General features: G+C 38.5%; 8 protein-coding genes across 12 annotated transcripts in view; 5 read left to right on the forward strand and 3 right to left on the reverse strand.

Annotated features, from left to right (window-relative positions):
• Nucleotides 1–520: 520 nt before the first annotated feature.
• Nucleotides 521–28,377, forward strand: castor1 (cytosolic arginine sensor for mTORC1 subunit 1). Of its 2 annotated transcripts, XM_053481642.1 has the most exons (9): nucleotides 521–814; nucleotides 11,571–11,641; nucleotides 16,744–16,937; nucleotides 18,805–18,940; nucleotides 19,071–19,194; nucleotides 21,427–21,534; nucleotides 22,009–22,091; nucleotides 22,433–22,527; nucleotides 26,322–28,377. In XM_053481642.1, the coding sequence occupies exons 1-9, from the start codon at nucleotides 702–704 to the stop codon at nucleotides 26,388–26,390; spliced, it is 993 nt and encodes a 330-aa protein (XP_053337617.1). In that variant the 5' UTR covers nucleotides 521–701; the 3' UTR covers nucleotides 26,391–28,377. The 2 variants fall into 2 exon arrangements, with proteins under 2 accessions (XP_053337617.1, XP_053337616.1); XM_053481641.1 differs by lacking the exon at nucleotides 521–814 and having other exon boundaries at nucleotides 11,099–11,641.
• Nucleotides 28,378–39,354: 10,977 nt separating this feature from the next.
• Nucleotides 39,355–45,726, reverse strand: spring1 (SREBF pathway regulator in golgi 1). Of its 3 annotated transcripts, none has more exons than XM_053480521.1 (7): nucleotides 45,171–45,726; nucleotides 44,964–45,036; nucleotides 44,638–44,827; nucleotides 42,498–42,654; nucleotides 42,164–42,315; nucleotides 40,759–40,872; nucleotides 39,355–39,972 (listed from the first exon to the last, which is right to left on the reverse strand). In XM_053480521.1, the coding sequence occupies exons 3-7, from the start codon at nucleotides 44,728–44,730 to the stop codon at nucleotides 39,889–39,891; spliced, it is 600 nt and encodes a 199-aa protein (XP_053336496.1). In that variant the 5' UTR covers nucleotides 44,731–44,827; nucleotides 44,964–45,036; nucleotides 45,171–45,726; the 3' UTR covers nucleotides 39,355–39,888. The 3 variants fall into 3 exon arrangements, with proteins under 3 accessions (XP_053336496.1, XP_053336495.1, XP_053336494.1); XM_053480520.1 differs by having other exon boundaries at nucleotides 44,964–45,067; XM_053480519.1 differs by lacking the exon at nucleotides 44,964–45,036.
• A 233-nt stretch (nucleotides 45,727–45,959) lies between these two features.
• On the forward strand, nucleotides 45,960–63,739 carry rnft2 (ring finger protein, transmembrane 2). Of its 2 annotated transcripts, none has more exons than XM_053481262.1 (11): nucleotides 45,960–46,305; nucleotides 49,011–49,088; nucleotides 49,244–49,647; nucleotides 49,735–49,857; nucleotides 49,952–50,028; nucleotides 50,124–50,224; nucleotides 53,070–53,223; nucleotides 60,085–60,234; nucleotides 60,479–60,544; nucleotides 62,576–62,677; nucleotides 62,903–63,739. In XM_053481262.1, exons 2-11 carry the CDS (start codon nucleotides 49,042–49,044, stop codon nucleotides 63,035–63,037), a joined length of 1,359 nt encoding a protein of 452 aa, XP_053337237.1. In that variant the 5' UTR covers nucleotides 45,960–46,305; nucleotides 49,011–49,041; the 3' UTR covers nucleotides 63,038–63,739. The 2 variants fall into 2 exon arrangements, with proteins under 2 accessions (XP_053337237.1, XP_053337238.1); XM_053481263.1 differs by having other exon boundaries at nucleotides 49,244–49,623.
• A 9,340-nt stretch (nucleotides 63,740–73,079) lies between these two features.
• On the forward strand, nucleotides 73,080–98,287 carry fbxw8 (F-box and WD repeat domain containing 8). Its single transcript, XM_053481316.1, has 11 exons — nucleotides 73,080–73,515; nucleotides 74,829–74,933; nucleotides 75,064–75,228; nucleotides 75,340–75,428; nucleotides 76,926–77,083; nucleotides 77,167–77,363; nucleotides 77,587–77,826; nucleotides 88,423–88,550; nucleotides 94,705–94,878; nucleotides 96,071–96,187; nucleotides 97,541–98,287. Exons 1-11 carry the CDS (start codon nucleotides 73,189–73,191, stop codon nucleotides 97,707–97,709), a joined length of 1,869 nt encoding a protein of 622 aa, XP_053337291.1. The 5' UTR covers nucleotides 73,080–73,188; the 3' UTR covers nucleotides 97,710–98,287.
• A 1,216-nt stretch (nucleotides 98,288–99,503) lies between these two features.
• On the reverse strand, nucleotides 99,504–109,079 carry tesca (tescalcin a). Its single transcript, XM_053481317.1, has 8 exons — nucleotides 108,920–109,079; nucleotides 106,348–106,417; nucleotides 106,169–106,249; nucleotides 103,412–103,542; nucleotides 103,199–103,260; nucleotides 102,278–102,385; nucleotides 100,065–100,112; nucleotides 99,504–99,976 (listed from the first exon to the last, which is right to left on the reverse strand). The coding sequence occupies exons 1-8, from the start codon at nucleotides 108,981–108,983 to the stop codon at nucleotides 99,893–99,895; spliced, it is 648 nt and encodes a 215-aa protein (XP_053337292.1). The 5' UTR covers nucleotides 108,984–109,079; the 3' UTR covers nucleotides 99,504–99,892.
• Nucleotides 109,080–111,517: 2,438 nt separating this feature from the next.
• Nucleotides 111,518–121,716, reverse strand: fbxo21 (F-box protein 21). Its single transcript, XM_053480387.1, has 12 exons — nucleotides 121,471–121,716; nucleotides 118,916–119,051; nucleotides 118,414–118,523; nucleotides 118,200–118,321; nucleotides 117,553–117,699; nucleotides 117,283–117,419; nucleotides 116,862–116,998; nucleotides 116,520–116,699; nucleotides 115,428–115,560; nucleotides 113,606–113,796; nucleotides 113,268–113,425; nucleotides 111,518–112,244 (listed from the first exon to the last, which is right to left on the reverse strand). Exons 1-12 carry the CDS (start codon nucleotides 121,692–121,694, stop codon nucleotides 112,024–112,026), a joined length of 1,896 nt encoding a protein of 631 aa, XP_053336362.1. The 5' UTR covers nucleotides 121,695–121,716; the 3' UTR covers nucleotides 111,518–112,023.
• Nucleotides 121,717–123,765: 2,049 nt separating this feature from the next.
• On the forward strand, nucleotides 123,766–173,151 carry nf2a (NF2, moesin-ezrin-radixin like (MERLIN) tumor suppressor a). Its single transcript, XM_053481077.1, has 17 exons — nucleotides 123,766–124,500; nucleotides 134,821–134,946; nucleotides 135,062–135,184; nucleotides 140,127–140,210; nucleotides 143,510–143,578; nucleotides 145,031–145,113; nucleotides 146,975–147,050; nucleotides 147,478–147,612; nucleotides 149,513–149,587; nucleotides 150,358–150,471; nucleotides 152,041–152,163; nucleotides 153,282–153,398; nucleotides 154,703–154,803; nucleotides 156,755–156,866; nucleotides 159,262–159,380; nucleotides 160,631–160,790; nucleotides 171,091–173,151. Exons 1-17 carry the CDS (start codon nucleotides 124,387–124,389, stop codon nucleotides 171,139–171,141), a joined length of 1,782 nt encoding a protein of 593 aa, XP_053337052.1. The 5' UTR covers nucleotides 123,766–124,386; the 3' UTR covers nucleotides 171,142–173,151.
• Nucleotides 173,152–252,836: 79,685 nt separating this feature from the next.
• The window catches only part of LOC128509569 (calcium-binding protein 7), a 39,984-nt gene continuing 35,390 nt past the window's right edge, over nucleotides 252,837–257,430 (forward strand). Inside the window, exon 1 of the mRNA XM_053481346.1 lies at nucleotides 252,837–253,157. Within this exon, the coding sequence (XP_053337321.1) occupies nucleotides 253,049–253,157 (109 nt within the window). The 5' untranslated portion in view covers nucleotides 252,837–253,048. The remainder of the gene's footprint in view (nucleotides 253,158–257,430) is intronic.

Here is a 257,430-nt window from a genome sequence, read left to right on the forward strand (position 1 = left end):
TGTATGTGTGTGTGTGTGTGTGTGTGTTTCTATTTGTGTGTGTGTGTGTGTGTGTATGTTTCTATTTATGTGTGTGTGTGTGTGTGTGTGTGTGTGTGTGTGGAGCTTCTTATCTTCTCACTGTGGCCTAATAAGGAAATAAAGACTTGTGGATTATAAACACACACGATGAATGAGTTAATGTTTTTTTTCAGTGAAACTGGAATCATTTTTTTGTTGTTGTTGTTGTTGTTGTGAAAAAAGTTGAAGTACAACTATAAAGTTTCTTGTTGTTTAAGGTACATTTACGAAAACGTGTTTTAAGAAATATATCGCGTAATTTTGACAAGTTGAATGGTTTTCCCAGGCCACCACACGTGTGTGTGTGTGTGTGTGTGTGAGTGTGTTTGGGAGAGAAGATCTTATCTCTTTATGATAAGAGAAGTCGAATAAGGATGCGGTCCCTTTAAGAAAGAAAAAAAGGGGGCGGGGTTTTTGTTTTCACTACCGCTTGAATTGCAGGGGGCGTGGTTTGGGCCGTCCTGAGCAGTTCCTGGGTCTCAGCGTGGAGTCGGGCGGAATGTGTGATTAAAACGGGATCCTGTGTATATTTTGCGGGAATACTGAGCTCCACAGGCGGATGCATGCTTTAGGGTGATTTATCTGCTTGTGGGACTCGAACACGTGGTGTGTTTTTGTTCTTTTTATTTAGAGAAGAAGCGATGGATCTGCACATTCTGGATCACAGGCTGAGAGTGACGAGCATCAGCAGAGCCGGGCTGCAGCACTACACACACCCGCTCATCAAACTCATCTTCCTGCGGAACAGAACCAGGTCAGCGCGAGCGCGCGCGCGTGTGTGTGTGTGTGTGTGTGTGAGTGATTATGCATTATGAATGGGACGTTTGTGTTTGTTCCTTTCTTTATGTAAAACATGACTTTTATTTGTAGAGGAGACATTTTTGCATTCTTAGTGAGTAGCGCTGTGTTAGAGTTCTGGATGTGTGTGTGTGTGTGTGTGTTTATAGGTACGGGTGGGATGTTTGTGAGGGACAGGTACTGTGGAATATAAGTGAGACATTGGAGGGGAATATAGGTGGAACATTGGTATAGAATATAGGTGGAACATGGGTGTGGAATAGAGGAGGGACATGGGTGTGGAATATACGGTAGGTGGGACATGGGCGTGGAATATACGGTAGGTGGGACATGGGCGTGGAATATATGGTAAGTGGGACATTGGTGTGGAATATACGGTAAGTGGGACATTGGTGTGGAATAGAGGAGGGACATGGGTGTGGAATATACAGTAGGTGGGACATTGGCGTGGAATATACGGTAGGTGGGACATGGGCGTGGAATATACGGTAGGTGGGACATTGGTGTGGAATAGAGGAGGGACATGGGTGTGGAATATACGGTAGGTGGGACATGGGCGTAGAATATACGGTAGGTGGGACATTAGCGCAGAATATACGGTAGGTGGGACATGGGCGCGGAATATACGGTAGGTGGGACATGGGCGCGGAATATACGGTAGGTGGGACATGGGTGCGGAATATACGGTAGGTGGGACATGGGCGCGGAATATACGGTAGGTGGGACATGGGCGCGGAATATACGGTAGGTGGGACATGGGCGCGGAATATACGGTAGGTGGGACATGGGCGCGGAATATACGGTAGGTGGGACATGGGCGCGGAATATACGGTAGGTGGGACATTGGCGCGGAATATACGGTAGGTGGGACATGGGCGTGGAATATACGGTAGGTGGGACATTGGCGTGGAATATACGGTAAGTGGGACATTGGTGTGGAATAGAGGAGGGACATGGGTGTGGAATATACGGTAGGTGGGACATGGGCGTGGAATATATGGTAAGTGGGACATTGGTGTGGAATATACGGTAAGTGGGACATTGGTGTGGAATAGAGGAGGGACATGGGTGTGGAATATACAGTAGGTGGGACATGGGCGTGGAATATACGGTAGGTGGGACATTGGCGTGGAATATACGGTAAGTGGGACATTGGTGTGGAATAGAGGAGGGACATGGGTGTGGAATATACAGTAGGTGGGACATGGGCGTGGAATATACGGTAGGTGGGACATTAGCGCAGAATATACGGTAGGTGGGACATGGGCGCGGAATATACGGTAGGTGGGACATGGGCGCGGAATATACGGTAGGTGGGACATGGGTGCGGAATATACGGTAGGTGGGACATGGGCGCGGAATATACGGTAGGTGGGACATGGGCGCGGAATATACGGTAGGTGGGACATGGGCGCGGAATATACGGTAGGTGGGACATGGGCGCGGAATATACGGTAGGTGGGACATGGGCGTGGAATATACGGTAGGTGGGACATTGGCGTGGAATATACGGTAAGTGGGACATGGGCGTGGAATATACGGTAGGTGGGACATTGGCGTGGAATATACGGTAAGTGGGACATTGGTGTGGAATAGAGGAGGGACATGAGTGTGGAATATACGGTAGGTGGGACATGGGCGTGGAATATACGGTAGGTGGGACATGGGCGTGGAATATACGGTAGGTGGGACATTAGCGCAGAATATACGGTAGGTGGGACATGGGCGCGGAATATACGGTAGGTGGGACATGGGCGCGGAATATACGGTAGGTGGGACATGGGCGCGGAATATACGGTAGGTGGGACATTGGCGCGGAATATACGGTGGGTGGGACATGGGCGCGGAATATACGGTAGGTGGGACATGGGTGTGGAATGGAGGTGGGACATGGGTGTGGAATATAGGTGGGACATTAATGTAGGACACTGGTGTGCTATCGGTGGGACACTGGTGTGCTATCGGTGGGACACTGGTGTGCTATCGGTGGGACACTGGTGTGCTATCCGTGGGACACTGGTGTGCTATCCGTGGGACACTGGTGTGCTATCGGTGGGACACTGGTGTGCTATTGGTGGGACATGTGCTATAGTTTCAGCGTGGCACAGGCGGAACGTAAAGTCAGTGCACTGTAGGTGGAGGGCGCTGTACAGTAGGTGGGGGACACCGGTGCGCCTTATGTGGTATAGATGGGACATCTGTAGTAGCTTACAAACGTAATGCACGTATGACAGACTGAATGTGGAAAAGTTAGGAATGCAGAAATCGATGACCATTCCTCAAATGCGTTCATGCCTCATGCAAACTCATGAGAAGTGTTTTCAGTCTGATGCTTAAAATTGCACTTGATATCTAACTGAACATGTCTTGGCATCTGTTAGGCTGTCCTGTTGCGTAACGCCAGCACATATCGTCAAGGTATTGCTCAAAAGACAGGTGACTCAGTAGTGTGTGAAGTTGAGTAGACGGTAAATAGAACGGTTGAATTCAGGCGAACGGGCCGAAAGAGCTAGAATAAACGCGGTTACATTAAAGACTGGTCTGTTACAATTTGGGGTGTGGCTTTGTGGTAGTGTGTATTCATATTCAGAGTGTTTTCAGCTGATGGTTGTGTTTTGTCACACTGCAGTCACTGTGGTTGTGTGTCTGAGTCTCCCAGATGTCGTGTAAGAGCATTATTAAGCTTCAAATTCACATGCAAGTTCAAACTGTTGGACATTAAATCAAACGTAGAGAGCTGTCTGTATCCACTAATTATTTGCAGATTTTTTTCTCTGTGTGTGTGTGTGTGTGTGTGTGTGTGTGCAGTGTGTCACTGTAGCTTCCTCACAGAGCTGTATAAGTACAGGGTTGGTGTTTAGCTTCTTCCCATGGGCTGAAAAACACCATTTGTGTGTGTTTGTGTCCGTGTGTGTGTGTGTGGTCAGATGAATCAATTTCAATGTTATTGACGTAACAATTGAACTTTGTGTGTTTATTTGCCTGAAGACATTCAGCAGTTTGCATATCTTTTGATTAATCATGAAGCTATTCCAGGAAACTCCAGAAGCTGGACGTTTGCTTTCTGTCCCTGTTATGGACCTGTAGCGGCTGATTGTTATAACTGCGAGTGTTTTATGGGGCGGCAGTTTCACTTCTTTTGTGTTCGAGGTGGGATGTTATTGTGTTACACATGAGATATTCATGTCTTATAGATGAGGTGGTTTTGTGGACACCAGATGTGACATTTTGGTGCCATGTTTGGTTTAGTTTTGTACAAAGAGAGGGAGAGAGAGATAGTCTTTGTTGAGATAAACGAGTGTCTCAAAGCAGCTTCACAAAAAATAAAAAAATAAAATTTATGGAAGTGTGTATGTGTGAGAAAAATGTGTCTAGATAATGAGATTGTCCCTGATGAGCAAGCCAAGGGTTAAGGCGCCAGTGGCAAGGAACAACTCCCTGAGATGGCAATAGGAAGAAACCTTGAGAGGAACCAGACTCAACAGGGAACCCATCCTAATTTGGGTGATAATGGATAGAAATTCTATAACATCAGTGTGTTATGCAGGTGAAAGTTCAATTTAACAAAAGTTATTTAAATTAGCATGAAGTCCTGTTCTGCATTGGGATGAGTCAGCAGGTGCATAGGGCAGATGGGGTCTGGATCACTGGGAGCACTGGAGCAGGATGTGTAGCTCCAGCCATCATAAAGCAGAATCTAGCTGGAGCTGGTCCTTCTCTAGATGCCTCAGGATCCTCGCAGGGTTGGCCTTTGTCTACTGAAGCTGGCAAAATCTCCAGATGCCCTGGGATTAGCGTAGTTGCCATTCAGGATAGATGTATACATGAACTGGGAAACTCTGTCTCAGCCCCGAACATTGTCTGGAAGGCTATTCCAAAGCTTTGAAGCTAAATATGAAAATGCCCTACCCCCTTTTGTAGATTTTAATATTCCTAGAAATAGCAGAAGTCCGGAATTCTGTGATTTTAAGGAACATGGTGGATTATAGCGTATCAGAAGACTGGCTATATATGTGGGAGCTAAACCATTTAAAGCCTTGTATGTAAGTAATACTATTTTGTAATTAATTTTAAACTGAACAGGTAGCCAGTGCAGGAATGATAATATTGGTTAAATGATCGTATTTTCTTGATCTAGTAAGAACCCTGGCGAACCCTAACTTCGGTTTTGTTGATGTATAATTGGGGATCATCAACATAACAATGGAAACTAATTCCATGTCTTCTAATGATGTTACCCAAGGGAAGAATGTACAGTATATTGAGAACAGCAGAGGTCCTAAAACTGACCCTAGTGGGACCCCATATTCCACTGGCATTACACTAGGCAATCTACAAAATGGTATCGATCAGACAGGTATGGTCTAAACCATTTTAATGCCTGTCCCTGAATACCTATATGATTTTGTATTGAGATGCAGCCTTGGTCCGAAGCGAAAAACAAGTCATTTGCAATTTTAACTAGTGCAGTTTCTGTACTATGATGGGGCCTGAAACCTGACTGAAATTTTTCGAAGATATTGGTTTCCTGCAAGAATGTGCATATTTGAGCTAATACTACCTTTTCTAATATTTTTTTATATAAACGAAAGGTAAACGAGGGGTGGGGGGAAGGGCATCTTACTTAAGAACGAGGGGGTGGGGGGTCTTTGTTGAGGTAAACGAGGGGGGACCCGTCTTTGTTGAGGTAAACGAGGGGGGACCCGTCTTTGTTGAGGTAAATGAAGGGGGGGACCCGTCTTTGTTGAGGTAAATGAAGGGGGGGACCCGTCTTTGTTGAGGTAAACGGGTTGGGAGGGGTTTTTTGTTGAGGTAAACTAGGGGAACGTGGCCCGTCCTTGTTGAGGTAAATAGGGGGGCGTGTTTGTTGAGGTAAACAAAGGGGGGACGGCCCGTCTTTGTTGAGGTAAACGATGGAGGAGGCGTGTTTGTTGAGGTAAGGGGGGGCGTGTTTGTTGAGGTAAGGGGGGGGCGTGTTTGTTGAGGTAAGGGGGGGGCGTGTTTGTTGAGGTAAGGGGGGGCGTGTTTGTTGAGGTAAACGGGGGGGGCCATCTTTGTTAAGGTAAATGAAGGGGGGCCCGTCTTTGTTGAGGTAAACGGGTTGGGAGGGGGTCTTTGTTGAGGTAAACTAAGGGGGTGTGGCCCGTCTTTGTTGAGGTAAACGAGGGAGAAGGCGTGTTTGTTGAGGTAAACGAGGGAGAAGGCGTGTTTGTTGAGGTAAACGAGGGAGAAGGCGTGTTTGTTGAGGTAAGGGGTGGGGGCTTGTTTGTTGAGGTAAGGGGTGGGGGCTTGTTTGTTAAGGTAAGGGGTGGGGGTGTGTTTGTTGAGGTAAACAAGGGGTGTGTGGCCTTGTCTTTGTTAAGGTAAACACGGTGGGTGGGGGGGGGCGGCCTGTCTTTTTTGAGGTAAAGGGGGGGGGGGTGTGTTTGTTGAGGTAAAGGGGGGGGGGTGTGTTTGTTGAGGTAAAGGGGGGTGTGTGTGTTTGTTGAGGTAAACGGGGGGGGCGTGTTTGTTGAGGTAAACGGGGGGGGGCGTGTTTGTTGAGGTAAACGAGGGGGGGCGTGTTTGTTGAGGTAAACGGGGGGGGCGTGTTTGTTGAGGTAAACGAGGGAGGGGCATCTTTGTTGAGGTAAACGCGGGGGGGCATCTTTGTTGAGCGGGGGCGTGCGTGTGTGCTTGTGCCCTGTGTTGGATTGCCACCCTGTTATTATTAACCCTGCAAGTTATTACAGGTAATATTCACGTTTCGCTGCAGATGCGAGCCACTCTCCAGTAATAGGTGGCACTTTTTGAGTGACATTTGGGACTTTTTTGTGTTATTGAGGGACATTTCTGTTTAAGGGTTGGAACATTTTTGGTGCTTTTTTTGTATGTTGTACATTATATATCTGAGCAGTTGAAGGTTCAGGGCCTTGCTCAAGGGTCCAACAGTGGCAACCTGGTGGTCATGTGGTTTAAACATGGGCCCTTCTAAACCTTCTAAGCCCCCGTGTGTGTGTGTGTGTGTGTGTGTGTGTGTGTGTGTGTGTGTGTGTGTGTGTGTGTCTGTCTGTCTGTCTGTCTGTCTGTGTGTGTGTGTGTCTGTCTGTCTGTGTGTGTGTGTCTGTGTGTGTGTGTCTGTCTGTCTGTCTGTGTGTGTGTGTGTCTGTCTGTGTGTGTGTCTGTCTGTGTGTGTGTGTGTGTGTGTGTGTGTATATATATAAAGGAGTGTCCTGTATTTACTTTTTTTCTTGTGTATGGATTATAAAACACCCCCTGATGTACATCTTAAACATGAAACTGCAGTTAGACGTTCTGCAACACTTTGCACTGGTTTCCCTAGCTTGCTCATTAAGTATTACTATTAGCATTATGCAGAAGGACGCAATACACACCTCATTTTGCATAGAATTGCCCACAGAAACGTCAGATTTATTCGGTAGATATTTAGCTTAAAGGTCGTTGAAGCTTAAATAAAGGATGTTTTTCATATGGCACGGGTATGCATTGCTGCCAGGTGTGATACCAGTAGATTTGCATTGAAATAAGTGCTAAACAGTCCAAGAATGAAAGAGCTCGAATCATGTAGTGAGGCGAAAAAAACAACAACAACAACCAGTCTGTCGTTTCACCCTGGCCCTTTGTCTGCTTTCTTGTCATCTTCACGTGTTAAAAGAATGTTTTTTCTCGAGACTCTGATCGTGCAAAGGGCTTCGAGCACCCGCAGGAAGTGTAGCGCTAGGGGCTCTCAGGGGTGAACAGGAAGTGTGAGGGTAGTTAACACAATGCTGTTGCTGCTGCTGCTGCGAGTCAGCTCTGCGGGTGGAACTGCACTCTTTCCCCTTTCGCTCGAACGCCGGCTCCTGAACAGGATTCAGATGCTCAGCGGGGCGCAGGTTCAAGGCAGAGACCCAAAGATAGATTGAATGATTGGTGTAAATGGTGCATTAGAAAAACGTTTGAGAAAGGGATGAGTTATACCGTATGTTATGCACAACAATGCAATAGTTATGCAAGTCAGTTAATAAACAGGATAGTTTATTGCACTTGTTTTTCTCTAGAAAACAGCACGGTGATGCATGCAGTTCATTATGCATCTACTGTACTGTATATTAGGGATGCACCGAAATTTCGGCCGCTGAAAATTTTCGGCCGAAATAGCATTATCGGTTTCGGCCGAAGCGTAAGAAAGCGCCGAAAATAAAAGCCGAAATTGTTGCCACGCCTCTCCCATCCTCCCGTCTCGTTCGCGCTGTCATTACGCATCAAACACGGGGTATGTCGGCGGTTTGGAAGCACTTCAAAGTTTCAGATGAGGACAGCAAAGTTGCAATATGCAACATTTTTTTAATACAAAAAAAAATAAAAATATTTTAAACATGTTTTTTAATGAAGCCATTTTCGGTTTCGGTATCGGTTTTCGGCCAAGTGCATCCAAAAATTTCGGTTTCGTTTTCGGCCCAGAATTTTCATTTCGGTGCATCCCTACTGTATATCCCAATTGATTAATATATCCTTTTGGTTACATTAAAAACAAGTCATTGAAAACAAGTCCAAAAGTGTCTCTTTTGGTCCGTTTGGTAACACTTTTGACTTCAAACTGTGATAAAATGTTTTTATTCCCCAGGAAAGTTTTATTTGCATTTTGTGAATTTGGAACTTTATTTGAGGTAAGTTGTTGTTGCTTTCCATCGTCTAGCCTCAAACTAATAGCCAAATTATATATATATATATATAAAAAAAAAACATTAAACTATTGTGAAATTCTGATTATCAGCCCATAGCAATAGCATTGTTATTAGCACTCTATTCTTGCTCCTCCAGGGTTGAAGGTTCGAGTCCCTCCTTCAGGTCTGTGTGTATGGAGATGAATGTTCTCCAGGTGTTTCCTCCTACAGTCTGATGACGTGCCGGATTGCCCGGAGTGTTTAAGTGTGTGTATGTTTGTGCCCTGCAATGGATTGACACTGCAATTTATTATAGGTAATATTCACACAGTCAGGAGTTATAAGCATAAGTATTTTTCTGAAGTATCCCGAACATTAGGGCTAAAATGATTCCCCGAGCAACTCGAGTAAGTCGATTACAAAAAGCTTTTTTTAATAAATTGTAAAAGCTTGCGTTATGTTTTTGCGCAATTATTTGTTTGGCGTGACAAAGCGCGCTTCCGGATGCAAGCCGCCAGTAAACACAGATGAAGAAGCACCCTTACGTCCCCCACAAACAGTTATCTGTGTATTGATTTGATGGAGCGCTCTGTTGCGGGCTGCAATGAAAGGGAGCGATAAAATATAAATTTTTGTTTTTGATAAAATGCTGTATGCATTAAAACAAAAATCTCTTATATATTTTACATTGCTGTTTAATTAAGCAAAAGTACATTTTATCTGATTACTCGATTAGGTTTTTTGTCGTATACTCGATTACTTAAATATTCGATAGCTAGAGCCCTACTAAACATTATTATTTGGTATTTTGGTCCATCCACATCGGGCGACATATACTTTGTTTCCATGACAGTTACTTAAGGGGTCGTGTTACCAGCTTGACGCCAATCATTCACACACTACAGGCAATTTGGTAACACCAATTAAAGCCTAACCTGCATGTCTGTGGACTGTGGGAGGAAACCGGAGTTCCTGGAGGGAACCCATTCAGAACATTAGAGTTGTGAATCGCTCAACAGCTATGATTCCTGCAGGTTTTTAAAAAATTCTTACAAACTTATAAAAGTGTCTTTTAAGCGTTGAAATGCTTGCGTGTTACACGAAGGTATATCTAGTGTGAATTGATTTCGATTCGAAAGACCTTTCTGCAAACAAGAGACTGTTTAAAATCGCACAGCTCTACTGAACATGTCTCACTCATGACTGCTTTGTGTGTTTTGTATTAGTGGTGTGTGTGTGAGCGGTTTTGGAGACCACAAATAGCCAATCTTCTGCTTTTTTTTTTTTTTTTATACTAATCTAAAACGAGCAGAGAAAAAGGAAGATAGTCAGTTGGTGCTGAAAAAAAAAGAGCTGATGCTTTTCTGCAATTTGGAAGTAGTTTAGATTGAAACGCAGTGGTACTGCTCAGATGGAGGAGTTGCATAAGACGTGCAAGATGGAAGTGTGTGTGTTGCTTAGAGAGAACTCATTTATAGCAGGATCTAAGAAAGGATTTGACATTATTCTGCAATAGTAGGAGAATGCAAATGAAAATGGCGCCTCTAAAAGTGTGGCTGGCCCATTAGAATAATAATAATAATTAAAAAAAAAAAGCAATTTGCGATACATTTATCATGAGCGCTTCACACTGTATAATTACTGTTGGTTAGTACATAGCGAAGTCACTAGTGCTCGTGTAGCTTTTAGCAGAAAGGACTATCAGAAACTAAGAAAGTAGCGTTGTTCCTCTCTCCCTGGTTGAATTTAAACGAGGTCAGCTGACTCGTTAGGCATGTTTAAAAAGGCTTACGTGCGGTTATGGTTTTTGGCCACATGGCGGCAGTGTGGGGAAATGAGACAGATGCACCGCTCAGAATTAGGCAAGTTGATTGGTATGCTTTACGTTCTTTATTTGTGTCAAAGGCGTATAAGATCGACTTTGTCGGACTGAAGAGCAAATGCAACGTGCTCCCGGAACGGGACTCCGTCGTAAGTCAGGTTGCATGTCGCAGTTTAATAATAATAATAATAATAATCACAATGTGAAATATTTATCAAATCATTCAGTCTTTATCTACTGTATGATATCTGCATTATTATGTTGTAAGTTTATCACTTAGTTACAATGTAAAAATCTATTTAGTAATTTTTTTTATATAAATATATAATTTAATATAAATTATAAATCATTTTGTATACTTATATTTTCTTGTGTGGTTCTATTAATTAATCGCCGCATTGACTAGAAAATCGATCTGTGTTAGGAACAAAATAGCCTATTTTCTAAGTTTGTTTGGAATGATCACAAAATCAAAAAAAATTTTAATAAAATACCGAATCTGAAGGTTTATGAAATCATGATACTTAAAGAATTGCAATACAAATTGAATCAGCACCTCGGTATTGTGATAATGTCGTATCGAGTCGTCCCTGGCGATTCCCATCCTTTAGTTAATGGGTTATACTGAAATCACAATTTTATCTTGTATTGTTTTTTTTTTTCCTTAAAAAAGGAAATGTTAAACAATTTAGCATTGTTCTTCGCTCCTTTTTTCTTTTTTTAAAGTAAGACCTTAGCTAAAAGCCAAAGTACCACCCCCCCCCCCCACCCGCCTTTACCCATGGTTCAGCCCAAATGGTTCTAAGACAATGGATCTGATTAAATTAGACCATGTTTTTCTCAGTTTCAGTGCCTTCCTGTGAAGAATTTGGGTCTAGGCCTGAGATGATGCAATCACACTCTCACACTCTCACATACCCTAAAACAACCCAAGGAACAACCAACACACACACCCCCCCAAACACCTTGTGGTCACCGAGTGTTGTGTGTTGTATTAATCAGATCCTGCTGCTTTTCAGATGGGCCTCTTGCCCATTCTGTGGAAAAACACTCAGTTGGAGCGTCTTCATCTCCAGAAAGACAGCGCATGAATTCAGAACAGTGTTTATCCATGTGTCTGGCTCATATCCCTTACCGTGGCACTATGAACAGCTCCTAGTGGCAATCTGTTATCGTTTTTGTTTCGTCACACCATGTCTGATCTCATCTGACTCTCCTAATCCGTCTGTCTTTCTCCTTTTTAGATGCAAATTCTTCAGTCTAACAGAAACGCCGGAAAATTACACAGTCGTCCTCGATGAGGAAGGATTTAAAGGTAACACGCATAAATGATGTCCCATGTGGTATGTAATGTGTGTTTTATAGTTTGATAATGTGTTCCACATCGGTTTAATAATAAATAATAATGATTAACTAGTATCACGTAACCGGGAGTGCTGTTGTGCTGAATATCAGCACAGCGGTGACGCGGTTGAAGATATCGCCGCCGTGCTGATATTTGGTGCAACAGCACCACCTCAGGTGGGATATTGTTTTTATACAACCGTTTCACAAGCAGCATTAATTATTAACAATATGATTTGTTTGTTTATTTAGATAGTTATTTTTTGTATCCTTTCGCAACTGGCAGAACTGCCTAACCGCGACTGGTGGAGCTGGCGACCGACCGCTAGTGTAAATTCGTACTTATATGAGTATGTGGTCAAAAGGTGAGGATTTAGGTTTCCATTTATATTTGCATTTAATGCAGAATAAGTGGAAATATATAGAGAAACTTATGGCACCCATAGTGCCCTTGATCTGGGGTAAGAGGATGAATTCGGATTTAGCCTTGATTTGGAAGCTAGTTAGCTTTGTAGCTTGCGTTAGCGGTGTACAAAACAGCACAGACAGTTTAATTCAGACCGACCGTTTCCAGTAATACAGACTGTACTGACCCACTTTCACTTATAGTGATGACCGGCAGTTAGTGTAATTATATTTTTTTGGAAAATTGATGCATATAGTTAAGTCAATATGTGTGTGTGTATATGTGTGTGTATATATATATATATATACACACACACACACCATGTAACATAGTGTACTAAATCAGCATCATGGTTCGTCAAAAATACCCTGGTACTATAAACCTTGGTACAGTACCATCAGACTACCATGGTAACATTTCTTATAAGTTCTAATTCATCACAAACTTAACTTTTAGAGTCATAAAAATGCAAAAACTTTTAAAGTGGGTCAATATCACAAGAGTGGGCAGTAAATGTGATATGCAGCATTAGCCTCATGTTGGATAACTTACTAGTGCTTGTGTTAAATAAGCTGATATGACAATAGCTAGCCTGTTTTTTCAGCTTGGTTATAAAGACAGATAATTACAGATGGAGTGACAGCATTAACTGAGGTAACTACTCCTGTGTGAGGGGTACTAAGGAGTTAAAATTGAAGTAACAGTTTTGTTTTATCTTTTCCTCAAATTCACTAGGCAAGCTTTCAGAACAGTGTTTATCCATGTGTCTGACTCACATCCCTTACCAAGGCACCATGAAAAAAGATGCTGTTTCCAGTATGATGGTTAGCCTAGTGGTGGTTAATTTGCTTGTGTTTGGTTTTACGTAATATAATAGTTAGCCTAGTGTTTGTTAGCTTGCTAGTGTTTAGTTTTAAAATTCTAATAGTTAGCATAGTGTTGGCTAGTTTGCTAGTGCTTGGTTTTACAATTATAATAGCCTAATATTGGCTAGTTTGCTAGTGTTTAGTTTTAGAATTCTAATAGTTAGCCTAGTGTTGGCTATTCTGCTAGTGCTAGGTTTAACGCAATGCAATAGTTAGCCTATTGTTGGCTAGTTTTTTAGGGCTTGGTTTGTGCAATTTAATAGTTAGCCTAGTGCTTGGTTTTACACAATATTATAGTTAGTTTAGAGGTGGCTAATTTGCTAGTGTTTGTTTTATTTTTTTTTATGAATATAATATCGATCGTAGTGTTGTTTAGTTTGCTAGTGCTTGTTTTTATGCGATATAATAGTTAGCCTAGTGCTGGCTTGTTTGTTTGATCCTGGTTTTGCACAATATAATTTTAACCTAATGTTGGCTAATTTGGTTTTACGCGATATAATAATCTAGCGTTGATTAGTTTTCTAGTTCTGTTTTTTTTTCCCCTGATTGGTTTAGTTTTCTTTTTATATTTATAATAGCGACCTAATGTTAGCTGGCAATTTTTTAAACAGTGTAATAGTTGGCCAAATGTTAGCTGGTTTGCTAGTATTTTTTTTAACCTCTATATAATAGTTAGCCTAGTGCTAAATGTTTCTGCTGTTAGCTACTTTGTATGCTAAATATTTTCTGAATCCTGTAAAAGTAATCCAGATGTACTATCCTGGAGAGTAGGCTACACATTGGTAGCTGGCAATGAATATCCTCACAGCTTGGATCTGCAGGAATTAAAATAGCATCCGGTTAAACTGCCGTAACTGTAGCTGTGTCTGGTTAAAGGTTTATGGTCGAAGCTGCTGCAACTGATAGTGTTGTCATGCAACCGGTGTACAGGTTCAGTCAGAGATGAAAGCAGGTGCTGTTAACATGTTCTGAAGCATCGTCAAGTTTACTTACACATGCTTGATTTTATAAAATATGTACACTGGCACTCTTATCCAAAGCCTTACACTATGGGATGTAGATACAAGTCACAAGACTTTGGCATAGCATGGTTGCTGGTGTAAAATTGATCATCTGGTTTGTATATTTCATGTGTAGTCACTAAAATCTAGAAAGCAAGAAGCAAATTAGAAGACAATGGGCAAATATATATAATATATTACCCACTCTTTGCAAGTGTGGTGAACAGAAAAGCATCCCAGACCTCAGAACCGTGTCACACCCTGAAGCGGATGAGCTACAACAACAGCAGAAAACCGCCTCGCCTTGGGTTTCACTTCTTAACTAAAATCTTAGAGTGAGCCCACTGCTGTGACATTCATATAAAGTCCACCAATAGACGAAATCATATTTATTATGATGTAAAATTAACATGGCTATTACAAATACAAAAGCTTAAGTTTTGTAAAAGACATAAAAACCATGTTTATCCTTATTACCCCATGCTTACTTTTTTAATTATTATTAAAAACTGATTGATTACATAAACAGATCATAGTCTAGGATCCTGTTCTAGGATCTTCTAATAATATAAATAATAATACAATAATAAAAAAAATGATATGAATAACTGTATATAAAATGCACAATCCGGTGCCCTCTAGTGGTACAGTTTTTAACCGTACTTGACTACATATTAGTCATTTGAGCTACGATCAAATTCCGTCCAATAAATATGTACAGTAGGTTATTGCATGATATTTATCATGGCATCTCATATATATGCACTTTGTGTTCCTGGACAGATGAAGCATCTCAAACATTTGACTTCTGATCCATCCGAAGCATTAAATTTATCCTCCTTATTTTATTTTTTTTAAAGAATGAGTTGAATCAGCTCACAAGTCACTCATCCCTAAGTTATAATTCTTAACATTTTCTAGCTCTGCCTGAACAAAATCAAGTGGCGTACTGCTTTGGCTTCAAGTTGATCTGCTCAGTGCAGTCAGTGCAGGAGACGTGACTTCTGATATTGCAACGAGCCAAACTAACATGATGATGCATACAGGATGCATCGCAGAAATGAGAAAATCAACTCATCTGGTGAGGTGGATGTCACTGTTTTTTGACTCAAAGAAATGAAAAACTCTTACCCATTGCATCAGATTGCAATAATCTCACTGAGTCAAAGCGCAACACCTTCACCCAGTTCAGAAGATTCAGATATGAATTTCAAAAGAATCTGTTTTATTTACATGAAAAATCCACCAAAAAAAAAATAATCAAAATTAAGCTGATCTGATAAACACTTATCTGTTTGAACGGTTGATGTTTGTAACCTGTTAGACCATTTCACGCCAGATATAATCAATTAATAAGTTTAATATTAAATGACATTGGTAAACAGACTCATACTACATTTATATGTTAAACATGTGGGTGCTTGTGTTGTATAATTTGGGTCACTGCCTTCACATGCATGTGAAATTGAGTAACGTCCGGTTTTTAATACATTGAGTTCAATATGATGTTGCTATAACAGCTTCAACTCTTCTGGGAAGGCTTTCCACAAAGTTTAGGAGTGTGTTCATGGGAATTTTTGACCATTCTTCCAGAAGTGCATTTGTGAGGTCAGACACTGATATTGGACCAGGAGGTCTGGCACACAGTCTCTGCTCTAATTCATCCCAAAGGTGTTCTACAAGGTCAGGACAGTCAATTTCTTCCACACCAAACTTGCTTATCCATGTCTTTATGGACCTTGCTTTGTGCTCTGGTGAGCTGTCATGTCGGAGCAGGAAGGGGCCGTCCCCAAACTGAAAATTGTCCAAAATGTCTTGTATGCTGAATTGTGTGCATTAGGAGTTCCTTTCACTGAACTAAGTAAGGGGCCTTTTACGGAAGTAAGGGGCCGAGCCCAAACCCTGAAAAAACAACTCCACAGCAGTTCCAACATGACAGCGCACCAGTGCACAAAGTGCATAAAGACATGGATGAGTGAATTTGATGTGGAAGAAATTGACTGTCCTGACCTTAACCTGATAAAAGACCTTTAAGATGAATTAGAGTGGAGACTGTGAACCAGGCCTTTTCGTCCAACATCCGTATCTGATTTTACAAATGTTTCTCAGGAGGAACGGTCAAAAATTCCCATAAACACACTCCTAAACCTTGTGGAAAGCCTTCTCAGGAGAGTTGTAGCTGTTATAGCTGCAAAGAGGGCAGGGACAACAAAATATTAAACCCCATGGATTAAGAATTGGATCTTACTCAAGTTCATATGCATTCGAAGTCATGCAAGCAAATACTTTTGGCAATATTGGATATTTATCACCAGGCACAAAGCTGGGCTTCATAAGTAGTTTTAAATTTGGTATACGTGATGAATACATCTGTTTATTTCTCTGTACAGAAAGAACCAGCCATGCGGTGGCGTCTTGCGCCTTGTTATCGGTTCAAATTAATGCCACAGGTGTTTTTTTTTTTTTTTTTTATTTTTTTAGGGAAAGTTATAGATTTTTATTTGTACTACTTGCAGTCTGATTTTACTTCCTGTGGTTGATTAGCAGTCGCACCCTACTCATTTCAAGAGAGATTTCAACATCTGAATTTTGATCAAAAGATACGAGGAAGGCTGCGACCCTCCTTACCACCTGATGAGATCTGGCCTACGATTGACACACACACACTTGTGGTTTTTACTTGTAATTTTGTTAAAAAATTGTCAGCTTTTTTCTTTCTTTTTTTTTGCATGTTGTTTTTTTGCAACCATGCACCCCTGGTATCCTCTTGCCTCACTTTCCTTGAACTTGTGTCCTCCAGATCTTCCACCGTCCGAGCACCTAAAGGTGGAAAGCTCCACATGGCTGCCCCTCAACGTTGTCTCCAACGGCAACGCCTCCAGCAGCTCTCAGGCCGTGGGCGTGACCAAGATCGCCAAGTCCGTCATCGCCCCGTTGGCCGAGCAGCACGTCTCCGTCTTCATGCTGTCCACCTATCAGACAGACTTCATCCTGGTGAGGATTCAGGGTTGTTCGGAAGTCTCCTTGAATCGACAATCAGATGTGATATACCTGCAGCCGTTAGTGGTTGTTGTTTCAATCAGTACCATCTTGATATCAATGCACTGCCTCCTACTACACCATCTTGCACCTCACATATTTAGATATCGCAGTAGTAACACCTTCAAAATGTGCTGACTGCCAACCAGTTCAGAGGAAATGTTTTCCGTTAGAGTGACAAAGTTGTGCCTGTGAATGTAAATGTTTTCCTGCTGCAGGTTAAGCTGGAGATGCCGACTGAGTCATCATACTGTAACTTTTATACATGTGTTTATTAACAAAGTGCTTCAGGTGATCATCCTGGGACATTTTTACTTTAACTTGACAAAATATATTCCAAATATATTGTTTTTATCTCAGACCTTAATATTTTCAGTAGTATGATCTAGACCTTCACCTTCAAATGTTACATGTTTAGTGTAGGATTTCCGTTTTATCACATTATTAGTGGGTTGAATGGAAGGATGAATGGAGAGATGGGTGGGAAGACGGGTAGATGGTTGCATAGTTTGATATGTGTAAGGTGAATGGGTGTGCGTGCAAAATACAATACGATGGATATGTAGACACAAGGGCAGGCACATGGTGGATGGGAGGGCAGATGGATGGTCATATAGATTGGTTAATGGTCAGTTGGCAGGATAATGGATAGATGGACAAACATTTCAATGGTTACATAGTAGATAGTTAGACTAGATAGTTAGTTGGATAGTTAGATGAATGGATAGATGGGAGGGCAGACAGATTATTGAGTGTATAGATTGATTGGTGGGCGGATGGATGGATAGATAGATGGAGAGACAAATAGATGATTGCATAGATTGATGGATGGATGGATGGACAAACAAATATATGGTTGCAGAAGATAAATGGATAGATGGATTTATGGATGGGAGGGCAAGCAGTTAGATTGTTGCATAGATTAATTGGTGAGCAGATGGATAGATGGATGGACAGACAAATTGATGGTCGTGTAGATTGGTGGAAAGATGGTGAGATGGACGGCTGAGAGGGCAGACATAGATGGTCACATAGATTGGTGGATAGATAGTAAGATGAATGAATAGATTAATTGATGGATGGGAGGGCAAGCAGTTAGATGGTTGCATAGATTGATTGGTAAGTGGATGTATAGAAGGATAGATGGGCGAGCAGACAGATGGATGGTTCCATAGAATGATTTGTGGGCAGATAATAAGGTGGGTGGACAATAAGACGGTATGGTTGTGTAGATGGTTGACCAGTAAGGATGGATGGATGGCTGATGGATGGGAAGAGACAAAATGCTGGATGCGTAGAAGGATACTTAGATCGATGGATGGGCCATCTATCCATTCAACAGCCCACTGATCATTTCATCCGTACAGCCATCTGTACATTCACCCCTCTGTCTGCCCTCTTACCCATCTATGCATCCATCTTTACATCTGCCTACCTATCCATTCTTCTATCTGTCCGCTTTGCCATCTTTCAATCTATAGACGTTTGTTTCTATCAAATCTTTGCATAGATGCTGAAAGATGAATAAGTGGATAGATAAAACAATGGGTATGGGAAGATAGTTAGATATTTGATTGGATGGCTATAGAATAGATCAATAGGACCAGTAGATGGTTGGATGAAAGGATAGATAGACATGCAGATATATCCATTTACATAGAATGGTAGACAGAATGCTTATACGAGCTCGTTCATGACCTTAAAAATAAAAAACTCTTAATAGGAAATAAATATGAATAAAAAAGTATTACAATAGAAAATAAATTTTGCCAGGATTATTCAACTTTACAGTAACTCTTTGTTTGTGCGTGTGGTTGCTCAGGTGCGAGAGAAAGACCTTCCGGTGGTGATCCACACGCTGGCTGAGGAGTTTACCATCTTCCGGGAGGTGGATGGGGAGTCGGTGCTGGTGCACGGCCAGGATGTCAACAACGGCCTGCAGGGAAACGGCAGAGAGGGTGAATCTGAACTAACACATCCTTTTATGTTTATACACAGGACTTGAACAAAATGTGCAAAATGAATTTATGGATCCATATAGGTATATAGGTATAGATATATATATATAATGTGTGTGTTTGCTTTCAGTCCCTCATTCTACGTTGCACCCAGTGCTGATCCCAAAGAACCAGTTCTGTGTGATGAGTCTAGATCCTGACATGCTGCCAAGGATCGCCACCACGCTCATAGACGTTCTGTTCTACTCCAACAGGTTTGCTGCTTTTAAAGTTCTGGTCCATATGAGATCCATATGCCTTTCTTAGGAGTTTTCTTTCCAAAATTTTGTAAGAAATAAGCATTCATTCATACGAATCAAGTTCGTATATACTTTTTTGTTTTGTTTTGTTTTTCACACTACACTTACCGGCCACTTCTTTAGCTACACCTGTTCAACTGCCCTTTAACGCAAATGTCCAATCACCAATCACACGGTCAAGACAATCTGCTGAAGTCCAAACTGAGCATCGGAGTGGAGGAGTAATGTGATTGATGCCTTGTTGATGATAGAAAGGCAACGATAACTCAAATAACGTAATCTCGTTACAACTGAGGTATACAGAACGTACAACACGTCTAACCTTGAAGCAGATGGGCTCCAGCAGCAGAAGACCACACCGGGTGCCGCTTTTTTAAAAAAAAAAAAAGGAAACTTGAGTTCAATAAAAAAAAAAAAAACCTTGCCTGGATTGATGAGGCTTAATTTTTGCTGCCAGATTTGAATCCAGATGTTCGGGTCAAAATTTGACATAAAGAACATGAGAGCATGGATCCATCCTGTCTTGCATCAGTGGTTCAGGATGGTGGTGGTGCTGTAATGCTGTGGGGAAGATGTTCTTGACAGTCTTTGTGCCTGTTAGTCCCATCTGTGAGGGGAGGTTATCTGGACGTTGAGTCATGTCAACTGGACGACTTTCCCAGTTCAGTAGAAACGTTTCGCTTCTCATCCAAGTAGCTGAAGAAGTTATTTGGATAAGTAGTAAAACATTTCTGCTGAACTAGGAAGAAGTTCAGTTGACGTGCGTTCAAACCAGTACTTGCAAGTGAAGTGCACAGGAAATGCACGTACAGTACCAACCTGGTGGTTTTTATGATGTGTACCCACTACTGGTCTGTGTACTACAGCAATTAAATAGCAATCCATGCCAAGCATTTTGAAACTTTTAAGAATGAGGCAATTGATAAAATCTTTCAGATGATGATTGATGGAAGGAAAAGATTACATGGCAGCTGTCACATGTGTGCGTGTGTGTAAGACCGACACGTCCACCGTGTTTTTTTTATTATTTTTTTTTTTTTTTTTTTTAAACTATTTACAGGATGATAACGGCATAATTTTTATATATACATATATATATTTTTTTAAGAACAGATGTCTAAATACATGTTAAATATGATTCATCTTTCCTAACTAGCGTTTAGCTGACCATACAGGAACCCACACGCTCCAACCAGCATTACATCACTCAAAGGAACTGGTGGTCTAAAAATGTCCTGGTTCTCTGAAAAAAAAAACTGTAATAAAATACGGTAAATGTTTTGAATCATTATAAAGAATTAGTTTCCCTTTTAGCATTTAGTTAGTGTGAATGTGTGTGTGTGTGTGTGTGTGTATATATATATATACATACACATACTCACTCACTCATCTTCTATGCCGCTTTATCCTGTATTCATGGTCGCGGAGACCTGGAGCCTATCCCAGAAGGCTTAGGGCACGAGGCAGGGAACATCGTGGACAGGGTGCCAATCCATCGCAGGGCACACATACATACACACCCATTCACACACTACGGGCAATTTGGGAACGTCAATTAACCTTACCTACATGTCTTTGGAATGTGGGAGGAAACCGGAGTACACGGAGGAAACCCACCAAACAAGGGAGAACATGCAAACTCCATGCACACAGAGACGGGAATCGAACCCGGACCCTGCAGGTGCAGGGCGACAGTGCTAACCACTACACCACCCTGCCGCCTAGGTTCAAGACTAATTTGCAAAAAAGTTTGGAGAAAAATGGCAGATCGGAGACTTTTTAACAAAATGTTTTTCTGTTAAGCCACTGAGACGCTCATGCACTCGGCACAGAGTCGCTTATGTCCATGGCTGATCGATCGTGTCTGATCATGCTAAAAATCAGCTCGCTAACTGATCGACCTGCATCTTTATTATAAATGTAATAAATCATGGTAAAATCGTTTATTTTTTTCTTTCATCTCTACAAATTTGCATTGCTAATTAAGCACGAGTGGCATAAATGCCATGATCTTTTTTTATTACCATATTCCTAAGGATTTAGTCATTTTAGCATCATTGCTAATGGGTTAGACATTTTTTTGGATAAACCCTTAATCTCTGTTTTTACATATTCAAGTAAAAAAGAAAATAAAGATTGTATTTATGTTTGTTTGTGTTTTTCCCCCCTTTTTTTGTGTGTGTGCAGTCCTAAAGAAGATGCGAGCGTCACTGCTGATCTGGAGTGCAAGTTCTTCTCCTTCTCTCTGATCGATGGCTACATCTCTCTGGTGATGGATACGGAGGCGCAGCGACAGTAAGGCCCACACCTTTGGCTACACGTTATATTTCACACACAGGAAGGGTTGAGAAGGAACAAAATCTTCGCAAGGAGTTCTGATGAAGAGGGGTTGCAGGGTTTGGCTGAATACAGAATACTCTTTCCTTTTAACATCCTCACAACGAAGACATTCAACATTCAATCAACATTTATTTTTAATAGTTAAAAAAGGTGATAGTTAAAGCCCTCTTCCAAATGGTTGAGATGACCATTCATGGTAAAAGTATCAGAATATTTACAAATACCACAAAACAAAAAAACGACCCTGTTAAAACATTTGGTGTGGTGGTGCATGTCCATTAGCAAATGTTTTTTTCCTACTCGGCAAATCATTATTTCGTGGTAATTAGGAAAGTTCGATTTATTTTTGGATCCTGTATACGCATTAACGTCATTTGTATTGCATTACAATCCAACCCGGTTGTCATCTGCGTCTGTGTGTGTTTGCAGATTCCCGGCGGATCTGCTCTTCACCAGCTCGTCCGGCGAGCTCTGGAGGATGGTGCGGATCGGAGGCCAGCCGCTCGGTTTCGGTGAGACGGATTTTAAGGCGTCACTTGGAAACGTTTTTTTTTTTTTCTCTCCCTTAAAGACATTAACGAGGCCATTTCAGCTGTGATGGAACACAATAAAACCCAACAAGTGTAATAATGCTTCACACACCGACCGGATAGAGTAAACAGTCGTGCTTGGCGAGAAAGGGATGCTGCTGAGTTTTGTTAAACTCCAGACACTGACTGTGTGTGTATGTAATTTAGTTTATATGACTGTAATAGAGTAACTATACAGTATAACTGTATCACAGTGTACGGTTAATGATTAACTGCTGTCTGTCTCTCTCCCTGCGTCTCACTCTTGTTTTCTCTCGTATCAGATGAGTGCGGCATTGTAGCGCAGATCTCTCAGCCCCTGGCAGACTGTGATATCTCAGCTTATTATATCAGTACGTTCAGTTTCGACCATGCTCTGGTGAGTCAGCCTTTTTTTTTTTTTCTTTCTTGTTTTTGTTTATAAGGAGTTTATCTTACATTCTCACACCTACTGTATAAAGACACAGTTTCCAACTGATAGACATTACAGTTCATCAGAATGTTATACATGGGAAATTATCTTGTTTATGGCCGTTGCCTTAAAGAGCAGTTGCAAAAAGGGTTGTTTGCAAAAGTTTGTACACCCATAGTATAAAATAAATACAACAATGCAGAATTTACCACTAAGGAAAAACATAAATTCAGAATTAATATTAAAATGATTGCTAGATTATTATTTAATATATAAATTAACATTTAGCATTTAGATTTTTTTGCCAAAAATATTTAAAAAAATTTAAAAATAAATAACGGACCCCCTTGTATTAATATGTGAATATTTAATATAAAATATTCATATATCAATTTAAGGTGTCCGTTTTTTTTGTTTGTTTGTTTTACATTTCTTGCTGCATAACTTTTTTCCGCAAAATAAAATACAAATTAAAAGGATGGTTCGGATTTCTGTTTTAAGTCGAATTCAGACACGGTAAGGTCCATAAATTTTGGAACAAATAACAGAATGTATATGATCGTATTTATGGTGAAGTAAAACAAGGAGATCCATTTTCTGACTCGGAGTTGTTGTAAAATCCCCTTGCAGTCGGCAGGAAAGACTTGAGTTAATGCCAGACTCTTTTAAACACCCCTTTGAGTTAAAGCTCAAAATCTAGACTTTTCTCATATCTTGGGTGTTCCGGTTCAAATTCAAAAACATTTCGTTCCAAAATTTTTGGACCTGCATATAAGTACATAACCGTAGGTCTCGGTCATTATAAATTGTCTTGCTTTGCACACTTATTGTCAAGATTGTCACACAGAAATCAAGTAGTGAATGGGGCCAGATTCAATCACCCTCAAAAATGTATTCTTAAAAAACTTGAGCTGAGACTCGTATGAAGCTTCTGCAGGGAAAGAACAGAGTTAAATTTGTACTAAATATGCCAAATATTAAAAAAGATACCAACTTCACATGAGTCTCAGCTGAACTTGGGAATGCATTTTTGCACGGAACGAGGGTTGTTGAATTTGGCCCTCATTACTTTGCGTTGTACTCGCAATCCGGGAGACGAACTACACGATCGGTGTGCAGAACAGGAAAATTTATGGTGATGTACTAACACCAACCTCAATTCTGCTTTTACGACAGCCCTGAGGAAAAATCCGAACTATCCTTTTTAAGCATGTTTATTTTTTACATCTGTCAGTTAATAATTGATGACTAAGTAATGATTAATTCCACCCTTGCTGAAAAAAGGTACATGGATACAGACATCTTGATAAACTTGTCCTAACCTTGCATGAACAGCTCTTTAGCTTTGCATAATTCGCCAGCGAAGATGAATAATGCTGACGGTTTGCTAAAAACCGCTTCCGGATTTCTGAGTAACGGCATTAGATGACAGGGAGAGATACGAGACTCGTGTTTAAGTGGTTATGATTTCGAGATAGTAGCTTGTAAAGCAAGGTGTCTTTTTTTTTTTTTGATTAAATAAATAAAATAATACTTGGAAAGCGAGAATATATTTCTGCAACTTAGTCGTGAATGCAGTGGTGTTGCTCACTGTAACGTGCAGATAAATTTATTACATTTTGCCAATAAACAAGTTAGCACGCTTTAGAACCGTGAACACACTTTGACACCCTTACAGTGAAGGTGTTAGGATGAGACAAACATGAGAAAACCTCAAAGCTACTCTAAAATAAGTAACATACATAATCTTTATGGACGTCTCCACAGGTAACACGTAACAATGAAAAAGACGAACGCGACGGATTTAAATTTACCAACGAATTCCCAAAAAAAAGTTGTTTTACAGGCATTTTTCCCATGAAGGTGTCTTCACTGCTTTGTTCTTTTTTGGAGAAACGTTCTGAAATTTCAAATCGATCTAAGTATCCCTCGTACAGCCCTGTTCATTTTGCACTCGTACAGGTTTATTTCAAAATTTATTCCAGTAACGGAAAATGTGTTTGGTCTATTGAATTTCTTAACTTTTAAGATTTTTACGCGCACATGAAATAAGATGCGCAAAATGCTTTTTTTTGGGGGGGGGGTGGACTGTGAAGGCAGGTTATGAATAGTTTGCGACCCACAAACGTCAAGGTTTGTTTCCAAATCTGCACCTATGATGTAAAACCCACAAATATTTCCGAAGCTTAATTTATGTGCCATGACTAAAAAAAAAATAAAAGGGAGAAAAAAAACTGATGATAATCTTGCAAACTGCTGTCGTTTGTAAAATCTACTTTGATTTGATTAAAAAGTTGTTGGTGCCACATTACAAGGCTCGTTGCCCGGTTCTGATTTTTATTAAAAAAAAATTTAGGGGCAGATCGGATATGGAAGTCATGACGGTTCATGTTCGTGATTTTTATTTGTCTTCGGAAACGGCACGCATGCACACAATGATACGTCTTTGTTCGCGCCACCTGAGTTAAAACAAGGCACAAGTTTGTGCAACTGCTTATTCATTTCAAACAATGGATGTGATTTTAGAAACAAATATATATATTGATACTACTGCTCAAAAGATTGGGATCACTTGCAAATTTCTTCTTTTTTTTCCCCCTAAAGAAAAACACATTTTCATGCAAGTCACAATTAATGTTATCCATTTCACGAACAATTTAAGTTAGCCGGAATTCTGACTGTAATATTAGAGCGGCCAGCACAGTCTCTCGGGATCTGAACCCTGTTGAGCTGTTGTGGGAGCAGCCTGACTGTATAGTATAGTATGGAGGAAGAACTCCATCAAGCCCAGCCATCTGGTGGGAGATGCTCCAGGAAGCACGGGGTGAAATCTCATCAGATTATCTTGAAAATGTGACAGCTAGAATGTCTGCCAGGCTGCAAAAAGTGTTTTGTTTTTTTTGTTAGTTTGAAGAACACATTCATCATTTCCATCAAAATCATCATTTCCAACCCTGACAACATCGGCTTATTTCGTTTGTGGATCATTTAGAAATTTTTAAGTGATCCCAAACTTTCAGCAGTTGTTCCTGAGGCAGAATTTTGTGCCCCAAATTGAGCGACTCCTTTGCATTGTTTCCCTTCAAACACAAGAAATAATTAACAGCACACGCTAATTTTTTTTTACAAATTCTAATTTTATTTGTCTCATACACAGTCATACACAGTACAATATGCAGTGAAATGCTTAATGGACCGCCTGTGACCTTAAAAATTTTAAAACAATTAACAAGAAATAAGAAATAAATAGCTGAAACTATAAGAAAATAGAACAAAATATAAGCATTTAAAAATATATATATATCAAAAAATATATATAAGAAATATAAAAACCTGTACAAAAGATAAAATAGCACGTTTAAATGGAAAAAAGTTGAAATAAATGGAAATGTCCAGAAAGTGTGCAAATGTGCAATGTCCAGAAATGGGTGCACCATTTTGGTGTTGACCCTCCAGCAGCATCGTGCAGAATTGTACAGCGGGTTTTTTAAAAAAAGAAGAAATGTTCATGAATGCACTAATTTCCAGAGATATTATTTGAGTAAAAATTGTATTATTATAATTTTTCTATTTACAATAATCCTAATTTTATGACCGGTCCTTGTAGGTGACTTGTTTTTAAGCTAGCTGTAAAAACATGGTGATAAATATAATAACTTTCACAATCTAGCGTTTATAATGCCATGTTGTAATATCCAGACGCTGTTTCGCTGTTAGGTTGGTGAAAAAATACAACCACTGACGTTTTTTTTCCCCTTTAGGTGCCTGAAGAGGACATCGCGAGGGTGACAGACATGCTTCAGAATAAGAGGAAAAGCGTCGGATGCTGATGCGATCCTGATCTACTTACACTACATCTGGAACAGCATTAACACACACAGTGTTGACCACTGAAAGTCTTTAGAGGTTTATAAGCTAGGATTGGCTCACAACAGCGCACCCTGCTGGTCCAATCACAAAGCAGCGAAGTGCTTATTTTGGATCGTGAAGCTGCCAAGCTAATCGCACCTAGAGTTAGCTTTACTTTTACGTTGTAAAATAGTCAATTGACCGGACGACCACAAAAATAGAAATATTGATTCTTCAGGTCTTATAATATTTTCTAAGTCTGAGGCGATTAAGATCTTCGGGCTTCAGGCCATTTTTTGGTTGCAGATTATCAGATCTTTTATAGGAGCCCATTTCTGCCAAGTAGCAAAAACATCCTCCCTCGGGGGGCAACAGTAACCAGGGTAACTTTTTTTGTTTGTTTTTTTTTTTTATCTTAAGTTTCTTGAACTTTTGATGATCATAAAATTATGATTCATCATAAAAATTATTAGTTAATTCTTATACAGCTCAAAGATTTCATTTACATTAAAATTCTGACAAAAAATTTAAAAAGTTTGTCGACTTATTTCAAAAATTCTGAAATTTTCCCTGAAGTTCTGTTATCTCGTAATTTCAAGACTCTTTTTTTTTTTTTTTTTAATATTCTTAATTAGCTCAAGATTCTAACCCTAATTTCAAAATTTCTATAATAAATCATTATTTAGGTATACCGAATCATAAATTTGATGTAATTCGACATAACCTTACTAAAAGCTTGAAAATACATTAGCGGTAAACTTATGTACTTTAGTATTATTACATGTACATTATTTTGACATAAGGTTAATTGAGATATAAAGCCAAATTTGTATTATAATAAACACGAGCTAGAAAATATTACGTTTATAAATCTGAATTTTTGAGACGCGTGTAATAACTCAAAGTTTACCCAAAATAATGTCTTCTTTTTTTTTTTACCTGGCATAAGTGGACTTTTACTGATTTGATGTAATCTACTGATCAGCTTAAGCTTTTTATTTCTTTATTTTTCTGTCATGTGTAACACTATCAGTGTTGGATCTTTTTCAGTATTGTTACAATGTATTTAGGACATCAGATTAACGTTAGAAGTAAAATGTAGCATCGTTACTGAACACCTTTCCGAGGTAGAAGTACAGTATACTAAAAAAAAAAAAAACTCAGTTACTGAAAATGTACTTTATCAAAGAGTTTTTTTTCTCTCTCACGAACATGCCTTTTGTAAATATAATGAAAATTTGTCTGAAAAAGTGTGTTATTTCCTTTTTTCCTAATACCAGCTGTCATTTTGTTAACTGTATGATTTGGGAAAGGAACAAAGTATCTCAAACAAGTTTTATGTTAAAAAAAAAAAAAAAAAAAAAGTGAGAAAAAAAAAAAAAGTGAGAAAAGCAAGAATTTGCCCTTGTGGTTACCTGATACAAACTTTTGACCTTCCTGAACCGGGGGTTTTTGGATTGAGATAACGGTGATAGAGTTGCTAAATAACAAGTGACTTGTCAACAGCTGTTTGTGTGACAAGTTTTATGATCATATGAGTGTTTAGTCACATCACATGGGCTCGATATAAAAATATTAATTCCCTTATTTAATAATTCAGCCCATTAATCGTATGAAAGCACACTAGCCGAAACCCCATTACCTTTATGTACAAGATTTATATCTGCACAACACAACAGAATACTGCAATTACTGTAGGTTCTTAAATTTCAAAAGTAAGAGAAGAAAAAGACTAATACGCACTGATAAAGCAGAAATGTTTATAATCTCCACTGATCAATCATAATATTGAGTAGATTCCTCTTTTGCAACAAAAACTGATGCACTATACTGAGTAATAGGCAGGTGGTCATAATGTTATGGCTGATCAGTGTGTATGTTGGACATTAAAAAAAGCAGAATTCTTGTTCAAGTGCATATGATGCATCATTCTGGATGTGTATTATAATAAACCTTTGATTAACTTAACCATGAATCTCAAAATTTGTCTTTTTGTGCACTTGCGGTATATACTATACTGTACTTCTACACAATAAGGGAATACTTGTACACCTGCTTACATCACCTGATGTTTGTCCAATCTTCAACTATCCAGTTTCTGTACACCTGTGTCCACATAGCCTTAGATTCCTGTTTTTTTATTTTACAGGGTTCTACGTGTTTCATGTCCTGCAATCTTATTATTATTATTATTTTATTTTAAACTACAGTTCTACAGACTGGTTATTTAAATTCCAGTTGCCTTGCTGTCAGCGGCAAACCAGTATGGACGTCCTCCTTCAACCTCTCTCACTCTGCCTCGGGTGTTCTTATTAAAGTGGACCCTGAGTCTATAAAATATAGGACACAAATTTCTGACTTTTGAAAAAGATTATTCAAATGTACACGTATGCGAGCATTTTCAAAAGGTTAAAAAGCTAGGGTAAAATATGCAGAACCAAAAATACAGTCTTCTCCAGAATTATTGGCACCCCTTAAGAGGTTGGGTTAAAATAACTACAAGAAATCTGACACCTTATTATTTAGCATTTGACATCTCTTGAATTCTCATCAACTAAAATGACTTTTTTTCTTCTAAAAATATAATATATTCTGCCCTACGTACATGAATATTCACCTTTTAAACTTTTATATATACTTTAAAAGTTATATATTTTGTAAAATTAAATCCGGGAACTGAAATGAAATTTATTGTAAATTATATGTCATGAATGTATTTTAAACGTTCAACAGAATATTGGAAAATATTGGAATTATAAAAGTATTCACACCTGTTGCTTTAAAACCCCTAAACGAGTTCAGTCACCATCATCCCACTTCAAATAATTAATCGAATTGCATTCAGTTGTGAGCAATTAAAGTGTCTCCATATAAGTACAACTGTTGTTAGAAGAACTTGGTTTGTTAAAGAACATACCGAAGCAAACAGATCATCAAAAGTTCAGACAGGAAGTCTTGAATAATTCTTAGACAAAGTTCAAGAAAACTATTATTTATATTGTCATAAGGAGAACAGTTTACATCATCACTTATATGATTCGAGATTGTTTTGTAATAAGAGATGTAGAAATGATGATGAAATGCCTACATAAAACTGAAACAGTAGACAGAGTTCCACCAAGCAAAATCATTTGTGCACATTTACGTTTAGACGTACTGTAGCTGTGTTTTAATGTTGTAAAAATATACAAATTACATAAAATGTTTAATATAATTTTTAAATTACAATTACATAAAAATGTAAAAATGACATTTTTAACCTAATATCAATGTACTGTATTTTAAACTATTTTTAAACCAGACTGGTTGAGTAAATGTATCAGCAGATTAAGTTAATGTAGATTACTCTGTATTTTTCAGATTAAATGTAGATTATTCTTTCTAGGGAAAAAAAGATGAAAAAAAAACTAACCCACTTGGCAGTGTGATCAAGGTGGAGTTACTTTTTCTGCAAGGCTTTTATCAGCACTAAATATCTTTAGTGGAGAAACTACAAGTGAAAACGTGGTTGAAAAAGGAAACAGAGTGCACGCACATAAAACAAAAAATTCCGTATTCAGTATTAATATGGTAGAAATATGTTTGAAACCCATAAATTGATTTATTTTTGTAATATAATGCATTGGTAATCCAAAGTGTAAAATGGATGTTAGAGTTAATAAGGCACTTACTGAGAAACTCATATATATCATGTGTGTGTGTGTGTGTGTGTGTGTGTGTGTGTGTATATATATTGTGTGTATACACATTTTGCTATGTTACATTTAAAATTGATTCAATTCATTATTTTACTCATTATTCTCAAAATATTACAAACAATACCCTATAATGACAACATGAAAAAAGTTTGTTTGGAATCTTTAAAAAATTTATTACAAATAAAAAGCAAATTAAATGATGTATGTATGTTTGTAATGTCCATAAGTATTCGCCGCCTTTGCCATGACATTTAGAATTGAGCTCAGGCGCATCCCGTCTCCACTGATCATCCCTGATCAGTCCTTTCAGAAAAAGAACCATTTTGTAGCATCATACTTAAAAAGACTTGAGGCTTCAATTATTGTCAAAGGTGCTTAAAGAACAACAACAAAATTATTTCAACTCCAAGCGGGCTGCCATGTGCCTTTTATTGAGAAGTGGCTTCCATCTGGCCACTCTACCATGCAGGCCTGATTGGTGGAGTGCAGCAGAGATGGTTGTTCTTCTGGAAGGGTCACCTTTCTCCACAGAGAACAACTGGAGCTCTTACACACTGACCATTGGGTACCTGGTCACCTCCCTGACTAGGGCCCTTCTCCCCAAATCGCTCACTTTGGCCAGGCTCTAGAAAGAGTCCTGGTGGTTTCAAACTTGTGGAATCAGCGGAAAGAGGATGCACCTGAGCTCAATTTTGAGTGTCATGGCAAAGGTTGTGAATACATGAACAGGTTTACATTTAATTTACAAAGATTTTAACCAAACTTCTTTCAAGTTCTCATTATGGGGTATTGTTTGTAGATTTTTAAGAAAATAATAATGAATGTAATCTATTTTGGAATAAGGCTGTAACATGTGGAAAATGTGGAACCACTGTGAATACGAATATAAGATCTATATTATATTAATATAAAATAAATGTTATTATCATAATATTATCACATATAACAATATAGCAAAACATTTCGTATTAAAACATTTATATAAGTTTTTCTTTTCCTGAAGTGGGTATAAATTTTTTTGGCTGACTGCATTTGAAATAGAAGTTAAAAGTAAAAACATGGTCTGATAAAACCAGTAAAAAAAAGTTTTTAAAAATCTGCAGAATTAATATGATAGAAATATGGCCGAAACTCTTTTTGCTTTTTAATTGCCGATCTTATAATATAATGCATTGCTTTATCCTAAAGTTATTGATATTATATCTAAGGCTACAGATATAATTAGATTAAAGCCTTGAACCTAATCTCACCACCATCCTTCATGATCCGTTCAAAAATTTTTATCATTTTTATTAGGTGCCCCATCACTGATTGAACTCTAATGAGCGTTTCAGAGGTGACTGCGTTCACGTTACACTTACGATAAAGCATTTAAGTTAAGCTGATTGCCATAGCCATAGGAAAGCGTCTTACTGCGAGGTAATGCTGTAATGGAGTGAGGAGGGGCGTTACTGATGATTCAGCTGTTATTTCCTATTCTTCAAAGACGTTGCAGAGGTTTTGTTCTCTCTCACAGATCAGCATCCTTTATGATTAATACTAAAATATCGGTATTACATCGCACAGATGAAAGTCAATTTATCGAAAAAATCCCTTATTCTAAATTGAACTGAAGATTTTACACGATACCCGGTGCAACAGGATCCCAACAAGGTGTCCAGTAAACGTGTTTGTCACAAATCATACTGTTAAAATAGCCCTTCGGTGCATGCAATTTTGTATTATGACTATCACACTTAAGAAAATGTGTTGCAAATGAGTTTTTTTGTTGTGTAAATATAATTCACCCAACACCCTCGAATAGAAAGTGTCCAAGCGTAACTCCCAACGTGCAACACCGCACACGCGTTGCACCACAGCGTCCCTTGACATAGTGACCGGATGACGCCTCTGTGTCTTATTTCAATCTTGAACGTTTGACTTCATTCATAAATCTGGAGACTCATGTCTAGGTTATTTTTTTTTCGAAGAAAAATCCTGCGCACTTTAAAACTTCTCCCGTTGATTAACGCTGGAAAGTCCCCAGGCCATGACTTCTTCAACTTCTGCAGTGAAAGCTCTGTATGCGTCATACATGTTGCGTTGGATTGTGTGCAAAGCATAGCAGACGTGCTGAGCCACTGGTACAGCCGTGTTCAACGATTCAAGCACTCAAGCACTCAAACACAAGGTTATGAGGTTAAATCTCAGCTCCATCAAGCTGAGCCGGATCTATCGACTGATGCGGCCGGTGACATCACGTGGTTCGGAGGAAACTTGTGATAGTCTCCTGACTTAAGTAGCCTTAATGTGGAGCCCCCTAGTGGTGAGGAGAAATTGGACATGACTAAATTAGGGAGAGAAAAAATCCTCGAAATATATAAATAAAAAAAACATGAGGTAAATGTTCTCATTTATGCCATTCTCTGGTTACGCTTACAAATAAGTACAGTACTGTGCAAAAGTCTTGACTCCCCCCCCCTTTTTCCAAAGACTTTCTTGTATTTTTAGTGCAGTGCTGGGGAGTAATTATCCAAGGACATTTTTGTCTCTCATTTACTCCCGTCCCTGTACCTGCAGAGTTTCAGAGGAACGTTTTTTTTTTTTTTGTTTGTGGTTGTGATCTATGGATCATTCAAGAATAAATTTAAGGCATGAATCAGGACTGATTCATTGCTACCATTGAGGCGACTTATTTCTCCCATACACCCCCACCCCCCCCCACCCCCCCACACACACCCCCCCCCACACCACCACCCCCTCCCCCCACACACATACAATATACCTGACTTCAGAAATTTTATACATTCACTTAGACACTTAACATATTGTATATAATTGTAAATATGGTGCACTGCAGTGTCTATTTCTTGTACAATATACATAAGCGACTTTCGTGATTGGTCGTATCTACGAATGTTCGTATTTGCAGAAATTCGTAACTCGAATGTAAAAAAAAAAAAGGAGAAGATTAAACCAATAAAATGTAATTAGTATTTTTTTTCACTTCATTTAATAAATGTATATCAATATATCAATTTCATCAAATATATTATATATATATATGTGTGTGTGTGTGTGTGTGTCTTTGTGTCTGTTTTTGTATTTTCCAATATTTAGCAAAAAAAAATATAAAAATAAAAAATATTTAAAAAATGCAAAATGCTAACTTTTTTTAATAGTTCACACAAAAATTTAAAGCAGCATTTTTTGTGAAAATAAAAAAAACAAAAACAAACAAAAAGAAAGTGTTACAAAGGCTAAAATCACTCACATGAGTAACTAAATCTGATTCCAAATCATAGTCATATGTTCATAAAAAAAAGCTAAACGTGTTTAAACCGATGTTGTCAAATTTCACCCGATGCCCTGGAGCTGCACGAGTTTCAGGAAGCTGAAGTTTCTGTTGCAAGCAAAAATAACCATTTCCTTCTTTCCAGATATACGCCTTATGTGTGTCTTGCTTTGGAGCTTCATTAAAAAATAATAATAATTAAACATCTTATTGTGCAAATGTTGAATTTGTAAACTCCTCCGATGAGTGTTTCTGAGCTCTGCGGTCGGTTTTTTTTACGTCATCTCGTTGTGAGATAAGCATGCATCACTTTTACTCCTGTGACTAAAACCTTTATAAGGCACTTAATCCTGTCATGCAAGACATACACTTACGACACGCTGAAGGCGCTGCGTCTAATCTTAAACCTCATCAGACGTTCACCGGAATCTAATCCTCATGAGGTCCACGGCAGGTAACGTCTGGATTTCAGATCTTTTTTTGCATATTTGAGTCATTATCAATCATAACTGTGGTGATTATTGCTTCCAGGTTTATTTATTTATTTTTTATTGTAAGCTGCATATCTCATACGTTGCTCATCTCTTTTTCAGGAATTCTGACATTATGTTTGGTCTTGGATGTGCTCATGGCCTCTCCAGTTCATAACTGCAAAATATCTCAAGTTCTGAGTCTCGCAAAACAGGAATTCGTGAATTTCGAGCAATACTATGTAAGTACTGCAACATGAGTAACTCTACAACAAACAAGCGAGCACAAAGATATCTATAAACAGAAAAAATATATAAATAATTATTCAACACTTTTTGTTTAAATTTCAATTCAGATTATATTAAATAATGGTTTTACACTTTACAAGGCTATAAACTAAAATGTGTTTTTTAAACTGAAATAGTAGAACAATAACCGTATTTCTATCCTGCAAATGTTTGCAACAATTAACTGTAAATTCTCACAAAAATGTTTTATACATCTGAGTGAAAAAAAAAAACAAGCTTAATAATCTTTCGAATTTGTGCACTATGCAACAATTTTTCATCATGTCTAAATTAATTACATCGCTATTACTTTGTGAATTTCTCTTCATAAAGTGTAAGAAATAAAACACGACTTGGTGTGCGGTTATAGATAACGGCAGGGTTGATGTGCGACGCAATGTGGTCTGAGTCAAAACCCTCAAAAGCCCAAGTTACTGCTTTACGTCTGACTGGTATTGGAGACTCCTTCCCTAAATGGAAGAAAGCTTCACCATAAATACGATCACACTTTTTTTTTGCATGTTTTAAAATACACGTTTAAAATTGTACTGTTTAGTATTATTTTAATTATTTAGATCATCATGCAATAAATGCGTCTGGATCTTCCCATGAGAGAGTCGATGTAATCTTTGCAGCCGGATGTAGAATCGCAGTCAAAGCTAATGTTACAGAAATAAGTCAGCACTTTCTGAGTGCTTTGGTTTGAAGTCTTATATTAAATAATGTGGTTTTTGTGGCGGGAAGAGTTTGAGAAAGCAAAACAGGCTGTGCTTATAAGGTGGGAGAGCTGATGTTAGTTTCTTTCCGTCAATCACTGTAACACTAGTCAAGTCTGGGCTTTTCTAAGCTCACGCATGTGGAAGAGGGTGGATAGCGCTTTCCAACAAGATTCTTGTGAATTTGCTAAAACTAGACTAGATTAGGGAGAAAATCGAGGGAAAAAAATCCCCTGAACGTTGGTTAAGTTAATGTTCCATTCTAATATTACAGAGTTGGAAACTCTGTGAGCTGCTTATTTACCCGCTGTGTTTCTGTCCCTACAGGTGAAACACACAAATATCAAGCACAACAACAATCACCACCACCGCCCCCTCAAGATTGACGAGTCGGAACCAATCGACAAGAAGATGAAGGCCGCTGCGTGTGGTCTCGACTACATGAATCTTTCGCTGATAGTGATTGATGAGCACTGGAAAAGTCTGCATGTCTCTGTAGACCTGCATTATAAACTTGAAAAGCTTACTGCAAGACTGAACAGTACTATCAGGTCATGCACAAGTCTAATTTTGAAACAATGCCCCAATCCTCCAAAGCCTGATTTCCCAAAACGTCACTTTGAGGCCAAGCAGTGGATCGGGAGCTTCCTGCACTCTTCGGTGAAATTCCTTGAGCAGCTTATCCATGACCAGCCGAGCTGGCATCAACACAAGCAATAAGGAGAAGTTTAAATTATTTGTGTATTATTATTTTTAAATCCTGTTTTCTTTTTTATTTAAACAAGATTTTTATATTTACTATTATTTATCAGAAAAATCTATTTATTTGTTTCTAATATTTATTTACAGTGTTATTTAAGCATTTGTGTTTTTTTGCAACAGTGTTGTTTGTATATTTTGGGAAAATATTGGTCTTAGACGGTCAGGTATGTGATGTGGTAGTAAGATGTAGTCAGCTGAAATTTGACGGTACAGGTAAACAATACTCCAGGACTTCAATTGTGAAAGTGTGTTGCTGTCAGGATGAGAAATCACTTTCACACATGAACTGCCCACCACATTGCAAATCTTAATCAAAAGTTAATGGCGGTCAAATTACGTTAAAAGTGTGTGAATTTTGTTTTGTAGTGTATTTTTATTGTAAAAGTATTTATTAAAAAATAAAGTTTTTATAAAAAGGATTTTGTAAAATTGTCATGATTTCGAATGATGCGATGTTATGTGTTTAGCAGTTTAACATTGTAACTTAACTCCATGAACCCAATTTTAATAATGACTTTTTTTTTTTTTTTAGTTTTACTTAAGAGGCCAACTTATAGTAGCAACGTTCATTAAATTGGTAAAATGTTAAAAGATATTTAAAGTTGGGTTTTTTAAAAATTGACCAGAAAAGTATTATTATTATTATAATTATAAGCTTACATATATTTTAATGCATATCAAAAAAACAAATATTTTAATATAAATATTGATGATGTATTGTATACAACTGACTGATATTTAAAATTATTTAAAAGGTTTAAAACTTTGAGTAAAACCCGTATTTGTGTGTAAGTAGACTTTCTTTTATTTCTTAAAATGTTGATAAAATTTTTTTTTTTCAAATTATTGTAAGTTTCAGGTTTTTTCTTTTTTTTTGTAATGCCTCAGGTCCTCGTACAGATAAATATGTACTACAGTGCCATGAAAAAGTGTTAGCCCCCTTCCTGTTTAACCTTTGCGTAATAGTCACACTTAAATTATTCGGATATGAAAAAAAAAATATGAGTAAATACAAAAAGCAATTTTTTAAATGATGCTTTTATTCGCTAGGCGTCCAAACTCACCTGACCCTGTGTAAAAAAGTAATCCCCCCTTGCTAAATCTTAAATTAACCTGTGATATTTGGAAAGCTGAGTTAAATTTTACTTGCCACACCCAGACCTGATAACTGCCAGATCTGTTGAATCGAAAAATCTCATATAATAAAACCTGTCTGACAAAATGAAGGACGCTTAAAGATCTAAAGAAATGTGCAATATCTATTTTGTATGTAGTTTGGTTATCTTCGTGTAATATTAGCATTTGTTTGGTGATCTGAATGATTTAAATATGACAAATATGAAAAAAGGAAAAAAAAAACAGGAGGGGGCGAATACGTTTTCGCAGCACTGCATATATAATGAAACTAAATAAAAGATCATGACTAAACTCGGGTTAAACTTTAAGCAGTCATTAGCAGAAGCAGGTGCGCAGTTTGCGCTTTAAACACTTCAGAAATCCCCCTGAGATGCCGGTAATTAATCAACATGTCGTATGTGGAAATGAAACGCCTTGCCTCTTGTTAATTTACTAATTTGGTTTCAGGATTTGTTGTACAGATAATCACGATGATTAATTGTTCTTGTATCAAGAGATCGCGAGAGAAGATCAAAAGAGAATGGGCTCATTTTAATTTCGTTTCATGTATCAGGTTTTTAAATAAATAAATAAGATGAAATGATAATAAAAACATGGCAGAAAAAAACATTACGAGACGAACTTGGTGCAACTTGGTCTGGTGCAATGTTAGGTTCTTTTAGGAGATTACTATTGAGAAGTGATTTATGCTTCATTATAGTAAGTCTATTTAGTATTAATAACAATAAACAACAACAATCAATAAAGTATCTATCTATCTATCTATCTATCTATCTATCTATCTAATTGCAGACGTTTTCTGTAAGCAGACGTCTTTTAGATTTAGAATGAAGAAGTCTCCAATTTCAGAGTTTTGCAACACTTTGAAACAGTTTTCCATCATGAGAGAGCCTTTAGAACGGAAGACTCAAGGGATTTCCAAATTCTTGGTAACATGACAAAACTTTTTTTGTCTCAATGACCTTGAGAGGAAGGACAACATGTGCCTACTGCTTTATAGCTACACTAGATTGCCAAAGATATTCGCTCACCCATCCAAATAATTAAACTGTTGTTCCAGTCACTTCCATGGTTACAGTTGTATAAAATCAAGCACAGAGGCATGCAGACCGCTTCTACAAACACTTGTGAAAGAATGTGTCGCTCTAAGAAGCTCAGTGAATTCCAGCGTGGTACCGTGATAGGACGCCACCTGTGCAATAAGTCCAGTCGTGACATTTTCTCGCTACTAAATATTCCACAGTCAACTGTTATAACAAAGTGGAAGCGATTCAGCACAAAAATCACAGAGCCGGGGCAGCAGGTGCTTGGACTCATGGTGCACAAAGTGGTAGCCGATTTTCTGCAGAATAACAGCTACAGTACAGACCTCTGACAGTGTGTACAGAGCTTAATGGAATGGGTTTCCATGGCAGAGCAGCTGCACCCAAGCCGACTGGGTCTGACTGCATTTTGCCAAGTGTAAAGGTGGGATTATGATGTGGTTGCGGTGGTTTTGCAGGAGTTACAGTAAGCTCTGCCCCTTCATTTCAATAGAAGGAATTCTTAATGCTTCAGCATACCAAGACACTTTGGACAATTTCATGTTTCCAACCTTCTGGAAACAGTTTTAAAGACGGCCCCTTCCGGTTCCAACATGACTGCGCACCAGCGGACCACAAAGCAACGTCTATAAAGACATGTGGATGATGTGGAAAAACCTGACAGGCCTGCAGAAAGTCCTGACCTCAACCTGATAGAACATCTTAGGGACGAATTAAAACGGAGACTGCGAGCCACGACATCAGTATCTGACCTCACAAATGTGCTTCTGGAAGAACGGTCAAAACATTCCCATAAACACACTCCTTAACCTTGTGGAAAGCCTTATCAGGAGAGTTGAAGCTGTTATAGCTGCGAAGGGGGTGGGGCCAACATGATATTAAATTCTTATGGATTAAAAATTGGATGTTACTCAAGTTTATTATTATTAACATAAGTGCAATATAAAGTGTATGCGGCAGCGGGAGGATGATAAGTTTCACCTAAGGGATTGGCATGGCGGAGAACAAACTTGTAACGATCGAGTGTCTACACTCCTATGTGATTAGGAGAATCTAAGCTAAATGCTGTAGGTGCAGAAGAAAAGGGGTGTATGCAGCGCTCTGGTGCTTCTAATACAATAGTCATTCCTATCTAACGCCTACAGTGACCTCAGTGCCATTTCATCAGTGCCATTTCATCCACCTATGGTGTCTATGCGGTCATATAGCGTGAATAATAAGAGGAACTACTTTGTTCCACAGATCTTACACAACTGGAAATGTAACAGTAATAAGTATGTGCCATACAGTATATCCTCTGTTGTAAAAACCGCTGCGGTATATAATGAATAAGCAGTATAACCGAGTTAGTTAAATGGTAGCCTATTCATATAGTGTGTGTTTTAAGGCAAGTGCTGAAATCTGACCGAGATAGTGTGTGTGTGTGTGAGTCACTGTTTGACCAGGCTAGATAAATGGATGAATAAAAAAATTTAATAGATAAGTAAGGTTTAATTTAAAAACATAAAAAAGAAAGAAAGAACGTAGCATTTCTTCTTTCACAATTTAGACGAGACATGAAGTTAAAAATTGTGTTTATTAAATTAACATATAGCTTTAATACGCAGCACTTCACATGCAAGGTTTTTAACAAGCGATCGGCATCTTGACGGATGCTCACCGTCCGATCTGGTCCTTCCGCTGACGCTTAGCGAGTGCGTTCACTATTACGCTCACATGCTATTCCAGACAAGATTGCGCACTCGCGCATCTAATACTGAGCTCAACTTGTGACATCAGTCCGGTGACACATTTCCTGTTAAAGAGTAATTTATGTAAGGAACTGCCAACCATAGGTTTCTGTGGCATGAACCCAAAATATCGTGTAGATTACAGTAACAGCTGAGGTCGAGAGGCTTCTTGGACACGATTACGATTCGTCCTTCTTCTTCTTTTTTTTTTTTTTTTTTATATTTCCTTTCCAACCCCCCACCAAGTACAGCTTTAGGTTTTAATGTCTTCATGCTGATGGGGGACGGGGGGGTTGGGGCGAGACCGTCGAGCAGAGGAGGCGAGAGGTAGAGAATATTTTTATGGGAATACTTTCCTCCGTCAGATGGGCAGGAGCTCGGGGGGGCTCTCGCCGTAACAGTACTTCGCCTGGGGGTTTCTGTACGTGTTCTCGTGCTGGACGCTCTGAAGAAAGAAAAAAATCACATGACATACACTATTTTGTTGTTCTATACACACACATACACACTTTTTGATCAAGAAGTAAATCCTATTATTCTCGTTTGTTCTCTAATTATTTCTATTTGCTTTTTTTTCCTCCTCCATACACCAGCACAATAAATTTTAAATTAAGCTATCAAGATGGTATTGAAGTGCAGACTTTCATCCTAAATTGAAGCGGATTTAAAACAAACATGTGGCATTAAGCATTTAGAAATTACAGACATTTATAAATAAATAAAAAAAAAAAAAAAAAAGTTAATCTTTCAGAATTAACAGAGTAATCAGAAGGCCCTGAGCTTTAGTTTTGTATGCATTTTTTAATTTTCTTGTATATTTTCAAGTAGGACCTGATAAGTATAAAACCTAAGCATTGTCTTTGACCAGAAAACTGAGTTTGACACCCCTGTGTTTCTACTAATAAGTGTATGGAGCTTTTGCTACCAAGTTTCACAGAATGAATAAGCGAACCCAAAAGGTCTCCATATGAGGACGCAGGGACACAAGAGGATAAGATGAAAGACAAATGTCCAGATATCCTAAATTAGGCACCTTTTTAAAATGTGCATTATATTATTATGTAAATAAATAAATAAATAATCATAAAAATGAATAGTAAAATATTTGGAATTAATTGCCCGTGTAAATGCGGCCTTGGTGTAACAGGACCTTTCTCTAAAAGTGCAACATTTATTAGAGTTTTCTTTTAGGTTCTTTTAGTTCAGACGAGATGAGAGTTTTGACGGTTACCTGCGAGGAGGTTCGACATTTCGCCAAACACAGCTCAAAGTGATCCTCTACTGCGGTGAAGAGATTCCGAAATCCTTCAGCGGCTCGGTTCAAAAAGCGCTCCAGGAGAGGTTGCTGATGGAGAAAATGAATTTCAAAAAATTAAGAAAAAAAAAGAGAGAGAGAGATGGGATCAATATTTAAGTATTAATATGGCACGTTAATTTCCAAAATGCATATAATCTCATCTATAATTAAATCATTTGCGGTGAAACACATTGGTACCACCTGTAACTGTCTAGCGCTCCCAACATTCAGAACCAAATATGTATTACGGTTAATAATAATAGTTTTTTCGCCACCTACTTTGCCTCATTTGCTTGTGATGCATCAAAGTGAAAATGGCTCTTTCATGTGATATTTCTGTGCCTCTTGTGGTATCCTGTCTACGTGAGTACATCTCGAGTCTTTCCGTCAAGTTTTCTGTCATTATTATCGTTATTTGTATCTGATTAGGATGTATTGCACCACTTTAAATACAGCTTGTCACCCTTTCTGTTAATTGAACCCTTTCGTGCATAAATTATTTTTAAACAAATCTAAACATACTTGTTTATAATGATATGATTATAAATGCTGCATTATTTCTGTTACATTTATTGTAGATTTATAAGTACAATACCCAAAACTGCTCAAGAGTAAAAAAAAAAAAAAAAACATGTACTGCTATTATTATTATTATTATTATAAAATACTACTACTAATAATAATAATAAAACAAAAAGGGCAAAAGTAAATCATAGTTGATAAGCAGTGTCTGGTAAAAAAAAAAAAAAAATTTTTTACATCAGTTTTTCCTTTTTTTGTTATTAATATATACATTTTTTATCGTAAGTAAAAAGTTAATCAAGGATAAGTGAATATGATTAATATGTAAATCCCATGGCTTTGTTTTACGTTCTGATGATTTTTTTAATTAAAATATTTTATCATAAATAATTTATGGTCATTTCGCACTTTACTACAAAAATATTTATTTTGTCTTTTTTTCATTATTTTATTTCTTTATTTTAATTATTACTGTAAATGGTCTTTTCTGGCTCACCTGCAGTACCTTTAAAGCCCACTGGGGGCAGACACTTTAAAAAACGTTATCCTAATGTGACTGATAGATAGATATTTTGAAAAATGTCCAGTATTCCCCATTAAAGTGAAAAATAAGCATGAAAGAGTTACCCGAGTGTTTATACTGTAATAAAACAATACAAAAAAAAAATATATAAGACTGAATACGCTTTCTCTAGCTGACTATATCAGATTATTGGTGAAACCATGGCGACAGTCAGGGACCATAATACAAGAACACCCACTAGAGAGCAGCAGAGAGAGATCTGAGTGCAGGGTGTGTCCTCTGCCTGTCACGCACCTTGTCAGGCTGGAGACAGCAGGATACGCAGTACTCGTAGACGCTGCAGCAGCCGTTGGGCAGACAGCTCTTACACATGTACTGCCCTGAGCGCGGCGCGTTCACGTTACAGCACCCGTTCACCAGCAGGTCCTTCCTCTCGCACACGTAACCTGAGCGGATGATCATCGACACGACATACATGATCAGACAAGAACATAGAGTTTTAAAATGATTATTTAATGTAATTTAAGGGCTATGTCATTTAAAACACTGAAGTAGCGCCGCCGCTATTGTGGATTAGGGCGGATTAGGATTTTTCCTTTAATCAGACGGTAACCCTGACATGATTTACCTAGTTCGTCAGTGAGAAGGTTCTTCCCCTGGATGGAGTTCCTGCACTGCGTGATCTGCCTGCTGCTGTTTCCCAGGTTGAACTTGACTTTCCACGCGATGGGGTGATCGGATTCCTTCGCCTCCAGCAGCGTCCGATCCCGCATGCTCCGCTCCTCCTGTACGCATCGCATTATGATCAGTTTTAAACTCACTGAGAAACAACAGAAGGCAATGCGAGAAAGTGCAAAAACTGTGCTCCAAAAATGTGAGTCAATACCCCATTTTCAGTGAGTAATTGAATGTATAAAATGTCCAAAGTCTGGTATATTGTTTGTGTTTGTGTGTGTGTGTGCGTGTGGGAGTTCACAGTCCAATACAGTGGAAAACAGCTCCAAGACAAAATGGCGTCCAGAATTTCCTTCATAATTAAAGGCGCAAAGACAACACTGTCACACTTGACGTGTGAGCTTCATTTCCTTAGGCGCAGTTATGGTTTTTGGTGTGGGTAAAGGGGACAGAGATTTAGTCATGAGCAAAGTGGATTGCTATGATATACATTGTATATTTGTGTCTAAGGCGTATAAGACTCACTTTGTTGGACTTGAGAACAAATCCAACTTACAAACGTGCTTCCCGGACGGAACTTGTTTGTAAGTCAGTTTAACTTTACCTCAAATAAATTTAGGTGTTGACACGGCCTTTAAATGCGTTAGCCAATATAGTTTTTTGGCTAAGCTAAAGCTAAGCTTGTGGTAACTGAGATAAGTCGGCATGTTACAAGTCACACCCAGGCTCCGTTCGTTCCGCCCATTTGCTCATTTATGGATTAACCAGGCTGTAGGTGGAGTCAGCTCCTGCCAAGGTGGTGATGACCAGAGCTCCCACAGCTGAGCTTGAAAACTACTGCTTCGAAAACCTATAGGTGATGTCATAGAGGATTTTTCTCATTCTTTTTGTACACTCTATGGGTTTGACGTGATTAGATTCAACAAAAAAAAAAATATATATATATATTTATGGTCATTTAACGTTTTACTACAATAAATATTTATTCATTCATTCATTTATTTATTTCACGGTCTCACTTTGATTTGGAGAAAATGTTTCAGCAGTTTTTTACATTGCTTATAAACACTGTTCATGCAGGCTGGTGAGGACGACACAAGCCTTCTTTAGTTGTTATAAATTAAAACTAAGAACTGAAGGAGGGTGTACTTTCTTTTCTCCCTGACTGTATAATGTCTAATGAACCAAAAACACGTCCATAACATCGTATCATGGGTCAGATTTTATATTCAGCGCTGTACTACTGAAAACAGCATGGTATGACCTTGAATGAAATGTTGATTTTATACAACAGTTCCATGAACAGATTATGGTTTGTTTATTTTGCTCCGCCTACAGATATCCTTGCACCATGGAGAGCATCCTGACAGGGAACATCTCGACCTGGTTTGGATATCAGCACCGTGCAGGACAGACGGGTTCTACACGCCCTAAAGACCAACACAGACAGACTGAGGAGGAGAAGGAGCTTCTTCCTCATGCTAGCTATTCGGACGCTCTGAGCTGTTTTTTTTCTTCTTTCACACAATATACACACACACCCTGTATTCCTGCTTACACATCAGATTCAGGATGTAGCACATTACTTACTACGTTAAATATTTGCTCATATGTTGCACATTTCTTGTTCTTGTTTACACACTGCTCATTTTTCACATAAATGAGGACGAACTGCAATTTGGAACAAAGACAACCACACCGCTGCTGACACACACATATCATACGGTTTCGTTTCATACTGTTTCAATCGTACTTCAATCACAACATGAGATATTTTTACACTTATCTTATCGTCTGTAAATTCTGCTTAACTTGTCGCCTTCTATTTTATTTTGGTAACTTCTTAGCAAATCTTTATCATCTTTATTATTATATTACTTTTATTACTGGAAAACTCTATTTTACTTTAAATGCTCTCTCACATTTATAGAAATATTTCTTCTTTTTAGTTCACGGGCGGTTGTATAAGCGTCTTATTGTTCGCTTATTGTATTAACACATCATAATACATTAGTCATTGCATCTTCATTCTAAAAAAAAACATGTGTTATATGTGTTATAAACATCACCTTCATAAATTTGCGATCACTCACCTGTTTGAGTGTGCTGGTGAGGAAGTAAATTAGGGAGAAGCCGAAGACGACCCCCAGGACCCAGCGCCTCCGCAGCAGCCTGCGCAGAACCATGGAGCCGGCTGGGTCTCGACGTGCACCAGATCAGATTAGATGGGATCGGATATGACCAAGAAATCTCGATCGAATTGCTTCTCAGCTACAGGAACATCTGATACAAATAGATTAGATCAGATATGACTGGGAAATCCTCTACGGTGTATCTCATTCAGATAACTGCTCATTTAAATAAACATCAGATCAGATACAACCAAAAAAATAATGATGTAATGAAATTACATAGACACCTGATCAGATTGGATTCGATCAGATACGACAAAGAAATCCAATGAGATGTAGCTCAATCAGGGCGCTCCTCGCCTACATGAACACTGTCTATTATCACCTTATCCTCTCGTCCAATCAGATTAGATTGAGTTGTCAGAACTGATTGACTGTTGTATAATTATTTATTGGATATGTTTATAAATCTTTATGAATTAATAAACACTCACCTGCAAATGAATGTAGCTCAATCAGATTGCTCCTCAGCTACATGAACACTAGATCAGATCAAATCGGACCAAGAAACACTCTGTGGTGGATCTCAATTTAGCTGAAATCGTGCTTTTAATACACACTTTAAATGAAAAACAAAAAATGTGACAGGCCATGCAGCCACGCGCATGCGCACTCATCAACACCTAACCCATTTTAGTTTACATGCCTAGATTACATTTAAAAACGTATGCTAAGCAATTCCAATATCCTACATTAACCTTAAATTTGGTTTAATACTAAAGTGACAAATAAAACCAACTCAAAACAAACTCCAAAACACACACAGCCGGTTAAATCAGCTGGCTACTCAACATTAGCTAGCTAGCTAGCATTAACCATTCTCAAATAAATTCGCTAATAATAAGAGGTGTGTTCCAGTAAATTAAAAAGTAATAAAACAAATATCACGAATAATACAGAAATCGTATTAATAGCTCAGCGAGATTCGGAACAGTAATGTAAATCGAGTAGGCATTAAAACTGACAGCCATTATCATAATAGAAGTTGTTTTTTTCCCGAATGCGGAAGTGTTTTGGCAGACTGCATTCTGATTGGTCACTTGCTAATCATCCCCGCCCCGGAAACAGGAAGTCCCGCCTTACGGTCGTTAGGAAATGGATAAATTATTTAAAAACATCTTTTTATATTAAATATATGAAATAGTAACGCGAAATGCATATATATCCCTATACAAAATAATTTATATTTATTCATGCTACTAGAGATTTATGGATAGCTCACATTTTTAGCAATGACAGTTCAAAACCTTGACTCGATTCCGATTAGGAACCGATTCTGATTTCTGTCAATGATCTATTGTTGTTTTAAACCTAAATACATGAATTATTTCTTTGTAAATATCTCGCGTTAAATGTATATTTTTTAAATCTAGTCAAATACATGTTTGATAGGTGTTTACGTGAGTTTTAGCCTAGAGTCTCTGTAACGAGTCGATTTTTATGATTCAGAACCGACTCCGTTTAATATAGTGCATGAATTCAGAGAGTCGACTCTTTTCGAGCTCCGTTTTAGGAAATAATAATAACAATAGTAGTACAGGGGCATCTGTAACAAGCAACATGATAAAGGTAAGATTTATCTGTTTGTGGTGAAATACATTGCTGTGTTATGTTTTTTGGAAGTCTGTGTGGTTATAAAAAACAAGCATGTTTTTTGGGAGACCTGAAATAGCATTGTATTTAGTTTATTAGCTACACTTGCTATGTGCTAGCCCAGGGTTTGATTGACAGGGGCTTGTCTGGGAGATGATGCTGATGCTGGATGCTGATGCTGATTTTTTCCTGGTTTAACACATCCATTGTAGCCCTTAAAACCCAGAGCATTTCAGCTGTTGTTTTTGTTTTACTGTTTTTACAGTTGTTTAACATATATAGGGCTCAGGATTGTGCAGGATAGAGTGACACATCCTTTTTTTCAACACGATGAACTGAATTTTATTTAATTTTAACTAACTGTACAAACATGACTAAGCAAAAAAAAGGGTAACACGGGCAAATAACTAGCACAGATACACAAGATCAAGTGTTTTTCTTCTTTATGGGCATGACAAATATTTATATTCATATTGCCAAAGTGCAAAAATGAGTCACAAGAAAATAACAGAACTTTTAATGATTATAATAATAATAATAATAATAATAATATGCTTGTTTTGTTTTAAGTTTAAAATTTTTGGAACATCATTTCCCATATTCCAGTAGAGGTATTGTATATACGTTATAAAAGTAATGATAACTTTGGTTCTACCTGACAGAGAAAAAGGTAAAAAGGACCATCAGCTAAAAAATTGATTAATGCTTACAGTTTTCTGTAATTCTCAAGGGCCAGAAGTATTGGAACATCGTCAGGAAAAAGGTCAAACAATCAACAGTTCTCGAACAGCGAAGGATTCTGTTGTTCAAGGGCCTTTACAACCTATGCAAAGTGAATAAAATTTTTACCACTACTGGAATATTGGAATGAAATTGCACATATGCAAAACCTTAAATTGGAAAGATTGCATATATATATATATATATATATATATATATACTGTATATATATATATATATATATATATATATATATATACAACCAAAAAACAATTATGGAAACATGTATCTGTGTTTTTTTTTGCCTATGTGACCCATACAAAAAAAAAAAATTATTTGGGTAGATGGTTAAAATGAAATTAAATTCAGTTTGTCTAGATTGTGCTGGAAAAAAAAGAATAGGTCTTTCACACATGCATAGTCCTGAGCCCTACATATACTGTATGTTTATACAGTGGAACCTTGGATTATGAGCATAATTCGTGCCGGAAGCTGGCTTGTATTTTTGTGTTTAATGATGCAGTTCAACAGTGTTTAATGATGCGCGCGCTAGTGATGCGCGGGTCGTCTGGTTACCCGCGGGTAACTCGCGAGTCGGGTTGGGTGGTTAAAGAAATTGTCACTTTATTTGCAGGGCGGGTTGGGGTGGGTCATTAAAAACAAAATTAAATAAAAAATCCATATATGTTGCGTGCAATTCCCTATATAGCCAATATTAAATATTTGGGAATATCTATTTTCATATTTTATTAAGTTCTTTGATAAGGTTACGTCACGTGACAAGTCACAAAAGCGCCAAGCAGCTACCTCCGCCAGTCACAACAAAAACAAAGAAATAAAAGTGAAGATGGAAGTCGAAGTGCAGGAGAAATTGAGGTCGGGAATTTACATCATTAAAAGAAAAAAAGGTCAGACTGCCAAATCTAATGTTTTAGCATTCTTTTTTTTTGCACAGCGACCATAAAAACGCTAAATTAACATTTCCGTGTGATAAATGAAAAAAAAAATGTCAGCGGTTATTTAGCATAGGCTGTAAACTGTAGGCCTGCCCTATACAAATCTAGAATGAAAAATTGTTTAGCCTAGATTACAAGCGGTGCTTTGTAAATGTTTAAAATGTGTATCATTATCTTCTTATAAATATGACCTGATTTATCGTTTATATTCATAATCATATGTTGTTGGGCGATGTTTCCAAACACTTTCAGGCTGAAATAAAGGCTGTTTTCATTTGAATTACAATGCCTAGTATGTCTATTTAATGGTCGCGGGTGAGGGGCGGAGCGGGTTGTAAAAATAGATACAGTGGTGCGGGCCGGGGCGGGCCAAATCATTTCATAAAAGCGGGACCCGCGGGTTGGAAAAATACCCGACCCGCGCATCACTAGCGCGCGCACAGACACAAAGAGCAGACTGAGCCTTGAGCAGAGAGAGAAAATAGATCTTTAACCTCTCCAATGAGACTTGCTTTTGCGCTGTACACACACGCATACAGACACAAAATAGAATATGTTTTACACACACACGTGGTCACAGTGTTATAGTAAACAGTACACCCGTGCACAGATGTTGATTATACCAGTAAGAGACCAGCACTAAGACCCAGCAGGGGAGAAGATTTAACCAGCGCAAGAGAGAGAAAAAGCGTTGGCTTGGTTGTGATCACGGGAAGCTCGACGTCAAAACAAGAAGCACATGCGTGATACGTGACACTCGGTACTCGTGAACCTCGTTTTCCAATTTAAAATGTAATAAATGTTTTTTAAAAATTGCTAATCTTGCGAAACACTCGCAAACTGTGTTACTCGCAATCCAAGGTTTCACTATATATATAAAATAAAATGCAAAACAAATAACGGCTAAAATGCGCTGGGTTTTTAAGGTTACTACCACCTCAAAATGTAAGTTTTTGTTCCAGCTGTGTATCCTGAAAATGCTAATAATATTTTGTTCATCTCCAGCTCCTGAGCTTCTGGTGACTCAGTGGGCGCCATGCAGAGACGCCACAGTAGTAACACAGATGGCATGCCAGCTGAAAGGTTTGATTTACACAGCAACTTCGATTAAACTCTTTTAACTATTATACAGACTATTATAACTATTAAAAACAAAAATATTGAATGTGATTTAGAGTTTACTTTAAAGCACATTAAGATCTCCAGCAAACGTTGAACCTTTTCTTAAACCTACGTAGGAACAGGAGTCAAACTCTGGGATCTGAGAGCAGCCTGGACGAAGGAGGTGTGTTCGACTGTTTAAAGCCTGAGTCTCCGACCTCACCCCAGCAGCTCTTCTCAGGCCTGGTGGGCGTGTCCGCCAGTGCCGTGACCTCCGCCCCTTTCCAGGCTGCCGGACTCGTCCTCGGGTCTCCTCCCGAAGTCTTCATCCAGATGACGACCTCGTCGCGCGATGATGCCTGTCACCGGGCTGAGAATGCGGCGTTTCTTCCACGCCCTGCCCAGCACCACCACCATCACCACCACCATCACTTCCACCAGTCGGGGCAGCACCGCTCCGCCCTGCTTCATTCGGCATCCTCGAGAGACGAGAGACAGGGCAGCAGGGACGACGGAGGTGAGAAGGGGATCCGCATTACAGGCATGTGAAAAGACTTTTTTTGGGTTTTGCCACTCAGATGATGAACAAGGATTATTGAGTCATGCTTTTTGTTTTTTTTCATGCTAGGAGATGAAGCGTCTGCACCGGCTCCCGCTCTGTCCGAGCTAAAAGCTGTGGTCACGTGGCTGCAGAGGGGATTTCCTTTCATCCTCATTCTCCTTATTAAAGTCTGTTTCCAGCACAAGCTCGGTGAGAACTTATCTGAGCAAGCAACTTTCAGCAGGAGAGATTGATCTCTTTCTTTAAAGTCATGTAACTTAGTTTATTATTATGTCTTTGTCAGGTATCGCTGTGTGTATTGGCATGGCTAGCACGTTCGCCTTTGCTAATTCGACCCTAAAGCACCAGGTCTCGCTGCGGGTAAGCGCGATTCTCAGGACACCGTCTCCTCCTCTTCAATTAAAAATCTGAATATTCAGTTTGGCTCGAATTCTAGCTTTTTCTTGGTTCTGCAGGAGGAGAGGTCCATCTTTGTGGCTCTTTGGATTCTGGTGTTCCTGGCGGGCAACATAGTGTATGTGTATTACACTTTCAGTGCTGAGGAGCTGCACAACAGGTCGGTGTGATCAGGTGTCTACTGGAACCTCCCGGTGATGTGTTTTACACACACACACACGCGCACGCATGCATATATATTTTTTTATTTATTTATGTTATGTTCTACTTGCATTTCCTTTTTCTTTTAGGATCATTTATGTCCACAGATCTTGTGAGTATTTTTTTTCTCCATCACATTTTTCATATTTATTTCTACAGAAGAGAATTTGGGCCACCATAATTTTTGCTCATAATTTTGTTTTAAGTTCCGACTTTAATCTCAGAGTTCCGACTTTAATCTCAGAGTTCCGATTTCACTTTTGAAGAGATCTGACTTCACTTTCTTTTTTTAATTTAATTTAATTTTTATTTTTATTTTTTCCAATTTTCTCACTAATTTTGTCGTGGCCAATTCCTCCTCGTCACCAGGGGGCTCCCACATTAAGGCTACTACTACCACTCAGTCGGGAGGGCGCAGACTATCCCGTGTTTCCTCTGAACCACGTGACGTCAGCCGACCGCATCTTTTCAAACTGCTTGCTCACGCACCGTTAGGGGCGGAGTAACACACTCGGAAGAAAGGGCTAGCCGCTCCTTCCGCTTGCCCGAGTTCACAGACGCCCCTGATTGCCTGTAGAGCCATGATTAATGTGGGAGCGCAAGTACCTCTCATCCCTCCCCCCTGAGAGAGCTCGGCCAATCAGCTCTCCCTGTGCCTCCAGCTGTGAGAGGAAAACAGCATCACCCGGGGTTCGAACCAGCAATCTCCGGATGGTAGGGCGAGCACTTTACCACTGCGCCACTCGGAGGCCCCGACTTCACTTTCTCGCAGAGCTCCGGCTTTAGTTTCGCAGAGCTGCAGCTTTACTTTTGCAGACTTTAAACTAAAGACTTTAATTGAAGTCGGGATTCTGAGAAGTCCGGCCCTAATCCTCTTCAATACATTTATCTTTCTTTAATTTCACACTTTTATTTGTCTTCATCTTGTTTAAATGCCATAGAATGTAGTTAAAAAAATCTGAGAAATCTTTTTCTTTTATTGCAAATATTTAACTCTAATAAAAAAATTAAAAAAATCTTAAGGTGCACAAATCTACAAATCTATTACGTTTAATGCAAGCAGTACTACCGAACACTAATAATACCTCTTTGGCTCTTTGGGGTATAATTAATATCTATATTTTTGTAATGTAAATATAATCGATATTGAATATATTGAATATTGAAAATATTGAATATAATACTTATTTATCCAGATTTTAAATATGTACTGTAATATATGATGTATTTTTTTTCAGCATATATGTATGTTATGGGATACAAACTATATATATACTCAGCAAAAAAGAAACGTCCTCTGACTTTCAACTGTTTTTACTTTCAGTAAACTTAATGTGTAAATATTTGTATGAACATTAAAAGAGTCAACACCATAAGACATAAACTAAAAATGTTTCCCAATGTGTCCCTGAATGAAGGGAGGCTCAAAATCAAAAGTACCAGTCAGTATCTGGTGTGGCCACCAGCTGCTTGAAGTACTGCAGTGCATCTCCTCCTCATGGACTGCCTATTGCGGACAGTCTGAGCTCTGATGGAGGGATTGTGTGTTCCTGGTGTGACTCGGGCAGTTGTTGTGGCCATCCTGTACCTGTCACGCAGGTGTGATATTCGGATGTACCGATCCTGTGCAGGTGTTGTTACATGTGGTCTTCCACCGCGAGGATGATCAGCTGTCCTTCCTGTCTCCCTGTAGCGCCGTCTTAGGCGTCTCACAGTGTGGACATGACGATTTATCACCCTAGCCACATCAGCAGTCCTCATGCCTCCCTGCAGCATGCCTAATGCACGTTCACGCAGATGAGCAGGGACCCTGGGCATCTTTCTTTGGGTGTTTTTCACAGTCGGTAGACAAGTCTCTTTAGTGTCCTGCGTTTTTAGAACTGTGACCTTAAATGCCTACTTTCTGTAAGCTGTTAAGGTCTTAACGACCATTCCACAGGTGCATGTTAATTAATTGATTATGGTTAATTGAACATGCATGGAAAACATTGTTTAAACCCTTTACAATGAAGTTATTTGGATTTTTACAACATTATTGTTGAAATACACAGTCCTGAAAAAGCCCGCTTCTTTTTTTGCTGAGTATATATATAAATAAAAATTATGAGAACCTGCTTTTAAAGGCAATGTATAAATACCGCTGTGAATTTACTCTAATCACGAACAATGCCCCCCCTACTAGAAAGAAGAAAAAAGATGGGATAAGATCTCCCATAGTTGTATGCAAAAGTTTTGGCACCTAAGTAGATGTTGTGTATATAATTTCATGTTGTTGTTTTTCACTTTTTGAAAGACAACCTTTGCATCAAACTATAATAATAATAACAATAATAATAATAATAATTATAATAATGAATATAATGCTTATTTTACATTTCAATAGGATTTTTTAAAGATGATAATCATGCTTTTTATTTAGACAAATGCAATTATATAATATTTACGACAATGTTTTTTTTGGTATTAACTATTTTGTATTTTTATATATAATTTTTTTTTTCCTTTGGCGTATTTCATCTTTTTTTTAATGTCAGTTTTTCTAAATCCATGCTACGACTTCATTATCATTCCTGTCAGCATTTCCTGCTTCTTGGATAAAATATTATTTTTTTTCATTTCTATTGATATTTTTTTATTTTTAAGGTCACGAGCAGTCATATAATATATATTTTTACTGCATATCGTGCTGTGTATGACTGTGTATGTGACAAATAAAATTTTAATCATAAACTGATCCATAATCGCTGGATTTGGCAACCTGAGTTGTGGTGCTGAATGTATTTTCATGTCTTTCTCACTTACAGTTTGATATTTGCAAAGCCAAACATCAACAGTTACGATTTCTTCAACCTGATCTGGGTGGTCGGAATCACCGACTTTGTGCTCAAGTACTTCACCATGGCTGTCAAGTGCCTCGTTCTCTTCTTACCCAAAATCCTTCTGGCTTTCAAATCCAGAGTAAGAGCAATTTTACTTCAGAATTCTACTTTATTTACATTATTTTTTATCTGTTTCTGGCATTGGTAAAAAAATGCCTGCGTCTTTCCTTGATAAACAAAACAGTCAAGGTGTTGCGTGCACGTGTGTGTATGTGTGTGTGTGTGTGTGTGTGTGTGTATATGTGTGTGAGCGCGCAAGCGTTTGTGTTTCTCTGGCTTCTTGGCACGCAGTATCTGAGCTCATGGTCCTCAGGGACAGGAGTGAGGTCACCTCTCTTTGGAACACATGTACACACACACACACACACATACACACACACACACACACACACACACGACACAAGACACACACACATACACACTGGATCTCAGTCATGATTGCAGCATTTACCTGCTGTGTTGAAGCCTGAATAAATTTTCCCCTCCCATAACCACCACACGCCAATCTCCCTCTTTGATCTCACACACACATACACACACACACGTTCACGCACCGACACACACTTTCCATCTCCGGTGCCATGCCCAGGTGGCCAATGAGGTCATGGTCACACAGTCAGCCCTTCTTCTTTCTCATTACTGGGCCGTGATCATCATTAACATGGTTATAAATACACACACACACACACACACACACACACACTCAAGCCCATACATGTCAGGGCTTCACCTTTAGCGTGAGCCTCGTCTATCCTGACCTTTGTGAATGGAGCGGAGAAATCAATGACCAGTGTGGTTAATCTCACCAGCCTGAAGTTGATGGATTTCCTACAACAGCAGAATTGTTTTATTAAATCTGACACTGGAGACTCCTTCCGTTGATAATTAATAAACATCTCCTTCCTGAAAACATCCTCATTAACGATGATGTATGTTTTTCTTTCTTGAAATTTTTTAGACAGGTTTATTTGCTCATTTAGAGCATATACAGCATGATACAAGTCCATGTGAGCAATCTGTTGCTATAGAAACGTAATCGAAAGTATTACACGAGCACGTTGTTGTGCACGAACCTGTGATTAGCTTTGCAGTGGGAGCCGCTGCTATAGAAAACTAATCAACAATCCCAATCGAGAATGCTGCTTTTTAACACATTTCACAAGGATGCAGAAGTACAACGAATTCATTTAATGGTAAAGCACCATCGCCTTGCAATTCCAGGGTCAAGGGTTTGATTCCCACCTCGGGGTCTGTATGCATGGAGTTTGCATGTTCTCCCCGTGCTTGGTGGGTTTCCTTCGGGTTCACCGGTTTCCTCCCACAGTCAAAAGATATGCAGGTTAGACTAATTGGCAATAGGTTCCCAAATTGCCCTGCAGTGTGTAAGTGAGTGCATGAGTGTGTGCCCAAATTAGGCTCAAAGTCTCCTGGGATAGGCTCCAGGCCCCGCGCAACCCTGTATACAGGATAAAGCGGTATAGATGACGAACAGACATCAGTTACAGTGAATTAAGTTGTGGAGTCTGAGTCTTGTCCACATGTACAGTACAAGGGTTTAAAAAAAACAGGATTATATCCAGATGCAAAAGATAAGCTCACTGGAAAAAAGGGACTTGTTGGAAAAAGGCCTTCCAGGGAAAAGATATTTAGAAACTTTGATGTTTAGAAATATTCTTAGTGTTGACGTGTGGACAGGAAAAGTGTGAGGGGCGTGTAAGACTCATGTGCGCTATATAGTGTACAGCTAGGGTTATGTCACCTCCTGTTGGGTTGGCTGTTTGGACAGCTTTTTTTTTGTGTGTGTGTGTGTGCGTGTGTTTTTAGGCATACGAAATTTTTTTAAGAACCAAAGAGAAACGAAAAGTTTTAAAAAATGCGGACTGGGACTCGGAGTCTGTTAGTTCTTTTTAAATAGATTTTGGTCATTTCAGATTGTTATGGGATACCAATTTATTTAATTATTTAATTTATGTTTAATATTTATTTTAATTGATTTTTGATTATATGAGAAATTTGACAATTTAATAGGATTTTTATACCCAACTTTTTTTCTTTCTTTTTAGTTGGGGGAGAAGAAAGTTTTAGACATTATTTATAATAAGAGTTAATTTACAGCCGTATGTATTGTATAGATTTATATATAGTTTACATGAGTTTATATATATTTTTTAAACATAATTAATATCTTTATTTTTGTAATAAAAATAGATTCTTTAAGCAATTATGAATATCATGCTTCTTTATTTTGTTATTAAATGTATATTATAATTTAAAAATCAACATTTTATAGTTTTCAAAAAAGTTTCTTAATGTTTGAGAAAGTGTGCACTAATAGTTTTTTCTTCTCACATTTTTCTCATTGCTCAGGAAGATGACGCATTTCTTACAGTGATGAATCATATGGTGCCAGTGTTTTGTGTGTGTATCAGTTTACAATAATACATTCATTAGTATTTCCATTAATGGAAACTTTAAAGAAAATTTCAAAATTAATTTTCCAGCCATAACCAATTTTCTTCCTCATCCAAAGTTTGTGATTCATCTAATAACTCCTAATTCAGGGTGTTTGATTTTTAATTGATGAGAAAAAAAATATTAATGGAACGCCAGGCGTTCCTGCTCAGGGGACCCGGCCTATCTTGCCCTACCGTCCTTCCATAATAAAGTTTTCCTTTACAGTTATTATTAGATGAGATCCCTGGTGATTTTTGTTTTCCCCCTCCCCTGGCAGAAGTCCAGTTTCAATTCGTCTGAGCGTAGAGGAAACAGTTTGCGTGAAACTCTGGCTAAGATAAATTGCCTGCATGGGCAGGTCGCAGGACCCCGGCGGGCGTCTAGCACGCGTCCAACGAGGGTGATTAATTGCTGTCAGAGAAAATCCAAGCAGTCATTATGCATACGGAGTTGGAGCCGGTGCCGGAGCTGCTTGTTCGGTGGCAGAGTGATGATTTATTTATTTATTTATTTATTTTATTTATTTATTTATTTTTATTATTTTTTACATTTTGGGGGGGTTCTCAGTAGGTATCTGTCATCAGAACAGATTCCCTTCCATCCGTCTCAGCAAAGTTGTTAACTAGAAGCTGAGCACCCGAAGCTATTATTCATTTAACCACGTATGTGTTTTCCCACTGGCCTGTGATTACAGTAAATATCTTTGGAATGAGTGTGTCAATCAGAAACTTTGCACATTGTAAAAGAAATTGTGAATTCCATCAAAAAAACTCACGTTAAACAAAGGACCATTCAGAATACTTTAATATAAAATAATAATAATAATAATAATAATCTTAAATTACCAATAAGGTACTTAAAGTTGATCTGTTATTATAGTACTAATAATTCACAGTAGAACTGAAAAAAAAAATTGTTGCGTATCAGTTTTTTACACACAAAATTTTATTTACTTTTTTTTTTATTATTTGTTTTATTTGCTTGCATTTGAGGTGGTAAAACCTTGAAGTTCCTCTATGATCCTGCAGGTTTTTACACACTGGTAGTCAGCTCAGGATCCTGGGGATGCGAATTTTTTTTATAGAATTTTTAACAAGATATGAATTAAATATTATCTATATTTATAAATTCAGCTGGGAGTTATTGACACATCCTCCATACAGCCCTGACCTCGTTCCAAGCCATTTCCACGTTCCAAGCCATTTGGGCCATTAAAGGACTTCCTGGGAGGCCAGTGTTTCAGATGGGAAGCAAGCAGTCTGATCACCGGCGTACTGAGAACCTTGTCAGCCTTGATGGTGTCCACGCACGAGTGAAACACTGGGATAAGTGCTTTAGTGTAGCAGGAGATGATATAAAGAAATAAAGGGGAGTGTGACTTTAATGCCCCTGATAATATTTTAAAAAAATCAAATAAGATTGCTTCTTTTGGCTCATGTTCGGGTTGTTCTGTTTCAGTTCAGTGATTCTAAACCTTATGTTTTAAAAGCTAAATGTGTGTTTAGCTAAGTGGGTTAACACATGCTGTTTTAGTGTATATTTTACTATATAAGCTTTTTACCATTTAAGCTTTGCTTTCATTGATGTTTTTGAACAAGTATACTTATTCTAGGCGTACTGTATACATAGAACATTTAAATCATAGTAAGGGTTTGTCAAGCAGACACTTAAAACCATTAGATAAAAATAAATAGTTGATATATAGATTAGCTTTGATGTATACTGAAGCTTTGATGTATTAGTCTCTCCTGGACATTTCCTAGTTTGGAATTTAATTATTAGTATTTAGTAAACCCAAATGAATCCAATGTGCCATATGGTTCTAATGTGTGTTTTTATTTCTATGAATCAGTAGAAGATTTCCGTTTATCAGGATTGTTCATACTTTAAAGTTTTGGGGTTTTAGGATAAAATTGTCCTAAATTGGCTAAAGGGTTGATCTACTAGCCTTATTCTTAATTGGGTAGCAGCTGTAGAGTGTTCCTGCCAGTTTTCTTTGCAGTGTGGCTAAATTACCCACTATGCCAGAAGACCACCGAGTGCTGGTGACTTGCCAGCTTTTAGGCTTAGGTTAAGCTTTTTTTCACCCTCAGGCTCTTTTGAAGCACCCAGGAGTTGGTGCCTGCAGGAAACGGATTGGCAAATACAATTCAATGGAACTGTTTCACTCGCTCGCTCACTCTCGCTGTCTCTCTCGCTCTCCCTCTCTCTTTTCCCCTTTCTCTCTCTGGTTTTTGGACAGGGACAGCTTGCAGTCTGACAGTGCTGGCACTGACTGCTGCGTTTGGACACAGGTGCCTGCAGTTATTCCTGCTTATGATAATGTTTACAAAGAGGCGAGAATATCAAGATGGCAGTTTCACACTAACGACAATACTGTTATTGCTTTTCACTGTGGGGGGGAAGAAAGAAAGCCTTGGATCTGCTGTTGTGGCATGGCTGGAATCAAGCCGGGCTCTATGTTTTTTTGGCTCTTAAGTGGAAGTCTTTGAAACCTGTGTTTTTGGAAACATGCTTGAAACATCTGTTTCCTTTCTTGTTTTTTTTTGTTTGTTTCTTTTAATGGAATTAAGTGTGAAAATGGTATTTGAAATGCCAGTGGGCTTCCTTGCAGTGATTTCGGACTTGTTAGATCCAAACGTGGATCTCCTATGGTCATTCATTCCTGAGGTTTAGATGAAACAGTTGAGGTTTGGTCTATAAGGCTCTTTTTATAAAAAACAAAAATGAAACAAACAAAAAACATGACAACATAAAGGCCAGCAGGTCTCCCACACTGTTTTTGTTCTATTACAATTTTTTATCATCTTTATCTATGATAGTTAGAGACTAGACATAACAAATACTACTTAAAGTTGACGAACTTTACCTAGTCAGAGACTAGACATAACAAATACTACTTAAAGAAGACCAGGTTTACTTGGTCATACTAAAGCTAGGTTGGTTACCGTTGATCAAACACTTCTGGACATTCATGGACACGGCTAAACCAATTTTGCAGCAAGTGCAACGGAAATAATCTCCAGACTGGCTTGAACCCCTTGGACATCGCTGGCAAATCCCATCAGACCGAGCGACCCCAGAAGCAGTCCAGAAGCTTTCCAAGAAAAAGAAACAAGCTGGCATTAAAAGTAAACTAACTCAACAGTAATTTCCGACCTGAACCTCTTTCTGATTATTGACTCGGATTAGTCATGGGGTATGGAGCTATTAAATTTTAAATTCCAATAATGGAAAGAGAAATGTCTTAGGGGATGAGAGCAAGCTGTGAACGGGAGAAGGAGTAGCGCAGAGACCGAGTGGGTAATGAATGAACATGTACACCTGTTTACTCAGCTAGGGTTTATTCATATGCTGCATGTCTTGCAGTAAGTGCTGAGCTGAGAGTTTCTCACGCAGTGTCCTTCTGAGGCTGGGTGAGATTTTTTTTTGCTTTTAGTTTGTTTTTAATGCCTGTAAAACACGGTGGCACCAAGACATGATGTTCTCAGGTTGTTTGTTTGCACCTCTGATATTCCTATTAGCGAGATATTTTATTATCAAGAAAACTATTCTAGTAAAAAGAAGCTTCAGGAAAAAAATCTGATTTGATTTTTTGATTTCATACAAATAAGGTCAAGGTCACATCAAGGTCAAATGTCCAGAATAGTTTTTGTTTAATACAGTAGCTTTCTTTTTTGTTTGTCATGCAAAGATGTTACTTACTGTACATGTTCAGCTCCAGGAACATCACTTTACTTTCTTGTTTTTATTAGCATCGGCCTGTCTGAGAATCAGGACGCAATATCCTTAACGCAATATATCTCAAAAACATGTGGTTGAATGTTTGTCAGATTTATAAGGAATTATCATTATAACCGGGCCTCCGAATGGCGCAGTGGTAAACTGCTCACCATATCATCTGGAGATCGCTGGTTCGGTTCCCGGGCTGTAACTTCTCGCTGCCGGAGGTCTAGAGCTCCACCGTAGATGTGCTGGTAAAACTTAGAAATTTGATCCAGACATGTTTAATGTCAAATTTCTCTAATCTTTTTCATTAGCATCCTACCTAAGTATTTTTTTAAGAGTATGTCTGGCATACAAATTAATAACAAGCAGAACTAGATGTGTTGGTTCGGAAGGCGTCCATGTGACTGTCTAATATTGATTGGCATGGCAAGGCCATACATATTCCAATACCCTACTGCACACGGGTAAGGTTGTGGAATATGAATGGCCTTGCCTTGCTCTGTCTCACATCTGCCTAAAGCTAACATTTTTTATTACATTTTTTTTACTTTTAAGGATTTTTACAGACAGTTGGTGTAATGCTTTAATGGCCACAGATTATATAGTAGCCATCAAGAAGCTACTGTATGTTAGTTGCATTAACATGCACTCATTTAACTCAAATAAAACATCAGAACCATTTGCTTGTTGCCGGCAATAAAAGCCTACAATATTTTTCAGACTATAATTTGTATAACTTGTGTGTGTGTGCTGACAGGGAAAGCTCTATCTGCTTATCGAGGAGTTTAGTCAGCTCTTTCGCGCTCTGGTGCCCATCCAGATGTGGTACAAGTACATCATGGGCGAGGAACCATCCAGCAGCTACTTCCTGGGTGCAGCGTTGATTATTATATACAGCCTGTGCAAGGTAAGGAGTCTCCGGTGTTGCTATTTCATTCCTTAAATGATTGTTGATTCGTATTTCACACATGGTGAGGCTTTTTCAGAGAAGGCTACACATTTCATAGCAACTGGCGCACCCCATAACACAAACTTTGAGTAGGTTTATACCGGCTCAGAAGTTTATACAGGAATCAGTTGAGCAAATAATAAAAAATTCTGCTATCCAACTGTGTCTTTACTGTCATCTTTGTTTTTTCCTTCCGTTCCAGTCATTTGACCTGTGTGGAAGAATATCAGGGATTCGAAAAGCCTTCGCCGTGTTCTGTAGCTCGCAGGTCGGTCCTTTATTTATCTCTCGCAGAAGTTGTCCCAATGTGTATCAGTACCTAAAGCATTCTATAATTCGGAATATATTTTACATACGTGAAACAGTTTTCTATACTGAAAATGTTTTCTATGAGTGGTGAAAACAGACCCTAATAGCACTTGGATGTTTAACTACCACGTCCCAGGTTTTCTAATACAGTGGAACCGTGAATTACGAGCATAATTCGTTATGGAAGTGGGCTCGTATTCCCACAAAGAATTCCACTAAGAATTCAAAAGAAAAGTATGAAATAAGAGAATTTTACAAATTAGAAATGTAGAAAAATATGGGGGAAAAAACTTGCAAAAAACAGTTGTCTTATGGGAAAATCCGAATTTTCCCATAAGACATAATAGAAACTCAAATTATTTGTTCCACAGTCCCTAAAAAATAAATGCATAAAAATAATGAACACAAAATATAAAGTAAAAATAAAACAAACTAACCTGCACTTGACCTTTAAAAAAAGTAAAAATAAATCCAGACAGATAAGTGTTTCCTTTTGTGCGCGCAGACGCTGTGTGTGTATGTATGTGTATGTATGTGTGTGTGTGTATATGTGTGTGAAGCTAAAGTAAGGAGCCCCTCCCCCTCTCCCCCTTCTCGTCTTACACAGTTACCCTTCCTCCACTCTTTTCACACACAACCAAAACACTGTTTTATAGGAAAATTAAACAAGAAATCTCTCTTATGACACTCAATTGAGCGACACACCAATGGAATTACTGCTGTAAAGTAAAAATAAAACAAATTAACCTGCACTTCACCTTTGAAAAGAATCGCGACAGAGCAGTGTTTCTGTGTAGAGCAGAGAGAAAGAGTGTGTGTGACACAGACACAAAGAGCAGGCTGACACAGAGAGAGAAAATGGCTCTTTAACCTCTCTAATGAGACTTGCTTTTGCTTTACACGTGCGCTGTACACACACGCATACAAACACAAAATAAAATGTTTTATGCACACAAGTGGTCAGGTGTTATAGTAAACAGTACACGTGTGCACTGTGTTGATTATACAAGTAATTGGAAAAAACCTTGAGAGGAACCAGACACCTGAACCTGAATTCCCTCTAAACTGGCTGAGTTCTTTTATTTATGGCTACAGAGCTATCTAGTGTCTAACACAAGGCTGAATCCAAAATCCCTCTCTAACCCCTGATCAATAGCATTACTTGGTGTGTGGAACAAGGGATTATTCGCCCTACATAGCACACTAGATTTCCATTTAATGCTATTTGGGAGTTAACCCTAAAACCCAGCGGTTAACAGAGCTGATATTCTAAAGCGGAATAAGTGGAAATGTAAAAATAGAAACTTATGAGATTTATAGGATAGTCCACCACATTCATGGTTTATTCATGTCTCCTCACCGTTTGACTGCATGCTGTAGTACCGGAAAGAATTTAAAACAACTTTCAAAATTCTAATTTAATTTGTCACATACACAGAATAATATGAAGTGACATGCTTATACGGCTGCTGATGGCCTAAGAATTCAAAAGAAGAATAAAAAATGTAGAAAAATATGGGGAAAAAAACTTCAGTTGTAAAAAGAGTTTTAAATGTACATTATATACAAATAATAAAAACAAAATAGTAGAATAAAAATAGAAATATAGAAATATAATTAAAATATTGAAGAGTTGAAGTGGAATGTAGGGACCATGTTAATTAGAAGACCACCCTGTTAATTACGCTAACTGACGGTCGCCAGCTCCGATAGTCTGGGTTAGTTAGTTTGTTCGACCAGTTGCAAAAGGATGTGTGTTGGTGGAACAAAATAACTAAATAAAGAAACAAATCATATTGTAATCTGTTGATTAAAAAAGATGTTTGTTGTATAAAATCAATATCATACTCGAGGTCATGCTGATATTCATGACAACAGCACTCCCTCTCCTGTGATATTGGTTAATTATAACATGCTCTCTCTTAAAATAATTTTTTTTTTTTGGTATTAATTATGGCTTTAACAGTTTGTGTGTGTGTGTTTAACACAGAGTTACGGTATGAGAGCCAGCACACAGCAGTGCAATGAGGCGGGAGATGTGTGTGCAATCTGCCAAGCTGAGTTTAGAGAGCCAATCGCTCTGCTCTGTCAGGTAAGAACCCTGCAAGGCATGCTGGGAAACAATTGCCAGAAGCTGACACATAAGTATAAACCCTTTGCAGCTTCTGCTCATTAATTTTAGCTTTTTTTTTTACTCCCTCTTTCCCTTATCTGCATAGCATGTATGTAATTTATAGTGCAAATATGTTTGCGTGTCTATAAATATATGCAGGTCTTTGTGTGTTTAATTTGAATACTTTTTGTCTTCGTCCTTCAGCATGTGTTCTGTGAAGACTGTCTGTGTCTGTGGTTCGACCGGGAACGGACGTGTCCGCTGTGCCGTGCCGTCGTCGTGGAAACACCGCGCAGCTGGAAGGATGGCACCACGTCTGCCCATTTTCAGATCTACTGACGTTAGACTCCCATTAAAACACTACATAGGGGGAGTGATCACTTCCTAGATATTGACCATTACACCACTACTTACTGTAGATCTAGGCGAGATTAAAACAAATAAGATGTATGTTCAAATTGCAAAGAAAAATAAAATTTTAAAAGAGAGATGCATAAGAAATGAAAAAGATGCATCAAGCTGCATAAAGGCTGGATTTATAATCACTTCCTGATTCCCAGAGATTCCTGTCCTAACTCGTAGCACAGACTTAACATCTTTTTCCATACTGTAGAGGGAACGTTGCTTTGTTCCGCTGCATCAGCACTTTTTAAGCGTATAAAACTTGTAACGCCGATTATAGAATTTCAAGAAAGAGAAAGGCTTGTTTATTTATGCAGTGTTGCCCCCTACTGTTCCCCACAGCAGCATACTTTATTCATCTTACAGCTTTTAAAAAATACCTGTTCGATAATCCTCTAATGCATGATAATCTCTGACTGTACTTTTGTTTTTACTTCCTCGATTAAAAGCCTCTTTTAGTAACAAAGAAGAAATTTACAAATCATTTCCTTTTTTCCCAGTTCAAAAGAATTTTATTGGCAGAAATCACAGAAAAATCACAATATCAAAATAGCAGGGCTAAATCACGTAGAGTAAAAACACGAGTAAGGCGAGCTAGGTTTATAATCCAGTGTGTAGAAAAGACTGTAGATTATGTAAACATTGGATTCACATTACGCTGTTGAAGAGTTTGTATGGATGTCGTTCTGCGTTAACACTGCCAGCAACCATCAAGTCAAAGCCCTTTATTAAAAGCTCTAGAAAAGATTGGTCTTGATTGAGAAATACCTACAGTAGGTCAGAATACAGCTCAGACTGGTCTAGCGTACACGGACACGTCGTAATAAAGAGCCTCGGAGCGGAAAGGAATATCACAAAGGAAACTGTAAGTTAAGTGAAAGAAAATGGCTGATATAAATAAATACATACATAAATAAATAAATACATGTATGAATATAATATATATCGTATTTATAGTGTAAATAAATATGCATAAAATATGAATACATTAATTTATAAAGAATTAATTTCAAAGCGAATGAAAGAAAGAGATGAGATTAGAGAAAGAAACTGCTTCAACTGACCAAAAGAAATTGTTTAAAAAAAAGATGTCAGAAATAAAACAAAAAAGGTGGAAAAAAAGAAGTAAATATAAAAATAAATACAGAATTTTCCTAAATTGATAAAAAGAAGGAAGGAAGGAGAGGAAAAACTGATTTTAAAAACAATTGTTTAAACTGAAGCAGAGAAGGAGGAAACAAAAGAAGAAACACATTACTTAAAGACAGAAAGGAAGAAAATATGAAATGAAAAATGAAATTCTCAAAAAAAGAAAAAATTTCTTCATTGAAGAAACAAAGACAGAATAGAAAAAAAAACGAAGCAGAGAAGAAATAGAAACGCTCAAATTGAAGCAAGAAAGAAAAATAAGAAAATAGGAAACATTTAAAGAAGGATGTGAAAAAACAATTAAAATTATGAGAAAAAATATAAAAGAAAACAGCAAAAAATAAATAAGGAGAAACGATAAGAGAATATAAATAAGAATGATAGGAGAATAAATAAACTGAATAAATTCAGGGTGAAAAAATTAAGAAATAGAAAGCATGGAAAAGGGACAAGGAGAAAGAAAGAAAGCAGTAAGAAGGAAAGGGAGAAAAAAAGTAAGAGAAAAAAAAAAGACGGTATAGGAGTAGACAGAAAGAAAAATCGGGGGGAAAATAATCTAATAAAAAAAGAAAATCCTTATTTGAGGAAACAAAAGAAAAAAAGGAAACTGCTTAAATTGTTGAAATAAAGAAAAGAAGAATAAAACAAGAAAGAAAAAAGAAAAAATCAAGAAAGAAGAAGAAAGAAAGGAAGAATATCGAAAGAAAGAAAGAAAAAATACAATGTAAAGAAAAAAGAAAAAAAATGTTTAAATTAAGAAAAATTTAAATGAAATAAAGAAAATAGAAATAAGAAAAAAGATGTAAAGAAAGAAAGGAAAGCAAGTCCTGACTTGTTCGTAGCTTATTAGGAAAGTTCGAGTGCAATATGCAGAGAGTTAGGTCGAGAGCTCGTCCTCTGCAGACTCGTCATGTAGACGTTTAAAAATTTTCATTCTTAAATTTTTTTTTTCTTTCATTTTTCTTTTTTGTTTAGATGTAAATAGAAGTCAGTTTAGTAGTCACTGGGTTTCACACTCCGATTGCACCAAGGGAAAAAAACGTTCCCCTCCAGCACCAGGGGACGGTGAGCTCATGACAGCGCTCTCGGCATCCCCGGAGACCCCGCGGTTGGTTTGACTACGTTTGACCTGAACGCCTCGTACCAAAACAATCGCGCACCAAATGACATCATTTCACAGCTGGTGCAAGCCAAAGGCTTCGCCAATCACGTGATGCGACGGAGCAGAGATCGTCCGAGAGGGGGAGACTGGGGTGAGGTGAACATGTGGATGTTGTTATGGTATGACCAAAAACACTTCAGCAAACACCAGCAAGTACGCATGAGGACAAAAAAGAACAGATCCAGGGACGAGGACTGCTTGCGTTCCCTCCTCACGTCACTCTCCTCACGTCTGAATCCCACCTGCGGCACAGGGAATGAGATTTATTATATTCCAGAAACAGACCAAGAACACAGAGTATAAACAAAGTCAATGTTTTTTACTTTTATTCAAATTTCTCATCCAAAATAAAAGCTCAGACCTGCTCCTAAAAATCTGCTCAGACAATACAAAACAACTATTAATGATAAAAAGCAAAAATCTAATCAAAACAATTATAGTTTTTAAACAATAGTTGAAGAACATTTTCATTTTTTATTTTGTTTTATTTTCACTTTTTTCACTATGCTTTTTTTCATCCCCCTGTACTTTTTCTAATATTATTTTTTATTTTATTTACACTTATATTTTTACACTTCTATCTCTATTTAATTTTATTTGCACCTTATTTGTACTGTTACCTTTTTTTCTTTTTTCTTTTTACAAATGCATTTTTTTTAAATAAATTTTTATTTTATTCACAGCAATACTTCCACACTTTCATATTTTTTTTTATTTTATATTCACTTTGTTTACACTCTTCCCTTTTTTCTTTAATTTACCTTTTTTAAGATTTTCTTCCATTTCTTTAATTCTACACATGTACATTATATTTTCTTTACGCTTTATTGCCACCATTCTGTAATTTTTTTGTTTGTAATTTATAGAATAAAAAAATCCAAATATATTTCTATACTTTTTGTTTTTAATTTACTTGCACTGCTACAATTTATTTTTTACATGTAGAGTTTCTAGGATTTTTTGAAATCCTTTTTTTTTTTTTTTTTACACATTTCTACACATACATTTTATTTTTACACTTTTTTATTGTTATTTAAACAAACAACCGAACAGAGTAACTGAAAGATTTTTTGGAAAATTTTATTTACACAACTGTTATTTATATCTTTGTTTTATTTCATTTGCACCTTCTTTACATTGTACAGAAACATTGTACCCAGTTTTAAATATATTATAGACATTTATATTTTGAATTTTTTTACATTTAGTTTTACACTTCTTTCATTTACTTTTATTTACTTTTTTATTCTATTTACACTTTTATTTTATTGTTTTTTGCGCACATACAGTTTTAAATATCTTTAAAACCTTTTTTATTTTTTACACTTCATTTTTCACTTCTTTTTATACTTTTAATTTTTTACACTTTTATTTAAAAATAATTATTATTTAAGTTTTATTTACACTTACTGTATGCTTATAAGATGTTTTTGCATAATGTTGAAATTCTAGATCTTAATCAATTTTCTTTTTATTTTACGTTTATGCACTTCATTTTCAATTTTTTTTACACATCAATTACACCTTTACAGAAAAGTCACTCAAATTCACTGACATGAATTCTACTCATGTTTTTTTATGCAATCCATGTTTTTTTTCTGGACACGTGATTTTATTGTTCCATTTCATTTCTCCCTCACATAGATAATTTCTTTCTTTCTTTTTTTCTTTTGTTGTTTTCTTCTTTCTTACTTTCTATTTTTTTCACATGATTAAACAATTTGCAAAAAAAAGTGTGACTTTTACACGTGTTATATTCCTAACGTTGTTCACGTGACTTATGTAAAAAAATTTTTTATATTTTTATCACAAAAATAACAATCTGAAAACAAGCTTTATGTAATAATGGAGTGCGTGATCATATTTCCTTTTTGTCCCCTGATAAACACAATCCTGTTAGCATTGTGCTGCTGGAGGCTCACCTGTGTCGCGCGCTCACCTGTTGCAGCCCGGGTCGCGCGCTCTGCCTACAGATGTCGCTTTCCCGTGAGCAGCAGCACGAGCCCCGTCACATGAACCGCGGCACAGATCAGGTGCACGCCGCAGAGCCAGACGTCGCCGCTCCTCCCGCCGGTGTGCGTGTGAGGGTTAGAATGAGGGGGAGTCGTGGTAGGAGTAGCAGTAGGAGTAGGAGTGTGACGCGCGGCTCTTTTGTTATGATTATCCGCAGCCCATGCGGTTTCCAGCTCATCGCCGATTGTGCGCAGCCGGAGCGCTAGCCACCGTGTCGAGCATGTCTGTGCGCACACAGTGAGACCGGGCAAGCGCGCAGCAGAAGTCATTTCCACCCATATGAGACGGCACATCCTCCCGGGTAAGTAAGCACGAGCACTTAGCCTGCTAAACACTGTGTGATTGTGGAGCGGGATCGTCTGTCTCTCTCTCTCTCTTTCTCTCTCTCTCTCTCTCTCCCTCTGTGTCCTTGTGTTTGTGTGTGTCTGTGTGTTTGTTTCGCATGTGTGGTATTATTTATTAAAAGTGTCACATGGTTTAAGGTTTACATCATCTACTCCCAAAAGAGAGCGGTAATAGTTAACTCTTAAAGTCCCCTCACTCACTCCATCCTCGTGTGTGTGTGTGTGTGTGTGTGTCTTTGTGTGTGTCTCCGTTCTCATCATCACTGACAGAGCTGTGGGTGGAGAGTGCTGTACATTTACAGTAAATGAAAACTTCAAAAAACATGTTTACAGTAAACTACTGGACATTTACATTAAATAGCTGACAAATAAAAATATTTACAGTAAAGTAATGTGTATTTGTAAATAATTGAACAAAACATAAAAACAGTAAAGGATTGTACATTTGCAACAAAAATATGGTAAATATTTACAGTAAAGTGTTGTACATTTGTTGCACACCAAATGTTGCTGCTCTTTCTGAAGCTCTCCAGTAGGGGGCGTCACAACAGATCTTTTTTTTTTTTGCACAGGTTTTTATGCTCTTTTTTTTTGGTTTTTGGTTTAAATAAATAAATAAACTAATAAATTATTAAAATTTTGTACATTTACAGTAAATTACTTAAATACAGTTGCTCTAGATTTTATAAAAAAATTACTTAAGATGTATTTGAAAATTTTGAAAAAGTCTATACATTTGCAATAAAACATATGTTTAAAAACTTAAATATTTCTCCAAATATAAGCCTTTAAACATGTTTACAGTTAACCAGAATGCAGTTGCTGTAACTGTTGTATTAAAAATGATTAAATATTAAAAGTTAAGAAAAATCTTAATCGAAATGAAAACTAAAAAAAATAGAAATTAACACAATTTACAGTAATTTACTCTATATAATTTTAAAATTACTTAAGACGTATTTTAAGTACTATTTCTTTACAGTAAATCTATAAACATTTATACATTTGCAGGAAAATGTTTACAACAAACTTAAATATTTTTCCACATCATCTCTCAAACATGTTTACAGTTAATAACATGAATGCAGTTACAATAAATTGCTCTACAATTATTAACATTTTATGTACTTAAGACGTATTTAAGTAAAACCAGTATGTTTACTAAAACTAACTTAACAAAATATACTTACAATAAAGTAAGCAACTTTAAGAACATGTACATTTACAGTAAATAAGTTACATGTTAACAGTAAAATGTGAAAAATTTTTTTTACATAAAACCCCTTAAACACATTTACAGTAAGTCATTGTGCATTCACCACTAATAAGAAAAATAAAATATATTTAAGAACTTTAACTAAGTAGCTAATAACCTACCAAAACATATTTAAAATACAGTATTTGGTGTTGATAAGTTAACAAAATATTTAGATTTAAACATATTTAAAGTACTGTTCATTAAATATTTATAACATACAGATGTTAAGTAAAATTCTGTAAACTCATTGTTACCATAAAAAAACATATTAAGGGTAAAGCTCTGTAACAATTACAGTAATTAACTTCAATAATATATTTACAGTAAAGTGATGCAAATCTACTGTTCATTTTTTAAACAAGTACTGTACGTACGGTATACAGTACATCAAGTGATTTGGCAAAAATGATAAAAAATTTCTGTGAATAACTCCACAGTAAATCAGTGTAAATTTACAGTCATTAATCTAAACACACAAGAGTAATTAATTATAAAATTATAGTTTAAAATTTATTTTTTAAATAATGACCATAAATAACTTTACAAAATACTAAAGCACTATACAGTAGTACAATACAGTAAAGCTTTGTTAATAAACAGAAAAAAACCTTAACTAAGTAACAGCAAAACAGAAATTTAGGAAGTGTTTAGGGAATTGTAACTATTCGTGTTTACAAATTTTTTTTTTCTTGTTTCTATTATATATAACAGCTGTTGATATTCATGTTTCCATTTGAGGTGGTAAATTGTTGCAGTTCCTCTATTCTCCTACAGGTGGTGCATTTTTAAATATTCATACATTGGCAGGCAGCACTGCATCCTTTGTGGTAAATTTATTTAGAATTGTAACAAAATCTAAATAATAATAATAATAATAATAATAATAATAATAATAAATCAGTAGTTATAATATTGTAATACTTATATAATCCCAATACAAATAAAATTAGCACCTACTGTAGGTATCGTATAATATTGTATAGAGAGGTTCCTGGTGATTTCCAATCCCTACTAATTATATTTTAAAGCGGTGACATGAGGGTTTAGTGGTTGGAACTGTTGCCTCACACCTCCAGTGTTAAGGGTTCAGATCTCACCTCCAATCTGTGTGTCCGGAGTTTGTTTGTCATTCCTACCCTTCCGAGCACGTACTGTAGCTGGAAGTGGTATTCTTTTCACTTTGGCCTACTGCAGTGCTTGAATATAATGAATTTTCTCTATAATCTGTATACAAGGGGTGTTCAAGTCAAACTGGGTCTTGTGATAAATTTTCTGGTAAATTAAGATGTCAAACTGATTGATATTTACAGAAGATTTCATGCACAGTACAGTGATGAGATTCTTAGCTGCAGTAAAACTTGCAAAGGTGCAAAAGGTTTTAAAATCATACCTCTGTCTGTGAATGACGAACCTGACCGAGCTGGCTCAGTTCCCACTGCAGTCGTTCCTGTGAACATCGAGCAGTTGGAACACCTGATCCTAATGGAAAAACGAGGGATAACTTGTTGCCAACTTGTGGGAACTGTACACACAATCATTCAGTAACACCTGCGTTTCCAGAGAGTGCTCTCTGCTTTTGTGGTGTCTAACGCTCTACCTTGATTGTGTCCAAGCACTAGTATAAGGGGTAAGTGCATTAGTGTCGCAGGGGATTATACAGAGAAATAAATGGAGTTTTCACTTTTATAACTGTGTCCTGTTATTCTGCACAGTCAAAAGTCCTGGTTTGATTTGAACGCTCCTCATAGATGCAAACCCACAGTGCTTTTCTTGCATGCCGAAAATGGTGAAAAGAACAAATATGCATATTGAAAAGAAGATGTAGTCATATCAAAAAGATGGAAGATGCTAACCAAGGAAAATAACCAAGATGGGTTTTTATGAACACAATCATACAGTGGTGATTTTAACAAGAATTAATACAAGAAAGAATTCAAATATGCAAGGACGACAGCATCCCATGTACAAACTGCACAAATGAAATAAGTCTTGGTTTAAATTTTTAGGGTAAAAATCAGTTACAAAAAAAGTTACATTTGTGCTGAGCAAGACATCAGGCCTGTCATGTTGTCACTCCAAACTCAAATTGCATGCTTTTTAAATTAATAATCATTTTTCACATAGTTTCACTCCTCTGCATGCTCCCTGCCATTTACAATATGGTATAACTTTTTTATGTCTTTTAAACAAATGCTATTTCTGTTGTAACATAAATATTCGTCATCCACTCGCATGTATTCGCATGTACGTTAATATGTCACCCACTATTAAATATAAGTAAATAAATACTGCCTATGTATAAGCATATATGGGCGTCAAACCAGGACTTTTGACTGTGCAGAATAACAGAACACAGTAATGAGAGTAAAAACTCTCAACCTTTAATTCTCTATATAATCCCGTGCTACATTAATGCACTTATCCCAGTGTATCACTAGTCCAGGAACTCCATTAATAGTCGTCTAGCCATCACAATTTGGCCCTTATCACAATAGCTACAGTTACAATATCTCGTTACAGTGGCAGCTGGAAGTGGGTGGGATATATTAGGCAGCAAGTGAACCTTTTTTCCTGAAGTTGATGCTGTGTTGAAAGCAGAAATAATGTTCAAGCGTGCCGCTCAAAAGTTTGGGATCACTTTCTATTGTAACTTCATGGTCGTTCCTGATTTTTATTTCTTTTTACACCGTAAAACAAGGCTGAAGGCGTTCATCCAAAATATGCAATAATCTCTTTGAACAGTTGATATTAAGATGTTTCTGCTACTTCTGCTCTGTAAACTCAAGTAAAAAAAAAAGTAACTTAGTAACTTTTACTCTGAGTAAATTTTTATGGAGTTACTTTTTACTTTTACTTGAGTAGATTTTTATAAGGGTAACTTTACTTGTACTTCAGTAAAATTTCACTTAAGTAAGAGTAGTTTTACTTGAGTACAAAATGTTATTACTTTTTTCACCTCGGTATACCGCTTTATCCTGTATTCAGGGTCGCGGGGACCTGGAGCCTATCCTAGGAGGCTTGGGAAACGAGGCAGGATACACCCTGGACAGGGTGCCAATCCATCGCAGGGCACACATACATACACACACTACGGGGAATTTGGGAATTAGCCTAACTTGCATATCTTTGGACTGTGGGAGAAAACCAGAGAACACGGAGGAAACCAACCAAGCACAGAGAGAACATGCAAACTCCACGCACACAGAGACGGGAATCAAACCCGGACCCTGGAGGTCACTTGACAGTGTTAACCACTATACCACCGTGCCGCCTGTTGTTGTTATATAATTATCTTATTTCATATGTGTTATTTTATAGATTTGAAATCCCCGCTATTGTTGAAGAATGTAGAAAATAAATCACTAAACAAAAACATAGAAATTTTCAAGTGATCCCAAGTTTTTGAGCGGTAGTGTAAGGATTTGAACGACTTTGATAAGCTCCTGTGGGATGTTCCCAGTGGTCAGGACATATTGTACCAAAAGTGATCCAAAGAGGGAAAACCAGTGAACATGGGTGGCCAAGGCTCCATGGGGAGCGAAAACTGGCCCGTTTAGTCCAATCCAGTAAAAGTGCTAGTCATGAAAAGGCTCATGCTGGTCGTGACAGAAATGAGTGTTTTCGTTGGAGAAGGGAGGACATACTCAATATTGTCATAATGTTATGGCTGATTAATGTATTTAATAGTAATTTCCAACCAATTTTGTTTATTTAGCTGGTCAGCATTTAGTAAGATAATGCAATATACCTGATTATATTTAGTAAAATGTGCTAAGCTGATTAATCAGTAGTGCAATGCTAAGACCTGTATTGCACCAGCCAAATTTTTCACCTACTGCAAACTGAGAAAATTCACACAAATTACCTCAGAAAATATTCTTTATTATGTTTTTTTGGTAATGACTATAATAATAATAATAATAATAATAATAAACAAAAAAGATAACGAACAGATTGATTTCAGACTTTTTTTTGCACTTGTTTAGAGACCCGGAACCATTTATGCACGAACGCGGGATCCGGTCGGAACTATTTCGCGGTCGGACCGCGGCGTTTGTTTTGCCCCAGCAATAGTTAAAAAAAAAAAACGAACAAACAAAAAAAGAGAAAAAAACAAGTTCAAGCGATTAAAATTATTTATCGGATAGTGATCGGATATGAGATGGAGGGAGAAGATGAGCTTTCGGACTTTCGAAAGCGGTGGAGACATGAGCTGGAGAAAAAGACTCGGGTGAAACATGACAGTGCAGGTCAGTCTGAGAGCAGACACAGAGATGTGGGAGAAGCACAGAGGTGTGAGGACCAGCCTGGGTATGTGTCTATCGCAGAGGGTCTGCTGGATGGAAGGAGCAGCCCTCTACTGGCCAGGATGGAGGAGGAGAGAGTGAGGAGGAAGAGACATCATCATCATCATCATCAGCTCCTTTCTGCTCCACACACTCAGAAGAAAGCTCATCTCACACTCATAGACCAGTTCATTCAGGATCTGGTAGGTTCAGGATGTAAGAAAGTCTTCTCCTTAATGCTTTCAGTCTCCTGCACGCTAAAACTCATTACCGGGGGTGTTAGAAGATAGAAACACTAATTAAAAACTAATTTTAATTCTTTTCAATCTTCACTGCATGAATAAAAGAGAGGTTTTGTCTGTACATCGGTCAGAACTCGCTCTTTTACGATATCTTTCAGAAAAATATCAGAAAGCCTCAGAAAATGTCTCAGTCTTTATGTCTGTGTGTCTCTTCAGACAGACTTTGTCACTGATTTTGCCAGTCCTTAGGTAGAAGTTAAATCTGCGCCATAAATAAAATCAAGTAATGAGAAATTACGTGTCAGATTATAAAAAGGAAGTCTTAAATCGACATCTAGACAGAATTTAATAAGACTTTTTGCAGTACGTTGATATCTGCCTAAGTTTATCCTGCAGCATGAGTGAAATCAAAATGTTAAGTAACAGCGACGCTGTGTGCCGGATTTAATAATCTACTTAAAAATAAGCTACTAATGCGCTACTCGCTCAATGTAAACAAACACCTGCACCAATAGATATTAATTAGAAAAGCTAAGCTGAATATCTTTACTGGGATAAGTTTATATTGTCCGCTGCTAAAATAACAGCGCTGAAGTGATATAAGTAAGTTTTAACGCACCTAAGTCATTTTAAGACAAAACCTTTTCTTTCTTGGTGTAAACATGGCGTGTACATAAACTTTTCTGTAAAAAAAAAAATTATCTTTGTTGTAGGTAGACATGTACTGTACGTGGGCTTCAACCTAAAAAACTAATATCACTGATTACATTAAAGCTGATCAGATTATTTTTAGCTTTAAACCTTTAACTATTTCTAAAACCTTTTTTTCTCGTAAAGAATAAATGAATGAATGAATGAATAAATAAATAATAAAATATGGAAATGAGTTTGAAAAATGTGTGGAAATATGTATAAATTGTAATTATTGTCCCTGATGAACAAGCCGACGGCGACGGTGGCAAGGAAAAACTTCCTGACTCCCAGACTCAACCGGTAGCCCATCCTTTTTGCAATACTGTGTGTTAAGCAGCTGGAAGTTCAGTATAACAGCAAATGTGTTTATGTTAATATGACTTGTTGAACGCTGAGGAACAAAAGGTGTTTTTGGGAATGAGGAATTTTTTCTATAGAGAATCCATGAATCTTTATCCTAAATCTATATCATGGACCAAAAGTGAATGATGATGCTGTTGTTTAGTGTTGATAAGACACCAAATCACCAGCTGCCCACATTACTAACCCTTCTTCATCTTTCCTCCATCTGACCTGTTTAGAACGAGGTGAACGAAATCCCCTTCTTCGACATCGAGCTGCCATACGAACTCGCTCTGAAGATTTTTCAGTTCCTGGACAAAGCTGATCTGGGACGATGCGCTCAGGTAACCTGTTCCATCACTAGTGATTTTATTTTATTTCATACTCTAACTGACATCAAGTGTCAAGGAGTTTCACAGAGTTTGACTGTTTTTAATGTCTTACTAATGAGATTTTTTCTTTCCTGTGCGTCAGGTGAGTAAATCATGGAGGGTTTTAGCTGAGGACGAGGTCCTGTGGTACAGATTGTTCCTTGAGGAGGGGTATAACCGAGGGGCAAGTGTCTCTGACTCCCCCTGCTGGAAAAGCACACTGAGAGACTGCTCAAACACTGAAAAAACTGTTAAATACAACTGGAAGGTGAGACGCTGGAACAGTTATCAAATGCTTTTTGAATTTTCTTTAATATCATAATAAAATTTTTAATTAAATATGGAAGCTTTTATCTTAGTTCTTTTCTGCATCCTATAGAATCGGGTCGGGTCCATCAGCCAGCTGCAGTATGAACTAGGAAAAGTGTTGTGTGACGTCTGGTCCTGTGACAGACTCGTCATTGCTGGGTGAGTGTCTCTTTATTCATCAGTGAAGCTTAATTTATTTAAACACGTGTAGTGGTATCCATACTCACAACGCAGATTCACAGAAATCCAGATGTGAAAAAAAAGTCTTTGTGGCAGCATGAGAAAGAAACAAAGACTTGAAAGGGAACAGTGTAGATAAAGAATAAAGAAGTCTTAGTGGAGGAAGTGTTATGGCTAAGAGGCCGGAAATAAACAGAAAACAGTACAGGGCTTAAAACAGGACCTTGTGGGACACCACATTGTACGAGGCGCATTTAAGTCAAACTGGGACTGAGATTTCAAGCACAGCACAGTAATGAGTCTCTTAGCCAAAAACATTTGAATGGTGCGAATGTTTTAAAGAAGGTTGTACTTACATGAATGACGATCCCAGCCAAGGTGGCTCAGAGCCCACTTCAGTTGTTCCTGTGAACGAGTCGACCACCTGATTCTTAAAAAAATCGATAAAGTGTTAACAACTTGCAGAAGAGACGAATCGGTCTGTGGGAACTGTACACACAATCATTCATCAACACCATTTGCATGTTACAGGAACTCGGCTGGGAGTTATTGCCACGTCTACCGTATAGTTCTGATCTCATTCCAAGCCATTTCCACATGTTTGGGGCAATAAATGAGTTCCTGGGAGGCTGGTGTTTGAGACGTGAAGCAGGCAGTCTGATTATGGCTCCGGGGTACCGAGAACCTTGTCAACCTTGATGGTATCCAAGCACTAGTTCAATTCAATTAGGTTTTATTTGTGTAGCACTTTTAACAATTGACATTGTCGCAATGCAGCTTTACACACTCAAAAGAATTATTTAAGTTTGTATGAAATGTGAATGTGTATGACGACAGTTGCAAGGAAAAACTCTCTGAGATGGTAATAGGAAGAAACCTTGAGAGGAACTAGACTCAACAGGGAACCCATCCTCATTTGGGTGATAATAGATAGCCAGGATTGATCTGTCATACCGTGTGAGACTGGAAGTTCAGTTTAACAGAAGGGTGGGGCACTAGTGAAACACTGGGATAGTGCATTAGTGTAGCAGGAGATTATATTATGTTTTTATTTGCACTGATCTTTGTGTACTACTCTATGTGGATTAAATTGCCCCATGAGGATAAGTAAAGTGTTTTGAATTGAATGTACAGAGAAACAAAGGGAGTTTTAACTCATAACTGTGTTCGGTTACGCCGGACGATCAAAAGTCCCAGTTTGACTTGAACACATCTCATATACTGTATAAGAGTTTTTTTTCCAGGATATAGACAAATACTTTTGAAGTAGTCTGGGTGTTTTAAGTAAGTTGTTGGTATGTTGGTACATTGTTGTTGTTTTTTGGATAAATATAATATAATAATGATAGTCGTAATGATTAAAGGGTTTAAATCAGTTTAGCTATTTATTTTTTATATTCCTTTACACCTCTTCTTAAAAAAAAAACCTGTTGTGGTTTTTGACTCAGCGTTTCTAACATTAGGCATTTCCCCCAGGTATACCTCAGGTGATGTGCGACTATGGGACACTCTCCACTGGGACTCGGGCGCTTTGAATCTCCAGCCTGCTCATATCATGAGAGACGAGATGCCGCTGCCATACGTTAGTCTAGTACAAGTCACCGATACCGTAGCCTGCGCTGCTTATGAGAATGGTGAGAGGTTCGAGGGTTTTATGTTTAGTCCGTGCGTTCGTTTATTACCGCCATGTGTGTCTAAAATCTGTCCGGATTTTCAGGGTGTGTCGCTGTTTGGAGCACCGAATCTGGTGTCGAACCTATCCATCATTATCAGCACCTGCAGCGGGTGTGTGCCCTCGATCTGAGCTCCGACGCTCCAGTCCTGACCTCTGCATCAGGGTCGGAGGTGCGAGTGGACGCTCCAGACGATCGGGGCTACTGGAGGACTGTGTGTCTCACCCAGTTGAATAAACCTGTAAGTCTTGTATGTAGAATGAAATCTATCACAATCAAGACCCCCTTTTGGTTTTTATTTCTTCTTAGTTGCATCTGACACTGGAGACTCCTTCCAAAAATGTTAACTAGACATCTCCTATATCTGTTATTATTACACACTAATGCTGCTACAACAGTATTGGAAGAAATAAAGTGTGTAATGTATCAAAGGTCTTTAAATGTGTGTAATTCTGGATGTTTAGGTGGAAGGGGTGTTGGTAGTCCCAGGAAAGCGGGAGAGCCCGCTGGTTTCAGCTTGGGCCGGTGAGAGTGTGTATCTTCTGGAACCAAGTAAGAGGAAGGAAGAGGATGAACAGGAGGAAGGACCCAGAGTGCTCCACTCTGTGTATGGTCACCCTGTTACCTGCATGGATGTGAGCGCGTACAGAGCCGCCGTGGGTGTGAAGAGCTGCGGGTGGGGCATGAACGATGGAGGGAACAAGGTTAGAGAAACAGATACTTATTGTATATTATAATGTTTAATGCTAATGGATGATTTACTTATTGATTTAAAATAAAAAAATAAAAAATCCAGACCTGCATAGTGTCGTAAAATAGTTATTATTGAAATACCCCAAAAAGTTTTAGATACAAAAGAAATACAGTTTGTCTTAGGTTTATGTAATAACAATAATAATAATTCAACTATTGGATGGATTGGTATGCTTTACTTTGTATATTCGTGTCAAAGGCGTATAAGACTCACTTTGTTGGACTTAAAAACAAATCCGACTTGTGAACACGCTCCCAGAACAGAACTTGTTTGTAAGTTGGGGACTATCTGTATTGAAATCCTATTGCATCTAATTTTGGGAGCGGCACTAAGGATTGCCCTCCATCCAGTGCCTGGGTTCAGGTATTAGGTAGAACTTGAACCTGCATGGCAAGCAAGAAGCCAATTCCATGATCCAGCAATGCCCAGAGGTCTGTTTATACAAGTGTTCTGAAATTTTATGGTGCCCCTTTAGAAGTATTTGTGGAGTCCAGACCTTGAAGTGTCGGCTGTTCTGGTGGCAAAAGTCATCAGACCTACAGAATATATACACAGCCAAAACGTGGTATTTTAGGATAGGATCATATAACACCATTTTCCATAATAGTTGATGCTTCTTATCTCACGATACATGAAACTTTTAGATTTCACATGAAAAAGCATAAACCTGAAAAAGTGTCTTATTCTAATAAGCAAAATTGTTAAGATATTCCAACCTGAATTTGACATGGTTACGGACACTACAGATTTTTTTGCTTTTTAAGCTTTTACCAACAAACAATTTAAGCAACAGTTTTTACAGGTCGTATGCTACTAGAAGCTTACAGCAATTTTGGTATCATAAAAAATATGAAAATTTTAAATGATTATTGTTTGAAGTGAGACAGTACAACACTGAAAAATGTCGATTTTTGGGGCACATATAAAATCATCTCTCTAAAATGGCTGAAGTTAGCAACCAGAAATCTTTAGGAAAGCATGATTGGTCACTTCCAAGTGGCATAAACTTCAGAAGTAACTTCTTTGGCGAACACATTTTCTGTTAAAAAAAAAGTTAAATCACCACCAATTCTGTGTTTTGTTCTAGATTTATTAAATTATATATCTGGTTTGTTTCCCCGAGCGAGACATTCTCTTTTAGGAGTGACAGGAGACAATGAAACCTGAAGAGTATTACCGATGTGTAATTACGTTTTCGTTGCTGTGCCTGCAGACAAACTCATTTCACAAAGATAGGTTGTTAAAAATCGAATCAGGATTTTCAGTGCTTTTGTGGCGATCTCAGGATGTTTCGCTTTGATTTTAATTCAGAACGTCTGCAGAGTTGATGTCGTCCCAAACATCGTGTTAAGGCCACATCTATTATACAGAGCGGGCCTGGAGCATGTGAATCACCTTTTGCGATAAACCCGTAATTATTTAGGTACAGTAGGACTTTTGGCCTTTTCTTTTTAATGTGGCTTTTTTTTTTTGGTGAGTTAGCTGGTGAGTTAGCTTAACTTATTGTAACATTAGCATCATTTTATCTGGCAACAAAACTAATATAAGTGTGGGAAAGAAATAAATACTTTTTATACAGTATGTCCAGTAAAACTGAAATCAAAGAATATTTCAAAAATAATAGTCCAAATTTATTATATTTTTTTATTATACACCAAATGCCACAATTTTATTTATGGCCATGAAATAATCTTTGTTTTGTGCATTTCAGTAATTAATCTTTAAAATCCATGCTTAAAATCTGTTGATTTTATACAGCATGTCCAGTAATTGGGAAAAAAAAAAAACTTCTTTTATTTACGATGACATAATAATCTTTGTCATAATAATCGCTGTGCATTTCAGTCGTTAATCTTTAAAATTCATTCCTGTAATGCATCCAGTAAACTAAAATATAAAAACTTCTAAATTGAAATTTTTTTTTTTCCCAACAATTAAACATCACCCACTTTTATTTATGATGATATAATAATCTTTGTTCTGTGCATTTCAGTAATTCATCTTTAAAATTCATTCTAGTTCAAATAAAAAATATATTCTGTATATCCTATGCATTTCAGTAATTACTTTTTAAAATTCATACCTATATCTGTTGATTTTATTCAGTGTCAGGTAAACTAAAATTTTAGAACTTTTATTAGAACTTATATAAAAAATTATTTACTTTTCTAAACATTTAACATTAATCCCCTTTTATTTATGATGATGTCATAATCTTCGTCTGATGCATTTCAGTTATTAACCTCTCTTGTTACGTGACATTTCTTGATATAATGTGTGTGCGTGTGTACGCATTCCCAGAGCATCTGTGTTATAAACAGGTGTTATACATTTGGGGTCCTTTCAGAAATAGGCCCTCTCCCTTTAGAGCCACTTACCTAATTAGTACAAGCCCCGGGTCCCAAAGTTTCACCTGTGAGACATCTTTTTGTTTTTAGTCTTGACATTACAGAGAGAGACAGAGCTTTATTAGTCTCGTCTATGACTCAGACATATTACACTCTGATATTTTACATTACCACTAAAGTCCCCTCTCAGAGGACTTGTTAGAGTTTAAGCAGTATTGGTCACCATGGTCATCATGTGAAAAAGACTAACAATACTTTGCTCCGGTGTGTATACTATTTTAAAATACACTATTTATGTCGCAGGAGACTTGACCAAGAAAGCTAGTCTGTTGAGATGCTCACCTGAGCTCAGGTCCAGCTCTCAGAGGAACGCATGGTTAGACGGAGTAAAGTGTAAAGCAGGGTGACTGTTGATAGTAATTAGATGAGTGCATGATGGATGTGTGCAGATGGTGTCTCTGTCTGTATTAGACAATAGCTTGGCTCTGCTTCCCCGCTGACATCACCACCATTTAAACACTCTCATTAGCGAGACGAGCTTCAAAACCACCGAGAAGCAAACGCCGAATCTTTGAGTGACAGAACAATTTCTCAAAGCCCTGTTCCAGCTAAATGATGTCAGGGGAGGAATATGTCACCCTCTAAACAGCCTTTTTGCTCAGAAAAGCAGAACGATGAATAATTTTTAGCTGGGATTTACATTTTGTCCTCTCTCGTGAAGTATCTTTGTGGATTCTGTTTCAGTCCTAGTATATAAGCTGCTTTTTATTTTTCAAAATCAAAATCACTTTGACTTTTTAATTAATTTAAAGATGAATAAAAGTTAAGTTAAAATTTAATACATAATTCTATTATTAAATACTCATGTAAATGAAGGAAGGGCAGTGGTGGCTCAGAAAGTTAAGGCTCTGGGTTACTGATCAGATCGTCAGGAGTTTGAGCGCCATCACTGCCGGGTCACCACTTTTGGGTTCATGGGCAAAACCCTCAGCCGGTGCATGCAGTATCGGTCCCAAGCCTGGTTAGAAAACGGGAGGGTTGCAGTAGAACGTGCATCCGGTGTGAAACCAGTGACAAATCCTGCAGATTAAATTATCCAATGTGACGATACCTATAATAAAGGGGACACACCCGAGAAAAAGGAAACTCTTGGAGTTGATGTAGAAGTAAAGTGGAACTAAATTCCATTTGATTAAACAACAGAAGTGGGAAAATGCCACTTTTCTACCACCTCAACATTTGCTGAGTAAAAACTTGACCTAACGCGAAGAATGCGAGATAAGTCTTGCTACTAAGCAACAAGACGACAGAGCCAGTTTGGAAAGATAACTAGAAAGGAACGATAACTAACCAATAAGGGCTAGTTATCAAAGTCTAAAATATTGTTAAAAAGTTATTGTAATGTACAAAATTTCACTCACCAAAGTATAAGGGATGATAAGAATTAATGGTAGTTTAGGGCGATAGGGGGATAGAGCGATGGAGGATAGGGCATGTGTAGTCACAAGCTGCTAAATCAGTAGGGTCTTGTGTATGCACGAGGCAGTAGAGAGAAATTTCACTACATGATAACAGTAGTCATTGCAAATCCGCTTTTGGATACGCTTTTGTTCAAGCCCATGGCATACATGTACACATAAAATGATCCAGGTGATTCTAACAGTCCATGCCGGTTACGAGGTGTAAAATTGAACCATTTGTCTTTGCCATTGAAGTGTCTTCAGAGCAGGATGGACTCTAAAGTGAACAAAATCATCCTAACAACTGGCTGAGAGCTCTGGCCGAACCTGTTAAAATACAGTGGCGAGCACTTTACACTGCAAAAATTACACATTGTGCTCAAAACAAAAAAAGGATGACCTTTGAGGTGAGTGTGCAAGTCCATCAGCTAGCCTCAATCACACTGAAACAAGCAGCATGGACAGTGACTGCATTACAGTTTTGCCATGTTTCCAATGAAACTCAGGCTCCTTATAGCAGGCAACCACCTTCTACTTGTTCCAGAGTCTCTCAATAATAAGCAGTATGGACTGGTTTGCTTCTTCTAGGTTCTCAAATTGATCTCATAGAGATCTGGTATTTCCTATTATTTTTTAGAAATTAACTGATATGGCTAGACTGCACTAGTAGTTTAATTTGCTTACCCATGATCTCCTGAAATGGGGACATTGTAATACAGACTTTAAGTTAAATTGTCCTCTGTCCTTTGACAGAGAGATCGCCTATGGTGCATCATGGGTTCTGGTGAATGAGAAACCCTGCCATGTCCCTTTGGTAGGCCCTTTGTTTGGGTTTGCTTGGAACATTACTTGGCTCTTTTATCTGGCCCCATCACCTGGCCCTTCACCTGGCACAGCCCTTGGCTCATGACCTGGTTCCTTTCCTGGGCCATGGCCTGGCCCATTCCCTAGCAAATCTCCTGGCCTGTTGCCTGACCCTTTCAACTGGCCCTTCTGCTTGGCCTTCCACCTAGCCTGAACTCTGGCTGGTCACTTGGCCCATTCATTGAACCATCACCTGGACCTTTGCCTGGTTGATCGCCTGGCCAAATCCCTGACTGAGCACCTAGCACATCACCTGGTCCATTGCATGGCCCAGTGGTCTTTGATCTTGTCTTGTCATAAGGGCTGGTGTAATTCCAGCAAGTCAGGGTAAGCCACATTGCAGATCAAATTAAAGACCCTTTTGTTAAGTAATAGATTCCCCTCAAAACAGCATTAGAGTCCATGGAAAATTCATGGAAAGATAAAAGGGGGACTGTTTCTGAATTAAAAGTATGTAAGGTCAAACTTCAAGCTCTTCATTACTTCATCTGGTCTGAGAAGATTTGTTTCATTTGAGTTCATTCAATTTTGATTTTTTTTGTCAGGCTTTGTATGCTAGGACGCATTAACCCTGTCTACATCTCTCACACAACTGCTAATAATGCCTTGCGGTATGTGAGAATTCAGTATCCCTTCACTATTGCCTTGGTAAAAACCATATAAAGACATGATTATAACCCCCTGAAAAGGGATAAAAAATATCTAGGGTGTCTGGAATAAAACAGTTTTAGATCGCACAGTATAAACCCTATAACCTTTGTGCAGCGAAAGTTCCTAGTCTTGTTTTTGTTCTACACCCACTCTCGACATACCTCCATTTTGCCAATTCATGATTAACACCTTTTCTGCCTGCATGTCATTGTCATGTCTGCCATCGCCGTCACGTGTTGACGGGGTTTTCATACTGTGTGAGGGGAAGTTAGAGTTGCCAGCACACACACTGGCAAATCTGAGGTGTTTCTGTGTTTCTTAACGAGCAGGCATATGACTCATTAAAACTTGTTAATGAAAGGAAGGAGGCATCCAGAGTTCACTCGGTTGTCGGTGAAAAAATTCACACATTTAAAGCGATGCCTTGACGACAAAACTTGTGCCTTGATAACGATACTCGTGCTTAATTGTTAGCATGGTATTAGGACTAAAAGGACAGGGCGTACTGTTGTAGAAAAATAAGAATAAAGATAAGGCGATGGGGAACAACAGCGTATCCCGAAGTGTTTATTCCTAGTATACAATAAAGACGCGTTTTCACGGGCAAGTTCATCTCCATGTTAGGCTTGGAGAGACGACTTGCAACTAAGGTCTCACCTGCCATCCAAATCTTTGGGTAATACCGCCATCCAATGGCAATGGTTAGAAGGCAAGAATAGGATGATTGCATTTTGAACACAACCTCACAAGCCTACTGGATATTGTTTGGTTGTTACAACTGGAGAACTTGTGTGAAAGCACCTTAACACTGCTATTCTGTCAACACAATAGTGCCAACAATGGTCCAGCGGGATAATTTATGATTTTTGACCATTGCTTTGAGAATACAGATGTTAAACCAGCAGGTAGACCTAAAAGACGATTGACCTGATGGAAAATCCAATTTACTGAAAGGGAAATGACTCATTTGCTTGCTCTATTGATTACTGTTTCATTTTTGTTGAATCTATCTTGATGAGCATTGACCTGTGAATTCACAAACCTCGGTTATGTAAGCCAACATAAAACAGCACCGTGGTCTTGTTCTTTAAAAAATGGTTGATTAATTAAATAGTGCTTGCATTTTTTCAAACCTTTGCTGCTTTCTTCCTGTTGTTTAGCGAATGACTGACTAGTGTCAGCCTAATACCAACATTTTCAATATGTTTTTCAATACTTTTCTGTAAAAAAAACAAAAAAAAACAGACAAAGCAGACAAAAAGTTCAAGGTTGTTGATCCGGCCTCTAAATTCCCCAGATCTCAATACAAATGAGCATCCGTGGAATGCTCGGGACAAACAAGTCTGGGGCATGGTTGGCCAACCCACAGCACCCAAAGGATCCGCTGAGATCATCCTGGTGCGAGACATCACAGGACAATCCCAGCGGCCCTGCAGAGCCACGGCCCGAGGGGCCAGATCTGCCACTGTGGTACAAAGGGAACTTACACAATATTGTACACAATGTATCCTGACAATGTAATGTAATACATTAGAAAACTCGCAGTAACTTTAATGGTGAAATCGTACACAGTCGCCGCAACCTAACTTTATCTGTGTTTCTGAGTGATTAAAATTTATACATAAGTCCCCTACATATAAACAAGTTCTGTTCCGAGAGCTCGTTTCGTAAGACCAACAATTAAATTAAATTAAATTAAATTTGTATAGCGCTTTTAGCAATTGTCATTGCCGCAAATCAGCTTTACACATTTAAAAAAAAAAAATTAAGTTTGTTTGAAATGTGAATGTGTATGAATCAAAATGGTCAGTTTGTCCCTGGTGAGCAAGCCGAGGGCGACAGTGGCAAGGAAAAACTCCCTGAGATGGTAATAGGAAGAAACCTTGAGAGGAACCAGACTCAACAGGGAACCCATCCTCATTTGGGTGAAACAGAAAGCAGTAAATGATCTGCATTTATACAGTGTGTAGGGTGGGAGGCAGTTCAGCTATAATAGCTGATGTTAATTGATGTTCATATGGAGTCCAGGTAGTTATTGAAGACTCCGGTAGACTTGTAAGAAGTTCCAGTCCTGATCTATCGAACTGTCAAGTCCCCAGAGAAACAATTGCCAACACCAGTCGAGGCCAGAACCATCTTCTAGGTAGAGAGAATCATCCCTAGACACCAGACGCAACAAACATTGTCTAGGTACTAGGATACTAAGACAATTGGCTATACACAGTACATGACGAGCAACGTCTGCCATCTTTTCACCTTGCTTCATTCTCTCAATTTTTTTCACTTTTGTCTACATCATTATTGCTTGGCGGTTCTTAGCAGTACCATCTTTATCGTGCTGGATAGTAATGTAACCATTATTTTAAAAATCCTGGTATAGTACCGTTTTCATACCTCTAGCTCTGTGGTACTTGTGTAAATGTTGACTGGAGGTCCTACCACGGTTACACAAATAGTCCCAAATATAATGATTACCATTGGCGTCCATTGTTCCTAGTTCCTGAATGGATTGATGGACGGATGGATTCTCTGTCTTTAGGCTTTCCTACGGCATTTGTTTTGTTGTTGGACAACAACAGTATCCTAAGACTGATGATTCCTTAAAGGAAAGCAATCACCAACCATGTTCACTAGACTCTGCGGTATGTGTTTAGTACCGGTATAGCATGCAGCACTACAGCTGATGTTGGGTTTTTGTCATAAATGTCTGTTTGTCTTGTTTTGTTTTTTCTTTCTGCCTTCGAGGTTTTCTTTGATAGTAACGCTGACACGTCTTCGCCTTTATGATGCAATAGTAATCTTATGTAAAGCACACTCTCATGGGATGGTCCATAGGGTGACTTCAACACCAGCTAATTTGTCCCTCGGTACTTATTTATTAGACGCTAGTTTACATCTTGTTTGTTGTCCTTCACTGCACTGTACTTATTTGTTTTTTCAGCCGGACTACAGATTCTGAGTGGCTTTCATGTTTCCGCGAGTGTGTGCGAACCATGTTGTGTGCCTGGAACACTTACACACTTACAAACAGGAAGCCAGCCACACAAAAAAACACACACACACACACACACACGCCATGCGCCCAGCTCACGCTGGCATACCCAGAGGCGCCACTTTCACATTTAGCAGACAGTCTGTCTGGCGAAAACGCAGCACGGTGTTGCACCATTAGGTGCTGAAATTGAGAGATGTAGAGGAGTTTATTTACGAAAAATCCCTGCTAGACTTGAAAAATATATATAATAATAATAAGGCGACGTGAGTGCAATCAAAAAATTTGGTATCCATTTAGGCTGAATAAGGAGAAAATGAATTAATTGGCGCATTTCTCGCCGCATCTTCGGAAAATTAACTTCATGTGCATGATAATAGCGTCTTTGTCCCCGTGCCTCTTTAGTGCTCAGCTATAATTAAGTACTTCAGTAAGGATGTACAAGTAGCACATGACACACAAGCCTAATCCGCATTCAAGCAGTTTTTTTTTCTAAACACTCGTGCACTGATTAGATTTTTCATGTTTCTTATTAGTGCTCGTATGAAATGAAGTAGTACTCGTCTAGTCTCGCTCTGTTTTTTTTTTTTTTTTTTTTTTTTTTTTTAATCAAGGACACGTTGCTTACGCTGTTTTTTCCGCGGTAGCAAAAAGGATCCGCTACTCTTCTAGAGAACAAAGAGTCAGGTTTTTTTTCTCCTCCTTTCCTCAAATCCATCCGCTTGTCATGTTGCGCATCTTGCCGAGGTTTTGGCTCGCTGGAGGGCAGAGCTCAATTAAGAGTGTCTGGCCCGTTCTGGTGCCACTAAACATCTGGCACCTTCACAAAACTTACATCATGCAGCTCTCTCTCTCTTTCTCTCTCTGTCTCCGCTCGCCTTGCTTTTGTTTGATTTCTTTATCTGTCGGTTCAATTATTCATGTCCAATTTGGCTTTTCTCCTTCCTTTTTTTTTTTTTTTTTTTGCAGTGTAGCAGTAACCACCAATTTGCCAATTTTGGAGTAGCCATGTTGCCAGCTAGCTGGAGCCCTTTTCATCCAGCTGTCGGCATCGGATTCGTTTTATTCAACATTTTCCTTTTTTTCTTTTTCTTTTTTTAATATGACGTTTTTGTATAGCGAGTCATTTCTGAGCGATGGCTGAAGCCAGTTCTCATTTGCGCGACGGTCATAAGTGTGAGGCGATAATAACTGCTTGTAGACTTGCCGCTTAATTATTTTAATCTCTTACCTCAATTGCAGTGGATTAAATAGAGAGTTAAAGCTATAATCACCGTCCCTGCTCTCAGAGATCCGCTTCATTACCCAGCGTTGGACTGTAGACTGGATTGTGGAATGAACATGGTTGGTGATTGCTTTCTTGTAAGAAGTCTACAGTGGTAGCGTACTGTTGTTGTCCAACAACAAAACAAATGCCGCAGGAAAGTCTAGGGACTGAGAATCCATCCATCCATCCATCCATCCATCCATCCATCCATTTATCCATCTAGGAACCTCTGTAATCCAACCTGGGACCATGGAGGCCAATGGTGACCATTGTATTCATTCCCATATGTATGATCGTGGTAGGACCTCTGGTCAACATTCATACACTACGGGCAATTTAGGAACATCAATCTGCAGTCTTTGGGCTGTAGGAGGAATCCAGAGTACCTGGAGGAAACCCACCAAGCACAGGAGAACATGCAAACTCCGGGAATCGAATCCAGGACCCTGGACAGTGCTAAGCCACTGTGCCTCCAGGCCCTGAGGGTTCTGCTTCTTTTTGCAGGTTGTTTGTAACAGCTGCATTTTTAAAGACTGAGGACATATTAGTGGAAAATCTAATCAGCTTGATTTAAGCCCTGGCCATATGAAAATGTAAAAGGACAATAAGCAGGGAATGTTTTTTTTATCCTCTGGTTTATTGTTTGTACACACACACTAGAGAGTCACTTCAATGAGTTTTGAATAAACTAAACTTAAGTGCTTTTTGTATTAAGTTTTTTTTTTCTACTTGTACAAACTGCGAAATTGAGAGGTGTGGTGACTCATGTCGAGTCGAACCCAGTCAGTCGTCTGCGATGAGCGTAAGTGTAACGTCTCTGGAGCTCGAACAGGTGCCTGTGTTGGAGTTGGAAACCTGCCATCCTCACAGACTCTCCATCTCGGATCACACCATCCTCTCATCTGTTTTTTTGTCTTGCTTCATCACTTACCTTACAGTCCTCAGCATCTTGCTCTGTCCTCAGGTTCAGGTGTACAGCCTGGAGACCGGCCAAGCCGAGCTGGTGTTGGGGAACTCGGCTGGAGACTTCACCTGCATCAGCCTGAGAGATGCCCCGCTACATCTGCTGGTGTGTGGGAACAAAGACAGGCGGTACGTCACGTGTGCACATGCACGCACACATGCACAAAAAATCTCTCACCTACTTCTTTCATCTTTCTGGCAGCCGGAAAGCCTCAAGTGACTGTAAGTGTCTTAAACAAGCTGGGATTAATAACCTAGCAGCAGCGTTCTCATTTACATACAGCGCTGTTGTGACTCGTTTTATCTGATGTAATGGATAAGACTATTATAGCGTAGATATTAGCATAAATCAAGTCTGGTAGTGCATAATGGATTCTTTTGTGTTCCTAGCACCTGAGTCTTAGCAAAGCAGAACAAAACATAAAAGCACTCGCACGTGTAATAGGGCGTCTATATTTCTGTTAAAGTTGCACTCAAATTTACATTAGATTACATACCGTATATAGCTCTCATTTCTTAATTAGTTCTTCCAAAGACCCAGACTTTCCTTTGTGTTTCATGTGTCCTTGAGGAATAGTTCTCCAAAGTTCCTGAAGGACATTTTTGTCTCTCATTTTTAGTCCAGTCCCTGTATTTAGGCAGTAATAGCAGAAATGTATTTGTTTGTTTGTTTAAGCCCACAGTGACCTATGGATCATTCAAGCATAAACTTGAAACATAACTTAAGGCAAGAACCAGTGAGAAACTGGTGCGGATGATGACAGATGATCAGGCCGGTGATTAGTTACTGCTGATGCTAAATTTAATGCTGAAACAGACGAGAGGGGAAATGAGGCTGCTGCCGAGGTTGTTGTATAAACAACTGATTTTTAAATGATATCATTAGACAATTTGCAGCCTGTCACAGTAAAACATTTCTGCATGTTTCTTTAATTTGATATTCATAATTTATAATGTTGTTATTTTACAATCAAGACCCTTCGGGAGTGACAAGGATGGATAGGATCAAGAATGAGTTCATCAGAGGGACAACCCACGTTAGATGTTTTGGAGATAAAGTCAGAGAGGCCAGATTGAGGTGGTTTGGACATGTTCAGAGGAGAGATGGTGAATATATCGGTAGAAGGATGCTGAGGTTGGAACTGCAGTAAGAAAGTTATTTGGTGTGAGAGAAGAGGATGCAGAGGATAGAGTTAGATGGAGGCAGATGATTCGCTGTGGTGACCCCAGAAAGCATCATTTGCTTCTGCCGTATTTTTGTATGTGCCAAAGACTTTTGCACAGAACTATAAGTTAAACAGTTGTTAAATTTTACTGAGCTTGCTGGAGAATATGAGTTCTTCTGGTAACTCTGTCACACTCGCTCCTTTATATTTTTATACAAGCCCAGGAGCGTACATTAGATTTTTTGTTTTCATCTGAAAACTGGTCTGTCTTGTACTATTTTTTTTCTTTACACCCATGCATATATTCTCTTGCAAAGTTATTTATTTGTTAATTTTTAATTTCTATAAGGAAATACTGAAAATTTTGTACATAATTATGCAGACATAATAATCATATATAACAATATATATATATATATATATATATATATATATATATATATATATATATATATATATATATATAATGTTTGTTGAATTATCCGGCAGATCATTTTGCTACTTTCTAGAACTAAATCTATCTTTCATTATATTCATTGATTGATTTATTATATTCTTATATTACAAAATTCTAGTCATAACCGATTGACTTAAGATGTGTGTAGTTGATTTTGTAGTTTCTTATATAATTTTGCATTTTTATTTTCTACTTCTCTTCTGCAAGCGATGTGTAAAAGTTCTGTATGAGTTTAGATGGTAAAACCTGGGCTGGTCTGAGTGTTTCAGAAACCGCTGATCTCCTGGGATTTACCTGGTGTTTATCTACTCTGGTGTTTATACAGAATGGTGTACAGAGTACAGCGTGGGAGGCGGTTCTGTAAGTGAAAATACCTTGTTCATAAAGGAGGTTGGAGAAAAATGCCCAGGTAGGTTGGAGCTGGAGGAAGAAGGTAGTGTAGTACCTCAAATAGTAACTTAACCTTGGCTTGGTGGACAGAAAATCATCTCAGCATGCACAAAGCGTGAGGTGGATGGGCTACAGCAGCAGAAAACCAAGTCAGAAGTCCTTTTGCTGTTGCTCCGCAACGTTATGTGTTCTATGGTCAGATAATGATTCGAATATACGGTTGAAGGTTTTTTCATCAATGGGTTGTTTTCTTTCCCGACGGCACGGACACATTGCATAAACAATGCCGTGGCGAATGTGTGCCGTAAGAAAAGCGGAAGTATTTTAAAGAATTGGTGAAATGATTGGCAAAATGAAAAGTTGTATGTGGAATTAAACAAAACAAAACAAAAAAACACACACAATATTCGACTAACCTGAACATTCCTAAAATATTTTCTGCCTAATTCTTTTTTTTTTTATTTGCACATTATTAAAATATCGATTACATTTTTTTAAATTTTACAACAGACCTTCTATATTAATATGTATAAGTCTATATACTTGTGTATATCTTTTATCCGATTCTTTATTTCATTCTATTCAATTTAAAGATATTCCACTTTTCCTGAAGTTTATTTCCTCTCACAGTCTTCAAGAAGCCCAAGCCTCCATCTTGTCATTATCTGTTCCTTTTTTCTTTTTTTCTTCCTTTTTTTTCGCTAACCTTTGAAAACTACTGCAAAAGGATTTGAAAGGCTCAGACACTTATCGTTAAAGAGGTAGAGCAGCTGAAAAACTCTGCCGATAAAAGGATGGCGTTATTATCTGAGTCTCATCACCCCGAGGAGATTGATTAAGTGGACAAAGAACTGCTTCTGCAGGAGAGAGACAGTGTATCTGTCTTGAATTCTCCACAATGAAACAAGCCCCCTAAACACATCTGGAACCTGCTTCTCCGAGCACGAGTTGCTGTGCCAAGTAAAGAGGCTTTCAGTCGCACTCGTGCCTGGACAGCGGGAGCACTATTTGGCAAGTAAAGAAAAGCTTGGCAGGCCTTTGTAGATAAACTCCTGCTGCGTTTTCACTCGGGCGATAAGTACACAGCCAAGGGTTGAGGGCCTCATGTTGCGGGGTCCAGCTGTGGCCCCTTTTAATCGTCGCCGCATCCTTGGAGTGCTGAGAGAGACAGAGAGGGAAAAAGAGAGAGAGAGAGGAAGAGGCTCTTACCTTTTGTCTGTCTCTGTGATGGAGCCGCTCAACAAAATGATCTGTGTGAGTGCCAGAGATAGACTCTCCGTCCAAACCCCCAGAGCGGAAAGGAGGAAATTGAGGTCTGGGTGGCCATTAGAGTGGCCAAAGGCCAGGCCCTGATGCATGCATTCATCCCTCTTTCCAATTAATGAGAGAGAAAGAGACAGAGACGGAGAGAATGGACCGATTATATGTAAATAAAATGAGCTGTAACGAGCGGGTGGATATGTAGGTTTGTAACGGTGCGCGTGTTCGTTCCGTAGCCTTCGGTACGGGAGTTTCGGTGCGTGTTGTGATCTTCTCCATTGACAACCACTTTCTTGTGTACAGGATTTGAAAAGATTACGTTTAATAATATTTATATAAAAAAAAAACTTTTGTTCATGTTTCTTTTGCAAATGCCTGGTAGCAAATTAGTTTCTCAATTAGCGAACTGTACAGTCAATGTTTTAGATTTAACGAACAGATAGGATGTTAAATATCAGTATGATTATAAATCTATTTAAAATTTAAAATTTTAAATTTGGTGGTGTGAGCAGCTATGTTGATTCATTGTCACTTCATAAACAGCGGGTAATTAAAAATAAATAAATATATAAAAAAATATATTGTTGCAAGCAACGATGAGCGGGCCCAAGCACCTTGCACTATCGACACCATCCATGGGGGGCGCACCAGAAATTTCAAGAGGACATACCAAATACCAATATGACATAATTTTAGAAAAGGGGGAATTTTATGTTTAACCCTCCAACAAGCCCCAAATGCTGGGAAAAAAACATCAGATTATTATGTCACTTATTCAGTAGAGCCTATGACACGCAATGTGAAAATTGTTCAGCTCAATAAGCTGTAAATGTGTGCTGGATTTTTGCATGCATACGTGCAAGTGTGTATAAGTTATGCAGCAAAATCTCGTGTAAGGACCCCATGCCACATCCAGGGCCCAGACTTTCCAGGGCAGGCAATTTAGTGACAATGTTAAGACCTGGATTCAGAAAAAAAAAAAATCTTTAGAAAAACATAAGAGCCCTTCGCACACAATGACATCAACAGTTTCAGAAACCAGAATAATATTTCAGCACTAGCATAGCAATGACGATGATGTCATAGCTATCATAGTGTTTGGGCCCGAAATAATAGTGTCACCAGTAGCAAATAGTACTTATAATATATATATATATATACTTATGGCCAGTTTATGACTGTTTCCAAGTTCATACACGTACACCTTTCCTGTTATATTGAGCTTCCAGCCACGAGCCACACAGTATGACTGCAGATCAATCCTGGCTATCCATTATCACCCAAATGAGGATGGGTTCCCTGTTGAGTCTGGTTCCTCTCAAGGTTTCTTCCTATTGTGATCTAAGAGAGTTTTTTTTTTTTTTTTTGCCACCGTCGCCCTTAGCTTGCTCATTAGGGACAAACTGATAATTACAGTTTATACATATTTATACAAACTCATTTCCATAATTTTTTGATTCTCTAAAGCTGCTTTGTGACAATAATCATTATACAGTATAAGTAAAACTGATTTGACAATATGGTATTTTTCTACACTGTCTCGCTTAAAAAAAAAAAAAAGTTAGCATTTGAGAAGGGTCAAATTATAGGGCTGCATTAAGCAAAGCAAACAACTAGGGAGATCTGAAAATACTGGAACTGGGTTTAGAACTCAACACATTCTTGTTGAACCGTCGGCTTTGTGGAAAAAAAAAATCATGGATGAGATCATTTTAAACACTTTTTTAGGTTGCATGGTAAAAACAATTAAAACAACAGCTACAGTATGTTTAATAGTGAAAGTAAAAGCATCTATTTCCATACGCACACAATGTGATAAGAACTCATAGGATTGGGACTAAACAGCTGTGTGTCCATAAGAAAACCACTTGTAAGTCAGACTCATCAGGAAAAAAGGCTTGAATTTGGTAGAGAGCATTAATATTGGAAAAGATCATGTGATCTGATGAGTCCAGATCGAGCCTATCTCAGAGTGAAGGTGGGAAGGGAAAATGCATATTTTATTATAATATTAAAACATATGTTTAAATGCTGCTACAAAGGTAAGAAAAAAACAAGTTTATGAATAAGCGCAGAAAATAGAGAAAATAAAAATGTTATCAGTGCTCCAGAATAAATTAGTAATTTGGATTAAATAGTAATAATGAATATTAAAAGTTGAATAATATTAAAATTAGTAACTACTCCTAAAGCGCCCCAAATCTGACCAAAATTAAAATTTTGAGCTAAAAAAAAAAAAAAGAACGTAACTGATGATTTGTCGTCTCTCCAAAAACACCAGTATAACATGGTGTGAGTGAATATTTATAACAAACTGTCCACGGTGTTTCAACTCGTCTCGTCCCCCTCCAGAGGCGCTGGCACAGGACCTGTTGGAAACCCCTACTTCTGATTTATCGAAGGAAACGTGTTCCTCGACAGCTCACTGAAATCATCTCGCCTTCCAGCGTGAGATTAATGGAAGTTAGGAAGTGCCAGGGACAGCATCTCACTCGCTCCGCTTCCGCTCCCGAGAGCGAGCGAGCGAGACAAAGGGCCGTCTCGGTGAAATTAAACTCCACAAAGACATGTCCACACAACGTCCACTTTAAAGCAGTGACTCTTGCGTTAAATCGTGCTCAGAAGGCGGAGTAGCTCTAAAAACCGGACCGTGGCGTTTTTTTCCCCCCCGCTCGTCTAGGCGTAATTAGATTTCGGTGATTAGGAGCGCGTCCATGTGCGGTTATCTCTTGGCTGCTTTCGGTACCATTAAGCGACAGCGGCACAGATGGTTTCTAAATCCTTTGTGCCTTTTTCTTGGTCACTTATTATGTTTGCTTTGGCCGGCAGCCAACCGCTCAATCTTCACAAAGACTCTCTGAAGGTTTGGAAATGAAGAGTGGAGTGACCTGGTGAACTGTTTTCCGAAATTAATTTCTACAGTTACTGATGAACACAAAGAACCAGCATCCATCCATCCATCTTTTTTTCTTTTCTTTTTTTGTTCATGGTTGCTGTTACTCTTGCGCAGGGTGCGAGTGTTTGACCTGCGTTCCGGTGCCTCGGTGGTGTCGCTGTACGCCCATCACATGGGCGTGACCACGGTGCAGGCGGATGATTGGAAGATCGTGAGCGGCGGAAACGAGGGACTGGTGTGCGTGTGGGAGACGAGGATGAGCGCGAAACTCTGGGAGATGCACAACAGGTGAGAGGAAGCAAGAATATGATTTACTGCCAATTTTATCAGTTAAACATAATGGCCTTGCTTTTTCTACTTTAAATGATGTTTTTAGATTAAATCAATTAAGTACAAACTTTACTTATATGCCAATGGAAATGGTGGAGAATCATCTGGGATTGACTTGTATTGGGTGGCTCAATCGGTTATGGCTGTGGGTTACTGGGTTACTGACCAGAAGTTCAGGGGTTCAAGTCCCAGCACTGCCAAGTTGCCACTGTTGAGCCCTTCAGCAAGACCCTTAACCCCATCTGCTCCAGGGGGCGCTGTAACCTGTCCGATTCTGCGCTTTGACTCCTAACTGGGATAGACGGAAAAAATAATTTCACTGTGATGCATGTACAAATAATTCAATTACTTTATTATAATAATTGGGCAGGCTGTCAAAGTATGAATAGTTGCACCATGTAATGCACCATCTGCAGGATTGTAGAGGAATTGCAACATTTCATCACCTAAAACTCAAACACACAATAATAATAATAATAATATTAATAAAGCAAAAATAATTGCAATAATGTCCCTCCACCTCTATAATCAGTCTTAAATGGAGATCTGCTCTGAACTCTTCTTTAATAGCAAAAAAACCCCCACTAAAATTATCCGTCTCTATAGTGGGATTAAACTCAATCTGCATTTTAGTATGATGTAATAAAGTGCAGCATTTAACATTACCCATCCATCCATCCATCCATCCATCCAGAAACCTCTGCACTCCAACTTGGGATTGTGGCGCCAATGGTGGTGGTTATCATTGTATTTATTACCATTTTTATGACTGTTGCATCAACATACACACACTACGGGCAATTTGGAAACACCACTTAGCCTAATCTGCATGTCTTTGGACCTGGGGGTGGAAACCGGAGTACCTGGAGGAAACCCCACCAAGGACGGAGAGAACATGCAGACCCCGAGGTCCTGGAGGTGCAACGCGATAGTGCTAACCACTACAACACAGTTTGTCAACCATCTTAATTTGACATCAAATAACTGATCGATCTGTTCATGTGACACAGCATGGAAGAGAAAGCTTCACACTATAACTTAAGACCAATTTAAAACTATGAATAAACGATTTTTTTAACTCTTCACTCGATTGTTGTCTAGTTGTTTAATTAAATAAGGAGTGTGTGTGTGTGTGTGTGTGTTCGTATAGGCACCCAGTCCGTCACATACGGTTCAACAGCAGCTCCCTGGTGACGGCCAACGTCCCCGATGAAAAGAACCCACGTGGAGCGTGCATCACTGACGATGACCTCACCGCTCACCGCAGGTACCAGAGTTAGAGTAACACGTTACACTGTACACAGCAGCACACATCACTTTCATACTGCAAGTTACTGCCATTGTTTCTACTGTATACAGATTTGTTTTTTGACCACTAGCGCTAACTCTCCCTGTATTGCTAGGATAATGTTGCTAATGGAGCTCTGTCTGACCCGAATAGTATAGGTTTTTATTAATCTCATGTCATAAAGCTACTTGTACCGCAAATAATTCTTACATTTAGGTAAAATTGGACTTGCATTTGTCGATACTAGAACGAACGTGCAGAAGGATCACCCACTTTATTGATATATTTATTTATTTGCTTGCTTACTTGTTAACCTACCTATTTATTTACACACTTACTGTACTTGCTAAACTACTTAAATAATTACTTATTTATTTACGCATTTACTTATTTGCTTGCTTATTTACTCACTGGTTTAAAAGTTTGGACACACCTTCAGCCTCCATGGTGTTTTTTGATTTTTTTGGCTTTTCTACATTAACATAAAACGATGCCGAAGGCGTTTATCCAAAATATGAAACAATCTCTTTTGAAAGTTGTAATTTAGACTGGTTCTTAATGCTTACTTACTTACTCGCTTATTTGATTAGTTATTTACTTTAGATTTAAGAGATTTTATTTGCCATTTGTTCACATACCAACAGTATAAGTGAGTTGGATTTTTTTTTTTTGCACAGAAGCGCTCTGAGTCAGTGATAAAAAAAGGGATAAAGTATATTAACGTATATAATTAATACTTACGTTAATATTTACGTATTAATTTCCATAATTATTTCCCTACCTTTCTTCTTACTTATTTATTTACTTTTTATTTTCTCATTTACCTGCATATTTCACTTATTTCTTCATTATTAGTTTACCTATTATATTCATTATTTATTTCCCTACTTGTTTATTCATTACATTAGTTATACATTTATTACATTGATTAATTATATACTTTTTCCTTACTTTTGTAAAAAATGTTTTTTGCTTATTTACTTCCTTATTTATTACATCATATATTTATTTGCTTACTTATTTAATTACTTACTTATTACATTACATATTTTTTGCTTTCTCATTTAATTTCTTGCTTACCTACTTATTTATTACATTGCTTATTTCTGCATACTTACCTTATGTATTTATTTGCTTGTACACATATTTGCTCACATGTTTGCTTGTTAGCTAATTACTTTATTTAATAGCTTAAAACATTTCTAATTGTCCTATGAAAACCTTCTGTATGTTTGTGAAAGCTTTAAGTCACATAGACTTCCTTTTCACGTTGCTCCATGAATCAGTGTCACATCTCAACCCTGCTCCTGTCCATGTAACTCTCTCATGCAGACACCGGGGGGCGATCTGCTACTACGATTTCTCAGTGGATTCCTCCTCCCAGGAGCACGTGCTGCCCATCTGCAGGTCCGACTACACCGAGACGACCGGCTACAACTACAACATCGGCCTGGTCACGCCTTACGACATACTCGCCGAGCCTCATGGCTCGGGGCTCTGACCCACAATGCACCAGGGCAAGGTCAATAAGAGACTGCAGGATTCTTCACGAAAACTTTCGGACTGTATATGATGAAATACTAGATCTATAAATTTCTTACTTGGTTTTATTTTAATATTTAATTCATTGTATTTTCACAGACGTGATATTTCCGTGATTCCTGTACTGTGTAACAGTGATTTATTATTTTTTTTTAAATAATGTCATTTTCTTTTACATGATTGCAGTGATTATTTAAAATTCAAATCCTTATTGGTTTATGTGGAAATGTACCCTTTTTTTTAAGCCTCGTGTTGCACAAAACTCTACAGTTGATAAACAATATTTCTCCTCTAGTGCTTCTGTTCGTTCAATGTCTCGTCTGTATAAACAGGTGGAACTTGAAAATAGTAGCCGGAAGAACCGGACGGAGTGGGTGTTGGGGTAAACTGTACCACCCTGACTCTTTTTTCTTTCTTTTCCTTTCCTGAGCTTGTTAACCCCATGTGACCGCTCAATTTCTTCCCACACAATGAGAACACTGACAGTAATAATGCTCATTGGAGTGCTTTTTAATCAGTTAAAGCGATGACTTGTGGGGAAAAAATGGCTTGTTATTTCATTTATCATAGAGATGAAACTAATGTATTTACTGAGTAATGAATGTCTGTTTCATGCAAAACATTTTATTATAAATACAGTTTATAATGTCACAGACATCGTTATATTCTTGCTTTAAATTAGTATTGTAATTTTATATAATTTTATATAAAAAATATTATTTTACATTACCTAACCCTATGTAATGTAAAATAATATTATTATATACAACTGTTTTTCAGAATGTTCAGTTTTCTTATATTTCCATATTAGCCAAGATTTATGGTACCACTTATACTATACTAAACTATACTATACTATACTATACTATACTATACTAAAGTTCCCTCCTGCTATAACAAGGTTGAATCACTCAAGCATGTACAATTAAAGGGATAAATGATCAAATAATCTTAAATGTTTCAAAAAAAACTTTAATAATATTTAACATTGACCAAAAACCTAGTGACCAATCAGAATTAAGAATTCAGCAGCCTGTGGTTTTTAAGAGGAAGGAAACACCTTGGCACATGCTCTGCTGATTTTGATAATATCTTTCCTTCTGCTTATGAATGCATTCTTTATTTGTTAATGGTTATAAAAAGAAAGATAAAAAAAATGTTGTGTTTGTACATTTGAATAGGACGTTTTATTTAAATAAGGGGGGGGAGAGAGTATGTACTTATTTCCTTTACTGTACATAACATTTTATTAGTTCATCATTGTTTATACAGCTTTATCCTGTTTACCGGGGGGGCCTGCAGCCTATCGGCGGGGTACGCGCTGGACAGGGCACACACACACACACACACACTCAGACGCTCATTCACACACTACGGGTAATATGAAAACGGCAATTAGTTTAATCTGCATGTCTTTGGACTGTGGGAGGAAACCGGAAAATCTGGAGGAAACCAGATTATATGCACACAGACCCCGAGGAGGGAATCGAACCCGGACCCTGGAGGTGCGAGGCTACTACGGCGCCACATTATAGTTTAGTAGTTTTCTAAGAGGAATGTTTGGGCACTATTTAGAGATGTCCATGTGGTTTGGATGTGTCAGATATTTATAGCTTCATTTCCATTGCGTATTATCTTATAGTGTATGTTTTTTTTCCCAAATGCTTTGAGGCATGAGCATCAAACACCAAACCGCGAAAGTTAATAATCATGAACCTTTTTTAGTTTTAGTTTTTTTTTTAATCAAACCAATCTGGTGTATAAAGATTTCCATAGTAAATTTATATACATAAATTAGTGTGTGCCCTGCGAATGCACTCCATTCCAAATGCTAACTGGGTGCAGAATGTAACCTCTACTCAAAGGCACCCGAAATAGACCAAGGCCCGAAAGGGATTAATAAATTATCCCCGAGCGATCTCCCCTTTCAGCCTCGCGCCGTCTCCTCCCTCGACGCTTACATCAGATAAAAGATATGTCCGCAGGAATGCCGTACGTCTCGTCCAACCTATCAAGGTGTCACTCGCGCGGCAGTACTGGAATGTTTCAATAGAAAGGTCGAACTACTGTAGTTAGTGCAGAGTGCCATGGAGGCGTGGCAGCCATAACGCCGAGCTTTTGTGGCCTCGGGCTTGAAGAGGTTTATTTCCTGCAGCCCATCGTCGTCGTGTCCACGTACAGAAAGCGGATGTGCATCCTGGAATCGATCTCCACACCTTTTAAAATCTGAACGAAGAAAAAGAAGGAGTGAAAAAGGATGATAAAAATAAGTGAATAAATGGACAAGTAGGTACGAGAAGAATGACTCACTAACCTGAAGGAAATGCTCGAACGTGATTCCCTCATAAATCTGATCTGGAGCCTGGACAGGTTAAAGATATGGATGGACAAACTTAATGACGATCAAGAACAACTTTCCAAATGTTATCGATATTTGTAATGCTACTTAAATTTTCAGATGCACTAAAACACTTGAGTGTTGTGCTGTTACAGAAAAATAAGCAATAACCAGGTGATGAAATGTTGCTCTAAATCTTACAGCGTTACTGTTACTGCCATGAGGTCCATTTTTTTCCAGTAACGACACATCCTGGAGTTTTATTCCTTTTATTCCAAAGGAATTAGCCAGATATGACCAATTTTCATTTATTCATAAATTATTCTCCAATACTGTCTATCCTGTTCAGGGTCACAAGGGGACTGGAGCCCAACCCAGGAGACATAGGGCATGAGGCGGGGTACGACCTGGAAAGAGTTCCAATCCATCACAGGACACACCTGCACACGCACTCAAAACCATTCGCACACTGCGGGAAATTCGAGAATGCCAAGTAGCCTAATCTGCATGTCTTTGGACTGTGGATGGAAACCCACTAAGCAAATGGAGAATATGTAAACACACACACACAGTCCCTGAGGGTGTGAGGCCACAGTGCTAACCACTACGCCACCGTACCGCCATTATCATGTTCTTAACCTTTTAATTAAAATGTCCTTTTATACTTATATGTATTGTTATTGTTATTAAGCCTATCCCAGGAGATATGGGACACGATGTGGGGTACACCCTGGATAGTGTGCCAATTCAATTTTGGGAATGCCAATCAGCCTAATCTGCATGCCTTTGGACTGTGGGAGGAAACCGGAGTACCCGGAGGAAACCCACCAAGCACTGGGGGAACATGCAAACTTGAGATGGGAATTGAACCATTTTAAAAAGCTTGTAATTCCTAACAGCCCCCAAGACAACACCTTCCAAAAAAGTATGTCAAAGCGGTAAGTGATAAACTCTGATCCACCATAACCCTTAACCACCTTCCTAATACTAGTTAGTGCCGCCAAAACAGCTCTGATCCCCCGAGGCATGGACTCCACTACACCTCTAAAGATATTAGCAGCAAGTCCTTTAAACCCTATATTCTGTTCGGAGGATCATCAATGAATCAAGCTCATTTATCCAGCACATCTAATAGACACTTAATCAGATCTTGGAGGCCGAAGTCAACACCTTGATTTCTTTTGGTTGTCTTTGTCTTAGGTGAGATCGGGTCAGATAGATTAGTCCCTGCTTCATGCACGCATCAGTCAACCTTGGGTTGTCATTCTGTGGAGGATTTATGTTAGGTACTAACCGCTGCATACCCGGAACAAACCACACCATAAGACCTGCTGCTTTGAAGATGCTTTGACTTAGTGGTCTGGTCATCACAATTAAATTTACATTACATTTACATTAACAGAATTTTGCAGAGACGCTTATCCAGAGCAACTTACATTTTAGGGTTAAGGGTCTTGCTCAAGGGCTTAACATTGGCAAACTGAATCATTGCTAGGGTTCAAACCTGGGGTTCGGACCTAGTGTCTTTCATTCAGTTGCCCAATGCCTTAACCACAGAGCTATTCATGAACCCAATTTGATAATTACACCATTGTCAAAGTTGCTTCCCCATCTTTTTCCTACTTCCAACACATCAACTTCTTGATTGGTGTAGTTCCGAGAGTTTACTGACAAGATTTTAGTTCCAGTTGTCATGGACATCCTTGTGTGCTTAGGATGAATAATCTGCCCAGCCTCTGAACGTCTGTAGACCAACTAGGCCCAGTGAAGGCCAATGGTGACCATTGTATTTATTCCCATTTTACAACTGTTGTAGGACCTTTGGTCAACATTCACACACTACGGACAATTTGGGAGCGCCAATTAGCCTATTCTTCATCAAGATCTAGTTAAAATCAAGAGCAAGTAAAAACAGAGACAAAAAAAAAAAAAAAAAACGTTTATCGCTGCTTTAACGTAAGTGATAGCATGAACAAACTTTTTAATTTTATGTAGCTATATAATAATATTATAATACAGACATATCTTTGTAATAATTGAACAATCTGCAATTTGCTGTGGTTTAAGAGGAATAAAACATTTCAGGACACCCCAACACTTCTTCGTTAATTATTTTCCTATAGCAGCAAATCCCTGAGTGTTTAAGTTTTTAACTGATGAGGTGTAATGTAGTGAGGGAGATACTATACCATCTGGCCCATGGTGACACTCGCGACCTCGAGCATAGCAGCATCTGCGATAGACTTGGATGTTTCTTCTTCTATATTCCCGGAGTTGGACAGCAGCTCTTCTACCAGCTGCAGAACATCAGCACAGAGGTTTAGAACCAGCGGAAATTACAATGTTTCAAGCAGATTAAACTAAGCGAAAAAATCTGTAGCATAGCTGATCAACATTAAACTCATTTTCTAAACAGGTTCTAGATCAGATCTTCTGTTGCGGTTTATTTGATCACACGTACTTATGTAAATTACTCCACTGAAGGCAGCTCCTCAGATCAGAGACTTGCTACAGGGATAAATATGTTAGAGCATTCATAAATTAATTTTATTAGAATCATGGGAGGAAAGTCAACAATGAAAAGCACATTTTTAAAGATGATCGGATTAGAGGAGTGTGTTTCTTCCCTGCAAATCACGTTAGAAATAAAACAGCCGTATTTATAAATGTCAGGAGCAATTAGGCGGAACGGTGGCTTAATGGTAAGCAATGTTGTCTTGCAGCTTCAGAGTCCGGGTTCGATTCCTGTCTTGGGGTCTGTTTGCATGGAGTTTGCATGTTGGTGGGTTTCGCCCAGGTACTCTGGTTTCCTCCCACAGTCAATTCCCAGAGGAATTGGTGTTCCCAAATTGCCCATACAGTTTAGTTTCAATGTTGACCAGAGGTCCTACCATGGTCATAAAACTGAATAAATACAATGGTCACCAGTGGCCTCCATGGTCCCTAGTTAGACTACAGATGTTACTAGATGGATCGATGGATGGATGGATGGATTAATCTAACGCCTCTCATGTTTATAAATGAAGAGGTTTGTAAGCCATAGATTTTTTGCGTAAACGGACCTTGAGAAATTTTTGATGAACAACAAAATGTGGAAAAACGTTTCTTACCTTTCTGTATTCGTCCAAAGTGATGATCCCGTCGTTGTCTTTGTCATGCATGTTAAACAGAACTAAAGGAAGGGAACAAAAAAAAAATATTTCATCTCCATCACTGGAAATTTACAGTCCATATAATGTGTTGTGTATTCAAACTGGACAATGTAGGCGTGTTTGTGTGTGTGTGGTGATGGTGGTGGTGGTGGTTGGGGTGCGCGTACTCACAGCGGAGTTTCTCTTTTGTAAGCCTCTCTTTATCCTCCTCTTGTTTTATTGGCCTGAAGTGTGCCACGACGGTGAGGAACTCCTCGAAGCTGATCTCCTCTACTCTGCCCACCTCACCCCGACCGAAGTTCCTGCCAAATGATCAGGTCGGTTTACAGCAATAACACTACGGATAATGTTTAAAAAGTGTGTGTGTGTGTGTGTTTTTGTGTCTGTGTGTGTTCACCAACCACTTATTTTGGTAGATTTTAGATACTATTCAAATCTTACTCAATGTTTCTGCTGTGAGGAACAGGAGGGTGAAAATCCAGCTCACTCTTAAGAACCTGTTTGTTTAATGCCAAACCCAGACTAGTGTAACTGGTTTCCTCTTTAGTCTTTATATCATCTCTAGCTTCCAGCCTAGTTTCACTGCCCCTAACTCCCAAGTGTTCATTAGCTTTCTGGCACTCTGTAGTTTCCAGTGTAATTTACAGATGTTCGCTTGTTTCCAGCATGTTGCTTTATTTCTAGCTGTTCTCTAGTTTTCACTTTTCTTAGTTTTCTGGCTGTTCCCTTGTAAGTCGTTCTGGATAAGAGCGTCTGCCAAATGCCTAAAAGGTAAATGTAGACGTCTCAATGTGTTGTCTTTTTTGTTTCAAACTGTTTCCTTCAGTTTCAGCTCTTTCCTCTTCTTTCATTGTATTTAGTTTCTGTTGCTTGTTTTCAGTGTCTTTACACTGACAATTGTCATGGAATTTTAAGCAGTTTCCAGCTGTTCCCTAGTTTACAGTAACTTTACACTCCAGCTGTTGCCTACACTGTGTTTAGACTCCAGCTGTTCCCTAGTTTACACTAACTTTAGACTCCAGCTGTTTCCTAGTTTACACTGACTTTAGACTCCAGCTGTTTCCTAGTTTACAGTAATTTTAGACTCCACTGTTCTCTAGTTTACACTGACTTTAAGACTTCATCTGTTCTCTAGTTTATAGTAACTTTAGAACCCATCTGTTCTCTAATTTACAGTGACTAGATTTCAGCTGTTCCTTAGTTTACAGTGACTTAAGACTCCAGTGGTTCCCTAGTTTATAGTAACTTTAGTCTCCAGTTGTTAACTAGTTTACACTTGCTTTAAACTCCAGCTTTTTCCTAGTTTACACTGACTTTGAGACTCCAACTTTTCTCTAGTTTACACTGACTTGAGACTCCAGCTGTTCCCTAGTTTACACTGACTTTAGGCTCCAGCTGTTCTCTAGTTTACACTGACTTGAGACTCCAGCTGTTCCCTGGTGTATACTGGGTTTAGGCTTCAGCTGTTCCCTAGTTTACTTTTACTTTAGACTTCAGCCATTCCGTAGTTTGACCCCAGATGGTCCCTAGTTTACTCTGGCTTTAGACTCCAGATGTTTCCTAGTTTACACTGTGTTTAGACTTCAGCTGTTCCCTAGTTTACACTAACTTTAGACCACAGCTGTTCTCCAGTTTACACTGACTTTGAGACTTCAGCTGTTCCCTAGTTTATCGTAACTTTGGAACCCATCTGTTCTTTAATTTACAATGACTAGATTTCAGCTGTTCCTTAGTTTACAGTGACTTAAGACTCCAATGGTTTCCTAGTTTATAGTAACTTAAGGCTTCATCTGTTCCGTAGTTTATAGCAACTTTAGACACCAACTGGAGACTTTAGACTCCAGCTGTTTCCTACTTTACACTGACTTTAGACTCCACTGTTCTCCAGTTTACACTGACTTTAAGACTTCAGCTGTTCCCTAGTTTATAGTAACTTTAGAAGCTGCTCTATAATTTACAGTGACTAGACTTAGGCTGTTCCTTAGGTTACAGTGACTTAAGATTCCAGTGGTTCCCTAGTTTATAATAATTTTAGACTCCAGCTGTTCCCTGGTGTACACTGGGTTTAGGCTTCAGCTGTTCCGTAGTTTACTTTAACTTTAGACTTCAGCCATTCCATAGTTTATAGCAAATTTAGACCCCAGATGGTCCTCCTTAGTTTACAGTGACTTAAGACTCCAGTGGTTCCCTAGTTTATAATAATTTTAGTCTCCAGCTGTTCACTAGTTTACACTTGTTTTAAACTCCAGCTTTTCCCTAGTTTACACTGACTTCAGACTCCAGCTGGTCCCTAGTTTACACTGGCATTAGACTCCAGCTGTTTCCTAATTTACAGTCTATTTAGTTTTTAGCTGTTCTCCAGTTTACATTGACTTTGAGACCCCAGCCCTTGTTTCCCTTCGCTATCTATTTATTTTTAATGTTCCGTATTTCCTGGGCTTCTCTTTCTATTATAAGCTTCCAGCATCCCTAGTATTCTGGTGTTACCTGGACTCTTTAGTGTCCAGGCCGATTTCCCTCCTTGCTACTGTAGTTTCCAGTAACCTTAGCTTCTAGGAATTCCTAAAGCGTTCAGGTTTTAGCGGTTCCTTAGTTTCCAGTAATTATGGTTTCTCAATTTGTTCTCTATCTCATTTTTTTTCGTTGCCTTTGTTGTCTCAAAACTTTCACCAAAAATGTTTTCCTGTGTCCTTCATCCGACTTTGCAGTTTTCATTGTTTAATTTTTGTGACTCATAACTGCCCATAATGTCCAGCTGTTCTTTGGATTACGGTTTCTCTACATAGCTTCCTGGATTTCCACCATGGTTCTGATTTCCTACCTTTCAGTGCTCCTGTTCTATCTGGTTTTCATATTCCCCACAACATGCATGTGTAAAATAATGGATTTTTGTATAACAGGAGTATACAGTAAATGTACAGTAGGTACCTTTTATCAAAAAAGGCGTCGATGATTTGAGTTCTAATCGGGTTGAAGGTCAAATCGCTGATGGTCTCCAGGTCAATTCGGCTAAAATTCGGGGAAAAAACAAGAAAAAAAGGACACGTTCGAATCACGTTTCTTTAGAGCAATGAGGTGTACTTTATATGCTGGCACACATGAAGTACCTCAAGCTGTCGCTGTTGTGGGCCAGGATCTTAAATCTCTTGTGCAGGTTTTTGATCTGTTCTGAAGAAACTGGAAGAACAAGAAAAGCCAAAGGATTTGCATTACGTTTTGTACTTATCAAAAGATCTGGATCACACTTATAGGTAAATTGGGACACCTATTTGTATTCCTTTAAACAAAAATGCAAACATTTGTTTTAATAATTTTGATATTTAAGTTCATAAAATAAAATAAAACAGATGGTTTCTAGATGGTTAATAAGGTAAACATCTACAAGGAAACCTTTGCGAAGATGTGTTTGCTTGGACTGTGTGTTTTAATGCAACACAGAGTGCTTACAGTGTAATTATTAACACATCACCGAAGCCTGTGTTTGTACACTACACAACCTGCAATCTGTCGTCTCACAGGTGAGCTCGGGCTTCACCTTCTGTTCTGCTGCTACGGTGCACACACACCTACTGTAACAACCAACAATAAGTAATGCTAACCTCTTAATGTGTTGTTTCAGCAAGCAGAATGAGACGAGGCGGGACTAGTGGTGATACCTGAGCTTAAATCGGGTGATGCATGTCTAGATGTAGCGATAGAAACTGGACTGATTCATGTCTAAACTTACAAACAAACTTGTTTGTGTCTATGAGCCAAAACAGTCCTGATCTGTCGAGTTGAGACATGGACCAAAGCAGACGTTTGGAGTGTGAGTGTGGTATCTGGCACCAAGCAATCAGTAGCAGATCGTTTAAATCTTATACAGTAAGTTACGGCGAGGTGTGGCCTCCATGGATCGGACTTGTTTTTCCAGTACATCCAAGAGACACTCGTTTGGATTGAGGTCTAAAGAACATGGAGACCAAGACAACACCTCAAACTCGTCCCTAAATCCATGCACTAACAGATCCAGCATTCGCATTTTCACAATTTGAGTTACACTAGTGCATCAGTGAGCCTTGGTTTCTCATCACCCAGTCGCCAGGTCACTGGTTTTCCTTCCATGGATTACTTTTGGTACATCCTGATCACTGAAGACTGGGAACATCCCACAAGATTTCCTCTTACCAAGCCGTCTAGACATTACAACTTGTGAGGCCCTTGTTGAAGTCCATCAATGTCTTACACTTGCCCATTTTTTTCTGCATCCAACACATCAATCTCAGGGACAAAACGTTTACTTTATCGCCTTCCTGATGAATCCAAACCACTTTCAGATTAGACATATTGTAGCTCGTACATTTTTATCGTTAAACTGTACATTGTTAAAAAAAAAAATCAAAACCAGTGGTTAAGGCTTTGGACTATGGTTTGGAAGGTCCCAGGTTCAAATCCCACGACCACCACGTTGGCCCTGTTGGGCCCTTGAGCAAGGCCCTTAACCCTCAACTGGACTACATTAGACTATACTCCTGAAGGTCCCAGGTTCAAATCCCACCACCACCACCACGTTGGCCCTGTTGAGTCGTTGAGCCAGCCCCGAAACTGCTCAGATGTTTGATGAAATACAAATGTAAGTCACTTTGGATAACAGTGTCTGCCAAATGCAGTAAATGTTAAGACATTTTTGATTTAGGATTTTCAAGTGATGACAGGTTTATCGGAATGTAACCTCACCGTAAGGTACCAATGCCAATCAAATGTTTGGACACAAGTTTGGATTTAATTTCTACATCCTAGAACAATATTGGAGATTTCAAAACTATGAAATAACACACATGGCTTCAGGTTTTAAAGCAACAACAATAACAGTCAGTAGACATAAAGGGCAGCTGTTCTGGAACAGTTCTTACAACAACAGTATTGTCCAAAAGCCATCAAGCACCATGATGAACCTGGCTCTCATGAAGACCTTACCAGGTAAGCAAGACCAGAAGGAGAAGTTCATTTAGAGTCACCAGCCTCGGAAATCACCAATTAACAACCAGCACCTCAGATTGGAGCCGTTATGAAGGATTTACAGATCATAAATAGCAGATACATCTCCAAGTCAAAGGAGATTTTTTGTATATTTCGGACACCTTCAGCATTGTTCCACAGAAATAGAAATCAGGAAAGACGACAGAATTAGACTTGGTGTCCAAACTTTTGACTGTTAGTGTATGTCTAGGAGCATCTAGGATATCGGTTTGTACAAGATGCTTTAAGAATCAAGATCATATCGTACTGAACATGTAGAAGGTTTGGGCTTATGACCTGAAATCGGATCAAGTTCAGCCGTAGAGTATACTGTATTTCTTTTTTGTCTTTACATTAAATGTCATTGGTGTTAATGTTCGATGTGTTCCGTCATCACAAGTACATGATCATGCTGATGTATGAGAAGTGGAATAATGTAAAAAGATAAACTCTAATGCATGATAATTCTTTAACATCAAACCACAAATCTGTCGCCTGACGCCTCGGGGTGTCATGAAATCAAGAAAATGAGGATTATATGAACACTAAGCCTAAAAGTGGCCACAAGAGTGTAACCAAACTTCCTCCTAAGTTAGATTAGGATGTTTGTCTCACGATTAAGACTGACACGCACACTGACTAAGAGAGAGAGAGAGAGAGAGAGAGAGATGGTCTACTCACAGCCAGTTTTCTCAGACAGCTGATTGAGCTCTTCTTCTTGCAGGTCAGAATGAGAGGAGCCCATGTTCAACCTGTCTCAGGACTGAGCACTGAGAGACAGAGACAGAGAGAGATGGAGAGAGAGAGAGCAGTGAGAAAGCCAGAGCACTGAGTGAGTGTGTGTGAGAGAGACAGTGAGAGAGAGAAGGCGAGTGTGTTCCAGGTCCACACCTCCACATGTACGCACCGCCTCTCTCCACTGACAGAAAGAGGAAAGATTAAAGAGGAACCTGTCTCACTGCCTGCACCTTGTTTCTCTTCCTCATTTATATTGTTTTCATGTATTGTAACCAACTACCCCCCCCCCCACGTTTGAATGTATAACCCTCAACTTTTTTTTTTTGTACAAGTTTGTAAATATGGCAAAACACTATAATAAAAAAAATTATTATTATAATAATAATAATAATAATAATAAATATAGTTTTTTATAGAAACGATGAGTGGGCCCAAGCACCCTGTGTGCCACGGTGGGTGCATGCACTTAAAGGGGACATATCAATACCATTATAAAAAAAAAATATTAAAAAGAGGGAATTTTATGTTTAGACCTCCAAAAAGCCCCAGATGCACCTTCGGGGTCGAGTCCGAGTCCGATTCCCGCCTCCATGTGCGTGAAGTTTACATGTTGTTAGTGGGTTTCCTCCAGGTACTCCGGTTTTCTCCCACAGTCCAAAGACATGCAGATTAGGATAAATCGCCCGTAGTGTATGTATATGCCCTGTGATTGATTGTACCATGCCTCGTGCCCTAAGTCTCCTGGGATAGGGTCCAGGCCCCCCGCGACCCTGTATGCAGGATTAGCTGGTATAGACAATAAGGATATTCATTATATTATTATTATTATTATTACTAAAAGTTAGCTGTGGCTCTGCCCACATACAGTTCCTGACACCTGTTACCTGCGAATAGATCGTGTGGTCAACTCGCTGCCGCTTTGCACGCCGCTCCGACGTTTCATCACTCCTGCCTGTCATATGCATGCTGTCTATTGTTACATTTAGTAAGGAACGCTTGTAACACGCTCAGACATAATAGTTGATGATGCTGCTGTGAGAAACGCCTGTTACATGAATGGTCAGGTCTGCATCTCTCTAATTACAAACCAACCACTGCTATGGGACTGTGTTTAACACTCCTAAAACCAAGTGTTGTTTAGTATCAAACAAGACGTAACTACGACCTTCGCTTGAATCCATTAGTTGCTGTCAAATAGCAAACAAGACAACATGCACACACACGCTCTAGTTCTAATATCATGTGAAAGTAGGACTTGCCAACTTTGTGCAATGTGCCAACACTTACGGGCATTTTCTGTCTGACTGTCTGTCTATCTACAGCAATAATAACCTGATTTATTTAATTTTTTTGCATACTTGTCACACTCAAATGATTTAGATCATAAAACAAATTTTAATATTTCACAAAACTAATCTTTTCAGACTGATACAGGTAGTCCCCGACTTATGAACATCCAAGTTACGAATTTCCGCAGATACAAACGGGCCACAGTTCTACTCCAGGTTCAATCACGGAAGAAGCTACAACGTGTGTTGTACAAAAAATAGACACTGCAGTGCACCAGATACCAATATTTACAATTATTTTATTTATATTATTTTCAGTGGCTATAAATGTATAAAGGGTCTAAAGATTTAAGAACGGATTTAAGAACAAATCAGACTTACGGACATGCTCTCGAAACAGAACTCGTTTGTAAGTCAGGGACTAAACCTGTAAATGTCAATTGCTTTGCTTTTTATCAGTTCTTAAATGTCTTTAGATTATGATCCTTTATGATCCGTGATCCTATGGTCCGTCTATAGTGCATGTTCAACATAAACATTTATACATATTTATTCATTTGTCTATGTCGTGAGAAGATGATGATTTAACATTATTGTGTTTGGAATGAGTCTGCAGAGTCAGTGTTGTGTCACTTTCCGTTCAGGATGGATGAATTTGCACTTTAGAATTTTGTTGTATTATAGGATGAGAAAGGGTGAAGCGTGTTCAAGTCAAACCGGGACTTAAGAGGTAAAAACTCTCTTTATTCCTCTATATAATCCCCTGCTACACTAATGCACTTATCCCAGTGTTTTCCCTAGTGCTTGGACACCATCAAGGTAGAACGTTTTCTCAGGACTGCTTGCTTCATGTCTAAAAACGCCGGCCTCCCAGGAACTCCCACATGTGTTGAAACGGCTTGGAGCGAGGTCACGACTGTACGGGGGATGTGGTGCTCAGATGTTCAACATCATAACGTCATAACATATAAACGTCTGCACCTTTCAAATGTTGTTCTGCGCCTGAGAGTCTCATTAGCGTACTGGGCTTGAAGTTAAATGTCAATCAGGTTTTACACCTTCATTCACAGGAAATTCCATAGCGAGTCCCGGATTGACTCGAACGCCCCTTATAGCTTTTGCAAGAGAGCTTTGAAAAAAAAAAACACAATGTTGTTGATGATAAATATTTTTTCTCGCACAAAAAAACAGTTTTTAATGTAAAAAAAAAATTCATTCTAGGAAAAAAGAACAAAACTGAAAGTTTGAGCTTCACTTTTTTATTTTTGGCATCAGTTCTCGTTTCTCTACAGCCATTTTGAAGCAATCATCATCATCATCATTTTTTATTTGATTATTTTTTTAACATCACAACTTTCACAAGCTCTCTAATTAACTGTAAATATATTAGAAAAAAATATGGGGGTATATATTTATTTTAATTCTCTGATAAGTGCATGAGCCTTGGTTGGGATGGTGGTGATCAGTCACAAGCTCTACATGGACGACCCTAGGGATGGATTACAGTGATACTACAGGCAGGACTGATCCAGGATCAGGGTTTCAATTAGAAAAAAAAACAAAAAATAAAATAAAATAAAATAAACCTAGTGTTGAAGTGCTGACCTGGGATTATTAAGAAGAACGAGACCCAGAAAGTGCGATCAGAAAAATCTGAGGGACCATCGTGTCCATGAAGTGTTAAAGGTGAGTGTGTGTGAACCTACAGCTCTGTCACTCTAATGAGAGATGTGTGTGTGTGTGTGTGTGTGTGTGTGTTTAAGGTGCGGTGGCGCCGTGGTCACGGTCTGACCCCGCAGCGTGTCCTGAGTCTGAGCGGTACAGCTCCTGTACGGCTCTCAGCGTCTCCGCCGTGTCCTCTGGGTAATGGCTCTGGAGCTCCTCGTTGGCCACGTAGTGCGTGTCGGAGAAGTCGCTGAAGTAGCGCCCGACTTCCGGGTGACTGATTTCCAACGGTGCCGAGTGAGGCTCCAGGTTCTCTACAGACAGAGAGAGAGAGAGAGAGAGAAAGAGAGAGATAAGTACAGACACCCAGACGAAGACAGAAAGGTAGACATGGAGAGAGCAAGACGGAGAAGAAAGACAGAGAAAGCGAGAGCAATAGAAAGAGAGACTCAAACTGAAGAGAAAGAGAGGGATGCATCTGAAGTTTCATTTGGGATCTATAAAGTATCTATCTATCTATCTATCTATCTATCTATCTATCTATGGAGAGATAGAGTTGGACACAGAAAGTTGGACAGCATGAAATACAGAGACATGAAAGAGACACAGGGACAGAAAGGAAGGCGAAAAAAGTGACCGATAAAAAGACAGATAAAGACAGGGAGAGACACAGACACAGAAAGAAAGACAGAGAGAGAAAGAAGTAGAAGGACGCATATAGAGGGAGATAGAGAGACAGACATCCAGACAAAAACAGAAAGGTAGACATGGAAAGAGCAAGACAGAGAAAGTGAGATTGAGAAAGAGACAGCAAAAGAGACAGAAAGACAGAGAGAGACAGAGAGGAAGAGAAGGAGTGTAGAAGATGGGGAGTCAAAGCATGAGAGAGTGATACAGGGCGGTTGAGAAGGAGAGACGGAGAAAGACAGCAAGAGAGAGACAAACATATGGAAAAAAGGGAAGCTCGAGAGACAGAAAAGATGGAGAGAGATCAAAGAGCCATGCAGAGGGGAAAGACAGAAAGACAGGGAGAAATAAAAGGAGATGGAGAGAGATAGAGAGAGAAAGAGTGATCCAGGTAGTGTGAGGAGGAGAGATACAGAGAGAGAGAGAGAGAGACAGCTAGAAAGACACAAACACATGCAGAAAGAAAGCCAGAGAGACAAAGGAAGAAAGAATGAAAGGAAAGACAAAGAGAGAGAGAGAAGGATGAGAGTGTGAGACAGAAGTGAGAGAAGGAGAGACACAAAGAGTATGAGAGACACTTTAGTAGATGGACGGATGGACAGGAGAGGTGGGAGTTCTGTCCTCAGACCCCTGGAGGAACCCGCTCTCACCCTGGGCGGCGTATCTGCAGGTTCCGTCCTGCACCAGGACGTTGTAGAACGGCTGATCGGCGCCGTGGCTCAGCTGATGCACCCGCATGGTGGCGATCCACTCGGGACTCATGGAGCATTTAGGGTCCCAGCCGTACACCACGCAGTTATACCCCGACCTGCACACAGGGACAGGAAGTGAAACAAGCAGGCCGTACTGCACAAGACCAGACCCACCTCATCTCAGCGCTGCAGGGGGACACGATGGGACACGACTCCAAAACCTTCACAGAGATATTCAAACAACACCGCCGTTTCTCACACAGTTGTGTGTGTGTGTGTGTGTTATTGACACACACCTCTTGTGTTTCATGATGAGGCCGACCGAGTACTGCACTTGGGCGTGTTCGGGAGCGCTGCGTCTCTTCACCTCGGGCTCCACCGCGTGTCTCTTGTGCTGGATGTGTTCCAGCGTGTGCTGCACCAGGTAACCCACGGCGCCGTGTTGAGACGGGTCCAACGCCTGGATGTGCTGCAGGATGTCCAGGACCTGGCACGGACAGAGGTACGGAGAGACAGAGACACAGAGAGAGAAAAATGACACACTCATTTTTTTATCTTTTTTTTTTTTTTTTATGTCCAGATGACAGGCTATGACTATGATTTTTTGTTTTTGTTTTAAACATTCAAACTAATAAATCATGTGGGAACTGAATTTGTGAAAGGGGAACTAAAAAAAAACTTTCCGACCCACACCTGCCTTAGAAATAACTGAGGTTCAAAATGTATATAGAATAAAAAGATATCAGTCAACATGAGGTGTGTGAAGCATTTTGGATAGGATGGCCCAGGATCACGCATGGACACACACACACACACACACAGGCCTATATATACAGTACACACATATACAGTCCACCATAGCCGACCTCCCCATATATTTTTTTAAGCATCTGTACTGTTTTCAATGTAATAAGCAGAAACTCGTTAGCAATTCATAAGATAAATTTTTCTTTACATATTTTATAAACGGTGCAGGTGTTAAACAGATTTTGTGTTTTTAGATTTATTTTGATAGAGACAATATGTGGCTTTTTAAAATGTATTTACAACTGCAGTTCATGTTTCAGGCAGCAGAGGGCTCCAAATCTAAAAAAAAAAAAAAACCACTTCTCCCTTAGCCAAAACAAAAATATTTATATTATGAATATATTATAACATGAAATATATAAATAAATATCAAAATAATAATATTTATATTCCTGCATATAAAAATCATACTTAATACTTTAATTTTTTCTTACTTAATTCATTTTTCATATGTAACACTGAACTATAATAAACATTGTACAGATCGCAAATCAGCGCTGGATTGTTTTTCTTTCTTTATCTTTTCATATATTGTATATTTTGTTTGTATAAATATTTTATTCTTTCTTAGTTAAATTTACTTCTATTTTCTTTTTCATATTTATTTCCTAATAATAGTCTTTTATTTTTAAGGTCACTGGCGGTCGTGTAATCATTTCACTGCATATCGTACTGTGTATGACTGTGTATATGACAAATAAAATTTGACTTTGAATTTCCAACACTCTGATCATTTTTTTGCATAAATTAAGTAAAATATGAAATAAATAGACATTAAACCTCACTTATTCTTAATTTCAAAACCAAACTTAAAGCAGCTCCCTTTGCTTCTTGCTAACATTCTTGAGACCCGCGGTGCTACGACTTTACTAAATCTTGCCCAAAATGCAAAAAAAAAAAAAAAAAAAAACAAAAAAACAATGTAACACGCTTCACTTGGCTTTCCATTGACGCAAACAAGTTTTAAACGCATAATTTAGCTACCATCCGGTTTGGCTTGGTTTCTTCGCTGTTACGCCGAAAATGTAGCGTGCCTTCTTACGTCTTATTGATTTTTTTTTTTTTTTATGTACATTTTCATTGTAAAATTTCAGTTCTTCAGGTGAAAATTCGAGGCCTTCATGTACCGAGGTGCCGCTGTGCTGTACGCGGTGCGTGTACTCGGTCGCCTCCCACCGCTGTGTATCAGAGAGTATACAGTAAATATGCCAGTGTGGTACGATATCACTGATGTGAGAGCAGACCAGCAGGGAGGGAAGCCATGGTACCCGCGTGCGCTACAGAGTGATGGTGCCTAAGGAAAGTGCTGACCTTTTCAGGCCAGATGCCCAGGTGGAAGTAGAGTCGAGCCTGCAGCATCAGATACTGCACGTTATCAGGGTCGATGGTGAGGTAGAGATCCAGAGAGTCCCTCAGGAGCTGGTACGACTTCTCGCTGCCTTCTCTGTACGGAGCGGGGGAAAAAAAAAACGAGACGGATCAGAACCGGGTCACGTGAGATACCGTAAGCTTAGCTGAAGGGCTTTAGGGCACATCAAAGGATGAATCGGAAGTACATTTTTGAAAGTACTAATGTTATATTATAACAGAAGTTCTGAAAATAACAGCCAGAGCAAATTTTTGGAAGATTTTAGCAAAAAATAAATAAATAAATAAAAATAAAATAAAATAAAATGTAAAAAAAAAAAAAAAAAGGGTATCTTCAGGACGTATGTAATATTATAACATTAGTTTTCATAGAACAACTACAAACCAATAAAAAAAGAAGAAAAAAAAATCCCTGATTCTAAGAACTTTAAAACTACATTTGGATTTACTCGTTTAAAAACCTTTTTAAAAGTGTCAACAGAATAAAACTAATTCCTGAAAAGAGTTACAGTCAAATAAAATATGTTTGATGGACAGCTCTGAGTTCTGCATGATAAACATTGCGGTGGATTTTCTCTTGAAAGATAAAATAAAAATGTGTGTGTAGCTTTTGAGTGTCGAGTGTATCCTGCATCTTGTACAAGTCACTTGATCCAAATGAATATTAAAAGGAAATGTATGTTTTGATCCAACATCTGGATGTTTATTATTGAAGCATTGTTCCCATTCTGATTGCCGTTTATTTTTTGATGTATAAATTTATAATTGGTTTTAAATCTGTAAAGTGTATAAAGCATTTAATTGTTTGTTCTTTTTTTTTTTCCAAAAGAAAATAATATTCAAATTATTGGCTTCTGAGAATGATAACTTGGTTACTATATTCCCAGATTTTTTTTTTTTTTTTTTTTTAACTAAAGGATTCTGCACAAATTATCAGAGGCTGGAATCACGACATAACTATTACACACAGGGTCCTTTATATGAGATCACTTATAACGCTGATCTCGGTCGTACTGCCGGGTCGTCCTCGCTCACCCCCTCTTGCCGATGTTCAGCAGGTTGCCCACCATGCGCAGCAGCAGTTCGGTGGTGCTGATGGAGCTGTAGTAATCGGCCGTCACCTGCTGGCGGATCAGGTACTCGCACTCTTTAGCCGTCAGCTGCTTGCCCTTCCCGAAGGCGTCGATGTAAACGTAGTCGTAGATATCGTCACTGCTGCGGGGAACAAACGAGCGAGGATTCAGATTTTGGTGCCTTCTGCACCAGGTTGCCAGTGTTGTAAGAAAAACGGAGCTTGGAAGGAAACCGAGTACCTTATGATGGTATACAGAATTTAAATCATACATTCTACCAGGAGGGATAAACTCCCTCTTTTACCTGGTCCGGCGCTGACACCAGCGGAGCAGGAAGTGATTAGGGAAGTTAACCGGCTCCAGTGGGACCCCCAGCTTCCGGGCGAGCGTCATATAGAGCACAGAGAGACTGATGGGAATGCCGGTTCGACGCAGAAGCACCTAAACAAAAGACAAACTGAAACTCAAGGCACAACTTGGTGGTCGTGGGATTTGAACCTGGGACCTTCCGAACCAGAGTCCAATCAATACTAAACTTAATAGCTCATTAGAAACAACCCTATTCCATTAGAGCCCAATTACAGACCATGACATGTCCAATAAACCCGGCCATATTCCGCATAACGGCACGGACATATTCCAGGACTCAAATAGTGAAAGAGAGGATCTGGGAGCACGAGGAATCTTTTTCACTTGTAAAGGCGTAGTGCGAGGGAACGTCCTACCTGGTGTATGTAGGAATTCATGGGGTTGTAGTAGTCACATTCGTTCCCTTTAAACTGCAGCTGTTCGTACAGGACCGCGTTGAGGGCGCAGAGGACCTGGCGCTGGAGCTCGAAGTCTTGCACGACCACACAGTCGCCTGCGAATACGGAGCACACGTGAACACGCGTACTAATACTAATACATCATCGATATCGTTTACTCTCACCCCACAAGACATGCCTTTATTTATTAGATTTTCATTCCGGAAGGATTCACGCGATCTGGCTCACCTTGACCCGATCTCAGGCTGGGATGAGACGCGTTTTTCGCCCGTAGACATTTCTTCATCTTCTCCGTGATGTCGTCCAGCTGAGTAGAAACACTCTCGAGTGTGACCTCAGTCAGGGGGTTACAGTACTGATCCACTAATACGGCGCCTTCGGGAACAAGCATTGCGTAAGAGGTTGGTGTGCCAAATAAGGCGCAACCTGAAGGACTTGAAATACAGCACTGTGCAAAAGTATTGACGCCTCCCCCCAACATTTCTTCCTATTTTGCTTCCGAAAAGTCAGACTTTCTTGTAGTGTCTTGAGACATCTAACTTAAACAGGTTCAGATGATGATACCGGTGATGCTGAATAATGCTGAGTGGTTGGAACGGACGAGAGGGGAAATGAGGTTGCTGCTGAGGATGTGACGTAAACAACCCGTTTTTAAACCACTTTGGGCAGTTTGCACCCAGTTGCAGTAAAACATTAGTTTATTATGTCTTTCATTTTATCTACATTATTTAATTTGGGGAAATGAAGCAGGCTCAAGCCTTTTGTACAGAACTACATCCTAACCCGCATTGTTCTTTTGATTTCTGCGTGTCGAAAACCAAGTACACGCCTCCCTGCCACCTGTATTCACTAAAACGATTCGCTCCGATTCTGACCTTCCAGAGCCGACTGCTGATCCGCGGGCCGCTCCAGGAAGCTCTTCAGGCTCCTCAGGATGTTCTGCTGGCGAAGAAAGTAGAGGATTTTCTTTGCATAGTACTTCAAGGTCAAGCTCCTCCTGAAAGAAAGAAAAACAAACACAGACTGTCGAAAAAAAAAAAAAAGAAATTAAAAGGGAAAGCATGAGGATGATCACATGGCGGTTCTGACCTACTGTCCGAGTTGAGAATGGAGAGGAGCTCGTCTTCGCAGAAGTGCTCCGGCGCCCCGAGAGACTCGATTTCTGTAAAGCTGTCACCCAACACCTGACCGACGCAAGGCTGGGACACACACCTCTGAGTTACAACATCGATATCATTTCATGCGTATATTAATTCACCTATTAAATGAACTGTGTTGGTCATTATTGATTTAAAGGGCATCTATTATGCAAAATTCACTTTTTTAAAAAAACTGTTTTTTAGATCTTCAGATTAGTCTTAAAAATATCTCTGCAGTCTGTCCTTTATTTCGTTTTTGCATTGTCCAGTAGGGGAACAAACTATTCCCCCTATTGTGACCTCATTTAAGAAGAACCCCTCCTACACCCCCAATAAAATATTAATGATTGAGCTTTTAAATTTCTGGAACAAACAAATTGTATCGGTCATAAACTGTTTGTCATAATATATCCACTCCATCTAGAGTAACATATGCTTTTAACATGGCTTACAACTTCAGCGAAGAATCGCTTGGAAATAGACACGACTGTCCGGTGGATCTGCAGACAGACCCTGAGCCTGGTCCTGAATTCCTTCTGCCAATCGTACGATTCATTCTGCCGATAAAGCTTCTGTAGCCGCGGCCACCTGCGAACCAAGACGATGAAGGTTAGAGTACAAGCCCACTGTAGAAACAGTCCCGACCTTAACTCCATGGACCGTATTTAGGATGTGCTGGAGAAGAATTTCTGGACTAATTAGATCCTCACATCATCAGTACATGTTTTTGACCATAAATTATTGCAAATGGATGGGAGTACTTGTTGTAAGGTTGCATAGGGTGGTTGAAAAAAGGGCTAAAAACCAACAATAACCTTTTCCTCAATTCGATCGACACTACGGCGCTTCTATTGGATCAGACTACACGGGCCAGCCTTGTGCATCAGCGAGTCTTGGCTGCCCATCACCCTGTCGCCAGATCAGTGGTTTTCCTTCCTTGGATGACTTTTGGTACGTCCTGACCACCGGAGACCAGGAACATCCCTGTGTTTTTGATGTTACCCTGACCCAGTTGCCTAACCATTACAATCTCATTAGAATGGTGGTTTTAAGTAGGTGGGATACATTAAGCAGCAAGTGAACATTTTTTTTTTCCTGAAGTTGAGTGTTGAAAGCAGAAAAAAATTAGCAAGTGTAAGTATTTGAGTGACTTTGACAAACCCTGGCCAAACTGTGGGACGTGCTGGAGAAGAAGTAGTTTGAATCTCCACATCAGCACAGGATCTTTGGCAATTGATAATGCAACTCAGGAAAGAATAAATGTTGTGATGTTGCAGTCAAAGGGTGTATACAGTACAGTGGTACACCACTGGCCTCCATGGACCCTAGTTGGACTAAAGAGGTTCCTAGATAAATATATAAAACTTTTTATTTTACATATCTAGAATATATTTATCATTATTATCACATCCAGAAGTGGATTAATGTGCTATTAATCTAGTTATGAAAAGGTAGGGAAAAAATGGTGAGCTAGTAGATTTGAGAGAAAAGTGGTTGATAACTAGTGTTGGGTTGTTTATGAACGATTAACTATTTTTGAACGAATCTTTAACGTGACTCAGAAGAATGAGTCGTCTCGGAGAGTGATGCGTTAATTTTCTACTGGGTGCACATGCGCAAATCATCGCAAAACCTCCGTACAGAATTGAGCGATTCTTTCTCAATGACTCTTCTACTGCGAGTCGTTCCCTCTTTTGTCACGTGACTCCCATAGACGCTATGCAGTGCAATAGATTCAAAAGAACGAACGACTCAGACTGGAAGATATGAGAGGTGAGCTGCTCATTCTGTTTATTATAATATGTCCTTAACTGCATTGTAATATTTTAATTACTGGAACTAGAGCAAAAATTAGTGTATGTAGACATATTGGGTGTATTTTTACTGAAAATGCAACATTTTAGTTTATTTATTTTTTTTAGGGAGGGGGGGGGGTTTAATTTTCTCCCCAATATTAGTCGTGGCCAATTCCTCCCCGTCACTAGGGGGCTCCCACATTAAGGCTACCACTACCACTCAGTCAGGAGGGCGAAGACTATCCATCCCGTGTTTCCTCCGAATCGCGTGACGTCAGCCGACCGCATCTTTTCGAACTGCTTCCTCACGCACCATTAGGGGCGGAGTAACACACTCTGAGGAAAGCGCTAGCCGCTCCTTCCGCGAGCGCGAGCTCACAGGCGCCCCTGATTGGCTGTAGAGCCGTGATTAATGTGGGAGCGCCCTCCCCCCTAAGAGAGCTCCGGCTGTGAGAGGTAACAGCATCACCCGGGATTCGAACCAGCGATCCCCGGATGATAGGGCGAGCGCTTTACCACTCGGAGGCCATTTTACTTTATTTCTGATCAAAAGAATGAAATAAAAAAAAAAGATTCGCTCATTTCATTTTGATAAACAAGATTCAAAGAACCGAGTCACTAAAATGATTCAAACCCCCCATCACTATTGATAACCACTTCCTGAGTAAAGATGTTCCAAAGATCCAAAATTGGCTTTTTTAAATTATTTGTTCATGTTGCATTTAAGGTAAAATGTTGGGATATTAAGGTAAAATGTTGGGACTTATCAGGTAGCGTGAGAATATCGAATCGAGTGCTCCCTGGTGGTTCCCGTCCCTAATGTTAATGATTAATCCTTAATTGATTAATTGATTTGACAGATTATTATAAACCGATACTGTTTGTTTTGCATAATAATCCTCTGTAGCTCATGTACAGTGTGTCCTGCGATGGACTGGCACCCCGTCCAGGGTGTCACCCCGTCCAGGGTGTCCCCCCGTCCAGGGTGTCCCCCCGTCCAGGGTGTCCCCCCGTCCAGGGTGTCCCCCCGGCTCGTGCCCTGGAACACAGGACCATGTGTAGAGGAGAAAGCAGGTTAGATTGTTACTGTAGACAGGTCTCTTGATTATCTCTGGACATTTTCTACAGCCTGCACCATGCAGAAAGCACATCAGGGGATCTACACGCCTGTACACACACACACACACTTTATAAAGACGTGCTGATCTCACCTGAGTCTGAACTGATGTCCCCAGACCTTCCCGTTGCTATGACACACTTCATGAAGCCGCTTGCAGCAGCACGACACGTTGGAGATGTCGATGTGGTTCAGCACCGGGAAACACAGGATGTGCTCCAACACCTCGGTCGGTAAATCCGTGAGTTTTTTAGCGCAGGACTCTGATATGGCGGGATTTGTTCCTAACGCTCGCTCCCCGGTGCGAGGCGTCGCCATCTTTTCTGTTTACTCCGATGACCTCATCGCTGAAGCCACGCCCTGTTCTGGCGCATCGTGTAGAAGATACGCCCCCTTTCTACTGCAAGGGGCGGGGCTTCTGCACAACTTATACATGCATACTATATTATTCGTTTTTATATCTATGTATAGCTACATCTGTTAGTGATTCTTTATGATGTGAATTTTATTCTAAAAATTAAATAGATTTTTTTTTTTAGATTTTATTTATATGTATATTTTATACTCATTATTTATTTCATATTCAAATCTCACACACACACACATCTATATATATATATATATATATATATATATATATATATATAACTGTATGATGTGAATTTTCAAAATTCAAAATATTATTCAGTGTTTTTTTTTTTTTTCTGTTTCATTTAATTACAATATAGAAAGAGAGAGAGAGACCAAATGTGTTTTGGCCAAATTGGTTAATTATTGAATTCAGGCATCTCCACTATACAGTAGAAAACTATATTTTATTTCTCATTCACTCACCTTTTATACCACTTTATCCTGTATTCAGTGTTGCGAGGACCTGGAGCCTATCCCAGGAGGTTTAGGGCACAAGGTGGGGTACACACTGGACAGGGTGCAAATCCATCGCAGGGCACACACATACACCAGGCAATTTGGGAAATCCAATTAGTCTAACCTGCATATCCAAACCAACCAAGCATGGGGCAAACTCCATGCACACAGAGACGGGAATCAAACCCCAACCCTAGAGGTGCAAGGCGACAGTGCTAACCACTACACCACTGTGCCGCTATATTTTATTATAATATATGATATTATATTTCATTTTATATATACTTACTCTTACTCACTCATCATATATCGCTTTACCCTGTATTCAGGGACGCAAGGGCCTGGAGCCTATCCCAGTAGACTTAGGGCACGAGGCAGGGTACACCGTGGACAGGGTGCCAATCCATCTCACAGCACACACTCATTTACACACCACGAGTAATTTTGGGAATGCTAAATTAGAGGCATCCAAAATATGCAATAATCTCCTTTGAACAGTTTATATTAGGATGTATCTGCTACTTCTGCTCGGTAAAACCTTCATAATGGAGGTAATCTGAGGTACAGTACTGTTTGTTAATTGATGATTTTTAAGGCTGGTAACTCTAAAATAACTTCTCCTCTGCAGCTGTGGTAAGTTTTAGTCTTGCTTTACTAGGATGGTTTTTATGGAGCCAGTTTCATCATTGTGCTTGATGGGTTTTGTCAATACTTTACTTGCAAGAAGGTGACACTGCTAACCACTAAGCCACAACTTTTTATATCATTATTGTTATCCATTTAGGCGGCACGGTGGTGTAGTGGTTAGCACTGTCGCCTTGCACCTCCAGGGTCCGGGTTCAATTCCCGTCTCTGTGTGCATGGAGTTTGCATGTTCTCCCCGTGCTTGGTGGGTTTTCTCTGGGTACTCCGGTTTCCTCTCACAGTCCAAAGATATGCAGGTTAGGCTTATAAGCGTTCCCAAATTGACCGTAGTGTATGTGTGAACGAGTGTGTGTGCCCTGTGATGGATTGGCACCCTGTCCAGGGTGTACCCCGCCTCGTGCCCTAAGCCTCCTGGGATAGGCTCCAGGTCCCTGTGACCCTGAATACAGGATAAAGCGGTATAGAAGATGAGTGAGTGAGTAAGTTATCCGTTTATTTGTCATTAATGATATGAATTTTATTTAAAATATTTATGAATGTTTTTTTTTTCTCATTTCATTCAATTTCACTATTTGAGTCAATGTTTTTGACGTTGATTAAACAAATACTGCTCTTTTTGCTTTAAAAAAAATAGCAATCGATTACTGATCTGATTAACGAAAATAAGCTTTACTTACAAACAAAAACAAACAATAAAAATAAATTGTACAGTACTTGTGCTGAATTACCCTTTGACTGCGCATCAGCAGCGGGATCTTGGTGCGCATGAGTGCAACCAGCAATTCGCGCCTGCGCCTTTTACCGTACCGCGCATGAGACCGTGCGCAACTGCGGCGCCATGTTGATGTACACGAACGCGCCCATTCGGCTTGTCTATGGCATGAGGAAATGAATCTGCTCGCGCTCATAATGAACTCAGATAAACACATTATTACACTGTAGACTGCTGGGAGATTAACTTATTACACTTGTGTGGTTTTGTTAAGTAAATTCGCTGCGTTTATTAGTGAATTATGTAGGTTTTCTCTTTTTTAAGTAGGGATATTCAACGGTGCTAGCAACAAGTGAAGCTGTACACAACAACAACAACAACAACAAGTGGACAGGGACACAGTGTGTGTAAAGGAGGAGGACTTTATAGAAATCAGGGACAACAAGTGGAATTTCATGGACATGACTGATAACATCTGGTTTGGAGAGTGATTATTTTGTAGAAGAAATGCCACTTTTAAGAAATCTTTATTGTGTTGTTAAATAAAACATGTAGCATGAGTACCTTTTGAAAGTAAGGAGACCTTTAAATTTCATATGCAAATGATGTAGAGTGTTATTGCTTGTGTTATAATAATAAAAGAAACCCTAGGAGATGTACAATCAGCAAACACTGTAGAAAAGATGCAGTTTTTCCTCCCATGCCTCTCATGGTAGATGATATCAAAGCCTTTGCATCTGAAAGTTCTGGATCAGACCAGCTAGTCATAGGAAAAGCTTTCGAAAAATGGCGAGTGTCCTCGGATTAAGAAAGAGCCTCAGTTACCTGAAGAGGAGACAAGCCAAGACCTTCAGAGTCAGGATCGTGACCATGGATGCAGACATGGAGTTCGGCTGTGAGGTGAGTAGATGGAGGTGATGGAGATGCATGAACTCGCTCCTGTAGGTACAGCCCTTATCACAGGCTTGAACAGAAAGACGAGACGGAAAAAAAAACGCGTACATGATGATACATGGTTTCCCAAAGTTTTATATATGTATGTTGATCATGTCTGCGGCACGGTGGTGTAGTAGTGGTTAGCTCTGTCACCATGCACCTCCAGGGTCCGGGTTCGATTCCCGACCAGGCTCGATTCCCGTCTCTGTGTGCATGCAGTTTGCATGTTCTCCCTGTGTTTGGTGGGTTTCCTTTGGGTTCTCCGGTTTCCTCCCACAGTCCAAAGATATGCAGGTTGGGCTAATTGGCGTTCCCAAATTACCCGTAGTGTGTGAATGGGTCTGTTAGGTGCCCTGCGATGGATTGGCACCCTGTCCAGGGTGTACCCCGCCTCATGCCCTAAGCCTCCTGGGATAGGCTCCAGGTTCCCGCGACTATGAATACAGAATAAAGTGGTATAGATGATGAGTAGGTGAGTGAGTTTATCATGTCTGCATAATTATGTACAAAATCATCCAGTATTTCTGTATGTAACTTAAAAATTAATAAATAAATAACATTACAGGAGAAAAAATTTATAGTGCAAGACAGACCAGTTTTCAGATGTAAACAAAAAAAACCTAATGTACACTTTACAAAAGTTTCTTTTATGCAGAAATGTCTACAAAAGCATCTTTTTGCTTATGCAATATTTTTCTATGTGCCCAAGACTTTTGCACAGAACTATAAGTAAACAGTTGTTAGGTTTTACTGAGCTGGCTGGAGAGTATGAGTTTTTCTGGTAACTTTGTCACACTCGCTCCTTTCTATTTGTATGCAAATCCCAGGAGTGTATATTAGGTTTTTTGTTTCCATTTGTAGATGTTTGGAATTGTACCAAACTCAGGCTATTTATAAAACTACAGAATGGTGATACAGCTCGAATCGGCAACTACAGTAGGTATTGTGAGAATATCGAATCGCATGGTCCCGTGTCCGTAATGTTAATGATGGATCTTTAATTGATTAATTGCTGTTAAGGATTTAACTGATTATTAACAAATGATAAAGTTTTTTTTGCACAATACAATACAAGAAGGTGGACTTGTGTTTTTTTTTAAGTGATGCGCAATACTTACATATTTGCGTTTCTTTCCATCCTAAACGTTGTATCATACAAGAGCACAGTTTTAGCTAACTAATTTAACGGTGTAACGAATCATCAAAATCCCAGGTTGTTTCTTCTTTCTTTCTTTCTTTCTTTCTTTCTTCTTTTCTTTCTGTCTTTCTTTCTCATTCAAATATTATTAAGAAGAAAATGGTTTTGACGTTCCAGAAATGTAACAACCATTACATTGGAGCCATGATCGGATAGTCTGCTTTACGTCTGACACACCGGCCTCCCAGGAACTCCTTTAATGGCCCAAACTTGTAGAAATGGCTTGCAGCGAGGTCAGGACTGTATGGGGGATGTTTTACTGCTGCTAAGATTCTCATCACCGTACTTCTTTAAACTTCGTCTTCTTTTAATGTCATTCGGTTTTGCGGCTCAGATTTGACCAATTTGTGTTTAAAATTAGGCTGATTTTAGTGAAAGAATGTGCTTGCATGTTAACCTAACTACACTATGAGTTCTTGAACTGATCTTATTTTTATTTCGGATGAGCTTTACCTGAGAACATGAGCATGTTTTTTGAGCGAGCGAGGAAAACATAAAAATTTAACTAAGAAATTAATCTGCAGTTCATATGAGTGGCAAATCGCATAGAGAGATCTGATCCATTACATCATTGTTACTGTTATTATTATTATTATTATTATTATTATTATTATTATTATTCAGTTTCTTTTAACTATTTGGGCTTGATTAATTTCTCACATAACTATTGGGTTGGGATTGTGGTGCCAGAAAAGAATGTGTGACTAATAAATAATAACTCGATCACAACTCGTTAACATATTTACCCATCATTTAATGACGAATGTGTGAAATTTGCTAAACCTTTACTCATTTCCCGGGTAACTGTAAATAACAATACTTTGTGTTGTGATATGAATGTCATGTGAAAAATATAATATTGCGATAAATGCAGTGCTGTTTAATGTGTTCGAAAACAAATAATCTAAAGCTTCTCACTTTTATTTCCATGTGTTTGAGGGACAGGAACAACCAGGCGCTTATGTTCTGTGTTTATTATTTATTTACACACAACACGTTACCTCGCCGCAGGCTTCCAGAGCGTGTGTGTGTGTGTGTGTGTGTGTATTAGTGTATGTGTTTGGCATGTTCACCATCCTCAGTGACGACTTTTATGTTTCAGGAATGAGTTTGGAGACAGATGGAGGAGCTGGGCCGTGTCCCTGTCCTCCTGACCTGTCCTTCTGTCCTTCGTTCTGCTCTTCTCTCTTCTCTCTCTCTCTCTCTCTCTCTCTCTCTCATTACTAATATATTAAACATGTGAGCAGGAAGAGTTTCTCTGAAAAGGAAAGGAATAAATGTGTGTGTGTGTGTGTGTGTGTGTGTGTGTGTTTGCTGTTTAAAAACAAGGAAATTAAAACCGTAGAATGTTTAATAATGTGTTTGTGTGTGAATGTACGTATGTGTGTGTGTGAATGTGTGTGTGAATGTGTGTGAGGTAGGGTGTGTGTGAATGTGTGTGTGAGGGAGGGTGTGTGTGTGTGAGGGAGGGTGTGTGTGTGTGTGTGGGTGTGTTTGTGTGTGGGTGTGTGTGTGAGGGAGGGTGTGTGGGGGTGGGTGTGTGTGTGTGTGTGTGAGGGAGGGTGTGTGTGAGGGAGGGTGTGTGTGTGAGGGAGGGTGTGTGTGTGTGGGAGGGTGTGTGTGTGTGGGAGGGTGTGTGTGTGCGTGTGTGTGAGAGTGAGTGTGAGGTGTGTGTGTGTGTGTGTGAGGGAGTGTGTCTGTGTGTCAGGGAGTGTGTGTCTGTGTGTCAGGGAGTGTGTGTCTGTGTGTCAGGGAGTGTGCGTGTGTGTCAGGGAGTGTGTGTGTGTGTGTGTCAGGGAGTGTGTGTGTGTGTGAGGGAGTGTGTGTGTGTGTGTGAGGGAGTGTGTGTGTGTGTGTGAGGGTGTGTGTGTGTGTGAGGGAGTGTGTGTGTGTGTGAGGGAGTGTGTGTGTGTGAGGGAGTGTGTGTGTGTGTGAGGGAGTGTGTGTGTGTGTGAGTGAGTGTGTGTGTGTGTGAGGGAGTGTGTGTGTGTGTGAGGGAGTGTGTGTGTGTGTGAGGGAGTGTGTGTGTGTGAGGGAGTGTGTGTGTGTGTGAGGGAGTGTGTGTGTGTGTGAGGGAGTGTGTGTGTGTGTGAGGGAGTGTGTGTGTGTGTGAGGGAGTGTGTGTGTGTGTGTGAGGTGTGAGGTGTGGGTGTGTGAGGTGTGGGTGTGTGAGGTGTGTGTGTGTGAGGTGTGTGTGTGAGGTGTGTGTGTAAGGTGTGTGTGAGGTGTGTGTGTAAGGTGTGTGTGTGTGTGTGAGGTCTGTGTGTGTGTGTGAGGTGTGAGGTGTGTGTGTGTGTGTGTGTGTGTGTGTGAGGTGTGTGTGTGTAAGGTGTGTGTGTGTAAGGTGTGTGTGTGTGAGGTGTGTGTGTGTGAGGTGTGTGTGTGTGAGGTGTGTGTGTGTGTGTGTGAGGTGTGTGTGTGTGTGAGAGGTGTGTGTGTGTGAGGTGTGTGTGTGTGTGAGGTGTGTGTGTGAGGTGTGTGTGTGAGGTGTGAGTTGTGTGTGTGAGGTGTGTGGTGTGTGTGTGTGAGGTGTGTGTGTGTGAGGTGTGTGTGTGTGAGGTGTGTGTGAGGTGTGTGTGTGTGAGGTGTGTGTGAGGTGTGTGTGAGGTGTGTGTGTAAGGTGTGTGTGAGGTGTGTGTGTAAGGTGTGTGTGTGTGTGTGAGGTCTGTGTGTGTGTGTGAGGTGTGTGTGTGTGTGTGAGGTGTGTGTGTGTGTGAGGTGTGTGTGTGTGAGGTGTGTGTGTGTGAGGTGTGTGTGTGTGTGAGGTGTGTGTGTGAGGTGTGTGTGTGTGTGAGGTGTGTGTGTGAGGTGTGTGTGTGAGGTGTGTGTGTGAGGTGTGAGGTGTGTGTGTGAGGTGTGAGGTGTGTGTGTGAGGTGTGTGGTGTGTGTGTGAGGTGTGTGTGTGTGAGGTGTGTGTGTGTGAGGTGTGTGTGTGTGAGGTGTGTGTGTGTGAGGTGTGTGTGTGTGAGGTGTGTGTAAGGTGTGTGTAAGGTGTGTGTAAGGTGTGTGTAAGGTGTGTGTGTGTGTGTGTGTGAGGTGAGGTGTGTGTGTGAGGTGAGGTGTGTGTGTGTGTGAGGTGAGGTGTGTGTGTGTGTGAGGGTGTGTGTGTGTGTGAGGTGAGGTGTGTGTGAGGTGAGGTGTGTGTGAGGTGAGGTGTGTGTGAGGTGAGGTGTGTGTGAGGTGTGGTGTGTGTGAGGTGAGGTGTGTGTGAGGTGAGGTGTGTGTGAGGGTGTGTGTGTGTGAGGGTGTGTGTGTGAGGGTGTGTGTGTGAGGTGTGTGTGTGAGGTGTGTGTGTGAGAGGTGTGAGGTGTGTGTGTGAGAGGTGTGAGTGTGTGTGTGAGGTGTGTGTGGTGTGTGTGTGTGTGAGGTGTGTGTGAGGTGAGGTGTGTGTGAGGTGAGGTGTGTGTGAGGGTGTGTGTGTGAGAGGTGTGTGTGTGAGGTGTGTGTGTGAGAGGTGTGTGTGTGAGAGGTGTGTGTGTGAGAGGTGTGTGTGTGAGAGGTGTGTGTGTGAGAGGTGTGAGGTGTGTGTGTGAGAGGTGTGAGTGTGTGTGTGAGGTGTGTGTGTGTGTGTGTGTGTGAGGTGTGTGTGTGTGTGTGAGGTGTATTCCCGCTCCGTGCCCAGCTGATCTCACTCCTCGTCTGCAGTCTCCCCCTCACCGACTCCTCACGACAGAACAGTGAACGATTATGAAAAATAAACCTGCAGTGTCCGCTGCAGGTCCTGAACTGCACCACTAGGTGGCAGCATGTCTTCACACATGATCCTCCCTCTGTTTCGCTCTCCTCTCCATATGCGCGTTGCAGTTTGATGTTTATCATCAGTTTGGTTACGAGCCAGAACATGACTGCATTTATCAAATTTACACATCCTCCTCCGTAATCTATATTTTTCACACCGGGTTTGGACCCGAGGCCGTGTCGGAATGTTTTTTGCCGTTCCAGGATGATGGAAACATCTGCTGAGCTCGGAGCGACCGCAGGGCCGTGATTAAGACGATCACATGGAGCGTGGAGAGTGGAGTGGAATAGAGCTCTGCCCTGAAACCAGAGAGAATATACGAGTCTTCTGGACAGTGTGTGTGTGTGTGTGTGTGTGTGTGTGTGTGTGTGTGTGTGTGTGTGTGTGTGTCATGTTTTCCCCGACGTGAATCCAGAGCTGTGCAGGAAATGTTTGTTTAGAGAAGCTGCTGTAGGAGTGTAATGGGGTTTTAATTACAGCCAGCATCAGCAACACTGTACGCCCCTGGATGGGCAAAATTATTTTTTTTTTTCACTATTGTGTGCAAGTTTGCGTGTAGTAGGGACGGGAATCACCTCCAGATACTGTATTATCATGATACCTCTATGCTGATTCGATAAAAATTGTGATTCTATTAGTATCACGGTTTTATAAATATCTTAAATTCGATATTACATTTCTCTGCGAATTTTTTACAATTTTAAACTTAAAAGTTTAGAAAAAGTTTCCCGTTCCTGATAACAATAGTTTTCATCGTTTTTCCTGCAGTCCACTCGTCAGACTTAAACAGGAATTTTCAGGAATTAAACACCTCAGGATGTTCTGGTAGAGAAAACTAATCAAGAACAGTAAAACAGCGGAATCACTCTCTCCACCTTGACCACTGATGATTTTTTTCTACAACTACGTTTCCCAAAGCGTTAGATTAACCCTGAATAATGTAAATTGATTACGCTGATTAACCGATTATTGGTTCATTTTATCGGTTTGGTTGGGTCAGACTATGATTTAGGATCGAGCCACACTAAGTTATTTAATTAAACTTCTGAAACTTCTAAACCAGTTAAAATTGGCAAGTTGCTTAATAATACACCACGGCTTAAAATAAAAAACAAACCGTGTGCATCCTCAGGAGATATTCTCATTCCAGTCGACTGATGAATCTGTGTTTGTTTCAGAATTGATTAACACTTTTTATATCATTTGGCCTAGATTGTATTTATTTATAATTTTTTTGTTTCTTTTATACATTTCAGAGACTTTACTAAAAATGGGCTGATATAGAACCAAAATTTTTTACATCAATAAAAACGACCAATTCTAATCATTGTAAACTCACTAAATATTGTCCTCTACAAATTCGAACAAGCGCTATTTTCTAAACTGCTGTTATGGGAAAATAATCAACTTTTTTTTTTTTTTTTTTTTGATCAATCAGATTTGAAAACTGTAAGATTTAAAAACTATCCAATTAAGCTTCAACTAAGCACAGTTTGTATTTATTTACATTAAAAGCTGTCAAAAAGCTGTTAATTTTAGATGGTTTAATGAAATAAAAAAGCCTGAATGGATTCTGAATTATACATTTTTAAATGTAGCAATTTTCTAGACATCTTAATAAATAAAAATAATGACATAATTTCGATAAAGCATTGGATAATTATTGTAAAAATTTATATTTAATATCAGTACATTGTTGATGTGCACACACAGCTCACCTGTGAGTTGCAAAGTCGTATTTATACCTTCTACATTAACGGGTTTTGTACAATTATACTTTGTGATCTCTTTGGAAATTCTATTGATTATTGCTTTCTAGCAATAAATCGGATCTAATTGTCAGGATCAGGATAAAGTACTAACTATGGTTGAAAGTGTGTTTCTATCTGACCATCACATTCAAACATTTGTCTGTTAATCATCCCATTGTACATTTAGTTCCTCTTTCCTCATGTTTTATCCTCCACGCTTCTGGGAAGTCTTTTCAATTGAGTTCAGGGCTTTATAAGAGACACTCGAGTTCTTCTAGTCCAACCTTGACACACGATGCCTTCATGGAACTTGCTTTATGTACACATTTGGACCTTTTAGTTTGCGGTAAAAGGAAATTGTAAAGCAAGGACAATCCATACAGTTGTAAGTGCGGCAACAGTTTGACACAGAACCAATTATGGCTGTGAAGGTCACATGTCCATATAGTTTAGATTTTCCTTAAATACTTCTCAGGAGCTTATGTGTCCTTCATGGTTCATTAGCACCTGGAGAAAAACTCGAGCATGCTTAAATGGAAGGACTCGGAATAGCGCGTTAACATCAGACCAGATGGAAACACACCTTGAGTAGAACCTGACACTGCAAAAATAATTTTTTTATGACGTCGAGGGTAAAGGTGGTGTTTCACTTGCCTTCACGCAGGATCTTTACTTCGTTATCACTTACAAGTCAAACTGCAAATGATTCCATCCACACTAATGTCCGCATTAAGCCCCGCCCCTTCTTCATTAATTCAGGAGCTTGCTAAAGTTCTGATGTCTTATTTAACAGGGTGTGTTAAAGTTCTTGTGCAGCCAAAAAAATAAAAATATTAGGGGTCGTTAAAGCCAACTGTGACGACCTGTGATGAAATTTCTTACCTTAAACCAAATGATATTTACAAAAAATTTCGAGCACAGTCTGGTGATGCGACTTAAAGTATTCGCGGTAAAAGATTTAAACAAAAAGGCCGCACGTCTGTAAATGACGCTCGAGGACGAGGTGGCTCAGAGTCCACTGCAGTTGTTCATGTAAACATTCAGCGAGTACAACGCCTGATCCTTGAACATCGACGTATAACTATAAATGAGTTTTTAACTCTCATAACAATGTGTATTCTGTTATTCTGCACATATGTTGGAAGACCCAGCCACGACCCATCTTTAATGATCTGACTGAGGGAAGGAGGTTTCGCCCAATATGTCACAATACATATTGTCACCTTAATACAGTGCAGTCGTCCTGTTCTCTGTGCTTCCAGCCCCATGCTTCACTGTAGGTATGGTATTATTGGGATGATACTCATCATTCTTCTTCCTCCAAACACGGCGAATGGAGTTTTTTAGAACTGTGACCTTAAATGCTACTTTCTGTAAGCTGTTAAGGTCTTAACGACCATTCCACAGGTGCATGTTAATTAATTGATTATGGTTAATTGAACATGCATGGAAAACATTGTTTAAACCCTTTACAATGAAGATCTGTAAAGTTATTTGGATTTTTTATTTGTATATGTATATGTGTGTGTGTGTGTGTGTGTGTGTGTGTATAATATTTACATAGTGTGAAAAAACTTTTAGATATTTTGTTATAATTTCCCTGGACACTTTTCGGTCGCCTTCTGTTTGTCCAGGTTTGACTAACGTGTCGTATGTAAACACACGAAATGCCGCCACACCAAATAACATGATCTCACGATGTGTTGATGCAGGAATCTTCCGGAATGTACCCAAACAAGTTTAGTGTTTATTTGAGCAACTAGCAGATCATCCTTGAGTCCACATTCTTGACATTTGTTTAGTTAATTTTTTTTGGATACGGCATTTCTTGGACTATGACATTAAGCAAAAAATATTTTATAAAATAAAAGGCCGCTGCTGGATCAGGTGCTTCTGCATTTTATAAAAGCTATTGGATGTGTGAGTAATTGTCAGTCGCCAGCTCTGCCAGTGGCGGTTAGCTGGTTTAGCTACCTTGCATTACATAGGATAGGATCTCGTTAGCTGGTGTTAATACATCATGGCCGCTCGTTATTTTTATTATGTACAGACGTCTGCAGGCAGCTTCTGGGATTCGATTTGATTTCCTTGGCATGTGTGGGTTTGCTCTCCTGAAGCCGCGTAATTTATACTAATAACAGTTTCAGTAAATGAGTAAGCAGCTCATTTACCCCTGTAGCCATATGGCCTGATGGCCTGGTGTTTCCCGTCTCTCTCTGCCTGAGTCAGTGGAAAGAGTTTCATTGTGCTGAGAAAGCAGTCTGCGTTTTTGCGAACAAGTTGAAGTATCCTGTTGTTTAATACATATTTAATTTCAGACAAACTCCTACTTGAATTATTCATATAAATCCAGGCACAGTCGAGTGCAAAAGTTAGCTTGGTTTCTAGAAAATATTCAGCTTGAATCCTTGTTTTTACAATTTCCATATTTGCTTAACAGTGTTCTCCTATGGACATCTCAGTTGTCTTTAATGACGAGCTCAAAATATGATCCCCCGTAATTTATTTAAACATGCCTCGTTAGGCAGGTTAATGACATAAAACTGTCAACACACATTTACTGTGTTAAGCCTGATTTAAGGCATGTGAACCTTAAACAGACTCGAGCTCACAAAGCAGGAAAAACAGCTCACGGACACTTTTAACCAGAAAATAATAAAATAAACAATGCTGGAGAAAGGGCTGAAATGAGGCTGGTATTAACAGTGAAAGTGTTCAGTAGATACAGAGTGTGAGGTATGAGCAAAGACGAGCTAGCAGAAAAACACGAAACATTAAAAAAAAAAAATAAATCCAAAACGGAGAAAGAGAAAAATAGTCTTGATTATTTTTGATTAGTTCTCCAGTAAAATGGTCTGTTTTGTCCTTTAATAAAATGGTCCTCTTTTTGAGCTTTAAAAAAAAAAAAACACTCTTCACTAAAATGTCTCTATTCTATTCTCAAATGCAACGTTTTCTCCTTTATGTTTCAATATGATGGTCTCTCTTCTTTTCTCCAAAAAAAAAATGTTCTCTAAAAACGTTCTCCAGGAAATTGGTCTCCGTTCTGTTCTCCAATAAAATGGTTTACTATTTGTTTTCTTTGAGGTTAAAAAAAGAAAAAGAAAAAAAAAATCCTACAATAAAATGTTTTTGCTTCTGATCTTTAAAAGAAAAGTAAAAAAGGTCTCTGTTCTGTTTTCTGAAAATGTTTTCCAGTAATTTCATCTCCATTTTGTTATCCAGTAAAATGTTCTCAGTTTTCTTCTCCAATTAAATAGTCTCCTTTTTGTTCACCAATATAATCATCTTTGTTCCAACAAAAAAATGTTCTTTGTTCTGTTCCTCAAGAAAAGTGCTTCAACAAAATAGCCTCCGTTCCATTCTCCAGAAATGTCCTCCAAAACATTCTCAAATGAAATTGTCTCCATTCTGTCCTTTTAATAAAATCTCGCTTTTGAGAAAACGTTCTCCAATAAAGTGTCCTCAATTCTGTTGTCCAAAAAAAAAAAAAAAAGAATTTTCCAATAGTCTTCAATCAGTCTTTTCATAAAATGCTCTTGATTTCATTCTCCAAAAAAACATTGTGTTAGAAAAAGCCTGTATTCTGTCCTCAGGTAAAGTGGAAAGGGAAGGACCTGTTTGAGCTGGTTTGCAGAACGCTGGGACTCCGTGAGACATGGTTCTTCGGCCTGCAGTACAAAGTCAAAGACACGGTGGCATGGCTCAAGATGGAAAGGAGGGTAAAAAATTATTCAATTTATAAACGGAGCAACTTTATCTAAAACATGGTAATTTATTTATTTGTTTGGTTGGTACTGTTATTTTCTGTTTAAACCTTGAATGATTTCGTGGCAGGTTTTGGACCAGGAAGTTCCTAAAGAGCAGCCCATTGTGTTGAACTTCCTGGCAAAGTTTTACCCTGAAAACGCGGAGGACGAGCTCGTCCAAGACATCACGCAGCACCTCTTCTTTCTGCAGGTGAGCGCAGCACTAAACCACAGAGCTGAGAATAGAGAAGTGAGAACATTATAGCCTCAGCTGTAAGCGCAATTTCAAACTAAAACGGTTTAAATGATGCTGATTACAGGTTAGTTTGTCATGGAGGGAAAAAAGAAAAAGGGGTCCTCAGGGTAGAGACGGCTTGCTGAGAGGATTTGTGTCTCTGTTTAGTGGAACTGTGATTGTTAAGAGGGTAGAAGGAACGCTGTTTGCATTTAGAACTTATTTATTCATTTGTTCATCTGCAGTAAACACTAAATGCTTGTAAGGGTGGGAGTGGATCCGGGGCATATCCCAGGAGCACGAGGCACAAATTGGGAGTCGAATGTGTAGCACAATCCTAAATGACTATTAACTAATTAATAAGCTTTATCCAATGTTCCAGGGAGAATCAGATTTTTATTGACGTTTTTGTCAAAGTCTCGGGTTCGTCTTATTTATGAATTGTGACAATTTATTCATTTTTTATCAACTCTATAGAGTTGAATTACAATAAAAAAAAATTTTTTTAAAAAAGCGCTAATTTTTTTTCCTCATGATCTTAGATACTAAGCGTACCATGATGGAATTTGACGACTTTTTTTTTTTAAATTACAATTATTCTCTTATTAAATTCAGTCATATTGAATTGGGTCTGAAATTAATTATAAGGAAAAGTAATTTAATTTAGACCCATGGGATTAAGCGATTTTATCTTTTAAATCCGTTGGATTGGGTCTAAATTTTATCGATTGAATCACGTTGGATTGGGTCTAAATTTCATCGTTTAAATCACGTTGGATTGGGTCTAAATTTCATCGTTTAAATCACGTTGGATTGGGTTTAAATTTTATCGATTGAATCACTTTGGATTGGGTCTAAATTGACATTATCTTTCCCATATCTCCGATGATATATAATTCTTGAAATAATAAATATTTGTGAAACACTGCTCTGTTTTTTTTTTTTTTTTTTTATATATATTTTTTTAACGGTGGCTTAGTAGTTAACACTGTCGGCTCACTCCTCCAAGTCCTGGGTTCGATTCCCACCTCAGGGTCTGTGTGCATGGAGTTTACGTGTTCCCCCCGTGCTCGGTGGGTTTCCTCCAGGTACTCCGGTTTTCTCTTACAGTCCAAAGGCATGCAAATTAGGATTATTGGTGTTCCCAAATTGCCTGTAGTGTATGAGTGCTGACAAAGTTGCCTCTGGCTCTATTATGATCGTACAAAATGGGAATAAATACAACAGTCACCATCGGCCTCCACGGTCCCTAGTTGGTCTACAGAGGTTCCTAAAAGAATGGATGATATTCCCTTGGAGTGATTCTTGGACCAGTGGAGTGTATGAATTTTCCTCATGATGAATGACTTCAGATCAGGATGACAGTTTAGCTCAACAGGAAGTTGAGTCACGCATTGAAGAACTGGGTTCTGAGTAGACTGGACGGTGAGACGAGCGAGGACGAGAGACGTCAGAGGAGAACGCCTGGAGAGGAAAACAACGGTGATGCAAAATAATCACTCTTTTCAACCGTGGCAAACAGAAAAGCACGTCAGAGCACACAACACGTCAGACCTCAAGGCAGATGAGCTACGATACCCAAAGACCACGTCAGATTTCACTTCTGACAGGACAGTCGAGAAAACTTCCTGACAGCAGCCTTGAACTCCTCAGGCTTTTTCTTTTCTTTTTTTTATTTCTTATCTTATCTGAAGTGACAGATTTCCTCTTTGTTTGCTTTGCCAGCTGAAATCTCTCAGGCTTTACGGCTAACTTTACGATCAGGCAGCTCATGTTCGTCCTCTTTTCTTCTCTCACCTGTCTAAGCCCTTGTCTTTCCTCGCGAAAACGCGTGCCCTCCGCCGTCCCGATAACCTCGGCAAAGTGCAGCGCCGACTCCGAGAGACTTTTAGAGATGAAAGGAAAAGATGTGGCTCCATTTTTATCATCAAGTTCTCAGGGAATTAAAACGTATTACGTTGCTTAAGCTATGTAGGGGGTTTCTGATGTACGGGTCTTTTATTATTTATTTATCTTTTTTTTTTTTTCAATGCTTATCAGTTTTAAAAACCTTAAAATTAATCAGTGTTGTTCAGCTTCTTTGATCTCAGGAAACCTTTGAACTATAAAAATTATTTCATCAGACTGATCAATTTGATTGATTTTATAGAAGGAAAGGTGTACTGCTGTGGGGAAAATAATCACACCTAACTATCATTGACTGTTTTCCTCTAACAACACACCCTCATCATGTCTAATTCACTTTTTTTTTCATCATATCTGAAAGCCTCCCCTGGAGATTTATGTGTTGGTTAAGAACCCGAAATCATGCACTCCAGGACTTCACACTTGAAGAAACTTTACCCAAAGTATCTGCTCTGTAAAATTACAGGTTAAAAATGTCCTTTAAGGTTCAGGACGATAATGCATACGGAAGGAGAATGAATTCCAGAGTGATGCTAATGAATCGAGGAAAGGGCATTATGATTAGAGTCTATTATAGAGAGTGTTCCAGTGCTTTATAGCTCACTAATTTTGTGTTTGGTTTACATTCCGGAGCTTGACAGTGGGCAAAAGTACACAAATCCTGTACTTGAGGAAAAAGTATAGAAATATTAGGGCAAATATTACGCAAGTAGAAGTCCTCTATTTATTTATGTGCTAGAGCAAAAGAACATAAGGACCCTGGAGATGCAATAGTGCTATCCACAAAGCTACAGTGCTGCCATAATATTTAAGAATTCATATTTATTCATTTTTTTATGTACTTTAAGGTATTAAGCAAATAGACAACACAGGGTTTTGCGATCATACCTGTATAATGTATGGCTAGTTCGGGAAAAGATCACAATTTAAAGTACTGTCTTGCACATTATTATACACTGTTTGTACCTGTATAGACAAATACTGTCTGTTATATAATTCATAAAATATAATTTTGCCAAACCAAGTGATGCATGGTTAAAAGCTAGAAAACCCATATCAGCCTGATCAGATCTCTAAGGGACGTCCCGTGAGACGATGCAATGATTGACAGCACCGTCTCCCTGGCAACGCAAACATCTCTTTGACAGTCCTATTGCTAAATATTTGGTACCTCGGGTAATCTATCTGAGATGAGCACGGCATCATACCGCAACAGACCCAGTCCATTAAATCAGATCTACTTCAGTCAAATCGTTTCACCCGGTGAACTTAACCAAATAAACATTGAGTTGGGGCGAGATTATAATTTTTTTTCTATTTTTCACTTGGTACAGAAATAGTGCTCCAGCTGGTTAATATGAACCTTGGCACCTACTTCGCTGGCGCAGATCTTCTGCCCCTTATACCGATCAGCGGCTTGTTGATGTGAAACAGTTCCAGCCAGGACGTGCAGCTGCTCTCATGTGGCTGCTTTAAGAGCTATAGCTCTTTTTGGCAAAGCCCTATGTAGTATATGACACAACTTTGGCACTAAAAACTTGGACTCGTGCACTGCGCAGACTTCTGGGACGTCCCTGCAGTTTCATTAGTTTGATTTGTTGTTCAGATCTTGTTGTCATTTCTTGCCCCTTGACTGCTTCAGTGATTTCCACATTTGTTTTTATAATTTATTAGGTAGTACAGATGTCAAGGAAAAAGGGATTTAAATTAAAAGAATTTGCAACAACAAATGTAACAGTAAAAAAGGGAAACTGGAAATAAAAGCCCCTGATACCTCATAATAATTACTAACTAATACCTTCATCCAAAATCAGTGCCCCCTCCCTGGACTGTTGAATTTGTTTTAAAGAAAATAAGTTTGTGTGTAGTGTGCGTAGACAAGATGTTTAAAATAATGATACATTACACTTTATTATAGCATTTAATGTTTGGAATGTCCACCAAAAGAAGTTAGCTCTATCACTCATCTAAACAGTTGTGTATTAGCTTTATATTGGGGCTTTATTAATTCATATCGGTTCTGGGCTAAATCAAATCACTTTTGATTGGGTCTAAATGGAATCGCATTGGATGATTAAGTATAATTTGAATCACATTTGATGATTGGGTCCAAATTGAATCAGATTGGTGAGATTGGGTTCAAATTGAATCAGATTGGTGAGATTGGGTCTAAATTGAATCAGACTGGTGAGATTGGGTCTAAATTGAATCAGATTGAATGCTTGGGTCTAAACTGAATCAGATTAAATGATTGGGTCTAAACTGAATCACATTAGATGATTTGGTCTTAACAATTACATTGGATGATTGGGTCTAAACTGAATCACATTGGATGATTGGGTCTAAATTGAATCAGATTGGATGATTGGGTCTAAACTGAATCACATTGGATGATTGGGTCTAAATTGAATCAGATTGGATAATTGGGTCTAAATTTAATCAGATTGGTGGATTGGGTCTAAATTGAATCAGATTGGATGATTGCGTCTAAATTGAATTACAGTACATTGGATGATTAGGTCTAAATTGAATCAGATTTGTGGATTGGGTCTAAATTGAATCAGATTCGATGATTGAGTCTAAATTGAATCGCATAGGATGATAGAGTCTAAATTAAATTATAGTACATTGGATGATTGGGTCTAAATTGAATCACATTGGATGATTGGGTCTAACCTAAATTGCTTTGGATCGAGTCTAAACTAAATGGTATCGAATTGGGGCTGCATTTAATTTAATCTGATCAGGTCTGAAATTAATCATATCACATGTGGTCCAAATTTAATCATATTGAATAGGGTAGGTATATATAAGAGTAGGTCTAATTCAAGTCAGGTCTGAATGAAATCATTTTGTTTTAATTCTGTAATTAATCTTATTGATTATCTAGATTTCAGGTAACCAATAGAGTTTATCAGCAGGCTTCGTCCCAAAGCAACAGACACATGATTTATTTGTTAATTAATTCATTAATTTCCATAATCAGCTGCTGTGTTGATTGTGATTATTACAGGTGAAGATGATGATTCTGGAAGAGCAGGTGTACTGTCCTCCTGAAGCCTCAGTGCTACTCGCCTCATATGCCGTCCAAGCAAAGGTCTGTCTCTCTGTCTTTCACTCTTTTATGCTTTTGTCTCTTCCTTGGTCTCTATTTCTTTCTCTGTCTGTCTCTGTGTTTTTCTTTACTCTCTTACTCTATATCTCTGTTTTCCTTACTGTCTTTTTTTCTCTGTGTCTAATATCCTCTCTCATCTCTCTTTCTCACAATTTTTCTCAGACCTCTCTCTCTCTATCCTTGTATCTGAGACGTGTTTCTGTCTCTATTGTTCTATTGTATCTCTCTTTGTATTGCATTGTTTGGCCTTCTCTTTCTTTCTTTTTCTCTTTCTTTTTTTGTGTGACCCTGTCTCTCTCCTTCCTTCTGTCTGTCCTTCAGTCTTTTTCTCTTTGTCTCACTCTCTCTCTCTTTCCCTTTCTCTCTATCCCTCTCTGAATGTGTGTTTGTTTTTTCTCTCTCCCTCTCTTGTGCTCTCTCCCTTTTGTCCCTCGCTGAATGTCTGCTTTTTTCCCCTCTCTCTCTTTCTGTCTCTGTTGTTCTCTGAGTGCAATCCATATTATTTATATCCCGGTAAAATACCAGCGTCTGCCTCTGATCGTGTCTGTGGTACCTGTGTAAAGAACGCAGCATTGATTTATTTTGCTGTCTTTGCCCAGTGTTACCCTTATATTCCTGTCCAACAGTCAGAACTCGAACCTCCAGTGGGTCCATTGGAACTCGTGGATTCACACCAAATCCGTTTAGGCTGCCGGCGGGGTCTGGCAAAATGAGAAATGATTTATGACGATCTCTAGTCGTGGAGTACTGTAGGTGAGAGCAGAAACAGAAAAAAATAGGAGTTTCGAGTTACTGAATACGTTTGAGTTATCAGTCCTCTCTTTTTCCAGCTCTGACATTGTGGCACTCTGGTAATGAAAGCAACCGGGTGAAGCATGGTTGCTTTACATCGCAGGTCACCTGGCAACACAAAATAAGACCAAATAATTGGGGTCGTAGATCTGTCCCTGTCTCCTGCTGTCACATGGACTTGACGCCCGCTCACGTCTTTCCACAGGTCCCATAACTCCTCTCCGGCGTTCGGCCTGGACACAAACTACTTTTTCCTCAGAAAATGACTGGCTGATTGATGGCTGAAGGGCTTTCCGTGCTCTTTATCTCAGAGCCTCGGCCGAGTGTGATACGCGTTACCTCTCGCTGCCAATTTGCAGCTCTTTCTCTCCCAGAGATGTGGTGTTGCTTAAGTCTTCAATCAAGCAACCTCTGCAACCATGTCTCTCTTTTTCTTTTTTTTTTTTTATCACTTTCTCATTCCTGTCGGAAGAACCTACACAGTCTTTTTTCGAGCTGCACCACTGCTTGCGGTTTTAAATTTCTCTTAAAGCAATTTGTGGACTCGAGGGAACAGAAAGGTGGTTAGAAAGGTTGAGTAAAGAAAAGAACCATGACGTTCTGGGTAGTTCTAGGAAATGATGGGTTCTTTGAGACCGAGCATTAATTTATCAGCAGGAAGGATTGTAACTGCTGATGTATTAGAGCCTTTTGGTTCGTTTACCCATTTAGAGAGAAGTAAACAGCACAGACACAGCAGTCCATCTAGGTGATAGTAGACTAATAGTGGGCAGAGAGGATTGAGACAGCAGGCTTGGAACGACAGAGAGGTGGATGGAGGGCAAACAGAAGATAGAGGTTGAGAAATAAGAAGGGAGGATCGAGATAAAGGCAAGACATCTGTATTTTACAAGCTCAATGCCGTCCTGGCTAGCGTTATCTTCAATTCTGTGGTCTGCTTCTGGATTTAAAATTAAATAAAAATATTATCTGTACAAATGACCATACTTTTCACAGCAACAGTAATATCAAATGAAATAATTCTAATTTAGGATTGTTCAATATTACAATTATAATATTCAATGTTACAGAAAAGATTTTATGTAAATTTCGATAGTTACTGTAAAAAACAATCTGTAAGTTCCCAGATATCACAGTTATTATTGTCCAATTACTAGAAATAATTACAACAGTATTACTATATTTAATATTTTCACAGTATTTAATAAAAAAAGTACATTTCTAGTTATCACTTAGTAGTTACTGAAAAAGTAAAAAAAAAAAAACCTTACTTACAGTTAATAGTAAAATTTTACATTAAGTAAATACCAATAGTTACTAGAAAGATTCTGTAAGTAAATTCCTACGAATCACATTGATTAATTTCTACTTACTGGAAAAGATTCCAATGATACTTTATTTACAGTTTTTTTCTGTAAGTTCAATTTAATAGTTATTTAAAATATTATGTATCATAGAAAATGTTCCCATAACTATATATTCCCAGGCAACATGTGAAACCCTTTAATTATCAAGTAAACGTCTATAGTTACAATAGTCTATTTTTAGTACTATATAGTACAGTACCCAGTCTATTTGTTTGTTACTAAAAAGTTTTGTTAATTAAATTAATAAGTGACTTCTAGAGTATGGTGGTTACTTAAATATAAAAAAAAAAATTACTTAATTAATTAATTAATTAATTAAGTTAATTTGAAAAGTTACAAAAAAAAGTATTTGTAAGTAAATTCTAAAAAAGTAAGCAATATTATTTACAGAAAATGTAAATATTTTGCACATAATTTTATAGTTAACTGTAAAAGTTTCTACAGATATCAAGTAAAATATCAGCAGTAGTACTTTTGACTATCCTCTTGAATCCTTTCCCATATCGCTTTAGGTTCTTGGTATGTTAGTAAATTTACAATTATCAAAGTAAATTAAAAATTTTTTTTATTTAACCTGAATAATTATTTTTATTTAAAAAATATTAGAAAGATTACTTATTAAGTAATAAAAAACTTTAGATGGGTAAGGCAGACAGCATGAACTTGAGCTGCCTTGGAGCTACATTCCCAGTTCCTTTTCTCAGTCTGAGTCCTACTTTATTTATATAGTTGAACTTCACTTCTACACACTTTCTAAGCTTCATTCAGCTGTTTCTAAAGCGTTTCTATTAAATGTGAACCGTGCTCCCTAAAGGAATGGGTTTGACACTGGTAATGAAGATGGAGGAAGGCAATTTGGTTTCTACTCCACCAACTTGTCCGTCACTGATTTTAGCCAGCTCATTCAATTTGCTGTTGCTGTGATCCGTCATGAAAGTCTAATCGAATCGAAAGGTTACACCGTGGCAGTTTTAATTAAATTTCTAATTTTTTTTGAGTGGTGCTAAGAGAAGATGAGAACCAATATGATGAAAAAAAGAGAATATGTGGAGCTAGTGCATGTTGAAATACTTATGATGAACTGATAAACTACTTTGCTTTTTTTTCATGCTCCATTTTCAGTACGGAGATTACGACCCCAATGTCCACACACCAGGCTTCCTGGCCCAAGAAGAGCTTCTGCCAAAGAGGGTAAGTCATTTATATAATATATATATATTCTTTTTTTAAAGCTGATGAAATAAAAAGAAAATTACGCCTTAGTGTAATTTAATTTTTAATGATATAAACAATGATCTATCTTTTGATAGTTTCTTCTGATTTTTTTTCAGGTTTGAGGTTTTTTAGATTAAATATATATATTAATTTAAATACTTGGTCAAACCAAAATCACCGTATTGTAAATCATTATTATTATTGTTGTTTGTTGTAGTATTAGTTGTTTTATCCAACAGTTGTCAACTTGAGATAGATAGATAGATAGATAGATAGATAGATAGATAGATAGATAGATAGATACATACATAGGTATTTACATAAATACTGTATTTATCCTGAAGAAAATTCCAGTCAGTAACATAAAATCAGATTGTATCTTAGATATAGTCAGAAGAGAACTGACCAAAATTATATACCTTTTTTTAGCATTGCTGTAGTAATTTTGGTCAGTTCTTTTCTCTCTTTATTGCCCTGTGTCTAACAACTTTATCTAAAATACTGTATACAGAGTGAAATCACATCTACAGTCTGTATATATATGAAATAAAAAGTTACAAGTAATAATAATAATAAAAATACATACATTAATCATACTAAAAAGTGAAATGCAGTGCAACATTTAATGTGCAAGTTTATGACAAAGTGAGAACAGTGCAAATAATAATGGTGCAAAGAGCACATGAAAGTTATTTTGTTATTTAATGATTTTCTAAATATAATTTAATATTTTTAAAGTATTGTTACATAAATGTTAATATTTTAATTAAACTGATTTTCTGTTTAAAAGGTTTCAAAAAAAGATGTTTCTATTATTATTATTATTATTATTTCTATTATTATTATTATTACGTTATTGTTGTTGTTAAAAAAAATAATTTTTACAAAAAAATTAAAAATTGGTTAAATGAGAAGATCTACCATGAATTTAAAATGAAATTCACGTGAATTGTTTAAACAATAAATTATTGCTGGATACAGAATAACAACAACAGCAACAATAATAATTTCAATATTTTTAGTAATATTTTAAAAATAAAAATAACAAATTAAGTTTACTTTTTTACACAAATTTAAGTAATCTGATTAAACAAATTTCTGAAATAAATTTAGAATTTATTTTAATATAATAATAATAATAATAATAATAATAATAATTATTATTATTATTATTATTGTTGTTGTTGTTGTTATTTTTGAATGATTCTAACATATTAATCTTATCCAATATAGTTATCATTTAAATATTAAATTTATTTTTTTATCTATCCACTTATTTGTTTATCTATTTATCTATTTGTTATCTATAAAAATGTATATGAGCCAGGATGTGTGTGTGAGTGAGTGGACTCTGTGCGAATTCTCTCTCTCTCTCTCTCTCTCTCTCTCTCACACACACACTCTTTCTCATGGCTCTGTGTTGTGCAGGTGATTAATCTCTACCAGATGACTGCTGAGATGTGGGAGGAGAGAATCACACTATGCTACGCTGAGCACCGAGGCAGGACCAGGTAAAACACACACACACAAACACACACACACACACACACATTTATATACACTTTTTAGACTTGGACACAGCTCAGACACTATTATCTTCACTGTCTCAAGAAGTTGAGAAAAAATGTTTGGCTGTCTTGGGCGTTTTACACACTTTACTTTGGCACACTGCAGTGTTTAGGTTTTAATGACCCACACACACACATGCTCATACGCACACGCAGATGCGCACACACACGCACACACATAGAGACACAGCTGGACTTGGCTTCACATCAAAAGAAAGTCAAGATAATGACACGCTAATGACTTTTTAAGTACTGCCGCGTTCACTTTTCGCTAGCCTTCAATCACGGTTTTCTCATCATTTCAACTTTAATCCGGAACATGCGTTAAAGATTTCTTGACTTCCTTTCCATAACTCTGATAGCTAGCCGACATCACGACTGATGTCTGATGTGTTTTTTTTTTTATCTTTTTAGTAAAAGTAAGTAAACACAGCATTTTTCATATTTTATTGTTAACTCGCAAATTTTATGTTCAGGATTTCAGCACCACATACTGTAGGTGCACAAAAGTCCCTGTAAATTGCTGGGCTCAAACCGGGGACCTTCTGATCAACAGTCTAACACCTTAACCACTGAGATACCCCTGCCCCAAATGACAGAAACACTCTTACACAGATTGATAAGCCTGCAATGTTACCTAGTGAGACAAGTGGGTTCCTGTTCTCACATCAGCCGTTGTGTTTCTCATTTAAAGAAGAATGACATTTCATAAGGACACTTCATCACTTGTCCACTTCATTATGCAGGAAAAACTTTCTGAAGCTCTGATAGTGTTAAAAAGCGCTGGCACCTTAAACCTTTTCCATAAATGTCCCAAAAAATATATATATTTTTTATTGTTGAAGAGCATCACAATTTTAAAATGTATTTATTTATTATAATTTTATTATGTAATGTGTAAGCCTTACTGTTAATATGGAAACAATAAAGTATTATAATATACGGATTTACATAAACCTGCTCTCAGATCTACAGTATCTAAAAGACTTTGACCAATCAGATTCTAATAAAAGCTTATCTCCTAAAGCTTAGAAACTGCATTATTGCTTAGTCTAATACAAAGAATGCAACTTAAAATAATTACTTTGTGATGTATAGCAAGGTTTTAATTAAGTGTATTACAATTCTTAACACACATTTTGGTCATTTTAATAAAACAGATCCTTGATTGCCGTAATAAGCAGTAGCGTAGTTTTATGTGACGTAGATTAGTCAAATAAATTTTTGTTTCTTAATAAAGAACTGTTGTCTTGGTCATGTAGTTCAAAGCCTAAACATTTGCCCAGATCTTAAGTTACCTTGCTCATGATTGCTAAATACTAGATTTGGTGTTATCATCGTTGGCCACGTGATAAGCAGAACTGTTAAGATACCCCAAGTTGTGCTAAACGCTGAACAAGTAGTCGATAAATTGTATATATTAACATTATAAATTTCGATTCAATTAATCAAATTAAACAAGAATTTAACGAGTCAAATTTAATCAAAATTGACTCGTTAAAATTTCTTGACCCAGAGCTAAACACTACATATTAATGGTAAAGAATGCAACAGTTCGTTGTAATTATTATGTAAACCCTACAGTGCTCCTAAAACGAAATTTGTTCGTAAGTCGGGGACTACCTTTATCTTTTTTTATATATATGGAAAACCTCTGAGCACAGTTTAAGTTATGTTCTGATATTCACTGCTGTCTGAAAATAACCTACACCACCTTTAATTGTAATTGCATTAAATAAAGGTTGTGTTATGTTTGTTTTCCACATCTTTATTTTTTCCTCTTTTCTCTTCTTGCTTGTTCTAGAGACGAAGCAGAGATGGAGTATTTAAAAATAGCCCAAGATTTGGAGATGTACGGAATCAATTATTTTCCTATCCGGGTAAGAACTGTCTGCGCCCCCTTTGGGTTACTGTAACCCTGTATAACAATACTGCTTTTTCCACTGATTCTCTCACCATCACACCACTATCAACTCGATTTTGTTTAACCCGAGTACAAGTGACTTTTACTGTCAGTTAACCAGATCTCATCTCTCTCTACCTCACTCACTCAGTCACTCTCTCTCTCTCTCACACACACACACACACACACACACACACACACAGTATGGAGTAGTTCATTAGGGGTGCCGGGGTGTTAATATTTTCAACAGACATGCTGTGATTTAATTTTTCACATTTGCATATGATTCTTGTAACCTCAGCATGCATCCAGAAGATGTGTTTTGCCACAGTAGCCCAAGGATGATGATGATGATAATGATGATGATGGTGTTGTAACTAAGTTGGACTTGTTTTGTTTTGTAGAATAAAAAGGGAACGGATCTGCTGCTCGGCGTCGACGCTTTGGGACTGCACATTTACGAGCCGGATAATAAACTGACGCCTAAAATCTCTTTCCCTTGGAACGAAATCCGCAACATCTCCTACAGCGACAAAGAGGTACAGTATAAACACTCTCATAGGAACATCTATGAAACATTAAACACTTACAGACACTTACTGGTTTCAAAGCTCTTCCAAAGTGTGTGTTAATGCTCTGGAAGAAATACTCCTCATATAATGCATTTATTGTTATACCTCAAATCCTCTTTATTCCACTTCTTCAAATGCGCCATATTACTGTCTGAACTACGCCCCTCTAGAGAGCAACATGCCAAGGCAGGGGTGCTTCTGATATGAGGTCACAATAGATGGAAATCTAATTGCCTTGTTTTAACCCTGGCCTGTACAATACAGGTAGTCCCCGACTTACGAACTTACGAGTTACGAATTTTCGCAGATATAAACAGATCCCGGATATGAACCGTTTTTACGATTATATACAATATTTTCAGTGTGTAAGTGAATTATAATAAAATGTTTAAAGTCCGGTAGAGTATATTGTATGTGTGTGTGTGTGTTGCGGGAGAACTAAGTCAGCCTTGATGATAGAAAATGTCTGTCCTGTAAAGTTGTCCTGATGGTGAATAACCCCAATTTTTGAAAATCCTCAACAAAACAGAAGTTTACAGTCCAATACAGTGGAAAACAGCTCTGAGATAAAAATGTTGTCTGGGATTCCCCTCGTGATTTAAAGGCGGGGAGACAACAGTGTTACATTTCACTGTGAGATTCATTTCCGTTGGTGCGATTTAAGATTTTCAGCCACGTGATGGCAGTGTGGGGTAAGAAGACCGATATATAGCCAAGTGGATTGGTATGCTTTAAATTGTGTATTCGTGTCAAAGACGTATAAGACTCACTTCCTTTCCAGCAGAGCGTTCGTAAATCTGATTTGTTTGTAAGTTGGGGACTACCCATAATGGGATAACATTTTTTTACACTGGCGCCTCATGTAAATGTTTAAAAATGACTAAAAAGTGAATTTTGCATGTTAGGTCACCTTTACATGTTTGACAACGATTTAAAAGAGACCACAGTGTACTTTTTATCCGTTTATGTTGTGGAACATCTTTAGAAGAAATGTATTCAGCTCACGTAGCATAGGCGTGCCAAGAAACAAAGAATTTCAAAATGTTACTCTTCTTTTCTACAATGAAAAAAAATAAACCCAAGGTGTTTGATTCCTTTTATGCCATTTACTAACATTCGTTAAGTTGTATAATATCTAAAAGAGTGATATATGTCATAATTTTATCGCTACTTCCTGTAAAAATTCCTGTTATAAGTTAAATGTTATACAGTTAGATGTTACACAGTTAAGGTCTTGAAACATCTTAAAAAAGTAATGACTAAATAAACACTCAATCACTCTATGGTAGCTGTAGACATTTGGACAGTAGGAAGCGCTCTTCTTTTCTTTCTCTTCATTTTAGGATAAAAAAAATACAGCTTAATTTTGCAGGATGTTACCAAGAAACCGTTAACTCTTGTGTAAATTCAGATTTTTTCAAAATTTTATGTAGACATTTACACGGAGTGTCCTGTATACAGTACACGTTGTTGCTGTAGTAACCAGTAAGTAGATAATGTTGAGGTGGTGCCAGAGCTGCTGTTATAGAAAATTGAACACCACCATCTGACCAATCAGAATCGAGAACTCCGTGCTAGGTGTTTATTAGTATAATTACTCATATATTGTGACCCTCATCGATTTCTCCGTCACTTCACTCTGTTGTTAGCTGCTGTTAGTGAAATTACCTTTTCAAGAGTTTAACAGCTTATTGTCCCAGAATGCATCCTGTCAGCTTGGATTATTCTCTGTATCAGTCTCGTCCTGCTGCTTAAGACAAGACTTTGTTCATTAAGGAAAATTAACGTTCATGTCTGTCTCGCTCTGAAAAGCTGTCGAGAGCCTCCTCATGCTGTTTGTGCCTTTTTTTTTTTCGTTAATCCTTAGTTCGCTATTAAACCTCTGGATAAAAAAGCTGACGTGTTCAGGTTCAACTCCTCAAGACTGCGGGTGAATAAGTTGGTGAGTATGTTTTAATAATGTAATAATATATGGATGCATTAGATTAATTGATCTTAATTGATTGTTGTCTGTAAATTTTGCTAATGTGGCTAATGCTAAGGTAATGTTACATTTATTGTTTCATGTAGATTGATGCTTTAATGTTTGAGCTTCCCATAGACACGTTTTTAGACACGTGTATACAGTTAGACGTTTAAGTTTAAGTTTTTGAATTTTTTTATGTTTATCTATTTATTGATGATATGTGAAAGAATATGGAATTTTGAATATTTTGAAAAAAACCGTTAACTTAAAAAAAAAAAAATAATTGAATCATGTGATAAATAATTATGAATTTAATACCAAACAAATATAATTATCTTACTAAAATCGTGCATCGGCAGGAAATTTAATCCTGTTAAGAGTGTTCAAGTCAAACCGGGACTAAGCCGTATCCACATATTTGGGAGGCCAGCGTTTCAGATGTTTAAACTTTTTACCTTCATTGTGTCCAAGCTCTAGTAAAAAACTGGGATAAGTGCATTCGTATAAGAGGGGGTTATATAGAGAAATTTAATCACTCTCATAACTGTCCTGTCATCCTGCACAACCAAAGGTCCCAGTTTGACTTGAACGCCCCTCGAAGATCATATTTCTACATAATTCTCTACAGACAGTTCTACAGTCCATCAGTTTTTACGGTCCTAAGAGTCCCGTGTGTGTTTGTGTGTGTGTGTTTGTGTGTGTGTGTTTGTGTGTGTGTGTGTGTGTGTGTGTGTGTGTACGCGCAGATTCTTCAGCTGTGCATTGGGAACCATGACCTGTTCATGAGGAGGCGTAGAGTGGATTCACTGGAGGTGCAGCAGATGAAGTCTCAGGCCAGAGAGGAGAAAGCTCGCAAACAGGTGGGAAAAAGAGTAGTAGTAAAGGAGGGATGAGAGAGAAAGAGAGAGAAAGGGAGAACGAGGGGTGGGATTTGGGGAAGGAAAGGAAGATATGAAAAGAGAGGAGCTGAAACACTAAAGAATCAGTAAAGAATGACAGACCAGTTAGACTGAAAAAGAGAAGGATGAAGGTAGAGGAGGAAAGGAGGATAAAGGTTAGTGAAGGATATAAAGATTGATAAAGAAGAGAAGTAATCGAGAAATGGAAGATGGAAAAAATGAGAAGAAATGAAAGAGAGAGAAGGATGAAGGAGAAAGAGAAGAAATTGATAAAGGATAAAAAAAACAGAAGATCGAAAGAGAAGTTTGAAGGAGTGAAGGAGACGAGAAGATGATGTAGAGATAGAAGAAGGAGTGGAAGATGAAAGGAGAAAAGGATAAGGGAGATGGTTGGGAAAGAAAAGGAGAGAATGGTGAGAATGAGTAAAGAAAGAGAAAGGTGCAAAGAAAAGAAAAGGAGAATGGAAGACAAGATGCAAGAAAGATGAAGGAGAAAAGGTAAGGGAAGGGGTTTAGAAGAAAGATAAGGTGGAGTGCAGGATAAAATAAGAGAAGGATGAAGTAGTGAAGAAGGAGAAAGGGATAAAAGGTGGAGAAGACAGAAGGGGAAAAGAATGAAGGAGCAGATTAAGAGAAGAAGAGACCGGGTGGTTTAGAGATGGATGAAAAAGTGAAGGAGAGGAAGATTAAAGCAGACAATGAGAAGAAAGAGAAGTGGAAGAACAGGAGGAAAGAGAGAAAGAAGTGGCAGACCAGGAGAGAAGGGTAAAGGTTATAGGAACGGAGGAAAGGTGGATGAAAAAGAGAAGGAGAGGGATGAAGGAAAGAAGAAGGCAGAACAAATAAAGAAGAGAGAATGAGGAGTGGAAGATAAAAGGAGAAGAAAGGGATGAAGGAGAGAATAGCGGAAGATGGAAGAAGAGAAGGATGAACCAGGAGGAGAAGAACAGGGTGAAGGAGTGAGAAGGAAGATTGAAAGACAGAAGGATGAAGAAGGGGAGTACAAAAGAGGTGGATGAAAAAGAGAGGGAGAGGGATGAAGGAGACAAAATGAAGGCAAGTGAATAACTGAAAGAAGGATGATGAAGAGAAGTGGTTAAGAAATGGATGATGTAGAAAATGAGAAGAAAGGTATAAAGGAGAGAGAAGAAAGAGTCAAAGACAGGAGGAGAGAAAGAGATAAGTTTGAAGAAGTGAAGGAGAGAGAGGAAGGAGTGGAAGATGGAAATAGATAGGAATTAAAAAAAAGGAGAAGAACACGATGAAGGGAAGCAAAGAATTAAGAAGAGAAACAGAGGAGAGAGAAGGAGGAGTGTAAAACTGGAAGGAGAGAAGGAGGGAAGAAAAGAAAAAGTAAGGGATGGAGTGGATAGAGAGAAGGATGAAGGAGTTTAATATTAAAAAGTAGAGACATGAGACAGAACAACTAAGAAGGGATTGAATAAAGAAAGGAAACTTCATGACTTTGAATCAGTGCAGTATTAGGAATCGAACAGGATCTGATCTCGAGTCGTGTGTGTGTATGTGTAGATGGAGAGGCAGAGGCTGGAGAGAGAGAAACACCTGCGTGAGGAAGCAGAGCGAGCGAGGGATGAGTTGGAGCGACGACTCCTCCATCTGCAGGATGAAGCTCTAATGGCCAATGAAGCTCTGGTGAGTTCGACTCGAAACTCTTGTAGACTCAGAATCGCACCCTGAGGGAAACGCATCAACAACAACAAACCTAGAGAGTCTGTGTTTCTTCGCTTCAATGTATAATGCACTATAATATAATATAATTAATACATCTGGCTGTAACGAAGGATAGATTTATAATAATACTAGAAACTCTTTCGGAAAATCCCCACGACCATTCTGTTTGCACAAAAGAAGAGCAACGTACAGCGATTTATTTATTTAATTTTTTTGTCTGAGGGTGTACCTAAGGGCGAAATAACTCACGGAAGAGTGTAAACAGAAGCGTTTGGATATCTGCGAATAAATAATTCGAAGGTGAAAGTTTCTTTAAGAGAATGATGAGATGATGGATTCATCACTACGAGCCTGAGAGAATGGAACGGAAACATCCTCAATCCTTAATCGACTGAGAAAAAGTTCAAAAGTCAACCATCAGCTGGGTTCTGGGATTCTCATCGCGAGGGCCAGAAGTATTGGAACGTCATCAGGGAAAAGGTTCAACAATCGACAGCGCTCGTTACAGTGAGACGATTATTGAAGCGTCAAAGACCAAACTTCGGATTAGACACAGATTACTGCAGTCCGACGGCGTCGCGATCTGGTATCACGATGCATGTCCGCATACTTCTGACCACCCTGTCGACATTTTGTTTCGAGGTGTTAAATCGTCCTCGCCATAGTCCTGATCTTTCGCTTCATCAGACTTTCACCTGTTCCGTCTCCTGAAAGCGTCCTACAATTACGATAATTCACTCCTGATGAAGAAGTGAAGACAGTGGTGCATTCGTGGCTCAACAATTCTGTAATAAGGGGATACGAAAGCTCGTCGACAGAAGGACAAAGTGCATTGAAAAGTAAAATGGAAAATTGATGTATTTGCCTTTTCTAAAATAAATCCTACCGAGCACTCGTACAGTAGATATCGCTGCATCCTTAAATATTATAATGATGATGATGATATTCATTAATCCATGTAGGTTGACACTTACGGTCAATATTTTGTGGAATGAAATTAATTTTGCTTACAAAGTCAGAACCTTGCATAGAAATTCTAAATGTGTGTGTGATTGTGTGTGTCTGCTCCTTCTTGGCAGCTGCGTTCAGAGGAGACTGCTGACCTGTTAGCGGAGAAGGCTCAGATTGCAGAGGAAGAGGCCAAACTGCTGGCTCAGAAGGCAGCCGAGGCGGAGCAGGAGATTCATCGCATTAAAGTTTGTGCTTTATACAGAGTTTCTGTCCCGCAGTCAGCATGTCACTGCTCTTTCTTACGCAACTTTTATATAATAATAAAAAAAAAGTTAGGATGGATAACACGGGTGTCACATGACCTAATCTGTGTTTTATAATGTTAGCAGGAAAGCGCTTTTTCATTTTCATACAAGAGTATACTACGTCATGTTTTTTGGCACTTTCTACTAATTCGTATCGTGCAATATACAAGGGGTGTTGACGTTAAACTGGGACTTTAAAAATAAACGTTTTAAAGAAGGACGTACGTCCGTGAATGACTATGGAGGTCGAGGTAGCTCGGAGTTCACCGCAGTCATTCCTGTGAATGTTCCTTTAGCCTGATCCTTGGAAATCGACGCATAACTTATCGCCAAATTGCCGAAGAGGGCCATTAAATGAGTTCCTGGGAGGCTGACGTATTAGACATGAAGCAGGCAGTCTAATCATGGCTCCGGCGTACTGAGAAGACGTTCTACCTTGATGGTGTCCAAGCACTAGTGAAACACTGGGGTGTTGTGTTATTCTACACAATTAAAAGTCCCACTTTGACTTGAAACCCTTGTTTATTATTTATATTCTTTTATCGTATTGCCTTTTCATGTTACTTTCAGAAAATACTTTGATGCTGCTTTGATGTCGCTTTTATTAAAGCTTCAATACAAATGTAATAATATTGCAAAAAGAAATTAAAGAACAACAATTATCATTACAAGAAACAAAACTCCAACAAAATAAGATTATTGTTTCATTTATTGTATTTTTATAATAATAATAATTTCTTATTTTTATTTTTAATAAATCTAGCTTCCCCAGCCCAAGCTGTCTTTTTTTTTTTTGCCAGAATTTTGCAATATTATACCTAATAAACAATAACTCACCAATCTGTAATACACACAGAGACAGGAAATGTATGCCTTTTCACAGGTTACCAAAATTTCCTCTGATGTGTAACACAAATTCAGAACACTTTACAGTGTTTACTCCAAGAAATTAACGCATGTCACGTTCTCTTCTTACCGTAAAAGATAACTCAAGTGGAGGAATGCTGTAGAATAGTGGATGAAGGAAACGAGAGCAGTCAAAACAAGAGAGATAGTAAGCAGAGACGATAACTGCTAAAAAAAAAAAATGTCGCCCCCCCCCCCCTTCATAGCAGCATGTCGAGGATACAAGAACATTCCCATATCCTAAAAAGGAGTACTCTGGGTTTCCCCAAGCCATTGTGATGCTTTTAATAGACTAATACTCTTGATTTTTATTGTTGCTGTGGTGTGTTGTTCTGTAGATGACCGCGATCCGCAGCGAGGAGGAAAAGAGACTGATTGAGCAGAAGCTGCTGGATGCTCAGAGACTTTCCTTCAAAATGGCTGAAGAATCGGAGAGGAGGTTTGTATCGCCCAGATATGAGGTTTGATCGCCAAATTATAAAAGTTCTCAAAAGTGCGTTGTTCAACAAAAATAAATAAATAAATAAAAGAAACTATACAGTATGTTTAAAAAATTTTAAAGATTTTTTTCTAGGGTTATCAATATAAAAGCGTTAATGCAGGTAATTTTAATCTAGAAATTTTAATGAATTATTTTTAATTTTTTTTACCACAAATAAATCATGTGACCAAGTTTGACCCTTTTGGCTCCCATAACCAGACTGTGTGTGATAACGGCACGTTTAACGCAAATAATAAGATGCCTGAGGAAACATCATCATGTGTGCTGAACGGCAAGTTCATTATAAAAAGGTTTTAGGCGGAAGTTGTGTACTTACATACAGTAAGCTACCTTTAAGGTGAACTGTTTTTACCAGAATACATTAAACGTGAGATGTGGGAGTGGTGACTCAGGCGGCTAAGGCTCTACGTTGTTAATCTAAGGATCCAGGTTCGAGCCCCGCCGTCTGTGGGTTGCCACACCCTCATATTACCCAGCCACTGCATGCAGCGCCGGAGATTTTAATTTAACATTCTTTATTCCAACATTGCATGTTTAAAATACAAGTAAATACTTCTTTGAGTATTTTAAAATTATGATTAAGACTATGCCTGTAATTAACTGGAATAAAATTGTAATTGATGGCACAGTTTTTAAATTTTTTTTATTCAGATAGAACTTCAACAATTAAAAAAATCTTTTTTAGACATAAATCATATGATGCACAAATTGCAGAATAATGCGGCTCAGTCCTACTAAATCCTATTGTAGAGGATGTTGTTATTATTAGGCTATTATTTGTAGTAGTAGTAGAAGTAGTAGTAGTAGTAGTAGTAATAATAATAATAATGTTGTTATTATTATCACCACCCCGAGGTGTAGAACTATCAGTAATAAAATTAATAATACTAGTATTAATTGTATAATTGACATGTACATAACTAGTAGTAATATATTACATAAAATATGTAATTCATGTTCTATTGAAATTATCATTAAAAGTAGTACTAATCTTAGGAAAAATCCTTGCAGTATTCCTTGCACTTCTTTTATTCTACTAGAAAAACTCTAGTATTAGCTCTACTACTACTTCTGTTACTATAAGTACTAGTATTAGTATTAACAGTAGTAGTAACTTTGTTTTATTACAATATTGGTAATGGTAATAAAATAGCTGCGCTGGTACTATATATATATATACACTGTATATGGTATTAGTAGTAGAAGGAGCAGTAGAAGTAATGTTAATTGTTGCGCTAAAAGTAAAACGTTGTTTTTGTAGCAATACTCATATTTGTAATAGGATTTATTGTGGCAAAAGCAGTAGTGTTAGATGTGACAGTAAAGCAACAGTTATAGTCGTAACAAAGCTAGTAGTAGAGGTAGTACTAATAAAGTTATTTATTTATACTCATAAAAGATCTACTAATAGAGTTAATGCTAATATGAGTGCTGTAGCAGTAATAGTAACAGAAATAATAGTACTGAGACCTTTAGTTATTGTAAAAGTAGTAAAAGTGGCGAGCAGTAGTAGAGGTGACAGTTAGGAGTAATAATAATTAGTAGTAACAGAAGTAGTAGTATCAATACTAATACTAATATTTGTAGTAGTATTAGTAATAACTGAAGTAGTAATGGTAGTTGAAATAGTCATTTTGGTAAAAACTAAAACTTATGCCTGTATTTAGTCTATATGCATCAACAACTCTTTAAGGTCTCGTATTTAGTCTTGAATGTGATGAACGCTTCTTTGTGATATTGTGTCTTTTTGCTTCGTTGTATGAATTTCTTCTTCACTGCGTTGGCTCTGAAAGCATCTCCGTGATCCGAGGCTCAGTGCAGCATCACATGCATTCACAAGTAAATAAAAGTGCCACATTGCCTGACTCGCACTCACTTCCATCCACAGAGCCAAGGAAGCCGATCAGCTGAAGCAGGACCTTCAGGAGGCCAGAGAGTCTGAGCGCAGAGCCAAACACAAGCTGCTGGAGATCACTAGCAAATCACCTTATGCTGTGACCGTGAGCACCTCTTCATCTCTTTTTAAGGCTTTTACTAAACACCATGCTTGTTTTTACATAAAGCATATGATTTGAGGCAGTTCTGGTTCTGTATGGTCATACGATCTATCCTAAGGTATAAGAGGAATAAAGCACTTTAGAAAGTGCTGTGATGGAGGGGAAAAAAAATCCTGTAACATGCCGTGTTGCATTTTCTTCCTTCCTTCTTGCTTGGTTTACTTCCCTTTGTCCCGTGCGCATTTTATATACACGTCCACTTTCATTGCCATCATGAGTCTCAGTCTGTAGCGAAAACCACGGTGCTTTTTACTCCATGCTCCTCGTCGAGGTCTTACAGCTTTATCAGTCCCGAGTCGACCAGATAAGAAGGAATTGCTGCTTCAGACTGAAAAGATGGACGTCCCGAAGGTCTGTAACCCCCGCAGTCACAAATTACTGCTCTTTAGAATTGGCCTACAACTGAGAACGACATGTCCGTCCATTGTAGAAAGGTTTCTCCGCACCAACTAGCCACTCTGAATATAAATATAAAGCCAGCCGTGAGCTCCAGTGCGCTCTACTTGCCACACGAGTTTCTTTCTTAGACGAGCAGCATCGGACTTCTCCAAGGAGACGCCTATTGTTATTCATTGTGCATTTAAATGAGCTCCACTCCTGCGAATCACCAAAAATCCCACGAGCATATAATTATCAGATTTGCGAAATTAAGGCAAATCGTTATGCGTCCTGCATGTTATTTAAAAGATTAACCCACTAGTGTCAAGGTCTATATTATGTCACTGGATCTTGTGCTTTGAATGGGGATTATGGATTAGTAGCATTATATGGTGGTGAACGTTTTAAGGTTAATAAAAAAAAAAAAATGTTTAAAAAAAAAAGGGCAATAAGTGTAAAATTTTTGGTGATTTCGAGTTGACAGGTGGTCAGTGTATATGTGTGTGTATATATATATATATATATATATATATATATATATATATATAAAACTGTGAACTTGTTGCCTTTAAACAGATTTAAAATTAATGGTTTATCATTAATTATCATTATTAATTTTTTTGTTAGGAAGTATTAAGTTTGATTCAATTACACCAACCAAAAGCAAAAAATATAGATAGATAGATAGATAGATAGATAGATAGATAGATAGAAGAATATATATATATATATATATATATATATATATATATATATATATATATATATGTCCATATAAGTACCACAAAGTAAAAAAAAAATACATAATTACTTTGATTCCTTTTTTATTTGTGTTTTTATATTTGTATTTAAAAAATTATTTATTATTATATATAATTTTTTAAGATTTATAGCATTTTTAAAGTGTGATAAAACTGATTATAATACTGATTAAATGCATATGATAATACTTTATCATGCATAGTACAAATTCCATTAAGAATTATACATGACATACTGTATAGATTTTACACAACCTACCAATCACATGTTTGGACACACCTTCTCATACTGTGGTTCTTCCTGATTTTTATTTCATTATACACTATAAACGCTGAAATTGTCCAAAATTTGCAATAATCTCCTCTGTTGATATTAAAATGTATCTGCTACTTATGATCTGTACATTTTCATAACGACGATTTTGAGGTTAATTGATGATTTCTGAGGCTGGTGACTCTAAATGAACTTCTTGATGGGTTTTGACAATACTATTCTTGCAAGAACTGTTCCAGAACAGCTGATCTTGAAATAACAACTTACTGTTGCTGTTGTTATTGTTACTTATATTACCTAATATCATAGGTGGTATTTCATAGTTTAAAAAAATCCAGTATTGTTCTAGAATGTAGCAAATAAATGTATATATTTGACTGGTACCGTATACGACGAAGGCTTTGTTCAGACCCTTTGAAGTTTTCCACATGTTGATACGTTTCATAGTCGTCTTAAAGTGTATTCAAATCTTCTTTTTTTTCCCTCATCATTCTACAAGCAATACTCCAAATTGACGAAGTAAAATCAGGTGTAAATAGTTTAGTCTTTATTTAGTCTTAGTTTAGACTTAAATATCCAATTTACATAAGTATTCGTTTTAAAGTAGCATATGATCTACTTGATAGTTCATTGAGTATGAATTTGCCAGTAATGTCAATCTTCTTCTTTTTTTTTTTTTTTAATAGGTTTCAATAAATTAAGGAAGTTTTGCCAAAATCAAGTAGTAAAAAGTAATAAACGATGCAAACTGTTTTTCCATCAGCCCTGATTAGGTTTACTTATGAGCTCGTACAGTTAATGTTCTGCTAACTGCTGTTTCATTCTGTACACCTCTGTATTCTCTATTTAGACATTTTTTGTTTCTTCACGGTCTCTGCTTTATCCGCTCCACACAGTTTACAGTCTCCTTTTATCTGACTCTCAGGCGGCGTCTCTCTCTCCACACGCCCTCCCTCCTGACCTCAGCTTCAGCACCGAGAACCTGAGCTTTGACTTCAAAGACACTGATATGAAACGCCTGTCTATGGAGATCGAGAAGGAGAAGTGAGTAGAGATTGCGAATAAAGCCTAGCAGGCTGCACCTCGGGTAGACGGTTTTTACACTTCCTCACCTTAAAAAAAAAAAAACACAGACGGATATCTTTGGAGGGTTTAAACCTCACTTTGTCTTTAAGTTAATTTTTTTGGTTGTTTTTTTTTTAATCTGTGCATAAAGTTCCCCAAAAACCATATTAAGTCTGTTCATTTCTGTAGCAGACCTGCCACCTTGTTCAGGAGCTCTGTAATTTATCAAATGCACTGTTATGAGTTTAACACCAAGTCAATATATTAGTCTGAAATGATTGACAACTATGCAGATGTTGAAGCCCCTAGCGATCTTTCATCTTATCTTTGAAAGATGAGTTAACTATAATAAATTAAGATAAAACTAAAGATTTTATTCTGAAAATAAATACGACATTTAAACGAAACTATGAAGAAAGTATCAAGCTTGCCTATAATTTACAGTGGAACCTTGGATTGTGAGTACCTTGGTCTTTTCCAAGACAAGCAAAATTTTTAATACATTTTAACTTGATAAACAAATAATGTCTTGATATACGAGTACTGTAGTACACATGCAGTTTGTCTGCCGAGTGTCACAACTGATCCAATGGTTCTTCTCTCTCGTTCGCTGCGGGATTGTGGGTAATCGTCTCTCATTCTCGGCCTCAGTGCACATGCGTCACTCGTATAGTCAACACTCGTATAGTGTGTGTGTGAAAGTCGTCCTACACAGTAGCCCCCTCCCTCCTCATCTTCTCTTCTCTTGTCTTACTTCAGCTTCACAAACATTCGCGCACACATGAAAACGCTGCTCTTTCTGGATTTTTTAAAATGTAAAGTGCAGGTTAATTTGTATTTTTTTACTTTACATTTTGTATTAATTATTTTTATATAAATATTTTTGTGTTGTGGAGCGAATCATCCATTTGCGAATTTAACATTATTTCTTATGGGGGAAATTTGCTTTGATGTACAAGCACGATTCTGGAATCAGTTACGGTCACAATCCAAGGTTTAACTGTATTTGAAAGGTAATGCTAAATATATTTTAAGTATGTATTAAGGGCTGTCTGCATCGTTCTTTTGTAGTGTCTCGATCTGAATAAAACAGATGAGTCGTACAGTAGGACAGAGTCATCTCAGTGATTGTCCTTTCAAATTGTAAAATTTTTTTTTTGCTCCAGTTTCTTTTCACCAATGTGGTTATCAGTTTGTCTCACAGTATTTTTTTTGTTCTGTGTGTTTAGGGTGGAGTACATGGAGAAGAGCAAACACCTACAGGAGCAGCTGAACGAGCTAAAGACTGAGATCGAGTCCTTGAAGCTGAAGGAGCGCGAGACTCAACTGGACATCCTTCATAACGAGAATGCCGAGAGAGGCACCAGCAAGCAGAGCAACTTTAAAAAGGTGGGCTTTTCATTAAAAACAGTGATTGTGTTTTGTACTTTAATAACTTCAAATCTGCAGGTTGATCGCTTTGAAAAAAATTACATTCCTGCTTTTAGACACCTCAATAGCAACTGTTCAGAGGAGATTATTGCTCACCAGATGTGCCCGCGACTTTCCATGTGATTTTAATTGCACACTCATAGGCGAGTTTGTACAGTGCCATCTGTGTTTTTTTTTTTTTTTTTTTTTTGAATGAATGAACTAAAATGATTTACATTACCGTTAAATGCACGGAATGAAGGTGATTAAGTAGATTTCAGTTGCACACTCATAAGCGAGTATTTTAAAAAAATGTATCTGTTAAATTTTTTCAAGGTTGATTTTTTTTTTTTATAATATAAGGCCGTTTTTCATTTAAATTTCAAGGTAGCATACTCTCTCTTCCCGCAGGCCGATTGCAATGAAACAAGGTCTATATGTTACCCCAAGCTCGGCCAAATACACTTGTAAAAAATGTGACGCGTGCACAAACAAACAAACAAACAAACAGTTCCAAAAACGAACTGTTACTCAATTAGGAAAGAGTATGGACTATCCAAACTTTTGACTCGTAGTGTAATATTGAGTGAGGTGACAAATGTGAAAGAAAATGTCTCAGTCTCAGTCTCGGTCCCTACGAGCATCACGACTGTTTAGTGCACTTGAAAAACATATCCGTCTCTTTGGCTTATCACTTTCCTTTGTTTTTGGATCTTTCTCGTTCTATGTTTAACCATAATATTATAGTTAAGCAATAATGTAACACATTAAAGGTGTGCTTTTTTTTTTTTTTTAGCTAATTACCGGAACTCTGGTTTTCTTTTAATATGCAGATAAACGTTTTATTATTAATTAATTAATCAACTGGTTTTCCCAAAATCGCTTTACAGGATAAAGCGGTATAGTAGGTGAGTGAATGAATGAATATTCCAGCAAATAAATAAATATATTTTTGTATAATATTTAAATATCTGTAGGCCAGAAAAGAAACAGCACATTGTATAAAAAACACGAAAACGAGTAGAAAACTTTTGGGATATCTTTTGAATAAAGAAGAACAGTTGCGACAAAAAAAGTAAAGCAAAAAAAGTAAGCAACTAATTTATTTTATAAAACTACAAAAATTGTACCTAAGACTATATTTAAAGCAATGGGTTGTCACACCAATTATTGACTTTTTTCATTAATTACTGTTTACTGCCTTTTATGGTATATTTTTGAATGCAGAAAAAAATTTTTTTAAAGCCATCCTTTCTCTGCAGCAGGTATTTGCATGCGCAATGCTTTTACACGACTTTCGCACAACTTCTGCACAACTTCTGCACGGTACTGGATGTGTGATCATTTTCACTGAGCCCTTGAGCCCTTTAAATCATGGTTGGTGCCATCTTGGAAGATCCTTCTCTTTAATCAGAGAAAAACTTTGTATATGGATTTGTAGAGATATTTTCCTCTAAGAGGTCCAGCGGAGCCGAACCATAATTCGCGGTTTCCAAATAAATAAGTGCCCCTTCCAACAACAAAACCGAGGCACTAAATCCTTTCTCTCTTGGGGCGCGGGCATTGAAAAGTGCGTCGCCACCTTGGTGCATGAACACACACACACACACACACACGCACGGCTCATCCTTTCCTCATCTCTACACACTCAGTGCCTGTGTGGATTTGCACCACTGAGCTCTTAATGTTCATGGAGTGCAGTCCAGCTATATGAGTATATGAGGAGTCATGGATTGTCGCATCCGGTAATTTTTAATTTTTTTTTTGCAAATAGGAACTGCAAGACGAGACGAAAAAAATGTTGAAGAATCCGAGGAACCATTTAGCAGATTTAGATTTAAACCCAGAGGTGATGGGGTGCGTCTTACTTCGTCACATTTGTGCAATTAAACATAACAAGCTGCACCTGCTTTTAGAGAATTTTTTCATGGCGTCAGGTAGGACCGGATGGCAAAGACGGTTCGAAAGAGCTCAGAGCTCAGTGAGACATCCGGTTGCCTGGTTTTACCGCTACAGAGAAAGGAAGAAAGTTAGTGTAACATTAACTAAAACCATAACCAGTCAGACATTATACAGACTTTTTATATATCCAGAGCATAATAATAATACTCCCAGATGTGCGCGTCCACTGTTTGTTTTTTATTACTCCGTGGTGCACACTTTCGGGTGTATTATTCTGAAATAATTGCGGAGCAGTTGTCTGTTTGAGCGTATTAGAGTGAACCATGATTCAGAAACCCACAGCAGGTAAGGATGTACTCGCACATAACATGCTAATTATCTCCCCTGTGTATCAGAGTTCTGTAACGAGGTTTTGGGTTTCTGCTGTGTATTTTTTTTTTTGTGCATAAAATAAGAAAAGAAAAAAAAGGTAAACTGTTAGCATTTTCTTCCCTTTAGATTCTTTAATATATATTTTTTTCCTCCTGTAGTCAGTTCTATGAAACTGCATAACACAAATCAGATATTTCATTACCTCAGGAGCGTGTACAAATCAACACCTGACATCTATCCTTCGATAATATCGAATGCAGTTTAATCCGAATTTAGTGAGCCGTAAAAAAGTCGAAAGCTGGTCTCGTCCCCAGACTACATCACAGGTTTCACCACAGTGGTGTGAAAATAGCAAAGCCAGACTAATTGATTCCAGTTTCACGATTGCTCGTTATGGGGAGAAGAACACGATGCTGTGCCATAACCACCAGGGGCAGTAAAAGTCACCCAGATTCATGTGTACGCATACAGCTCTTTTAAAGTTGCTTGTTAAACATCCCAGTCTAGAGATTTTCAGATTTTCTGAGATTTGCAGATATACTGAGCGCCGCTCTTTACAGGAAGGCTTTCTACCAGTTATTTGGAGTATGGCAGTGGGGATATATGTTTATAAAAAAAAAAAAAAAGGAGCATTAGTGATATCAGGTACGGTGGAACTTGTAATGAAATTCGATCCTAATTAGATTTGGTCGTATACATTTTCCTTATAAGAATACATATAAATAGAATTAATTATTTTCTTATAATTATGAACTATATTTTACTTTTTATTTATTTTGTTTATATCACAACATACAGAACAAAGTATGAAAAAGCCTTAATTATGCAAAAATAAAAATAAGAAAGAGCGAACATTTCATTTTTACCTTTTTTTTTTAGCAAGAATTTGTTAAAGAATTAATTTTTAGCGCACTTCATTTGTTTTCCAGATTTTCTCCCTAATTTAGTCAAGTCCAATTCCTCCTCTTCACTAGGGACTCCCACATTAAGCTACTACCACCACTCAGTAGGAAGGGCCACATCATTTTTTAGGGAATGGAGGAGAGGAAGATGGGGGGGTGATTAGTTTTTGAAGAAGGCTCCTCTTACGGAATAACGCTGGGTAATTCTCCTTCCGGGGTTTCCTCTCCTTTGAGTTTCTTTGCCTCGGGTTTGTACGAAACAGACGTTTTTTCTAAAAAACTATTTAGAGAGGCTTTTTTTTTGTGCTGCTCAATTGTCCTAACTGTCTGCTTGGATGATATTTTTCCCCGCGAAGGCTTGGACGCCACTTCACTTTGCACAAAATTTTAGGAAGGTTTCACGTCCGCCTCGAAAAGGATTTTATGTAGAGGGAATAAAGAGGGAAACAAATTTTAGGTGAACAACTTGTTGGCTTAGTTGTGATCGGCGCCAAAACGAGAAGCGCATGCTCAACAGGACATGCTTGTTTTTCAAGTTAAAATTTATTAAAAATCTTTGCTTGTCTTGCAGAACACTCACAAACCATGTTACTCGCAATCCAAGGTTCCACTGTATATTATTATGGCGTTTCTTATAAACATAACAATACAACTTGGAACTCTATACTTCTGGGAGGGATTAGATTTATGACTGTAGGAGATATTTGAACAGGTACAGTACAGCTTTCCCTTGGGTGTTTTACGTCCAGAAATAATAATCTTACTCTCAGATACTGTGAACCAGCATTCCAAAAATCTTATCTTAGGTCTTTGGCTATTTAAATGGCTGGCATTTTTTTTTATACTTTAAACACATGAAAAAAAAGACATGAATTACATAATCGCATTTTAAATCTTAAATTAGTGGACATTATTGCATTTGAGTGCAAAAAGTACAGAATTTAAAAGGGAATCAAAGCTCAAACTTGCATGCCTTATTTTGCAGCATTAACCTTTATTTATGAAACAACATTCATACATTTAAAGGTCAAATATTAATACTTTTTAACAGCGGTCCCTGGAAGTGTGTGTGTTAACACCCAGTTGAAAAACACCCGAGATAATTCACTTTTGCACACCTCAACCTTAAGTCCTCAATCTGATGCACTTCTATTCCGAACATATCATTTCAGTGTCTATGTAAATAACAATAAAAATCGTTTAGCCACGCCCCTCCAGGGAACAGCAGAGCTGAGCAACATGTCAGGGGAAACCTTTTACAGTATATAAGGTCACAATAGGGTTAAAATCTACTTGTCTTATTTTTAATCCCTGTACACAACAAAAATTTTTTTTTTTGCATACTAGTGTAAGTCTTTTTAAAATGCTGTTTAAAGAGGGCTGCCCAAGGGCTCAGTGGTAAAGTGCTCACTGAAGTCCAACTAGGGTCTGTGGATGCCAATGGGGACCAATGTATTTATTTCTATCTTGTCACACGCGCTTATTGCATGTCTTTGGACTGAGGGAGGAAACCGGAGAACCAGAAGGAAACCCATCAAGCACAGGGGCGAACATGCAAACTTCAACTCGATGCAGGCATCAAACCCAGGACGACTTGCTAACCACTAAGTCTCTGTGCTGCCATAAATAAATACATTGGGTAAAATTGAAATAACATTGACTTGAACAAATAACGTATTCTAAACAAACACTAAGAGGAAAAGTCAGCAGTGTGTTTGGTTGTTTTTTTTCCTCACAAAACAATACAGATAAGATGGATTAGATTGTAAGGAAGTGAAAAGAAATGGTCAGTAAGTAAACCGAATTTGATTTGATAGAAAAAAATAAATGAATAAATGTAAATAAAATTAAAAAAACATATATATTTGTACATTCCGATGTGTGTTTTGGTTATAATTTGTGGCCTTTAAGCTCCTATTCAGCCGTGTTTCACCGCTGTGAGCTCGAGCTCCCTGTAGCCCACTTTAGGCACTTTGGGATTGGGTATAACGTTAACGTCCAGGTGGAGCTTTTAGCTCAGGGGCAGCGTGACCGAGCCTGCTGGCCTGTTAGGATGATTAATAACCGTGGCCATGTCCTCTCCCTCTCCCTAATGCTCCCCGCTGTTAAGTGTAGCCTGGGGATAAGTGCGGTAAGGAAACGCGGCTGCAGTGGCTGAGAGCTTCTCAGATGCTCCGCTCTGATCCGAGCTGCCTCTGGCCTCGGCTTTGCGGAACGCAGACGTTGGCGAAATGGTCCAAACTCTCAACTAAGGTGGTGTGCATTAGTGTCCCCACAGACACTACTTCTACTTCCTGCGATTCTAAAGTAGGTTATTATTTTGAAGTTCAATGGAATGGAAGTTCTTTGTCATCTCCAGCTCTGTCCAGGGCTTTCATCCAGGCTCTCGATGTGGTCATGTGCCAGTTTGATGAGACAATATCAAAATCTGAAGGAAGCAGAGGGCAGGAAATACATAGAATTTTTTTAAAATTATTATTATATATCTCAAAATAACAATGAGGTATGAGGGCGAGAAAAAAAGTGGAGGGTAGACGCCTGATCGGTAAATAATCGGAGCTGGTGCTCATGATGTAGATGTACTTGGCACCTCTTACTTTTGTGCACTTTTAATTTCGCCAAGACTGCTCCATAAAGAATGGCCTTATCAATTGTACCTTTTTTTTTTTTTTTTTTTTTAAATGTGTGTATACAGTATAAGGAAGTGTCTGATGAGAACCTTAAATCACCACATAAATCAGATTTGAAACGAAGTCATGGAGCTTCTGGAAAGCCTTCAGGAAACAAATTGGAGAGGAGCAAATGAGTTTCTGTCATCACTTACAGTACAATGCAGCAGCTATAAAGAGTCACTCCCTTATCAGACCTTTTCTTCCTCAAGAGATTAAAAAGACAAAACAGCTTATCAAGTTCTCAAGAAACTTAGTATTTTAAGACTTTCCTGTATCGAAGCACTTTCTCTTTAACTTAATTTCTGATGCTGGAGACTCCTTCCATAAATTCCATAAACAAATGCCAATTTCAACACCGATTAAGGCAAGACAAGATCAGGGAAGAAAGCATTAGGCTGGACAGACTTTAATAGGCGAGGAACATGAGCTAGAATCAGACCACTGGTGGATTACACAACAAAGAAGGAGAAGAAATGTCCATTGCAACCTAAGATTAAAAATTTGGATGGTTTAGTATTTTTTACATCATCTCACACCTCCTGGGTGGTGCTTACGAATCTCACCTCTTGTCTCTGTGTGCATGGGGTTTGCATGTTCTCCCAGTGCTTGGTGGCTTTCCTTCGGGTACTCCAGTTTCCTCCCACAGACCAAAGACATGCACAGTAGGTTGAGTTAACGTTTCCAAATTACCCATAGTGTGTGATTCAGGGTGTTTGAGCTTGTGTGTGCTTGTGCCTCGCAATGGTTTGCACCTCTATCCAGTGGGTTCCCTGGGATAAGCTCCATGCCACGTACGACCCTACACTGGATATATGTTATAAACAATGGATGGGTTAAAAATCTGGCTATTTGAAGCATCCACTGCACAACCGGTGCATTTGATATGAACTGTGCAGCTGAAACTACAATCAGAGCTGCTGTTATACAGTAGAACATTACACAAAATTTTGTCCCGACCGAGTAATCTAATTATTTCATGAGTGCTGATATAGAGCGTAACAGCACTGTGAGGTTTAACTATGTGTATCACTTCATGTCACATGTATTCTAACAATTGCTTATTACGCCAACTGTCGGTTGACAGTAAGGGTGAAAGTAGGTCTGTATAGTCTGCAGTACGGAAAGTAGGAGAGAGCAGCTGCCTTCCAAATCACACATTCAAAACTAGTAACAGAAGCAAGAAAACAAATCTGCTAAATATCTTAAACAACACTTTGTCTACTTAGTACCTGCTTCTGAATCATTCCGAATTGCCTCTGAACCGTCCATGTTGTCTCAGCTAATGTGATGTGTAAGCCCGAATCCCAAATCCCTCTCTAACCCCTGATCAAGGGCACTACTTGGTGTGTGGAACAAGGTTTTTTTCTAGCTTTCTATTTAACGATATTTGGGATTCAACCCAGCAACTCGAAAGTTATCTGATATTCTAAAGTGGAATAATTGCAGTGAATCACAGTCAATCTTGTGAGCATCTCAGGACTGTCCACCACCTCCATGGTTCATTCTACTCACATTTTGGCTACGCAGTTCCAGTAAGAATTTAAAACAAAATTTTCTTTCCCTGTTAATTACACTAACTGTCAGTCACCAGCTCCACTAGTTGGTGATTAGTTAGTTCTGCCAGGTGTGGAAGGATATGTGTTGGTGAAGCAAAATAACTGCCTAAATAAACACATTTTATCACATCTGTTGATAATAAATGGTGTTTGTGTTGTATAACTGTTGTATAAAACCAATATCACACCCGAGGTCATGATGTGCTGAATATCAGCACAGCTGTAGTAACCAATCAGACTGGAGCGTTCTACACTGTAGAATTTATCTGCTTATTAATTTTGTTTTACATTTTTATGTATTTCTACCAATTTACATTTTTATGCAGATTTTTATAGTTATTATGACCTTGCTGTTGCCACAAATATATTGTTTAATGCTGAACGAGTGAAAAGTTTAAACAACTTATCCAGTAATTCAACAGAACTGGAGTAGAAGTCAACATTTATCAAAGCACAATATCGAGCTGTACTTTGATTATATAAAATATGTAAAATATAAAAATTGATTTTATATACACTTCTGTCACAGCTCTTTTTTTAACCGATTTCGCCCGATCTTTTCAACCAGAGCGGACAGATACACTAAATCAATGACAAATAGGAATGAAACCAAATGTCAGCCATGGTCTGTTCTCAGTTCTGCTTCAAATCAATATTTCATAAGACAGCATGGTTTCCTGTCTGTCTTGTGTGTAATTCACAGTGCTCACTGCGTTCCCACAATATCCATTGTTAAAAGTTGCTACACGAGTATACACGAAGAATCGAGTGAAATTGAACAGAACTTCCAAGACTTGCTGAGCTATCAATAGCAGCCGCTGCCCCAGTTTCACACTCCGGCTCCGATTTATTTGTTGTATATTTAATATACGCCGTCGGCGTGGGTTGCTGATGGAAGGAAACAGTTTGCGTAATTTGCCGCACTATATTTGGCAGTGTATGCAAATACAGTTTACCTCCGGGAATATGTTCGGCTCCTGAACACATCCAGACACACTAAATCACCATGTTTGCAGAGACATAATCATTGCTTGTAATCATTCAGAATTTTTCTTCTCCCCGCCATCCGGGTCGGGCTGCACTTTTGGGATTTGTAAGACGTAAACACGGGCTAACCTTTGGAGAAATAATTTTTAATTCTGATAATGAATTTTGTTTTAATGGCACGCTGCTGTAACTCATCTGCAGAGAACCTCTGCAGGCGGTTATGCAAACATCGTTCATTTTCTGCTTGTTTATTTATTTATTTGTTTGTTTAATTATAGTCTTCATTTTCTGACAGATTCAGTCTTCAAGTCATTCTGATGCACTAAATGTGTTCATATAAATCCTCCATTATTGCGAAAATATTTGTGCAGCTCTTATGAAGGCTTAAAGTTTTACTACTCTTTAAACAGAGCATCACTTTGTGGTCATATTAAAAAAACAAAAAACAAAAAAAAGGCAGCTCATACCACGGCCACGCCGTAACCCTGACAACAGCCTCACCACTTTTTACCTTCAACTTTATGATTTTACCTTTGCACTTAGTATAGAAACCTAAATCCAAGTTAGCAATTTAAAATTTTTTTTGCAAACTGATATAAATTCTCAAATTGTGGTTAATTGTACAGCAAGATCCAGGTGTGTCAGGGTGACCGCTAGTGATTCTCAACTTAGTTATTTGAGGTTTTCCATCAATTCTAGGTAGCTATTTTCCATGATTGCTGGTAAACGAACTGTAATATTTCATATTCAATCTTATTCCCATAATTGGTTCTTTTTAACAAGTTAAACATCACAGAGTTCCCTCTAATATCTAGCTGAAATAACCCTTAGGTATGATGTTAGATTCCTTCATCCATCAAAAACTACCTCTGTTTCACTCTTTTTTCCTGGTATTACCCTTTAAAAGTGCTTAACTACGGTTTATTTACACAGTAAATTTTTAAATCTATTCTACTTTTTTTTTTTTCTTATTTATATTTATCTCCTACTGTAATTTTATTGCTCACTGCCCTTCTACCTCCTTGTTCTCGAGAGCCTAAGACAAAATAAGAATTTTATTGTACCTAGGTATATATGGCAATAAAAATCTTGAATCTTTCATCCGGAGATCGCTGGTTCGATTCCAGGGTGATGCTGTAACCTCTCGCAGCTGGAGGTCTAGAGGTAGCTGATTGGCCGGGCTCTTTTAGAGGGGCGGGATGAGGGGTACTTCATGCTCCCACATTAATCACGGCTCTACAGCCAACCAGGGGCGTCTGTGAGCTCACGCAAGCTGAAGGAGTGGATAGCGCTGTCCCCCAAGTGTGTTACTCTGAGCGAGCAGTTTGAAAAGATGCGGTCGGCTAAAACACCTTCTTTTGTTTCCAGCTAGTTTTCCAGTTTTTGGGGGGAGGTAGAACATTTCTGATGTTGACTTTACACACTAAATTTTTCTGATTATTCTTGATGATTTTCAAACTTTTGTGAAAGTTGAAAGTTCAAACTGGGCTGATCACCTGCTTTCCCTGACTTTATTACAGTCCACTATAACATACTGGGAAAATAGATTTTTGAGGAGATTATTGGTTTTCTCCTCTTACTCCCACTTCCACGGCATGGCTGTATAACATCTATAATGTATAATGATTCTAGACTGTTAAATAAGTGATAAAATTGTGTAACGATAAATCTATAGAATAATAATAAAGGACATTCTTTACCTTTGAGAAACAGTTTGATATTAAAGCAGGCTTCACTCTGTGTCTAATTAATGCTTCGATCAGAACTGCTTGTTTTAATCTTCTGACCAAATCACATGATTAGATTTTAAGGCCTTTTTAATATCATAGCTTCAGTGCATCGTAAAGAGTTTAACACTGATCTCTCTTGTTTTTGTTTTTCTCCACAGCTGACACTACAGAGCGCCAAGGCGAGAGTGGCCTTCTTTGAGGAACTATAGCTGACCAAAGTGTGTGTGTGTGTGTGTGCATGCTTGCATAAGTGTTAACCTTCAGTTCATGTGTATTTCTTGCTTTTGCGTTATCGACTTAAAATTGTCTAACTTTGTGTTTCAAGTATTATTATACTATGATTTTATTTTCATTGATTTTTTGTCCAGTTTTTGTTGCAACAAGTGTTAGATATTTTTTTCTTTAAAAAAATTTGTTTTTGTGTGTGTGAGAACAGGCCGGTGTTTGTTCTTACAGGACATCATAAGTAAACACGTAAACAGCGTGTGTATGATTGTTCCATTCCAAACATTCCAATGTTTTTGAACCAGTAAAGCAGGAAGGGGAAAAAATGTACAGGTGCTGCTTTCACATACACTCCTCTCTGGGGGAAAAAAAGAAAAAATCCTCCTTATTGAACTTTTTTTTTTTTTTTTATGACATGCCTTGGAAAAAGTCCTACTTTCTCTTCAGACTTTTTCTTGCTGCGTTTTATCTTTTTTTTTTTTTTTTTCTTGGGGATTTTCTAAAACCTGTGTAAAAGCTTCAGGTTTCCATTACTGCCGAGACTCGCACGTAGCCGCCATTTATACTTTTATCAAAAGCGGATTTTTTTTCCTCTCTAGTTTGTAAAAATGCGTCGCTAGAGTCTCAGTTAGGGTTTTTTTGAAATGCATTTCCTTTTCTTTATTTTCTTTTTCTTTTTTTTATAAACAGAATGGCGTTTTAGGATGCTGCAGTTACTGTACACTACACTCTCCTGTAATGGAGGCTTTTGAGGCTCGGTTTGTTCTAGACGCAATCTTTTAAAGGCCGTCTACACCGAATGTTCATAACACATTCGTAACCACTGCGCACATCTGCTTTTAATGCAGTACTTTTCTATTGATTTAGAAGTTATTTGAACTAACAGAACACTAACAAAGCTTTGTGGGGTCTTTTTTTAAGTATTCGCTCCCTATCTATTCAGTTAGCTTGCATACAGTACTGTGCGAAAGTCTGAACCTCCCAAAAGTTCTTTAGATTTTAGTTTTAAAAAGCCGGTCTGTAATTTTCAGTCCAGTTCTGTTTACCAGAGCAGTTTCAGAGGAATATTTTTTTTTTTTGTTTATTCACGCCACACTGACATAAATAATTCAAATATTTAAAAAATAAAACTAAATTAAACATAAGGTGTGAACCGGTGAGAAACAGGTGCAGATGATCAGGTCAGTGATTAGTTTACTGGTGATGCTGAATGCTTAGTGGAGAGGGGGAACGAGGCTGCTGCTGGGGATCTTTTTAAGAGGCTCAAGACTTTTGCACAGTACTGTATGTCAGTCATAACGGTGATATAAACCTAAAACTGATTACAGCTTTCTTAAGAACAAAACTAATATGTCTGACATGATATTTTCTAATTAAATAAGGTACACTAGAATATAAATAACACTTTATAGCATTGTTTTAAATGCAAATCAAATTATCTAAAGGACATGAAAAGGATTCACATACACGACGGACAAATTAACGACATCCTAGAGTGGTCAATCTCCTCATTTTGCTTTTAGTCTCGTTTGATGGTTTTCGGACGTTATAACTGATGTCTGTTGTTATATCTTTAAACCTCTATCTGGTGGATTCTTCATAGAAGAGTTATAAAGCTTCGTAAACGTGCTTTAGCCAGACACAAATGAACAGCAGCACGGAGACAGTAGTCTCACTCGGTCCACTCCCAATATTCGAGACGAGGCCTCTCGCAGAATTGCTTTAGAAGCATTTATGAAGCACCATCACACCGTGGTGATTCCCTTCACATGGAGTTACTGAATATTTTATCGGCGGCGCGGCTGCCGAATTTTCTCCTAAACGCAGTCTGATTGAGGCTTTACGGATCTAAGCCGCCGGGATTATGACGTTTTTACGTTCCATTTTTTTTTCTCTAAAGAAGTTTACATTTATTTTTTTTAAGAACTTTAGAAATGGTATATATATATATTTTGCATAATAATTTGTTTATGCTGAAAAACAAATAAATGTAAATCCTGCTCAATCTGCTTTATGGTGTTCTTTTTGGAGCTTTTTGTGTGTTTGTCGATGATGAATTGCTAATACGGTGTAAATATGCATTAGAGCCTTTTGCGACGCGTTGTAAACAAGAATTTGCGCCGCCTTGCTTTGAATCCAAACAGTGTAATCCTTCAGCGTCAGACACGCACTAGAGACCTGGCTGAACTAATACGCCCTGCGCTATGTCTCCCGGGAAGATTAACCGCAGTATTTACACATCCTTATTCCTGACTCTATTACATTGGCCACTGAGTTACAGACCAAACATTAAAGAAATAAAAACGCTTGCTTTCCAATTGTTGGTAGAAATTAATTGACAGGTTGGTGTAATGTGGCTCGCCGCTAAATGGAGTTACTTTAGCTTTAACAGGTTGATTGATTATATTTCTTTAATGGCACAGAATGTTTTCCTTTATTACCAGAATACCTTCATTTTCTTTTGTTCATTAAAGAGCAGAAATGTGTTTATTGTTGCATTTGTTGCATTTAATGATGGTGCCTGTAAGACAAGATAGTTCCTTCCATCACTTGGGTTGCAGAAGCAAAAATCAGTTGTTCCTTCACCAGCATTTTATCTCTCTCAATGTTTATTAGATAGATATATATCCATCAATCTGTCAATCCATCCATGTCTTTGTTCATCCATCATTATATTTTTGACTCTCAATCAATCATCCATCAATATCGACAGATAGACAGACATGGATGGGATGATAGATTAATGGTAGCTATAAAGGGATAGATGATAGATACTGGATGGATGGATGGACAAAGACACATGGATGGATAGATGGGTTAAGAGTCAAAGATATATTGATGGATGAACAAACACATGGATGGATTGGTAAATATAGTGGGGCAAAAAAGTATTTAGTTAGCCACTTATTGTGCAAGTCCTTCCAAAAGTAAGAGAGGTCTGGCCCCTTTGCAGAAAAACAGCCCCAAAGCTTGGTGTTTCCACCCCCATGCTTCACAGTAGGTATGGTGTTTGGATGCAACTTAGCAACAAGTTACGTTTTTACCAAAAATTTTTATTTTTGTTTATCTGACCATACGACATTCTCCCAATCCTCTTCTGGATCATCCAAATGCTCTGTAGCAAACTTCAGACGGACCTGTACATGTACTGGCTTAAGCAGGGGGACATGTCTGGCACTGCAGGATTTGAGTCCCTGGCGGCGCAGTGTGTTACTGATGGTAGCCTTTGTTACTTTGGTCCCAGCTCTCTGCAGGTCATTCACTAGGTCCCCTCGTGTGGTTCTGTGATTTTTGCTCACAGTTCTTGTGAACATTTTGACCTCTCAGAGTAAGATCTTGCGTGGAGCCCCAGATTGAGGGAGATTATCAGTGGTCTTGTATGTCTTCTATTTTCTAATAATTGCTCCCACAGTTGATTTCTTCACACCAAGCTGCTTACCTACTGCAGATTCAGTCTTCCCAGCCTGGTGCAGGTCTACAGTTTAGTTTCTGGTGTCCTTTGACAGCTCTTTGGTCTCGGCCATAGTGGAGTTTGGAGTGTGAGTGTTTGAGGTTGTGGACAGGTGTCTTTTATACTGATAACGAGTTCAAACAGAGTCTATTAATAGAGGTAACGAGTGGAGGACAGAGGAGCCTCTTAAAGGAGAAGTTACAGGTCTGTGAGAGCCAGAAATCTTGCTTGTTGTAGGTGACCAAATACTTATTTTACAGAGGAATATACTTTAATTTATTCATTAAAAATCCTACAATGTGATTTTCTGGATTTTGTTTTTTCTTATTTTGTCGCTCATAGTTGAGGTATACCTATGATGAAAATTACAAGCGTCTCATCTTTTTAAGTGGGAGAACTTGCACAGTTGGTGGCCGACTGAATCCTTTTTTTTTGCCCCACTGGATATAGATAGACATATAGATATATACAGATAAATATGAATGGATACTAACACAATTAGAGTATACTGTATATGGATGGATGAATATCTGAAAACTCTTGTGCTGAGGACTTTCACATGGTGGGAAATTTACTAACCATAATACACTGACACTGGAGACTTCTTACATAAATGTTGGGTCTGCTTAGAGAAACCATCATCATCATCATAATAATAACAATTCAGCCTTTGTTAAATCTTTGTTTATGTCAAGCTTGTACCATTTAAGTACCATTGAAGTGGATGTTACTATGGAAACAGTAGAGTACAATTTTAATGAGTGCATTAATATAAACCTGTGAATAAATTGGCAGCCAGAACCATCGTCCAAGCTTCTGCTCAAGGCAGTAAGTTAGAAGGATAAGAAAGAAGGGAAAAACTAATAAAAACAGGATTATAATAAAGTGAGAAGATGAGAAGAAAATTGAAAATAAAATAATAATCATTTTTCAATTTGAGTAGTAACTAACAATGTGTTGGAGTTAAATATGTTACATAGTAATGCTCTATAACATGCTTATAAATATGTCCACTGTCCATTACCACCCTCACCTTCTTAGTATGCTCTAGCATTTTATTTATTTAAATAAAGTCACGTAGTACCTGCTTTTTTGGACGTCGTGTCCGAAAAGCGTCTTAAACCTGAAAACCCTGAGACAAAACACATGGACACACATCCTCATCATGCCCCTCCGTCCCCATGTCCCAGTGACTTCACTGACTCTGTGCTCGGCGTCTGTTTGATTGACAGTTCATCAGAGGCGTATTGGCAGGCTGTCGTCGGTCGAGATCCAAGGAGACGGATGTGTCACCACATATCCCATCATCCTATCCTCCCATCACGCACGCCGCAAGAGATGAGATGTCCTCTGAGGAGGTGGACGAGACAAGGGTGCAACAGAAACCCCTGGGTATGGAGGAAGGTCAGGAAGAGAGAGGTGCATTATGGGGATTTACAACAGGACGCAACGGAGTGTAGAGCTTAGACGTTAAATACTTAATTATCTTCTAAGCATGATTTCTACAAGAGGTGTTCAAGTCAAACCGGGACTTTTGATTGCACAGAAAAACAAATGTCTTTTAATGTGTTTTAAGAATAAAAACTTCTATATAATTTCCCGCTACACTAATGCCTGTATCACTAGTGCTTGGAAACCATCAGGTTTATCAGGTTTCCTCAGTACACCAGAGTCATGATCGTACTGCCCGCTTCACGTCTGAAACGCTGGCCTCCCAGGAACTCCTTTAATGGTCCAAACATGTGGAAATGGAAACTTTGACCTGTCAAGCCGAGTTACTGTAACGTGTAAGTGGTAAATGATTGTGTGTACAGTTCTTACAGACAGACGCGTCTCTTCCGCAAGTTAGCGCTGGTGATTTTCAAGGATCAGGCATTCGATCAGCTAAAATCTCACAGGGTACGACTGCAGTGGTCTCTGAGCCAGGATCGTCATTCATGGATGTACACTGAGCAAAAATATAAATGTCCCCCTTTAAAAAACATTTGCACCATTCAAAGGTTTTACTGCGGCTAAAAGTCTCATTACTGCACAGGGCTTGAAGTCTTTTGTCAATCGGTTTTATGTCTTTATTCACCAGACATTTCATCCCAAGTCCCGGTTTGACTTTTAATAAATCATAAAAATGTCCCTCTATTTTTTGATCAACACTACCACTACTGTAAGCAGATTACAACCTAATTTAAAAACACTAATTAATAATAAAAAACTTGTTAAATATTTTTTTATTATATTAATAATAATAATAATATTTTTTTATGTTAAATTTTAATGACTTTTTTTCTTTTTAACACAATTATTTTCCTTGACATTTAAAAAAAAATTTTTTTATATTTTTTCTTCATTTTTAAAACACTGCTCTGTTTTTATTTATTTATTTATTTATTTATTTATTTATTCCTAATCGTATTTTTAATGGCGGTTAAATTGTAAGAACTGTCGACTTCACCACCAGGGTCCGGGTTCGATACCCATTCTGTGTGCATGGTCTGTGTTTGCATGTTTCCTCGGGGTACTCTGGTTTCCTCCCACAGTCCAAAGACATGCAGAATAGGCTAACTGGCGTTCCCAAATTGCCCGTAGTGTGTGAGTGAGTGTTTGTGCCCTGCAATGGTTTGGCATTATGTCCAGGGGGTACCCCGCCTCATTGCCCTAAGTCTCCTGCGATAGGCTCCAGGCCCCCTGTGACCCAGTATACAGTATAGACGGTGAGTGAGTGAGACATTGTTACACTTTTGGTTTTTTCCCACAGTAACTTTATTCCTATAATCTTTCTTTTAAACAGTGACTTTTGTCCTTATGATAAACATTGCTGTTCTTTCCCTTGGCCTGCTAGGATTTTCTTCTTAACACTGTAGGAACCTCTGCATAATTCATCTTTTCTATGAACCCAGTTTAATAAAACCGCTTGTCTTTTTGTTTTAAGAAAGCAAAGCAGCAGTGATGGAGCTCTGGACTCTGGACTTCTTAAAGACTCGTGCTTGTCCTGTTGTGCGGTCCTAAACGAGAGACATATCGATTCCGGACAGCTTGTCCTCTACTCCCACCCGTGCAATATATTCCGAGTGACTTCTAAATGCCTTATGGAAGGTTGCGGATGTGTGTGTGTGTGTTTGGGAGAGAGACAGAAAGGACAAGGCGAGCGAACGTACTTTTACTTCATAATATTTGCCCTCACGTCTGTAAAATTCGGCGTCCGTTGCATGAGAACGGAGAGAGACGGTTATCTCGAAGCACGGTCTGAAACTCGGACAGAACCTTTCACCTCTGGTGACTACACGCTCGCGCACACACACGGTAAATGAATGCAAATCACATTTATGCGACACATGAAAACTGTGTGGATACGGCAGGAGGGTGCGGCGCCGCTGAAATGTCAGTGGTGTATAATCAGTTTAGCTCTCTGTCCCTCCGTCTGTTCGTCCCTCGCTCCCTCCTCTCCCTCGTTCTCTATTGGATTTCCCTATTTGTTTACCTGCCGAGCCTCTGGAGCCTTGATAATAAAACAGTAAACGAATCAGCCATGTGGGTTACTAATAGACTCACTCAGGTCTCAGACGCCTCCGGGGAGCCACTTGGAAGTTAATCGAAAATCTAATGAGGGTGGGGTTTTTTTTTTAGCACGTCTACTGTTTAGGTCCATCACCGAGGAACCATGCTGTAATCCAGGCTGGAATTCTAATCGTCTCTTAACACGATTATGAATCATATAAGACTTCGCAGCAAACTCTTAAAGGGATAGTCCAGCATTACCTAATGGAAACTTTATCCACTTTATGATTAGCACAAATTTTTATCTGTTTTTAGCACCTCGTACCTGCAGGGTCCGGGTTCGATTCCCGCATCGACTCCCGCCGGGAACGCCAATTAGCCTAATCTGCATGTCTTTGGTCTGTCGGAGGAAACCCGAGTACCCGGAGTGAACCCATGCACCAAGCGCGGAGAGAACATGCCAATCTCCATGCACACAGAGAATCAAACCCGGACCATGGAGGTGCACCGCCCCACTTCTACTCATGTCAGAAAACCTACCGACTGCAACCCGGCACTGACATCTTTTTATAAATGTTGCATAAAACATTTTTGCTTAAAGTAAACTTAACCACATCAGTGATAAATGATGGCCCAATTTGCTTCGTATAATTTGTGCATTATTATAAGTCGTTAATTTTGTTAGGGCCGCTGTGAATGAGCTGTCACTATAGAAACGGTGATGTACTGTATTAGAGAAAGTGCATTAATGTAAACCTGTGATTTAACCGCTGCTATAAAACGTGAATCAAGACCATTCAGGAGCGAGAATTCAACAGTGCTGTGGTGTAAAGGAATTTACCAGCTGCTCTTTAACGGAAGGCATTTTTTATATTCGTTTTCTGCCTGAGTAGGATTAATTCCCAATTCGGGGATTGGGGGCGATGGGGGGGTCTAGTGGGATTGACTCACTTTTGGGCACTTGGACAAGAACTGCATGCTTTTGCACTTACGCATTTGCTTCATTTATATTTACAAATTTCTATTATTACTGATATTTTGCAATTAAAATAACAAATTATAACAATTTAAAAAAATTACTTTCTTACGGGCCTTCCTATTTTATCATCTATGGCTGTGCAGTTCAGGCTTTATTCATCACATATTTACATTTAGGCATCTGGCAGACGCCCTTATCCAGAGCGACTTACATTTTTATCTTATGATACATCTAAGCAGTTGAAGTGCCCTGCTCATGGGCACAACAGTGGTAACTTGGTGGTGTGAACCTGGTACCTTCTGATCCGTTGTCCAATGCCTCAAACCTGAGCTACCACTGCCCCTGACATATTTAGCACAAAGTGAAATCCTTTATTCTTTGCATATTCCACTTTTTGTTTCTTTAGGCTGGGGTCAGCCATTTGACGGCGCCCCTGTAGCAGACAGGGTTAAGTTCCTTGCTCAAGAGCTGAACAGCGGCTCGAACCGCTGACCTTCCAATCGGTAACTCAGAGCTTTACCGCACACTGAGCCACCACCAGGATCATTATGGAGGAGATTGGTTATGGTGGCTTTGATGATGTCACATTCTAAATAGCACTCCATGTTTTTCTACCGCTTTCACACCTGATCTGAATGATGCCCAAGTACCTCTAAACCAAAATCGAGACCAGTTGTACCCGGGCATGACTCTTAATACCTTTTTGGAGTTAAATGTTTGCAGAATCGCAGGCTCAAGCCTCTACTTTAGAAGCTACTTTAGATTTAGCATTTGGAGTAAATCTATCGGTTCAGGAATTAGAGATTACATAAAAAAAGTAATGGAGTAACGAATATAAGCCATTCGGATCTTTTCTACTATACAACTTGCTCATTAAAATGTTCTTCGTGTGTTCAGCACCATTACATCAGCCTTTGACTCGGCCATGTGGTGCCGCACCGTTCCGTCTTTTTCAGTCATTGTCTTTTTTCACCCTCTTCCTAAATGTGCGCAGATGGCTGGTGCTCAGGTACGACAACACCTGGGAAAATTCCCCCAGATTCTTCAGAGGCGTGCGCTAATCAGAGCTTATTTGCAAGCACCTCAGCCCGCGTTCCAGGACATCAATCAGCGGACAGCAGTCCCGCTTCAAACGATCTCCGTCTCGCACGATTACCTCGGCAGTCGATGGCACTGAAACGCGGGAGTCAAATCGATGCCAGCTTTGTGTCTTTCCTGACGCTTGCAGAAGCTGTTAATAGATTTGTACAAATTAGCCTTATTAGGAAATTAATTTAATTGAATCAAAACCACCAAATTGTGACCACAGGCGATGAGCATAAATGAGCTGGTGTACTGTACAGTGTTTCACTGCTGAAAAGAACTGATTGTGCAATATAGGCTCTGTATCCTTTCGAGTTCAATAAAGCATAGAAAAGTCATTCTATTTCCTCTTTTTATATATTATGTATTGTTATATTAAACGATATTCTAGTGGTTATCATTAGACACCATAAAAATACACAGAAGTGGCCGCACAGTTTTCCTATACGGTGGTGTCCGAGTGTGATTGTTTTTCCCACTCTTTGTAACTTAAATAATGTCTTTTAAGCTTTTAAGTCACACATTCCCACATTGATCCCGAACTGGTATTGTATGTTCTCAAGATCATAGAAAATCCTTTGAAGGTCTTCTAGAAGCTGGTCAGCAGTACATACATTATGTTCGGAGCAACTTCAGCAGCAGCGACCTCATTTCCCCTCTCGTCTGTTCCAGCCGCTCAGCATCCAGCATCACCAGTATACTAATCACTGGCCTGATCATCTGTCATCATCTGCACCTGTTTCTCACTGGTTTAATGTCTTAAGTTGGATGTTTGTATGCTTGAATGATTCAAAAGTCACTGTATGGCAAATAAACAAAACAAATCCTCTAAAACTGCTCAGGTACAGGGACTGGACTCTATTTCTCAAGACTATGCTAAAAATGGCCGGCAAGGTGGCTTAGTGGTTAGCACTGTCACATTGCACTTTCAGGATCTGGGTTAGATTCCCACCACATGTGTGCATGGAGTTTGCATGTTCTCCCCATGCTTGGTGGGTTTCCTCCGGGTTCTCCGGTTTCCTCCCACAGACCAGAGACATTTAGGTTAGGCTGATTGGCGTTCTCGAATTGCCCATAGTGTGTAAATGAATGTGTAAGTGTGTGTGCCCTGTGCTGGATTGTTGGCAGCCTGTCCATTGTTCTTTGTACACCTTTAACCACCAAAAGTTGAAAGAATTTACGGAAAGAAAACATATCGGACAACAGTGCAAATTTCAGCCATGAAGAATCATATTAAGGCATCATTTTTTTAGTAAACTTAAAAAATATAGTTTGTTTTTTTTACTTGTTTGCTGCACTTTACTGCTTTTTTCCACGTCTCAGCATGTTCCTTCTTCAGGGAACTGAGAAACTTCAGGAACTCTCGCTGCACTATTTTTACTCAATGAGAATACAGAACATTGTTCTGCAGTGGACTTCCAGTCCTTTCTCTCTCTTCGGCTCCTCCTACTGCTGTCTCTTACTCTAACGCACATACATTCACGCACTTTTATTCTTTTTCACTTTTAGATAGGATACGCTGCTGCAGAGCAAGTGTGTGTATGTGTGTGTGTCAGAGAGAGAGAGCAGGTGTTGCATTATAATTGTTATTTCCAAGCTTGATAAAATTAGTTTCTTTTTCTTATTTTCTGTATTTTCTTTCCTCCTGAATGATCTGTATCATGAACCTGATTTATCTCCTCACCTGCACAACCATCAGCCTGATGTCTTGCCCTGAAACAAGAGGAGATATAAAATGCCAACTTTTTCCAACATACCCATTATTATGCATGTTTGTTCCTCAGAAAAACCCAAAGACGGCGCGCTCATTAAGAGGAGGCGTACCGCGGTGGCGTCGGTATGCCGCCGGTGTCACCGTGTGCACCCTTGTGTAACATTAGTGTAGAGAAAGAGTGAGATTACCACAGCTTTGCTTTTGTGTTATTAATGTTTTTCTTGAGCTTCCGGCCAGCGCTTTATCCTCTAATCTTACATTTTACTCCACTGCCTTCTGGGAGACCTAATAGCAGCCTAAGAATGCTAATGAAAGTTCTTAGCTCTTAGCCTTCCTCTGTTCACTTCACTCCCCCCTCCACAAAACATACAGGACTCATTAAAGGCTTTCTGTTTGAAAACGGTATTATCTGCATTTGTATTGTCTCAGTCCAGAGCTCCAAACCTAATACATTTGCCTTTTTTTTTTTGTTCCATTGTGCACAAAGGACACAAAGAGATACAGATCAATAAAGAAGAGAGAAACTTTGGGATTTATAGTGAGTCATGGAGATTCACTTTGTCCTCTGAGCCTTTGTCCCCTAAATCCCCTTTTCTAAAACTCTTTCTCTCTCTCTCTTTTTTTTGTCTTTCAGGGAAAAGTCTTATCTTTGCAGCCTGTTTGTCCACTGCAGGTTTTTGGAGTTCGAGCTGACTTAACGATGGGTTGCTATATTAAAATACAAGCATTGATCAAACCTTATAAAGGACATCACCAGAGACTGATTGTTATGGTGTACAAGGTGGCAATGCCAAGGTATGATGATGGCACCAATGTTTGGACCTTTACACTCCTCAAATCCTAAGGTTGTTTATGCTTCATGGTTTCAATAAAGAGGTTACCGCTCACTGAAGGTCCCAAGTAGAATGGCTTTATAAAGCTAGAAAACAAAGCTATCAAAAGAATCATATACCCCTTTTCCATCACGGTGGTTGAAGAGATAGTTCGGAGCTGGTGCCCAATTTCAAACCAGCAGGCTAAAGAACCCCGCCTGAGACAGAAAAAAAAACAGTTCCATGGGGAAACCAACACTTTGCCTGGCTTACATTAGAGGCTGGTGGTGGGACTAACCTGATCAATTAAAAGTTTGTACATATCGAGTCCCTTCTTGGACTCGATATGTTATAGGCAGCTTAAATGCTTTCTAGTAACTTTCTAGAACAGCTTGCAAAGCCATTTTGAAGTTTGTTATCTTTTTTGTTTTTTTTGCCACTAGCATTTTTCCCCCAACTAGGATTGCCACTATCTTTGCCACTAGCATTGCTGGGAAAGTGGAAATGTACACAGATACTGTATATACAGTACAGTCACTTAATGGCATGACTCTCTAGCCCATGGAAAAGCAAAGCTGGTTCTTTTAAACTGGCTCTTAACTGACACTAGCACCAGACATGAGCTAGCATTTGGTTTAGTTTGGTGAAAAAGAGGTAATTGAGAAACCCTTCTTTCCAAAACCAGATGCTCTTCACAAGTCATAAACTTTACCGTCAACATGTTAGTGTGCTTGGAGAAAACAGTTCTTTTTCATTTTGTGCCTTGTGGGAAAAAGAAAAACAAACAAACAGAAAAACTGTATTCTACAGCTGAAGGTTTCTGTTTGACAAAAGGATCGAAGTAGATTTTCTTAATGACCGTCATTGAAGTCAAATTCCCAGACTACAACCGTACAGGTTTTACTTAGAACTCAGAAATAAGGCTGTTTCTTTGACAAAATACAGTATTTAGAGAAAAACCTCATAATCGAGTTAAAAAGTTTTCCCAAAAATCTTATTTCCCAAATAAAGCATAATCTCTTCATTAGGGCTCTGTGATAAGGGAAAACCTTTTCTAAGAGTTAATAACAAAAAGTATTTTTTTGTGTAAAAGTTTCCAGGTAGAACCTAACCATGAAATGTGAAAACCAGTGGTGGACCAGAAGTGCAAATTTCCTGTGCTTGGGTAAAAGTGGAGATATTACAGGAATATATTATTCCAGGTCCTTCCTGGTAAGTCCTTCCTTTACATTTCTACATTAGAAAGTGTTCAGAAAATGCTGGGCTTGTATTAGCTCACTTGAGCCTTTAAGGCATAGCAAAATAGTGTTTCTCTTTCTCTTGCTGTTCTTGCTCTTGCTTCTAATTTCAAACACCTGCTACACGATTGAGCTTGTAATGGAGGGAATGCAAATAATGCAATTACATACAGTATAATAATCAGCAGGTGGTGATATCACTTAAAATACTACACACCCAACATGCAACTACACATGCAACCCAACGCCATACACAAATGTAATAAAGTAGAAAGTACAGATATTTTTTGTGTAGAGAGGAGCAGATACATGAAAATGTTACTTACTGTAAGCACAGTTGAAAACATCAAAACCAACCAAGGAACACTTAAGAAACTGCGTTTTACTACGTAAGTTCAAAACCAGACACTCTCTTCATTAAGCTGCTTAAAACTGGCTCTTTTGTTAGTGCTTAGGCTTTCATACTTATACTGTACCCCTATCTCACCTATGCGGTTTCACGCGGTGGCCATAAGTACTGCTCATCACGATTCACCGCGAGTTTTGGTGCTGTGATTACGTTTCCATCTTTCTACGTAAAAAAATTTAACATGTTAAACTTTTTGGCGGCCCTCACGGACCACTTACCAAAGGGTTATTTAAGTTGAGTAGAACCCCTTTAGGATGCTTGACCCACAACTATCCAAATAACCGTTAAGGAACTCAATCAAGTCCTGTTCTAATCTAAATCTTTAGGTTGTTCAACCTTGAAGGTTCTATGTAGCCCCTTACATCAGATGGCTTTCCTAGTACAGGGTTTTGAAGTGAAAAACGTTTAAGAAGCTTGAAAGTTTAACTATCCAAAGATTCTTTTTTCTATTTTCTAGTATTTTTCTGTCTAAATACTTCCATTTGTCATGTGCATCAAGCTCAAAACTCTAGTCTAGAACTTTTGAAGAATTGTTCAACCTTAAAGTTTTATAAATCTAGAAAGAATAACTATTTAAAGAACCTCTGAAAAACTACTATGCAAAAACAAGATGTCTCCTTTCACTGTTGGTTCTGTGAAGATGGAAGAAAACGCTTATCCTCACTTACTTTGCATGTTCCTTTACAACCTTCAAGAAGCTCCTGAAAACTGTCTCTTTTCAAAGCGTCAACGCTTGAACTCACGCTCAAACCTCTACGTCTCTGAAGGGCTTTTATGTTTGTGCATTGAAGAACAGACTTTAATGTTCTACATAGAACTGTACAACTGAGGTTTCCTGCTAAATAAAAGCCCACGCATATCCAAATCCTTTTTTTTTTAAAGATACACTATATGAACAAAAGTATTTGGAAAACCATATACTATATAAGTATACATATACTTTAATATAGAGCTGGTTCGCCTTTTGCAGCTATAACAGCTTCCACTCTTCTTGGAAGGCTGACCACAAGATTTTGAAGTGTTTCTGTCGGAATCCATGACCATTTATTGCATAGAGTATTTATAAGGTTTGGCACTTACGTTGGACGAGAAGGAACTCATGACTCGTAATCTCCGTGCCAGTTCATCTCAGAGGTGTTTGATGTGGTTGAGGTCAGGGGTCTGTGCAGGTCAGTTAAGTTCTTCCAAACCATCTCTTCATAGTCTTTGCTTTGTGCACTAGAATCAAAATCCAGGATGGCGCCCGTGAGGTTGGCTGCCATCACGACTGCGCCGACCCCTTTTTCTTTGTTTTTGTTCTTTAGGTTAGTTTTAAGTAATTTAAAACTCGCAAATTTATCACCATTGGGTACATTAGGTATGATAGAGACCCCATTGTTTTTATTGGTATACAATGTACTCACAATGCGACGTTTTTAACTCCGGATCCAAGTGAGATCTTGAGGAAGAACAAAGGACATGACCTGAAGCGGAGGCCCCGAGGGAAATGAGCCAGCGTCAGGAACAGGCTGAGAGCCCGTGCACAATGAGCACCTCTACCTAGCATCCTGCTCGCCAACGTCCAGACACTGGACAACAAACTCGATGACCTCAGGGCCAGGGTAAAGTTCCAGAGAGACATTCGGGACTGCAATCTCCTCTGCTTCACTAAGACATGGCTGAACCCAGCGGTGCCGGACCACGCCATCAAGCCGGCCGAGTTCTTCTCGGTTCACTGCATGGACAGGACATGGAACTCAGAGAAGTCAAAGGGAGGCGGTGTGTGTTGTTCCTCTCACACACTTCTGCACACCCAACCTGGATCTACTGTCCATCAAATGTCATCCTTTTTACCTTCCTCTGGAATTTACATCGTCATCATCAGCGCCGTTAATATTCCACCACAAGCGGATACGGTCACTGCCTTACGTGAACTGCACCAGGATGCTGCGCTTATTGTGGCGGGAGACTTTAACAATGCCAACCTCAAACGCGCAGCTGACCCACCAGGGGAGAAAGGACACTGGATCATCAACAGTCAAGGACGGCTACAAGGTTTAGCACTGTCGCCTCGAGGGTCAGGGCTCGATTCCCACCTTTATTCTGTGTGCCTGGAGTTTGTATGTTCTCCCTGTGCTTGATGGTTTCCTCCGGGGTTCAGCCATCACTTCCTTTCTCACGTTACTGTGTGATCAGTTATCTTTAAAAAAAAAGTCTTCACTTTTTCAAGAGCACCTAAAATAGCTTTCTGTCTGCTTTTTTTTTCCTCTAAAGAAGGCATAAAGACGTTTATATAACAGGAAATATAAAAATGTGGAGTAAGTGTACCATTCGAGGAAGCTAGAGCTTGTATGAGAAGTCTAGACCTCTCGACCATCCAAGGAACCTTGATGGAACCTTTCTGGGTGTGTGTTTTCTTTGTGATTTCTGGTGCTTTGTCAGAAATAATTTTTTTGTTGCATGTCTTATTGTATGTATATTAAAGAATGTCCGTCAGACATCTTGAACAGAAGTGATCAAAGCAGCGTGTCTGGGTTTGGTGCTAATTGTAGCCACAATGGCACTGGCATGTTTTTGTTTATGAGCTCCACATAGGATGGACACGCGCACATACAGTATATTTTTCTCTCATCTCATCAGGAAAAGACAGATCTCAAACTGCCACGTCCTGTCGCAGTCATCATGCCTCTCTATTTTTGGTAGAACTCGAAGACGTCTGCTGTCTCTGCACACACTCACTTCTTCACTCCTTCCTCTTCCTCCTCCCTCCTCCTCTTCTCCTCTGGTCACCATCTCGCATTGCTTTCTCATCCTTTTCCCCCTCTCGTTCTTTTTGCATTGGGAATGACTCTCTGCCCCTGTTTTCTGCCGCACTGTGGATCTTTCCTCATACTTGTTTTTATCTCCACGGTTACTGTGACGTCTCCTGTTTATTGTGTAATCACAAATTACCTTTACTGTGTAGTTACCCCACACACAGAACCTTTTTTATTTCCTTTGATCATTTTTTAAAATATATTTATGTTGTAGGCGACACAGTGGTGTAGTGGTTAGCACTGTGGCCTCGCACCTCCAGGGTCTAAGTTCGATTTCTGCCTTGGGCCTGAGTGTCTCCCTTTGCTTGGTGGTTTTCCATCAGGTACTCGGGTTTCCTCCCACAGTCCAACGACATGCTTATTACAATGACTTGTTACTTTTTTTCTTTCTTTAATTTTCTTTCTTCATTGCTGTTTTTCTTTTTGTTTCTGGAATTTCATTCTATTTTCAATTTTCTTTCATTTCCTTTCTTCCTGCTTTCACACATCACTTTCTTCCAATATTGTCCTTCCTTTCCCCTCTTCCTTTCGTCCTGCATTCCTTCCTTCTTTCTTTCTTTTTTCCCTTCACTTCTTCCTTTCTTCTTGCTCCCTCGCCTGCTTCCTTAACCCTCTGTCCTGCTTCCTCTCTTTTTTCTTTCCTTCATTTCCTTTTTTCTTGCATTTCAGTGTCTTCGATTTTCCATAATTCTTTCCTTTCTTTCTGCACTACATCCCTCCTTCTTACTTTTTTCACTTTTTTTCTTCCTTCACTCCACAAGTCCCTTCCACTCTTCCTGTCTTTCTTTCATTTCCTTTTTACTTCAATTTTTTTTTCATTTCATTGTCTTCTAATTTTCTTCCCTCCTTCTTTATTTGTTTATTTTTTTTCTTCTTTCACTTTCTTTATTTCTTCTTTTGTTCTATCCTTCATTTAATTTTATTGTCTTCTATTTTCCGCCCTTCTTTCTTTCCTTCCTGCATTACTTCCTTTCTTCTTTCTTCCTTCACTTCTTCCTTTCCTTCCTCCCTTGCCTCCCTCCACAACCCACTCTCCTTCCTCTCTTCCTTTCACAATTTCATTTCTTTTTTTTTTTTTACCTTTTTCTTTCATTTAATTGTTATCTATTTCACTTCCTTCCTTCCTGCATTATGTTCCTTCCTTCTTTTCCACTTTTTTCTTTCATTTAATCGTCTTTGAATTTTCTTCCTTCCTTCCTTCCTTCCTTCCTTCCTTCCCTCCTTCACTCTGTCCCATAGCTTTTGTTTCTTTTGCTTCTTCCCTTCCCTCCTTCCACCCAACCTTACCCTTTAATCCCTTCCCTCATGTCTTTCTTTCTCAGTATTTCTTCCTGTCCTCCCTCTTTCCTTTTCTATTAGTTCTGGTTGTTCATATGATAATTCATACATTAGTTACATTTTCACTCCGTATCCCCCCATCTCTCTCTCTATCTATCTCTAAGTGTGTGTGTGTGTGTAATAGTTATTTTAAGGTTTCCTGGCTCTCGGCTCTGCTTACTCATAACTCAGTGAGAGGGGGAAATTGGAAGTTTGGAGTCTGCTCCAGTTTTGCTGTGACAGTCCCAAAACTCTACAGCTTTGACCTGAATATTCTCCACTGGGTGTTAGGCAAGCCTGATTAAAAGAATCTCTCTCTCTCTCTCTCCCTCTCTCTGATATATAACAGCATCTCGCTAAGTCAGATCTGGAACACCCCTGGCTTTTTTCCAGAAATAAAAAACCCCACCCCACATCTAATTTTATTTTTAGCACTGTGTAAAGGCAGAATGTGATTTCTACACCCGGAGTCCCCGTGGCTCTCCCAAAGACCTGAGAGATCTGGGATGGCGAGACAAAGGCATCATTCGAGTCTTATTTGCATCTGCTTCTTTTCATCATAGATTAAAACCTAATATGAGTCAGAGCCGTGGGGATTAGCCGGGCCTGCTCTGGTGAGCTGAGCGCTCAAAAAAATGTGTGCATCTTTTTTTCTTTTGCATTAGGAGCCTAGAAACCTCTTCATGCACTTATGTGTCACATTATTTCCTACCTTCAGGCTGAGTTGAGAGTGGAGTGGAACAGCCGGGGAAGGAACACGTGACCTGCTACAATGTACCTGCACACTCTATTAATCAGAGCCGGTCTGAACAAGGTGTTGTAGAAGCCTTATCTTGTCTGGTGTAGTGTTGTTTTTCCTCACCAGGATGATTTAACAAGAAGGGAGGGCTCGTTATCTACGCTACTTATATTTCTACTAATAGTGTCATTGACTAAATAGTTATTTTGTTGTTTGTATGATTGTGATAACTAATTAATTTCCTGTGGGAGACAGGAACAAAAAACAAAAACAAAGTCAATTCCAATGTGTGAAAAGGAAGAATCTGGTAATTGGAGTTTGACTCCTGAAAGCAGCGACGCTGATGAAGGCTGTGAACTGAGCAGAGTGGATCGTTAATGCGACATGTCGATGAGGACCGAGCCGAAGCAGTCGTGTGTGCTGCTGTTTTTAGATTGTTTTACTCTTCGAGTCGTTTTTTGCTGCTCGTTTCTGGGGTTTCATTAGCGCTTAAACTAGTGTTGCGTCAAACCCTGATCTGGAAACCAGGGAAAACTATCCTCTCTATCCTGTTCCTTCTCATCTCTGATACTGTAAATCATTCAAACCTTACATCTATCCCCCCCCCCCGGACCAGGGTATCACATGTGGTCTGGATTTGCCAGCATATCTACACGATCGATCCCAGCTTTATATAGAATTATATATATTTTAACCTCACAGACTCACTACAGGAGCTCCTCCAGGATCAGAGGGGGGTCTCACCGATTAAAGTGTTGCTATAACAAGGTTTAAATTTGTCTGTAAGAGCCATCAGAGCTGTAATTATAATCTGTGAGATGATGCATTGCGATTGTACAGAGCTCTAGAGAGGACAAAAAGAGGGGGACAAAAACATATTTAAGCCATTTAATGACAACATTGGACAGCTAATGGGTATGCACCAGATATAATTTGTTCTGAGGTTTTCCTTTGGTTAATTCCTGGGAGAAAGGAAGGAATGGGGGGGGGGGGGGGGATGTGACAAAAGTAATAGATGGAAGAAGGAAGTGAAAGAAGAAAGCATGTGAAATAATTAATGCCAAAAGGAAAGAAGTAAGTGTAAGAAGAAAGTAAGTGAATGAAGTGTAAAAAGGAAGGAAGTGAAAGAAAGAAAAGAAGGGAAAGAATAAAGGAAAGGCGTGGAAGAAGGTAGGGAGTGAAAGAATAAAGGTAGTGAAAAGGAGAAGTAAGGAAATGAAAGAATAAAGGAAGTGTAAGAAGTAAGTGTAAGAAGAAAGGAAGTGAATAAAGTATAAAAAGGAAGCAAGTGAATAAAATTAAAGAAGGAAGAAAGGAAGTAAAAGAAGGGAAATAATAAAGGAAAAAAGTGGAAGAAGAAAGGAAGTGGAAGAAGGAAGGAAAAGAAAGGAAGGGAGTGAAAGAAAAAATGTAGTAAATGAAAAAAGTCAAAGAAGAAAGGACATGGAAGAAGGAAGGAAGTGAAAGAATAAAGGAAAAAAGTGAAAAAAGAAAGGAAGTGGAAGAAGGAAGGGAATAAAAGAAGGAAATGAAAAGTTAAAGAAGGAAGTAAGTGAAAAAAGTGGAAGAAATGAAAGAAGAAAGAAAGGAACTAGAAGAAGGAAGGATGTGAAATAGGTTATGGAAGGAAGTAAAAGAATAAAGAAAGGAAGTAAATGGAAGAAGGAGTAAAAGAAAGAAGGTAGTGAAAGAAGTGATGGAAGTGAAATAAGCATGTGAAGTCAAGAAATGCACAATAAGAAAGATGCACAGAGACAAAAGGAAAAAGACAAAACTAATAAATAAAGCAAAGAAAGAAAAAAGAAGCAAAGGAAAGAAATTGAAACCAAAAAAGCAAACAAAAGAGCAACATAAAGAAAGAAAATAATGAGCGAGGAACCAGATACAGTTCATCTCCTGTATGTATAGACAGCCTACATCAAAGACTCGGTCACTATCACTGCATCAGAAGGAAAGAAAGGAGTGATTTGAACAACACAGCTTGTAGCTACATTCATGTTTTGCATTTTCAATTGTGTGTATGAATAAGTAAAACAAGTGGGGAAGAAAAAAACATGATGTGCCCGCTCCATGGCAACGAGTCCCCTTTTAACCAAACTTCCCTAGCTTCCTCTTGAAGAAATAAACAGGTTTAAAATCCTGTTATGGCATTCCAGGCATCTCACGAAGACTTTGTTCCAAATGACAAAGAACAGTCATTTATTCACACCAGCCATGAACCTTTTTAAAACGATTGAAAATGATCACCAAACGGGAAGCTATAAGTTGACCATTAAACACGCTGCACATTTCTGTTTAGTCTCCCATGGTCTGCTGCAGGAGTGTACATCGATATTAGGTCAGTAATTCTTCTCCGATGGCACACCATAATTCTTCCAGCAGCAGAAAAGTGCTTTTGTAAACCGAGGATCAATCTGCCATTGTGCTTGTCTTCCAGTCGCTGCTAGCTCTGTCTCACCTTCTGCCTTTTGATTCATCAAACTCACCCACTCAAAAAATCAGCTCGGTCTGCATTGACTGGGAATCGGGAAAAGGTACGTGATATGTGCTTTAGACTGGATAAGCCTTCAGACTGATATATATATATATTTAGACAATCTAAACCTTTTTTAGATAAAAAATTATAAAAAATTTAATAGAAAAAATATAAAAAAAATTCTGAATGAATGTTTTTTGAAATAATTTTTTATGCATTATGTCATAAAAAAGAGAGTTTTTCTGATTTCCTGTTAACATCCTAACAACCTAAAATGTTTCATCCTATTACCTTTAAAGGTCATCTATAATGCATCCACTTTTTATACGTTCAGATACGTCCGGTGTAAATGTACAAGCAGAATCCCTTAATACTAATAATAATAATAGGAATAATAATAATAATAATATTAATTTAAAAAATCCCTGCTTTTTAAAAACATTTTTGGTTATTTGTATTGTTTAGGGTTTAAACAAGCTGAGTAGATTTTCCCCTAATGTGACCTCATATACAAAGTCCAGAGCTTGTTACGCTGCTGTTAGTTCTATTGCTTTCTAAAAGGCCATGACTTATTAGTAACTCATTTACATACAGTAGACTAGTGAAGGAGGAGTAAAATAGTGTTCATTTCTTAAAATAAAATAGTGAAATATGGGACCTTTAAAAACAAGATAACAGGAACTTGTTTCATGGACAAAAAGATGACATATAACGGATACAGTATTAATTATAATGTGTTGTTCTTTAATTAATGGCGTAGTGGTGTAGTGGTTAGCACTGTCGCCTTGCACCTCCAGGGTCTGGGTTCGATTCCCGTTTGCATGTTCTCCCCGTGTTTGTTGGGTTTCCTCCCACCGTCCGAAGACATGCAGATGAGGCTAATTGGCATTGCCAAATTGCCTGTAGTGAGTGTATGTGCGTGTCTCCTGCGATGGATTGGCACCCTCAGCAGGATGTACCCTGCTCTGTGCCCTAAGTCTCCTGGGATAGATCCAGGCCCCCTGTGACCCTGAATACAGGATAAAGAGGTATAAAAAATGAGTGAGTGAGAGCGAGTGTTGTTTAATTAAATTAATACAGTATGTATTGAGAATTCAAATTAGAGAAACAATAACATTTAGGATAGGACCCAGAACTCCATCCCCATATTTTCCATTAATCTATACTTCTTTTTGTTTTACAGCTATTTACAATACACCAATATCAGGAACACTTTGAACTAAATTCTTTTTTTTTCCCATTGTTTTTTTTTTTGTGAGGTCGAATCGGTATTTATGTGTCTATTTCAATTACCGCAAACAAAAACAAACAGACGTGGAAGAAGATCAGAGATGATGATGATAATCTGGGCGAGATGAGCGCTCTCCTCTTGCTAATTGGAATATATTACCTTTCAAGTTTGCACTGAAGCTTATAAAAGAGTATCTCTCCTGTTTCCACATTAAAAATGGCTCTTTCTCTAAAGTGGTGTGCATTTTCATTTGGTTTCATTCATCATTTCATTGTAATGTTTCGAAATACTTACTTTAAGCGTTTAGCCCATTTCTCGTTAAAATTATGTTTTTTCAAGAGTACTGCATTTCATTTAGTTTTTTAATTAAAAGTCTGAATTCGAAAACCCACCCTCAGAGATAATAACTAGATCAAGAACTACTTGAATGGAAAATAGATGGAGGATCAAAGCAAGAATCGCTTGTGTATCTATTACACACTTGAGCAGTCGGTGGTTGTAAGTGAGTGCCGAATTCAATAGACGTAATCATACAGTTTAGAAATCGACTTTAAATTCAGTCCCGCTTTCACAGTGTAGCCTTTCTATCAATCACGTTTTGCGCGTGGAGGTTAAATTAATCAGAATGTGAATCGAAAAGGCAATACCTGTTCTGTGGTGAGATGCCAAATGAATCAGGTGCCAAGTGGTACCTTATACAGTACATCTACACTCACTCACTAGCCACTTTAACAGGAACACCTGCTCATTCATGCAATTATACAATCAGTGCACTGAGGAAAATCATGCAGAGGCAGTTCAAGATTAAACATTAGAGAAAGGAAAAATGTGCATGCTCGTTGGTGCCTGATGTTTAGGTTTGAAGTATTTCAAAAACCGCTGAGCCGCTGAGTTTTTCAACTACATAAGTCTCTAGAGTTTATACAGAACGGTGCTTAAAACAAAAATCATTCAGTTCTGCACTTTTTATAAAAGAGGTCAGAGATGAATAGCTAAACTGACAAGGGCTACAGTAACCCAGACTCCGAGAAAAGAGCAGGTGATCTGTTCCTGGCTAAAATAGGAATCTGAGTCTCCAGTGAGCTAAGATGTACTTAAGTTGATGAAGGTGAGGCAGACCACAACATACTGGTAATATATATGTATATGTATGTATATATATATATATATATACATACACACACAGTAATGGCAAAAAATGTAAATTGAAGCTGAAATTCATTGTTAACCAACAGCACAAAAGGAATAAACACAGATGAAGACCATGAAGTTTATTAATCACCTGTAAAAGTATAAAACAATGAAACACATTATGGAAGATTTATAACACCAGCCACCGTTCACGGAACTAAACAATCCATCATGCATTAAATGAAAAAAAAAACCCCAAGTTGATTATTATAAAAATTATTATAGAAATAAATCACATCACTACCTGGCTAGCCCTATAATAATGCAAAAGAATATTCACAACACATTTTTTAAGCCTTTTGTCTGCATCAGCAGGAAAAGGTTTGCCGTTTCTAAACTTCAAAAAAAAAAAAAAATTATATTCCTGTTGTCAAACTGGCTGACAGAAAAGATGATGTGACTGGTCACAGTAGACAGCTAAAGTACAGTATACGCTGTCAGAGGAGGGTACGTGGTAGTTAGAGGTGGGTAAATGTTAGTCAGAGAAAAGTAAATGCGAGTCAAGTAAATGCTGAATAAGCAGCGCAGCACTATGGTTTGATCTAGCAAAAATATATGAATAAACAAAGTTTTTGTGAGTCTGTTCTATGAATAAATTTAGCTAAATTTATAGCTCTATTGAGAGGTAAGTAAACGCTAGTAAGAAGTGGGTAAACACTAGTTGTAGATGATTAAACTCTAGTCAGATATTAGTTTTGTTAGTCAAAGTTGGGTATACGGCAACAAGAAATAAGTACTCGCTACTCAGAGGTGGATAAATGCTAGTCAAAGTTGAGAATTTTAGTTGAAGGGCAAATGCTCCTCTAAGGTGGGTAAATGATAATCAGAGTTGAAAATATTAGTTAGAGGTGGGTAAATGCTAGTCAGAGGAAAATAATGCTAGTCAGAGTTGAGAAAGTTAGGTAAAGGGTAAATGCTACTTAGTGGTGGGTAAATGTCAGTCAGAGGAAAGTAAATGCTAGTCAGAGGAAAGTAAATGTTAGTCAGACATAAGTAAATGCTAGTCAGATTTACATTTAGGCATTTGGCAGACGCTCTTATCCAGAGCGACTTACATTTTTATCTCATTATACATCTGAGCAGTTGAGGGCCTTGCTCAAGGGCCCAACAGTGGCTACTTGGTGGTTGTGGGGTTTGAACCTGGGATCTTCCGAACCGTAGTCCAATGCCTTAACCACTGAGCTACCCCTGTCCCTATTTGGGTAAAAGGTTTTCAGAGGAAAGTAAATGCTAGTCAGAGGAAAGTAAATATTAGTCAGACATAAGTAAATGCTAGTCAGATTTGGGTAAATGTTATTCAGAGGAAAGTAAATGCTAGTCAAAGGAAAGTAAATGTTAGTCAGATTTGGGTAAATGTTATTCAGAGGAAAGTAAAAGCTAGTCAGAGGAAAGTAAATATTAGTCAGACAAAAGTAAATGCTAGTCAGATTTGGGTAAATGTTATTCAGAGGAAAGTAAATGCTAGTCAGAGGAAAGTAAATGCTAGTCAGAAGAAAGTAAATATTAGTCAGACATAAGTAAATGCTAGTCAGATTTGGGTAAATGTTATTCAGAGGAAAGTAAATGCTAGTCAGAGGAAAGTAAATGCTAGTCAGAGGAAAGTAAATATTAGTCAGACATAAGTAAATGCTAGTCAGATTTGGGTAAATGTTATTCAGAGGAAAGTAAATGCTAGTCAGAGGAAAGTAAATGTTAGTCAGACATAAGTAAATGCTAGTCAGATTTGGGTAAATGTTATTCAGAGGAAAGTAAATGCTAGTCAGAGGAAAGTAAATGCTAGTCAGAAGAAAGTAAATGCTAGTCAGACATAAGTAAATGCTAGTCAGATTTGGGTAAATGTTATTCAGAGGAAAGTAAATGCTAGTCAGAGGAAAGTAAATATTAGTCAGACATAAGTAAATGCTAGTCAGATTTGGGTAAATGTTATTCAGAGGAAAGTAAATGCTAGTCAGAGGAAATTAAATATTAGTCAGACATAAGTAAATGCTAGTCAGATTTGGGTAAATGTTATTCAGAGGAAAGTAAATGCTAGTCAGAGGAAAGTAAATGTTAGTCAGATTTGGGTAAATGTTATTCAGAGGAAAGTAAATGCTAGTCAGAGGAAAGTAAATGCTAGTCAGAAGAAAGTAAATATTAGTCAGACATAAGTAAATGCTAGTCAGATTTGGGTAAATGTTATTCAGAGAAAAGTAAATGCTAGTCAGAGGAAAGTAAATGCTAGTCAGATTTGGGTAAATGTTATTCAGAGGAAAGTAAATGCTAGTCAGAGGAAAGTAAATGCTAGTCAGAGGAAAGTAAATGTTAGTCAGACATAAGTAAATGCTAGTCAGATTTGGGTAAATGTTATTCAGAGGAAAGTAAATGCTAGTCAGAGGAAAGTAAATATTAGTCAGACATAAGTAAATGCTAGTCAGATTTGGGTAAATGTTATTCAGAGGAAAGTAAATGCTAGTCAGAGGAAAGTAAATATTAGTCAGACATAAGTAAATGCTAGTCAGATTTGGGTAAATGTTATTCAGAGGAAAGTAAATGCTAGTCAGAGGAAAGTAAATGTTAGTCAGATTTGGGTAAATGTTATTCAGAGGAAAGTAAATGCTAGTCAGAGGAAAGTAAATGCTAGTCAGAAGAAAGTAAATATTAGTCAGACATAAGTAAATGCTAGTCAGATTTGGGTAAATGTTATTCAGAGGAAAGTAAATGCTAGTCAGAGGAAAGTAAATGCTAGTCAGAGGAAAGTAAATGCTAGTCAGAGGAAAGTAAATGTTAGTCAGACATAAGTAAATGCTAGTCAGATTTGGGTAAATGTTATTCAGAGGAAAGTAAATGCTAGTCAGAGGAAAGTAAATATTAGTCAGACATAAGTAAATGCTAGTCAGATTTGGGTAAATGTTATTCAGAGGAAAGTAAATGCTAGTCAGAGGAAAGTAAATATTAGTCAGACATAAGTAAATGCTAGTCAGATTTGGGTAAATGTTATTCAGAGGAAAGTAAATGCTAGTCAGAGGAAAGTAAATGCTAGTCAGAGGAAAGTAAATGTTAGTCAGATTTGGGTAAATGTTATTCAGAGGAAAGTAAATGCTAGTCAGAGGAAAGTAAATGCTAGTCAGAAGAAAGTAAATATTAGTCAGACATAAGTAAATGCTAGTCAGATTTGGGTAAATGTTATTCAGAGGAAAGTAAATGCTAGTCAGAGGTAAGTAAATGCTAGTCAGAGGAAAGTAAATGCTAGTCAGAGGAAAGTAAATGTTAGTCAGACATAAGTAAATGCTAGTCAGATTTGGGTAAATGTTATTCAGAGGAAAGTAAATGCTAGTCAGAGGAAAGTAAATATTAGTCAGACATAAGTAAATGCTAGTCAGATTTGGGTAAATGTTATTCAGAGGAAAGTAAATGCTAGTCAGAGGAAAGTAAATGCTAGTCAGAGGAAAGTAAATGTTAGTCAGATTTGGGTAAATGTTATTCAGAGGGAAGTAAATGCTAGTCAGAGGAAAGTAAATGCTAGTCAGAGGAAAGTAAATATTAGTCAGACATAAGTAAATGCTAGTCAGATTTGGGTAAATGTTATTCAGAGGAAAGTAAATGCTAGTCAGAGGAAAGTAAATGTTAGTCAGATTTGGGTAAATGTTATTCAGAGGAAAGTAAATGCTAGTCAGAGGAAAGTAAATGCTAGTCAAAAGAAAGTAAATATTAGTCAGACATAAGTAAATGCTAGTCAGATTTGGGTAAATGTTATTCAGAGAAAAGTAAATGCTAGTCAGAGGAAAGTAAATATTAGTCAGACATAAGTAAATGCTAGTCAGATTTGGGTAAATGTTATTCAGAGGAAAGTAAATGCTAGTCAGAGGAAAGTAAATGCTAGTCAGAGGAAAGTAAATGTTAGTCAGATTTGGGTAAATGTTATTCAGAGGGAAGTAAATGCTAGTCAGAGGAAAGTAAATGCTAGTCAGAGAAAAGGTAAATATTAGTCAGACATAAGTAAATGCTAGTCAGATTTGGGTAAATGTTATTCAGAGGAAAGTAAATGCTAGTCAGAGGAAAGTAAATGCTAGTCAGAGGAAAGTAAATATTAGTCAGACATAAGTAAATGCTAGTCAGATTTGGGTAAATGTTATTCAGAGGAAAGTAAATGCTAGTCAGAGGAAAGTAAATGCTAGTCAGACATAAGTAAATGCTAGTCAGATTTGGGTAAATGTTATTCAGAGAAAAGTAAATGCTAGTCAGAGTTGAGAATGTTAGTTAGAGGTGGGTAACTGTTAGTCAGCAGTGAGTAAATGCAGAGGCATTATTGGTTAAGACTGCTACCTCACAACACAAACATTGGAGTTTAAATCTTGGTCTTTATGTGGGATTTGCATCTTCTCCCAGTGTTTAGTGGGTTTTCTCCGCAGTCTAAAGACATGCAGTACACAGTTTAATACTGTCCATAGGCTATTGTCAGAGTTTGTGCATTGGCCTCGAATCAAAGGCAGGTGAGAAGCCTGCCACTGAGTCACCAAAGGCTCAAAAGTCTTTTAATTACAATTCCTTTAAAATCCAATATTTCTTTATTTTATTTTTCCCTGACTAATTATAAGCGTAGACTATTCTTGCTTATTGCTTTGTGAATAAGAAGACCGTGTGTCATTAAATTGCTACCGCAGAAACATTATACTGTAGCATGGATAAAGTTTGGGGTTCAGGAAATCCTCCATAAGGTCCTTCAGCATGCAGCAGAGCGATACATGTTGCATGCTGAATGATGTAGCAATTAAGGCCAAATGTTACCGCAATTGGAAGCACCAACTGGGGTCAGTTGAAATTAATTACGTGTCTGTGGAGCCAATATGGGAAAAGCTGTTAAGCATTAATCTTATCGGAACAATCTGCATCTCACCAGCGTCATACTGACAAAGACACTTAAGATTCAGCAAAGGTAGACTTTTGGTATGCCAGATGACTTTACCGGCAAATGAAATGACTCGACTTTAAGCAGATGTCTTACAGCTCAGAATAAACTTATTTTGGAAGTGCTTTATCATCAAGAGATTAATAGTTGATGATGATGATGTAACAGTCATTCATGGCTGGTAGTCTAGACAGCAAAAATGGCTGTAGTTTTTAGACAGGGGGGTGACATACTTTCTCCCCATTGTCAATCAGAGTGGCATAAGCTGATGTATGAAGACGAGGGCAGATAGCACCTTTTTGACATAGTCCTCTAGTATGAAAGGCATGATTTGATCCTTCATGTTGATATGTTTCCTTTTAAAACACAATGTCTGGGAGATGTGTAGGAATGTTACTGTTATTTATTATTATTATTATTATTATTCATTTGCAACATGCCACATTTTATGCTACATCTACAATCTACTGTACAGAATCCAAATGCTTAAATAGAGCTTGTTTCAGGTGTCTGCGATTTTTCTTTCTGCTAATTTGCCACTAGCGCCCTTGCAATTTCTAGGATCCTAGAGAACAGACTTCTAGCCACAGTGCCTGAGAGAGTTACCGGGGCCAGGGGTCGCTTGTTAGCAGTCCAAAGCAGGCCTTTTTTTCCCCTGCTGCGGTGAGAGCATTAGGCTTCTCCTAGGGGAGAGGAAAAGATTGCTGTTTAAGATCAGGCGGTAAAATAAAACTATATCGAGAATCGAGCTCAGCAGAGCACAGCCAATTCAGCTCTTGAGGACCCCCTGGCTACGAATGGATGTGGTATCATTGGGATTTAAACTTGCGATGACAAGATATGCTTTTTGTTGTGTGCCTGTAAACCAATTTTAACCTTATGGGAACATAAAAAGAAATCCTTAGAGGTTATTTCCATCTATAGCTGTAAATTTAAAATGTGTGTCTAGGATTTAATACTTGTGAATGTTTGGACAGTCAAGGTGGGCTTGGTATTGATCAACTCTCACAACGCTGGTGTGTGATTTTAGGTTTAAATCCTTGGACTTGTTTAGTCTGATCTCTGATAAAGCCACTGATTGGAAAAAAAACAAACAAACACCTGGAGCATCTTCTTCGTTCACCAGATTAATTCAGCCGTCGGTTTCTAATCTCCGATTTCCAGTGGAGCTATAGTATCTTGTGAAAGCACCAGACTGGCTGTGCATGGTGCTGCTTAATAGGTGGCTTTGACAGGCCGTGCACGTTCCAGTGGTCTGCTCCGGGTCGCCATACTGCCCTCGCTGATGTACGACCTTTTTGCTCAAAAGTGCACTAGATGTAGAATACACATGGCGAAATGTAATCTCTCTCTTTTAGTCTCTGAGGCATTTAAAATACAAACACAAACACGAACATAAACAGTGTCCGGCTTTACATGAGGTTTGTCTCCTCATAAAGGTCAGTGCTGAAGAAAAGCAACGTACCATACTATAGAAACATAGTGGGAGAAAAATTATTGCAGTAGTTTTAGTTTAAGAAAAACAAATGAGCTGCTGCATGCCAGTTCTGCATTTTTTCATCTTTTTTTTCTCATTGGCATCGAGCTGCGTGTTTACATTGTCCTGCTTCAAGACAGGTTATTTTACACAATGGAAATTATGGATATTTAAAATATATTTAATAGAGTACGACAATCCTTTAACGCTTTTCCGGTGTATTAATATTTCCTGTGCATCTGCTTCCTGTCTCTTTTTAAAACCTACTCTTTAACAGGAGGTTGAATAATTTCCTAACAATATTATTTTCACTTAGTGTTAATTGATGCATATTAAAATATAACTATCTGGACTGGAACTAAGCCTTTAAGCAATATTCCTTCATTTCCACCTTATTTCAACTCAATGAGTGTCCCTTCAGGCCAATTTTTTTTTTTTTCTTTAATTAAAGACCTGTCTGAGATTGCTAGTGTACCAGCTCCCTCTGGGAATGTAAGCGATTAGCTACAGCAAGTGATTTTATTTCAGAAACGAATAGTGGTCATTTAGAAAAGTGTCTGGAGAAACTCTAGACAAAAGCTTGTTTTAGACTTCTGGAGGTTAGACTTGAGACATTCTTATTAACCGATAAGGCAAGGGACAAAAGTCTCAAGTCTAACCACAAGAAGTCTAAAACAGGATGTCAGTTAATAAAAATGAAAAGTTTATTAAATCTGTAGCTAAACCATCTTATTCATTTTGGCAATTCTACAAGGGGTGTCAAAATGGGACTTCTCGTGAATAAAGAGACATTGACATTTACAGAAGCACAGTACGTTGATGAGACTCTTAGCTGAAGTAAAACATAGGAAACGTTTTAATGAAGCCCGCACATCTGTGAATGAGCCCACTGCAGATGTTCCCGTGAACGCTCAACAAGTGGAATGCCAGATCCCTAAAAATCCATGGATAACTTGTCCAACTTTACATTTACAACATTTGGCAGATGTCCTTATCCAGAGTAAAATTTCCTATCTCAGTATATACTTAAACAATTGAGGGTTAAGTGAGACTTTCTCGTGTGCCCAACAATGGCAACATTCCTACTGCTGGGAGTTGAACCCAGGCCCTTCTGAACCATAGTCCACCACCTTAACCACAGAGCTACCCCTGACCTTGCATAAGTGATGCATCAGCCTAAATAAGCCACTTTATTAGCTTAGCCATTACTATTAGCGATCACTGAATAAGACCTCAGGCCATGTAATCGCAATGATCTCTAGTGTTCATGAAGGACTCGTGAATGAATGGTGTTAGCGCGCCAAGGCAGAAGACGAAAGTGTGTGAAGGTGAATGAACAGCATCCGGCATTTTTCTGCACGACAGAAAAGATGGAAAAAGTTTTTGCAAGCAAATTTATGGCAGGGAAATGAGGAAGAGGTAGTCACAAGGCAGTTAAGTAGGCGGAATAAAGCAGCCAGTGCGCATGTGAAAGAGACAGAGAGAGAGAGAGAGGAATATAGGGATGCAGAAATTCCCCTGCAGCACGCTGTGAAGGCTTAGCCAACACATGGTGGAGAATGTTAATGGAACCGTAGCGCAGTGGCACAGATCTACTATTCTGTCCCTCGGAGCACATGCAGGCACAATAGCACACGAGTATAACAGCAGGGGTGCAGAGATTTACACATAATAGAACTTAAACACTGACGCGAAGATCGCAAACATCCGTATAGAGCTCGAGCAATCGAGAAGCAAATACAATCATTCCGAAATAAAGAGATGCTGACAAAGGATTCTTTTTTTTTTCATTCATATGATTATTTCAGGAAACTATAATAATAATAATAATAATAATAATAATAATAATAAATGCCTATAGTAATGCACTACTTTAACTGTGAAATGACAAATTACTCATTTACATATTATATTCCAAATACTGTTAAAGCATCCTAAAGTGCTATGTTTTTTTGCATAGTTTTTCTGACACCGAAACAACTTGCCTTTAGTCTTCAAAAAACAAGTTCTTTTCTAAGTATACAGAAAGAGTAAAAAGGATTCAAGTGCCTCGGCTCCTGTATAATGTACCGTATGTACCTGAGGTGTTTTGCATCCTTGGCTGTGTTCGAAGTTCTCTTGACGACTTGTGTTTGCCTAATTGTTCCTTTAAACTCTTTTCAGGCTCACGGCAGATTTCTGCATGAAATATAAAGAACCCTTTTTTTTTTTTTTTGAAGCAAAAAGTCAAATGTTTTCATGGTCATTCATATGCATTACTTTGGATTTATAATTAATTCATTAATATGTCCAGGAATGGATCTGCTCCCTGCTGTTCACTCAGCGGTTATGATTATAAATTACATTTTTAGCTTGGCAGTATTTAAAGTGGTTTATATTTCTGCTAGTATGCGGTGTAATGTTTTAATTACACACTGAGGCGATGTGATTAATAAATCATGGTTGTGCGGCTTTCCAACAATTTTTTCTAGACGAAAATGATAGTCGGAAATTAAATGAGAATTGAGAACGTTGTTCTGTTTAATACTGTTTATCACCTCCCTGAGGGTAATGGGGGTCTTTGTCATGTTTGGCTAATTAAAGGTCGGTTTGCCCTTGTGTCTTTGAGAGGGTTCATGGTGTGTGTGTGTATGTGGAATGGGATATGTATGTCCTCTACGTAGTGTTTGGAACGAGGAAAATTGGGGTACTCAACAGAAAAATAGATGTTTTGGGGCTTTCAGGTAATGATAGGTTTGTAGCCATCCTCTATAACTTGCTCTTTCGGCAAAACAGCAATAGTAACAAGTCGTAGCTAACAATTCGGCTGTAATCTGTGTTGTTCTTCAAACGTTACTACACCACATATTGTATATTTACTGTGGTGAAAGCCAGTATTGTGGCCTTGCTATCATTTTTCTTTCCTCTTGGTTTTTATTTTATCTCAGCCAACATTGGAGGAACATTTCGTGCCCAAATGGTTCCCGTTAATATCACCACATGTTCCACCAAAAATTTCCTTCCAAAATCCATCAACAGACTAGAGTTTAGTTCCTTCCCAAAGTGTCACGGTAACCAATCAGACCATAGTTTTAGATCAGAACAACCAAACTGACCATGATCTCCAACCAAAATGTCACTGTAACCTGTCAGACTGGTTGATTGAAGGCGAAGACTTACAGTAGAAAGCTTGCTGAATGAAGACCTATGGAGACTTTTAGAATAAAGAAGAAGACTTATAAAGACTTCTTTATTAAAAACAAGGAGTTACCAAGACTTCTTTATTAAAACCAAAGTCTTGTGAAGATATGGTCAATAAAAAACAATGCTGTTTGAAGAATTATTGATGGAAATGACAAATGCTTAAGAAGACTTACAAAGACTAAAGCAGGCGCCTTTTTAAGACTTTGGTAGGTGAAAGAATCTTTCCGCAACTCTTTGAAAGTCGTCTTCTTGATTCAACAAGTCCTTTGTAACTCATAATTTTCAATTAAGAAGACTTTGGAAGTCTTTGGATTCAATCCAAAAGTCTGAAAGAAAGATTTTTTACTATAAAAATGCTAATACAGTACAAGACCTGCACTTTTAATACTCATGAGTAGTTCTTCTGATGGACTTGAGTAATATTTGCCCTTTTGGCATTTCTACCCAAATTCACCAGTAATTATTTTGACATAAAATTGTCAAATTGTTGCTGATCTAGTGTAATCAAATGTGAGATACAAGACCAAAGCATCTCGCATCTCACATTGTGCTTGTTTTTTGATAAGTGGTGAACAGTTATGGTTCTAGTTTGTATAATGTTGTCCTAAGTCTCCAGGGTCCCCCCGAGACTCTGTGTGCCAGATAAAGCAGTATACAGTGGTGTGAAAAACTATTTCCCCCCTTCCTGATTTCTTATTCTTTTGCATGTTTGTCACACAAAATGTTTCTGATCATCAAACACATTTAACTATTAGTCAAAGATAACACAAGTAAACACAAAATGCAGTTTTTAAATGATGGTTTTTATTATTTAGAGAGTAAAAAAATCCAAACCTACATGGCCCTGTGTGAAAAAATAATTGCCCCCTGAACCTAATAACTGGTTGGGCCACCCTTAGCAGCAATAACTGCAATCAAGCGTTTGTGATAACTTGCAACGAGTCTTTTACAGCGCTCTGGAGAAATTTTGGCCCACTCATCTTTGCAGAATTGTTGTAATTCAGCTTTATTTGAGGGTTTTCTATCATGAACCGCCTTTTTAAGGTCATGCCACACATCTCAATAGGATTCAGGTCAGGACTTTGACTAGGCCACTCCAAAGTCTTCGTTTTGTTTTTCTTCAGCCATTCAGAGGTGGATTTGCTGGTGTGTTTTGGGTCATTGTCCTGCTGCAGCACCCAAGATCGCTTCAGCTTGAGTTGACGAACAGATGGCCGGACATTCTCCTTCAGGATTTTTTTGTAGACAGTAGAATTCATGGTTCCATCTATCACAGCAAGCCTTCCAGGTCCTGAAGCAGCAAAACAACCCCAGACCATCACACTACCACCACCATATTTTATGTTGGTATGATGTTCTTTTTCTGAAATGCTGTGTTACTTTTACGCCAGATGTAACGGGACACGCACCTTCCAAAAAGTTAAACTTTTGTCTTGTCGGTCCACAAGGTATTTTCCCAAAAGTCTTGGCAATCATTGAGATGTTTTTTAGCAAAATTAAGACGAGCCTTAATGTTCTTTTTGCTTAAAAGTGGTTTGCGCCTTGGAAATCTGCCATGCAGACCGTTTTTGCCCAGTCTCTTTCTTACGGTGGAGTCGTGAACACTGACCTTAATTGAGGCAAGTGAGGCCTGCAGTTCTTTAGATGTTGTCCTGGGGTCTTTTGTGGCCTCTCGGATGAGTTGTCTCTGCGCTCTTGGGGTAATTTTGCTCGGCCGGCCACTCCTGGGAATGTTCACCACTGTTCCAGGTTTTTGCCATTTGTGGATAATGGCTCTCACTGTGGTTCGCTGGAGTCCCAAAGCTTTAGAAATGGCTTTATAACCTTTACCAGACTGATAGATCTCAATTACTTTTGTTCTCATTTGTTCCTGAATTTCTTTGGATCTTGGCATGATGTCTAGCTTTTGAGGTGCTTTTGGTCTACTTCTCTGTGTCAGGTAGCTCCTATTTAAGTGATTTCTTGATTGAAACAGGTGTGGCAGTAATCAGGCCTGGGGGTGACTACAGAAATTGAACTCAGGTGTGATAAACCACAGTTAAGTTATTTTTTAACAAGGGGGGCAATCACTTATTTAAGTGGCACAGGGCCATGTAGATTTGAAGTTTTTTTTTCTCCCTTAATAACGTATTTAAAACTGCATTTTGTGTTCAATTATGTTATCTTTGACTAATAGTTAACGGTTTTTGATGAGCAGAAACATTTAAGTGTGACAAACATGCGAAAGAATAAGAAATCAGGAAGGGGGCAAATAGTTTTTAACACCACTCTAGATAATAAGTGAGTGCCCTAACAAGCACACTCTCACTCACTCACTTATTACCTATACTGCTTTATCTGGCATACAGGGTCTCGGAGGGACCCTGGAGACTTAGGACCTCAGGAGACTTAGGGCATGAGGTAGGGTAAACCCTGAACGGGGTGTCAATCCATCGCAGGGCACACACATACATACACACTACAGGCAATTTGGGGAACGCCAATTAGCCTAATCTGCATTTGACTCTGGGAGGAAACCGGAGTACCCGGAGGAAACCCACCAGGTATGGGGAGAACATGGAAACTCCATAAACACCCATCCGGAGGCGGGAATCGAATCCACATCCTGGAGGTGCAATTCGACAGTGCTAACCACTAAGCTACTGTGCCGCCAAGTGTTATACCAGCCTGTTTTATTACATACATAACCTAATCAAAACTTTACCAACCTCCAGGATATGCCTTGAAACTGTACACAGTAGTACAGTATGAATTCACTGTATTCTGAATGAACTGTGGTTTATGTGGTAGCATTTTGCAGTATGATTGGTTTTAGTAATGGCATTGCTGAACCAATCAGACCTGAGGTGATGTCCTCTTAGTCACCTCCCTCCCTATCTCATACTGCTGAGTTAGAGACCAAGTTATTCAAATAAACTAGTCCTTCCTAGTTCATTTCCCTGCTTCTCTCACAAACTAGAATTTGGGCGCCAATGAGCCTGATTGACCCACACCATGACATGAAACAATGCTACGTGCAAACAAGTAACAGAAAAATGAGCGCTCAAACGTACAGTAATCATCATCCATGTAAACTTTAACTTTCTTTTTTTTACCCTATGTGCTCTGTGCCACCCCTGGGCCTCTGCCCATGTTGCCCATATCTCATCTGAAACTGGTGAATATTGCCTGTCATAATCTTCAAGGGTCTTTTGTAATGCTGTACGGTGGAACAGCAGTCTTGAAGTTGGCACCAGCCTTACAAGCTGTTCTGAGAAATAGCTGTGAACTGAGTTTTAAAGGAACATGCTGTGTTCAGGTATACGATAATAAGTACTATATATGATGTCAGGGAAACAGTACTTCTCCTTCTCCGGAGACAGTGACAGGATTCAGAGAGTAAGAGCTTACAGGGAGTCCTTGTTCATGTGCTCAATGCAAGCTTTTTTTCTTCTTCTTCTCCAAAGACTGTAAAAAGCCACAGAAGGATGAGCTCTCCTTTTGAGACTTGGCTCATCTCAGACGCAGGCTTTTATCCTGTTTCTGTCTCAAGGTGGCTGTTTCTGTCTGTGCTGCTGTCTCTGAGCTGTTTCTCTCCCAGAGCGCTGTGAAAATACTTTGAGATAACGTGAGACTATGGACACGGTTTCAATGCAAATGTGACTGTCCATATACAAGTAATGTGTCACATTTGCTATCTTTAACACTGTCCATTTTCTCAGTGTCTCTGTGGAAGTATATTACAACAATCTATTGCAATAACGTATTACAATTTTTTCCTCGTCAAAAAATTTACCTTAAATCATCTAATTTTTTTTATTCCTTTTAGGTTACTAAATGATCTCATACAGTACCTATTCTTGTTTTCTTTAATTTACTAAATATCCACCATCATGACAAATCCCCTAACATTTTTATAATTAAATGCCTTTTAACACAAACCTATCCAGTTTCTCCATTAACTCCCCAACTGATAAAAAAAAAAAAAAAATCTGTAATTTCCCTTTTTCCATCAACAGAATTGTCTCTTTGAAAGTCATCTCTGTGCCCGCACCATAGCAAGCATTGGGAACACGCATTAATGAGCATTCCGAGCACCTGTTGGGGCCGTGCCCACTTCTGTTACCCTCCGCTTTCATCAGCAGTGACAGCATGGCCGGCCACAAGACACGTCTCATTAACTCCAGGTTCAAATTCCATCTGTCACTTGAACCCTTCCTGGATGCCCCGCTGCCACTGTGCTATTCCTCAGTACAGTACAAAGTTCTGGTCTCAAATAGGCAAGAATTGTTCTGAAACATGCATGTATGCTCTATACTGTGGTACCACAGTCCAGTGGATGAATGAATTCTGGGAGATATCTTAAAATTTGTTCTTCATTCTGGGATGTGAACGTTTAGCAATCGAGTACCTATTATATAACCACACAATGTTATAAAAAACCTAATGTACATAATGGTGTATTCAGAACAGTTATGATAAAGAGAGACCCAAACATAGATGAGGATGCCAATATTTTAAATCTTCTGTAAAAAAAATTTTTTAATATGATGGCTTAGTTTTTTTTTTTATTTATTTATTTTTATACTTTCTTGCCTTTTAAACTCTAACATTTACATTTAGGCATTTGGCCAGACACCCTTACCCAGAGCGACTTTTATTTTTATCTCATTATACATCTAAGCAGTTGAGGGCCTTGCCCAAGGGCCCAACAGGGACAACTTGGTGGTCATGAGATTTAAATCTGGGACCTTCAGAACCCATGTGTGATAAAGATTCCTTATGCTCCCAAAACCCTCTGTAAAACTCCACAGACATGTGAACCTTATCATACAGTACAATCAGCTCATCAGCTCTCTTCATCTTATTGCCACATAACATTGCTGAGTCTAAACCTAATCGACTGAAGCAACCTCAGATCACTGAACACAGAACACTGTCTTCGGGAGGCTTGTACAGGGGACACTATGCATGATGGGTGCACCGCTTAATGCGCTCGCCTTCTTACCCTGACACACCCAACGCTCTGGAATAGGCGCAATATGGACTCATCAGACCACATGACCTTTTGATCTCTACAAAGTGAAGACCTTTTTTTCTGATCTTACTAACAAATGGTGTTCTTATGGATACTGTACACAGATGTTTAGTCCCAATGAAAATGCTCTTTTAAATGAAGATTTTTACTATTGATTTTTGTACAACTTTTAAGTGTTTGATATCAGGATTCAATAATGTATTTAACATAAATTAGTTATTAATGTTGCCGAAGAAATTGCAACTCATCAGACCAGGCATAATTTTTCCAATCTTCCAATGTCCAACGTTGATGAGGGGATTGTAGCCTCAATTTTCCCCCGGCACCCGGTGTTCTTGATCCGCTTCAAGGTTTGACGTGTTGTGTGTTTAGAGATTCTCTTTGGCGTACCTCAGTTATAACAAGATGTTATTTGATTCACTCTTGCCTTTCTATCCGCTGAAACCAGTCTGGCTGTTCTCCTCTGACCTCTGGCATCAACGAAGCATTTTCACCCAGAGATCTGCAGCTCACTGGATATTTTCTCTATTTCAGACCATTTTCTGTAAACCCTAGGGATGACTGTGTGTGAAAACCCCAGTAGATCAGCAGTTTGGAAAATAACCAACAACCATGGCAAACTTAAAGTCCAAAACTTAAATCACTCATTTTTTTTGTTCAGTTTTGAACTTCAGTAGAAGGTCTTCACCATGGTCTACGGTAAGGTGCATCTTCCTTTTGTTAAGTAAGACATTTTGAAACTGCTTATTATTCATTTTAATTTAAGTGGAGACATACAACTACATGTGAATGAGGTGTTACTATGGAAACAATATATTAAAATGAGCTCATTAATGGGACAATACACATGCTCTGTACATGCTCTGCCTCACATCAGTTGATAGACCTTTCAGATTTTGCAACACGACTGATATTCGCTCCATCTGTAATAGTAAACCACCTTCTAAAGAATTCCAACAGCTGCCCTTGGCGCTGGTTATTTCACTTATTTATCTGATTGCATTGGTAAATGGTGTAAGATTTATCCTGATGAGTAAAGATAATTAACTCCATCCATGCGTCATACATTTCCTTTCCAATACTGAGTAATTGATTCCTCAGTTATACGGGTTGAAGTGCTCGACTAGAACTATTTAAAATGATTTTCAGTGAAGCAGGTTATTGATTTGACTTCAGAAATGATTGAGCTTACGTGTTTATAATCTGAAAGATGCAAAATTTCACGAGCTCCATGAGAAAGCTAAATGAATACCTGCCATATAGAAGCGTTTAATTTCTTCTCAGTAGCCGTTACCATGTACGTAGTAAACTTTTCATCGTAGATTAACGAGGAGTCGTGAAACGGAACGACAGATGCAGGTGATCTGGGGTTAAACTGGAGCATTATCATCGCCCATTTGAAGGCCTTTTTGTATTCAGACAGTGTCCAGATGGGAGCAGACAACCTCTTAATTAGGGACCATGACAGAACTTGGACTGTCACAGATTAAAGATGGAGAGGACGCCAACGAAATCCTTATCACGGAGAAGGGCACGGCGAGGCAGTGGGAGATATACACCTTAGAGAACAGTGACCTTTATAATTAGGAGGACACATGGACATTGCGGACATTGAGGTAGAGGTGGTACTGTAGGATTGCGTAGTTAACGTGAGTGGATTACAAATTCAATCAGTTGCTTTTAATTGTTTTTATCATTTCAGATTTTTGATAACCTTGAAACATGGCTCGTTCTGAGCTTTATATACAGATGGAAATTTGATAGCCGTAATGTCAAAACTTTGATGCCCACTAGTCAAAAAAAAAAAAGGCTCTTAATTTAAGTTGAACCGTAAAATACAAAGATCATCATTTACAGAAGGAACGAGATACAAAGAGAGAGGGAGAGAAAAGAGCCGGAGTCCCTTTTTCAGGATTATGATTACTTTAAACGGTCTGCTCCTTTTACGCCATCGTGCTGTCAAAGTGTCTGATCTCAGCTCACTGTATTTAATATTTAATGATTACGGCATGACCAAGTTTCTGTCCTTCTCTCTTTTAAAATCCTTCTCTATATCTGATACATCCCCCTTCCTTACATCCACACTTTCTCATTCCTTACTCATTAGTCCACTCTTGTACCTCCTTATTGCCGTCTCTGGTTTTCTATATAGAAGGGCCTCTCAAAAGTCTTGAGGAGCGTTCAGTTCAAACCGGGACATTGTGCAAAATAACACAACAAAGTTACGAGAGTAAAAACTTTGTTTTACGTATATACTCTGATCAGCCATAACATTATGGCCACCTGCCTAATATTGAGTATATTGAGGGGGACCTTATGCCACCTAATATATATATATATATATATATACATTTAAAATGAGATTAATAATGCTATAAAGTGCCAATGTGCGTATGGAGACATTTTAAAGGTCACACACAATAAATGAACCACATCAGCATGATGACAGCCCATATTTCTTGCCCAATTTGGTGTGGGTAAATCCCATGCGCATTATACAGTGGGGCAAAAAAGTATTTAGTCAGCCACCAATTGTGCAAGTTCTCCCACTTAAAAAGATGAGAGAGGCCTGTAATTTTCATCATAGGTACTGTATACCTCAACTATGAAAGACAAAACAAGAAAAAAGAAATCAGAAAATCACATTGTAGGACTTTTAAAGAATTTATTTGCAAATTATGGTGGAAAATAAGTATTTGGTCACTAACAAAATTTCATCTCAATACTTTGTTATATACCCTTTGTTGGCAATGACGGAGGTCAAACGTCTTCACAAGGTTTTTACACACTGTTGCCAGTATTTTGGCCCGTTCCTGTTGATGTTTTGGGGTTGTCGCTGGGCAACACAGACTTTTAACTCCCTCCAAAGATTTTTGGGTTTCATATGACCATATGACATTTTCCTAATCCTCTTCTGGATCATCCAAATACTCTCTAGCAAACGTCAGATAGGCCTGGACATGTACTGGCTTAAGCAGGGGGACACGTCTGTCATTGCAGGATTTAAGTTCCTGGCGGCGCAGTGTATTGATGGTAGACTTTGTAACTTTGGTCCGGGGTTTCTGCAGGTCATTCAATAGGTCCCACTGTGGTTCTGGGATTTTTGCTCACAGTTCTTATGATGTTTTTGACCCCACGGGGTAAGATCTTGCTAGGAGCCCCAGATCGAGAGAAATTATTAGTGGTCTTGGATGTCTTCCATTTTCTAATAATTGCTCCCACAGTTGATTTCTTCATATAGGGTCGAACCCATTACACTGGTGGAGAATGCGAGCACAGGGGCACCTGGCACGGACCTTGCGTTGAGTCCCGAACGAGGCTGAGGTCTTACTCGGCAGTGCCAGCAGCTATGGTAAGCTCTTAGCTGAGGGAGGGCCAATGTCACAGCGTGCGCCTGTGATGGGCGTGCGCCCAAATCTACTATTGCTCCTCGCTTACTCCGTAGGCTTCCTAGATAGGTGGGACCCCCTTTTGCAGGCATGCAAAGGGATGGCGCGGCCTATTCGGGTGTCATGGTGTCGCCCGTGCACATAGGGTCGAACCCGGTACAGTGATTTTTTTTGCAAAATTGATGGCAGACTAAATCCTTTTTTTCTCCACTGTAATTTGTTCTGTTTGGAGATGGCATTCCTGATTTAAAAGTCTGAAACAGTTTCACTTTTCCAATTTAGAGGTCATGAAATGTTAAAACGGGGCCTGCTTAGAAATGTGCTCAGTCTTAAGTTACAGTGTGGAAGGTGTAGTAGAGCAAGCATTTTGAGTATTTGAGTTTTGGGGCTTTTGGTGGGAAAATAAAAGGAGAGCGAACGAAATGCATTGGACAAAATGCTTCAGCATGACTAAAAAATCACCAGAATTTATTAATATATTTGTCAGTAACAAAATAGTTAAGTTTAGTATCATTTATACTTAAAGTTATGGGTTCAGACATTCAGTATGTGACTGGTCATATCAAGTCAGTTATAAAGCCACACAGGTTAGTTTTGCACTATGGCCAATAGAGTGCAGTAGGTGAAAGGTATAAAAATTGGTAAAAATTGGTTGATGAATATCTTATCTTTCTAATCCAAAGGAATTAAGTCAAAAGTTATAATCCTAAACATTGTTCTAAAGCACTTTAATAAAAAACTATCCCAGCTAGTTACTCCAGTTGTGATAGAAAAACAGGCACTTTTTCTCCCACTATAAATCCGCAATGCTGCTGAAGTTATTTTTAGGAGTAGCAGGGGAATCCTGGTGTCAGAAAGAGCCCGAGGGTTTCTTCTTTCTTACTATGTCATTTAAATATTCTTAAAATTGCATTTCAATGCTTTTTTACCCTCCAAGGTCCTCCTTGTAAACAGACTTGCCCTTGCCATATCTCAAGAATTGGACATGATACAGTAATAAACTTGAAATATGCAACCTAATAGCTGAATTGGTGTGAGAGTCATGTGCTGCCAATATTAATCCCACAGATGATATATATATATATATATATATATATATATATATATACTCAAATAGACATTGAGTATTTTATATGAAAGCCTTCAATGATACCCTCAACTATCACATCTTCTTTCAGAGTTTTTGGTGAATGCAGAGTAGAATGTAGTTTTCTCTGTAGCTGATCATCAATTTTATAAATGCAACAAGCTATATATATATATATATTTTTAATACTTAGCAGTAAGGTAAAAAAAAAAAAATTCAGTGTTAACTTCATTTTAGATGTCAAAAGGGTTTTGTGGCTTCCGGTGTTTTCTGTGGAAAACAGGTCCAAATGGCTCTTTGAATGTTTAAGGTTGCTGATCCCTGGTGTACACAATGTGCATGTGAATTTTGACTGGATGTCCTACCACTGTAATAAAAATGGGAATACTGTAAGTCCCCACCATGCGGACAAGTTCCATTCAAAGAGCTTGTTTGTAAGTCCAATTTGTTTGTAAGTCCAACAAACATTTTGTAGGTACTAGGATATTAACATAATTGGCTATACACACGTACACCAGAAATGTTATTTAACTTCTGCGATTGAACATTAGCAAACGCATGTTTGTATCTTCGCAAGTTTGTAACTAGAATGTTAGTAACTAAGAGAATTTGCTTCACCATTGGCCTCCACGGTCCCTAGTTAAACTACAGAGGTTCCTAGATGGATGGATGGATGGATGATTAAGTCTATACAAGAAGTTACAGTCTCCTACTGTCATGGTGTACATGTGTCACAGTACTTTTATGTGTCTTTGTTTTGTGATTCTTTTGACTTATTTTTTTTTTTTACTTTTTTTTTTTGTTTGTTTTTTGGTTCCAGACTCCATTTCCAGCATAAAATTTAACTTACATCTTGTTTAGTTTACTCATTCTGTCTGTTTATAGCCTGAGTTTTAAATGAGTCTTGGTCTTGCAACTGACAAATCTTCAGCAACTGCATGATGTCAAAAATCTGTAAGGAATGTTTCCAGCACCATAAACAATTAAAGGTGTTCTGAAGGCAAAAAGCTTGGACCCATGGATGAAGTACCCAGTGAGTATATTTTGACCAAAATTCATATACGCATAAAGAACCAGGACCTAAAAACACACACACACACACACACACACACAAAATTTTGGCACTTAGTAAAACGTTTGAACCACTAAAAAGCAAAAGCGTGATTCTTCTCTTTCTGCTGATTCACTGGAAGGTGCTGAGTGTTCTTGTGCCAATGTAAGAAATATGTGATTTGACAAACAGGGCTTCCTCTGTCGCTAAGGAGTGAGAACACAAAGTGCTTGGGCAATATTCTACTACGTTATTTATATTGCATGAACCTGAGTGTGCATGTTAGATTTGTCTGCTTTTAAGCAGTTAAGCAAACCTACAGTCTGGTTCTTTCAATAAAAGTAAACAAATTGTTTGTTTTTTTTACATTTACCTTTAGCATTCACAAGCCAACAAATCCCTTAACCAGAACAGTGCATCCATCACAAGTGACCTTGTTTACTTTTTGTTAATCCCCCACCCGTCTGTCCGCTATCTTTTCTTCCTATTTTTCGAGAAGATCCATACAATGAGGATTTGACAGAATAATCAACGTTATACAACTAAAGGGAATCCTTTCCACCTGAAGGAATGCATTAGCCATTTCGTATTTGATGGACAGACACAGACACAGACACGTACACTAAGGAGACATTGACACATGGCACAGCAGGAAAGGAGCTAAATGTGGCATGATTACCTGCTGAAGACCTCGGCTGCTCCTGCTCGTCCTGTCTTACTGCTCTCTTGTACACTTTCTGTCTTTCTCTCTGCTGTCTTTTTCCTTCTGATCTGTTGCTATGTGGTTATGGGAAATGTCAAATGAATACAGTAAACAAGCTAAAGCATGAAGCTCCAAGGGGAGAAAATGACAGACCCAGATGCTTCCACTTCTGTTTTACATAGAAGCTTATTCCGGAAAAAAAAAACATACTGTAGCGTTCAGAAAAAAGCTACAAAAGTAGACACGAATATCATTGTTGTGATGTGTAGAAACGATTCATTTTCCACCTTTTTTAAACTCTCAAAGAAACGTTGTTCCCTCCTATCGAAACAGAAGAAATCCTGAAAAACACTAAGAGACTTTAAAGTTACAGGCAGTGTCTTGAAAGCCCTAAATCTGATATGCTGAAGCTGTCAATCATGCAGGACGACTAAGGTCCAGTCTGGCCAGCTATCTGCTCTAATCAGATGAGCTAAAGTGAAGCATGGTATTGATAACGCAGCGGTCAAGAGCTGCGCCGCTCCTTTTTCTCATTCGACAGTAAGAAGCTTTAGACTCTGTGGAGGATTGGCTGTCACAGGAAACGAGATAGATGAGATATACATTTACATGAAGGTTGGAGATCAATCTGGAGAAACTCCGAGCGGTCTTTCTGCTTAACTTGGATCAATGGAGAGGTTGAGGAAGCAGATTAATACTCGCAAGGCACCTAAATCAGTGCTAGTCAACTTGAAGCCCATTAAAAAGCCTGTCTGTCTGCTGTTGCTATTAATGAAATCGGGCATATGTTTTAATAGGATTCTCTGTGAAAGGGCTCAAAAGTATTAAGACTAAAGTGAGATTCAATGTTTTAATTAAATTCTGGAAAATAAAAAATATCAAAGCAAACATCGCGAGAAGAGAACACAGCGTGTTGAGAAGACAAAGGTTTGGCGGGCGTGTGGAAAAGGTAAGCAGGAATTAATTCCCATCTTTCTAAATAGAAATGAAATACTGAACGTAAATGTCACCTACTGTTTAGCGATGTTTAGTCACGTTATTTTGGTTTAAGCTATTTCTTGTATTTTTCATCACACTTAAAATACCGACGGTTATATGCGCGTGCTTAATCTGCGGTTCGGTTCTGGTTTCGGTCTGTTCTCATGAGTTGTGAAGCGAGAGGAAGAAAGTATAAATATTGTTCATTTTTTGTTCATGAATTTTAGTTGAATATCTATCTCTCTATTTTTTCACAGGAGTTTGTGACTGAAAAGTGTCCTGTCTGCATCTGACTTCAGGAGACCAACCGTCTCTAACGGTCATATTTAAAAGTCATAACGAACAGTTATAAAGTACAAGACTTTTCTGTTGGTGTTTAATTTTTTTTCTATGATTAATACTTATTTGTGGTGTTTTATGTTTTGTACATCTTTTCAAATTGAGACCTCATTTGTAAGTTGCTGCTGGTGTAAAAAAGGGTTTTTATTAAATATAAAATAAAAATCTCTGTTTTATCCCGTTTGTCTTATGCTTCCTTTCTTCACAGAATTCTGTTGACCAGGGCTTATTTAAATTTATTAAAAATTTTAATTTACTTGAGTTGGATCAACTTAATTTATAAAAATTAAAAATTTGTTGTACCAACGCTATTCATTTATGTTAACAGTATTAAATTATGTTAGACACAGCTGTAGTAAATAAGTTAAATGAACCTAATAAAATTAATTTGACTGATTAATTTTTTAAAATTAAAATTACATTAAACATTTGAATAATGTAAGCACTAAGGAATTGTTAGACTTTTTTAATGATAATGGAGTATCATAGACATACTTTAATTACATTACAATTACACAATCAATATATATTACAGTAAATGATAAAGATTATGTAAAGTCAATATGATTCTTTCACACAAGTTTAACATGAATGAATTACTTTGGTTCGGCAGACAAAAATCATGTGATTTGGCCACATTTTGATGATGTGGGACCGACGTACACATTAAAATCAAGTAAATTCAGAGGATAATTTTTTTCAGTGCATGCTTTATGTTGTCTTAATACTTTTGGCCACCACTGTACACACACAAAACAACCCTGCACATCCCAAAATAGTTTTTGAGTCACAAGTTGAGATTGGTGGTCTTAGAATGTGACTTGCTCACCAGAGACCAATTTAATGGTAACATCCTGGCAGAGTGAAGCTTTTCCTCCCCAATTTTTCCCAAATTTGTCTTGTTACTGCACCCCCATCAGCAGCCACATCTTTTCGAACTGGTGCACAGGAACCATTAGTCAGCAACATAACACATTCAGAGGAAAGCGATATCTGCCCCTTTCCGCTTGTGTGACATGATTGATGCCCATGTGTCCCTAGGACTGATGTGGGTATACAACTATGTCACCCCCCCGCCCCCATCCCAAAAAAGGACATGACCTTTTCTCAAGCTTATTACTGTGGATACATTTCTTGAGGTTTCTGGCTACAGATAACTGTAGCTTCACCCAGGAATTGTTCATAGGAACCACCAGTAAGATACTTTAGGGAAATCTGAGCAAAAGTCATTGGAAAGTTGAACATTTGAAAAAATTGTATGAACAGGAATTAACCTCATTACCTTAAGCTCACTTTAAATAAAGTTTATTTACGTGAGTCAATTTTCGCTCCGAGACTGGGGAAAACGAGAAAAGCAACAACAATGACAGCAACATCTATTGTATATATATATATATATATATATATATAAAAAGGTTGTTGTCAGTACAGTACATTGGTCAGAACTTGCTCTTTCAATGATATCTTTACATTTCATACATCGGAGGACCTGAAACCAGTCTCAGAAGAATTTCTTTATGTCTGTCTGTCTGTCCAGGCCGATTATGTCACAGCATCAGGCAAAACTGGCTAAAGAGAATTTAATGAAACCTTTGCAGTTCTGAAGTTAATTCTAAATAAATGTAAAAATCTACTTTAAAATAAGTTACTAATAAGCTACCTGCTCAATGTAAATGTAAATGAACACCTGCACCAATAGATATTTATAAAAAATAAAAAATAAATAAACTGAATATTTTTACGGCTAAAATACCAGTCATGAGTATTTTAACTTAATCTTTATACGATCTACTTTGTAGATTTCTCATCTGTGTTTCACTCTCCGATTACAGAAAAGGAAATGTATTTGGCGGATGATGGAAGATGTACAACTTAGCGTAAACAAGCTGAAAGATACTCGACATTACAGAAGTTGGACAGAGAGTTCGGCTGTACAAAAAGACAGGTAGACATGTACAGTAACCTGCAATAATAATTACATTAAAGCTGATCAGCCTATTAGTAGCTTTAACCTTTTAACTATTTCTAAAATCTCTTTATTGCTAATGCTAGCTGTCTTTAGCTAGATGATTGTAATCGTATGTATACACAGACATGGAGACGTTATAGAATCTGGTTATAGAATCTGGTTATAGAATCCAGCCAAAATTTTCATTGGTATTATCCTATACAGTGCGACTTAATAAGTCTTAAAAGCCTGCTAAAATCTGTGAGTTTATACAGAAGCAGCACGTCAGGAAGAGTTCATCAGGACTAAAGCTTTATGATAAAAACCTGGGAATCTTTACAAGTTTGAAGGACACAAAGACTAGGACATTCAGACAGACAGTAACATGTAAAGCCAGAGACAGGAACAAAGAGAGAAAGATCATGAAAGAATAAGACGTAAGGAGACCAGTACCAGGAAACAAACAGTCTTGATATAGACTAATACAAAAGACACAGAGTGTATATTTTGCTGTGACGGTGAGTCCTTAAATGCTGCGGTTTTATGTCCAGATGTTTAGCATCAGTAATCAGGTGTGAGTCCGGTAGTGTGTGTGCTGGGAGAAGGACTCCTTGGTGGCCATGTTTTTAGGCTGCGCTAGTCTCTGGGGATTGAAGTTCAACCCTGATTTCAGCACGGATGTGACAGAATCAATGAGCACAGCAGAGATTGATGACTGAGAATATCCGTAGTTACTGTCTGATAGAGCTGCATTAGGACAGAAAGAAAAAGAGAAACGAGAAGAGAGACCATGTGTATGAGTCCAGAGGCACAGAAGGAGAGAAAAATAAACAAGAGATAAAGGAGAGAAAAGGGAAGACCCTGGCAGGAGGGAAGGTGTTGCCTCATCTGTCTGCCTGGCACTGTCTCCAGATTGCACATTGTCTCAGGACACCTGGGTATGCTTCTTACACACACTTGCTCTCTCTCTCTCGCGCGCGCGCTCTCTCGCTCTCTCTCACACACAGTCTGACTTTTGAAAAATTTCTCCTCAAGAACACGCACAGTCGCATGGGTCCAGTTACTAGTATGGTTTTCTCCAGATGGAACAACAGTAATAGATTCAGTCGCTGTTATTGCACACCATAGATAGGTTGGTGTTTATCTAAGACACTCTAAGAAATACATTCTATACAGCCAAAAGTGTGTGGACACCTAACCATCATACCATATGTACTTGGTGAACCCCCATTCCAAAACCATAGGCATTAACACGGAGGTTGTCCTTCCTTCCTGGCTATAATAACCTCCATACTTCCTTAAAGCCGTTCCACTAGAGTTTGTAGCGTGACTTTGGATTTGTGATCAATGGTTTACAGTTAGTAAAATCAGGCATTGATGTTGGGTGAGGAGCCTGGGAGGCTGTCTGTGTTTGAGTTGATTTTAAAGATGTTCAGTGAGGTTGAGGTCAGATTTCTGAACGAGGCAGTCAAATTCTTTCATTTCAACCTTGGCAAACCATTCTTTGTGCACATGGACATTGTTTATTTCCAGCAAAGGGAAATCATAATGCTGTGGCATAAAAGGACGTTTAAGAAATGTGTAACTTTGTGGCTACAGATTGTGGACGAACCACATGTTGGTGTGATGGCCCCTTAGATATTGCTGAAGATGACCTCAGCTCTTGTTCCCAATCTAACTAATGATTCCGGTTATCCTACACCAGCTAGACAAATAGTGTTCTTGTGAGCCCTGGGCCTCAAAACCCAAACAGGACGTTCGTCCAAAATCCCAAACCACATCCATGTCCTCGCTTATGACTCATGCCAATAATAGAGTATACTCTGTAAAAATTATTACCTTCTGTATCGCACTCTTTAAATGTCTCTTCATTTAATTCATGTGGGCACCAAGACCCCCAAGGGCCCAGCGGATTGGCCTGTTCCTAATAAGTCCTAATGGTTTTAGATGGAGAGCCGGTGTTGCTGTCAGAGAGCTCCATTCTGCACATAAATCAACAGTAAAGTGCTCGGCTAGCACAGAGTCTCTCTAAATCTTTATTTACGCTAAATCACAGCATGATGCAAAACACTGCCTGCCATTTCATTCCGTTAGGAGAAGAACTTCCTCACTAGACAAAATGGACGAGGGGGGGAGGGGGGCACTTTCTGTGGTGGCACTTGCTGAGTAAGTAATGAAGGGGCTTCAAGGGAGTTGTTGAGGGGGCTTCAATTTCAGAACTCAAAATTGAAGTGTGTTGGATTTTCTTTGGTCCAAAAAAAAAAAAAAAAAAAAAATCCCAGCAGAAGTGAAAAATAAGAGCAGTGGCTTTTGAAGCCATAGGGAAGCCTTTAAATAGTAATGAGGAATGTATTATGTGTTAGCTTAAATAAAATAAGAATTTCTGACAGAAGTTTTTAAACTATGCTCAACAACTTCACTTTTAGCTGTGGCGAGTTAGCTAGCAAAAGCTAACAAGATAGATTTTTTTAAAGACACATTCATAATTTGTCTAAAAGTCTCAAAGTTTAAAGATCCTGTAACAAAAAGATTCATGTTTATGAATGGATTTATGCCCCAAAATCCAGGCATAATAAATAATCATGAACTTCACTGCAAACTAGATGACACAAGCTAACCTGACAACTTTTTAATAAATAAATAAATAAATAAATACATAATGCTGGTAAATGTTCACAAACTTTACCCCCAGCAGTAGCCAGCTAGCTAATATGAGCAAGTCTCATACTTTAAAGATTCTGTCAAAAATCCCATGTTCATAAATGCTAACAAACTTCACTACTAATTGCAGCCAACTAGCAAACAAAAACTCGCTAGTCATGCGTCTAACTGTTAACAGTTAATTAGAGCTAGTTGTTATGCTGTATATGAACATTCTGCTGTAGCAATGACATTAAATTGAGGAACCCCCCTCCTGCGGCATTTATGATGGAGTCTGACTTCCAGCTGAACGATGATCATTGATGGGCTGGTATGACGTTATGACGTTATTATCACATCATATCATCATAACACCTGGGTAGTAGTTTGTGACAGTTGGTAACTTAGTAATTTTGCTTTATGATCGTATCAACGGTACGGTTTTATTAATTTTTTAGGACTTTAGGATAACATTAACAGCTCGCTATGTGTGGTTGCTACGCTTAAAATATTAACCGAATTGGTATAAAACTGACTTTAGAACCGATTTTAAATCGCGAGATACATTTCATAATATTGCCAAGTCTAGCCAGATAGCTAACATTACAGTATATTGTTTTGAAAATTTTCACAATCTTTCGCCATCTTATTCTAATGTGCTCCAGAGAAGAAATTGGACTGATAAACTATAGTACATACCATAATATACCATAGTGTTAATGTGGTGCTATATTTCAGTCATTACCATGGTAAGCACCACATTATAGAAAACCACAGTAGGTACTGTGACACTTCATTATGTTTTGTCGATATTTTTGTTATCCATACCATCTATATCTATACCATGGTAAAAAAAAAAAAAAAAAATTGGGCTAAATTGCCAGATTTGAAGTCTGAAAGTTGTTGAGTCATATTGGTACATAAATCTTCCCAGATTTCCCTAAAGTATCTCAAGCTGTCTGTCAGAATCCAGCAGTAAATTCTCCTGATTTTCCTTGAGGCAAAGGAAACTTTAACTCAAAAACAGCCTCCTATTATCCAACTCTCTCTGTGAAAACAAATTAAGCATTTGGATAACTACATGACACTGTTTCTCCTCCAGATGGTTAGGTCACACACCATTGCCTTGGGTAAATGGCCAGAGGGATTGATCTGCTAACACCACATGGCTTTGATATCAAAAAGACCAGAACAAAGCAATTTAATGATCATTTAAATGCTGATCAGTGAGTTTTAATTATTCTCGCCTAGCATATAATAAATGTTCAAGATTGGCGTGAAATAGTTGCATATGGAAGAGTTTGTAAGGGTGCATTAGCTTTTACCATGTCTGGCATGTCTTTTAAACATAGCCTCTAAATGGTTTTCGATGTTGATTGCCACTAAAAAAAAAAAAAAAAACATGCAGGCGTGCCATCATGCGTAAGAAGAAAATTTTAACACTACCACTAACAATAATAATAGGCATCATGGTAGCTTAGTGGTTAGCACTGTTACCTTCTGCAGCTGGGGAATAAATTCTATGTGTGTGCAGAGTTTGTATGTTCTCCCCATTTTTAATGGGTTAACTCTGGGTTCTCCAGTTTCCACAGTACTAGTGATGGGTCGTTCATGAACGATTTGGGCCCGGTTTCTCGAAAGCTTCCTATCGCTAAGTAGTTTTTAAGTTGTACCTTAAACTCTCTCCTAACGTTATGGCGCGTTTCCCGAAATGTTCGTATGCTAAGTATCTCTTAGGTAAGTCACACGTTCGTAAGGTTGGTCTGGACCAACCTTAACTCACTCTTAGCGTAGTATCAGCTCAAGACGCTAGTCGCGTGCAGCTTGCAGCAGTCTTTATAAACCAGCGGTGTATGGAAGCACATTATGGCACGTCATCAAAGTCGTATTAATGATGGAATATACTGTAGGCCTGTTTAAGAATTTTATTCTATTTGATATAAAAACTAATAGAGTGACTTTTAATTAGCCTCTTTTATAATGTGACTAATGCATTAAAATTGGCAATCACTTTTAATATTAAATGGGTGGCAAACAATTTGGGAGCGACACAGCGTGTTGTTGTGCTAAACTGAAGACGGCTCCGTCCGCGGGGCCATGTGGTTTATGTACATTTTTCCTTTAGGCAAAACTTCAGCCCTTTTCATATTTTGCCTGAGGTGGATATTTTAAAAAAAAGTTTCGCCTTCCAAGGCAACAGATTATGGAGCTTCTTGACCTGCTCAGACCTGCACTTGCCAGGCCAACGCGTCATATACGCTCTACATTGAAAATATGTTTTATTGATCATTAGCCATCACTCATGACTGGATGGACTTTTCTTTTGCCACGTTTTATTTTATAATGGAATTTGATTTAGTTAAATGAGAGAACAAATTTGTGAGTTTCAAACCCCGCATTTATTTGTTTTTCTGAGTGATTGTAACCTCTAATCTGTCATCTCATCGTATTTATTCCATAAGTGCGTTATACAACCCCAACAACTGACATGCTTTACATTGTTTCTGAAGCTGGCGAAAGTGTTCGTCACTACAGGTTACATAAAAATATTAGTGACAGTTTGATGATTTAATTTATGTATTTGTCTATTATGGCAAGCTATTTATGAGCTAACCAATGTCGAAATAAATGTTATTTTTAAAATTTTGTGCAATGTTTAATTTGCATAATTTGTCATGCAAAAGGAGTAAAAAATCGATTCCTGAGGAACCGATATCAGCTAATTCAGGACCTTCACTGTAGACAGCGCCTTGTAACGTCGGACGTCAGATCCAGCGACTTAAGAAGACTCCTAAGGGACAGTTCGAGAAACACACTTACTGTAGAAAAGTAATCACTTTACATAAGATATATCTTAAGAGTCTTCTTAGCGCGCTAAGAGTGTGCGTTATCGGAAAACCGGGCCTTGATCTTTTTGAACGAGTCTTTAACATGACTGAGAAGATTGTGTAGTCTCAGAGAGTGATTCGTGCATTTTCTACTAGGCGCGCATGAAAGCATCGCATAAACTCCGTAGGTTATGTACAGAAAACAGAAATGAGTTGTTACTTTTTAGTCATTTGGTCCAAATCATTTATTCTTTTGTCACATGACTCCCATAGACGCTATGCAGTGCAATAGATTTTTAAAAAAATGACTCGGACTAGGTTGCCAACCTTGATGAAAGTGCCAAAGCATTTTTATGGCCCTCTTGAAAACTCGGGGGCTTTTGAAACTGTCTTCACTTACACCCTTTAATCCTACATTAGGTCATTATCCTATTCAGTCCTACGCCATTGATGGTTAATAAAGATGAGATCTGGAAATGATCAGCTGTGTTGAAGACTGATTGGTGTTTCCATATTGTTCACAATGTATGAGTGTGTGTGCTTACATGATGGATGGATGGATAGTGAATGTTGTTGTGGTTAGTCTTTAGGATGCTACCGTCAAGCACAGTTGACCATCCGATCTGCACAATAACTAAACTCGACACAGGTTTTATGTGAGACGCCCTTCCTGATGCAAGCCTTCTATTTTATCTGGACTCTGGGCTGGAGTTTGGACGAGATTCAAACCCGGGACTTCCCCATGGCAGGTGCCCCATGATGGATGGGTAGTGAGTGAAAAATACGAAAAACATTGTAGAACAAGTTGGTGGATGGGCATGCATTATTTTTTTCTTTAGATATGCAGTAGGTGTTTAAAGTATTCATGGTAGGTTGTTCTTTTTTAAAATGTTATTTCTGAATTTTTCACAGAATCCCTTGAAATCCTTATTTTTAACTTTTAGTAAATTTGTGTGCAAAACGTTTGTGTAATCGTTCTAAACTTACCCTTCTTAACCATACTGTACATTTACAAAACGTTTCAGAGGTTTTGTTTGTACCCACTGAATACACCTGCTGTGCATTACTGACACAGCTTGTTTACACGTAGAGATGGCCAGAAATCTTCATAAAATTTCAAGCACTCAGAGTGCTCGAGACATAAAACGAAAGATAAGAGAAAATGTCCAAAGGTAGAAGTGGATGTAAATTTGACTCATTTTTTATGCTAATAAAATCAGTCTAACAGCAACATAAAAGGTCAAAATCTAGACATTAAAAAGGGAATTGGGTGTTAATTAACGGAGGTGACAAGAAATTAGCGTGAAATAATAAAAGAAAAAAAATTATATAATGGTCATGCATACCAATCCCATCACACAGAGAAACCACTGGTTTAAAGGCAAGAAAATCTAACTAGCATGGCAATGTGCACTGTTGTCTAGACAAAAAAAATACAGCTGTTTCATTGCATTTTAATCAGCAATTGCTGCTTTCTTCTGTGCTTCAGTTATGTACATGCTGCTGGCAAAAGAGTTAGCAATGTAGTGGATTAAGATCAAGTCAAGTGTGCTATCTTGTATATCTATAAAAGGTGTTCACGTCAAACTAAGACTTTTGATTGTGCAAAATAACAAAACACAGTTATAAGAGTAAAAACTTTATTACTCTATATAATCCCCTATAATAATGATCAGATTGCCTGATTCTCATCTAAAATGATAGAACATCCTTAATCCGCTTGGAACAAGCTCAGAACTATAGGACGGACGTTGCAATGACTCTCATCCGAGTTCCTGTAATGTGCAAGTGGTGTTGGTGAATAATTGTGTGTAGAGTTCTCAAAGACAGGTGCATCTCTTCCGCAAGTTGGCACCAAGTTATTTGTCAATGTTCACGTATGAGGTGTTCTACTCGCAGAATGTTTATGGATGTACAGCCTTCTTTAAAACATTTACACCATTTAAATGTTTTACTGTCTCTTCTACTTCTGCAAATGTCAATCGGTTTTACTCCTTCTTTCATCAGACATTTCAAGTTCTGGTTTGAGTTGCTGCTTATATTTTAAAAATCATAGTGTCACTGAGTGATCACTAATACCACTTACAGCAATAAATCGGTATTACAATTTATAATCAATAACTCAAATGTCATTTTTAACAAGACTTTATTTAAAGGAATTTCCAGCACTCATTAAATTAATATTTCTTTGAACTGTTTTTAAAAATATTATCTAAAATAGTGATATTTTACCTGGTCCAGTTACATGAAATTCCTTACATTAAAAGTTCTGAATAAGTAAAAACATGATTAACATAGTTGCAAGCAGCGATAAGCGGGCCCAAGCACCTGTGCCATTGCACACATTTATGGGATCAGAACTGTTAAATCAGCATTATCAGAATGATGGCGATGACATCATAGTCATGTCATCATGGTGTGATGTCATAGTGCTTGGGCCCTAAAAATGTCACCAGGCACAGTTAGTTTATGGCTATAAATAAGACAATTAGACGTGGATAGGTTTTGTTCGATGTAGACCCAGAAACAGAAGTGTGCCTGCTGGGACAGTTATTAGTTTTGATCGTACATGTCTTACAAATGTAGCCAATGTCTATTTTTTATTCGTTATAGCAAATGTGTTGTGTCTGTAAGCAAGCAACCCGTGTCTGCACATGTTAATGAATGTAGCCTTCACAAACTTTATATCTGACCTTCTGTATAAAAGTGAGTAACACCCGCTGTTGCACTCTCAAGTCTAATCTGAAGGGATGAAACGCATCAGGGTTGAACTTGAAAAGAAGAACAAACACATACTTTACAATGCAATCTTTAAGCAGTCTGTTTAGAAATTGGATTAACAAGACCAGTTGGCTGTTCTGAAATCAGACAATAAAGTAGTAATAATAATAATAATAATAATAATAATTAAGCCTTTATAAACTTTTAGAATGTCTTTCGGATAAATAATTAACATAAACCCAGATGATTGGCCTCGGACAGGTATCAGCTACCGAAATTGTGAAGAAGCTGTGAACGTTAAATTTCACACATCAATCATTTCTGTTCCAGGTTTGGTTTTGAGTCCTTGGTTTGGTCCAGTGAAACCACATCTCGCCTGCTGTCAATCATAACTCCAAGTTTATCTCCCTTTATTAAAGATACAGTCAATGATTGAAGGTGCTTGATGATTTACAAGCACCTTGTTTCAGCGTTCCCTCAAAAGCTCATTTACATTTACTGTACATTTACACATTTGGCAACCCCATTTACATGTATGTAACATTACTGACAGTGGTTTTGCCTTTCTCACTTTTTTTTTTTCAATTGACACAACTTTTTTTTTTTTTTGAGTAGGTCATTATGAAGCTTCTCAAATGTCAGAAGAACTCACGAATTGTATGTTCTGGTGTAACCCCAACTTCAAAGAAAGCCTAGCAAGTTTCTTCAGTTTATTTAAAGCCTTCTTTTCTTTACTTGCTGCTTTTAAGCTTTGAGTACTCAGCTTTCATTTATAAGCTGGAAATGGAAGCTGTGTCCGGAACCTTTCAGACGTTACAGGTGGCCATGTTTGTGCACTTTACCAGCGAGAGAGTCTTGACTGCAGATGAAGTTTCAGAAAAGATTTAGTGGCCTGGGAGCGATGGCGGCCCAAGAAACTTCCTTTCAACACCGTTTTCGTGTTCGTTAGATGGATGTTTGTGGCCTTTCTCGTGAAAACCTGTCAGATTGACGACATTTTCCTCTTTTTTGGGGGCTGTTGTAAGCCTCTGTAAACAGGCCAGCAGAGCCAGAGCCAGATGGATTCCGCTTAGCAGATGCTGCTGTGTGTTTCCCTGCTGAGTTTCTAACTGCAGCATTTCCCTTTACAAATCCCTGGAATTTATCATTCTTGTGAGCTCCAATGCATCCCAAAACCCATATCAGTGTTCTGAAAAACCAGACTATGGACAATCCTCATATCTGAGATTCCAGATGGACTACATTGTCTGCTGAATGGGATGTTGGGTAAAACGGAGTGCTGCCAAGACCTGATCTGGCCATATCCACAAAAAAAAAAGGACCATACTGTGCTCATTGACCAAAGAGTGGATGAGAAGTGGTATTTGATTAAAGTGAATTCTGTGTACCAGTAAATATTCTTTGAGAATAACACATTTAACAAACATGTCTCCACATACGGATGTATGTATAAGCACAAATAAGACGGATGTTCAAGTCAAACTATGACTTTTGATTGTGCAGAATAAGCAGGCAGTCTGATCATGGCTCTGGCGTACTGAGCAAACTTTTTACCATGATTGTACCCAATCACTAGTGAAACGCTGGAATAAGTGCATTAGTGTAACAGGGGACTATATAGAGAAATAGATAGATTTTTTTACTCTCATGAATGCGTTATGCTATTTTGCACAATCAATTCAATCCAATTTTATTTATATAGTGCTTTTAACACTGGTCATTGGCTTAAAGCAGCTTTACAAAATAAAAAAAAGATGTGTAGGAGAAAGTAAGAATGTACAGATCATAGTGATTAGATTCTCCTTGATGAGCAAACCAAGGGCGACGGCAATGGTGGCGAAGAAAAACTTTCTGAGATGGCTATGGGAAAAAACCTTGAGAGGAACCAGACTTATTTGGGTGATAACAAATAGCAGGAATTTGTTTTTGCTGACATACTTTATTAGGCAGCTGGAAGTTCAATATAACCAAAGAAGTTAACAATGAAAAGTCCCGGTTTGAATTGAACATCATTTATACATTTAAAAAGGTTGGAACGGCTGGATTTCTAAATCTTTTATTTTTTATTTTTATTAATATTATCTTTAAAATTTATGTTCAAAATTGTCTGTTTAATTGGTAAAAAAATATATTAATTGACGAATTGATGTGGTGCAAGATGAGTAGAACACCTGAGGATATAATGTTAAAGAAAAACAATCAACTCTTATTACAATCGTGCTGAATCACACCAACTGGTCACTGATTAACTGAAATTGCAGTTGCACTGGTTTGATCACGTAACACTTACAGAAGGGGTTTATTTTGGTCGTACTACCCAATATCACCTAAACGAGGATGGGTTCCCTTTTGAGTCTGGTTCCTCTTTAAGTTTCTTTCTTATGTCATCTCAGGGAGTTTTTCCTTTCCACCGTCACCTCTGACTTTCTCAATAGGGACAAATTGACCAATCTATAAATCTATCCTTTTTTAAAAAACAAACAATTTTTTTTTCTGTAAACCTGCTTTGGAGCAAAATCAATGTGAAAGCAATATACAAGTAAAATTAAATTGAATTAATTTACAACAGCATGCCTCATGTTTTTTGCTTATATATGATGTATAATAACCAGACCCCAGACGGGATTGGGACTAAACAGCTGTATAGCCCTAAGAAAAAACATTTATCAGTGAGAATAATAAAAAAAAAAGGGTTGAGTTTACTAAGGAGAATAAAGAATGTACTGTGAAGCATTGGATATACTGTAGGTCATGTGGTCTGATGAGTCCAGACTTACTGTACCTTGTTCCAGAGTGATGGGTCCAGCATGCCTCGGGCCTACCATACCACAAGCGAATCTTCCTTGATGGCACGGGCATATTCCAAGATAATGACAGACGGATTTATCGGGCTCAAATTGTGAAAGAGTGGTTCAGGGAACATGAGACATCATTTTCACACATGGATTGGCCCTCAAATCCCCATTGAGAATCTTTGGAATGTGCTGGAGAAGACTTTACGCAGCGGGGCTCTGCATTCATCAGTAGAAGATCTTGGAGAGAAAATAATGCGACTCTGGAAGGAAATAAATGTTGACACATTGCATGAGCTTATCAAGTGATGCCACAGTGAATGTATGCCATAAACCAAGCAAAAAACAAACAAACTGTCTAATGAAATATTAGAATATGTGACGTTTATGTGCCTGGCAGGGTTTATACCGTAAGTGCAGTGAATGACTACTTCCCAAATCTTATCATTATATCTGAAATCCTAGCTGGATTTTTCTTTCGTTTTATTCACAGGAGGATCCCAGGATGATCTGGACATGATCCCAATAAAATTTTGGCTGACCTCATTTAACGAAAGGCAGTTTTACCAGGAAGGCATTAAAGGCAATTTGCGTCTTGACTTATTCCCAAATGGACCCGGTGCACAAAACGAGAGCATTCTGGATGTCCGTATAATTGAATCTCCACGACATAATGGAGACACTGTATTTTTATTTTACATAAAGACCACTCTGAAGGCAGTTCCAGATATCTCGTGCGCGATGGTGACCTCGAAAGCACTGCAGACTACAATAAATGGTGTGTTCTGAAAATGTTGGAATAATAAAGCCATAATCTTTTAAACCGTTACTTTAGTGGAGAGATCTTTGGGCTATGATGGAGTAGCATACATGTTTGGATGATGGCAGTTTAATTTGCTACGTGCCTTGTGCGTTTTTCTTCCAGACAATAATTTCCTGTCTAATTTGCTGATTAATCATCACACCATTGTTTTTTTTCGGAGAGCTGCAAATGAGTTTTAAACATTGCAATTTGTTTTTTTTATTCTCTTTGTCAACTTGAAGGGCGGTAAAGGTTTTTTTTCTTTCTCCTTTCAGGCCTGTCAGATTTGGAGATTTGGTTAAAATTTCAGCAGCTTATGAAAAAATTAAAAACAATAAATCTGCAAATACATAGATTGCAAGCCAGATTAATGATGGCAGAATTGTTTTTTTCCTTCTTTCCTCTGGGTTAATTAATATTCTGGAGAAAGCAGGAATAGGGCTTATTTGCTTCCAAGACCCTGGAGCTTGCTTATTCTTTCTTTTTATCTGTCATGAAGAGACAAAGCCGCCCAACGGTGCATCTAATAAGCCATAAACACCTGTAAGTCATACCAACCCGTGTAAACACAAAAGCACCAGTTAACACAGAACCAAGATAGATAAACTTTAAATGTTAAAAATATTTTTAAAAATGGCCAATTACATTCATTACCAAAGAAGATTTTTTGAAAAATAAAATAATGGTAAAATGTTGCATCAGAAAAGTCGATATGCATGTCTCCAGCTGTGAGAAAACTCACAATACATCACTTTGTGAATAACCATATAAAAAAAAGATATTAAAGAGAGAAAATGATGCACTTGATTTTTCGTCAAGGACACAAACAACAATGACGTGCTGCTTCAGATCTTTCTTAGAAAAGGATAATGTTTAAGGTTGAGTCATTTTCCTCTGTGAGAATTTATTCTCCATTGAGTGTAGATGCATTTAACAAGCTAAGTAGCTCACCATACTTGTAATGTTATTCTGTTGCATTACCTAACAGTCAATTCCCTGCAACCAAAACATGGGACATTCAATTACCGCTAATGGATTTATGATTTGTCCCTCGCACGTCATCAGAATATATTATCTGCAAGGAAAGGGATATTTAAAAAATCATGTATTTGAGTGCATGGGTAGTCTAAAAGCACTTTGTTCAAAGAGTAACAAAGGCCATATTTGCAAAGTGCATTTAAATGGCGGAAGAAACGAGGCACAGGAATGACCCGTAGATCGATACTTCCTCCTTCTTCTTTTATTCATACACCTTTCTTGTTTCCTTCTTTATACAATGCCTGTCCAAAAAAAAAAATGCACATGGATTTAACTAAGTGAATACAGAAAAGCCTTACATTGGATAATTACTGCAGTGATTAATATGTTTCAGCTGGCAATAAGTTATTTAACCCTATCTGCAGTGATTTTTCTTAAACACTTATTTCTTAAACACCCGTGGCAAAGTTATACTCTGTTTCATATGGGTCAAATTATCGTCCTGCATGAAGCAAAGAAAAAAAAAAACTTTACTAAAACCTGGAAGGATAGTGGTGAACCATCATCCTTGTTGAAACATTTAAAAAAAAAGATTACTTAAACACTTATATTCAATATATTCAAATCATAAAAAATTAACAGTAGGACTCACAGCTACAGTAAGAGTAAAAGTAGAAAGTACAGTAAGTGCATTCGCACATGCACGATGTGATAGAACACAATGGATTGGGCATAAACGGTTTTGAAGTGATGGCTTGCTCTGTTGGCTGAGGAAGCACACAAGAAGGATTGGGCAGGGCCGGTTGGCCGAGACTGCAAGAGCCACGTTGAGAAGCATGCAGGAGCCGCTGACCACACAGGTCCACGTCGTCTTCAATGGTCCAGCCGAGTGCATTTGCACATGCGCTAGTGATGGGTCGTTCCTGAACGATTCGTTCTTTTCGAACTAATCTTTAGCGTGACTCAGAAGAACGAGTAGTCTCGCAGAGTGATTCGTTCATTTCCTACTGAGCATGCATGTGCAAATCACAGCAAAACCTCTGTAGGTTATGTACAGGAAACAGAATTGAGCGATTGTTTCTCAATAACTATTTTACTCCGACTCGTTCGTTCTTTTGTCACGCGACTCCATTAGACGCTATGCAATGCAGTACACAGGAAACAGAATTGAACGGTTCTCAGCGAGTCTTTAAGTCCAGAGTAATTCGTTCTTTTTGTCAGGTGACACCCATAGACGCTATGCGGTGCAATAAATTCAAACGAACGAACGACTCAGACTAGAAGATATAAGAGGTAAGCTACTCATTCTGTTTATTATAATATGTCCTTGACTGCATTGTAATATTATCATAACTGGAACTATAGCCAAAATTTGTGAAGATGTATTGGGGGTCTTTTTATTGAAAATGCAAAATTTTATTTTCTTTCTGATCAAAAGAACGAAATGAACTAAATGATTTAAAAAAAGATTCGTTCATTTTAAAGAACGGAGATTTAAAGAACCGAGTCACTAAAATGATTCAAACTTCCCATCACTAACATGCGCACTTCTTTCCTTCCCTTCTTCCTGCCCCCTATCTTTTACCATTTTTTTTTTTAAATTAAACTACCCTTTTCCCATAAGACCTTGCCTTGAGTCTGTGTGTTTGTGGTGCACCCCAAGTCAAAGAACCTAGAGTTATCTAAAGAAAATAACTCATCAGTAAGACTAATGGAAAAAAAAAAAAGCTCAGTTTGCTAGGGAGCATAAAGAATAGACCGTAGAACATTGAAAATAGGTCATGTGATCCGAAGAGTCTAGATTTACAGTAACTTGTTGAAGAGTGATGGGTGCATCAGGATAAGAAGAGAGGCGGATGAAGTGATGCCCCCCATCATGCCTATTGCCTACGGTACAAGCCTGTAGGGGCAGTGTTATGATCTGGAGTTGCTTCTGTTGCTCTGGTCTGGGTTCTGCAACATTATATGCCCCACAAATGTAAGTCAGCTGACTACCTGAATGTACTGAGTGACTAAGTTTTTCCATCAATAGATTTATCTTTTTTCCATAATAGCACTGGCATATTCCCAGATGGCGATGCCAGGATTCATCAGGCTCAAATTGTGAAAGAGTGGTTCAGAGAGCGTGAGACATCATTTTCACACATCGATTGGCCACCACAAAGTCCAGACTTTAACCCCATTGAGAGAACGCTTTACACAGTTGTCTGAATCTCCCATCATCAATACAAGTTCTTGGCGAGAAATTAATGCAATTCTGGATGAAAAAAAATGCTGTGACATCGTAAAAGCTTATCAAAAAGAATGACACATCTGTAACCACAGAAAAAGGCTGCCCAAGGAAATATTAGTGTGTATAACTTTTTTTTTTTCCCAGACAATGTATATGCAGTGTTGTCAGTGCGCTGTAGATAACTCTAGGGGGTTCTCAGGGCATATGTAGAATAGCTATTAAAAAAGCTTGCAGGCTTCGCCATCATTAGGGGGAGAAACTGAGAGAAAGAGAGAGAGAGAGAGAGAGAGAGAGAGAACGAACGCGCTAGCATAAACATTAATGCTCACACCCTCATCATCTTCAGGCTGATGCATGTCGAGGCAGAGTGGAGAATCGCCTCCAGGTGAACGCTGAGATGAGATGCAGTTCGTCCTGAATGCACAATGACTGGAGATGATTGCTAATGAACTATGAAGGGAGCGTAAGAGCCAGCTCCGCTATTATACTCCCATTACTGCTGGTGGTGTTTTAAAAACGCTGCTCTTTTTAAAAGAGTTGCTGCTGATTTATCGGACATTACGTTGACATGGTGTTCACTGTCTAGTGAACTGTGAATAAGTTCGTATTCACAAGTGACTAATTTGGCTTTTGGTGTTGGAGTGTTTACACTCATCACTTTTACTGCTCTTTTTCCCCCTTTTTTGTGATCATTAACAGTGAAAAACAAAAGTCAAGCAAAATACAATAAGTAGAAAGGATTTTAAAGCAAAGTGGAGTTACTGATAAGGCTGAAGCTGATTATTTTCCCATAACCGTATACCCTAAAGTCTTGCACTTATATACAAAATACTTCATATTATTTTTTTTCTAATAACTAAGTTTTTTTAACTACTATTTTTAATTCAACTCCTAGGCATTAATGTTTATACGTAGGCTGGGAGGTTTTTCAAATTGCCTCTTGTGCCCTGCAGTGGGTTTGCACTTCACCCAATGTGGACCATGTGAAGGAGAATAATTAGTTAAACAAATCCAGATATCCAGTGGATTATTTGATAGAACAACCTAGAACAAACTTTCTAGGAATCGTTGGTTCTGTGCACTTTGGGGGGGACAGACGATCTGATTAGGGTGGAACCTGGAACTTTGGGGGAAGTGAATATTGCAGGCATACTGTATCAATCACTTGATATGATTCAGCTCAGCACTGTTTAATAAAGGACTCTAAAAATACATTCAAAACATAACAAACTTAGATTTCAAGCTTGATATGTATATATGTCATGTTGAGAGAATTTAGTATAAATACTGAATCCGATTCCTCACCCCATCACATGGTATTTATGTCAACCCGCTGGAGGCAATGACAATGTACAGTAGTGAGTGCAAAGTAATAACTCTGTTCAATCTCCTCGAACCTGGTGAGTGTGTTAACATGTGGGTGATAGGCAATTATTGACAACATGATAGGCACATTGATAACCTGACATGGATGTTGCTAGGATGTAGTATGAACTTGATAAATGCACATTTTTTCATTTCCTACTGTATGTTCTTCAATATTTCTAAGATGCAGAAATTTGGGAACTTCATGGTCTTCATCACCATGTGATGTGACACTTAGAGGTGGATCCTTTGGGTGCTGTGGATTGGGGGGTTGGGTCCTTTATAGATTAGACTTTTTTGGTGGATCCCATGAGTGCTCGATCAGAGTGGAATGGGAGGCCAGGTTGGAGGTCAGGTTGGCCTTGGGCTCTTTGCCAGCTTGTCCCCATGATGGTGGTCTGTGATGCAGTGGGTGCTTTCTATCGTGACCAACATTGGCTTTTCTGTGAGATCAGATTGAATGGGCTGCTCCCCACAGGCCTAAATGAGCCTCGTGTGCCCGTGATCCCTCACCAGTTTACTGGTATTTAATTGAAAATCAATGTTAAACAAGCAGAAGAAACAACCCTATAGATGCATAGTGAGAAGATCGATGAGAAAGCTGGAAATTGTATCTCTTGTCTCAAATAGAACTCTTTCATGAAAAGGCCAATCAATATATATTAAAATATAATGTATATAGTAATATTAACAAAACAAGTGTCACTCGCACATGATAAAAGGCTATTTAGAGTGTCCAAAGTGTCCAAGATTAATAATAAAAAATGAGAAGTTACGAGATCAAAAGTAACCCTGAAAAGGTTAGAAATAAAAATAAACATGCAATAAACATGATAAATAGGAGGTACGAGGGAATAACTGAGAGTTTAAAGCTGAAAAAAAAAATCCAATTAAAGGAAGAAAATAAGGGTATTTTGCTAATTAGAAAAAATTAAAAGGAGGACCAACTGGGGGCACAAATGTATAAATACTGATCATTTTCAATGCATTTGAGACCAACTTTGCTGAAGAATGTTTTTTTGGGTTGGTTGTGTTTTTTGCTGCAAAAAAACTGTAATTTACTTTCCTCATCCAAGTCTCAGTGAGGTCTAGAGGTGTAGATAATTGATAGCTACAGTAGATAAGTAAGGAGGCAGCATGGCGGCTTAGTGGTTAGCACTGTCGCCTTGCACCTTCAGGGTCAGGGTTCGAATCCCAGCCATAAATCCTCTGTGTGAATAGGGTTTGCATGTTCTCTCCATGCTTGGTGGGTTTCCTCCCACAGTCTAAAGACATGCAGATTAGGCTAATTTCTGTTCCCAAATTGGCCATAGTGTGTGAATGAGTGTGTGCCCTGCGATAGATTGGCACCCTGTCCAGGATGTGCTCTAAGTCTCCTGGGATAGGCTCCAGACCCCTCGCGACCCTGTTTACAGGATAAAGTGGTATAGATGATGAGTGCGTGAGAGTAGCTGAGTAAGGTCTGCTTAATGCAGTTGAATGACCTATATGCATTCACAGTTAAAATAATAATGAATAAATAATTACAAGTCTAATCAATATGCTTAAACTAAACTTTTTTTTTTATATAATCAATAATTAAAATGAAGTAAATCATTATTTAAATTCATATTCTGAAATGGGAAAATGAAGTACACTGTGTTGAATTTTATTATAACAACTTCAGTTTTGGATTTAATTAAGTTGGGCCAACTTATTCCCTTAATTGTTGAAACGGAAAGATTTGTGTATATCACAGAGAAAAAAAAAAAATCTTGTTAGAAATCCTTACAAAGCTGGATTGCATCTTTTGGTAGAGCAAACTCAACTTTTTACAGTGTATATTTCTTAAAAAATATTAAAGCATTAAAAACTATTGAAAGCATTCAACGATTGTCTAATAAATGTGTTGATTGTTTAAATGCCACGTCACATCTATAGCAGTAAGCATTCAAATGAGGATGGGTTCCATGTTAAATCTGGTTCCTCTCAAGGTTTCTTCCTATTGCCATCTGTCATAGTTTCTGTCACTTGCTCATCAAGGACAATCTTATCATTTTGATTCATACACATTCACATTTCATACAAACTTTCATAATTCGTATGATTGAGTAAAGTTGCTTTGCGATGATGACGATTTTTGAAAGCACAATACAAATAAAATTGAATTGAATTGTTTTCCGTCCTTTCTTCTGTTCAACACGGCAGGCCAGTAGGTCCAGCACCAACCACTTCATAAACTCAAAAGAACAGGAAGTCATACTCTCATAAAATACAAGTATTTGTTAAATATGCACTGGGTTTGTATTTTCTGCCTTGGGTGGTTTGATATATTTTTAAGTCATTCGTCGATTTTATACCATTTAAAGGTTAAAGGATTACCTAAATCATTAAAAAATGTAATTAAATTGCAAAATTGATTGAAACACACAGCTCTAAAGAGAGCGATGCAGCAGTGTTTATGTTTTTCTTCAACTTTAAAAATAGCATTGCACTCTTCATCTTGGAGATACTGTAGAATTAGATTCTGAATCCAACACTGTGCTGATATCTTTAAGTCTGCATCAAAATTCTTACCAAAATGATGTTGAACGTTGATTCAGAACGTTGAGCAGGAAAATAGCTCTTAAGAGGCAATACTATTTTTGTTTTAAGGAGCTATTAATAAAACCGGACCGTTATGCTTAAATTATTATTATTATTATTATTATTATTGTTATTGTTTTCATTAATAAAATAACAATACCTTCCTTATGAAGTTATTCTCAGCGGCATAAAGGAAATAATTGTTCATTTATTTAATGTCAGCTATTGGTAACGTGCTATTGGTGTACTGTATACACTTTACATCATTATGGCATCCATTGCTTGATATCGTGAACACTTTGTAGTTTTTTCTTACCCTCCATCAACGCTTCAATAAACGTCTTCGCCTCACGCTGGGCCCTGACACCCAGGGCAGTCAAAAACACATCATCTCTAATCCACGACAAAGTGGACTACAGAGTCAGTTTGACCCTCAGCTGTTTCAAAAACAATCCCCCAGGACTTGGCAGTGCTCCTGGACCTGACACGCTCTACCTCCATTTGGTCTCCCGGTAAATAAATGGTACACTTGTATTCTTATAGTTCCATGGATAAATCCCTTTTTGTTTCTTCCTCTAATCTCCACCCTGTAGTTCATTGCAGTTTAATGTAGTCGCTTTCGAACAGGTCACTATGTTTACCCTTCTGCCCTTTAAAGCACAGCATTCAGAGTACCATGCTGACACAGCTGTTTCCTCTTTTTTTACTGATCCGCAACCAGGTTTGCTTTCCTCTGTATGAGGGAGGAATTTTCATTTTCAGGAATCGCTTCACTCCAGTTAGAGGTGCAGTGGCTGCAGACCTTATCACTGGGGGTGTGACAGGAATACACCCCGGATGAGAACTTGAGAACGAGCTGATAATGAAACCAGAGACTCTGACACAACACTAATGCATTTTAAACATAATGTCATATCTACAGACAGCTTTGAGAATGATGCGATGCAGTAGACTGTAGTACCTACTGTATGACTTTCTCCAAAAGACCTTATGGTGCTCAAAATTTACAGTATGGGTATGTATACCAAGACTGGAGATCCTACCGCGGTTATCATCATGGTCACCATCGGACTACCCAGTTGGACTACACAGGTTCCTAGATGTAAGGATGGATGTATACTAAGATGTCTGAATAGCCAATCAAATTTAGGCTTAACCAATAAACTTCTAAAGGTTGTGGGTAGCAACATGTGGAGAAGAATTAGATTCTCATCTGGGTTTGAGACTGATGCCACCTATCTTAGAAAAGACAATCACTCTTCCACTATTTATTAGAGGTTTTGCTACCTGAACCATTGATCCATGGCGTCCTTTTGCGCTTTTTACGCTTTTGAATTTCTTCCGGCAAAAATACAGAAACATTTGTAGAATTCCTAATGCTTTCAATACCATGTTTACCATTTTGGTCTTGCAGAAATTGCAAGAATAGCCAGATCTACTGTATGCATCCTTTGGAACTATGAATCGTATCTCAGTAGTGATGGACTAACTGAAGCACTGGACTGTTTTAGCACACCTGAGCAGGCAAAGGTCGAGGGTCAGGGTTAGTTTGTAGTCAGTCTGATTGGGTTGCCAGACTCACGGATGTGTTCCACAGTGGTGTGTGGTTGGTGCTGTGAATAGATTTATTATGTGTAAGATCCATTTTTAACAATCTGGCCATGAAAACAAACCACAATGGTTGATGTTTGCTATGTACGTGACCTGTCATAACAAGCTATACAGGTTAGTCTTGCGCTGTGGCCAATAGAGAGCAGTAGGTGAACTGGATCAAATTCTCCATTTCAACAAAATTGATAAAGTGATAAATACGTTACCCTCATGATCCTCCAACAGAATTGAGAACTTTTCTCATGAGAACTCGTCATGTCACGTCACATCATGGATGGATTCTCTCTCATTTTGATTGAAAATTTGTTCCGATAGAACCACATTTGGTCAGCATGCTCCCACTGAGGAGTTTACATGATGCATTTTTTATTCCAGTTGGACTGTTATTCCCACGTCATCAGTCAGCACCGGCAGCGCGGGGATTTCATAGCAGTGCCAGCAACAGCTGCTAAAACAGTTAAAGCAAGATTTCTGGCGTTCGTACTTCTTCTGGACCCCACCAAATACAGCTGAGTAACTGCTTGTCGTCCTCCAGAACAACATCCCACTCATATTTTTGGTAAAATCTCATGCAGTGTTTGAAATGAATGAGTGATCGCACGGACTCATGGCGTGTTTTATCCCAGATGCTGTTTTGGGAGGACCAGCACAGACACATTATATTCAGATAAAAAGCACTTGTAATTATGAATGTGAACTGTCATGACATGCAAATCCAATCTGACCAAAAACTTGGGATTGTGCAGTGCAGTTTGGCTTGTAATGTGAATGTAGACAAGTGTTGTCACTCTGACCAGGGTATTGTGGTTCCTGAAAATGAATGATGAGTAATGACCAGCTTTAACAGCTACTTTAATAATTTTTAAGTAATTTTAGCAAGTGAGACAGTAATAGATTGTATCGTCTATACTGCTTTATCCTGTAATCAGGGTCGTGGGGACCTAAAGCCAATCCCAGGCACGAGGTGAGGTACATCCTGGATGGGGTGTCAATCCATCGCAGGGCACACACGGACATATACATATACTCACACACTCATTCACACACTACGAGCAATTTGAGAACGGCAATAAACCTAATCTGCATGTCTTTGTACTGTGGGAGGAAACCGGAGTACACGGAGGAAACCCACCAAGCATAGGGAGAACATGCAATCTCCATGCACACCGAGGAAGTAATCAAACCTGGCTGGGAATCGAACCCTGACCCTGAAGGTGCAAAGCAACAGTGCTAACCATTATGCCACCATGCCACCTCCATTTAGAAGTAAAATAGCCAAATTCAGTACTAACAGCTTCTGAGCTCAACACTGCCCCTCTATATGTGATAAACAACCAGTACATGACTTGCAACTCAGAATCCCTCTCGGGGCATTTGTCCCCGCCAAAGAGAGATTCTGTGCAGTTCATTACTCAGCATGTGTCTTGGCCTTGGCTTAAAGTCCTCTAGGTGCTATTGATGGGTCTTGCGCATGCTGACCTTTTGAACAAATGGCCATGTAGTGAGGGCTTTTTGTGCCTTGTGAATTGCAGAGAAGGTTACAGCTTCTTCCTTGCAATGGCTAAGAGGCTGCTTTTGTCGGGAATGCTTGTCATAGAAGGACAATACCAATAGAAGACATAATATGGAGACCGAGTGAAGGCATTGAGGAGGAGTCTGGGGTTGTTACTGAATCCTTAGAATATTACTTTACGGCTACAAAAGCTGTTTTTTGTTTTTCATTTTGGTTTATAGGGCCAAAATATAAAAAAAAAAGACATTGAGATGGGTCCCCAGTCTGTGTACTAACAAAAAAATGTAAAGGAAAACAATCCTATAAAAATTATTTTTCTGTTTAGGTATTGACCAGGGTTTAAACAGGCCAGTTAGCCCTGAAGTGCAAAACAAATTAACACAACTGAAAACAAAATAACAAATTCAAAACCAAATTAACAAAACGGAAAACAAAATAACTAATATCTGACTGGCCGAGAAGTGCAATACAAATTAACAAAATGGAAAACAAATTAACAAATTCAAAACCAAATAACAAAACCCAAATCTATTTTTTTAGGAAGGTTTGTTGTTTTGTTTTTGTTATTTTGTTTCGGATGTGTTAATTTGGTTTTGAATAGGTTAATTTGTTTTCCGTTTTGTTAATTTGTTTTCCGTTTTGTTAATGTGTATTGCAGTTCTCGGCCAGTCCGATACAAACCGGAAAAGTTTGTTATAGTTTGCGAATGCTTACCGCTGATTGGATGAGACATCTGTCACTCAAGATATACAGGAAGTACTGTAGTAGCGGTAGATTTGTGTGTGTATGAATGTGCAAACATTCTTGTGGTTTTAAATATGGCGTACTTACGGTGGCCCTGAAGTCAGTTTTGTTTTGTTTTTTTGCATTTCACGGCCATTATAGTTTAAAGTTAAGCAGAACACACAAGAAACAAAGATAGAGAAACAAGTTCCTACTTCCTGTATATCTTGAGTGATGTCTCGTCCAATCAGCGGCAAGCATTTCATTCGCTAACTATACCTACCTTTTCCGGTTTGTATCGGACTGGCCGAGAAGTGCAATACAAATTACCAAAACAGAAAACAAATTAACAAATTCAAAAACAAATTAACAAATCCAAAAACAAAACAACAAACCTCCCTAAGAAAATAGTTTTGGGTTTTGTTATTTGGTTTTGAATTTGTCAATTTTGTTAATTTGTATTGCACTTCTCGGCCAGTCAGATATTAGTTATTTTGTTTTCCGTTTTGTTAATTTTTTTTTTCTTAACGGCCACCGTACTTTCCCCCGAATGTGACCTCAAATAAGACTTGGCTTGTTGCTCAGCTCTGATGTAATCTAAAGGGAAGTGGCTCAGCAGTGGCTCATTTTCATAAACACTGAAATGACACAATTGTAGGTGAAATGAAATAAAGGGAGTTTTTATCTCAGATATTTAAAGGCCGCTCAGACCTGTGTTAAATTGTTATAGGTATAGCAACAAATGGGACCTTTTTAAGATGTGAATTGAAAAGATCAATGGCTTGAATGTGTCGCCCCACTCAGAGAGAAGTTCAAGTTTGTTTTATCATGAAATACTGAGTGAACAGTTAATGAAATTCATGTGCTCCCTTTTTGATGCCCAAACAATTAACATAAAACACATACAATACAAGACAGTAATGTGGAAAGAGATCATGAAATCATGATATTCCAAAATGGCAACACTTTAGATTCGACTACATTTAACTTAAGCATTTTGTTTATTCCTGTCACATTTGTGGTTTTGTGCCGTATTCATTACTCGATTCCAAGATTTTGCCTAAATAGTGTCCTATTTATATCCAACACGCATAATCACTCACTATACAGTACTGTACCTCTTATTTTGTACAGGGTCATGCGAAGCCTATGGCCTATCCCAGGGGACTCTGGGAAGGATACAGCCTGGATGGGGTGCCAAGCACACACACTCACACACTCACACTTAATTTGGAAACACCAGACTTTCACATTATCTAGAGTGACTGGCATTCTGTCTCATTTTACAGATGAGCATTTGAGAGGTTAAGGGCCTTGCTCAAGGGCCCAACAGTGGCAACATGGCGGTGCTGAGCATTGGACCTTCGATCATTATTCCAATACCTGTACACACAGTTTGTACATAACTCCATACACACAGATATGAGGTGAGACTCAAATAGACCCTGGAGGTGCGAGGCCAAATTGCTAACCACTACGCCACCCTGCATCCGTCTCATCCAACAAAAAAACAAGGAAAAAAGTTATATATAATCCATCCTTAAAACCCTTGTTTTTAAATAACGCAGACACAACAAACCACACCCAGACATACACATACCGAGTCCTGTTTGGCTTAGAACATATAACAAAAGATTCTAAACAGCGCACCACATCGTTGAGCTTACTTAGCATTAATGATGTAACCTAACACACTCTTCACGCAGACCAAATAAAGTCTCTTTGCTTGCTCGGCCATCTTGGCAACACTTCAGGGCAAATATTTTCAGTCAACAGCAGTCTGTTTGATTACAGAGAGTCTGTTAAACCTGAAATGGATAAACAAGGTGGCTGTTCGTCTTTCAGATCCGAAATTAACGTCGAAGTGAATAAACACACGCTCAAAATTCAGCCTGCTTAGTCTACCGCGCCCTACGTTCCTTCATATCAAGCTGGACCATAAACCCTGATTTACTGTCCTTTCCACGATTTATCACACAACCTTATTTACAGCTGTTTCCATAGTAACAGTCATCGCCAGCTTAGAAACCATCCCCAAACCCCAAATTGCTTTCTGCTCCGTTCATAATATGAACACCAAATAGGGCACATAGGGGAAACATAATTGCTTGTATGCATGGTATGTACCAATTGTTATGCTGGTGCGTCAACCTGATGTAGAGATGCACGCTGCGTTTTTAGAGGTGGTAGCTGTGTTTGAGGTGACAGGAGAACATTGGGGGGTATTTCTAAATGTATGTAGGTTCAGAGATCCCAGTGAAGGCAAGTGGTTCTGGGAGAAAAAAAAAAACGGGAGTGGTTGCGCATAAAAAAAAAAAAAAATCCAATTAAGAGGTTAAATCTAGCATATGTTTTCATCTAGAGTTGACACACTGTGATATAATATAATATAATATAATATAATATAATATAATATAATATAATATAATATAATATAATATAATATAATATAATAACGCCGAACAGTTTGGCTAAACATACACAGCGACGAAGCATTCCATCAGACAGTAAGAATCTTAAAAACGACAGAGCTGGAGTTTTATTTCTCCTTCACTACCCCTCATTGCTTTTCACCTGCACATACTTTGCCTTTATCTCACTGTCAGAGGAAGAGAATGTGGGGGGGTTGGTCTTGTCCTCAAAGGACAACCGAAGCAGCTGAGAGAGACCACCTGCTGTCAGAAAGTCAGAAGGAGGGGAAAAGAAGGAGAGATACGGCGAAGAGTGTGACTGACAGAGCGTTTCATAGTCAGTCAGGGGTAGCCGTTTGAGTGACAGTAAATAGACCTTCTTCCTCATTTTCTACTCATGTGTTCACGTGTGTTTGTGTGTATATAAAACTGGAAGCAAGGACCAATCCATCAACATGGAGGAGACGATGCGGGCCGTACCTCACTCCGTCTCTACAGGCACCGGGACGGAGGAAGAGACAGAGACAGAAACTCGGCTCTGATCATAATAGTCCATCAGGTCTTCATTGGCGCACCTGCGTCCCATAACGGCATCTCGGGGTCCACAGGTGGGAACCACAATGCGATCATTTTCAGGCCACAAATCCATCACAGCTAGAGATTCTTGCTCTAATAACATACATCTGGCTCAGAGAACGCAGCCAAGCAGTGGGTGAAAGAGGTTTCGGTGTCAGGAGCAGATTTTTAAAAATGATGGGTGTTTGCAGTCGCATTGTCAGGGGCAATCGAACACCTGCCTGCAAAGATGACACCGAATATGACAACAAAAAGGAGACAAATATTCAACAGAATACTGAGGACGGTGTCTGATTAAATACTGGTTACTTGTTTACAGCAAAAACTCTCACAGTATTTTTTTTTTTTTACACTTTTGCTTTTCACTAGGCTTGGATTTCTGTAAACCCTACACTTACTGTATATACAAGTAATGTACAGTATATACAGTATAATAATGTATATTATTTTTGGTCATTTTGATGTGCTTTTGAAAATGCTAGGCATATCAATTAATATATTTCTTTTTGTTTCAACATATCAGAGGCAGTGGGGTGCAGTGTGTCTATCTTCTTTCACCCCAACATGCAGCATCAACAAACGTATACAGACTCGTGGGGGGCCTGGAGCCTATTCCTGGAAACTAAGGGCATGCACCCTGGATGGGGTGCCAATCCATCACAGGCCACACATTCTCACACTATGGGTACATTTATGAACACCACTTGGCCTAATCTGTATGTTTTTGGACCCGCTAAGCACAGGGAGAACAAGCAAACTTCATGCATGCGAGCTGTAAATCGATCCTGGACCCTGGGAGGTGCAAGTTCTCAGTGCTAATCGCTAAACCAATGTGCCACCAAATTAAACACAAACACACAAATTGTATCAAAATGATTACATCATCTTCAATCGGAACATCTTACGGGTCTCCATACAACTATTTTTTTCTTTGTTAATACTCAAAGTCATGCCTCCTACTTATGATAGACTTGTGTTAACACACCTACTGATAGATAGATAGATAGATAGATAGATAGATAGATAGATAGATAGATAGATAGATCCATACAGGAACCTCTGTGGTCCAACTAGGGACAGTGGAGGCCAATGGTGACCATTATATTTATTCCTATTTTTATGACCACGGTAGGACCTCGTGTCAACATTCACACAGTCACACACTACGGGAAATTTGAAAACGCCTAATCTGCATGTGCTTGGACTCTGGGCAGAATCTGGAGTACCCGGAGGAAACTCACCGAGCACGAGGAGAACATAAAAACTCCATGCAGGGACTCGAACCTGGACCGTGGAGATCGATCGAATTTATTGTTATTTGTTCCACAGTACAAGTACTTAGTCAACAAAATGTGGTTTAGCATCTAAGATAAGTGCAAATAGTGGTGTATATGCATCAGTGCGAATATTGGCATTGTGCAACCTACTAGTTGTCGGTTAAATAGGTAAATATTCATTACTGTGCCAAAATCTTGCGCCATCCCTCATTTCCTCCTATTAAATTGAATAAAATAAAATAATGTGGATTAAATCAAAGAAATGAGAACAAATGTTTTACTATGTTTAAAAGTACATACTGATACAATTGAATACAATTTAGATACAATTTAAAAATTGGTGGTTTGTGTACCAACCTCAGCAGCAACCTCATTTCCCCTCTCGTCTGTTCCAAGCACTCAGCATTATTCAGCATCAGCAGTACACTATTCACCTTCTGTCATCATTCTGTGTTTCTCAATGGTTTATGCTTAAAGTTAGATGATTTTGTATCCGTGAATGATTCATAGGTCACTGTGTGGGTTATTCCCCTGAAACTGCTCAGGGTCTAGACTGAAAATGAGAGACAAAAAATGTCCTTCAGGAAACCTGGAGAACTATTCCTCAAGACTAAAATAAAAAAAGAAGAAGAAGGAGGAAGTCTGGCACACACACATACACAAAACACAATTATTTAAGAATAATGCAAATTGTACAGAATAATAGAGAATAATCTGGTGTTATGCGTGTAATTGCACTTGGAATGCTTTCACAGTCAAGGGAATGACTTAGATACGTTCTTATTTTGTCAATAGCATTCTTAAAGGCGATGCTCAATGTATTATGCATAATTTGTACGAACCTTGAGCCACAGTTTGTAAAGTTTTTATTTGGATAACTGTGTGAGCGTTTTTTTTTTTTTTTTTAAAGTTTACTCAAGGTTTTTTCCTCGATGTGCTCTTAGAACTGTGGGTCAGTTTGTCCTTGTTGTTGCTTTGGTGCTTAATTTTAAATCATTTAACAGTATTTGGTTCTTGTTTTTGGAGAACAGAAAGTGCCCTAGAAAACTTCATAACACATTGCAGTAAGTTAGGCACATAACTAGATAATATAGAAATATATAATACAATTTATACTGAAAACTCATAACCCACTTTTCTGTTCGTTGGGAATAAGCAGCAGGGCATTATTTCAGACACAGCACCAGTCCGTCAGGTGGGGAATCAAATAGCTGTATAAAATTGCAGGAAAATTGCTTTGCTGCTTGCTCTATTGCTTTATAACCTGGTCAATTGATTTATGTCACCATTTTTTTGGGGGCCGTGCAGCAGGTAGCGATGCTGTTTCACAGCTTCATAGTTTCTGGTCATGGCACATGCAAAGATGGACTGGCATCTCATTCAGGGTGTATTTCCAAACCATCCATTTTTCCCAGGATAGGTCCCGCATTCACCATGATAGTCACCAAACCTGAAAAAAAGAATGAGTAAATAATATTAGTGATGAATAAAGCACAGTTTATGTGTTTTATGTCTTTTAAATATCATACAGTATGGTGGCACAGTGGGTTACTGATTTGTACTGTCGTCTTGCACCTCCAGGGTCTCCAGTTTTCCCTGTACTTGATGGGTTTCTTCTGGGTTCTCCGGTTTCCTACTACAGTCCAAAGACATGCAAATTTCATCCATTGGTGGTCCCAAATTGACCGTAGTGAATGATGACCAGAGGTCCTACCACAGTGGTAAAAATGCGAATAAATAGCAGGGTCACCATTGGTCTTTGGCCATTGACCAAAGTCCCTAGTTGGACTACAGAGGTTCCTACAGTAGATGGATGGATGGATGGATGGATGGATGTCATTTGCTTTAATACACACATTAGTACATCCTATAGTGTATAGTATACTGTAGGTTGTTCAGTAAAGCTACAGAATCAATAAATCTCATCAGTACACTGCACAAAGAACAAAGCAAACTCTAAATAAGAATGCATGTAGGAATTTGTTTGTTGATGCTCAATGCCCTTGGCACCGCTACCGGGCTGAACGTGAAATATAAACAAGCAGAAGTGCAGCTTCCCAGCACTCGCCACTTTCCTGCTAATCAGCTTTACTCTGCTCACGGCCACACAGATGCTGAGTTTCCTGCTCAAAGAAAGAGAAAGAAAGAGAGAGAGAGAGAGAGAGAGGACATAAGTAGGACGTAAACATCATTTTTCCAGCTCAAATTCTCATACCCTTCCCTCCTTCATCCTCATCCCTCTACTACATCAAAATTACAAAATGTTGTCATTTAATTTGTGATGTGGAGTGTTAAATCTTAACACGGATCCATGTAGTGTATAAGATTCAAGATTAAAGGATGTTGCGCTATTAGGAGACTTTTAACTTCAAAAAATTTTTTTAGAAAGGTTTCTATGTATTATGAAACACATTTCGCTCATGTTCTAGCGTCTAACAGAGCTAAAGCAGGACTTGGGGATTCTGCAGCATTAGCCGACTTTGCTCATCTGCATCAGGAACACTGAGTGAGTGTCAGACCAGACCGGAGCTCCCTAAGGAGTGGAGTGAGAAACCGTTCAATGATAATCATTCACATTTTAATTATGTGGATGAACAAATTATAATATCTATTCAAAACGCGTTGAAAGAGCTGAAGCACCGCAGGACCATTATTCACACCTCTATTGTTATAGCAGGGGTTATAAAATGCTTTGCTAGAAACAATCTTGCCAGATTGAGCCACACCCCCAGTGGTTATTTGTAATCACTTTGGGTTCAGGTAGAATGCCCTTGGGCTGTGGAAATAATTGGGTTGAGATATAATTCAATTACTGTTTGGGGCTGTTTATAGCAATTTGATTTCACCCATTGATTGCACTGGAATATGGTCAATTTGATTTGACAGCTGTGGTCATGCAGATCCAGAGTCCAACACAAATTTGTTTATTTTTATGCTTTAAAACACCAGCTTTTGACGGAAAAGTCATCAAACTGTGCAACCACCATTTCAATGCATCATTATACCAATTCACCCCCCAACCTGGTCTTGATCCAGTTCCCACCCACTAACCAGCTTTTTTCCCTTTAATATTACAGCTAATCGGAAGCGCTTAATAGCTTCTCCAAAACCTGCGAAGTAAATACAGCCAGCCACAAACTGCTGTTATTGCTGCATCACAAGGCAATGTGACACACTCCAAGGAATATGAGCTCCGAGATACCCATGACTGGATATTGTCAATGTGATTGACAAGTGGGAAAGAGTATGCCATCTCTCTCTCAGCAGAGAACATGGGCATTTTTGCTCCACTGGCCCTCTTTGTATGATGACTGTGCCATGGTCGGGGTATTTGGTCAAGTTTCAGTCCTTTACTGGAGCCAGTTCATTATGGTAGTCTCACTGCAGAGATCTGGAGACAAAATGTAATTTATTCACAGTCCAAATTAGATGAAAACCAGCAGGTGTTAAGCCGAAAATTTAATCATGCAATGCAGGGCGGTCAAAACAAAGCACAGGAGCAACAAGTCAAAAAGCAAAAATTTGGAGATTTATTCCGGAGTTGCAAAGCGTCAATAGATGGATATTTAATTGTTACTGAGTTCCAGTAATACTAAGCTGCCACTGTTGGGCCCTTGAGCATGGCACTTAACCCTCATGCAGTATGCTCTGCTGTATCCTCTTAACATGAAGTGATTTTGGATAAAAGCATTATTCAAATAAGATTAAGTTCAATAGTTAAGTGAGTGAGTGTACGCTGATGTCTGGACCGGATTGGATTGTGGTTTTGTGGTTGACTCCCAGACTGGAAATGAATTCAAATGTGATATTGTTTCAGGAACTTTCAGATTACTCTAATTAGTTCTTATCATATATTAGGTTCCCTTTCCACATTTTTAGAACCCAAGCACTACAACATCAGCGTGTTGACATAATGGATGTTACCTTATCGCCATTGCCATGATAGTCCTGATGTCTCATAGTGCTGATGTCATAGTGTGTGAAAGACTCTCTTGTTCTTCTAAGAATTATTAGGGCCCAAGCACTATAGGGTTTGCAGGACCCTCTTGTTTTCCTAAAGAATTTTTTTCACCCTTTTGGGCTTTTGGGGGGCCTTAACATGCTCAAAACTCATGGAAATTGGCAGACAGGTTGAAATCTTCTGGCTTTAGGATGCCTGAGAGTCGCTTGACCCGGGGCCCTCAGGAGCCTCCACACGAGATGTTGCTGCGTAGCTCATACACACTTGCACATACAGTATGCACGTGGAACTCTTTAGACATTTAGAGCTCATTGAGCTGAACAAGCTGTGTCACCTTATATTAAGTGACATTATATTGAGTGACACCTTCAGTGACATCACGATCAGTGACATCACATTGAGTAACAAAATACTTTAATGCTTTTTCAGCATCTGCGGCCTGTTGCAAACACATACACATCACAAATGTTATGTTAACACAGACACGCATGCACGCACACACACACACATGCACAAACACACTCATACTGTATACCGCACACATGCACACATACTATACTGTACATACACATACATTACAAATGTTAACACTCTCACACTCACACTCACACGCACAAAACACACTCATACTGTTCACACATGCATGCATGCAGGCACAAACACAGCACCGCACAACTTGCACGCACACACACACACACCCACACACACACACATACACTTATGCACTCTACAAATATTTAGGGCCCAAACTGACATCAGCCCAATATAAAGTGTGACGCGTGCAAGTCGTGCAGAGCTTTTTGTAGCACTAATGGTACAGGTGCTTGGGCCCGATCATTGTTGCTTGCATATATGTTCCAATTTCATCTCAAACTGGGATTGTACAAAATCCCTGGGATCACTGGGAAGTTCGATACAGTGCGTCACACTACAAGAGAAGAATCAGGCAACAAAAGTTTTCGAAAACTTAAAATAGACTCGCTGATTAAAAACCATAGTACTGTACCAATTTATGAATTACAAGTGGAATGTGGTGGTTTGTATGTGGCTCTAGACTTCATAGGCTGTATACACATCATGGCAAGATGAAGATCATTGTTTTTTTTGACTATGCAAAGAAGTGTATTAAAAAACAGGACATAAAGTTGCACACATCTCGTGGTAAATAAAAGATAATATGGTCTTCCTCCAGGCTCTTTCATTTCCTCCAACCACACAAGAGCATGCCAGTAGGTGGTTTAGTGTGATGAGTGTATGCATGGCATCCTGGGATGTACTGACAGTAAATGAGGAATTGGTGACTGTTTGAGAGTCCTGGAGCAGATGATTACAGCACATCTTTAGTGAGATCTATTCTCGTGGGAACATCCACAGCAGCAGTATAGCAGTAGGAAAAGAAGTATTTACTATTACTAGTCCAGTTAAAAGTCTGACACATCAGGGCAAGATGAAGATCTTTGAAATGTCTGAGGGTTAGGGAAAAATAGGTCACAAAGTTGCATGCATCCAGTGGTTGATATAAGATAATATGGTAATCGAGGACCACCTTCACGTGTCGCTTTGGCAACGAGTGAAAAAAAAGGAATTGCAAAAAAAATCTCCAATGTGATGTCACAGAGTTGAGCGATCAAAAACTTTTAATAATTTCAATTTATCACTATTGTGTGAACAGTTCAACAACGTAGGAAAGAGATCTTGGTGTAGATACTGTAAGAGCTGAAATTTTGGTGTACAATAATATAGTTAAGGTCTGACAGCTCCTGAGTTTGAGTTACTGTCTGAATGTTCTCCTTATATCCCTGTTGTTTTCCTCCAGGCTCTTTCATTTCCTGCAACCACACAAAAGTATGCCAGTATGTGGATTAGTGACTTGTGTAAATGAGTGTATGCATGGTCCCCTGGGATGGTACTCATCGTCTATACTGCTTTATCCTGTATACACAGTCATGGGGGGGCCTGGAGCCTATCCCAGGAGACTTGGGGCACTAGGCGCAGGGCACGCTCATACACGCTCATTCATACACTACAGGCAATTTGGAAACACCAACTAGCTTAATCTGCAGGTTTTTGCGACCTGTAGAAGGAAACTGGAGTACCCAGGGAAAAATCACCAAGCATGATGAGAACATGCAACAGACCAGAAGTGGAAATCAAACCTTTGACCCTGGAGGGTTAAGTAGACAGTGCTAACCACTAACACACCGTGTGAACACTGGGATCTACTGCCAGTAAAGAAATTGGTTATTGTTTGAGTGCTGAGTCCTGGAGCAGATGATTACAGCAAATCTTTAGTGAGATCTATTCCTGTGGGAACATCCATAGAAGTAGGAGAAATAGTATTTACTACAAGTCCAGATGAAGGTCTGGAACATCATGGCAGCATGAAGATCCTTGGCTTTTCTAAGTGTTAGTTGAAAGGTTACAGACCCATCTACATACACAAATCTTGGCTCTAGTTCCAGTAATGAAAATATTACAATGCAGCTAAGGACATATTATGATAAACAAAATAAGCAGCTCACCTCTCATATCCTCTGGTACAAATCGTTCATTTGTTTCTCATGTGACTTCCATAGACGCTATGCAGTGCATTACACAGGAAACTGAATTGAGCGGTTCTTCTTATGAGTATTCTAGTCCGAGTCGTTCGTTCTTTTGAATCGATTGCACCGCACAGCGCCTATGACAGTCACGTGACAAAAGAACGAACGACTCGGATCAAAAGACTCCGGAGGTAAACTACTCATTTCTGTTTCCTGTACATAACCTATGGAGGTTTCATGATGCTTTGCGCATGCGCGCCAGTAGAAAATGAACAAACCACTCTCTGAGACTACTCGTTCTTCTGAGTCACATTAAAGACTCGCTCAAAAAGAATGAATCATCCATGAACAACCCATCATTAATTTGAGATTAAAATATGATGTACATAGTAACAGGACAGTTAATGTTTGACATTTCCAGGACTTACATTTACATTACATCATTTGGGAGACACCCTTTTTCAGAGCATGCAAGTTAATTTTGTGTTTGTAATCTCATTATACATGTGAGCAGTTGAGGGTTAAGGGCCTTACCCAAGGGCCCAACTTGGTGGTTGTTTGGTTTGAACCTGAAACCTTTCAAACCATAATGTAATGCCTTATTCACTGAGCTACTTGTTGATGGACTTGTTCGTGAGTTTGGGTTTCTGCTTCTGGGTCAGGTTCCCCTTATAACCATGTGGCTTTACCAAGGTGGATTAGAGTGAATGAGAGTATGCATGGTATTCTGGGATGTTCTTGCAGTAAATGTAAATGAGGAACATCTATAGAAATAGGAGAAGTATTTACACTCAGGGGAAGATGAATTTTTTTGGCGTTTCTGACAGTGAAAAAAAATGTTGGGAAAAAATAGGATGTGAAGTTGCATGCATCCAGTGGTTAATAAGAGGTAATATGGTAATCGAGGACCGCCTTAACGCGTCGCCTTGGCAACCAGTGAGAAGGGGGGGAAACGGTATTGCAAAAAAAAAAAAACCTCCAACGATGGGAAGCTCTGTCATCTCGAGCAGGTAACTCTGCGCTTAACACGTATGTGACTGAGATTGAAGACGGCCACGCACGACATGAAAACGCTGATTTCGGCGTCGAGGCGCGCGCCTGAGGACCGCGGGCAGCTCAGCGCGCGCTTTGTGTGAGAGAGGAAATGCGCGTTGTTTTTTCCTTTGGATGAGAGAAAAAAGAGAGAGAGATCTTGGTGCCTCTCTTTTTTCCCCCCTTCTTCTTCCCGGAGGAGAGGCACTCGCTCGGCTCGTCCTCCTCGTCTGCGGAGTGGCTGCACTGAGGCAGCGTTGACGTGGAGGAAGTGGAGGAAAAGTTGTCGCGCGCGGACTTTCAGGTCATATATGAAGATCGGGATCGCGCGCAGACATGCCCATGCACCCCGTCACTTCGACTTTGATGTACCGCGGGATCTGCACCATCCCGGACATCCTCTCGTACGGGACACCGGTCAACCTACCTGAAGATGAAGTGGAGGGTGAGTCTGAGCGGCTGGTTTATAGATGAGCTTTATCAGCATTACGCACCGCAAACCAAGCGCACAACACTCTAGTTCCTGTCTTTGGTTCATTCATAGCCAGTTCCTCAGGGATGTGCCTCTCTGCTCTGGCTTTGCTCAAGAAGGATCTTCATCTCTACATCCAAAAGCCAAGACAGATGTGATTGATATTAAGATTAATATAAGCTTTAAAGATCACACAATCAAATGAAATGAATGATCATGGGTATATAATGTAGTATAGAGTAAAGCGCATCCATTCCAGACTCAGAGCACCTGTTAGGAATCAATGCTGCGGGGAAGAAATGCTCTACAATTGTCATCATGTTCTGCTTTGAAACTTTCCATTGGCTTATTTTGTAGTTATAATAGATGATTCTGGTGAGATGAATATTGTATGTAGGTGCGTTTTCAGTGAGCCTACAGTGTATACTTAGAACATTGTTAGGTTGTCAGTTTGTTAAATAGAGGGATTTAGACTTAGGCATGAATAAACATCTTTATTTCTTTATATTTAACACTTATTTTGCTTTTCTATTATCATTTTTTAGATTTTTTTTTTACCCAGAAGGAACTTGTGGTCAATGGCTAAATGAAGTAATGGTTTATAAATAAATAAATAAATAAATAAATAAATAGTATGTATAGTATTATGTTTTTTTTTTTTTTTTACTTGGAAGGAAATTGTGGTCGAAATGATTAAGGAAAATAATAATAAAAATATATTATAATAATATATACAGTATATATATATATATATATATATATATATATATATATATATATATGTATGTATCATGGTCAATAGCTAAATGAAGTAATGGTTTATATTTAAATAAATAAATAAATAAATAAATAATATGTATAGTAATATGTTTTTTTTTTACTTGGAAGGAAATTGTGGTCAAAATGATCAAGGAAAATAATAATAAAAAAAAAAAAAAAAAAAAATATATATATATATATATATATATATATATATATATATATATATATATATATAATCATAGTAGTAATATGTATATTAGTGTGTAGTATATGTTTAATAATGCAATATCATATGTATAATATGTATAAATAATATACTACTACTACTACTAATAATGATACAATGGCATGAAGTCTCATGTCTTCTATGAGACATGTGCTGTGTTTAATTTATTATTATTATTTAGTATTTATTTAATACCCTTCTGGTTTAGTTTTTAGTGCAATGCATTTTCCTTCACAGTTTAAAGTCCAAACTGGTGTGATCAGTTTTTCCCATCATTCCATTATTCGGTTCATTGATTCATTCAACATGAAACGAATCATGAAACAACCTTGGTTGCAGACATACCTTTGAAGTATACTATTTTAGAAGTAATATTTAAACTTGATTTGTTTTCCTATTTTATTTATTTGTTTATTTTTTAAATGCTACATTCTTTGTAACATAAAAGCGCAAGTCAAGTGATCAATGAAGGCAAGCAATCTCTAAAAGATTTTCTAAAAGAATTTTTTCCCACTCTCTCTCTCTAAGGAAAACCCATTCTTGTAGAGATACAGTGAAATGTTTGTGTGTGAGAGCTAAAATCAATCTCAGTTTCAATTTTCAGCTTTTGTCTATCGATTTTCTTCAAGGTTAAAGCAATAATTCAAATCATTATCGACTCAGGAGGAGTCTAACAGGGCAAGATGTTTGAAACTCATTATACTCACGTTTAGTTTCTTTCTCGAGTTCTGTACTTGGGAAGTTTCTGGCCACGAAGTAGAAAAAAAATTACAGTCTTTTAAAAAATCCTTTACTTTAGTACTGATATTAGCTCTATGATTTATACCTTTAATAAAATCAAGGATTTAGGAGGAGTTATAAGTCGATGTTAAACAGGAAATATACTTGTAAGGAAAAATGTTGCCTTTCAAAAACATAACAAAAGATGACTTCTGAATTTGTATTTTGACATACAGCTTTAATATGAGGGGGAAACGGTTTTAGCTGTGTCAGTTTCATTCCAATATAAACCATAAGCAGGGAAGGGCTTTGTGCTTAGTGATACTCTGAGGTGACAGGCTATTACAGCGGGCAGCATGATGAACAAAACCATCTTGTCAAACCCCCCTTACCACCACCACCAACCACACACACACACACACACACACACACACACACACGTGTCTCCAACACCTGCATCAGGATTCAGCTCCATACGTCTCCTGCGCATCCTTCGATATGCAAGGCAAATTGTAAACACTGTCAAGAAGAGGCAAACTAACACACAAAGAAAGGCTGCCACATACCCACACACACTTCAAGAGCGGATTAGTGCAGTCTGATATGAAAGAGAGAAAGACAGCGGAGCTAAAACACTCTTACGCAGACGTCAAAAATAAATGAGTTATTTATTGCTTATAGGATTCATAAATCTTTAAAATGTCTGTTTAATGCTGTGGGATAGAACAGAATGTGACGCACTGGTGCATTAGTATAATATTGGAAATTGCACACGTGCACACGTCTGACCTTTTGGATATGATACAGATACAGATGTCAGAGCTCTGTATATTAGTATGTGTACCTGGTATTGATTCAAACCCTGTACAGTCACGGTAACTCAATGACTTTTTGCAAATTCACATGTAATGTTGCATAAAATGAGCAGATCAAATAGGAAACCATGTCAAATCCAATACAGGTGGAACAATTTCCAGTTTAGCGCCTCCTAGTGGGAAAGATATATCCAAGATATATGGCTGTTGTTACAGAAGTGAGCAGTAAGAAAAGAGACTTTCCAGGGTTTTTTTTCCCCTCAGCTTTCTCTAGTGGTGTTTCTACAGTAGGTGTTTCAGAATGGTGGCCAATAGAGACGCAGATTATGTGAGGTGTCTATAAAACTAAACAAAGCAGTTTATTCATTTATTTTTCACACAGATCTTAAATCACTTGAGTATAGAATAAGTATGCCCTATTCAGATGCCCCAAATAAATTATGTATATATTTACTTTTTCATATCATTCTCACTCACTCATCTTCTATACCACTTTATCCTGTATTCAGAGTCACGGGCACCTGGAGCCTATCCCAGGAGGCTTAGAACACTAGGCAGGATACACCCTTGACAGGGTAACAATCCATCGCGGGGCACACACACATACACACTATGGCCAATTTGGGAACGCAAATTAGCCTAACCTGCATATCTTTGGATTGTGCATGGGGAGAACATGCAAACTCCATGCACACAGAGATGGGAATCGAGTCTGGCCGAGAATTGAACCCGGACCCTGGAGGTGCAAGGCGACACTGCTTACCACTGCACCACTGTGCCGCCCCATATCATTTTAAATATGATAAACTGGAAACTGCCCCATTCTGAAGTTTAAACCTCAGTTTCAGTTCAGGAAATCAATCAAAAAAATTAATCCTTATGAAGATTTTTAACCAGGTTGGTATCAATCAATGTCCAATATCACTTAATACTGAGGTGAAGCAAACCTAGGCTACGTTGCTAAGATAATGAACAGGTAATGTGAGAAAAAACACAGCAATGTGGACAGTGCATCATGGTTAATTATGACAAAGTTTTGTTCTGATAAAATATCAAGAAGAGCAAATATGATAGAAGTGATCTGGTGAAACCTCGCAAGAAGAAAACCATCTGTCTAGGAAACTATCTTGTCCAACTAGGGACCATAAAGGCCAATGGTGACCATTGTATTACTTACCTTTTTTTATGACCTTGATAGGACCTGCGGATAGATAGATAGATAGATAGATAGACACAGACAGTCATACAAACTGACAATCTGACTTACAGATTGATTAATAGATATACTAACTGACAGCCACTGATACAGTAGATAGACAGACAGATAGACAAACATACAGTACAGATAGACAGACTGACAGACAGACAGACAGACAGAATCAGACGGCTTTAAATACATAAATTATTAGAAGATTACGAGGGAACATATGGACACAATAAAGTGACATAAATGACAGGACAGGAACAGAAGCATGTGGGTAAAGGAAATGAGAAATTAATCAAAAGCTCAACAGTGGAGACAAACACATAGATATATACTGTAGATAGGTTGATAGACACAGACAGACAGACAGACAATAAATAGAAAGACAGACAAAGAGATAGACAGACCGACATACATACAGCTGGGTTTAAATATACAAATTATTAAAAGATTATGAGGGAACATATGGGCACAAACAACACGACAAGAACAGAAGGATGTGGGGGAAGTAAACAAAAG

Source organism: Clarias gariepinus, chromosome 21 (genome assembly GCF_024256425.1).
Source record: "Clarias gariepinus isolate MV-2021 ecotype Netherlands chromosome 21, CGAR_prim_01v2, whole genome shotgun sequence".
NCBI classification, from domain to species: Eukaryota; Metazoa; Chordata; class Actinopteri; order Siluriformes; family Clariidae; genus Clarias; species Clarias gariepinus.

What these genes read in the sequence shown, in the direction of transcription:
- castor1 (XM_053481641.1), top strand. Translation starts at nt 11,158, where the DNA reads ATGTTTTTCTCAGTTTCAGTGCCTTCCTGTGAAGAATTTGGGTCTAGG. An exon ending in ATCAGACAGACTTCATCCTG is followed by an intron (nt 16,938 to 18,804) that starts GTGAGGATTCAG and finishes GTGGTTGCTCAG; the next exon opens with GTGCGAGAGAAAGACCTTCC. An exon ending in GATACGGAGGCGCAGCGACA is followed by an intron (nt 21,535 to 22,008) that starts GTAAGGCCCACA and finishes GTGTGTTTGCAG; the next exon opens with ATTCCCGGCGGATCTGCTCT.
- tesca (XM_053481317.1), bottom strand. Translation starts at nt 108,983, where the DNA reads ATGGGCTCCTCTCATTCTGACCTGCAAGAAGAAGAGCTCAATCAGCTG. An exon ending in GCTGTCTGAGAAAACTGGCT is followed by an intron (nt 106,418 to 108,919) that starts GTGAGTAGACCA and finishes TTGTTCTTCCAG; the next exon opens with TTTCTTCAGAACAGATCAAA. An exon ending in GACGCCTTTTTTGATAAAAG is followed by an intron (nt 103,543 to 106,168) that starts GTACCTACTGTA and finishes ATCATTTGGCAG; the next exon opens with GAACTTCGGTCGGGGTGAGG.
- nf2a (XM_053481077.1), top strand. Translation starts at nt 124,387, where the DNA reads ATGGCGAGTGTCCTCGGATTAAGAAAGAGCCTCAGTTACCTGAAGAGG. An exon ending in ACATGGAGTTCGGCTGTGAG is followed by an intron (nt 124,501 to 134,820) that starts GTGAGTAGATGG and finishes TTCTGTCCTCAG; the next exon opens with GTAAAGTGGAAAGGGAAGGA. An exon ending in TCAATTATTTTCCTATCCGG is followed by an intron (nt 147,051 to 147,477) that starts GTAAGAACTGTC and finishes TTTGTTTTGTAG; the next exon opens with AATAAAAAGGGAACGGATCT.
- fbxw8 (XM_053481316.1), top strand. Translation starts at nt 73,189, where the DNA reads ATGGAGGGAGAAGATGAGCTTTCGGACTTTCGAAAGCGGTGGAGACAT. An exon ending in ACCAGTTCATTCAGGATCTG is followed by an intron (nt 73,516 to 74,828) that starts GTAGGTTCAGGA and finishes TGACCTGTTTAG; the next exon opens with AACGAGGTGAACGAAATCCC. An exon ending in CTGTTAAATACAACTGGAAG is followed by an intron (nt 75,229 to 75,339) that starts GTGAGACGCTGG and finishes TGCATCCTATAG; the next exon opens with AATCGGGTCGGGTCCATCAG.
- fbxo21 (XM_053480387.1), bottom strand. Translation starts at nt 121,694, where the DNA reads ATGGCGACGCCTCGCACCGGGGAGCGAGCGTTAGGAACAAATCCCGCC. An exon ending in CAGCCTGAGATCGGGTCAAG is followed by an intron (nt 117,420 to 117,552) that starts GTGAGCCAGATC and finishes CCGTATTCGCAG; the next exon opens with GCGACTGTGTGGTCGTGCAA. An exon ending in TGGTGTCAGCGCCGGACCAG is followed by an intron (nt 116,700 to 116,861) that starts GTAAAAGAGGGA and finishes TGTTCCCCGCAG; the next exon opens with CAGTGACGATATCTACGACT.
- spring1 (XM_053480519.1), bottom strand. Translation starts at nt 44,730, where the DNA reads ATGGTTCTGCGCAGGCTGCTGCGGAGGCGCTGGGTCCTGGGGGTCGTC. An exon ending in GCTGTCTCCAGCCTGACAAG is followed by an intron (nt 40,873 to 42,163) that starts GTGCGTGACAGG and finishes TTTCTCCATCAG; the next exon opens with CAACCTCTCCTGGAGCGCTT. An exon ending in AATGTCGAACCTCCTCGCAG is followed by an intron (nt 39,973 to 40,758) that starts GTAACCGTCAAA and finishes TTCTTTCTTCAG; the next exon opens with AGCGTCCAGCACGAGAACAC.
- rnft2 (XM_053481262.1), top strand. Translation starts at nt 49,042, where the DNA reads ATGCAGAGACGCCACAGTAGTAACACAGATGGCATGCCAGCTGAAAG. An exon ending in CCGTGTTCTGTAGCTCGCAG is followed by an intron (nt 60,545 to 62,575) that starts GTCGGTCCTTTA and finishes TGTTTAACACAG; the next exon opens with AGTTACGGTATGAGAGCCAG. An exon ending in CAATCGCTCTGCTCTGTCAG is followed by an intron (nt 62,678 to 62,902) that starts GTAAGAACCCTG and finishes TTCGTCCTTCAG; the next exon opens with CATGTGTTCTGTGAAGACTG.